Source organism: Muntiacus reevesi, chromosome X (assembly GCF_963930625.1).
Source record: "Muntiacus reevesi chromosome X, mMunRee1.1, whole genome shotgun sequence".
Classification (NCBI taxonomy): Eukaryota; Metazoa; Chordata; class Mammalia; order Artiodactyla; family Cervidae; genus Muntiacus; species Muntiacus reevesi.
Genome location: NC_089271.1, coordinates 131,550,385 through 131,838,742, shown reverse-complemented (window position 1 = coordinate 131,838,742; position 288,358 = coordinate 131,550,385). Strand labels below are relative to the sequence as shown.

Below are 288,358 nucleotides of genomic sequence, written 5' to 3'. Positions count from 1 at the left end.
TTTGAAAAGGTAGCATCAAGATGTATGTAAAGAAAAATTGAACAGTATTTTCTCCTAAAATGAACTGTATTAGAAACTCACTGTATTAAGTGGTGTGGTATTATTGGAAGGAGCACAGATTCTAGAATTAGATAAACTTAGATTTGGTTTCCTCTGTGAGCACCTTCCTTGGGCATGTTATTTTATATTAATTTCCATGTCCTTATCTGCAATATGAGAATATCTCACTGAAATCATAAGGATTTAGTGAAAATCATGTATATGTAAAACTTGGTACCTAGCTAGTACTCAATAGACATACATTTCTCACTGCATTTCCCGAATCCCTCAGTACACTTCTAGACCAAAAAAAAAGGGAGGGGAGGATGTGGAAGCACTTTTCAGATACTGATATTTCATGGATGAATATATATTTTTTTGATGAATAGTATTTTAAGGATTGACAATAGGGCACCAGCCCTTTTTTGTCAACTCAACACTTTAAAAAACTTCCACCATTTATTTGTTATTTAGTTGCTAAGTCATGTCTGACTTGTGACCCAATGGACTGTAACCTGCCAGGCTCCTCTGTCCATGAAATTTTCTAGGCAAGAATACTCAGTGGGTTGCCATTTCCTTCTCCAGTGGATCTTCCCTACCCAGAGATCAAACCTGCATCTCCTGCTTAGCAGGTGGATTCTTTACCACTGAGCCACCTGGGAAGCCACCATCATAAAAGAGAGAACATTTTAATACTAAAAAAAGTCAAGCACAATCTTATCTTAGGGCGACAGTCTATTAAAGTGAATAAACCTAGCTTTTGAAAAAAGTAACCATATTTTCTTATTTTCCCTTTCTCTGGTGAAAATTTCATCACCGAGTTAGTGTGGCTGCCTAAATAAGTTTAAAGCCACATTTCATTAAAAACTCTTTGAAGAGTCATAACAAGCCTTCCCTTGCCTTTATCTTGTTTACATTAATTAGAATTAAAATATGAATGACAACATAATTTAGCATGCTATTTTCTCTGGTCTTTCACATTAGACAGCTAAGCAGTTGCTTTTTATTCTTTGAAATACATGTATAACATTAATATATCCATTCCCCAAATTCCAATTTCAAATTTTGAGAGCCAGCTCTCCTTACTGATATGAAAAAATCAAATTTTCGAAATTTTTAAGTCTTTATTGTGGGATTCAGGATAAAAATATGTTTGGGATTTAATATTTCCCCGTAAGTTTTCAAAAGAAAATCATGCCCAGTTTCACTAGTTTCTAGTTTCCTGCCTTGCTTCTGCAATAGCATATGTTTATTGAACATCTCCTATGTACAGACCATTGCTGGGACTAGAGAAGAATAAGACAGCATCTCTGTGCCAGAAGAGCTCACAGTCTGATGGAGAAGGTGGCCACAGAAACAAGCAAGAGACTTGGAACTGTCTCGTGGCTGTAGCCCTAGGAATGCCCCTTCTCATCCTATTCCCAATTTCTGTTTTTTTTTTTTTTGCTTCCTAGTAACTCTTGACAGCCACTTAACTTTCAGGCCAGTCTGTTCATCTAATAGTACAAGTAGCAAAGATAACATGGGTAAAAGACCTTATGAGTAAGCCAGAGGTAAGGCAGAAAAAACGAAGTACCTAACAAAGGCAACATTTTCACTGGTCTCTGGCACGCCTCCTCCCAGCCTAAAATCATTGTCTATTTCCCCCAAAATCTTACCTGTCTTCTGTTTCAAACTAACTCCTGATTATCAGACTCCTCCCCACAACTGCTTTCCTGTTCCTTTCAGTTCTGAAGCTTGGTCCATTCTATTTTCTTTTGTTCATCTAGTCTTGGGGAGCCCAGGTTTCCCCCGTTAACCACAACCACATGACTGGTGTAGATCCATGCACATGAAATGCATTCAGGTTGATACAGCAGGGCCAGTGCGAAGGGTAGTATGGAAAACAGGGGAGAGATCCACTGCAGATTCCCCAACAAATCAAATGTCATCACAATGTAGATTACAGGTTATCTAGGCTGGCCCAAGCAGATCGAGTTAGCTTGTATGTCCAGCTACTCTGCACTACATTTTTAAAATTTTATTTTGGAATAACTAGATTTACAGAAAAGTTTCAAAGGAAATATGGCGTTCCCATGTACTTATTACCCAGTTTCCCTTAATGTTAGTATCTTACATTACCATGGTACATTCATCAAAACTAAAATCCACACTGCTGCAATACTATTAAGTAAACTCCCAACTTTATTCATATTGCACCAGTTTTTCACTAGTGTCCTTTTTCAGTTCCAAGATCCAGTCCAGAATACCTTTCATTTAGGCATATTGTGCTTCCTTAATTTAAATAAACTTTATTTTAGAATAGTTTTATATTTTTCAGAAAAGTTTGCATAGTTCACATAACCCCTGCACCAACTTCCCCTGTGGTTAGCATCTGACATTACAGTGGCACATTTTTCACATTAAGGAACCAACACTGGTACATTACTATTAATTCCATGCTTTATTTGGATTTCACTAGTTTTTACCTATGTCCTTTTTCTGTTCGGGAATCCCATCCAGGATGTGACATTATATGTGGTTGTCAGGTCTCCTTTGGCTCTTCTTAGCCATGATGTTCTCTCGTGCTGCCCATGCTTCTGATGACTTCCGCAGTTTTGAGGAGTACTGGTTAAGTATTTTGTTCAATGTCCCTCAGTTGGGTTTGTCTGGTATTTTTCTCATGATTTCAACAGGCTGTAGCCTCTAGGGAGGAAGCTCATGGAGGTGGATTGTTCCTTCATTACATCGCATCAAGCATATATAGTACCAGCATGACTTATCACTTGGCTGAGGAGTGTTTGTCAGGTTTCTCTACTACAAAATTACTTTTTTCTCACTTTCCATAAATATGTTCTTTGGAAGTGAATCACTAAGCACAGCCCAAACTCTTGGGGTGGGGAAGAGTAAAGGCCACCTCCTTGAGAAGCAAGTATCTGTATAACTTAATTTGGAACTGCTTAGTACAGGAGATAGGTCTCTTCTCCCTTATTTATTTATTCAACCATTTGTTTGTATCAGCTTGGACTTACAGGTAATTATTTTATACTTTGAGTTGTAGTCCAACACTGCTTTATTTTGTCTTTTAACTTGTTCTTTCAAGTTGGCTTCTATGTCCCTTTGACTTTTTTTTTTTTTGAGCACTTCCTTTCTTTATGTCACTCCTAACATGCTCCAGGTTCATTTCATATGTTTCCAGTTCTGTAATCAACCACTTATCCAGGTTCCTCTTATTAGAGACTGGTATTAAAAATGAAGATCTGGGTGATAGATGTGCTCATTGCTACTGGGGTGTTGTTTCTTTTAGGCCATCTCAGCTGACAGAGCAAAGAAATATATGCATGCATACAAATCTCTGTTGATATCCACATCTATAAAATTTTCTATGTATCTCAATATTAAATTGGATTTGAATCCTTGCTGATGTCTCTGAGTGATCCATTAGTGCATAGATTATTCTAGTTTCCTCTTCTTGCTTATGAATAACCTCTTTCTCCAAGAGTGAGCCACCTGGTTCCCACCATTCACTATCCATTTACTTATTTGTTCAATCACAACCTAACATGTTCAGCAGTTTCAGAATTGCTAACCCATATCCCCAGGAGAAACACATTTACCAACTAGACAGTTTTTACATAAAGTCCTTTCTCTTTTATGTCATAATATCTGGTCACAACACCATTTTCAGTTACTTAGGTCAGTGCCTTTTTTCTCTACTCAACATCACCTTTTAAAATTAGATTCATCTATATTATCTGTTCTCTATTAAGATTTGATCATATAGATAGCCATACTTATTTAGTAAATAAACAATGGCATTCTTTTGTAGACAACTTCCTGCCTTGCTTTCAGATGCTTACTGCTACTGCTAAGTCACTTCAGTCGTGTCCGACTCTGCAACCCCATCCCTGGGATTCTCCAGGCAAGAACACTGGAGTGGGTTGCCATTTCTTAGCATTATCCTAAAGCAATTTTACAGTCTGTCCTGTTGCTCCACTGGAGTTGCACTCATTCAGCAAACATCCAGTGCTTAATCTGTGTCAAGACCTTGAGGGAGTCAAATGTGCTTTGGATCTCAGAAATTCATGAAGGCGTTACAATTATGATTTCAATCATTTTATTGCATATTTTCTGAGTTCCTACTCTGAGGTACTGTAAAGAATAAAAGATAATAAGGTATGGCCTTTTCCTTCAAAGGTCACAATCAGAGCACTCGTCATTAATACGATAGAAACTTTTTTCCACTATTGGTGGTTTAGTCGCTAAGTTATGTCCAACTCTTTGTGACCCCATAGACTGTAGCTCACCAAGCTCCTCTGTCCATGGGATTTTCCAGGCAAGAATACTGGAGTGGGTTGTCATTTCCTTCTCCAGGAGATCTTCCACAGCCAGGGATTGAACCTGGGTCTCCTGCATTGTAGGCAGATTCTTTACCAACGGAGCCACCAGGGAAGCCCTTTGTTAATAAAGCCTCTTCAGATTAGCAGTAGAGCATAAATAATGGCAGATCCATTACACATTTTTCAATTTTGAATTTTGTGGGAAACCTAAATCTTAGGAGGATTTAACAAAAAGTTATAGAGAAACCATGACTTATGGATTATTTCCACATAAATTACTACCCTCAAAGAAGCATTTGTGAGGGCAGAGTTGGGTTATATATGTTGATTGCTGGCAGGGACTAGTAGCAAGGCTTAGGTAGAAGAAAGGCTTCAGTAGCTACATACCTTATCTACAAACTGACACAAATTCATAAGAAATCCTTTCTAATTTAAAATATTTATTTTACTTTAATACTTACACATTGTAGAAACTGTGACTTGTATCAAAAAGTTTAAGAAATAATCACCCATAATACTGTAAGTCAGAGATAACAAATATTAGTATTTTAGAATATTTAGCTTTATTTTTATGCATGTATATTTTTAAGAGCTTATATAATTATACAAGATAATTTGAATACTATTCATACTACACATCATGGACAGTTTCCATATTTTTTCATGGTGCATAAATGTTCTATCATACGGACACAATGTAAGCAATGTATGGATACTGAGGGTGTACCTGTCTGTATTTTATTACTATGAATAATAGTAAAGATATAGAGGCAAATATCTTTGTCAGAATTTCTAATTACTGACTTAAGATGATAAATCCTTAAAATGGAAGTATAAAGCTTGAACTTCTAAGGATAAGCAATATCATAGATTGTAAAAGTCTTCTGCAAAGTTATTGGGAGCCTGGGTTTGTAGCCTTGGTTCTGGTGGCCTTGTGACTTCAGGAAAGCTAAGGAATTAGGCTCTCTGAGAAATTAGGAAATTAGGAAAAGGCTCTCTGAGAGCCTAACAAAATAGGATATTTAGATTAAGATTCCTTCTAACTCTGGTGGTCCATGTGTCTGGTCAGCATTCCTTCAGAGGCAGTATAGCTAAGAATTCTTTCACTTTCTTGTTTCCTCAGCAGATAGCTAGATAACCTGTGATATGCAAGGCAATCACAGTTTATGTCACCTGCAAAGTCATAGCCATGTGAAGTCTGTTGAAGTCAATTCAGGGAGCTCATTTCTGGAGATGGAATTCCTGGTTATGGAATTGACTAGTAGGAGAAAGGAGGGTGGGTAACAGAGTTGGCTCACCTTGCCCTACCTGTCTACAAGGCCAGTCACCACATCCAGGTATATCAACTCCTCTGCCTTTAGTATACTTCCCTTAGTATAGCTTCATTTGTTTGGGTCTTGAAGGTTTTTTTCCCCTGGGAAGAAATAACTAGTTAAGGTGGTATCAGTTAATTTTCCTTATCACTTGGCATTAACTGATAGTTGAGAATAAAGAAAAACAGGGCTCTAGAAAATGTTGGAAGGTACCAGGAAGGAAGAAAGGGAAACATATGGGAGATAAGAAGACTCCGAAACAAACTCTATGGGCCTCACATTTTTGTCTAAGGTATTCCAAGCTTCGTCACCGTTAGAGGCCATACCAAGGTTACTTACTTCTGGAATATGGAATGTTGTGTTAAATCGGTTCAGTCATGTCCGACTCTTTGCAACCCTATGGACTGTAACCCACCAGGCTCCTCTGTCCATGGGATTTTCCAGGCAAGAAGACTGGACTGGATTGCCATGCCGTCCTCCAAGGGACCTTCCTGACCCAGAGATCAAAGCTGCGTCTCTTAGGTCTCCTGCATTGGCAGGTGGGTTCTTTACCATTAGTGCCATCTGAGAAGCCCCATATGGAATGTAGGACCATGTTTATGACAATAAATTGATGGCTCACAGCCCAATACCAACAATAACCAAAACTACCAGAAGGGGGCACTGGTGGTCCCAAGTCAGAGCATCCCTGAGAGCTTCACTGCAGTAAATTCAACTGCTCCAAGAGCTGGCTGCATTTTATGGCAACTAGGAACCTCGATAAAGCCAAGCCCATCACCTCTCTCACCCAACTGCCAGGACAGGTGTGGCTTTGTGTTGTTAATGTCTTTATGTTCATGCTGGCATTAGAACTTCTGAGCTGTGGCACCAGAATGGCACAGTCTGAGTTCTACACCTAGAATTTCTAATTACAACTGATCAGGCCCCATATCAGTGTATTTCCCTAATGTTTTTCCTCCAAATACATCCATCAGCTGAATCAGTAAATATTGTCTCCTCTAGCTGATACTCAACATTTAAAATACTGCAGTGCTGGGGCTTCCCTGGTGGTACAGTGGTTATGAATCTGCCTTGCAATGCAAGGGCACAGGTTCCATCCCTGGTTCGGGAAGATCCCACACACCACAGAGCAACTAAACCCGAGCACCACAACTACTGAGCTGACATGCTGCAACTATGGAAGCCCATGTGCCTAGAGCCTGTGCTCCACAACAAGAGAAGCTCCCACAATGAGAAACCCCTGCATTGCAATGAAGAGTAGCCCCTGTTCACTGCAACTAGAGAAAGCCTGCATGCAAAAACCCAAAAACCCACCGCAGCCAAAAAATTAGATAAATAAACTTTAAGAAATAAAATATTGCAGTACATATTATTCATTATCTGGATAAGAAGACCAAAAGCATAACAAAATTGCTAGGAGAACAAAAGGCCTTAGATTTTTCACTGTCCCTAGCTGGGAAGAGTGAGGAGGAATATTGGAGCAGATGGCAGTAATTTTCCTCTCCTGGGACCAGACCAAACAGGGAACCAAAAAACAAGAAGGAACCGTATCAATCTGCTGAACCCCCAAAGAAATTTCACGTGCATTTTAGTGAACTGCAAAACTAACTTAAGTTAGCTATAGAACAAAGTGTTTGCTAAAGCACAACAAACCAGAACTAACCTGCTTTCTAAAAACGCTGAATATTATAATAATGATCAAAGAGAACTTAAATCGAATCTTGCTTTTGGTAATTCACAATCCATAATCAGGAGTGTCTTCCAAAAGATGAGTTTGGGATGAGGTAAAAAACAAAGATCTTCATGAAGTTCTGTATGTGGCAAGAGCAAATCCCTAAGTATGAGGTGGTGGGAGTGCAGACAGACTGCAGAAGCACCAAAGGCTGGAACAGATCGGGATGGCAATGGGAGTGGAGTGTGGTAGAAAGCCTTAAAACTTCCAGGAACTAAGTTGAAACAGGTACACAAGAGAATGATTCCACTTCGTGGTTGATTATTATGAACTGACCCTTAGAATGTATATGAAAGTTGATCACAGGGCCTTACAAGTATGAGATGCTCAACAAATGTCCAACTTGAGTTGCCCGCTGTGGAAAAGGCTACAGTAATAGAAGAGAGATTGAAAATTATGTGTGACTTCACTGGCTCTATTTTTACCTTGATGTGGGCATTTGCTAAATCAAAGGAATAATCCATTAGAAACTGGATTTGGTCAGTCAAGCTTTTGTGTGTCTCCATTAGGGACAGGATTTATTTTCATCTTATAAATGTAAACAATTACATGAAAGCATTTCACTCTCAAGCATTAATGTCGAGAACAGAACATTTTGCTTCTCCTTTTTCAAGGCCTTCTCCCTTCGGTCTGGCAGGGCAACACTTAAATTGTGGGATGTCTGATTTGTCCACCTTCCTCAGAAGCACCTGGGAGCTTGTTAACCATGCACACTCCTGGGTCACACTGAACAATAACCTCTTGTAGGCGAGAGGCAGGAATCTTTTTTCACATCTTTCTAAGAGACTGCTTTGCACCCTCAACTTTAAAAGTCCCTGAGCTAGGAATAGATGTTCAAGCAGCTAACTCACTTGAGCAAGGTCAAGAGGCGGTCAAATGTGGCCATGAATTTTCCCAAGGCCAACAACCAGTGGTGGTGTGCTGGTAAATGTTTTAACAGTCAGCTCTCTAAAACAAAGCCTCCATTTGTAGCATTTGCCATTTCTGCCATGTCAATACTCTCACCATAGCCAATTTCAAGCTACCAGTGTTACATCACCTAGTGTGGACTTGAGAAGGGATACACAGCAGTGCATGTTTATATAGTAGTCCTACCATGCAGCTAATAGGTGTAAATAACCTTAAGATAAAAAATTATAGTAAAAGGGGGACTTCCCTGGTGGTCCGGCAATTAAGACTCTTCACTTTCACTGCAGGGGACACAGGTTCAATCCCTGGTCAGGGAACTAAGATCCTGCATGGCTCACGGCAACCAAAAAAAAAAAAAAAAAACATAGTAAAAGGTAGGAAAATAATTATGAAGTGATGAGTTTTTGAGTACTTATTTCCTTTGTCTTCGCTATAATTTATCTTGAAATTTAAATTTTAAGTATGACTGTCTAATACATCAGTTCAATTCAGTTCAGTCACTCAGTCGTGTCTGACTCTATGGGACCCTGTGGACTGCAGCACACCAGGCTTCCCTGTCCATCACCAACTCCCAGAGCTTGCTCAAACTCATGTCCATCAAGTCAGTGATGCCATCCAACCATGTCATCCTCTGTCGTCCCCTTCTCCTCCAGCCTTCAATCTTTCCCAGCATCAGGGTCTTTTAACAAGATTGGTCACATCAGGTGGCCAAAGTATTGGAGCTTCAGCTTCAGCATCAGTCCTTCCAATGAATATTCAGGACTGATTTCCTTTAGGATTGACTGGTTTGATCTCCTTGCTGGCCAAGGGACTCTCAAGAGTCTTCTCCAACACCACAATTCAAAAGCATCAATTCTTCGCACTCAGCTTTCTTTATGGTTCAACTCTCACATCCATATGTGACTACTGGAAAAACCATAGCTTTGACAATTCTGACCTTTGTCTAATACATGGCTTGCAAATTTAATGATCTCTCATAGGTATTATAAGCTGGCACCAGCACACCACTGCCTGCAACTATTCCTGAAAGATGCACCACCTTTCTTTTTCCTGTGGATTAATCATGGCACATGACCAATCTTAAGAAAATCTGCCATCTATCTGCCCAGTGAGGCAGGAGCAAGTAGGAGGTGGGGGGAACGGAGGGAGCAAGGCTGTATGGGGATTAATTTTGCCAGTAACCAACATCCATGAATTGCTATTGGTTTATTCACTCTTGTGGGTCCTGTGTGGCCAAACAGAACCCACGAGGCAGCTACTTTAGCTTCATTCAGAGGCTTGCCCTAGAGCCTGAGCTAAGAAAATGAGGGTATGTGTATATGCTACAGCCCATGGGCAAAAACTGTCCTCTGCACCTTATACTCTAACCCAATATTTCTTGAGTGTCAGGCACAGCCAACTTGCCTCAGATGAGGAGAGGGAAGGAGGTGTGCTTAGAATGCAGAGTCCAGGCCTCCCCAGGCTTTCTGAATCAGGATCAAAGGGAATCTGGCTCCAGAATGTGCATATTTACAAACTCACCATCAATTCTGATAAGCACTAACATTTTAGAACTCCTTGGTTGGAGCAGCTGTTAGAGATAAGTACACATACCCCTGAGGGTACATGAAGATTTTCCAAGGCATAAATAGTTTTGTAGGCAAAGGTAGTTTTGTAAGCATAGATAAGCAAATATAGTTTTGTAGGAATCAATTTCCAGAACCTCCATTTTCTTTTTTTTTAAATTTTTTATTTTTTATTTTTCAGTGGGTTTTGTCATACATTGATATGAATCAGCCATAGCAAACCCTCCATTTTCATATGTTTTCAGATTTCCTAAAATCCTTCTGCCTGAGAAAGAAGCAACCTGAAGAATCTCCTTTCCTGCCTCCCCCATTCATGATCACCTGTATCTCCCTTGGCAGAACAATAAAAAACCATGCTTCTCATCCATCTCAAAAGTTACTCTAAGGAATGGCCCCAGGGTGTAAAAACCTCCATAGAGACAAAGAGAGGGACAATTCAAAATGCTATTATTGGGGCTGAGGACACGAGTGACTACAACAATGGGGTAGTGTTGGTTTCCAACTCTTTGCTTCGAACAAAATTGTATGAATACCTAATTGTCAGCTAACCATTAAAAAATCACTTAGATAATAGATCAGTATTTTTTAATATACTTGAAAAGGGTTCAAAGAATTGAATGGCAATATTATAACAAAATTCTCATCTACTTAAATTTGTGAATAATCTTCCTCAATGCTTAGGTCTATAATTGGAATGGGAAATTGGAATAAAGTGAAGCTGAACCCTGTGTTGTTTTAGCGGTAAGAACTAGTCAGCCACAGAAATATGAACTAATCGAAAATTGCCTCATACACCTCATTTAGAGCTCTATTTCCAATCAAAATGTACTACTGCTGCTGCTGCTGCTGCTAAGTCACTTCAGTCGTGTCCGACTCTGTGCGACCCCATAGACAGAAGCCCACCAGGCTCCTCCGTCCCTGGGATTCTCCAGGCAAGAACACTGGAGTGGGTTGCCATTTCCTTCTCCAATGCATGAAAGTGAAAAGTGAAAGGGAAGTTGCTCAGTCGTGTCCGACTCTTAGCAACCCCATAGACTGCAGCCCACCAGGCTCCTTTGCCCATGGGATTTTCCAGGCAAGAGTACTGGAGTGGGGTGCCATTGCCTTCTCTGCCATCGAACCTTACAGCAATATAAATGTAAGGCTAACTCAATTAAGAAGAAAAGTGGTAGTATTTAGAGCATCTTGGTCACACGAAATGAAAAATATAAGTTTAACATATGTATCTGTATATTGCTGCAAAGAAGTATGGCAGGATGATCAATACAAACATTTCCAAGAATGAAAATATATTATATTAGGATACAAATCTGGGAGAAGAACAGAACTATATATTCAAGGAGAAAGGGGAATAATAAGTAATTTTCAACTGTGAAAGAAGAGCTTGTCTACATGTATCTGAAAGGAATGATGGTAGCTGTCAAGTAGTTATGGTATGAATCCTATGGTTTATAAAATATATCTTTTAAAAGCTATTATTTTTAAAAAGAAAAAAAAAAAAAAAAAGGAAAACTGAGAGACTTCCCTGGTGGTCCAGTGGTTGAGAATCCAGCTTGTAATGCAGGGGATGTAGGTTTGATCCCTGATCAGGGAACTAGATCCCACATATCACAACTAAGACCTGAGGCAGCCAAATAAATAAACTTTAAAAATAAAAACCAGGGGCTTCCCTAGCGGCTCAGTGGTAAAGAATCCTCCTGGCATTGCAGGAGACACGGGTTCGATCCCCGACCTGGGAAGATCCCACATGCTGCAGAGCAGCTAAGCCCTGTGCAACAACTCTTGAGTCTGTGCTTTAGAGCTCGGGAGCTGCAACTACTGAGCCCACACGCCCTAGAGGTGTGCTCACCAACAAGAGAAGCCACCACAAGGAGAAGCCCATGCACCACAACTAGAGAAAGTCCAAGCGTGGCAACGAAGAGACAGCGCAACCAAAACTAAAGATAAATAAATAAAAATTTAAAAAAATAAAATAAAATAAAAACCAGAAAATTGAGAATGGGTTGGGGTGTTTCATATAAAGGAATAACTACTGATTGCTCCCCTCTTGTTCTTAAAAATGAAGCTCTGGAAAATATATATTGGATGGCAAAGTATTACAAAATTTAAGTAAACTCTTCTACATCCAAATGGGCTGTTTGTAATAGGAAAGTTGTCAAGGACTTCTTTGAAATGATGGTGTGTTCCAGGATCAGCTTGTATTCTGACTGTTTCATTAGCTTTCTGACTTTGGACAAGTAGCTTCCCCCCTCCCTGGGCTTCATTATCCCTACCTGCAGAATAAGGGACTGAACACAAAGATACTTCAAGTCCTTCCTGCTCTAACTGGTGATCTCACCTATTTCTCTTGGTTTATACATCAGTGTATTTTCCCTTTAGCAATCTGGTTTTAGGCCATTGTGTAATTTCAGTTCATTTCCACTAGAGGGCAGCCAGAGAAAGGAGATGATGCTAAAAAAAAAAAAAAGTTGGCAGAAGGAACATGTTACATGGACAAAAATGAAACTGGAATTTCTGCTGGTTTCCTTTCTCTTAGCGATTGTGCTCCTATATTACACGAAGAAATTTTGAGAGAAGTAATTTACATAATTTTCTTTTTATTCAATATAAGGAAATCAAGTATACTTGATATACTTGAAGGAAATCAAGATATACTAACCTTGTTCATACTGTCTATCCCCAGCTAAGAAATTCAATCTTGGCTAAATCAGTCTTCAAGCTCACTCCTTCCCCATTCTTTTTACTGAGATTTCCAATCAAGAATTTTGATTAGAAGCCTTCACTGATTTCCATTTGCTTACCACAAAAAATTCTACACTCTGGACTACTTTGTTTCCCATAACTCCCCAGGAATTATCCTGTACCCCAGAGATGCGCCTTTCCATGCAAATCCCCCAAATGTAGCCATGGTCTTTGCAGGGCTGACCTAGCTGTGGTGTGACAGAAAGAGCCTCAAGCTATAATCAAAAGATCTTATTACATAGAACTCGGAGAGACGGTTGATTTCAGGGCTAGACAAGGTAGGCACAAGATGGTCCTGGAACATGCTGTTATTCCAGAAATTAAGGAAGTGCTCAAAATAAATGATGGGGGTATGTCACAAGAACAGGAACCAGCTTGAAAGGGCCATAGGTCAAATCTCTGACAAATTGAGAAGCAAAATAAGTATGGTAATGAAATATGAAACCCTGAAAAATAGAAAGCCATGAGTCCATACCAATAATAGATAGAAACACATACATATATATATAAATGGAGGACATGAAGGGATCTTGTTTAGAGTATGCAATGGTGAAGGCAAAAGGAGTACTTGAGTTGGAAAATCAACATCATGTTAAGTATTGGTCAGAGTCATCAATGACTTTGATTAGCGGTAGGATAGTTGCATGGTCTTAAAGTATTACCCCACAGATTGTTAATTGCATAGTAAAAAAAAAAAAAGCTATACAGTGAGGAAATTTAATAACATCTTGACCAAGTGATAAAATTAACATCACCAAGGTGTCTCCAGGTGTGACACCCTGAGAAGGACCCAGCATCACCTCTGTAGTATTTCAGTTGAGAATGCATCACCTGAATGTCAAACAAATCTCAAATAAGAAACATTCTATTGAAAAAATAAAGAGGAGAGTGAGGACTGTACTCCCTGAGAATATCAATATCGTAAAAGACAAAGTCTATGGAAATGTCTCCAGATTAAAGAGACATGACCATTAAATATATACATGATCTTAGACTGGACCCTGTATGGGAGGATCATGCTATAAAGGACATTATTGGTCAACTGACAAAATTGGAATAAGATGGTAGATCACATAAAATTGTAACAATATTAAATTTACTGAAGTTGATAACTATACTGTGGTCATATAAAAGAATATCCTTATTCTTATGAAATACATGCTGAAATATTTAGGGGTAATTAGTCATAAACTTTTCTGGTGGCTCAGAATGTAAATAATCTGCTTGCAATGCAGCAGACCTGGGTTCAGTCCCTGGGTCGGAAGATCTCCCAGGAGAAGGGAATGGCAGCCCACTCCAGTATTCTTGCCTGGAGAGTCCCATGGTCAGAGGAGCTTGATGGGCTACAATCCAGGGGGTAGCAAAGAGTTGGACATGACTGAGCAACTGACACTTTCAATCAGTCATAAATTATGTAATATTCTCAAATGGTTCAGAAAAAATAAATGCGTATACACAGAGAGAGCATGTGTTATAACAGTAATCAGAGGTATTCTCTGTACCATTCTTGTAACTTTTCTGTAATTTGGACATTATTTCTCAACTTACAAGCTTAAAAAATACGGTTGCAAATCCTGATCATGCCCTTCAGATCTCAGGCAACATACATGACTTCTCAATAGGGGCAGCTACCAGTCCTTGATGCTTACCATGGATCAAAGTGGGAAGCATTGTACCTGCGTGATCTCAGTCCCCAAAATGGTAGTCCAGGGGAAGTTTTACCCTGCCTGTATAGATGAGAAAACGAAGGCTCAGAGAAGTTAAGTAACTTGACCAAGATCACCTAGTTATTAAGTGGTAGAGCTGAGATTTGAACCCACGTCTGATACTAGTAACTCTTTCCCAAAGAAGATAATCGTACTTAGTCATATTTTTTTTTTACACAGTAATTATGATATCCTAGAATGGGAAAGACTAGAGATCTCTTCAAGAAAATTAGAGATACCAAGGGAACATTTCATGCAAAAATGGGCTCAATAAAAGAAATGGTAGGGACCTAACAGAAGCAGAAGATATTAAGAAGAGGTGGCAAGAGTACACAGAAGAACTGTACAAAAAAGATCTTCACGACCCAGATAATCACGATGGTGTGATCACTCACCTAGAGCCAGACATCCTGGAATATGAAGTCAAGTGGGCCTTAGGAAGCATCACTATGAACAAAGCTAATGGATGTGATGGAATTCCAGTTGAGCTATTTCAAATCCTGAAAGACGATGCTGTGAAAGTGCTGCACTCAATATGCCAGCAAATTTGGAGAACTCAGCAGTGGCCAAAGGACTGGGAAAGGTCAGTTTTTATCCCAATCCCAAAGAAAGGCAATGCCAAAGAATGCTCAAACTACTGCACAGTTGCACTCATCTCACATGCTAGTAAAGTAATCCTCAAAATGCTCCAAGCCAGGCTTCAACAATATGTGAACCATGAACTTCCAGATGTTTAAGCTGGTTTTTGAAAAGGCAGAGGAACCAGAGATCAAATTGCCAATATCCGCTGGATCATCGAAAAAGCAAGAGAGTTCCAGAAAAACATCTGTTTCTGCTTTATTGACTATGCCAAAGCCTTTGACTGTGTGGATCACAATAAACTGTAGAAAATTCTTAAAGAGATGGGACTATCAGACCACCTGACCGCCTCCTGAGAAATCTGTATGCAGATCAGGAAGCAACAGTTAGAACTGGACATGGAACAACAGACTGGTTCCAAATAGGAAAAGGAGTATGTCAAGGCTGTATATTGTCACCCTGCTTATTTAACTTATATGTAGAGTACATCATGAGAAATGCTGGGCTGGAAGAAGCACAAGCTGGAATCAAGATTGCTGGGAGAAATATCAATCACCTCAGATATGCAGATGACACCACCCTTATGGCAGAAAGTGAAGAACTAAAGAGCCTCTTGAAGAAAGTGAAAGAGGAGAGTGAAAAAGCTGGCTTAAAATTCAACATTCAAAAAACTAAAATCATGGCATCCAGTCCCATCACTTCATGGCAGATAGATGGGGAAACAGTGGAAACAGTGTCAGACTTTATTTTTCTGGGCTCCAAAATCACTGCAGATGGTGATTGCAGCCATGAAATTAAAAGACACTTACTCCTTGGAAGGAAAGTTATGACCAACCTAGACAGCATATTAAAAAGCAGTGACATTACTTTGCCAACAAAGGTCCGTCTAGTCAAGGGTATGGTTTTTCCAGTGGTCATGTATGGATGTGAGACTTGGACTATAAAGAAAGCTGAGCATTGAAAAATTGATGCTTTTGAACTATGGTGTTGGAGAAGACTCTTGAGAGTCCCTTGGACAGCAAAGAGATCCAACCAGTCCATCCTAAAAGAAATCAGTCTTGGGTGTTCATTGGAAGGACTGATGCTGAAGCTGAAACTCCAATACTTTGGCCACCTGATGCGAAGAGCTGACTCATTGGAAAAGACCCTGAAGCTGGGAAAGATTGAGGACAGGAGGAGAAGGGGATGACAGGGGATGAGATGGTTGGATGGCATCACCGACTCAATGGACATGGGTTTGGGTGGACTCTGGCAGTTGATGATGGACAGGGAGGCCTGGCGTGCTGTGGTTCATGGGGCCGCAAAGAGTCAGACACAACTGAGCGACTGAACTGAACTGAACTGAAGAATATTATTTAATTCATTTATTTAATATTGTAATAGTTTCTTTTCTGTCTTCCCTCATTGCCCCCGAAATCAGGGATTGTTATCTATTTTGTTTAATGGTATGCCCAGAAGGGTCTGGAATAATATCTGGCACATAGTAGGTGCTCAGTAATGCTTTCAGTGAAGACTTAAACCCTATGAGTGTTGGAAAGGTTAAATAGGATGATGTAAATAACACTTTGGGTATCCTTTGCTTGTGGGATCTTAGTTCCCCAACCAGGGGTCAAAGCTGAGCCCTCTGCAGTGGAAGCATGAAGTCCTAACTGCTGGACCACCATGGAATCCCCCCTTTGCTGGAAGTTTTTTTTTTTTTTTTCATTTTATTTATTTTTTTTGCTTTTTTTTTTTCCATTTATTTTTATTAGTTGGAGGCTAATTACTTTAGACAAGTGCTCGGACCTGGTGCTGGAAGTTTTAAATGAATTTGTCACTTTTTAGCATGGGCCCTATCATTTCTATCTAAGCTTTGTGACTGATGAATCTCTCCTCATAGAGCTAAGCTTAGGAGACCTCTACCTTGCATGCTTTTGGATAGAAAACAGCCAGATAAGGCATACTCTGCTTACATCTGAGAAACACCTTAAAGGCACTAAATTACTGGAAAGATTTCCATAACTTAAGACAGAATTTTATTTTATTTTTTTTAAAGACAGAATTCTAAAATAAGAGTAGTTTCCAATCTTTTCAATTCCCAGACACTGGAAAGGAAACCTTTTTTCCCCAAAGGGAGACAGATTTTCCATGTCATTGGAAATGAAAATGTGATGGTAATACCTCCATTCTAGGAGCCCAATTAAGTTGAGGGGTTAGTGGAAGGTAGAAACTCAAGACCAGATCAGTAATATTGGGGTTTCAGACATATTTTTAGCATATTTTACTGGCCCCAATTTAAAGAGAAAATAAAAAATAATGAGAAAAATATGACAGCCAAACAAAAGGGGTAATCTGTGATTTTCATGAGAAGAGTGGATTTGCTAACCTCTTAAACCCAACCCCTAGCCCAGAGCCTTGGATACAGTAGGTCCTCAAATAACTATCCATAACCTGATGACTGGTCAGGTTTTGCTATAATAACAACCCTTCAAATTCCAGATACAACAACAAATCTTTATCTCTTGTTCATGGTTCTGTAGGCTGGTTTTGTTCTATTGGGATTGACTAGCCTGGCCTCTGAGGTCTGCTTGTCCTTTCAGGATCCAAGCCAAAGAGGAGCAGCTACCTGTAGACAGTCATCTTTAAGTGGCTGGCAAGAGTACAAGACGGAAGCAAAAGTATTGGGTTGGCCAAAATGTTCATTCCAGAGATGGTAAAGTCTCTGCTCAGAACTGATACACTACCACTTTGGCTGGGCCAAATGGAACCCTTGATCAAAGTAGGTCGCATGCTCAAACCCAAAGTAGATAGAATGAAGAAATATACTCCATCTACTCTACTGGGTGGAATGCACTGCAAGTTGCATGGCAAAGGGTGTGGATGTATAATTCTTTAATAAGGAGGTGGGAAAGATGAGAATAATGAGCCAGTATTCTAGACATCCTTGTCCACACACCAGAGCAGAGTTGAGGTGGCTGAGAAGGCCTGTTTATTTATTCTTATCATAAATATCCATGTATTTGTGCTTATTTAACTCAGATCTCTCTCTTGCACTGGGTAAGATGGTGTCAAATTTGGCTCATCGTTGAAACTCCAGCATCTAGAACAGTGCCTAATACATAGTAGATGCTTAATAAATGTCATTGAAATAATAGATGAATAAATGGATCTCTGTGTGTTCCATTAGAGTTTTTACATGACCCATTTCTCTTTCTAGAATATCAGAGTATTTCACAATTCAGTCAGAAATGTCCTGTGATCACTTGAGAGAACAGAGATCTCTGTTAAGACTTGGAAGGAACTATTACAAAAGGACAATGGTTTGTTTAAGAGATTCTAAAAGAGGAACCTACAAGCTGGACTTCAGGGCTGACTCTGTAATCATGGAACATATCTGGAAGCTTTGATAAAGAACATCTCTCTGAGGACACTGGATTCAGATGAAGTTGAACAGAAATAACACGTTAGCCAGTTTTGTGCAAAAACTCCAGGACATAAACCAAGTAGGCAAAGGAGGAAAAACTTGCACAAGCTGTGAGGGGAAAAAAGAAATGCTTACCATGCATTTACTTAGTCACGTTGAATAAGTCTGGAGTTGTTAAATAAAATGGGCCTTATTCTCAGTTAAACCCAACCTGAGGGCTCTGTGCGCAGAGGTGTTCTGTGCAGGGGCATATAAATGCTGTGAGCATAAGATTTCACTGAAGTATTGGGTTTTACTTTAAAAATCCAGGCAATTTTTGCTTTTAGCTCCATAATATATTCAAGTTTGTTGTTATATAAAAATGCTATTTAAAATTACTCCTGAGCTAGCCAAATGGACCCTGGAGGAAGGCATGGCAACACACTCCAGTATTCTTGCCTGGGAAATCCCATGGACAGAGGAGCCTGGTGGGCTACAGTCCATGGGGTCGGGAAGAGTCAGACAGGACTGATTGACTAAACACAGCACAGCACACAGTCAAATGGATACTTGAGAAGATGCACTTTGTTGCTTTGCATAAGACCCCTTCTCCACCCTGCCCCCCTCTTTCCTAGGCTCACCTGTCTCTGTGTGAGAAACAGGCCTGTTCATCAAATTATAATCTCTAGATCTGCCTGGCTGGACTTTGCCACCTTATACAGGAGGCATTCCCCAAAAGGAATACCAGAAGCGAATCCCAAGCATGTAAAAACCCAACAATCATAATCAACAAGTGAGCTATTACTCCGAGGCACTTCGGATATTTTTCCAGGAATGGTATTGAGAGAAGCAGTGAGTGCTTTTGCATTTCTGCCCCCATGCCCTGCCTTGAGATGTCACTCTAAAATCCTATGCCTGCACAGTCCTTGCCCCAAAAGAAATCATCCAATGTGTTTGCACAATGGGCATGAGCCTGCCTGGTGGGGTATAGGTTGTTCAATAAGTTTAGAGAAAAGGCTTCTTTTTATGGTTACAAAAGCAATTCTTATTCATTGTGTAACAAATGGAAAAGTATTTTAAAAGTAGGGGGAAAAATAAGCTGATGACCCAGAGCAACCTCAGGTTGGCAAATTTTCTTTTTCTTTCTTTCTTTTTTGTTTTGAAGTAGAAAAGGATAGTTTTGTTGCTTTGCCAGGCAAAGGGGGCCACAGAGGGATAATGCCCTCAAAACTATGTGTCCAGACCTGGAGGGGGTAGAGGAGTCTTATGGTAACAATTCAAAGAGGGCGTGATCAGCTCAAGGACATTCTTCTAGTTGGTTGGTGGTGAGATAAGTGGGAGTCAGCATCATCAACTATCTGGTTCCAACTGGTTTGGGATCTAAGACTGTGTTTGTGGGAAGCACACAGTTACCTTCTCCCACCTGGTGGTGTTTTCAGTATCTGCAAAACAGCTCAAAGATATTGCTATGTATGTCCCTGGAGGGGGAACCAGAACCCTTCTCCAAGGCTGCATTTTTGTTCCATTTTGACTTGTTTTCTTCCAGCTATTTTTCCTCACTCTTTTTTTTTAAACACAATAGTTATCATACCACACATGTAAATTTTATCTTGATTTTTGTCACTTACTATGATAACATTTTCCCATGACCCTAAGTATTCCTTAAATGATTCTGTTTAACGACTGCAGAGTGTCCTGCTATCTAAATATGCCATCATTTACTCAATCATTCTCTTAATATTAGAGGTTTAGATTGATTCCAAAGTTTTAGTTTTCTTCAATAACACTTGGCTGAACACTTTTGTATACAAATTTTTTCCACAGTATAGACTGCACTTAAGTAAACATCTTAGAATAGGGACTCAAAGGACATGCACATTTTTTTCCCTGCAGGAATGGGAGTTTTCATATATTTTGTATATATTTAGATATATTAATAATATATTAGATATGTATTGTATATATTTATACTGGCTTAGGTTATTGTAGGGGTTTTCCTTATCAAGGTAAAGTATACATAACATAAAATACACCATTTTACCCATTTTTAAGCATCCAGTTCAGTGGAATTAAGTAATACACATTGTTGTGTAACCATCACCACCATACATCTTCAGGAATTTTTCATCTTCCCAAACTGAAACCTTGTCCCTATTAAACACTAACTCTCTACTCCCTGTTCTCTCCAGCCCCTGGCAAACACCCTACTTTTTCTACGAATATACTTCCTCTAAGAACCTATATAAATGGACTTAGATAGTACCTGACCTTTTGTGACTGGCTGATTTTACTCAGGGATATGCACATTTTTGAGGCTCTTGATACATATTGTCTCTCAGTCAGGTTTCTTAGTTGAAAGCAACAGAAGCTGACTCTGGAAGATTAAGCAGAAAATGAATTTATTAAAGGATATTGAGTCATTCACAGAATTGTTGGGAGGACTGAATAATCAAGGCTAAGTGGCCAGAAATGATGCTCCAAACCAGGTCACAGAACAAGTTTGATGAAAAATATATCATAATTTAAGTAAATAGCACATTTTAGAGTTGTAGGTATGTGGTGGCCTTGAACATCTATAAAAAAATCCCACTGCCCTGCACTGTCACCAGCCCCCCCCCCAAAAAAAAAAAAAAAACAACCAGAGCCCCACTTTTCATCACCAATGTCAGCAAGAATGAAAGCTCCATGCAGAGCTGGATTTAATTATCATCCTTACTGTAGAGTCTAAGTCTTCTGAAAGCAAAGCTGAGGTCATATGCTTGCAGGCTAACTGCAAAGGACACAGAGAATATGAGATGGGCCTTATAAACCTGGAATTCCCACAAGTATAGAACGTTGCCAGATAAAATACAAGATGGTTAAGTGTGAATTTCAGATAACCAAATATTTTTAAGAACCAGTATATCCCATAAATGTTTGGAATATACTTATATTAAAAATTATTTGTTGTTTATCTGAAATTTGAACTTAACCAGGCATCCTATATTTTTCTTTGCTAAATTTTGGCAACCCTAATAGAAATGGTGTTCAAAAGATGATGGGCAGCCATGAGTGCATATTTCTAACACCCACCACACTGTCACGTTGCTATAGCAAACTCAAGCACCAACAATGAACAGGAGTTTCTAACTTACCAATAGTCACACTTCAAGAAAAAGTTTGCTGATTTGATAGCCAATAAATGATATTTAACAATTGTTTTAATTTGCCTCTCTTTGATTTTTAGTGAGGCTGAACAGGCTTTCAATCCTTCATTATTTTTATCTCCCACTTTGTGAACAGATCAATCTTTCTGTGTTTCTTATCAAAGAGAGAATCGGTTCTTCATACAATAAATATATTATTTCTGTGCCTAGTTTATTCTTGATCTTGTAAGTCATGATCCCTTTATTTACAGAAGTTTTATATGATCTAGTCTCTTGCTTTCACCCTCATACATAGAATAATTTCCCTTATCTAGATAACCAATATTCATTTACCTTTTCTTCAAGTTTTTTACAGATTGATTTTTTGTTAATTTTTCAATGTGCATGGAGTGGGAGTGATTATAGACTTTTTTCTAAATAGTTAACCCATTTTCCTAGTAGGATTTGTTGAAAAATACCAGGAGTTCCTCTCTCAAAACAGTTTGTCAATATAGTCAGTTTCTCTCTTCCATTACCTGACAGCACTGAGCCCTTTCAATGCCTTCCTTTCAGCATATTCCTGTGACTAAAAACCAGTACCTACCAGTAATGGCAGGAATGTCATTTGGACTCTTCTCTTTGCCCATTATACACATTTGGATTCTTAAGACATTCAAAAGTTCTCTCTTGACTCCTAAGAATTACATGTAACATTCAGGTGACTCCAATGATGAGGGGCTTATGTCTTTGGGATCCAAATGGTCTGCCTCTATGTAGACATAGATAGCTGAGTCAGAGAATATGAATAATTTCTCTCGTAATTTTGATCTGCCTCTAAAATAAGCTCTCCATTACAATAAAATGTTGTTAATAATGATTTAATCGGTTTACAAAGAGGCAATACACTATTTAATCTCTGTTTAGAAAGAGGTGATACACAAAAATTTTAGTGAGCTTGGAATAGAAGCTGGTGGTGGTGGTTTAGTCACTAAGTTGTGTCCAACTCTTGCGACCCCATGGACTGTAGCCCCCCAGGCTCTCTGTCCATGAGATTCTCCAGGCAAGAATACTGGAGTGGGTTGCCATTTCCTTCTCCAGGGGATCTTCCCAACCCAGGGATTGAACCCTGGTCTCCTGTACTGCAGGTAGATTCTTTACCGACTGAGCTACCAGGGAATAGAAGGAAACATTCTTAAATTGATAAAGGGTATCTACCAAAAATCATTAATATCATCCTCCGTGTTCATAATACTTTTGAAGCATTCTTTTTTTCATTTATTTTTATTAGTTGGAGGCTAATTACTTTACAATATTATAGTGGTTTTCGCCATACATTGACATGAATCAGCCATGGATTTACATGTGTTCCCCATCCTGAACCCCCCTCCTACCCCCCTCCCCATCTCATCCCTCTGGGTCATCCCAGTGCACCAGCCCCGAGCACTTGTTTCATGCATCCAACCTGGACTGGCGATCTGTTTCACACTTGATAATATACATGCTTCGATGCTGTTCTCTCAGATCATCCCACCCTCACCTTCTCCCATAGAGTCAAAAAGTCTGTTCTATACATCTGTGTCTCTTTTTCTGTCTTGCATATAGGGTTATCGTTACCATCTTCTTATTGATGTAGAAATTGCACCTGCTATCCAGCATTATACTGAACAATCTAGTCAATTCAATAAGAAAGAAACAAAAGGAGCATAAGAATTGGAAAGGATGAGACAAAGCTATTCTTACTGGCAAATGATATGATTGCCCACTTATTGAAAGTCTAAGATAATCCACAAACTGTTCAATTTCATATAAGAATTCAGCAAGATTACTGGATAAAAGATCAATGTAAAAAGAAAAAAAAATCATACTCACAATAGGACAAGATGACATTACTAAAGAGAGAAGAAGTATATCAAGTTCAGTAATAGGAAGACTCAATATCATAAAGAGATCAATTTTCTCCAATTGATCTATAAGTTCAATACAATTCCAATAAAAATCCCCAGAAGTTTTTGTGTTTTGTGAAATTCGATAGGTTGATTCTCTAATTCATATGTAAAAGTGCCAATAACCAGCACATTTTGAAGAACAATATGAGAGTATTTCCCTTATGAGATTTGATGACATTATAAAGACATAACAATGAAGACATTGTGCTATTGGCAGAAGGATAGATAAGATGTTCAATGGATTGGAACAGAGAAACCAGAAAAGACTCATTCATATATGGAAAATTGGTAAATGACAGAAGTGAATTGAAATATAAGAACAGAGAGGATGGACTGTTTACTAAATGATACTAGAACAATTGACTGTCCAGACTGAAAGAGATTTACAATATCACTACCAAACACCATTCACAAAATTAAATCCCAGGCTAATGAAACCCTCAAATATGAAAACCAGGTGGCACTAAAGGTAAAGAATCAACTTGCCAATGCAGGATACACAAGAGACACAGGTTCGATCCCTGGGTGGGCAAGATCCCCTAAAGGAGGAAAGGGCAACCCACTCCAGTTTTCTTGCCTGGAAAATTCCATGGACAGAGGAGCCTGGTGGGCTATAGTTCATGGGGTTGTAAAGAGTCAGACATGACTCAGCGACTGAGCACAAGTATGAAAACAGAATGTTAATGCTTTTGGAAGAAAGTCTGAAATGAAGAGAGAGGGAAATTTTCATAAATAGCTTGTGCAATACTGTACCACTACTTGGAAGGACAATTTGCTAGTTTATGGGAAAGGTGAGGACAGTCTTGGCTATACAGACTCCAGAGAAACTTTACATAGGTACCCAAGGAAACGTGTATAAGAATGCTCATCCAGTATCATTCTTGATGCTGAAAAATTGGAAATAACCTACAAGTCAAAAGGAAAATGGGTAAATAAATTGTAGTATATTCATACACTGGAATAGGGTGTAGCAGTTCAAAGGAATGAACTAGGTATAAATGTATTAACATGGATAACACTCAAAATCATTATGTTGAATTACAAACCAAGTTGTATGTACAATACACTATATATGTAAAAATTTTAAAATACACAAAACAATGCCATATATTATTAATGGAAAAATGCATAGGGGTATGCTCAGTCACTCAGTCGTGTCCAACTCTTTGCAACCCCAATGCATATGTAGTAAAAGTATAAAGCCTTGAATGGGAAGTTATACCTGGAATTTACATAGTGGTTACCTGTTAAGGGAGTGAGGAATAGGATTGAAGAGAGAGGTGTAAAGTAGATCTGAAATATATTAATAACATTTTATTTCTTGAAAAACTCTGAAAAAGATTTGTAACTATATGAGTTACATTTGTAACTATATGAGATGATAACTTATTGTGGTAATTATTCCACAATATAAGTGCACCAAGTCATTATGCTGTACACATTAAACTTATACAGAGATATATGTCAATTATATCTCAATAAAACTAGAAAAAACTTTAAAAAGAAAACCTCTGAAGCCCATATGGAAAAATATTAATATATGTCATGGGCTCCAAAATCACTGCAGATGGTGACTGCAGCCATGAAATTAAAAGACGCTTACTCCTTGGAAGAAAAGTTATGACCAACCTAGACAACATATTAAAAAACAGAGACATTACTTTGCCAAAAAAGATCCATATAGTCAAAGCTATCGTTTTTCCAGTAGTCATGTATGGATGAGAGAGTTGAACTGTAAAGAAAGCTGAGCACCGAAGAATTGATGCTTTTGAACTGTGGTGTTGGAGAAGACTCTTGAGAGTCCCTTGGACAGCAAAGAGATCCAACCAGTCCATCCTAAAGGAAATCAGTCCTGGGGGTTCATTGGAAGGACTGATGCTGAAGCTGAAACTCCAATACTTTGGCCTCTTGATGCAAAGAGTTGACTCATTTGAAAAGACCCTGATGCTGGGAGGGATTGAAGGCGGGAGGAGAAGGGGACAACAGAGGATGAGATGGTTGGATGGCATCACCGACTCAATGGACATGAGTTTGGGTAAACTCTGGGAGTTGGTGATGGATAGGGAGGCCTGGCATACTACAGTCCATGGGGTCGTAAAGAGTCGGACACGACTGAGCGACTGAACTGAACTGAACTGAGCAGTGGTTAAATACGTGTTTATTCTATGCTTCATTCTATGTGTTTGAAAGATTTCATAACTTCAAATATTAAAAAAAAAGAATCAACAAGGCTGGGTGATTGACAGAGTGTGGGTGTGAAGTCAAGAAAGGAGTCAGAGATGACTCAGGTTTTATGTCTGGTGATGCTGCCATTGACAGAAAGAGAGAAGCTAGGGAAGCAGGCTGTGTGGAAGATAAGGAGTTATATATTTCAGACCTGTTCACCTTATGAAACAGCAGAACATCCAGCTAAAAATGCACTTAGGATTCGTGAAGCCAGAGATTGGGAAGAAAACTAGCCTGCAAATAGGAAGTTCCAAAGCAGGATATTTGCCCTGAGTTCCACCTTTTCATCATGTCACAGACTCCAGGCCGTCAGAGAAGAGATTTAAGAGGGAGGGGATGAGGAACACTGTGAAGTCAGGTAATCAAGACTGAGGAAAAGTTATTGAATATGGTGATTACTTTCAGATGAGAAGATTGTGTCATGCAGAGATGAGAGTCTAGGTGGCAAGTAGCTAAGAAACAAAGGAAGAAGTGGTGGAAGCTTATTTACTTTAGAAGATGGGCCATGAAAGAGGGGGAGATACTACATACTGTTTATGAATAAAATACATATATACAGCAAAAGTAGAAAAATATGCATGGGAAGTATATACACGAACTTTGTGTATATATATATATATATATATATACACACACATACATATTCACACATATACAAGGGTCTCCTGTGTCTCCTGCATGGAGGCAGATCCTTTAAACACTGAGCCATCAGGGAAGCCATGTGTATGTGTGTGTGTGTATGGAATATATTTTAATTATTCATGATACTAATTAACAGATTATTCAAAATTTGTTTTAGTGAACAAAAATATAAATTCATGCACAAATGTGATATATACATAATTATATGTATATATTATATTTGTTCAAATTTTTAGCTTTTGCAAAAAGGATATGAAGAAAGAATTTAACATTTAGGCTGACACCAGACCCAAAGTTTCAAATGGACTAATAGTCATAATTACAGAAAAAGAAAATCTTGAAAACTTTTCATGTGGGGAGAACAAGAAGTCCAACGTATATAGACCCTTTAGACATTTCCAGCTATTACATGAGAAATGTGAAACTGAAGTCAATAGCCATTAAGTCTTAGATACAAAAAAATAAATTTTCTAAGAGGGAAAAATTGCTCTCTAACTATTAATACTAGCAGAAAAGCAAATGCTACAGCAAGCACTTGACGAGAGATTCAGGCTGACTTGCAAAACAGAAGAACAAGAGACCATTGAAGTCACCCAGCTGGTAGCAGTCCAGAAAATCTGGTAAAGGACCAAGGAGATGGAGTAGTTTCACACAAGATAATAGACTAAGCAGCATTTCCCGAGTGTATTTGACCAAAATTAAAATTATCATGTGTGGTTGGAACTCCACCAAGAGCTCAAGATAATGCTCATTTGAATTAAAGTAGAAAATCAAACAACAAAAGCGTTTTACTGGGAGATTAATTGCCCTAAGAAATGATTACAATTTGATTCATAGGCTTTATACATTTTATAAGACACCAAAATACTTACGATAACACATTTAGAAGATTAAATTATTTTTATTTCATTAAGAACAAAATACAGGGACTTCCCTGATGGCCCACTGGTTAAAACTTTGCCTTCCAATGCAGGGGGGAGCACTTTTGATCTCTGGTTGGAGAGCTAAGATCCCACAGGCCTCAGAGCCAAAACACACAAAACATAAAACAGAAGCAAAATTGAAACAAATTCCACAAAGACTTTTAAAAATATATGTATAAAAGAACAAAATATATTAAGCTCAGATATCTTGTGTTTTCAAGTTTTATTATAAAATGTGGTATAAAAAGCAATACTTAGGGATGAGAACAATACTTTTGTGTCTTCTGATCACACACTTTCTTCATATTATAAACAATTGTGCTGAATAGGAGTTTGACATTATTCAGTCATTTGACAAATATTTATTGAGCACCTGCTATGTGCCAAGCACTGTTCTAGGTGCTATGAATATAAGCGATGAAAAAAAAAAAAAGGACGAAAATTCTTCTCACACAGAGCTGGGAAAAGATCAACACTAAAGAAAATATATAGGTAATAGGGTGCTTTGGGAAAAAATAAAACAGGGAAGAGAAAAAATAGGGAGTCTGAGGGCAGAGCTGGGTTGCAAGCTTAGATAGGTTGTTTAGGGAAGGTCTCACTGAGAAAGTGGCATTTGAGCAAAGGTTGAAAGTGGGCAGAGAGGGAGCCTCCAGGATGTCTGAGGTAACAGCCTTTCAGACAGAAGGGACAGCAAGGGCAAATGCCTGGAGGCTGGAGACTGCCTGGCTTGTTTAAGAAACAGCAGGAAAGCCAAACCGGAAGTTCCCACATGAGGATAGTGAGAAGTGCAGAATGGTCACTGGAGGGCATAAACCCCTGTCAGGACTTTGGCTTTCGCTGAGTGAAATGAGGGGTCAGAACCACATTGAGGTACCATCACACGCCAGTCAGGATGGCTGCTATCCAAAAGTCTACAAGCAATAAATGCTGGAGAGGGTGTGGAGAAAAGGGAACTCTCTTACACTGTTGGTGGGAATGCAAACTAGTACAGCCACTATGGAGAACAGTGTGGAGATTTCTTAAAAAACTGGAAATAGAACTGCCATATGACCCAGCAATACCACTTCTGGGCATACACACTGAGGAATCCAGATCTGAAAGAGACACGTGCACCCCCATGTTCATTGCAGCACTGTTTATAATAGCCAGGACATGGAAGCAGCCTAGATGCCCATCAGCAGATGAATGGAAAAGGAAGCTGTGGTACTATACACAATGGAATATTACTCAGCCATTAAAAAGAATACATTTGAATCAGTTCTAATGAGATGGATGAAACTGGAGCCCATTATACAGAGTGAAGTAAGCCAGAAAGAGAAATACCAATACAGTATACTAACGCATATATTTGGAATTTAGAAAGATGGTAACGATAACCCTATATGCAAGACAGAAAAAGAGACACAGATGTAGAGACAGACTTTTGGACTCTGTGGGAGAAGGCGAGGGTGGGATGATCTGAGAGAATAGCATTGAAACATGTATATTATCAAGTGTGAAACAGATCGCCAGTCCAGGTTGGATGCATGAGACAAGTGCTCGGGGCTGGTGCACTGGGAAGACCCAGAGGAATCGGATGGGGAGGGAGGTGGGAGGGGGGTTCAGGATGGGGAACACATGTAAATCCATGGCTGATTCATGTCAATGTATGGCAAAAACCACTACAATATTGTAAAGTAATTAGCCTCCAACTAATAAAAATAAATGGAAGAAAAAAAAAAAGAAATGAGGGGTCAGTGGAGTCTTGAGCAGACTGCTGTGGTCTGACTTTCCTGGCTCTCAAGCTGTGAACAAACTGAAGGAGTGGTACCTGCGCGCAAGAAGACCCAAGGAGCACCTAAGTAAGAGAGGATGGCCCTTTGGACCAGAGTATTGGCAGCGGAGATGGTGAGAAATGATCTTATACAGACAAGGTAGAGACAGCAGAATATGCTGATGGACTGGATGTAGGGTGTGAGACAAATGTAGCGTTGGCTCCAAGGTTTTGGGCCTGAACAACTGGAAACACGGAGTTGCCATTCACTGAGATGTGTAAGCCTCTGGAACAATTGTAGGGCAAGATGAGAAGGTTTATTTGGGGCAGATTAATTTTAACACACCTCTACTAAATTCAGGTAGGGTTGGTTGAGTAGGCACTTGGATGTATTATATAAGTCTGTGGATCAGGAGAGAGGTCCAACTTCTCTCAGGTAAGAGGTCTAACTTGCCCATAGCTTCACTGAGTTACACAAGCCCCTTCACTATGAGAAGGCAGTATTCATAGTCATGAACCTGGGCAAACTCCAGGAGATAGTGAGGGACAGGGAGGCCTGGTGTGCTGCAGTCCATGGGGTTGCAAAGAGTCGGACATGACTTAGTGACTGAACAACAACAATACATATATCTATTCTTTCTCAAATTATTTTCCCATTTAGGTTATTACAGAATATTGAGCAGAGTTCCCTGTGCTATATAGTAGGTCCTTGCTGGTTATTTATTTTAAATATATTCGTGTGTAGGGCTTACCTGGTGACTCAGTAGGTAAAGAATCCACCTGCAATGTGGGAGACCTAGGTTCAATCTCTGGGTTGGGAAGATCCCCTGGAGGAGTGCATGGCAACCCAGTCCTGTATTCTTGCCTGGAGAATCCCCATGGACAGAAGAGCCATGGGACTGCAAAGAGGTGTACATAACTGAGTGACTAAGTACACAGCGCAGTGTATACTTGTCAATCCCAAACTCCCAGTTTATCCCTCCCCTACACCTTTCCCCTTTGGTAACCATAGTTTGTTTTCTATGTCTGTGAATCTGTTTCTGTTTTGTAAGTAAGTTCATTTTATCATTCTTTAGATTCCACATATAAGTGATATACATTGTCTATCCCTTTCTGATATACTTCACTTAGTATGACAATGTCCAGGTCCATCCATGTCGCTGCAAATGGCATTATTTCATTCCTTTTTATGGCTGAGTTGTGTTCCATTGTACATATGTACCACATCTTCTTTATACATTCATCTATAAATGGACATTATTCACTTGTAATTAGAAATTTTAGCTTTGTTTTTGTTAGATTAAGACTCCATTTGAAAGAGTTCCCGTGTGGTCCAGTGGTTAAGGATGGCCTTCCAATGCAGGGGACGCAGGTTCAATCCCTGGTCCAGGAACTAAGATCCCACACCTTAACTGGTGAGACATCTGTGCGTAGCTATGAAGATTTGACACAGCCAAACTAGCTAATAGATAAAATATTTTTTAAAAACCACAAAGTAGCACTTATATGAATTAAAGAAGTATAACAGATTTTAAAAAAAGACTTCATTTGAGCACTCCAAGACTCTGGGTTTTGTTTATTTTGTTTATTTGTTTATAACTTTTTTCCCAACCAAAATATCCCTGGGGAGTGAGGAGAATGAGTTAATACAGCATCGGACCACTTGCATGGAACTGAACAAGTTGTCCATCCATGTCCCTAGGGGGTGCCACTCACATAGCCTAGGATGTGGTTGGAGTTCTCTAGAATTGTTCAGTATTTAGTATGGCAGCCCTGGCGGTACATTTGTTTAACACATAATTCTGAGTGTCACAGAAACTGTAGTCACGGATGAGGACAATACATTTTAGTAAGATGTTTAATTGATAAATGCTGCCTATGCATTAATTTTCGGACTGTCATGTTTTCATTCTCTTGGTGATCTTTTATAGACTTTTAGTAGCTGTTGGGCATAGCACGCCATTTTAAAAGGCAGATTATCACATAAGAACAATTATATGAGTGTGTTCCCTTAGGCATCAGCGTTCCCAACACTTTCTGTTTTTCTTGGCAGTCTATTTTTTTGCCACCTGATTCATGCCAAATCAGCAGACATAGGCAGTTTGTCAGGGCATGATTTACTCTAGACTTTTAGAGTAACTTTAGAGAAATTCCTGAAACCGGACAATATGTATTATATAGTTTTACAAGCACCATTTCTCTCTTGACTTTTCATTATGGAAAATTTTATATACAACATACACAAAAGAAGAGAGACCAGTATAATGAATCTTCAGATACCCTTAACCCACTTCAACAATTATCAGCTTTTTGCTAAACTAGTTTCATCTACCACCACGCCTCCATTTTTTTAAGGTTAAATTTGAATAACATACAGCTAACTAGCTTTTATTTAAAAATTATTTGTGATAAAACACATAATATTAAATTTACTCTTGGGCTTGTGGCTCAGTGAATAGGAACCTGCCTGCCAATGCAGGAGACACGGGTTAGATCCCTGATCCAGGAAGATCCGACATGCCTCAGAGCAGCTAAGCCCGTGTGCCACAAATATTAAGCCTGTGCTCTAGAGACCTGGAACTCCAAGTACTGAAGCCCGCACGCCCTAGAGCCCTTGCTCTGCAACAAGAGAAGCCACTGCAATGAGAAGCCTGCACACCACATCTAGAGGGTAGCCCCTGCTCTCTACAACTAAAGAAAAGCCTGTGCAGCAACAAAGACTCAGCACAGCCAAAAATAAATAAAATTATTTAAAAAATCTACTCTCTTCATCATTTTTAAGTGTATTTATCAGTAGTGTAAACTACAATCACAACGCTGTGTAACAGATTTCTAGAACTTTTTCTTCTACTAAAACTGAAACTGTATACCCATTGAACAACTCCCCATTTCCTCCTCTCCCCAGGCTCTGGCAACCACCATTCTATTTCTGTTCCTGTAATTTTGACCACTCTAGGTATCTTATGTAAGTGGAATCATACACTATTTGTCCTTTTGTGACTGGCTTATTTCACTTAGCATAATGTCCTCAAGGTTCAGCCATGTGGATTACATGACAGAATTTCCTTCTTTTTAAAACTGGAATAATATTCTATAGTTAATAATTTTAAAATGTACAATTCAGTGACATTTAGTGCAGTCAAAATGCTGTGCAACTACCATCTCTCTGTTAGTTTCAGAACTTATTCATCATCCTAGAAGAACACTCTATGTCCATTAAGCAATTACTCCCCATTTCCCCCTCCGCCAATCCTTGGCAACCATTAATTTGCTTTCTGTCTCTATGGATTTGCCTTTTCTGGGTATTTCATGTAAATAGAATCATATGATATGTGACTTTTTGTGTCTGGCTTCTTTCACTTAGCATAATGTTTTCAGGGTTCATCCAAATTATAACATTTATCAGTACTTCTTTTTATGGATGAAGATATTTCATTATATGCTAGACCAAAATTTCCTTACCCATTCATCTACTGATGAACATTTGGGCTGTTTCCACCTTTTGGCTATTATGAATAATGCTGCTATAAACATTCATGTAAAGTTTCTGTATGGACATATGCTTTCATTTCTCTTGGATATATATCAATACCTAGGAAATGAATTGCTTGATCATATGGTAATTCCATGTTTAACTTTCCAGAGAATAGCCAAAATGTTTTTCTATAGCAGCTGCACCATTTTATATTCCCACAAGCAATGTATGAGTATTCCAATTCCTGCATATCCTGGCCAATGTTTGCTATTTTCTTCTCCCCCTACCTCTTTCTCTCTCCCTTCCTTCTATTTATTTATGAGATTTACATATATGCACTACCATGTGTATAATAGATAGCTAGTGGGAATCTGCTATGTAGCACAGGGAACTCAGCTTGGTGATCTCTGATGACCTCAGTTCAGTTCAGTCATGCAGTCGTGTCCGACTCTTTGTGACCCCATGGACTGCAGCACGCCAGGCCTCCCTGTTCATCACCAACTCCCAGAGATTACTCAAACTCATGTCCATTGAGTCAGTGATGACATCCAACCATCTCATACTCTGTCATCCCCTTCTCCTCCTGCCCTCAATCTTTCCCAGCTTCAGGGTCTTTTCAAATGAGTCAGCTCTCCGCATCAGGTGGCCAAAGTATTGGAGTTTCAGCTTCAGCATCAGTCCTTCCAATGAATATTCAGGACTGATTCCCTTTAGGATGGACTGGTTGGATCTCCTTGCAGTCCAAGGGACTCTCAAGAGTCTTCTCCAACACCACAGTTCAAAAGCATCAATTTTTCAGCACTCAGCTTTCTTTATAATCAAACTCTCACATCAATACATGACCACTGGAAAAACCATACCTTTGAATAGACGGACCTTAGTTGGCAAAGTAATGTCTCTGCTTTTTAATATTCTGTCTAGGTTGGTCATAACTTTTCTTCCAGGGAGTAAGTACTTTTTTTTTTTTTTTTAGTAAGTATCTTTTAATTTCATGGCTGCAGTGATTTTGGAGCCTAAAAAAATAAAGTCTGTCTCTGTTTCCACTGTTTCCCCATCTATTTGCCATGAACTGATGGGACCAGATGCCATGATCTTAGTTTTCTGAATGTTGAGTTTTAAGCCAACTTTTTCACTCTCCTCTTTCACTTTCAACAAGAGGCTCTTTAGTTCTTCTTCACTTTTGCCATAAGGGTGGTGTCATTTGCATATCTGAGGTTACTGATATTTCTCCCAGCAATCTTGATTCCAGCTTGTGCTTCTTCCAGCCCAGCATTTCTCATGATGTACTCTGCATATAAGTTAAATAAGCAAGGTGAAAATACACAGGCTTGACGTACTCCTTTTCCTATTTGGAACCAGTCTGTTGTTCCATGTCCAGTTCTAACTGTTGCTTCCTGATCTGCATACAGTTTTCTCAGGTCAGTGGTCTGGTATTCCCATCTCTTGAAGAATTTTCTACAGTTTGTTGTGATCCACACAGTCAAAGGCTTTGGTATAGTCAATAAAGCAGAAATAGATGATTTTCTGGAACTCTCTTGCTTTTTTGATAATCTAACAGATGTTGGCAATTTGATCTCTGGTTCCTCTGCCTTTTCTAAAACCAGATTGAACATTTGGAAGTTCACAGTTCACATATTATTGAAGCCTGGCTTGGAGAATTTTGAGCATTACTTTACTAGCATGAGAGATGAGTGCAATTGTGCAGTAGTTTGAGCATTCTTTGGCATGGCCTTTCTTTGGGGTTGGAATGAAAACTGACCTTTTCCAGTCCTGTGGCCACTGCTGAGTTTTCCAAATTTGCTGGCATATTGAGTGAAGCACTTTCACAGCATCATCTTTTAGGATTTGAAATAACTCAACTGGAATTCCATCACCTCCACTAGCTTTGTTTGTAGTGATGCTTCCTAAGGCCCAATTGACTTCACATTCCAGGATGTCTGGTTCTAGGTGAGTGATCACACCATCGTGATTATCTGGGTCATGAAGGTCGTTTTTGTATAGTTCTTCTGTGTATTCTTGCCACCTCTTCTTAATATCTTCTGCTTCTGTTAGGTCCATACCATTTCTGTCCTTTATTGAGCCCATCTTTGCATGAAATGGTCCATTGGTATCTCTAATTTTCTTGAAGAGATCTCTAGTCTTTCCCATTCTTTCCCATTCTATTGTTTTCCTCTATTTCTTTGCACTGATCACTGAGGAATGCTTTCTTATCTCTGCTTGCTATTCTTTGGAACTCTGCATTCAAATGGGTATATCTCTCCTTTTCTCCTTTGCTTTTTTTTCTCTTCTTTTCACAGCTATTTGTAAGGCCTCCTCAGACAGCCATTTGCTTTTTTGTATTTCTTTTTCTTTGGAATTGTCTTGATCCCTGTCTCCTGTACAATGTCACGAACCTATGTCCATAGTTCAACAGGCACTCTGTCTATCAGATCTAATCCCTTGAATCCATTTCTCACTTCCACTGTATAATCATAAGGGATTTGATTTAGGTCATACCTGAATGGTCTAATGATTTTCCCTACTTTCTTCAATTTAAGTCTGAATTTGGCAATAAAGAGTTCATGATCTGAGCCACAGTCAGCTCCCGGTCTTGTTTTTGCTGACTGTAGAGAGCTTCTTCATTTTTGGCTGCCAAGAATATAATCAATCTGATTTCGGTGTTGACCATCTGGTGATGTCCATGTGTAGAGTCTTCTCTTGTGTTGTTGGAAGAGGGTGTTTGCTATGACCAGTGGGTTCTCTTGGCAGAACTCTACTAGCCTTTGCCCTGCTTCATTTCGTACTCCAAGGCCAAATTTGCGTGTTTACTCCAGGTGTTTCTTGACTTCCTATTTTTGCATTCCAGTCCCCTATAATGAAAAGGATATCTTTTTTAGGTATTCGATCTAGAAGGTCTTGTAGGTATTCATAGAACCATTCAACTTCAACTTCTTCAGCATTACTAGTTGGGGCATAGACTTGGATTACTGTGATATTCAATGGTTTGCCTTGGAAATGAAGAGAGATCATTCTGTCATTTCTGAGATTGCATCCAAGTACTAAAAAAGTTACTTAACCAATGAGAATACATACGGTCTTGAACAACCAGAAGTTCGAAGTGCAGGGCTAGTAGATTCAGCAGCTCAGTCTCTTTTTTATTATGATTATTTTTTCTTTATTATTATTATTTTCATTATAGTCATCCTAGTGGATGGGAAGTGGTATCTCATTGTGGTTTTAATTTGCATATCTTCAGTGACCAGTGATGTTGAGCATCCTTTCATGTGTTACTTGGCCATTTGTATGTCTTTGGAGGAATGTTTGTTCAAGTCTTTTGCCCATTTTTTGATTGAGTTTTGTCTCTTTCTTGTTGAGTTATAAGAATTCTTTATACTGGATACTAAACTTTTAAAAGACATATGATTTTTCAAATATTTTTCCCACTCTTTACCTTCTTGAAAATGTACTTTGATGCACAAACATTTTTAATTTTGATAAAGTCCAAGTTATCTATCTCCTTCTTCTGGTGCTTTTGGTTTTGGTGTCAAATCAAGAGTTCATCACCAAATTAAAGGTCATAAAGATATGCATCTGTTTTTTTTCTAATAGTTTTACAGATTTACTGCTTATAACTAGATTATTGATCTATTTTGAGTTAATTTTCATCTATGGAGTGAAAAAAGAATCCAAATTTATCCTTATGCGTGTGGAAATCTGATTGTCCCAGCACCATTTGCTTAAGAAACTACAATTTCCTCCATTGAATGATCTTGGCACTTTCAGAAGCATTTTTAAGTAAATCCCAGGTCATGTCATTTCATTTGTAAATATTTCAGTATGCATCTCAAATCTCTGAAGACTGTTTTTAACATAGTCATCATGCTATGGTCATATTTAACAAGATGAACAATTATTCCTTAATATCATTTAATACCCAGTCTAGATTCGAATATTTCCTATTGTCTCAAAATTCTTTTAAAGCTAGTTTGATTGAGAGAGGAGCCAAACAAGTTTCACACATTCAGACACAGTTCCTTTCATGCTGCTATATCACTTCTGCTCCTGTTACTGGCTGTTTTAATTCCTTGTTTTAATGATAGTGTTCCAGTTATCCATTGCTACATAACACATCACCCCAAAACTCAGTAACTTAGAAAAACAACACTTATTTTATTATTGTGCTTGGTTTTCGTGGGTCAGGAATTTCAGGAAGGGCTCAGCTGGACGGTTCTTGCTGAATTTCACATGTGATTGTGGTCCCCCATGGTGATTGAAGCTGGAATTGCAGAGGCACCATAGTAGAAGGAGATTGCCCAGGTATTCTTTTCCTTTCATGTAGCCTCGGGGTCTCTCCAGGTGACCTCTCCACAGGGGTCATTCTGGGCTTCCTCCATGCATGGTATCCTGAAGACAGATAGATTGCTTATAAAGGCAGCTCAGGGCTCCAAAAGGGTATCAACAAAGAACCAGATAGACAGTGTATCAGTTTTTATGATCTCTCCTCAGAAGTCACATTGTGTCATTCTGCCATGGTCACAAGCCCACTGGGATTCTGGGAGAGGCAACACAGACCTGTGGCCTCATGGGTGTGCTGCTCAGACAGTCTCACAGGGCCCCACCATCAGAAGGACACCATGCTTGGTGGTTTAATGTTCTCCTGCCATTGTAAGTGTAAAAGTAAAATTTTGAATACATTTCAAGTAAGGGGTCCTGCATTTGCAGTTCACACTGAACCCAGAATATTATGTAGCTGGTCTCACCTTGAGGCCAAAGCATCAAAGTCCTGTTGTAAAAAGAGCATGTTGGTGCTTCCCTGGTGGCTCAGTGGTAAAGCATCTGCCTGCCAATGCAGGGGACATGGGTTTGATCCCTGGTCCAGGAGGATCCCACATACCTTGAAGCAGCTAAGCCTGTGGGCCACAACTATTGAGCCTGTGCTCTAGAGCCCAGGAGCTGCAACTACTGAGCTCATGTCCCACAACTACTGAAGCCCTCACACCCTACAGCCAGCACTCCACAACAAGAGAAGCCACCGCAATGAAAAGCCCTCACACCACAACTAGAGAACACCCTGGGGCAACAATGAAGACCCACCACAGACAAAAATAAATAAATAAACAAGCTTTTATATATATATATATATATATATATATATATATATATATATAAAAGAGCACATGGGATGGGAGATCACGCTCTAGCATCTTTGGGAAACATAACCTCTGCCACAGACAACCAATGTTTATTTGATGGCTTACTGTGTGCCAGACACCTTCTTTCATTAAATTTCCATAAACATGAAAGTCAGATACTAATTGTTATTCTCATTTTTTCCAATGGGGGAAAGTGAGCTGCTTATGCTTACTTTGCTAGAGAGTAGAAAACCAGAAGTTGAACTAGTTCAATTAGACTCTTGTGCCCTACTGCATACCCACTATGCTATTCTGTTCATGTTGATTATAAACCCTCTCACTGGCCCTGACCATTTGGGTTGTTGTGTTCCTGTGAATTCTCCAGGGTGGTCAGATCACAGTGATCATGATGCCTGGAATATGGTAGGAGCTCAGTAAAAGTTCACTCCTCTCCTCTCCCCTTAGTGTGCCCTCCAGGCTTGGTTGCATTTAATACCATGAAGAGCCCTTTTTGGCATCAGCAGAAGTAAGGTTCTTTTTGTTCAGTAAACTTTTAAAAAATATATTTATTTATTTATTTGGCTGTGCTGGCTCTTAGTTTCAGCATGCAGGATCTAGTTCCCTGACAAGGGATCGAACCCAGCCCCCTGCATTAGGAGTACAGAGTCTTAGCCATTGGACCACCAGAAAAGTCTCTGTTCAATAAATGTTGATTGTACTCATACTAGGTGTCAAGCCAGGTGCTTTCTCTGACCTGTAACTGGCCCCTTCTCCTAAGTGGTTTCTTTTCCTGTGTCTGAATTTAACCCCGTCTTGCCTCCTATACAGAGAAGCAGTCTGAACTAGAATCTAGTCATTAGGTGATTTCTAAAATCTGCTCCAGTTCCAAGTGTCTGCCTTCCCTATGCTTGTCCCTGCTCTGATCCTAGTCCCTGCAGTTTTCTGATACAATCTATCTGCCCCTAAAGGCCTCTGAAAGTCGTCCTTTGCTCTTTTCAACTCTGCACCAGAGATGGTTTCCACTCATCTTGCCCAGCGTCAAACCCTCATCTTCCTGCCCTAGCCTGGACCATTCAGTCTCTCAAGAGTTTCCCATTCAGAAACATGCATTTACAGTACAAAGTAACACCTAGTACTTTCTACAACCTTTGAAATACTCAAGACCCCTACATTTGCATTTTCAGAGACATATCATTAGCATCCAGTAGGGGAAAAGGTTATCCTTAAATTCACAAACAATTTATGGGTAGAATATTTTTATTACACTCTTTGAAGGAGGTGGATTCAGAAAAAGTAACAAAGAGGGTGAGGTTTGTGGCTTTGACCGGGGAATAAGAAACCTCCTATTATTCCAAGTGGTGCAATAGGCTGTCAGTGTACACACAATAACGTTTATATAATTTAGAATGTCTCATACTTGTAATAGGGCTCTTAACATTTTCAGATACCCCTATATTGCATATATTATTGTATCCAATCACACACCATCACTACAAATTCATGGATGATGGATCCATAATGAGATGAAGTAAGATGGAGTTCCTCTCAAGGCCATTCTGGTTACCTGACACTATCTGGTGTACTGCAAAGAACTAGAAGACCTGGGTTCTCTTTCTTGCTCTGCCAAATAACATAGGACTTAGTTTTCTCAGTTTCTTCATCTGTAAAATGGGAAAAACAGTCTTGGCTCTATGTACCTCTCAAGACTGTGTTGAGGACTGCAAGAGCTAATGGATATAAATGTGCTTTGGAGTTTCTACAGCTCTCCACAATTACAGTGTGCTTGCTACAAATGCCTCAATACAAACAAGTGGGCATGGCATCATGATTGTTTTCATTTTGCTTTATTTGTCTCATCTAACTAACCATGAATATCTTCTCTTTGGAAAAGCCTCATACAATAAATTTGCATATTTTAATTAATTATTGAGTGACCCTGATGTACTGGGCACTGTTCTAAGCCAGTTTTGTCCAATGTAGTAGTCACTAGCCACACATGGAATGAAGCTTGTGCAAGTGAAGAACTGAATTTATAATTTTACTTAATGTATATTTAAATATAAAAACTAAATATATGATACAGTTACTAGAAAACTTTTAAACAATTTGGATGTGTGAATCTACTCTTTCAACTAGTATTATGAATCTAAATACAGATCATGGATTTCTGATGAAAATTTACTTTCTGAACAATGTAAGGTGAAGCCTAGATTTTGAAGACTTACTATAAAAAAAAGTAAAAACAAAAATCTCAGTAACAGTTTTTACAGGCATACCTTAGAAATATTGTGGGTTTGGTTCCAGACCACTGCAATAAAGCAAATATCACTTGAGTTTTCTGGTTTTCCAATGCATATACAAGTCAAGTTTAGGGACTTCCCTGGTGGTCCAGTGGTTAAGACTCCATGCTCCCAATGCAAAGGACATGGATGGGTTCGATCCCTAGCGGGAGAGCTAAGATCCCACATGTCACTTGGTGTTGGCAAAAATGTCATGTTTATACCATACTGCAGTTTATATATAGTGTGCAATAACATTATGTCTAAAACACAATGTACACACTTTAATTAAAAAGTAATTTATAGTCAAAAGATGCCAACCATCATCTGAGTCCAGAGCAGGTTGTAATCTTTTTGCAACAGTAACATCAAAGATACTGATTACAGATCATCATAACAAATAGAAAAGGTTTGAAATATTGTGAGAATTACCAAAGCGTGACACAGAGACATGAAGTGAACAAATGTTGGAAAAATAACAACAGCGGATTCCTTTAATGCAAACTGTCAATTGACTTAAAAATGCAGTATCTGCAAAGTGCAATAAAACGAGGTCTGCCTATATACTGATTTCATGTTGAAATGACAACATTTTGGATATATTGGGTCAAAGAAAATACACTCTGAAAATATATTTCACCACTTTCTTTTTACTGAATTTTAATGTGGCTACTAATAAATTTAAAATTACATATGTAATTGCATCTTATTTCTACTAGACAGCACAGCGCTAAGCATTGAAGACAGAATAGTGAACAAAGCAGACAAAATGTCCTGCCCTTACAGAACCTGGATCTTCCCAGGTGACTCAGTGGGTGAAGAATCTGCCTGCAATGCAGAAGTTGCAGGAGACGCGGATTACCTCTCCGGGCTGGAAAGATTCCCCTGGAGAAGGGCATGACAACCCTTCTATCCTGAATACAACCCTTCAGTATTCTTGCCTGCAGAATCCCATGGACAGAGGAGCCTGGCGGGCTATAGTCCATGGGGTCACAAAGGCTTGGACATGACTGAAGTGACAGCATGCATGCATGGAACTTAAATTTTAGTGTGAAAGACAGATGCTAAACAGAGTAACTACATAAATACACATACAGCACATAAAATAGTGATATGTCCTTTGGAGAAAAGTAAAGAAGGGTAATTTAGATATGAGGGAGGGTTACCATTTTAAACAGAGAGGTCAAGGAAGACCTAATAGAAGCTGACACTGGGCACGACCCAAAAGAGGTGAGGGAATAAAGCAATGAAGCTATGTGGTGATGAGCCTTCCAGGGAGAGGGAATAGCAAGTGCTCTGATGATGGGCAATGCCTGCCATTTCAAGAAACCATAAGGATGCCTGTGTGGCTCCAGCACAGAGTACAAGAGGGAGAGTCAATAGGAGATGAGATCAGAGAGTTACGGGAAAGGATATGTAGTACGACAGATGGTCTGGTCTGTGACAGGCAGCTTCTGACACGGTCCCTGATGGTCCCCACCTCCTGGTGCAAAAACCCTTTAGTAACCCTCCCCCTGGCTGGGGACTGGATCTAATGAATTCAGTTCAGTTCAGTTCAGTTCAGTCGCTCAGTCATGTCTGATGCATAGAATGCATAGAAGATGGCAAAACTGAAGGGGTGTCACTTCCAAGATTAGGTTCTTAAAGGCTGAAGCTTCCACTTTCTGGTAGTTTCTTGTTCTTTCAGTAGCTCACTTTGATGAAGCCAGGTGCCATATTCTAAATGCCCTACGAAGAAGCCCATGTGGACAACAGCTGAAGGTAGCCTATGGCCAACTGCCAGTGAGGAGCTGAGGCCTTCAGCCAAGCAACTTGTGAGGATCCAGATCCTGCCAACAGCCACTGAGCTACCTTAGCTGGAGATCTTAACCCACCAGTTGAACCTTGAGATAAGTGAGACCTCAACCAATGCCCTGATCATAGCCTAGTGAGAAATCCTCATCCAGGCGACCCAGCTGAGCCATGCTCAGATTTCTGATCCACAGAAACTGTGAGATTATAAATGTGTCTTCTTTTAAGCTGCTAAATTTGGAGGTAATTTGTTGCATGGCAAGAAAGTACTAATACATTGGATCTTGCAGGTCACTCAAACTACAAACTGGGTAGGGCATAAGGACTGATTAGAAAGATTGGCTGGTATTTTACAAATAGATTGTAGCCAGGCACAGCGGAAAGCGGGGGTGGGGGATGGGGTGTCAGTCGAGAGGCCTCTGAGATAATCTAGGCAAGAGATGCTGGTGGCTGAGACTAGGGTGTGGTATCGGTAGAGATGGTGAGAAGTGTTTGGATCTCGAAGGTATTTTTGTGTTTGTTTGTTCAGCCATACCACTTGGCATGCAGGATCTTAGTTTCCTGACCAGGGATCGAATCCATGCCCCCTGCAGTGGAAGTGCAGAGCCCTAACCATTGGACTGCCAGGGAAGTCCCTCTTGAATGTATTTTGAAGGCAGAGTCAACAGGACTCACTGTTAGATTAGATGAAGGCTGTGCAAGAAATAAGAGATGGATGACTCTAAGCAGCTAGAAAAGAACTGTCATATGCACTGAGATACAGGAAATTATAGAATAAGTAGATTTGTGGAGAAAGAATAGGAGTTAGGCTTTGGGCATGCTTAATTTGAGGTGTTTATTAGACATCCACATAGGGATGATGAATTGGACATACAAGTATGGTGGTTGAAGCTGAAAATATAAATTTGAGAATCTGCAACATTTAGGTGATAAAATGTTAAAGTCCTCTTGCTCTCCACTCCCAGGACCCCACCATGAGGCCCCCACTGTCTCATGTATAGGGGTAAAGAGATACATACACAAATATAATTTTTTTTCACAGTTAGAATTATCCTGCAACTTGCTTTTGAAGTTTTTCTATGTAAGTACATGCATATATGGGCTTCCAAGGTGGCACTGCTGGTAAAGAACCCACCTGCCAAAACACTCTCCGACATGAATCACAGCAGGATACTCTATGACCCACCTCCCAGAATATTGCAAAAATAAACAAATGGAACCTAATGAAACTTAAAAACTTTTGTACAACAAAGGAAACTATAAGTAAGGTGAAAAGACAGCCCTCAGATTGGAAGAAAATAATAGCAAATGAAGCAACAGACAAAGGATTAATCTCAAAAATATACAAGCAACTCCTGAAGCTCAATTCCAGAAAAATAAATGATCCAATCAAAAAATGGGCCAAAGAACTAAACAGACATTTCTCCAAAGAAGACATACAGATGGCTAACAAACACATGAAAAGATGCTCAACATCACTCATTACCAGAGAAATGCAAATCAAAACCACAATGAGGTACCATTACACGCCAGTCAGGATGGCTGCTATCCAAAAGTCTACAAGCAATAAATGCTGGAGAGGGTGTGGAGAAAAAGGGAACCCTCTTACACTGTTGGTGGGAATGCAAACTAGTACAACCACTATGGAGAACAGTGTGGAGATTTCTTAAAAAACTGGAAATAAAACTGCCATATGACCCAGCAATACCACTCCTGGGCTTACACACCGAGGAAATCAGATCTGAAAGAGACACGTGCACCCCAATGTTCATCGCAGCACTGTTTATAATAGCCAGGACATGGAAGCAACCTAGATGCCCATCAGCAGGCGAATGGATAAGAAAGCTGTGGTACATATACACCATGGAATACTACTCAGCCGTTAAAAAGAATTCATTTGAATCAGTTCTAATGAGATGGATGAAACTGGAGCCCATTATACAGAGTGAAGTAAGACAGAAAGATAAAGAACATTACAGCATACTAACACATATATATGGAATTTAGAAAGATGGTAATGATGGCCCTATATGCAAAACAGAAAAAGAGACACAGATGTACAGAACAGACTTTTGGACTCTGTGGGAGAAGGCGAGGGTGGGATGTTTAGAGAGAACAGCATGTGTATTATCTATGGTGAAACAGATCACCAGCCCAGGTGGGATGCATGAGACAAGTGCCCGGGCCTGGTGCACTGGGAGGACCCAGAGGAATCGGGTGGAGAGGGAGGTGGGAGGGGGGATCGGGATGGGGAATACGTGTAACTCCATGGCTGATTCATGTCAATGTATGACAAAACCCACTGCAATGTTGTGAAATGGTTGGCCTCCAACTAATAAAAATAAATAATAAAAAAAAAAAAAAAAAAAAAAAAGAACCCACCTGCCAATGCAAGGGACATAAGAGACCTGCGTTCAATCCCTGAGTTGGGAAGATTCCCCTGGAGGAGGGCATGGCAACCCACTCCAATATTCTTGCCTGGAGAATCCCATGGACAGAGGAGCCTGGTGGGCTCCTTAGGGTTGTAAAGAGTCGAGCACAACTGGAGCAACTTAGCACGCATGCTATATACATATACATATATATATGTGTGTGTATATATATACATATATACCTCATTTTAAAAAATAGCTGTAGAGAATTCCTTAGTATGAATAAATCATGTTATGTCCATGTATTCATTCATTCACTCAACAAATATTTTTTGAGCACCTAAGCACTGATCTGATGGCATCACCGACTCAATGGACATGAGTTTGAGCAAACTCCAGGAGTTGGTGATGGACAGGGAGGCCTGGCGTGCTGAGATTCACGGGGTTGCAAAGAGCCGGACACGACTGAGCGACTGAACTGAACTGAACTGAAGCACTGATCTAGGGATTGAGGATAAAGTAGTCCCTTATGGATGGATATTTAGATAGTTTCTAATACTTGGCTATAATTAACATTGATACAATGCATATGTTTACGCAGGTTTCTCAGTTCACATGAGAGAGATTTTATTTGGCATTGATTCATAGAAGTGGAACATCTAGGTCAAAAGGCTCAATGGCATTTCTAATACTTGAATCTCAAGTTCAATTAGGATAGGACTAACATTAAATTAAACATTAGGATAGGTAAATTTGTGATGAAATCAAAGATACTTAACAGTGTGGAAATCACCCAATAAAATGTTCTGCTGGAAGCTGTAGGATCGCCTCTACAATTTCCCTTTATTATGAGAGTGTGCGTGCATATGTGCTCAGTTGCTTGTCATGTCTGACTCTTTGCGACCCTATGGACTGCAGCCCACCAGGCTTCTCTGTTGGAGTGGGGTGCCATGCCCTCCTCCAGGGGATCTTCCCAACCCAGGGTTTCCAGACCCAATGCCAGACCCACATCTCCTGTTGTCTCCCTGCATTGCAGACAACTTCTTTTTACCACTGAACCACTGGGGAAGCCTATTATGTGAGTGTAGTATGGAATGAAGCAGGGCAAAGGCTAATAGAGTTCTGCCAAGAGAACGCACTGGTCATAGCAAACACCCTCTTTCAACAACACAAGAGAAGACTCTACACATAGACATCACCAGATGGTCAATACCGAAATCAGATTGATTATATTCTTTGCAGCCAAAAATGCAGAAGCTCTCTACAGTCAGCAAAAACAAGACCGGGAGCTGACTGTGGCTCAGATCATGAACTCCTTATTGCCAAATTCAGACTAAAACTGGAGAGAGTAGGGATAACCACTAGACCATTCAGGTATGACCTAAATCAAATCCCTTATGAATACACAGTGGGAGTGAGAAATAGATTTAAGGGACTAGATCTGATAGACAGAGAGCCTGATGAACTATGGACGGAGGTTCGTGACATTGTACAGGAGACAGGGATCAAGACCATCCCCGTGGAAAAGAAATGCAAAAAGGCAAAATGGTTGTCTGAGAAGGCCTTACAAATAGCTGTGAAACAAAGAGAAGCGAAAAGCAAAGGAGAAAAGGAAAGATATTTCCATTTGAATGCAGAGTTCCAAAGAATAGCCAGGAGAGACAAGAAAGCCATCCTCAGTGATCAATGCAAAGAAATAGAGGAAAACAACAGAATGGGAAAGACTAGAGATCTCTTCAAGAAAATTAGAGATACCAATGGAACATTTCATGCAAAGATGGGCTCAATAAAGGACAGAAATGGTATGGACCTAACAGAAGCAGAAGATATTAAGAAGAGGTGGCAAGAATACACAGAACTGTACAAAAAAGATCTTCATGATCCAGATAATCACAATGGTGTGATCACTCACCTAGAGCCAGACATCCTGGAATGTGAAGTCAATTGGGCCTTAGAAAGCATCACTACGAACAAAGCTAGTGGATGTGATGGAATTCCAGTTGAGCTATTTCAAATCCTGAAAGATGATGCTGTGAAAGTGCTGCACTCAATATACTAGCAAATTTGGAAGACTCAGCAATGGCCACAGGGCTGGAAAAGGTCAGTTTTTATCCCAATCCCAAAGAAAGGCAATGCCAAAGGATGCTCAAACTACTGCACAATTGCACTCATCTCTCACGCTAGTAAAGTAATCCTCAAAATTCTCCAAGCCAGGCTTCAGCAATGTGAACTGTGAACTTCCAGATGTTCAAGCTGGTTTTAGAAAAGGCAGAGGAACCAGAGATCAAATTGCCAATATTCGCTGGATCATCAAAAAAGCAAGAAAGTTCCAGAAAAACATCTGTTTCTGCTTTATTGACTATGCCAAAGCCTTCGACTGTGTGGCTCATCACAAACTGTGGAAAATTCTTCAAGAGATGGGAATACCAGACCACCTGACCTGCCTTCTGAGAAAACTGTATGCAGATCAGGAAGCAACAGTTAGAACTGGACATGGAACAACAGACTGGTTCCAAATAGGGAAAGAAGTACATCAAGGCTGTATATTGTCACCCTGCTTATTTTAACTTATATACAGAGTACATCATGAGAAATGCTGGGCTGGAAGAAGCACAAGCTGGAATCAAGATTGCTGGGAGAAATATCAATAACCTCAGATATGCAAATGACACCACCCTTATGACAGAAAGTGAAGAAGAACTAAAGAGCCTCTTGATGAAAGTGAAAGAGGAGAGTGAAAAAGTTGGCTTAAAGCTTAACATTCAGAAAACTAAGATCATGGCAACTGGTCCTATCACCTCATGGGAAATAGATGGGGAGACAGTGGAAACAGTATCAGATTTTATTTTTTTGGGCTCCAAAATCACTGCAAATGGTGACTGCAGCCATGAAATTAAAAGACACTTATTCCTTGGAAGGAAAGTTATGACCAACCTAGACAGCATACTAAAAAGCAGAGACATTACTTTGCCAACAAAGGTCCGTCTGGTCAAGGCTATGGTTTTTCCAGTGGTCATGTATGGATCGGAGAAGGCACTGGCACCCCACTCTAGTACTCTTGCCTGGAAAATCCCATGGACGGAGGAGCCTGGTAGGCTGCGGTCCATGGGGTCACTAAGAATTGGACACGACTGAGGGACTTCACTTTCACTTTTCACTTTCATGCATTGGAGAGGGAAATGGTAGCCCACCCCAGTGTTCTTGCCTAGAGAATCCCAGGGACGGGGAAGCCTGGTGGGCTGCCGTCTATGGGGTTGCACAGAGTCAGACACGACTGAAGTGACTTAGCAGCAGCATATATGGATGTGAGAGTTGGACTGTGAAGAAAGTTGAGCACCGAAAAATTGGTGCTTTTGAACTATGGTGTTGGAGAAGACTCTTGAGAGTCTCTTGGACTGCAAGGAGATCCAAGCAGTCCATCCTGAAGGAGATCAGTCCTGGGTGTTCATTGGAAGGACTGATGCTGAAGCTGAAACTCCAATACTTTGGCCACCTCATGCGAAGAGTTGACTCATTGGAAAAGACCCTGATGCTGGGAGGGATTGGGGGCAGGAGGAGAAGGGGACGACAGAGGATGAGATGGCTGGATGGCATCACCGACTCAATGGGCATGAGTTTGAGTAAACTCTGGGAGTTGGTGATGGACAGGGAGGCCTGGCGTGCTGCGCTTCATGGGGTCACAAAGAGTCGGACACGACTGAGTGACTGAACTGAACTGAACTGAGTCATGCCCAAATCCTATTCATCTTCAAGGTCTAACTCAAACACCCCCTTCTACAGAAAGCCTTCAATACTCCTAATCACATGTGATCTTGTGATCTTCCTTTTCACCTCGAGTATGGTCCTTATCACATACTTCCTTGTATCATAAATACATTCTCCAAAAGACATTTTTTTCCCCCTAAAGAGAATGGACAGTATATTTAATTCATCTGGCATCCTCTCTCAGTGCATAGTACAATGTTCAATGTTTGTGTAATTAAACAGAAGCCCTAAAGCAAGAGAGTGAAACCTACAGTCTCAAGAATAAGTGAGGATCCTACATAATGACCAGATGGTGTTTGCATACCATCCGTGTGACATATGCTTTCCATGGCTCACAAAGCTCTGTAGAAATTGCCTACTTCTCCGATTCCATCTCCTACCACTCCATTTCTTTCTATGCTTCAACCACGCTGGCCTTTTTTTGTCTTCTGGCTTTGAACACACTAAGTCTGCCCCCATCTCCATGCCTTTGTATCTGTCATTCCTTATACCCGGAGTACTCTACCTCTAGATCTCTACTGGCTGCTTCTTTTCCTTCAAGAATCTAACAATTTTTACCTCCTCCAAGAGGACTCCTTGACCATCTATTCTAAAGTAGGTTTTCACTTAGACAATGAACTTATGGTTGCTGGGGTGGGGGGTGGGGCGGGAAGGGACCGTTAGGGAGTTCAGGATGGACAGGTATTCACTGCTATATTTAAAATGGAGGGATTTTGGGATTGACAGATACACACTATTATATTTAAAATGGATAACCAACAAGGTCCTACTGTATAGCACAGGGAACTCTACTCAATGTTATGTGGCAGCCTGGATGGAAGGGGAGAATGGATATCTGTATATGTATGGCTGAGTCCCTTCGCTAGTCACCCAAAGCTATCACAACATTGTTTATGGCTATGTGAAAGTGTGTCTCTTAGTTGTGTCCAACTCTTTGTGACCCCACGGACTGTAGCCTGCCAGGCTCCTCTGACCACGAGATTCTCCAAACAAGAATACTGGAGTGGGTTGCTGTTTCCTTCTCCAGAGGATCCTCCCAACCCAGGGATCAAACAGGGGTCTCCGGCATTGCAGGCAGATTCTTTACTGTCTGAGCCACCGGGAAAGCCCTAATCAGCTATACCCCAAAACAAAATAAGAAGCTTAATAAACAAAATAAAGTAGGTCTTCAACTCTAGTTACTCCCTATTCTATCATCTTAACTTAATCCTCCACATAGTATTTTTCACTTTCTGAAATTAACATGGTCATCTGCTAGCACTAGCAGGTAAGCTACACCAGAAGAACCTTGCCTGTCTTGTTCAACCCTGTATACTTCTTTTTTTTTCCAATTATTTTCATTAGTTGGAGGCTAATTACTTTACAATATATACTTCTAATGGCTACAACAGAGTCTGTAGTAGTAACAATGCTTTTGGCTGAAAGAAACAGAATTTTCAACTAAAGGTTGCATAAACCATAAAGGTTTACTTTTCTCAGAGGTAGGCAGTACTAGGTAAGTTTGGTTCAACCGTTCAATGCTGTCTGGACTCTGGATCTGCTCCTCTTTGATGGTCTTGGACTTCCCTTGTGGTTGGAAAATGGCTGCCAAGAGCAGATGCATCGCCAAAAAAGATACCTCTCAGGGAGAAAGGGGGTATCTTCTCAGGGGAGAAAGGTGGGAGCTTTCCTCTCACACTTCTCTTTTATATTATATTGGCCCAAACTGAATGGGAGCTAAGACCATTACTCTAGTAAAGGATAAATATTCAACCTTGAATATTCTTTGGAAGGACTGAGGCTGAAGCTGAAGCTCCAATACTTTGGCCACCTGATGCAAAGAGCTGACTCATTAGAAAATACCCTGATACTGGGAAGGATTGAAGGCAGGAGAAGGGACCACAGAAGATGAGATGGTTGAATGGCATCAACTCAATGGACATGAGTGTGAGCAAACTCTGGGAGTTAGCAAAAGACAGAGGAGCCTGATGTGCTGGAGTCCATGGAGTGTCAAAGGGTGAGACACTACTTAGTGACTGAACAGTGACAACTGGTAAAGGAGAGTGAGGTTATCATGATTTTCTTTTTAACCAGTCATAATTCATCACCTGGAGCTGCCTTTCATCACCTGTCTGCATTTCTTAAGCTCCGTGGCTCTGCTGATACCAGAAATAAATCTGGGCTCCCTTAGCAAGGAAAAAGTGTTATGGCTGTTGAGGAGGTAACCAACAGTATGGAACACACAGGTACTCGTGGAACAGAGGCGTGAATTCAGGCTGATCTACCAACATTCAGTGATTAACAAATTTTGTACACACATGCACTATGCAAAGCCAAGATCAGTGATAAAAGGCTTTTACCTTTAAAGGACTTCCAGGTCCCAAAGTCTCTGGAACCTTTGTCTATGATTTATTGGGGCTAATGTGATGGCTGCTGAAATAGACATGCTGCTAAGAGATCTGGCCTTCCCTGGACTCACAGAAGCCATCAACCATGCATGCCCTATATGTAGGTGTGACTGCTTGGTCTTTGAAGATGGGAAAAGTGGGGAATGTGCCCTTATGGTGGTAGTAGAAGCCAGCGCTGCATGGCTCCACAGAAATGACTGGCCATTTTCAAACTCTCAACACATTAAGTAACCAGACAAAATTGCTGCAGTTAGCAGAACCTCACTTTGCACTTGAGGAGGCTTTACAGGGTCACAAGTACTTCAAGATTCACATCCTTATTTCTGTCTTGTTCAGTCGCTAAGTTGTGTCTGTCTCTTTGTGACCCCACGGACTGCAGCATGCCAGGCTCCTTCGTCCTTCACTATCTTCTGAAATTTGCTCAAATTCATGTCCATTGATTTGGTGATGCCATCTAACCATCTCATCCTCTGCCACCCCATATTCCCAGCATCAGGTGGCTCTTTGCAACGAGAAATGAGTTGACTCTTCGCATCAGGTGGCTGAAGTATTGGAAGTTCAGCTTCAGTCCTTCCAATGAATACTCAGGGTTGATTTCCTGGTTTAATCTCCTTGCTGTCCAAGGAACTCTGAAGAGTTTTCTCCAGCACCACAGTTGGAAACATCAATTCTTCAGTGCTCAGCCTTCTTTATGGTCCAACTCTCACATCTGTGACTACTGGGAAAACCATAGCTTTGACTATATCGACCTTTGTTGGCAAAGTGATATGATGTCTACTTTTGTCAAAGCTTTTTTCCCAAGGAGCAAGCATCTTTTAATTTCTTGACTTCAGTCACCATCCACAGTGATTTTGGAGCCCAAGAAATTAAAATCTGTCACTGCTTCTAGTTTTTTCATTTGCCACGAAGTGATGGAACCGGATGCCATGATCTTCATTTTTTGAATGCTGAGTTTTAAGCCACCTTTTCCACTCTCATCTTTCACCCCCATCAAGAGGCTCTTTAGTTCCTCTTCTCTTTCTGCCATCAGAGTGGCAGTGCAACTGCATCTGTGGTTGTTGGTATTTCTCCCTGCAATCTTGATTCCAGCTTGTGATTTATTTCTGTCTTAAGCATCTTTATTTTACATCTCGGTTCAAAATATGTTCTTTGATTCTTAGGAAACAATTTCTTGGAAGGTGAAGAGGATAAGGAAAGGAGTGGGAAATGGAGAGGTGATAGGAGGGTGTGTAAACGCTTCTAGATCAGTAAATCCTCTGGACTCCAGGTAATTGCCTTCCCAATACCACCCTCCTATCCGCCCCCCCACTTCCCCGCGCCCCGGCCCACAGCAGTCTCTGCTCAACTAGACAACCTGCCAGAGGTTCAGACCCCCACCACCCAGCTGTTCCCTGCCCTGGGGTGGGGGTGGGTGGGTTCGCTACAGCAACTTTCCTCTCCGAGGTTGCACCCCCCCTCTCCCGCTCAAACGTGAGGAGGACCGATTGGTAAGAAAACGGTGTAGGCAGGAGGTGACCCAGGCACAACGCTCCGGCCGGAAAACCATTCTCCCTCCTTCGACCTCTGACATCTGCGCGATCCCTCCCGGGCGAAGCACACAATAGGCGGCGGCTTCACGTCCTTCCCCAGCAGCTCCGGCGCCCCTGCCCTGGGGGCTTGAGGGGTGGGGGGCGGGGAGGGAAGAGTTCCCCAGCCCTCCTGCGGGCACTGCAGCCTAACGGGCGGGAAAGGCGCGCTGGAGTAGAGCGTGCTGCACACTTGGCGACTTTCCGTGTCCTCCCGCCCCCGCCACCCCCCACATACACATGAAAAATGAAGCAGCCAGATCTCCCCTCCCGGATGCGGCTGCACCAGCAACATCAGCTGCGGGCGGAGCCCGAGCGGTTGCCACTTCCCCCCTCTTCCCTCGTGACCCCGGGCCCCCCTCCCGCGCTTCCCCTCCTCCGCGCACCCTTCCCCGCCAGACACACCCTCCTCCTCCGGCGGCTCGCGCGCGGAGCTCGGGCTCTCTAGGGGAGGGAGCGGCCGCTGCCGCGGGGCAGGGCTGCGAGCGAGCGAGGGAGGGCGGGGCCGCGGGGGGCGGGGGGCGGAGCCGCGGGGGCCGCGCCACCGCCGAGCTGCGATGTGGCCGGCCAGCCGGCGTGTAAACACGGGGAGCAGCCGCGGCCGCCCCGGCCCGGGGCACTGAGCACGCCCGCCGAGACCTGCCCGCCGCTGCCATGGCCGAAGTGCGCAAATTCACCAAGCGGCTCAGCAAGCCTGGCACGGCGGCCGAGCTCCGGCAGAGCGTGTCGGAGGCCGTGCGGAGCTCCGTGGTGCTGGTGAGTGACCGAGGGGTCCCGGGGGACACGCTCCAGGCGAGGACGACCGGGCGGCTTCCCCCGCGCGCGCGGGGCCGGCACCGGGACGGCGCAGCCTGTGGCCGCCGGGTGCGCTCCGCGCTTCTTTCCCCGCTTCAGTAAGTTTTTGCCGCGGCCACCCCTCGCTGGGGGTCCGAGTCCCAGGCGCCCGCTGACAGCGCCGCGGTTGCCCGGCTGCCCCGCACGGCGGAGGAGGCGTGCGCCCGGCTGGACGCCGACGGGCCATCGGGGGCTCGGAACCGGGGCCCGGGAGGGGAGCGTGAGCTGGAGAGCGGACCCCGCTCCCCGACACCCGGCACAAAGAGCCTGCGACCCGGGCGCGGCGAGATCTCGATTCCCTCCTGGCCGCACCTGAGGCAGCCTAGGCGGAAGGATGCGATGAGCGTTTTGCACACACACACGCGCTCGCGCGCACACACTCACACTCACACACCGCGTACACACACAAAAAAGAACCCCACCCAAAAAGCCCCGGGCGCCCAAGCTCCGGCGGGCGGTTAGAACAGAGGAAGCGTAGCGACTTCCTCCTGCTCCTGGGGAGAGGGTGGTGATGGGTGTAGAAGGGGTGCTGCTGGCGCTGGCGCTGCCGCCCAGAAGGGAGCGGATTGGAGACAACGGGGTTCCGGGGCGAGTGGGCGCGGGCTCGGCAGCCGCAGGGCCAGGGTGTCCCCTGGGACCCGGAGCGCTCCAGAGGCGAGGAAATGGGCCCATGGGGTTTTAGGAGAAGATGGTGTGCGCTAGTGCGGGGATGGAGAACCTGGGCTCAGAGCTCCACCGCTCAGGGCTGGGGGATGGGGATTGGAAAGCACGCTGACCCCTTGGGAACCCTTCCGTTGCACCCTCGGGTTGTCAGACTCTGGAGCTCAGCGGACGGGTACTAACGGACCCCTTCTGTTTTCAAGACGCTTGTTTCCAATTTCCTGGACCAGCGACCAAAACCTAAATAAGCAATCAGACTGGTTAATTACTGTTTGTTTTGTTTCTTTGGCTGGTTGTTCGTTTTCATCTCTCTACAGTCCCTCTACCTTACAGCAAGTTATCTGCTGTGTTTTAATTTCACCATTTAAGAGTGAGCTCTTTTTGTTAAAACAACTTATCATCGGAAGGGAACTTCACAGTTTTTCCTTGTAATTTTTCTGTTGATCTTGTAGTATCTGTGATAAAACCAACATAAAAGGGAGGCCAAAAAAAAAAAAAGGAGGCCAGGGACCTGATCCCAACTGTGGAGAAAGTTGACATTAGTGGGAGTTCTGGAGGAGGATCAAAAGCAAAATATGTACCTTTGAGATAAAGATCTGATCCCTAATAGCTACAACTGTGCAAAGCCAAGTGACTTTAAAGAAATCTCTTTATCCTGGCTGGAACCTTGAAAGTTTAATCCTGCTGTTTAGCAGAGCTAAAAACCCAGACCTTTAATGTTGTTTTAATGGACTTGGCTTATTGTGTGTCTCACTGATTGTAGAATGAGGTCCTGTTGGGGTCAGATTGGAACCTCGATTGTCAGCACAGCCCGTTAAGATTGGAAGGCAAGCTGTGTGTAGGGAATTTGTACCAGGGCTCTTATCTCGGGTGATTGTTAACAAGTGATTCAATCTCCCTAGCACAGGAAACCCTTTTCTAAATTCAGGAAGAAAGAAAAATCTCACTTAAGCAGGATGGCTGGCCCTCTACCACACCCTGTGAAGCGGACAGATGGTCTCAAGAGAATAAATGGGCCTCAGCAAGCCTCCACTGGGATTTGACCAGCATTTGACCTGCCACCCTCAGCAGCATAAAGTTAACATTAGCATTCTTGCTCAGGTTTTCGGGTTTGAAAAAAGATTTGGGGTAACACAGGTACCTTCCTAACCACTGACTCTTTGGCAAAGCTCAAAAAGCTGTTAGTGGGAGGAGCCTCCAATGAGAGATGCTGCCAACCTAGCTTACTTGGGACCAAGGCCACAGACTTTAACAGGCAAGGCACAGAAATATTTATTTACTCCTTTGGTATGTAGTCCACACTGAAATTTTGGGAGGTGGGGAGAACTGATTCTAGGAATCTAAATCTATATCTGTTGAGTCCTTACTGTGTGCAAGACACAATTCTAGATGCCTTAAAATGATGAGTGAATGTGGATGACTTTATTTTCATTTGTTTCATTAGTTTCAGCCTAGATTGTGTGTACATATGTGTTTGTCAGGAGGATGCCCAGATTATATACATAAGTCAATTATAGATTATTCATAGCACATTAATGAATGCTGTTTTAAAGTGGTTCAGTCAATTAAGAAATGAGGAAACAATCGTAAAGGAGTATACTCTCCTAAATGGCTCTCTTTCTTGGCCCCTGCTTTCCTGACACCAAGAGCTCATTAAGCAAAGCCATGCGTGACTGGAGAGTGAGTAGACCATGCACATTGCAGTTGCCGACATAACGTCTGATTCTTTTCTGATTTAAGATCCAAAATGTTTATTTGTGACAACTGAGGTGGGATTTATACTTGCTGCTGTAAACCCATGACACTCAAGTTAGGGCTTCAACATGGAGTCACATTCATTAGATTCCAATATGGAGTCATTCCTGCAGCAGATTAAACTTTCTTGTGGTGTATCTTTTACTAGAAGTTGGAAAACTCACCAAGCTGAACAAATATACAGAATTTCCTGTTTAGGTGGTTTGTTAAAAAAAAAAAAAAAAAACAGTTATACCCTTTTTGGCATATTGCTAACATCATTCAGTTTTGTTCACTGTTTGAAAAATTCAGAAGGCCTGGGCTATATATAGCATGTAGTTGTGTATTCAGACCTTCATCCAGTTATCAGTACTTCCTCGAATCTATTAACTACGTAATGAAGCAGAGAAAGAAAGACCGTTTTGTGGCTGCATTTTCCTGTAAGTTCGGCATTTTTATGAAGGATACTTTTTTTTTTTTTTAATGAAGGATACTTTTAACCCAAGCAAAGGGATAATTACAGAATTAACCACTGGCAGAGATTTCTCAAGAGAGACTTGGGGAGGAATATTATAACCTGAGAGTGTATGTGATTAACTGAGAAGTGTTTACATGTATACACACATTTTAGAATGCAGAGTTTTAACGCTGTTTTTGTTAGAATTCAGGATGGAGCTGTTTGTGTATGGGAGAACAAAGCCATTTGATAAACCTTTTGTATTCTGGATGCCCTTGGGAGGAGTCCCTGTGTCAGCCTGGGAAAGTCACCTAGTAGGTGTTTCAAAACTCTTTGCTTGCTACTGCTGAATATACCCTCAATTCCTTGTGCGCCAAAGGATCAGGAAAGAGTTGCTAGATATTACGGGTTGTAGCCCCTTGAGGCAGGGCAGCGCATGCATGGTCCCCAGGCTGGCCCCATTGCACACAAGGCCAGTAGAGAAAAGCTCTCCACACACACACACACACACACACACACACACACACACACCCAGGAGTGTTCCTTAGGTTCGAATTTAGGGGAGGCCTGAAAATGAATCAACTCCCCTGCTCCCTCTTCCCAGGGGAATTTGTGGAATATACTTAAATGAGTGCAAAATAATAAAGCCATTGCAATGGGTTTTGACCGCCTGCAATGCAGGAGACCTGGGTTTGATCCCTGGGTCGGGAAGACCCCCTGGAGAAGGAGATGGCAGTTCACGGTAGTATTCTTACCTGGAAAATCTCATGGACAGAGAAGTCTGGCGGGCTACAGTCTATGGCGGGTCACAAAGAGTCAGACATGACTGAGTGACTAACACACACACACAGACACACACACACTCCAGTTCAAAGATTTAGCTGGGCTCTCAATCAAATAGTCTCGCTGCTCCTGTTGGCTTTTCCAGGTTTGGAAAAGGAAGGATCTGTCTGCAAGCCCAGTGCAGAGGTTACTTAGAAGCACCAAAGTACAATTTGTTTCTTAAACTGAACGTGTTAAACAAATTTATCATACAAACTTTTAAATAATTATTTCACTTATCCATATTTTAAGAACATTTCCTGACATCAGTAATATAAATCTACATAATCATGTGTAACGACTACCAAAAATTGCACCGTTGGTGGGTTGTAGGTAATCATCCTTTATTGTTTGATACCTTGAGAAGCTATAATTTTGTGGCATTCTGAACACAAGCTTTCCCGGACAGTAGCTACTGGCCATCTGTGGCTATTTACATTTGCCTTTGAATTAATTAAAAAATTAAAGTTAATTAAAAATCAGCCCCTAAACTGTACTTGCCACAGTTCAGGTGCTCAATAGCCACATGTGTCTAGTAGTTGGCAAGTAGGACAGCACAGAGAGCAAATTTCCATCACTGCAGAAAGTTCTTTCGGATAGTGCAGGTATAAACATGGATTTGGATGAACATCTTTGAGCAGGCACTTTCAAACTTGCTAGATTATTCCTCTAGGATAAATTTTTAGCATTGGAATTGCTTGCTCCAACATTAGATACGTATTTAGCATTAAAAGTTCCCCTTAAACCTGCTGTTAAATTGTGCTGCAGAATGTTATTACCGTTTACTGTTTCGTCACCGGAATGTGTGAGTGTTCCTCCCCCCACCCCACATACCAGCACTGGCAATTAATATTTTTTAACCTGTGCAATCTGATAGGCGATCAATGGCATATCACTCTTAATTTGCATTCCTTTCATTAGTCTTGAAGTGGAACAGGTTTGCATGTGTGATTAGCCATTTGTATTTCTTCTTTTGAGGATTCGAGTGAACCTTCTTACAGACTTATTTCCTGGTTTGTAATCCTTGCACTAACGGTCTCTAGCCCTAAGATTCTGTTTCGATAAGTCTGGGGTGGGGCCAGGCATCTGTATTTTTAAAAACAACCCAAGGTGATTTTGATGTGCACAGTGCACAGAAACACAGATCTAGGCCACTTGCCTACGCAAGGCAGGAATGTCCCCTGTACCACCCCTGACAAACAGTGACTAGCTTCTCCTTAGCTGCTCTCCACCTATGAGAGGCCTGGGTAAGACTGTTGCGATAAAATGTGTTCTCTATAAGTTCCACTGCTAGACTAGGCCCAGCTCTGCCATTTGGAGCCACACAGAATATGTTTGCTTCCTCTTTCACATGACAACCCTTCAAATATTTGGAGACTGCCACCATGGAATTTTAAAATTCTCTCTTCCCAAAGCCAAACAGCCTTCATTTTGTTCCTTCCTCACATGATTTGGTTTCAAGATGCTTTACCATCACATTTGTCTTGTTTGGGCTCCTTTCCAAGGTTTCAGTGTCCTCCTTAAAATATGGAAGGCAGAGCCCAGTTTCAAGAGTCAGACCTGGGCCTGAATCTGCCCTCTGTCACTAGCTTGCATTGTGAACTGAGGCAAGTAACCAGATCTTGTTGTCCTTATCTGTGAAATGGGGGTAGATAGTTGTCCCAAACTTGTGGCGTTCTCGTGGGGTCAAAGAAAGTAATATTTGGAAAGTGTCTGATGTATAAGTGATTCATAAAGGTTAAAGAGAAATCTAGTAACAAAAAACTGTATTCTGGAAGGGTCTACTACAGATTACAGTAAAGAAGGAAGCAGTATTTCATACCCATTTTGGATATGAGCCAAGAAGTCAGGGACTTGGTGGCAGATACACTGGAAATAATATGGAGGATGGTACCTGGTGCTGGGTGCCTGGAGGCCAGGTAACTAGTTAAAATGTAGCTTTATGGCTCTGAAGAGGGACAACAAAGGCATAACTGAGGCAGTGACAATGGAGATAAGACAGAAGAGGAGTGATAAAATCAACAGGATTTAGTGATGTCTTGAAGGGGGCGTTGGAGGGGGGAAAGGAAGAAGTGGGAGGAAGAGAAAGTGGGTGGGGAGGGGAGATGAGGTCGAGATGGCTGAGGTTTGTCCACCCGGGTGACCTGGAGGGTCAGCGTGTTCCATGAGAGGGGAAGGGAGAGAGTGTGCTTTGGCAAAGGACTGGGGTTGTTGAGGGCCCAGAAGAGTGTCCCAGATGGGATCAGGAAGGGGAGGAAGAGCCAGGGTTGAGCAGCTGGTGAGGTGAGATTGTAGGAGAGATTAGCTGATTGAAGAAGTTTGCACCTTTGGGGGTGATTAGGGAAATGGGAGACTGGGCAGCAAGTAGCGGCCTCTCCAGACTTCTTGGGAAGTTAGGTCACCCCCTGGGCAGCCTCCTGTCCAAGGGCTCAGCCTGACTAGCCTCCTTCCCCCAGAGGCTGGAGAGCATGTTTCCTGCCCTGGAGGGACTCTCAGGCCCGGAAGGGAGATGAGATGTATGCAAATAACTGAAATAGAGAAGATGGTGGTATGGCTTCTCTCTTCAGCTAGTTACATCATTTCTGCCCAGGGCCCTGTGACGATCTTTTTTTGTGATTCTTAAGGGTTTTTCAAGAGTTTGGTCTTTTCTGGGCTCAATAGTGTTAAATGAGCCTCTGCTAATTAAGTGTTCTTCTTGGCATTGCCCACATTTACTGAACTACAGAGGCCTTTTTTTTTTTTTTTTAAAAAAAAAATAAGAATAGAGAAAGTAAATGGCAGTTGTCTGACGCTGAGAAATCCGTATACAGTTTACTTGCGTCACACATCTTGCCATTCCTTGACTTGATCTCTTGTGAGCTGCCGAAGTCCTTGCTATCTTCCTAGATCCCCAGTGCTCCACCCTGGGAGCCCCCCTTGCTAGTTTGTTGGAATTCCATTCAGAGGTGTCTTCACCTCTCTGCTTTTGCTTTCTTCTGACACATAAAATCGTAAGTAAGTATGTTGAAAAGTTATTAGTTTTTTATTTTTTGTCATTTTCTTTTTTCTTTCTTTCTGAAACACAGAAGGGAAGGCCAGAAACCACAGGCGGGAGAAAGCGCGAGAGCGGTTTCCCCTTTTCTGTAAATCCTAACGGTCATTTGATGATACATCTCTGTTTGGGATTTAGATCTCTTGGTTTCCTTCGGCTTTTGTCAGACTGCAGCGGGGTTCATGGTAACGTTGGCCTGTCCTTATATCAGCTCAAAGCCAGATGCCTTTCCAGTTCTTGTAGGGCCGCACCCTGCAGCCTCCCAGAGCAGTAACTGGGCCAAAGGGACAGTTTCATTCAGCTCCGTTGCCTGTGACGTGTGTTTAGTAGGGCAGAGTAGGCTCTGAAAGCTCACGGCCCGGGTTCAAAGTCCAGCTCAGTGGCTTATTAGCTGGGTGACCTTGGACCAGTTTTTTAACCTTCTGGGCCTCGATAACCCTCTTGTAGGTTTGTTGAAAGGCTTCAGCGAGTTGCATGTGAGGCACTGGGGACCAGGGCTTGGCACATGGCAACATGAATGACTGTTGGCCTGCATTATTTTTCCTGGACTTGATGGTGCGCAGGATGTCTTTTGTGTATGTGTGACAAGTCAACAGACAACAGTAAATGGGTAGAAGGGAAGCAGGTACCCTTGCCTTTAAAAAAAATTATTTATTTATTCATTTGTTTTTGGCTCTGCTGAGTCTTCATTGCTTCGTGTGCTTTTCTCTAGTTGCAGCGAATGGGGGCTACTCTCTGGCTGTAGTTCTCGGGCTTCTCTGTGCGGTGGCTTCTCTTGTTATGGAGCATGAGCTCCAGACACAGGCTTAAGTAGTTGTGGGACTTGGGCTTAGTTGCTCCATGGCATGTGGGATCTTCCCAGACCAGGGATCAAACCCCCATTTCCTGCACTGGCAGGTGGATTCCGACTGAGCCACCAGGGAAGCCCTGTTGTTCAGTTGCTCAGTTGTATCTGACTCTTTGCAACCCCATGAACTGCAGTATACCACACTTCCCTGTCCATCACCAACTCCCAGAGCTTACTCAAACGCATGTCCATTGAGTCGGTGATGCCATCCAGCCATCTCATCCTCTGTTGCCCCCTTCTCCAGCCTTCACTCTTTCCCAGCATCAGGGTCTTTTCCATGAGTCTTTTTCCATCAGGGGCTTTTTCCATGAGTCATCAGGGTCTTTTTCCTTCACATTAGGTGGTCAAGTATTGGAACTTTAACTTCAACATCAGTCCTCCCAATGAATATTCAGGGTTGATTTCCTTTAGGATTGACTGGTTTGATCTCTTTGCAGTCCAAGGGACTCTCAAGAATCTTCTCTAGCACCACAGTTTGAAAGCATCAATTCTTTGATGCTCAGCCTTCTTTATCATCCAACTCTCACATCCATACATGACTACTGGAAAAACCATTGCTTTGACTATACAGACTTTTCTCAGCAAGGTGATGTCTCAACTTTTTAATATGTTGTCTAGGTTTGTCATAGCTTGAAGGTTAGGAATCCCTACTCTTGCTTTTTTATTTCCTTGCTCCAGATAATGCCCCAGAGGGTGAGCTACAATACATGACTGAGCCAAGAATCATTCCCTCTTGGCAGAATAAGCTGGCTGCCCATGAGGTCCTGGGGAACCGCCATTCTCAGGTGGACTGGGTCATATCAGAGAGCCCAGTGGATGTGAGGTAGGACTCTGGGTTTTTGGCAGTTCTTGCTTTCAGACTAACCAGATGAATGAGTAGGAAGGCTAGTTGTGTAGTGGGGAGGAACATCCCATCCCATGTCCGGGGAAGGTTCTCTGGTCTGGGGAACTTATGACTGGCTCTTTACCATGGTTCCTGCAAAAGCATGGCTAGAAGACCATTGGGCTCTGTATGGAAGACTAGAACTTCAACACCCCTTCCTTTCCCTCTCAAAAATTTATTAACCTTCATTTCATGCATTCATCCTTACTTCAAAAATAATCAAATGAATATTGACATTCAAATGCCTTTTTAAAGATGTATTGTGGAAACATGTAATTTTAGTGGGCACGTTTCAAGCTTAAAGGTCTCCTAAGAAATTAATGTCCTTTTCTACCCAGTTATCTTGGTTTTGCAGTAGCAGGGTAAGTTCTTTTAGGAATGGTGTGGACAGGTTTCCAGTGTGGTCGATATGGTAGAAAATACGCCAATTGTTCCAGGGACATGAGGTTTATCTATTGTCTCTGCAGAGCCTCACACAATCATGCCAAAATTTGCTATTAATGATTTCCTGCCATTCTTTGCCACCTTATTTTTATTGCCCATTGAGTTTATTGTTGACAGGAAGTTATATTTTGGCCTTTCTCAACAGCTTATGTCAGGTTGTGTTACGTTTCAAGCTGCAGAGAAATGTTTGAAGGTATTCTGATTGCTTTCCCTAGTGACTGAAAGATCGGACTGGGTGAGGTTTAACTAAGAAGTCAAGTGTTCTTCTAAGCCTCCGAGACAGAGCATCTTTATTTGAAGTGCTTCGGTGAAGTGTGTCAGGAGGCTGGGGAATGCCTTTGTATGAAATGATGGTTGGACAACGAAAAGACCTTGTATTTTTATAGCCCTGATGTTAGGAAGAATTAAAAAAAAAACTGCAGCTATGTCTCTGACCTCCCTCGCATGTTCTTCCAGGTCACTATGAAATGCATACTGCATTGTCGTCACCTCTCTCCCATCAGAAGGGAACAGAGGCATGGTTTCAAGTGAGGCAGGCTGTAGGCCACCCATGTTTGCTAAATGACAGAACAGGTAATGAACTCCAGGTGTCTCAATTTCTTTGGCATAAGCAGGTAAAGAAGCACTGGCTCCCGGGCCAGATTCCACAATAGACTGGGTGGAGGAATCTCGTTTAGTGTGGTTTGGGTGATGATCTCCTCCTATTGGGAAACAGTGTTTATTTCTGAACAAGCTTAGGTCTCTTTAATGGGAAAGTAGAAGGTGAGGACAGAAGGAAAAAAAGAGGGGTGTTGTTGTTATTGAGCAATGTAGGCAAGATCAGTATAGATTTTTCCTTGCCAAAGTTAGCCAAAGGATTTTGAGAACTGTTTGCCATTGGCCGTTCTTCCTTTCTTTGCTATTTGAATAATGATATGGGGGAAGAAATATCTCCAGGACACTGGTTCAGCCGAGGTACATGGGATCATTTTCAGGGAATTGTTTTTTATGGTTTTTTTTAGTGCTGTCCAAAAATAACATATATATTTCTCTCCATGCCTTTTATATGAGCAGTTTAGTTTTCCCACTTGTCAAACTGCCAGCTTTATGCCTTACAGGACCTGCTGTCAGTGTTCATAGCGTGAGTAGAAGAATGTTGTTTGCAAAACCAGTTTATTTTCATAGGTTAACAAGTTCTGAAGGCTTCGGTCCGTTAAGTGATTTCCTAGAGACCTGAAGGAGGGAATACCACCTTCTAAGTTGCCTAACTTCCCACCCAGAAAGAACTGAAATCCAGGAGGGCTCTCCATCAACTGTTGCAAACACTGAAGCAAATAGTTGTTGGAAAGCTCATAGGAGCTACAGCTCTCTTCTGCCAGCAGTGTTTAGCTCATGCTCTAGTGCTTGTGCCACAAAGAAGGTACTCGTTGCTAACCTGACCCTGGGGGAGAATCACTCCCCCACTGCGGGTGATCCACGTGACTGCTTGCAGAGGCGCTCTGCCTCTTATCTTCCCCTTTCAAACAAAATGAAACGGTCTGGCTGAATTCTCACTGGGGAAGTCAGAGGAGAATTCTGCAGGGCTTTCTCACTTCAGTTCTGTGATTGATGCCCAGCTCCCTTGCCCAGCTGCCTCTGTGTGGAGTGGGATCTCCTTGGATGTCCACTGCCAACCTGGCATCACCCTAGGTGCAGAGCCCTAAGCAGGGGACATTGGAAAACTCGTATTCAAAGCTTGGGGGTTGGGCCTTAAGTCGTCTAGGCTGTTGGTTCTGCCCTGTCAAATCCACTGCTGGTTCCTGGGTTTGATTTTCTTTCTTGTCCCCAGGGGTTGCTGTCCCTGTGTCCTGGGCTTGACCCCATATCTGACCCTCTGTCTTGGTTTGCCAGTCAAGTGCCCAGTTCCTCTAGGAGGGTTCTCATCTTGTTGCTGATCCAGGGAAGGACTGCCCTACCCTCACCGTGACTGCACAATAGCTTGAGCTTAGCAGGGGGTCTGCTTAGAGAACTCAGAAGAGGCAGAGTACTTCCAGGAGGAGTTCTAGCGGTGGCCCTGCTGAGATACTCATCAGACGCATGGTCTGTTAAGTTTCCTCTGGCCACTAGAACACATCGCCACAAACTTAGTGTCTAAAGCAGCACGGGTTTATTAAACTCACAGTTCTGGAGGTTGGAAGTCTGAAACGGGTTTCACTGGGCTAACGCCAAGGTATCTGTAAGTCCTCACTCCCTCCCAGAGGCTCTAGGGGAAAGCTCTTATGGTGCCTTTTCCAGTTTCTGGGGGCTGCCTGCATTCCTTGGCTCATGGCCCCTTCCTCTGTCTTCATGCCAGCAGTGTCTGGTCAGGTCTTTCTCACATCGTGTCATACTGACACTGCTTCTGTCATCACGTCCCCTTCACTGATTCTCACTCTCCTGCCTTCCTCCCTCCCTCGCTTAGAAAGACTCATGATTACATTGGTCCCACCAGGATAACTAGTGAGGGTAATCTCCCCATCTCAGAATCCTTAATTTAATCACATCTGCAGAATCTCTTTACCATGTAATATAACATAGTCACAAGTTCCAGTAAATAAGAAGGGGGCATCTGCCTAGTGCTCAGGCATTGCTGGAAGTTGAGGAATGGTGATCTTACGGTGGACGAGGTGACGAGGAACACCATAGGGTCTAGAGGAGGGTCTGATAGACTGGCACACAGTGAACCAGGTGCAGAAATCTTCAGAGTTAGAATGAGAAAGCACAATCCCTTTTGAGAATTTTGGCCGGAAGAAAGCAATATAGGTTTGCAGTCTGCAATTTCAGTTTGGATGTTTTCTTAAATTCTTCATAATTAAAAAAAAATTTTCCCACACAAAAGTCTCTCAGTCTGGAGTTCTTGTAAGTGGGCACTGCTTTCAGACTTGAGGTGTTTCAAGATACAAGCTGGCCAGACACTTAGCAGGCACTTGGCCAGTTCAGGCCTATGGAATTTTCCACCCTCAGCTAAGGAGTAAAGAGGTAAGGGTTGTGTGTGTGTGTGTGTGTGTGTGTGTGTGTGTGTTTAAAAGAGAAAAGGATGGTTTCACATCACAGAGAATAACTGTTTCACTGACAAGCCCAAGGCACCTGTCATTTGTCCTTTGGAGAGGCACTTCACCCATCCTGATGGTCAAGTTAGACTGGCCATGGCCCTCCTGCATATTCAAGGTAATTGATGGACTCTTTCCCAGAAATGGGTTTCTAAAACACATGATTAGAGAAGCAGAGAGAAGGACTGGAAAATCTCTCTGATTCCTTCTGGCTTCATGATGGTTTCAGTTGAGAGAGAAATTGAAACTTCCTCTCTCATTCACCAAGTCCAGTTACTGCCATCTTAGACACACCACAAAAGCCTCCTGGCTGATCGCATTTTCACCAGCCCTCCGAACACTGGCTATGATAATATCCATGATGAGCTGATGGCAGAGAGCCCGACTGCCCTGAAGAAGCACTCTATCATCGATGTGGATTGCATTTTCTATTTTTACATCAGTTCTAATTGGTCATGGCTATATTTCTCTGAGAGCTGGCCTATCTTTTTCCAGGCCCTTGAATAACTGGTTGAAATGTACTAAAAAAACATTATGTAAATCTGGGGGTTGGGAAGCCCCCAGATTTTGATTAAAAATCTTTTAGACAAAATATATGTTAACCATCTTCCCTTTTCCTTGTTCCATTTTTCCTTTCCTTTCTGCTTAATAGGAAAACTTCCAATTCTCCTTATAAGCCATCTCCATAAAAAAATTCAGATGTTTTCAGTGGAATTATCATAAAAATTTTTTCCTAATGTATTTATATACTGCTTATCTCTAGAATGTGAAAGGGTATTAACTGTAATCCTATTTAAATCTTCTTTAGAAATGGATGTTCATTTTCATGTTACAGGCTCTTGCCCTTCAACCTGGCTTATTTTATTGCAGTTAATTTCACATTATTTTACTGACTCCTTTCTAATTTGGGGTTTTCTTTCTTTTTTACTGGCCCTCATCTGAATTTCATGGCTTATGGGCAGTTAGGCATTAGATCAATGAGCTTCATGACAGAGTTGATGCCTCAGGACTCTGGAACATCTGGGAGTGTGGTATATACCAGAAGCAACTATAGAGCAAATGTGTTGTTTGTGAGTGAGTGAAAGAAGAGAGAGAGAAAGAGAGAGAGGCAAGCTGAGCTGTGAGAGATAGCAAGCTGCCTGAGCTGAAGGAAAAGATAGATACTTTGCTTCGGGTCATGGTAAAATCCCAAGGGAAATGCTTCTAGAACTGTTGCTTGAATTGAAGAGAAGCAGAGAATCTATTTCCACTGATTTCTTTTTAATGGATTAAATCTACTTAGAGCAAAGTTGGGGGTGGGGTGGGGGAAGGGAGACAAAGACTTAATCTGAAGAAACTAAAGGATAAAAATAAGAAGGAAGGAAGGGATTTTTTCCCCCTTATTATAGTAGACCAGGAGTCCAGAGATTAAAATATTAACTATTTAATGAGAGTAGCCAGAATATCTTTAGATTCGGACAGGAAGAAATCCACCCCTGTAGAAACTGTACTAGGCAAATGGGACAGTTGTGGGTGGGACCAGAGCGGAGGTGAGTAGACATTCAGGAGACGATAGCAGTGCACCCTGTCAACTCGCATAATTCAAGACCCCAAAATTAATAAGTGAAGGAGTGTGCAGGACACTTCTGTGCAGCTCTCTGCTGTATATGATCGTTGGGACCCAGTTAACTCGAGGGTTCAAGACTTGAAACCTGCGAAGGCCAAATTTCTTTTGGGAGGCAAGGGTTGGCTGGCTCTCACTTCCTCCATTTTCCTGTAGAAGAAGGGCCACAGTTCACACTAATCCAGACCCATATTTCTCAAGGCAGCAGACTCTGCTAGACAGGAATATCATTGAGGCTGCTACTGAGAATTGCTCTGAGCTCAGCGCCCACTGGAGCTGGATTCCTTTGGCCGACTTCATGCTCTCCCTATCAGATTTCCTTTCTTTCTCTTTCTACCTTCAACTGTCCCCTGACTGTTCCCCCCTCATTCTGATTTTCCTTAGTTGATGCTCCCAGCGGTGCTCACTTCTCTGTACTGCGACCTTCCAGAAAAAGCTTCTGTAGATCTGGCTCTCTGGCTCCAGTTGCACCTCAACTTTCCCATCTCCAGCCCCGTGCTCTGGAAACTTCCTTCCACTGTGGGCACTTTCTTACTCGCCCCCTTTCATCTTTTTCTCACCTCTTCCTTCCCTCTCCTCCATGTTTGGCCATAAAGTGTTCTCCATGGGACAAGGCCATCGCTGTGTTTATTTTTTTTAACCTTTTCTTTGGCCAAGGATGGAAAATTCCAAAGGCCTGAGCTAGTGATGGCTGGGTTTCTTTTCTGGAAATTCAATGGCCTGGATGCTAAGGGAATGTCGTGTAGCTACACATCTGGCAAGGTTGTCCCCTAAAGTGTCCTGGCTTTGGATTTAGTTCCAACTAAAAGAAGCAGAGGTTCTGTCTGTGGAATTATGGAATAAGAATGAAGAGTTTAAGAAATGATATAATTACAAGTCCAGAGCCTAGTTTACGTCACTTTGTGTTTTTTTGAGTTTTTTTTTTCTTTTTTTGCTGCGTTTCATTGGGAAAGAGTGGCCTTTGGCTTAGTAGACATTTCAAAAGTGAAACCTTCCACATGAGACACAAATGAAGTTCCTGCAGTTCAGTTTAATGGAGGATTTTGCTTTCTTGGGGTGATGAGTTGGCAGAGGCCATACACATTTCCTAGCAACAGGGGTTATTGCAGAGTGTCTCCTGGGGGGCACCAGAGTCCTCCCAGTTGACACCAGGTGGAATGGAGCAGGGCTGCCCCACTGTCACGGTTCTTGTCCCTCCCCTGGAGAAATCCCTTGGGCAGGATCCTGTCTCCATGTCCCTAGGAGTATAACATACCAGAGTGGATCATCTTGGCAACAAGCAAGATGTCTTGAAATAGCTAGAAACTGAGCTCCCATTCTGCTACCTCTTAGGAAAGATGAGGGAAAAGGACAAAATCCCCAAACTCAATTCTACCTGCATTGGCTCCACATTACTGGAAATGAGCACCCAGATTTCTTAGCAGGCTTTCCTGTTCCTTCCTGTTCACCAGGAAGGCCCATCCCACTTTTGGATTCTCTTCTCCCATCACATCCCTTCCTGTTGCCTGTACTCCAGCTGCACCGGACCATTAGTGGTCCAGTAACTACTGCTCCCCCAAAACACTAAACCTTCTCATCTCCATGCTTTTGCACATGCTGATTCCTCTTCCTAGAAGGCCCTTGTGGTTCCTTCTCTGCTAAAGGGAATCTTATCTGTCTTGCAGGGTTTAGGTCAAATGACCATCCTTCACTGCCTGCCCCCCCGCCCAACTGTACACATTTGGAACAAGTTGCCCGTAGCCTCTTGCTTCTTGTATTGGTTTCCTGAGACTTCCATAAAAAATCACCACCAACTCGGTGGCTTAAGAACAATGAATTAATTCTCTTATAGTTCTGGAGGCCAGAGTCCAAAATCAGTAACACTGGGCCACACTTCCTTTGGAGAATTCAGAGCTGCTTCCATTCCTTGTCTATCCCAGCTCTGGTAGCTGCCAGCATTCCCTGTCTTGTGGCTGCATCACTCTAGTCTCTGCCTCTGTGGGTCATGTTGCCTGCTCTTTGGTAGTGGCAAATCTCCCTCTGCCTGTTTCTTTTTTCTTTTTAACTTTTTATTTTATATTGGAGTAGAGCTGATTTACAGTGTTGTGATAGTTTCAGGTGAACTGTGAAGGGACTCAGCCATACATATACATGTATCATTCTCCCCCAAACTCCCCTCCCGTCCAAGCTGCCACATTAATACTGAGCAGAGTTCCCTGTCTTATACTGTAGGACCTTTTTGGTTATATTTTAAATATAGCAGTGTGTACATACCCATCCCAAACTAACTAACTATCCCTTCCCTCCACCCTTCCCCCTGGCAACCATAAATTCATTCTCTAAGTCTGTGAGTCTGTATCTCTTCTGTAAAAAAGTTCATTTGTATCATTTCTTTTTAGATTCTGTATATAAGGGATGTTATACCATATTTCTTCTTCTCTGACTTACTTCACTCAGTATGATAATCTCTACGTCCATCCTTGAGGCTGCAAATGGCATTATTTCATTCTTTCTCATTCCCTCTGCCTTTTCCTTATAAGGATGTTTGTGATGGCATTTAGGGCCCACCTTGATAATCCAGAGTGATCTTGATTTCTTTATCTTGAGACCCTTATGAACTCAAACACATGTTAGAGACCCTTTTGCCATAAGGTATCATTTGGGAGTTCCAGGGATTGTGATGGGAACATATCTGGGTGGGGGAATAATTTTTCAGCCTACCACTCCAGTTCTCCAGTTTTAGAGAGGATTGATTTCATTCAGCCTCATAACTCTCTATGGTTGACAACTTCTCTTGTCCATTAACATGTAAATGCTTAAGGAGCAGGGAGGAGAGTAGAAGGAGCTAATGGATAGTTGTCTGAGCGCCAGAAAGACCCAGTGATTCCTCTGACCCTCTGTGTTATCTTGGAAAGGCTATTAAACTGTGTGGAAATACCTTATGCTCATTTGTAAAGTGGAAATAGTATCAAACTCAGGGTGCCTTGCAGAGTTGTTTACAGTAGCAAAACAACAAAAAACAACCAAAAACAACACCCCTTACCCAAGCTTCAACAGCCTGAATGTTCAAAAGTAAGGGATTGGCAAAATGTATATCCACACGCCAGAAAACCATGCAGTCAATAAAATGACATCTCTGTTTATTATGGACATGGGAACAAGTTTAGAGTATGAAACAGCATGCAAAGTATGATTGTATTTTTTTAAAAATAACGCATGTGTGATAATATATGGTTTTAGTTGCTTAACCACTCTGTACCTCAGTTTTCTCATCTGTAAAATGGAGACGATGGTAGATAGTTCTGACTTCACAGGGTTGTTGTAAGGATTGAGTAAAAGAATACAACAGAACAAATAATGCCTGGAACATAGGAAGCACTGAATAAATATTTGCTGTTAGTATTATTGTTATATTCAAAAAAACATTCTCAAAGGGAATGCCTGTGTTTATAATACATGTAGGTATATAGAATATTAACAGTATGTGTCTGAGTGCTGAGATTATGAGTAAATTTTTTTCTTATTTTACATTTTCTGTTCTTAAAATGTATTATTTCTGTAATTGGAAAAAATATTGATAGAATTCAAGAAAAGCTCCATACTTACTTTTCAGGCTTGCTATAGTTCGGTGACACATATAAATGCGTATGTGTATGATAGTATCTATATAGTAATTAGCATGGTGCTGTTATTATTAAAATAGTTTTTCCTCTAATCTTACAGCTGCTTGTTCATTGCTTTCCACGTTTCACATTCTCTTATTTGAATCAATAAAATTAGGATGGTCTAGAAATTGAGACTTCAATTCCCATTTGCTTTTCATTTCAATCTGCTTAAGTATTCTAATTGTGATCATAATGGGTTCTCTATAAAGTGAAGTTTCAAAGGGTTTATGTATACATATTCACACATATATGCCTGTAGATCTGTATATATCTATTTAATGTTTCATATTATCCTCACAGTTTTAGAGAGGCAGAAATGCCTACCCTGAGTTTTCTGAGATGTGAATTAAAATTGCTCTCACCTTTCTTGCCTGTGACCTGTGTCTTAGGTTTGTCGATACTGTAGTCATCCTTTGCTGCCATTAATATAATCAATCACTAGAGAGGCTAACATTTCAAATAAAACTATTAACGGGTGATATGCATTGATACTGCAAGGATTTATGGTTGCCATTTTCCTGATTTTGAACAGGATTACAGATTACAATAGTATGTATCTTTGTTCTGTTATTTAAAAACAATCTTAGATTTCTTGAGGATTTAAAACAAATGGATGGCAGAATTGGGGATGAATTAGGAGCTTGGAAATGGAAGGTCTTGCCTCTGACATTTCAGATAATTAGATGATGCTGCAGCTCTTGGTAGGCAGGATCTCTTTTTCCCTCTGTCCTGTGTGCTCCCCCATTTTTTCTATCAGTATGCACATGCTTGAATTCATTTTTTTTGGGTTGCTTTTGTCCTCTGTCTTTTCCCCACCACATTTTATGCTCCATTTTATTTCTAGCACCCATTCTGATCATAATATAAAAGTGGTTTATAAAAATTGATTTGTTGTATTTAAACTGAGCTTTGAATATATTCATAACTTAAAAGTAGCAGAGAGGGAGGCCTGAATTGGGTGAGCGCAGAGGAATTTTAAAGCAGTGAAACGATTCTGTATGATACTCTAGTGGGAGAGACATGTTGCTATGTATTTGTCCAAACCTGTAGAAGGTACACCACCAAGAGTGAACCTTAGTGTAAGCTATAGGCTGCAGGTGATTAACATGCATCAGTGATGGTTCATGGATTGTAACGGAAGTACCGCTCTGGTGGGGGATGTTGACGATGGGAGAGGTTGTGCTGTATGTGTGGGCAGGGGATACATGGGAACTGAACTCTGTACTTTCAGTTTTGCCGTGAACCTAAAATTGCTTGAAAAACTAGTCTATTAAAAAAACACCACACATGAAATATTTTATTTTTAGAAAAATAAACGTAATTCTTTTGTGCTTGTGTGGATTTTTAATTTTTTTTTCTTTTTTTCCTTTGCCTGTTAATGGTCCTAATTCCCCGCGGGCCCCCCCCCGCCCCCCGCGCCATCCCTGGTAGCTTGGAAGGTTGCATTCCTAACCTCTCTTGCCAACTTGTCTGGTAAAATTGTGAAGACTAACAAATGTGGATTGAATACTTTGAAGGCTTTTGATGAAAAGTGCTAGGTAAAAAACAAAGCAATTTTATTGTTAGAATAGGGGAATAATGAGTCAGAAATTGTAAGGTCAACTCCTCACTGTACGACCTTGGAGGCAATGAAATGGGTATTGAAGAACCACGTGAAGACGTACCTGTAATTAAATTCAAGCTTTGGTACAGCTGTGTTTGCTCAATGACCCCCCACGTGCAAATCATATCATTTAGCATATACATTAGGGGAATCTGATTTTTGAATACATTTGATTGGAATTCTTTGGCAAAGCAAACAAAACCCTTTTGTAATGCAAATTACCACCCGAAAATTTTTATCTTTTGTAAGGTAGGATTTAATGCTTTAAAGTTGAGACAGTTGTTTTGCAATTTACAATCAGATTGTTTTGGTGCCTAGGAGTGAAGAATCGCTCTGGGAAGTTGCATTAACTCCTTCAGGCCTGAGGAGGCCATTTAGTCAATTATTGTTTCTGGGAACTAAATAATACCCTTGTCACCTGAAAGATTTAAAATAGCCTTTGTAAGTGGCTCCTTAGTCTCTGAAAGAACATGACTCATTCTTTCATTGTAATCTGAAAGAAATCCAAGTGTCAGAAGACTCTGGGAAATGGACTTAAGTTATACTTCTAAACATCGATACTAGAGCTTTTAAATATTAGGAAACCAATTATGATATGGGTGAAAAGTTGATGTTGGAGCCACTGTATTAGGATGTGGATGAACGGGCAAGGGGTGGATTGGCAGTCCTTTCTAGAATATTCCTTGGGAAATTCTTGTTGGTGGCATTAAGAGTCTTGTGCTCCACTTGACTTCTGTATACCGTGGATTGTTTTATTCTTTTGCCCACCCTGACCCCTGCATTTCTCATTGCCTCATGGTTACACATGACCTGATAGCATTTCTTCTGCCAGCTTTACCGAGTGTTGCTTCCCCCATAGCAGTCTTTGGATCCATCTTCTGCAGTGAAAGGAAACTAAGGGTATTAGAACAAGTCTTGCGTTAGTGCTGGGAGATAGATTGCATTCCTATACCTCTTAAAACCGATGTTCTTGACAATATAAAATGGGGCTGTGGAGGGTGAGGTTGTCCAAGTCTGGGTCAGCCATTGCCTTTCATTGACCTTGGTGGATGCCACTTAATGGAAAAATATGATCAGGGTTCACCCTATGGAATCATTGCTTAATAGCGTAGATGACTCATTGGAACTAGTGTGTTAGAAAATCACTTCCAGATGTGTCACAGAAACTTTTCCAAAAGGGAGAAATAAACTCTGGAAAACTGAGTTTGTTTTCCTTTTGATTTTTATGATCTTAGCGCCAGAATCAAATCTTCTTGTATACAGTTAGTCAACATAGAGTACGATTCTGTTCACTTACTGTGAGACTGGAATGCACGTAAGTGAGGGGCTGCCTTCAGCCCGCCTCCTTCTCCTGTATTAACTTTAGTCCTCTGGTCTCCCATCTTCTCCCAGTGATGAAGGGTCTGGAAACCTTGCCTAGTCCCTCCGGCATAAGCCTCATTCATTATCATTATTAGCAAATATCTATGTGACGGCTCATTGCTAGGTTCTGTAAAGGGTGGAAAAAATATGTAGTTGGTGAGAAGAAGTACCGGTGATACAGCAAAGTGACTGAGAGTGTGAGCTGTGGTATCAGCATCTGAGTTGAAATGCCACTCTCTGGTTGGAGAATGTTGGGAAAGTTACTTCACTTTCTAAAGAAGTCTCAGTTTCTTGGTCTGTAAAATGGGACAGACAGTGATAATAATATCTACTTTGTGAGGTAAGTGTGAGACCTCAATGACATAATTCATGGTAAATGCTTGGCCTCCGCTACATAAGCATTAACTATTATTATTCATCTACTTTGCCCCCATGTGTAGTTTGGGTGTGTTCGTGAGTGAAAGATCATGAAACATGAGCTGTTGACTGATGCCCTCCAAGAAGCAACTCCAGTGTACAATTCTGTGAGTTGCTCTTTAAGCTGATCTCACTCCAGCAGAGAATTCGCTGGCCGGTCCTATTCAGTGAATTTTGAGTTGGGCTGTCTGAGAAGGGATAATGGGTTGTCATCTCCTCAGAGGCACACAATGACAGATCTTGTAGATCATGCAATAGTCAGAAGGAAAGTATTCCTAAGTAGCCCAGCCTGGAGCCCTTGCAAAAACCAAGCCCGCTTCAACAAGGTGCCATTGGTAAATAAAATCTTAGGATTTCCAGCCTACTTATTTTTTCACAACTTTACCTGTCATCATACTGCATTCGAGCAGTTTTTTATTGAATATGTATTCTTCCCCCAGATCTTAAGCCAATATGTGTTTCTGTACTAGAATACAATCAAAACATAAATGTTTTTATTCTATTTATTTGTCTGCTCTGGGTCTTAGTCACAGCTTGCAAACCCTCAGTTACAGTAGGTGGAATCTAGCTCCCCTACCAGGGATCAACCCCACCCCCGCCTCTACCCCACATTGGGAACACAGAGTCTCAGCCACTGGACCAGCAGGGAAGTCCCCAAAACATTTTTAAAACTTGAAAACTGCATCAGAAGAGGAAAAGATCATACCCATGACTGTTTGGTAGAAATGGATGTCTTGGGAACTTCCCTGGAGATCCAGTGGTTGAGAATCCAAGCTTCCACTGCAGGAGACATGGGTTTGATCCCTGGTTGGGGAACTAAGATCCCATATGTGGAGTGATGCTGCCAAAAAATGTTGAAAAAATTGATGTCTCTACTTTTTCTGAAGAATTAAAAATGGTTAAGAATTTTTGAAGCTGCCACTGAAACTACTTGTAGTGGTTAAGAGTGTTCATGCCAGAAAACGTCCTGGCTTTGATTTGTGAATGAATGAGTTTTCTGTTGCTGCATAGCAAATGACCACAAACTCAGCAGCTTAAAATAACACACACTTCTTATTTCAGTTTCTCTGGGTCAGAAGTATGGGCAGGTCACAGCTAGAGTCTACTCAGGGTTTCACACATGTTGGCAGGACTGTGTTCCTGTCTGGAAGCTTAGGGACCTTTTCCAAGCTTCTTCAAGTTGGCACAGTTCAGTTCCTTGTGGTTGTAGGACTGACTGGACCCATTTTCTTGCTGGCTGACAGCTGGGGGTGGCTGTCAATTCCTAGAGAAGAGCCTCAAGTCTAGCACTGTGGACGCTCATAATATTTCTGTCTGAAAAAAAAAATATTTGTCTGTTTCTTTAAGGCCAGTGGGTGAATCTCCCTCTCCAAGAAGGGCCTGGTTCCTCTCCTATGGTTCATCTGATTAGGCCAGGCCCACCCAAAATAATCTCCCTTTTGGTGACCTCAGAGTCAATTTATTAGTCACCTAATCAGGGGAATGATAGCTCATAATATTCACAGGTCTGGCTTACAGTCAAGGGGAGGAAATTATATAGGGTGAGTAGGCTGGGGCCAAACATCTTAGGGGGCATCATAGAATTCTGCCTACCATTCCTGTCCCACCTCCCTTAGCTTCAGTTTTTCCCATTGATAAAATGTGAGTCTTGATAGTATTTTCTACCCCACAGGATTATTATGAGAATAAAATGAGATAATACATGTAATGCATTTAGCATAGTACCTGGTACTTGGCTAGCTTTCAATAAATGTTAGAATTGTGGTAGAGATGAGCTATTTTTCTTCCTCCTCTCTTATGTTTTCTTTACCCCCACCCATAATGTGATGACTTTGAAAGTAGAGCATGTGAGCACAGGCTAAAGGAATTAAGGTTTTTTTTTTCCCCCTAATGATTTAATTACCAAAAAAAAAAAAGGAATCTCCTAAGAAAGATGAAATTTCTAAGCCAGTTATTTTGGAATGTGTAGGTAGAAGGAGGCTTTCTACAGATATCTTTTCACTTTGGTTCTTTGCTAAGTGAATGAGTGTACAGTACTTGATTCATGCCCTGGGGTATGAGGTATGTTTCCGTGTTAGGGGGAAAGTTTCAGATATTTGTATCCTTATGAAAGAATGGTTGGTGATCAGTGATTTATAATTGAGAATATCTTTGATAACAAATGCTTACTTTGTAGAGCAGGAAATAATTGATTTACTGGATCTGCAGTGGGTTAACCTTTAGTCTTAGATATTCAACAATTTAGCCTCACAATTGTCCTGAAATTTAGACTTCATGTATTCACATTCCAGGGGATTTGAGTGTTTCCAGGATCCAGAAGAAAATGAATATGTGGTGCTTCTTCTGATTGATTGCCTGTAGAAACTCATTAAACTTCAAAAATGCTTGGAAAATAAATTCTCACATGACAAAGAGTTGTTTAGAAGCTCCATTTTGCTGACAGGAGTAGGGAGGTGGGGAGGGAGGAGGAGGGAGAAAAGAAATGAAGGGCAGAGATACACAAAAGGCAAAATGCCTGCAATTTACAGAGGATGTCACTTGAAGAGTTTGGTTCTTCAAGAAGGAACTGAGCTTGGGTGTCACTTTTCACAATAAGGAGTTAAACAGTCCATTCCATTCAGTAGTAACAAATCTGTTTGTTTATCTTCCATGTGAGAAGTTTGAGTGTATATAGTCATGAACCAGCCTGAGAAAGGGTAGCATGAAATGTCTGCCTGGTGGAACTGGCGGACCTTAAAAGTCTTACAGGATCCCATGTCCTCACCACCCTGCGCATCCCCACTGGGCTCACCTACCACCCCCAGCATGAGTTCCCTTTCTGGGACTCTCACTAGCACACCAGTGTCCTATAGCACTGGCTGCCTAGGGAGAAGCCAAGCTGGGGGAGGAGATGTGAGTTGTTACCTCAGAGAGATGAAACAGTTCTTGTTTCTTTTCCCGTAAAAAGGAAGTCTAAAAAGAAGCATGAGGATTCCCATCTCCGTCTATACTTTACACTGTCTATCCTCTAAAAATTTTACCTGTGCTTTCTTCAAAAAATAAAGTTGATGAAGAACCTTTGTGTATCAGAGGACACTATCAGGAGAAAAAAAAAAAGCAACCCACAGAAATACCTGAAGGATTAATATGTAGACTATATGAAGAACTCCTACAACTCAACAACAAAAAAACAAACAACTTGATTTAATAAAAAATGGGCCAGGAACGTTAGTAGACATTTCTCCAAAGAAAATATACAAATGGCCAATAAGTACATGTAAATCAAAACCACAGTGAGATACGTCTTCACACCTATTAGGGTGGTTGTTGTCAAAGAAATGGAAAATAACAGATGTTGTAGAAGATGAGGAGAAATTGGAACCCTTGTGCAATGCTGGTGGGACTGTAAAATGGTGCAGCCACTGTGGAAAATGGCTCGGCAGTTCCTCAGAAAGTTCAATATAGAATCACCATGTTAAAAAAAAAAATCACCGTGTTGCAGGAAGGGAGACCCCTTCCAGGGCCCGAAACTGGGCTCTTGTCTAACACTTGGAAATGAATTGTCTGAGGAGACACATGTGCTGACAAAGCAAGAGATTTTATTGGGAAAGGGCACCCGGGTGGAGAGCAGGAGGGTAAGGGAAGCGAGGAGAACTGCCCTGCCACATGGCGCACAGTCTCGGGTTTTATAGTGATGGGGTTAGTTTCTGGGTCATCTTTAGCCGTTCATTTTGACTCAGAGGCCTTCCTTGTGGACTCCAAGTCTATGCCTTGTTCAGCCAAGATGGATGCCAGTGAGAAGGATTCTGGGAGGTGGTTGGACATGTGGTATTTCCTTTTGACCTTTCCTGAACTCTTCTGGTTGGTGTTGGCTTATTAGTTCTGTGTTCCTTACCAGGACCTCCTGTCATAAAACAACTCATGTCAGTTGTTACTGTGGTGCCTGGCCAGGGTGGGTGGTTTCAGTCAATGTGCTTCCCCTAACAACTCCCCCCTGAGAGACTTCATACTCAAGATACTTCTTGGGAATTGGGGCGGAGGTTTCTTTCTTCTGTAACTTCTTCCTTCTGTGCATGGGCGTAGGCCTGCCTAGCAGGGCAGAAATCTCTCTCTACCTGATCTAAGTCGAGGTATTCTTTGCCTGAAACCAGCATTCACCCTTGTAATAACAGCAATTTAGCTTGAAACTGTTGGCTTCTCTCAGAGATGAAATAGACAGAGGCCAAACAGGAGACCTAACAGGATGATCATCACTGGTCCTGAGAAACAGAAGGCAACATTTGGGGTGAGAGCTGCAGGGTGTGTGACTTTTTTCTGATTGGCTGGTGGTGAGGCAACAAAACGGTGCTCCAGGAATCTTGTGTTCAGCCTGAAGTTACCATCCTCCACCTGGGTGGGGGCCCCAGTTCTGTAGAAGAACTCAAAGACATTGTTATGTATATTTTTTGAGTAGGAACCAGGACCCTGTCTCAAGGCTGTACCACCCTTTGATTGTTCCTCCTCTGTTTCTATATCCCCTACCTTCCCTGATTAGCAACTGTTTGAATCTACCCCTTGGAACTCAGGGAGGGTCAAAGAGTCTGAAAGAAGCCTATATCCTACAGACAAGAAATGGAGAACATAGAACAGATCTGTACTCCAGAGCCCCACAGAGTCCTGCTCAGTTTTAATTCAGGGAACTGGGCAACTTTGACTGTGAGAACTTCCTGTCAAAATGGGGCATAGGAGTGTCTCAGCTTGGAGAATAGACACTGATTTGGAAGTATTCCTGAGTTCCAAGTCCTAGATTTGAGTCTTGTATGATTAAAATCTCAATCCCTTGGTCTGCCATTTTGGTGTAACAGACCCAATTAGAAGTAGTTGGAGGAGTGATAATTAGAATTTTAATAGACAAAATAAATCTCATTTTTTTGGGAAGAATAGGTCTGAAACCCTGTCTGGACCTGGCACTTCAGGGAGGCTTATAGCCAGGTAGCCAGTTGCCTAGTTTTATAAAAGGTATGGTTGCAGTTACTGGCTGCCAGCAGACATTGTTTTGAGAATGGTGGCATCCCAGTCTGACATGACTCAGAAAACTCAAGTGTTTAGCAATACAAGGTCTAGTCTGAAATTACACCTGTAGAATCACCTAGTTATTTTCTTGGATGTCTGAACCATAGCTATTCTATTTTGACTTTTAATTGTAAAATTCTCCTTAATAGCCAAAGCAGACATCACCATTAACAATGTCAGTGTTTCTCTAGGTATGAGAAGATGTAAGAATTGGGACTCATAAAATCTTCTCCTGAAAAGATCTAACTACCTGAAGGCCTGTTCTGCTAGTTTTTTTCCAGAGCACAAAGTGTCTCATTCCCGATTTCCACCCTGAACTCCTTTCAGGGGTGTTGAAGATCAGCAGCTGTAGTGGCCATGATTTAATCTTTGTAGAGGTAGTTGGCAAGTGTCAGTTTTTTAGTTGGCAGAGCCCCTTCTTGATCATAAACTTGACCATGATTTTGAGGAGGGTATTTCATGACCATTTTATTCCATGGTGCTGAGAATGTCCATTCTCCAGTTTGGCAAAGATTTTGTTGACAGGCAGTGTGCTGGTACTGGGCTAGGCCGTAAAATAGTATCCAAAATTCTCTGGACCATCTGTCTTATTAGTCCTTTGGTCCAGGAAAACATTCCCTCTTGTTGCTTCTTCCCATATCTAGAATTACACTGTTACCATCATCGATCTCATATGGAACTATATATTATTTTATCAGAGGCCTCAGTCACACATTTGGCAGTATAAGAAACAGCCAATTTTGTAAAACAGGCGAAATACAAATAACATAGCCAGCAGTATTAGTAAAGTCATAAGTAGGACTTAAGCTAAGAGCTTCCATTAGATGTAGCCCAGTATATTCCAGGTCATCTGACTTAGTCTACTCTGTATGAATCTTTATCTTTCAGGCAAATTATATATTGGCAGTGTCTATAAGGCACATAGCCTAGTTTTATAGTGTTACTCGACTGATTTTCCTTAGTATGATTTAACTGTTTTCAACATAGAGGAGACTTTAAATCTAAATTACCATAGCCTGGTATTATCTATATAAATCTGTCCCATAATTGTGGGAGATTTTTTTTCCTTTGCTGAAACTTTGTTGTTCTGATTGAGCTTGAGTAATAGAAGAAAACTCAAATTTATGGTCAGAGTCAGAGCAGGCATTGTTAATTGGCTAGGTGAGGGGATCCCATGTAGTAATATCAATAGTAACCTGAATATGACTATAAATTTTTTTAAGTAAATTTTCTCAGGGCCAACTAGTTAGAGCCTTGAAGTAGAGAAATTTACCAAGGTGACCCAGAACTAGACACAGATAATTGGCCCCAAACCCAACAATTGGATTGATTTTTAAAACTAGCACAGGATCAGGCCTATGATAGAAAAGCATTTGATTTATATGTAAAGGTCTAAGAAGTCAAGGAAACATTATAAATGATCATGCGATCAGGTCAGGCATCTTGGGCAAACTGTCTATCTCTGATGTCATTGTCTTCTCATCCTAGTGTAGTATAGTTTTTCCTCTAAGTATCATTTTAAGGTGAGATCAGGTCAGCTGTCCTCTGTTTAGACCAGTCCAGCGTAGGGACCTTTGGAAGTGGGAATTAATCTAAGAATCAATTTCCGGAACTTCAATTTCACTGTGCATTAGCCAGTTAGGAGTACCTGTTAAAAAGGTCCTTTCGTCCAGTTTGGAGACAGTCCTTTAAATTATGTCTTTTTCCAGTCCTGGTTGCAGCTCATGAGGCATCTGATCTTCATCCAAAGATAGATTACTGAGATAAGCTTCAGAAGTAAACTTAGGGTGTTCTTTAAGAATTCAGCTAAATTTTACGTTAATATCACATAACAGCAAAGAACTATCCAGGAAATGAGTCTTATTAGATGCAGACCTCCATTAACAAACTGGGATTTAACATTTATTGAAACATCTTTTTCTCCCTAAAATTACCCTCATTTTTATCAAATATAACCAAATTAAGCTTAGTTTTTTTTTAAACAACTTTATTGAGATGTAATTCACATAGCATAAAATCCTCTCATTTAAAGTAATCACATCAATTTTTTATTCTTTAGTGTATTCACAGAGTTTTGCAATCCTCACTTTCTAAAAAGGATTTTAGAAATTTATTTATTTGTGTCTGTGCTGGGTTTTTGTTGCTGCTTGAAGGCTTTTTCTAGTTGTGGCAGGTGGGGGCTACTCATTAGTTGTGGTGCACAGTCTTCTTTTTTTAAAATTTTAATTGGAGGCTAATTACTTTACAGTATTGTGGTGGTTTTTGCTGTACATTCACATGATTCAGCATGGGTGTACATGTGTTCCCAATCCTGACCCTCCCTCCCACATCCCTCCCCATCCCATCTCTCAGGGTCATCCCCGTGTACCAGCCCTGAGTACCCTGTCTCATGCATCAAACCTGGACTGGCGATCTATTTCACATATGATAATATAGATGTTTCAATGCTATTCTCTCAAATCATCCCACCCTCACCTTCTCCCACAGAATCCAACAGTCCGTTCTTTACATCTGTGTCTCTTTTGCTGTCTCACATATAGGGTCATCATTACCATCTTTCTAAATTCCATATATATGCGTTAATATACTGTATTGGTGTTTTTCTTTCTGACTTACTTCACTCTGTATGATGGGCTCCAGTTTCATCCATCTCATTAGAACTGATTCAAATGCATTCTTTTTAATGGCTGAGTAATATTCCATGGTGTATATGTACCACAGCTTCCTTATCCATTCGTCTGCTGATGGGCATCTAGGCTGCTTCCATGTCCTGGCTATTATAAACAGTGCTGCGATGAACATGGGGGTGCACATGTCTCTTTCAGATCTGGTTTCCTCGGTGTGTATGCCCAGCAGTGGGATTGCTGGGTCGTATGGCAGTTCTATTTCCAGTTTTTTAAGAAATCTCCACACTGTTCTCCATAGTAAGCCTAGTTTGTTTGTAAAATAGGTCTGCTGTCAGTAATTCTGGCCTGATGATTTATATAACCGTAATTGATCACAGACTTTTTGTTTTGTTGAAATATTTATAGAGTCTCAGACTGAACTTTTAAAATAAAACAGGGTTGGGAAACTCACACCAAAAGCTTATCACATAACAAATCTAGGTGAATTCTTCCCTTTTTAAGGTCTCAAAAATTGCTTGAGATTTTTGTACCTGTTAGTGAGATAACCTTCCTAACTCATCTGGTAAAGTTACTGGAAACATTAGAGTTTCCAATCTCTGGAGGAGTCAGATAGAGAGAAAATATAATTGTCTTGTTTATAATGTATACTTTTACTAAATTGCTGTTATAATTAGTTTGAGAGGACAGTTTTCCCTACTCCTGGAAAACACAAGATTCAAGCCTATAATTTTTCAGATAGAAGCCATAAAAGTTATAAGCATATTTGTTGGTTCATTCAGTCCTTTGTTAACTTTTGTGAAGTCATTAGGTTTTCCATTAGAATACCAGGACATATTGGAATGTTAAGAACTCCATATAATTTCTAGGATACCTATATTAGTAATATTTACCATATATTACAACATGAGAGGATTTATTACTCATTTGATAATATTTTTGTGTAATTTAACCAACCAAATAAACACAATTAGTTTAATATCTTTCTTTGGGATGTTTCAGGGGCCCTCTGAAGCACCCCAAAGTTAGCTAGAGGTCAAAGGAACTTTAACAGAATTCAATTTAGGAAGTTTTATCAAAAAATCAGTTAAAAGGGTTTAGAACATTTGGTCAGATTTAGTCAGTGCTGATGGGTATATTATTTAGCTTGATTTGTCACAATGGTCATATATACTGAGGCTCAAGGTCTTGTGAAAGTTAACTCTGCCATCTTGGACCTAGTTGGCTCTAACTAGTTTTCCTATGGCTGTGTCATTCCTAACAGAATCCATTTATCTAACTAATTGTAATCCAATTTTAGAAAATACTGATCATGCATAAATCTTTTCAGTATTTTTTTATAATACCTTTTTTTTTTTTTTACTGAAAACACACTTCTTACTTTCCTTTAGCAACCAAGAATTAACTTTTATATTAGCATTTTATAGATTCCTGAGCATAAATACTAGTGATAATTTCTTTTTTTTTTTTTTTTTTTTTGATAGTGGAGTGCAGTTTATTACACTGGCGGGCCCAAGGCAGAGTCTCCTCTTAACCAAGGACCTAGTGATAATTTCCAAAACCTTTGCTTTCTTAGAAAATTTTAGGATGGCACCAAACATTTTTCATTTATAGTCCTAAATCTCTTTAGTTTCTCTGTAAAAGGAAATTAGTGTTTAGTAGTAAATGTTTCAAAATCTTATTTTATTTGGAAGTGACCTATCTATTGAATAGACTTTCAACAGTTTAGCACAACCCTTAGAAATTTAAGTTACCTCAATCTGGAGAGATTATTTTAGACAGATATTCCTCTAAAGCATAATTATTCTTAATAGAGTTTATCTAAAAGCTCATACCTCATTTACATTTTTTTAGAAGTTTCTTCACTCGAGGTAATTTCCTTGTTGACAAACTTGTAACAGATATGATAATATTTAACATATTAAACCTAGGTACAATGAAAATTTTCTACTTAATGTTAATTACTCTAAGACATGTCTGTATTAGATAGATCAACAAACATTAATATCAGATATTTAATACTGAATATTTCCCAGTTCACATGAACTTGGAATTTGTTAATTTAGAATTATTTGATTTGTAAATACTTACTTTTCTTTAAGCCAATTAAATAGAGCTCATTTACAAATTAATCTCAAAAATATTGTCCAGAGACAAAGACATACCGAAACATATTCAGACAGACACAACACAAGATCTAGCTTCATTTTCTAAGCTTAGTCATGAATTAGATATTACAATATAAAATTTACTAGTTTATAAGTTTTAAAGGCTTTTTCCCATTTTTCCTCAGTCTCAGGAGTTAGAGATTGTCTAGATAAGTGTTCCTGAGAGCCCTGGTCTCAAGGCACAGCGAAAGAAAATCAAGTTCTAACAAAATGGTGGCAGGTCTAATGGTGGCCAGACAAAGCAGAATGGCCATCACAAATCATAACACAGAACACAGAGTATAAAATAGACACACAGACATGGCAGTGCTCATCAGACACTCCCTTAAATACAAGATTACAGTCTCTCAGAAAACCTCCTATAGAGACATAGAACTCCAGATCCAAGTACTAACAGAGTAAATGAAAATATCTCAGGTCTTCAAAGATTTCAAAGGGAGGAAAGGAAGCCAGGTTGAAAGAAGAAGGGGGAGTAGGTGGGAGGAGGGCAAAAGGGGTGGCCTTACAGATGTCTCCTGCCACCTGCAGACATCCAGGCGTTACGGGACTTTACCCTGGGCCTCCAGAGAAAGGAGGACTGGAACTCAGCCCTACCAGAAACCAGACCAGAACAGAACCAGAATTCAAGGTCTCTGCCAAGAGGAGGTGATCGGTCTCCGATCCCCAGCTCAGGCTGAGGCCCTTTGACCAATTCCTGCATCCAGGACTGGGGGACAAGAAAAAAGGGGTAGAATAGGAAGGGTTAAGGAGAGGAAAGAGAGTGGGAAGGGGAGAGAGGTCAATAAAGTCTCTTGTTCCTTACTGGGTCAGGGCACTCTGGCCAGTTGTCCTAGTCAGGAGGAGACCAGGGACAAAAGGGTCCCAGTTGTGGCTGGTGGGTCTGGTCCATTGGTGGGCAAGCTGGTCTATGAGTACCCTGAGTAGTCAGGATGTCAGTTGCAATGAAGAAGAGTCCTGCCAGAGTCACCATGTGTTGCAGGAAGGGGGACCCCTTCCAGGGCCCGAAACTGGGCTCTTGTCTAACACTTGGAAATGAATTGTCTGAGGAGACACATGTGCTGACAAAGCAAGAGATTTTATTGGGAAAGGGCACCCAGGTGGAGAGCAGGAGAGTAAGGGAAGCGAGGAGAACGGCCCTGCCACATGGCTCACAGTCTCGGGTTTTATAGTGATGGGATTAGTTTCTGGGTCATCTTTAGCCGTTCATTTTGACTCAGAGGCCTTCCTTGTGGACTCCAAGTCCATGCCTTGTTCAGCCAAGATGGATGCCAGTGAGAAGGATTCTGGGAGGTGGTTGGACATGTGGTGTTCCCTTTTGACCTTTCCTGAACTCTTCTGGTTGGTGGTGGCTTATTAGTTCTGTGTTCCTTACCAGGACCTCCTGTCATAAAAAAACTCATGTAAATGGTTACTATGGTGCCTGGCCAGGGTGGGGGGTTTCAGTCAGTGTGCTTCTCCTAACAACTGTATTGTCCAGCAATCCCACTTCTAAGTTGTGAACCCCAAAGAAAAAGCAGAGGTTCATATAGATACTCGTACACCAGTGTTCCTATCAACACATCCTATTACTGTTTGTATCCTGTTATTCATAGTAGGCAAAAGGTGGAAACAACCCAAATGTCCATCATAAGCAAAGCATTGTACATAAGTACAATGAAATCATATTCAGCCTTTAAAAGGAATGAAATTCTGACACATGCTGTAATATGGATGAAGCTTGAAAATATAATATCATGCTAAGTGAAATCAGCCAGACACAAAAGGTCAATTATTATATGATTCTACTTATATGATGTACCTCAAATAAGCAAATTCATAGAGGCAAAAAGTAGATCAGAGATTCCCAGTGGTTGGGTTGAAGGGGGAGTTAGGGTTTAATGACTACAGAGTCTCTGTTTCGGATGATGAAAAAAATTGGACATGGATAATGGTGGTGGTTGCAGAACAATGTAAATGTACTTAATGCCAGTGAAGTGTGCTCTTAATATTGTCAAAATGGTACATTTTATGTATATTTTACCGTAATAAAAAGCTAATAAAATTGATTTTATGTTTTTGGATTATAATAGCAATACATGTTTGTGCTAGAAAAATTGGGGGAAAAGCAGAAAAAAGAAGAGAAAATCATCTATAATCTTGTCATTCAGAATATAGAAATCTTTAATGTTTTCATTTGACCATATATTTACTTTTTTAAAATGTGTTTTTTTTTCAGCTGTGCTGGGTCTCTGTTGCTGTGAGGGGGCTTTCTCTAGTTGTAGTGAGCAGGGGCTATTCTTTAGCTGCGATGCATGGGCTTCTCATTGTGGTGGCTTCTCTTGTTGTGGAGCATGGGCTTCAGTAGTTGTGGCATACGGGCTTAGTTGCTCTGAGGCATTGGGATCTTCAAGGACCAGGGATCAAACCAGTGTCCCCTGCATTGGCAGGTGGATTCTTAACCACTGGACCACCAGGGAAGTCTGACCATATTTACTTTTAACTATTCTCTTATCAGTAAAATGACCGTCACTTTCTACCACTTCTGGTATAGGTAGTACCTAGCACCTACTTATTCCCCCATGAAATTTCAGCACCTTAGACAACCCTCAAACAGAAAAGAAACAGTAGGTGTCGAGTTGCAAAGCTGTTGAGCACACCTTGGGGACTTAATGGGTCAGCAGGTCTGACTTTCCAGCTACAGTTCTGAGAAGTGTATAAAAGGGCTTTAAAGTCTTTGGTCTTTCTCTGCAACACACTGAGCCCTGGTGAATGGACTCAAGTCCCCCTTATGTTGCTTGTGGCATTCTAAGAGAATCTGAGGGCTCTTTTTTTTTTTTATCGTTTTAAGGTGAGATTTTATTAATAGGAAATATTAATTATGGCAATTTGAAATATAGATAGAATAAATTCTTTGTAAAGTTTTTATTGAAAATTTTTTTTATCATTTTAAGGTGATATTTTATTTATAGGAAATACTAAATTATAGCAATTTGAAATAGAATAAATTCTTTGCAAAGTTTTTATTGAAAAAGCCTTCTGAAAAGTTTTTCTTGTCTACAGAAGGATGCCTGCTTATAGTCCATAGAATATTACAACAGGAAATGTCTTCAGATCATTTCTGGTTTCATGTACTTGACTCAGTCAGCTTATAACAGATACTTATCGAGTGCCCCCGTACTGTGCAAAGCACTAGGAACATGAAAGTGAAGAAGAGTGAGAATCTGCCCACAGTGAGCTCCCAGTGCCGCAAGGCTGAGTAGATAAGGTTCATGTCTTGTACATGTAGAGGAGAATTTTTTAGCAATTTTCTTTTATTTATTTTTTGGTTGTGCTGGGTCTTCGTTGATGCATGCAGACTTTTCTCTAGTTGCTGTGAGCGAGTTCTACTCTCTAGTTGCCGTGAGAGGACTTCTCATTGCAGTGGCTTCTCTTATTGTTGGAGCACAAGCTCTAGGGCACACAGGCTTCAGTAGTTGTGGTGCATGGGCTTAGTTGCTCCAAGCATGTGGGCTCTTCCTGGACCAGGGATCGGACCCATACCCCCTGCATTGGCAGGTGGATTCTTAACCACTGGACCACCAGGAAAGTCCAAGTGTTTGTAAATTATTGATTTGTATTCGAGTATAGTTGCTTTACAATGTTGTGTTAGTTTCTACTGTTTGGCAGAGTGAATCAGCTGTATGTATACATATATTGCCTCTTTTTTTGGATTTCCTTTTACTCAGTGCTTTAGCTAGCTAGCTGAACTGAATTGATACAATCCATGGGGTTGCAAAGAGTAGGACACAATTGAGCGACTTTTACTAGCTAGCTAGCTAAGTTGCTTCAGTCGTGTCCGACTCTTTATGACCCTGTGACCTGTAGCCCACCAGGCTCCTCTGTCCATGGGATTCTCCAGGCAAGAATACTGGAGTGGGTTGCTATGCCCTCTTCCAGGGGATCTTCCTGACTGAGGGATCGAACCTGCGTCTCTTATGTCTCTTGCATTGGCAGTTGGGTTCTTTATCACTGCTCAGTAATCTGTGGTGACCTAAAAGGGCTCTTAACTCTTGCATCCGCTCTCAACCATCCTGTCCACTGGCTGCCCCAGGGTCTTCTGAAAGGGGCTGTGGCCCTAAGGAAGAAAAAGATGCTGAGGCATTGCAGTGGGGCTGCCTCTGTCTGCTTGCCGCATGACTACCTCACTTAGAGCCTGCAAGAAGCTGCGGTCACGTTGTGGTGTTGACAAGAAGGCAAGGCTGAGCCTTTGACCTGACCAGAGGCTGTGCCTTCTCCAGTCAATTCCAGTATGTTCTGGCAAACTCTGACGGGGTCAGGCCTGGATCACTCCCTCAGAGAGACTTCCAATGGTCAGAGGAATGAGGAAAAGGCTCAATGGTTTAGCATGGGATGGGGTGACAGAGAGAAAGCTCTAGAGCATTTCACTGGGTTCAGCCTTGAATTGTACAAAGAGACTTAACTTGCTTTCCTGCTCAAAAATGGAATAATACTTAAATGAGGGTTCAAAATTGTATTGGAGGGAGTGGACTTGAGATAAGAAATCTTTCAGTTGGCTTGTCCTCTGCCTATATATATTTAAAGCAAAGAAGTAATAATCCTGTTTTTCCAGAATGATCTTGATTGTGAAATATGTAAGCAGTGTCAGTGAAGTAATTACACTGATGATCCTCTTTAAACACAGCAGAATTCCACAAGCACACAAGTGCTGTCCTTTGAACAGTCACCATAGGAAGTCACACAATTATTTCCTGATGTCATTGCTCAAAACAGGGAATTTTCCTCAGAATGAGTTTGTGAGTCATGTGAGATGACCTGGGCCTTTACACTATAGTCCCATCTCATGTGTTTTTCTTAATCACCTTTGTTTTTTTATCATTAGGTGATAAAATTGTTTTGGTAGTAAAGGAAAACCATTTTTTAAAAAACCTGACTTCTAATGGTTTTAACTGCATTCTTCCAAGTCCATAATTAAGTCCTTCTTGCCACCTGTCTCCCCTTTTTTCTGGTTGACATAGATCCAGTCATTTTAAACTAAAATGTTCTTTTTCTTAGGCTAGAGCTTTACACAGACTGTTGAAATCCCTAGAATTTTTAAACACCTTGTGTGAAAACTTGGATAAGGCTTTATTTACCTCTTGACTTTGGGAGTGATATGTCATACACATAGCGCTGCTCAAGAAATTTTGTTGGTGAATGCACTTGGAAATCAAAGGAATTTTTGAACACTAGTCCCAAATTCCTTGTACTCTGAAGTTTTTCATGTTATTTGGAACACTGTAACTATCAGAAATCAATAGTATGAATCCAGTTTAAAAGGAGAAAAATAGAAAAGAGATGGAGGAACATCAAAATGATCACTCATAGTGGTCCTCTTTGAATGATGGAATTCTAAGTAACTTTTCTTCTTTACATTTTTAGATTAAAGATCCTTCAATGAATATATATTGCTTTAATTAAAATTAAAAAAATTTTAATTAGTATTTATTTTTGGCTGTGCTGGTTCTTCATTGCTGCATGCCCTTTCCTCTAGTCACAGAAGAGTAGGGGCTACTCTCTAGTTGCAGTGTGCGGGCTTCTAATTGTGTTGGTTTCTCATTGTGGAACATGGGCTCTAGGGTGTGTGGGCTTCAGTAGTTGCAGCTTGTGGGCTCTAGAGCTCAGGCTCAGTAGTTGTGGTACATGGGCTTAGTTGCCCCGTGGTATGTGGAATCTTCTCCCACCAGGGATTAAACTTGTGTTCCCTACATTGGCAGGTGTGTTTTTCACCACTGACCACTAGGGAAGTCCCATGTATTGCTTTATAATTACACAAAGTCAATAAATCTTACGTAAAAAAAAATGCGACCCGTTTATATGAAGTTGGTAAGGCAGTAGATGTTAGCCTTTCTTGGATCACACACTCCTTAGAGGTACGGAAAGCTCTGGGTCCTTTTCCTATAAAGATGTTCATACATTTTTCATATAATTTCAAACTTTTGCAAATCCCATGTAGCCCATCCAGGGATCATTTAGAGACTCCAGATTAGGAACCAAATTAGGAGTAGAGAAAGTGGCACCTGGAAAGGAGTTGACTGCTAAATCAATATGGAAGGATACAGGGTTATATGAATTTTGTCAGTGCCAGTGGGCACCGCAGATTCAGTAGACCAGTCCTTGGATCAAGCTATGCAAATCAAGCAGGATGCTATTGTAAGAGAGAGGGGATTTTCCATTCGTGGAACCTCAAGTATCCTGTTCTTTAGGTCGAAGGAAGCTGACAAGCAGTAAGTAAAATCCTTGAGGAGACTGAGAGCCCAGCTGAGCCAAGGATTTGTTATCCCCAGAAATGAAGGCCCTGAGCACCCAGTTAGGATTTTCTCCTATGGCAGGAAAGACAAGCAAGGAGGGGTTTGATGTAGTGCTGGGGAGTGACCATGGACATGGTTCCATGAGGGGGCTATTGGCCAGGGGGTCCAGGTTGAAATGAAAATGAAACCAGGACAGGAACGTGATGTCATATGGAGAGACTGGGCAAGGGGGATGTTAGCCTAATTGGAAATGGTCCTGGGGACAACATGGGGAGATTCTTTTCTAGGAAAGAGGGTTCGATCATTATGACAGTGGTCCAGCCACATGTTATAGGTAGAGGCTTGTAGAGGGAGGGTTGTGCTGAGTCTGGAGTCTCACAATTTCATTGCATCAGATGAGCATCGCAAAATGGGGGTTCTTGGATAAGGGCTTTGGGAGTGCTTCTTGCTAGTGCTTCTTTGCATGTGTGATGAATTGCACTTTGGGTTACTTTTAGGGAAGGAAGCCAGAAAATGTACCTGTAGGCACCTTCACATCGAGAAAATGTGAGCTGAAGGGAGGGGGGAGGGATGGGGAGAGAGAGAGGTTGCTCAGGAGGAAGTTTGGCAATGGGACAACTGTTACCAGCACAAAAAGAGTTTTGCTGGAGTCATCAACTTTCTCTCAAGTCTAATTCACATGCCCAAGCAACACGATTTTCTACCCTCTGACACTTTACATTTCTTCATGCAGGTGTGCCTGTTTCTATGAAAACTTCATATATGATGTTGTGACTTTGTCAAAAAAGAATGAGTGGTGATTCATATTATTAAAGTGTTCGAAAAAATGAAATAAAATAAAGTGTTCGGTAGTGTGGCTGCTTTGGATGGCTACTCAAATGTGTGTATTTCAGTGAGCATTTTGTAGATTTTGATCCTCTTCAAAGATTGGAAGAGGCAGAAAATCTTTTTATTTTCTTTTCGATTGTACTGGGTCTTTGTTGCTGCGTGTGGACTTTCCCTAGTTGTGGCGCACAGGCTCCTCATTGTGCTGGCTTCTCTTGCGGTGGAGCACCTGGGCTTAGTTGTTGTGGCACGCACGGGCTTAGTTGCCCCACATGTGGAATCTACCTGGGTCAGGGATCAAACCCATGTTCCCTGCATTAGCAGGTGGACTCTTATCCTATGGACCACCAGGGAAGTCCAGAAAATCTTAATGTTGAGATTAGAAAGGTAATCACAGTGGTTTCATACTTTGTTCGTTCAGTCATTTAAAATAGTAATTTGAGGGTGATGAGGATAGAGCCAAGAATAAGACAAAGACCCTCGGATCACAGAGCTTTCATTCTAGTGAGGGGAGAGGCGGAAAAGGAAATGGGCACCATAGCACTTCATCATGGGACTAAGATGAGGAAGGAGGTACAGGTACTATCTCTGGGTTTGAGGAGGTGGGTAGCACTGTGTAGGAGGGAGTGGCCATTTGTACCTAGAGAGATGGGCAGCTTCATGAAGTCTTGTGGTGGGGTTGTGGGGAGAACTGGAAAAGGAGCAGAACTGGTAGAGGAGCAGCAAAGGTGGATAACACAGCCCTTAGGAGCTCTGCCCACGGGTTGGGGGGGGGTGTGGATTAGAGGGCAGGGTCAGAGGCTGGGAGTGGAGGCCAGATCTTACAAGCCTTACTAACCAGAGCAAGCCTTTTTCTGTAGGCTATGGTTTTGTTTTTTAATTAAGAAAACTTATTGCTAATTATATTAATATATTCTGTATTTCTCAAGGAAAACGTAGGACATTTTTATTCAGTCCTTCCCATTGTTTACCCCAACATTTTTCTCTGCTTTGCAAATCACCAACTCTGCAGGCTGTGTTGACCCCTTAAAGGGGTTTAAAAAAAGAAATACTATGATCCACCTTACGTTTTGCTGAAAATTTAACCATTTAGAATCAAATTAGCCATTGAAAAGGTGTGGGAAACACATGAAGTGCAAATTGGCAGTTGATATTTTCAAAATAAAATGTTCCGGCAAATTAATCTCTGCCACACAAGGAAGATGTAAGCAAGCACTTCTTTCTCTGTGAAAGAAAAGCTCCTCACAGAAACAGAACCCTCACTTTATATTCCTCAGTAGTTTTGTATGCAACTCTAATGAGTAGTTTTCCATAATTCTGTGTATTGCTCCTGGAAAATGTAGACAATGGGGCAAATTTTCAGCCTATGCTGTCATTTTATGGATTAATTTCCATTAGCGCTGACCTCCTGGCTTTCCATGCATAAATACGAGTAAAACATCTGTTCATGTCATTCCCCTGCTTAGAAACCTCTGCTGGCTCCCCATTGCCTATACTAGGAAGCAGTCCAATCTCATGGCCTTGGCATCTGTGGTCCTCTGTAATCATGCCTTTCCAGCTCATCTCGACCATTTCTCCTTATTCTGTTGTCCCTAGGCCCTTTGAACACATGAGTTCTCATCCTTTTCTATTACTTCTGCTCTCGTGTTGGTCTGCCATGGGCAGTTTTATTCAGTCCTTCAAGGCTCAGCACACATGTGACCTCCTCTGAGCCTCCTTCACCCATAGAGTTAATCTGCATTCCCACAGCATTCTCTGTATCCCCTTATCCCGTCATATTTTAACTCTCTATTGAGAAGGTCTGTCTTCTCTCTCAAGCTTATGAGTTCCTGAAGGGCAGCACCCACATCTTGCCCATCTTTGTTTCCTCAGCTCTGTAGCCCACTGCCTGACACAGGGTGGATGCTCAGTGACTGTCAGAACTAAGCTGTATGTTTTGTGTTTCTGTAAGAGCTCCAGAAGGGCCCTCAGGGAGTGACAGGGCAGCAAGCCTCACTTTTGTACCAGGCCAGTTGTGGACTCTGGCTGAAACCTGGGCTCCTCACACACTGACACCTAACTATTCTAGTGAGGGGCACCATGGTTCTCTACTGGGAACGCCTCTTCCTAAATAGTGGAGGGTTTTTTTCAAGTATAAGGAAGTGAAACTGGTTAGGAGGGAAGAAAGAAACAAAGATTACAGATAGGCATTTTTTTGTTTGTTTAGAGGAAGATGTGTAAAAGCGCTGAGTAGCCAAGGGGTGGTTACCTGAAGGATGCCGGTCTGATTTAACAGCCTTTCCTAAGGGTTGACAGTTGCCAAGTTCCCAGGAGCTGCGCCCCAGTGAGACCCCATGAAGCTGGAAAATGCGGACAGGAAAGTGAGAGATGAATTTCTGAACGGATAAGCACTGGAGAGGTCATTGAAACTTATTAACCTGAGAGTAGGCTCTGAACTTGATTAGGCTCTGCTCAAGCAGCATGGGAGTGACTGTAGACTGAATACTGTGAACAGTCCACCCAGGATGTAGGAAGGACAGTAAGATATGGGGCATGATAAGCAGCATGATGTATAGACTCCTGCCTCACATCACCAAAAGGCAGAACCCACTGAAAGAAGATCTGTCTCTTTAATCACAAATGGGTAGATAGGATAAACATGGCTCAGGTCACCGTATACTGAAATAATTATATATACCAAGAAGTAGGGCACCTCCTGATTTTTTAAAGAAGTAAACTTAAGAAAAATCAAAGGAGCTCTCAATTTATTTCACATAGCTTTAGAATGTATTATGAAGTGATATAAATAAAAATATTCAAAAAAGGCAGAAAGTGTGGGAATAAAAGTGTGAAAGTGTTAGTCACTCAATCATGCCGACTCTTTGTGACCCATGGACTGTAGCCCCCCAGACTCCTCTCTTCTCCAGGCAAGAATGTTGGAGTGGGTTGCCATTTCCTTCTCCATGGAATCTTCCCAACCCAGGGACTAAACCCAAGTCTCCTGCATTGCAGGTAGATTCTTTACTGTCTAAGCCACCAGCGAAGTCCACTCCCCAATTTTCCCTCCCCACAAAAAGAGAAAAATAAGGCAGAGAGAATTTCAATTAATGGACAGATCCAATATGGCTGATTATGGAAAAGGAAAATATTTGTAGAAAGGTGTGTCTTCAAAATGGGGCCCATCAGTTTTCTTTACTTCATTGTCAGAAGCAGATTAATGGAATGGGTAGACCTGTGGTTGGATCCAGGGTGGAAAATGATGAGTGGCTGATTTATAGATTACAGAGCTTTTTAAATGAAATAGACTTGTCCTGTTGTGTTCAAATGACACAAACAGGACCTTTGGGTTTTTCTGTTTTCATGGAATGTAAGTAATCTAGCAATCTAGCTGGCTCAATCCGTATACCTGTTGAACATCAGTGCATTTTACATTTTGTTCTGCTTAAGAATGCAAGGTATCTTATAGTTCTGTTTGTCAAATTCAGGAAAAAGTCAACAAGATTTCTCCTATGTCATTACTGGAGTGGGAACCAAGATCTGAGGTGGGTTTTAAATTATTTGATGGGCACATAGTCTAATTTCTTCTTGCATGAATGAAATTTTTTTATCAAGAATTATTACTTTATTTGCATGAATGAATTATCTGCAATAATTTTGTATGTCTATGTGAACTTGTTAAATTCTTTGGTTAGTTAGAAAGAAAGCCGAAAGAAAGCCATTACATGTGTAACCAGGTTGCATTTTTCTTTTTGTCAACAATGGTTTGCTAAATAATACCACCTGACCTGCCTCTTGAGAAACCTGTATGCAGGTCAGGAAGCAAGAGTTAGAACTGGACATGGAACAACAGACTGGTTCCAAATAAGAAAAAGAGTACGTCAAGGCTGTATATTGTCACCCTGCTTATTTAACTTATATGCAGAGTACATCATGAGAAACGCTGGGCTGGATGAAGCACAAGCTGGAATCAAAATTGCCGGGAGAAATATCATGCAGATGACACCACCCTTATGGCAGAAAGTGAAGAGGAACTAAAAAGCCTCTTGATGAAAGTGAAAGAGGAGAGTGAAAAAGTTGGCTTAAAGCTTAACATTCAGAAAACTAAGATCATGGCATCTGGTCCCATCACCTCATGGGCAATAGATGGGGAGACAGTGGAAACAGTGTCAGACTTTATATTTTTGGGCTCCAAAATCACTGCAGGTGGTGACTGCAGCCATGAAATTAAAAGACACTTACTCCTTGGAAGGAAAGTTATGACCAACCTAGACAGCATATTAAAAAGCAGAAACATTACTTTGCCAACGAAGGTCCGTCTGGTCAAGGCTATGGTTTTTCCAGTGGTCATGTGTGGATGTGCGAGTTGAACTGTGAAGAAAACTGAGTGCCGAAGAATTGATGCTTTTGAACTGTGGTGTTGGAGAAGACTCTTGAGAGTCCCTTGGACTGCAAGGAGATCCAACCAGTCCATCCTAAAGGAGATAAGTCCTGGGTATTCATTGGAAGGACTGATGCTGAAGCTGAAACTCCAGTACTTTGGCCACCTCATGTGAAAAGTTGACTCACTGGAAAAAACCCTGATGCTGGGAGGGATTGGGGGCAGGAGGAGAAGGGGATGACAGAGGATGAGATGGCTGGATGGCATCACTGACTCGATGGGCATGGGTTTGGGTAAACTCCAGGAGCTGGTGATGGACAGGGAGGCCTGGCGTGTTGCGATTCATGGGGTCGCCAAGAGTTGGACACGACTGAGCGACTGAACTGAACTGAACTGAAATAATACAAAGTGTTCTTCTAGTTTTAAAGAGCTACTTCACTATTCTCTCAATTTATTCAAGCCTTTCTTTTTATTTTTACCTCTTTTTGTCCTATCTTTGAGTCATTTAAATACTAATTAGCACAAAGTGAACACAAAAAGTAAGGGAGTGACTGGATTCAAATCAGCTTTCCTACCTGTCAGCCAGCATATTGAGTAAACTTATAATTATTGGTTAAAATCAAGTTTTGGGGTATAGAGTTCATCAAAAATTTATTGTTTCATCTGTAGGTAATCTATATTGCTTTAATAATATTTGAGTTGGCTGTAATGAAAACACTTGTTAACCGAGTTTGAATTAATCATAGAGGATATATCAAGACTTGTCTATTTTGTGATTTAAAAAAATAATATAAATTCTTTGTAGGTTTTAAAAAATAGTTCTTGAGTTTGTATAAATAGCCAAATAGACTTAGAAAAGTAATTTGGCATCTAAAAAGAATTCCTCCCTAGGCGAAAACTCTAAAGAGGAAAAAAAATGAGTTTTCTTTTCCCTCAGATTTAAATGCCTTTAGAACTTCATTTTGCTGATTTCTCAGAATCAAAAATCAAATTATAACTGAGATCTGAAAATGAATTCTGAAAGCTTTAGCGATCAATGAGCTGTCCCTGTCTCCTTGTGTGCTGCCATTTGGGCTGGGAAAGCATACGTGTAAGGTCAGTCTCTTTGTTTTATTGTCTGGCTTTGTGGTTCTCACGACTCTCTTCTAGGTTCTGTGGAGGATACCGAGGTGAATTAGACACGGTCCCTTGACAACATCTTACTGTTGTTTTTTTGTAATCTGATTCCGAACCATTTGAAGTTGAATCTGCCAACTCCTGCCCCAAAGTAAAAGACCTAAGGTGCTAATCCCTACTCATTGATGGCAAATGCTAAATTGGAAGCAACAACTAAGAAACGTAAAACTTCTTATCCAATTACAAGCTCCGTAAGCCAGTTGTGCTCAGCATCATCAGGTCGATGAGAAGGCAAGATTTGGTAAAAAAAAAAAAAAAAGTGTAGTTTGAGTCAGTGCCAGCAAACCCTAAATTGCCAAGTCTGTCCAAGGGAATTAAACCGTGGTAGGATCAAGGATGGAGAAATGTTTTATATTTGTTTGTGTGTATTATGGTTAGGAGTACTGGTTCTGGAGTCCATGATAGATATAGATTTGAATCCCAGCTCTGCTAATATGTGGCATTGGACCTGCCTGAGCCTCAGTTTCCTCATCTGTAAAATTGTCATAACAAAAGAACCTCCTGTGCAGAGATTTTGCAGGAATTAAGTGAGATAATAGATATAAAATACTTAGTGTATATTAATGCTTAGTGTAAGGGATAGCTAATACACGAGACATTGTTTTCTCCTCTAGGTGCTTATGATCTCGCTAAGGAGACTAGTATTCAAAGTAGCCACAGTGCGATTACAGCTCTATGTGAGCAAATGCCACAATAGTTGGGAAAGACGTTAAGGGCTGTGGATGAGAGAGGTTGGAGGTTGGACTGTCACAGGAAGAATGTGAGAGCCAAGGTGGAAATTAGGAATGAGCATGACCCATGGTCTCATGAAAAGTATGATTTTCCCTTTAGCTGTTTGTTAGCTGTAAGAAAGGTCAGTGTCTTGAATGAGATTTATAATTGGGTGTTTGTGCCAAGATCTGTCCTGAAAAATAATCTTTATTAAAATATGTTCATGTCTATTTTGCCAAGTCGGTTGTACTAACTGAGAAGATGGCTTTCCTTCCACTAGCATCATCATCCAGTTTATATTAATTCAAAGCTTCTTTGGTACTTGAGTTCCTATTTGGAAAAAGGGAAAGAAATGAGCTGGTGAAATGTAATCATATGACTGACAAAAGACAAGGGCATAATAAAGCCAGATACTCTTGACATGAACCTTATGAAAAATTCCTCACAGTCATGGTTCCTTTGTTGCCATGCTGTGTAGAGTCCCCCTCTAGAAATCTCTAGTCTATAGTGGTGACGTTTTTCATTTCTGCTAGTTGCAGCTCAAATTTTGCTGCTCCTTACCATCCCACCACTCTTGACAGATACCTAATCTCCAACCTTACAGAATTTATCAACAAAAGTAGAAGATGAAATGATCCGAGACCATGTATAGCCATATAGGAGAATTCTTTTGATTGCTATACATGTGAATAGATGGGCTCACACATGTTAATGTGCAAGAACACTTGTGTAGTCGTTTTGTTGGAAGAAAATGTGATATCAAAGGGTCTGACACATGTGTGGAAGCCAAATGGGGCTTCAAGTTGTAACAGTTTCTATGATCAAGTTAACTGTCTTGGCTCTATCAGCCTCCCTCTCTAGACCAGGAGCTCCTCAAAGTGAGTTGAAAATGAAAGCTGCTCAGTTGTGTCTGACTCTTTGCAACCCCACAGACTGTACAGCCCATGGAATTCTCCAGGCCAGAATACTGGAGAGGGTAGTTTTTCCCTTCTCCAGGGTATCTTCCCAACCCAGGGATCGAACCCAAGTCCTCCTGCACTGCAGGCAGATTCTTTACCAGTTGAGCCACTCAGGGCTAGCACAAATCCTGGAGCTTAGCAGGGACTTGATAAGAGTGCTCTGTCCCCCAACCCACCCACTTTCTTTTCTGCATTGCTGGAAGCAGCATTTCCCCAGTGGGCCATTTTGAGCGTAAAGTGTTATTTTGAGATCTCTGTGGAGAAAGCCCTCCAAACCCTGCTCCAAATGTCTGAAACAAAAGGGGAGCTAAATCCCTTAGGGGGTCTCTGGAGTCATTCCCAAGGGAGGGAAGTGGGCAACGGGTGGGAAGGAAAGATGCATGGAATAACCCCTCTGTTTGAGTCTTCCTTCTTTTCTAAGATGGTTGTTATTTTCAATATGATTCTGTTCAGATGCCATTGAAACCATAGTCTGATCACAATACTGAGAAAATCAGCTTCTAACTTGTGCTCTCCATCATTCTTCTTAAACCAGTTGTTGCCGCTCTCCTTCTGGCACCAAAACTTAATGTGGAGAAGGAGGTGGCAGGGGGAGATTTTGAATTGGCTCCATGCCCCACTGCTAAGCCTTCTGCCTGCTCTGCTCTCTCTCCCAGTGTGATACAGAAGGGATTCTGTCAAGCAGTGTTCACTGCAGACTTGCAGAAGAGACATTCTTAGCATTCTTAAGGAGAACTAGTTTCTCAAGTCAAAAATTTACCAGCGAACGAATGACCTTTGGTGTAACATCTAAACAGAAGTAACCCAGGCTGATTTTGCACTGTTGACAGAGAAATATTACATGATTATGATTACTTTTTAAAAATTAAATTAAAATGATACAGTTTCCAATGATATAGCATAAACCAGCTTGCTAGTAATGTGCACTTTTAATTTTACTTACTTATTATTTATTTGGCTACTCCAGGTCTTAGTTGTGGCATGTGGGATCCAGTTCTCTGACCAGGGATGCAACCCGGGCCCCCTGCATTGGGAGTGTGGTGTCTTAGCCACTGGACACCAGGGAAGTCCCTGTGCCCTTTTAAATGCATGAGTGGTTGGAGGGTTGAATATATGCTTGCATATACATATTTACATATTATTTTAGGATTGCAAACTTGGTTTTACATTGATACATACATAAGTTAAGATGATGAATGATCAGTCACACTGTACAGTAGATATACAGGGACCACCACTAAAGCATGAAGTCTTCAGTGTTTGATGCTGGTGGTGATTCCCAATGAGGATACGTCTTTGTACCTTCCTCTCTTTGTACCAAGAAGCAGATTGTATCTGAATCTGTACTGATGAGTTCCCTTTTTCAATCTCTGTCATTTCAATCTATGTTAGAAATCAGAAAGTTATCTTAATTTGTGGAATTGTGCATTTCTTCACAGTTTGAGGGTTTATACATGGACGTCTATTTAGATTTGGTCCTAGTGTCCTAAGTCTGGAAGAGTGTACTGTGTCCTAAACCATGGTACAGAGATTGACGTTTAAAATTTTATTTTACTAGGGATTAGGAAAATATTGACTTAGTTTCCTCTGGGGGACTGATACGAAGTTTACTGTTTCAGTAAATCCATTTCAATGGAAAAGAGATTTGAAGACAAATATGAAGTATATAATAGCACAGAAGTCGTGGCAAAAATCTTTGAAGACTTTTTACATGAGTAAGTCGAGTTGGGAGACACTGCTAAGAACAGAGGGGCTTCCCAGGTGGCTCAGTGGGTAAAGAATCCGTCTTCAATGCAGGAAATCTGGGTTTGATCCCTGGATCGGGAAGATCCCCTTGAGAAGCACGTGGCAACCCACTCTAGTTTTCTTACCTGGAGAATCCCAGGGACAGAGGAGCCTGGCTGGCTACAGTCCATGGGGTTGCAAAGAGTCGGACACAACTGCAGCGACTGAGCACGGACGCACACTAAAAACAGAAAAAGGCTCAGTAGTTGGAAGACCTGGTTTTGAATCCTGATTCTACCGTTGGATATAGACAGCTGATCTTAAGCCTCTGAGCCAGTTTCTTCATGTGTAACTTTGAAACAATAGTATTTTCCTTGTCTATTTCATGGGTTTGGGTTAAGAAACAGGTATAGTACATATTGAAAGTGTTTTCTTAAAACTTTAAAGTCATTTTGGAGTGAAGCAACACCCAAACCCCTAATAATATAACCAACAAGTTACTTCAGGCGCCCTCAGGAATCAGTGACTATGAACTTTCAAAGGCAAACCTTTTTTTTTCTCCTACATGGTGAAAACTGAGTAGGTTCCAAATTTAGGCTGACGGTTTTCCTGTCACTACTTAGGAAGAGAAGACTGAAACATATGCTTGCTTCTCTCCAGATTATATAAGTGCTTTTGCCTTTTACTTAATGCTGCTGCAGAATTTAGAGAAGTACACAGTGGGAGCTTGCTATGATTTGGATGTTTATAAAGTACCGTTTATTATAACACAGTGTTCTTGCATTATGAGAAAGCACCTTTTCAGGCCAGTCAGTGCACGAACTGGCAGGAAGGCAGTGCCCAAACCTGAAAGGAAGACCCTTTTTGTGTATGATAGAAGCTTTATTTAGGGTAACCTTGTAAGTCTGATCATCAAATGATAAAGCCAAATAGGAAAGTTAGATAAGCGTTTTATGTTCTAGACTACCAGGCAAGGGGATATATTGCATACACATGGCTGATTCACTTTGCTGTACAGTAGAAATGAGCACAGCATTTTAAAGCAACTCTACTCCAATGCAAATTAATTTTAAAAAAGTATACATAGACCGCCAGGCAGAGCTGCTATTAAATCATGATAATTCTAAAAGTCAAAGGTTTTCATTGTCTCTGATGCCAACAGAATTACACCGAATCCTACTGGAAGGGAAATGTAGGGTGCGGTTCTTTGGGGCTGACTCCTACTGTAGCCTTTCTCTTCCACTGACAGTTTGGGCTTTTAATGCCTGGGAGAGGGCTGGAGAAAAAAATTCAGATCAGAGGCAGCTGGCTGATGGGAGGGAGCCCTTAGTCCTTCTCTTTTTCCTCTTAAAAAGATGAAGCTTGATTCACAGGCCTAGATCTTCTTTCAGGGGAAGATCTGTGGGACTCAGAATAGCTACTCTACCTTTTTCTGCATTCGAGCTACCACTGATAAAGAAATAGGACCAAAGACCCAGAATGCTTAGTTGAATCAGTTTTCTATGAAAAGTGAAACCTTGTTTTCTGTAACATGAATATGTGGCCTTTAAAACACACAGAGAACTGCAAGTTTCATTTTTAGAGTGCATATACTGCACATGTAAATAAGTGGTTCATTTTGCCGTATCCTTTAGCATATTAATTTGACAACTACGTTAGAAAGCTGAAGGAGGATTTTTTCTTTTTCAAAGTTACTTTGAGTAGGTACTTCTGAAATTACTATGCAGAGAGATTAATAGATGCTAATCCAACAGGTTAAACATTGAAATTTGAGGACTGTTTTTGTAATCTGTATGGGAAGATAGTTGGCACCAAAGGCAAGACTTTGAAATTTTTTTCACTAAGTCTCGCCTTCTTTGATGGGGCTTTATTCACTTTATTCTCATTTTTCTCTGAGAAATGGGTCACACACTGATTGTTAGGGCTGGAAGCTGCATTCACAGTGTTCTTTCATTGGGTCCATGAAACATGGTAGATGTGGGACAAGGGGGTCAAAAAATTTTCCTATCAGAAAAATCTCTGCGTTCACAAACTAAGAGTTTTTTTCTTTTGTTTCAACTCATTTTGCATGCATATCTATAGACATGATAGGGATAATCTGCTTGATTTAATCCTATGGGTTGATAATTCCAAATTTGACTTGAAATAAAGTATATCTTTGTTCAGATCTTTTTTTCCAGCAGACTTATTGGGATATAATTGAAAAATAAAAGTATATATTTAAAAGCTTCAATGTGATGATTTAATATATATGTATCATTGGGAAGTGATTACCACAATCAAGTTAATTAATACATCTATCACCTCACATGCTTACCTTTTTTTCGTATGTGAGAATGTCTTAAGATCTACTGTCAGCAAATTTCAAGTATACAATACAGTATAGTCACCATGCTGTACATTAGATCCTCAGAACTTAACTTATAACTGAAAGTTTGTACCCTTTGACTAACTTCTCCCCCATTTTCCCTCATCCCCCTGCCCTTGGCAACCACCATTCTACTTTTTTTTAGATTCTACCATATAAATGATACCGTATAATACTGACTTATTTCACTTAGCATAATGCCTTCAAGATTTATTCAAGCAGCAGAATTCCTTCTTTTCTGTGACTGGACAACCTTTCTTTCTGTCTATCTTTCTACCTACCTATCTATCTATATACGTTATATTGTTAAAAAATTCATTCCTCTCTTGATGGAAACCTAGGTTGTTTCCGTGTTTTGGTTATTGTGAATAATGCTGCAGTGAACTTGGGAGTGCAGCTATCTCTTTGAGATAATGATTTCTTTTCCTTCAGATATATATCCAGAAGTGGGATTGCTGGATCATATGGTAGTTCTATTATTAATTTCTTGAGACACCTCTATACTGTTTTTGTTAGCATCTTTTAGATTTGTTGAAGGTAGGAGATGGGATCCTATTCCAAGTTCAGTACCTTGCTCTTTAGTATCTTTCTGTATTTCTCAGGCAAGGGAAGGCTGCATGAAGTAGAAAGAACAGAGCTTTGGAGTCAGATGCAGGTCTAATTCCAGGTGGGCAAGTTACTTAACCTGATTTGAGTCCATGATTTCCTCATCTGTAAAATGGGGACAAAGATTCAACCTGTTTCATAGGGTTATTATGAGTCTTAGATGAAAAAGTGTAGAGAAAGCACTTGGCATGGTGCCTGGCATCTAGAAAGGGCTTAGTAAATGCTGTTATCACTCTTATTAAATGAATAACATCCTGGATTTCTCAGAGTCACTAACCCTCCTCCTGGTAACCTTAGCCTCGGGCTGGACTCTACTGTCAATGGCTGTGTCACCTGCAAGTCCCACAGGGACCCCTGACTTTGCTACCTGGAACCTCATCATTTCATGCCCTGTCCACTGAATCAAGCATCTCCAGGACCCATACCTGCCCCAGCTATGGCAGAACTTAAGGCATTCTTTGGACAGCATGCCTGGTACCGAATGGGCACAGGGATGTTGGTACTCTCTCCCTTTCAGTTACCCAGTGAATAGTGCATACTCATTATCAACTCACAGGCTTCTAAATAGGCCACTTTTTGTTTTGCCTTAAATTCAATAAATTGTTGGGAAGTATACGGACAAGCAGAGTACAGGGCTGTCTCTCCTGAACTCTTGCCTTTGGCAGAGAGATGTGTGTGTGTGTGTGTGTGTGTGTGTGTGTGTGTGTGTTTGGTGTGTGTGTCTAATTATAGAGATGGTTTCTCTCATAAAAGTGTCTCCCTTAAGTGCTGATTATCAGTAATCCCTTTGGTGAAATAATGTATCTTGGACATATGACAAGGAACTTTCAGTGTGTTTGACAGTATTACTTTCTTTTTGTCTCTTATAAAGGAAAAGACCAAAGTTGTTGAGCCCTTGGACTATGAGAATGTTATCGCCCAAAGAAAAACTCAGATTTACAGTGACCCGCTCCGAGACCTGCTTATGTTTCCAATGGAAGATATATCTGTGAGTCCGCTAGTACTTCTTCAAAATTGCATTTTTCAGGCTGGTTCGTATAGCAAGAATATTCTATGTCTTCTAGATCTCTGTGATCTGTCGTCAACGCCGAACAGTCCAGTCCACTGTACCAGAAGATGGTGAGAAGAGGGCCCAGAGCTTGTTTGTCAAAGAGGTAAGAGGCTCAGAGGCCACAGAAGAAAAGTCATTATTCATTCATTTAATAAATACTATATTTAAAATACTCTTAGTGTAAATGGAAAACAAAATTACTAGAACTTAACTGACCTACATAACAAGTCTATTTGATGTGACATAGAGGATACAGCTTAAATACTTTCACAAGTAGCTTGTATTCTTAGTCTTTTTTTTTTTTTTTTAATAAACTTGAATACTCTTTGGACTTGAAGCCAGAGAGTCCAAGAGAACATGTGAATTGGGATTTATTACCACCAACTGGTTTAGGAAGACACAGTTGATCCCCAAAGGAAGATCTCAGTACCAGCATTCCCCAGATGATTTTTAAAAGTCTGTCAGCTTATTGCTGCTGCTGCTGCTTCGTCACTTCAGTCATGTCCGATTCTTTGTGACCCCATGGACTGTAGCCCACCAGGTTCCTCTGTCCGTGGAATTCTCCAGGAAAGAATACTGAAGTGGGTTGCCATGCCCTCCTCCAGGGGATCTTCCCGACCCAGGGATTGAACCCCGGTTTCCTGCATTGCAGGCAGATTCTTTTCCCCTGAACCACCAGAGAAGCCCCGTCAGCTTATTACCAGACATAAAAACAGTGTGCATGTACCCTTCCTACATTTCAAATTAAAGATTCCTATTTTCTTTCAGTGTATTAAAACTTACAGCACAGATTGGCACGTGGTGAACTACAAGTATGAAGACTTCTCTGGAGACTTTCGAATGCTGCCATGGTAAGTTTGGAATTTAAGAGAAACTTTCAAGAGGCAAGTTATTAAACATTTTACATTTTTTCAAACTACTTGTGAAGCTTCTCAGTTATAACAGATAATAAAGCAAAACTCAAACAACCAGCATGTTTGGTAAGTGTGTTTTGGGTAATTGGATATTTTTGCTTATTGAAATTTTTTCCGAAATGGACGTGTTCACTTCTTGGCTTTGGTGCATGTATATTGACCATAAAATCATCCTTCTTTGATTCTGGATAATGTTGTGAGCATTTTCTAGTGCTGTCAGTGAAAAATCTAGAAGACATTTGATTCAGTTTGATGGCCCCAGACATCTCTTGACAAAAGTACATCTCTTGGAACTTTCCAGGTGATCCAGTGGCTAAGAATCTGCCTTGCAATACAGGGGACATGGGTTAGATTCCTGGTTGGGGAACTTTGACCCCACATGCTGTGAGGCAACTAAGCTCGTGTGCCACAACTAAGACCTGATGCAGCCCAATAAATAAGTAGATAATTTTTTTTAAAGTGCATCTCTTTCATTTGAGTTGAAAGGCTGCTGTGAGCACTCTGGCCCAACAGCTAGACTGTCAGGGTTCAAATCTTATTTCTACCACTTCCTAGCTGGGTGACCTTGGGCTAGTCACTCAGGCACTTGAACACTCTTTCCTCCCCTTTTCATTCGTAAGATTATTAACCTCACAGAATATCACATGGGAGATGTTTTGGAGGAATAAGACTTGGTGTAGCCTTTGGTAGCTTTCAAGGCACTTTCCCAGAGAAGAAAACTGAGTCTTAAAAATGTCCTTTAAAGCTGAGTCCTAAGATGGTCATTCCAGGATCAAATAGCAAACAGATGGAAGAGCCAGAATGACATGGGGTTGCTTTTTGGCCTGGGAAAGATAAGGTCCCACCACCACTGACAGCTCTGGCGTGCATTCCTTGCAATTTGGGCTTAGTTACGTCTTTGCTGTTGGCTGCACATGTGGGAGTCCTTTTACAGAAGGTAATGCCAGAGGGGAGAATCTGAGTTTGAAAGGGAGAAAAGAATTCCACCTTCTTATGTCTTGGCATTTTCTTGGTTGTGAAAGAAAGAAGTCTACTCATCTTGATTTGGTTTCTTTTTTTCTATTTTGCTCAGTGTCTAAGACAACTCTTTTGTATTTTCAGCAAGTCTCTGCGACCAGAAAAGATTCCCAATCATGTATTTGAGATTGATGAGGACTGTGAGAAGGATGAGGTAAAGATGGGGGCAATTGCACTGGTTTCTTCAAGGTCCCTTATGTTGAGAGAGATTTCTCTGAGAAAAGATGAGGGAAAGAATTGTTTATGAATGATCTGGGGCAAACTTTCAAGCTAATGGGTGTTTTTTTTTTTTTTCAATTTAACATTGTTGTATTTCCAAATGGAGTTTAGGAAAAATAAAGTGAAATGGGCAGTGATGTGTGTATAAACCCATTTTCCCACCTGTGGGACACACTTGTGGAGTTGCTTTTCCCACACTGGACATGTGGTGTGGTGATTCATCTGGACTTTCCTGCCTAATAGATCCCTTTTGGGACAGAGGACCCAGATGTCTATGACATTTTGAGGTGAAGTGTGACCATTTACATAATGCAGAAGACTTTCCCACAAGACAGCCCATATGATCCAGTAAATATTGAGTGTCTATTGTGTGCATGGCACTGTGGACTTAAAAAATATCCACAACCTAAAAGTTGAGAGTTACGTTTTTATTCAGTCGACATTTTAAAGACTTCAGGCCCTGGAGACAGCATCTCAAGTAACCCTGAAAGAACTGCGCAGTGGAGGCAAAGAGGAGGAACCAGGTTATTTAGAAGTTTTGTGATGAAGGGCAGGAATTCTGAACATCAAAAGATGATTGTTAATTAAAGAAAACCAAGTTAAGGAATTTAGCGCTCTTCTTTGTATGGAAAGATGCAAGAGTTGGGACTCATTGACATCATTCCTTTGATAAACACCTCTGCTATCTGGAGCCGGGATCCTGAGTTTCCTCAGGGCTCCCTGCAGGGAGTGGCTGCTCCCTGATGGCTGCTAGATGGCAGGTATTCTTTCCTTCCTGGGTTCTCTCAGGGCTCACCAGCTCACCATCCTTGGTGGCTGCAATTGCTGTTGACTTTGACATTCTTTGTCTACTGATATGGCAGGCAATATTCCATTTCTCAGCACAGAGCCTTTCATCCTGTTGTTAACAATTTCAGGTTTAATCAGGCATCTTCAAGGGGGAGTGGGGAGGTGCAGGGAGAGGGAGCTTTATGCTTTGCAAAATGGGGCAGGGCCTAGTTCGTGCTCCCCAATTGTTTGATTAGATAATGGGCCAGCTGCTGTTTCACTGATGGTTTTCCCTCTGTTTCAGGATTCATCATCTTTATGCTCTCAGAAGGGTGGTGTGATCAAACAAGGCTGGTTGCATAAAGCCAATGTAAATAGCACCATCACAGTTACCATGAAGGTAGGAAGTAGTTATTATTATTATTTCATCATTTTAAGGATAGTGCCATGACTAGCCTCTCTGGAAACAATATTTCTTTTTAAAATTTTTTTAGCAAGGAGCCCCAGCAAAAAAAAATTCTTTAGTGAGAGAATTCTCACAGAAGTATGGAATTGAAGAACTCTGAAACCTTAGGTAAATTTAGAAGCGTACCTTTTTAAAGAAATGTAATTATTATCTTCTGAATCAGGGTGTTTGAAAAGGAGGCTGTCAGTTGAATGAAGAAAATAGCTTTGAAACAAAAAAGGCATCAAAGGTTCCTGTGTGGAAATGAATGTAAATTGAGTAGAAGAATAGGGTACTCTCTTTCTTTAACAAATTTAATTAGTTGCTCATTCTATGTTGATCACTATGGGGAAAATGTATGGATATCTAAGATGGTATTTTTGACCTCCAGAAACCTCCAAACGAGATTTTAAAAAACATACCAAATTAGCTACTATACCAAGGCATACCTTAGTCCTGTCAGAACTAGAGTTTTGTAGTTTGGCCAGAATAGCAACTTTATGCATGGGGTTTGTGCAAGATGAAGTTAGAAACATTGAGAGGGATCAAATTGTGCCATGAATGCCTCAGACATGAAGTTGGCTTTTGTTCAGGAGGCGGTGGAGAGCCATTAAAATCCAAAGGTAAAACTAACAAGCTACTTGAAGATTCTGAGCAGAAAACCAAATTATTCTCTGATACCAAATATAACTGTTCTTTCGGATATTCAATATCACATCATGTGGTTTGCCGAGGGTGATTCACACTTCCATTAAGTATAAAAGGTCATTCTATCTTCCACATAGCCTGCAAGCAGAAACCATGGGTGTCTACCAAGGGAAGACTCAAGTTCTATCTTAATTTAATATTTTGCCTGCTGCTTTCCATTTAGTGGTTATGTCCTGTTCTCACTTTCATTTTCAAGTGCTAAAAATAATGAATCTAAGTTGCAGAATACTTCCTATATGTCTCTCGCACCTAAACCTGTGCTTTGGCACGTGGTGAGGATAAGAAAATCCATTTATGGATGACTTGATCTGTGCCAGGCTCCATATTGAATGCTTCATATTCTGTATCTCTTTTAATCCTCATGGCAGTCCTAAGATACAGGTAGAATTATTATTCTTGGTTGACATGTGTGGAAAGTGAGGCACAAAGAAATTCAGTGATTAACCCAAGGTCATATAGCTTTGATTTTTCAGAGGTAGGATCAGAACCTACGTAGGCAGATGCCTGAGCCTATGATCTTAACCAGCATGTTGTTGGTGCTCCCTAGCTGAGTGAGTGAGATTCAAGTCTTTATTATATTTCCTATCAGAATTATCAGGTTCAGAAATGTCCATGTGAAGGTGATAATTCTGGGCAGTTTCTTAGAAAATGGTTCTATGGTTTTTGATTCAACTCTCTTCCCCTAACTTCCCAAAATATTAAAATGCTTTACCCATACTTAAACTTTAGTCCAACATTAAGTAAATGTATGAAAATCTGGATTCCTAAAAGGAGACAAAAGGGAGTTAATATCTTTACAAAACTATTCACCACAGGATTCGTTTCAATAGTGAGTTAGTCTAATGACTTTGGGACTTCCCTGGTGGCTCAGATGGTAGAGAATCTGCCTACAATGCAGGAGACCCGGGTTCCATCCCTGGGTTGGGAAGATCCCCTGGAGAAGGAAATGGCTACCCACTCCAATATTCTTGCCTGGAGAATTCCATGGAAAGAGGAGCCTGATGGGCTACAGTCCATACAGTCCATGGGGTCACAAAGAGTCAGACATGATTGAGCGACTAACACTTGCACTTTTAATGACTTTAAATTATAATTTGTTTTACATATAACTTTTTTTAAAAAAAGAAATTCTTCTTTGGTTTTTTTCTATTTTGGTTCTGCTGGGTTTTCACTGCAGCATGCAGGCTCTTCATTGTGGCACACACGCTTCTCTAGTTACAGTGTGGACTCAGTTATGGTATGTACGCTCTCTAGTTCTGGCATGTGGGTTAGTTGCTCTGCAGCATGTTGGATCTTAGTTCCCCGACCAGGGATAGAATTTGCATCCCATGCATTGGAAGGTGAAGTCTTAACCACTAGACCACTAGGGAAGTCCCAATATTGCTTTTTAAGGAGCTTATATATTATAAAATCCAAATGCAGTTGTTTGTAAAAGGTGTATGCTTTCAAATTTTCTATCATATAATTCATGAACTACAGATTGATTGTGGTAGGCAGAATAAAGCCCCCCCCGCCCAAGACATCCATTCCCAATCCCTGGAATCTATAAATGTTCCCATACATGGCAAAGGGGAGTTTGAAAAATCACTAATCAGCTAGTAGGGAGATTAGCATGGATTATCCAATGTAATCATAAGGGTCCTTTTAACTGGAAGACGGGAAGCAAAAGAGGAGAGTTAGGGAGAGATGTAAGGGTAGAAGCAGGGTCAGAGAGAGATGCTATGTTGCTGGCTTTGAAGATGGAGGAAGGGCAGAGAAATGTGTGCAGCCTCAGGAAGCTGGGAAAGGCAAGGAAGTGGATTGTCCCCTAGAGCCTTCAGAAAGGAGCAGAACTCTGCTCTCACCTTAATTTTAGCCTGGTGAGAGCCATGTCAGATGTCGAACCTTCAGAATTGTGAGATAGTACATTTATGTTGTTTTTAGCCACTAAATTTATCGTAACTTGTTATAATGGAAATAGAAAAGCAATTCACTCAGTTAGTCAAAGATTGATTGTTCAGCTTTTGTATCATCTCCCCCTGAGGTTTAAAACTCCACTACTTACAAAGGCCAAGCAGGAACCATAAATTCATGAAGTGGGTGGTGGGTCTGAGGTGACCTGGTGACCACGTGGCCTGGCTGAAGGGGACAGCTGCTCCTTGTTTCCGGCTAACCGTTTGTATGCTGCTGCTGAGCTTCCCCCCTCCTTTTTTTTATCCCCAGCTGTTCATATTTTCGCCACTTCTTTCTTCTTCTTTTTGAAAAAGTGAGATGTAATTCACATAGCATAAAAACACCTATTCTTTCCAAAACCTTTACCAAACAGTAGGCAGAGAAAGGAAAAGAAGAGAGTAAATCAATTTGGTCATATGTGCTACACAGTTCTTTTTTTAAAAATGAGTGGGGGATAATTTGAAATATAAAGGCCATCATGGGCTTTGGGAATTGTCTCTGTTGATAGATTTTATTTATCCCTGCTTTTCTTTATTATGGATTCTTAGTTTCCATTTTGGATTTCTGGGTGCTGAATATACAACCTATGTTCTTCTGGTTTTTACTTCCTAAAACCATAGCAAGAAGTAGTGGATTTCCAGATTTTCTCACGGCTAGACTGGGCATGAGAGGAAGGTCCAGCCAGATTCAGTTAAAGGTATCTGAAGGATTTCACCAAGATATTTTTTTCCCTATGAAAATTGTGCTTTAACTCTTATTTAGTTTAGCATCATTGAAATTAGTGGAAACTTGTAGTGTTTACTGTGCTCTTTCTCTCTACATAAACAGAGGGCGTGTGAGTATATGGAACAGGCAAGGGGAAGATGGGGCGTGGGTAGCAGTTTTATAGTCCTCAGGCTAAAGTTGGAGTGAGGGCCAAAGAAAGAAGTACAGGCCAATAAACCGAGATGCACTGGAGGCCTCAGGCTCGTATCCCTAGGTGCCCTGTACGGGGTGGGAGATCATACACATTAGGCCTGGATTGGCTCAGGCAGGGGACAGAAGAACCGAGGCAGAGGGCTAGAGTTTATGAGACACTCTGAAAGGGAAAATTCTATATATTTCCTTCTACTGTGCCAATCTTTGATGTGAAGAATATTAATTCCTCTCCTGAGTGAATGGAAAGATGATTCAGGTATGCTGTTGGTTGAACCATTTTCCGGATCCTGGTGGTAGTTTGACTTTTGGTACATGCAGAGTCCCCTGCTTGTTAGGAACTCCAGCCCATGCTGGTGACAGGCTTTGGTGGCTTCAATAGTGAGCTCACCACAGGGCTAGCGTTCGCAGAGTTGAGAGCAAAGAACCTTTTCTATCAGAAAATTTGCGTGTTGACAGCCCCTGCAAACTCACAGCAGGCTAACCAGGAAGCTACAGCAGAAGGCTCTGGATATTAATCATGACTCATTGGCAAATAACAGCCTACAGGAGCCATGCGTCTGCCCTCCTATTTTATCTGCATGTCTTTGATGCGCTGTGTCTTGACACTGGCCGGCCGAGCCTTCTGGGGATGACAGGGATTAAAGCAGGGCAGCTGGGTATCTTTTAGAGGGAGGTGAAGTTTACAGACCTTTATTCACTTAAAAATTTCTGGATTTTAAAAGCTATGCAAAATCAGTCCTTTGGATTGTTTGAAATTATGCACAACCACTTTAAAACTATTTTTATCAACAAGTCTGAGTCTTTTTCTTGGCCATGTTGCCTCTCAGAAATAAGGCCATCTAATAGCCAGGAAGGAAGAAATAGAATCACGTGAGAAGGTAGAAAGAAAAAAAAAAAAGAAGGAAAGAGGGTTAGAAAAGACTCCACAAAGTCCAGTAGATAAAAGAGAATCAGAAGACTCCTACTTTATAAGGGCTTTTGAGAAAGCAAGCACATGACCTCTAATGCAATATGAATAATGTAGCCCAAGTAATTTGTACATGGGCTGCTTTAGAAAGTTCAGCCTCCCTAGCTAGCTGCCAGACAGTTTTGCAAGAACATTGAGGGCAATGGATGGGCTCTAGGGAAAAAAGGCTGGTGAAAACTGAGCTGAGCTCTTCCTATTGAAAGATTGGAAGACCCCATATTTAGGGAATAAACCTTTGTATTTTCCCCAGTATCCACCTTTCTGCCAGTGAGGTCAGATGGGATATAGTCTGCACCATTTTCTACAATTGTCATTTTCCCAGAAGTGCTTGCTGAGCTTCCCTGTTATTGGCTGAGAACTAGCCCCAAGGAACCCAGGCTACAGGAGAGCTGCTAATGACATGTGTCCCTCCCCAAGTCACAGTTCTCTGGTGCCTGAGCGTGTCCTTTCACGGAGGCAGATGCTGGCAGCTTGTAGCTCTCCCAGAAGCTCTGTTGGTTGTCTGGGCACAGTGACCACTTCACTCAGCTCATAATTGCTTTTTTCTCAGTGTTCATGTTAAAACAAGACAAGCCCTGTTATAGGTGGTTAATTTCCTCAATTTGTACCTTCTAGATCATGAGAACACACCCCACTGCTACTCTTCAGTTCCTGGGAAAGTTCTGGAGAGCAGTTTAAAGATAGCATAGACAATAAATGATCCCTTGGGCAGAAACTCCAGTCATCACGGAAACGTCCGTGCTCTCTTTCCCAAGTAGCTAGCTGCTAGGGACATCTGCTTTTTTCAGCGTCTCTCCATATCAGTGAAGGAATTTAGTGTGGACTAGATAGCTCTGATATTGGACTTGACCTTCCTGTGGTATTTAGAACTGTTTTTCCTGAGGGATATAATGATATATGGAATAAGGAAGAATCTGATCTTGACTGTGGTTTTTCACTAAAAATAAAAAATCTGTTGCAGATTCTTGGCCAACCCTTTGGGACACCCACCTTTAGGCATCTTCTTGGCTCAATTTGGTCACATTCCTCAAGTTCCCTCCTCTCCGTTCTTAGCAATTAAACATCGAAGTGTCTGGGTATGTTATCGGGGTTGCAAGTTCAGTTGCTTGATGTATGACTCAGTTCTAGTGCCCTTTCTTTCTTTTTGCACAAAGCAGAACCATTTGTTATATATCCAAGAGTCTAAGAGTTCTCACTCTTTCACTGTTACGGGAGGGTTTTTTGCCTTCTGCACTGGGAGAACAACAAATCAAAAGAGGCTTTTACCTAAAAAGGCACATATGAAATTAAAATAATTGCTGGGAGGCCAAGGTCACTGTGTTTATTGGAACAGGGGTAGAGGGAAGCTTTTATTTTTGATACACTAATACCTTGTATGCTCAAGTCTCCCAGTTCCTCTCTCACAGCTGACAAACAGATTATACTTATTTTAATGGGTAAGGGATTTCTCACTAATTAGTTTTTTTTTTAAATATTTCCTTTGCTCTCATTCATTGGTGAATGTTTAAAGCCATTTATTAGGGGCTTCTTTTTTATTTTTTAAATAATTATTTGACTGCACTGGGTCTTAGTTGTGGCATGCGGGATCTTCAATCTTTGTTGTGACATGCAGGATGTTTGGTTGTGGCACGCGAACTCTTAGGTGTGCCATGTGGGATCTAGTTCTCTGACCAGGGGTCAAACCCAGGCCCCCTGCATTGGGAGCTCAGAGTCTCAGCCACTGGACCACCAGGGAAGTCCTTATTAGGGACTTCTTATGTGCCAGACACTATTAGGAATCAATGAATTCATCATCACCAAATGTATATGGAATACCTTATTGGAATAAGGTGTTGGCACTGTGGAGGGTAGAAAGAAAGAGAGGTGTATCATGTAGAGTTTGAAACCTGTTTGGGGAGATGAGACACACAATAATGATATATTGTTTAAAGGTGGTACAGAGATCCAGTGCTTTATGAGTCCAAATCACTGTGAACTGGTGTGAGAGAAGGCTTCTTTTATATATAAAAGATGTATGTATATAAAAAGATATATATTTATATAAAAGTATATATACACACACACATATATATAATACACACATATATGTGTATATTTATTCATTTGACTGCACCAGATCTTAGTTGCAGCACACAGGATCGTCTGTCTTCATTGTGGCATACAGGATCTTTAGTTGTAGCAAGAGAATTCTTAGGTGTGGCATGTGGGATCTAGTTCTCTGATTGGATCGAACCCAGGCCCCCTGCATTGGGAGCCTGGAGTTGTAGCCACTGAACCACCAGGTAAGTCCCAGAGAAGGCTTCTTGAAGGAGGTGGGGACGTCAAGGAAGGGAATCAGAAAGGAGGTGAGCATGGCAGGTAGTGTGTACAGGGCAAGTATATTAGGTGAAGTTGGGTAGTCATGGGAAATAGAGTTGATTTGGTCCTTTGCTCTCTCCTTGGGCCTCAGTTTCTCTGCTGCAATATGGAGATGATAATAGTAATTACCACACAAGGTCATTATGAGGATTTCACTGATATGAGAGAAGCACTTAGTCAGAACTGTAATGTAGTAGGCACTCCACAGATGTCACAGATCGGTATTATTTTATATTATTAATAGGGCTGTGGGAGTGCCTTGAATGTCAGATCAGGCATGGGAGCCTTACCACATATGCGGGTAACTGAGGGTGATTGGAAATTTGAGCAGGGCCATCACATGCCCCAAGAAAGACAATAAATTAATTTGTCTCTAATGAGAAGGATGTATTGTAGACCCCTCTTTTTAGACTTTGCTCCAAACTAAATAGTTAAAAATTTTTCCAGGGCCCAGATATGATAGAATTATGTAAGTAAAGCTATTTGGTTTTTAACCAGTTGTCCAGAGGGTAGACCTATGTAGTATATTAAAACCTGGTAGGACTATAAAAGGATATGGTAGAGAGTCATAAGTGATATATTAGGTTGTCAACCTATGGGTAGGGGTGCTTTAGCAGGATGACGTTCCCAACATTCTGGTGTAATTAACGGCAACTCAATTTTCTGATAAGTTATGTATGGGATTTTCTTCCCTATTATTTCTTTCATCTTTGCTTTGAACAGTTCTCAGACCCAGTGTGTCTCCTATTCTCCTGCTTTCTTCTTTTCCTCACTGCCTCTTCTTTCCTATTTTGAGACATGAGTCAGGTAAATTTCCCCCTCCCGATTTCTACATTGCTCCTGGCCCACCTAACTTTAACAAAGCCTTCAGACCATCCTTTCTCAGGGCTCCTGGTTCATTGAATTTAGCAGTACATAATTACCCTCTAGGGAACACACATAGGTTAAACACCCTTGAGATTTGTTACATAAAATGATAAAAGGCTCTCCTAATTTGAGAATACTAGGTGCTTAAACCTTCCTGCCTTCCATTATTGAATCAACCCGAGTGATAGAAGCCCTTTATTCCTGCTCCAGAAAGGGTTGTGTGGGGTAAATGTTCAAAAGGTTGTTCTCGAGCTCAGGGCCTTCAAGCTACTTGGCAGAACCTGATGCCAGAGAATAATCTCCTTTGGCTAACTCTGTTTTGTTCTTCTGGGTGGTCTGGGTAGGCCACTGGTCAGGATTCATGCTTCTCACTGAGTAAAGTGGGGCATTTTTCAGCTGTGTTCACCATCTAGGAAACAATAAAATGGGGGAAGAGGAAGAAGAATATGGGCATTGCAGAGAAACGCCCTTCTATTGGATGAAACCACTGGAGAATCTGCACTGGCGAATGAATTATTCATTCATTCCTCATTCATTTTGCAAAATTTTATTGCATTCCAGGCACTGTCACAGGTACTAGGGCTATAGCAGTGGATGAGATGTGGACCTTAACCGTTTTAAAAGAGACAGCAAATAGATACATAGATGAATAAGATATATTTGAATAGTGATGATTCTATGAAAAAAGGTAAAATAAGATGCTGCCACAAGGGCAGGTAGTCACAAAAAGCCTTTCAGAGGAGGTAAGAGTCAAGCAAAGACCTGAAAGAAGCTGTGGATATGTGGGGGAAGAGACTTCCAGGCCAAGGGGACATAAAGCGTAAAGGTCCAAAGGAGGCTTTTTTGTTTGAGGAACAGCAGGTAAGCCAGTGTAGCTGCATAATTAGAAATAAAGTCCATGAGGTAACCCAAGGCTAGAGCATGCACGTCATCCCAGGCTATGGGGAGGATTTCAGGTCTTAGTCTGATCTCAATGGGAAGCCATTGGAACGTTTGGGCAGGATTCTCTGTCATTGTCCTATGATTTTGATTCTAGTTCTGCTATTGCCTTGCCCATGTGAACTTGAGTGAGCTCCTAGTCTCTTAGTTTGCTGTTAGGTAACATGTGGATAAAGATGCTAATCCCCAAGTGACATTAAAAAAATTAGCTCTTGATTACAAAGAACTTGAGGCCATCAGATGAAAGGTATGATATAGAGTAATTACTACGATATAATAAATATGATATGATAAATAAATATGATATAGAGTAATATAGTCATTTTAACAGCTGTCTTCTTTTCAAAATGGAAAAAAATAACAAGGTAGACCTGTGCCCTAAATAGCAACATTAAAAAATGTCATGTTTCTGGGACTTCCCTGTTGATCCAGTGACTAAGACTCTGCTTTCCCAATGCAGGGGATCTGGGTTCAGTCCCTGGTCAGGGAACTAGATCTCACATGCTGCACCTAAGAGTTCATATGCCAATAACTAAAGATCCTGCATGCTGCAACTAAGACCTGGCACAGTCAAATAAATAAGTATACTTTGTGCTCAGATGCTCAGTTATGTCCAACTCTTTGCAACCCAGTGGACTATAGAGCCTGCCAGGCTCCTCTGTCCATGGGATTCTCCCAGCACGAATACTGGAGTGGTTTTCCATTACCTCCTCCAGGGGATCTTCCCGACCGAGAGATTGAACTGAGTCTTTTATGTCTCCTGCATTGGCAGGTGGATTCTTTACCACTAGCACCACCTGGGGAACCCCACATTTATATTAATTTATAAAGTCATGTTTCTGATTTCTGTTTTGATTCCATATGAGAGATTTAACTTATTTGCATAGTACATCATGTGAAATGCCGGGCTGGATGAAGCACAAGCTGGGATCAAGATTGATGGGAGAAATATCAATAACCTCAGATATGCAGATGATACCACCCTTATGGCAGAAAGCAAAGAGGAACTGAAAAGCCTCTTGATGAAAATGAAAGAGGAGAGTGAAAAAGATGGCTTAAAACTCAACATTCAGAAAATGAAGATTGTGTCATCTGGTCCCATCACTTCATGGCAAATAGATGGGGAAACAATGGAAACAGTGACAGACTTTATTTTCTTGGGCTCCAAAATCACTGCAGATGATGACTGCAGTCATGAAATTAAAAGACGCTTGCTCCTTGGAAGAAAAGCTATGACAGACCTAGACAGCACGTTAAAAAGCAGAGTCATTACTTTGCTGACAAAGGTCTGTCTAGTCAAAGATATGCTTTTTCCAGTAGTCATGTATGGATTTGAGAGCTGGATCATAAAGAAAGCTGAGCGCTGAAGAATTGATGCTTTTGAACTGTAGTGTTGGAGAAGACTCTTGAGAGTCCCTTGAACTGCAAGAGATCAAACCAGTCAATCCTAAAGGAAATCAGTCCTGAATATTCATTGGAAGGGCTGATGCTGAAGCTAAAGCTCCAATACTTTGGCCACCTGATGCGGAGAACTGACTCATTGGTAAAGACCCTGATGCTGGGAAAGATTGAAGGCTGGAGAAGGGGATGACAGAGGATGAGATGGTTGGATGGTATCACCGAATCGAAGGATATGAGTTTGAGCAAGCTCCGGGAGTTGGTGATGGACAGGGAAGCCTGGCGTGCTGCAGTTCATGGGGTCGCAGAGTCGAACATGACTGTGTGACTGAACTGAACCGAGAGATTTAAGATATTCCTTTCTTCTTTGAAAAGTATCTTAAAAGCTTCCCAGAAGTTGAAACCCAACATATATCATAAAATATTTGAATGAGAAGAAATCTTAGAGATCTTATGGATCTGTTGTGGGGACAGTCTGATGTCTATAGAAATGACTTTTTAAGAAACTTCCTTACTGTGCAGACTGTATGCTTTAAGCCTGTGTAGGAAATCACTTGGGGATTGTGGCCCCCAGCTGGGAAGGCGGGTGTGTTATTTGTTCATTTCCAATAAAGTTATATGTAGATAATGAAAAACAAAAGGAGGTTACAGATCGTGTAGTCTGATCCCATCACTTTACAACTGAGGAAATGGAGAGAAGGCAAGTCGTGAGACAGTTGCACTGCTGGGGAGCAGGAGTGCTGGGTGAGACTCAAGATCTGTGATTCCAGGCATCATCTCTCTTCCCAGATCTGCAAGCTACATTCCTACCTCAGTGTCACATTTAGACATAATTGCAGTGTTACAGGAAGTGATTGACTGTAATTTCAGATCCCTTTCCATCTCTATTGTAATGATCGTGCCTTGCTAATATTGGAAGTGCCGGCTGCCACAAAGCATCTTTGCTTGGTGAGGCAGCTGTACATGAAACAAATTTTGCAGGCTATAATTTGACTCTGTGCCACAACTGATTTGCTCTGTATCTTTCCTTCCTCTGGTGCTGGCTAAGGACTCTGCCAATGGATTCTATAGACTGTACCACTGAGTCTATGAACCTTGAGTTTTAGAGTTGATCATGGTTCAGATTCTAATCTGGTTGTAATTTTTTATGTTAAGATTTACCTGGAAAATTTATTTTTATCGTACATAGTTTTTGTGATAACTTTTAAGAAGTGGTATTCTGTTCATTTGAAATGAGCTCATTGTGTCATTTTAGGTCTTCTGGTTCCATCAGTTTAATAACAGATATGAACCATTGTCATAAAAATAAGCAATATATACACACACACATATAATGACCATTATGATTAACTTTTCCTTGTATATGAATCTAGATTTCTTCAGTTACAGTTGCAGTAAACTTAAATGTGGGTAAAATGAGATCACACAGACACACACACACACACTTTCTGTACCTTTGTAATACAGTAATATTAACTTGATTGGTATTGAAAACCAAACTGGTATTTTTCTGCTTGAACTTCTTTCTACTGATTCCATATAGCCCACACAGTCCCTCCCTGAAATATATGCTATAAGCATTCACCAGTCTAACCTGTTAGGGTGTTCCTCATACTGGTATATTTTGTCATTCATTCTAAAATCAATGGTATTTGAACAAGTCAAAAATAACTACAAGTGTATGATTTCTTTTTTACTGATTTTCCTTAAAGGAAATGCCCTTTAACGTATTTTTATATTTTGCCTACTCATGCCATAGAGAAATAAATTGTTGATATTTTGGATACTTTGCCAGAAGTTAAGTAGTTTTCAAGAATAATCTTGCCAGATACTACTCTTTCCTTAATTAAAGTTCTTAAAATAGTCAGAGATCATACTGGATAGTCATATGGGTTATTGAAAACAGCAAGCTTAAATCTGAAAACTGACTTCTGTAAGACAAGATGCATAGGAATGCATTTCTTCAAAATGATCATCAAGAGACTATTTCCTATTCTGTCTCCCCATTCCCATCCTGAAATCATTTTAGATCTCTTGTCCTGGGGAATTTTACTATAACAAATGCTGGATATATCTTGCAGTCTGTGGCTTCTTTCAGCTCTGAATCCCTCTTTCCCACCTCCTTCAGCAGGTCCAAGACTCTTTAAGGGAGAATAGAGGGGCAGTGTCTGAGTCTTTGTGACCCCATGGACTGTAGCCCACCAGGCTCCTCTGTCCATGGGGATTCTCCAGGCAAGAACATTGGAGTGGATTGCCACGCCCTCTGCTAGGGAATCCTCCCAACCCAGGGATTGAACCCAGTTCCCCAGCATTCCAGGCAGATGTTTACCAACTGAGCCACCAGGAAGCCCAAGAAGACTGGAGTGGGTCTTCCCGACCCAGTAATCAAACTGGAGTCCCTTGCATTGCAGGTAGATTCTTAGCCAGCTGAGCTACCAAGGAAGCCCAGAGGAGCTTCCCAGGTGGTGCTAGTGGTAAAGAACCTGCCTGCCAGTGCAGCAGATGTAAGAGATGTGGGTTTGATCCCTGGGTCGGGAAGATCCCCTGGAGGAAGCACAGCAATCCACTCCAGTATTCTTGCCTGGAGAAATCCCATGGACAGAGGAGCCCAGGGAGCTACAGTCCAGAAGGTCACAAAGAGTTGGACACAACTGAAGCGACTGAGCTTGTACACATGCAGAGGGATAGAATAAATGCATCAGGCTGTCTTCCAGCTCTTCTCCAATTCCTGTGGATTTCACCGTGAGTTGCAGCAAGGGTACTCCTTAACTGTTAATCCCTAATTTCAAATGGATGGCCTGATCCCATTGGGCCTTTTAACGTAGATCTCAGCCTACAGGGCTTTCAGCAGCAACTTGTAGCAAGTGATGGTGCTCAGTGTTTCCCTCTGAGTACTTTCTAAGCTGGACTCTCAGGAATAGGGACCCTGGAGCAGCATAAGTGAGTGCAGTAAGGTCTGCAGGTGAGCTATAAATACATGATACAGGGTGTGTGTGTGTGTGTATTGCATATATATATGTATATATATATATATATAATGTATATATAAAGCAATGAATTGCATATATATATAATGTATATGTATATATATATAATGTATATGTAAGTGTGTCTGTGTATATATATATACACACATACAACTTGGATTTGTAGTGATGTGAATGAAATAATAAGAGTCCAGTTATGGTTTGCAATTAAACAGAAAAAGGATGCTGTAGTGAAATGGATAGTGATTGATATGCATAAATGCTTTATAAACTTTAAAGAGTTAAAATTTCTCCAGGTATTTGGCTGAGAGTTAAACCACTTGACTTCAAGCTCTCCATCTTAAGAAAGTGAAGATCTCCAAGTTGTCTGCAAATTATCCAGATATAATGTCTGTGGCAAACCCATCAAGGTGTTTTGTTCAGATGCCGTGTATATGTAACAAATGTGTCATTGTTGGTTTTTTCCCCATAGGTGTTCAAGAGACGGTATTTTTACTTAACTCAGCTTCCTGATGGTTCATATATTCTCAATTCCTATAAAGATGAGAAAAATTCAAAAGAATCTAAAGGTTGCATCTACTTGGATGCTTGCATCGATGTTGTTCAGGTAGGGCTTATGGAGGTAATATTTCTTTCTCTCTGGAAGAGGGTTGTTGATCTGTTAAGAACTTCAGTATTTTTCTGCCTTGATGAATTGCCTCTCCACCCACCAAAACGTGCATACTAAACACTCAGAATCCTCTTCAGAATCCCACTCTCCCTCTGTGCTGCCATTCAAGTGCTTTCCCAGTTCTCTGGAGTCTGCTCCAAAGTGCCTCTTGAATCCCTCACCTTCTTTCCATTCTCACTGTCTTCCTCGTGTTCTCTCTTATCCTCTCTTGCCTAGAGTCTTGTCTTCTGCCTTCTGATGCGTTGTTGTGCTCCACTCCATCTTCCTGAGATATAGATGGGGTCCTTCACTTGTCTGTTCAAAACCTTTTGGCTCTTGATTTATTGTCTTGCATAGTGAGCTCTAAAGATCCTACCAGGGCATTGCAGGCCCACAGTGATTTGACTTTTCCTACTAGCCCGCCACCCCCACCCCTGGCATCCCCTTCATACATTCTGTGCTCGCATCACTCCAGGCTAAGCACTCCACAGAGTGTCACACACATGTGCCTTTCTTATATTTGTTCCTCTGCCCAGCACATACTTCCTGTTTGAACCTTATCTTTTAAGACTTGGCTCAAATGGGCCTTGTACCATGGAATATTTTTTGTTTTCTTCCTCACACTCACTCCCACTAAGTATAACTATGCTCCAGTTCCCCTGTGCTACCTCTGTGCTGAGTTCTTCCCATTCCTTTTTCCATTATAGAGACCATGTCATATTCATGTCTGAGCCCCTTATAATAATTAGGAAAGTTGTATATACAGTAGGGGCTTAATACATGTTTGCTGATTTGAGTCACTGAGGGGGGCATGGATGTTAGGGTTAGTATAGACAGGGTGGGGAGTAGAGGACAGAGAGATGATTAAGTAGGAAGTTGATTGACCAAGCAATAGGAGCCAAGACTACAGAGCCAGCCCGGCCTGGTCGACTAGAAGGGGCACTGCGTTGATGGGGGAGGCAGGAGATGTCAGTTCAACACCCCCAACCTACCTGAATCTTAGTTTACAGAAGTGTAAAGTGGGATTAATAATATCTCCTCACTTTATTAAGTGAGATTGTCATGAGAAGCAAATGAAAAAACACTTTAAAATACCAAATATACAATCATCTATGTGAATAGAAGGTACCTTCTTTCATATATTGAATTAGCAAAAAGTTCATTTTTTTCTGTAACATTACAGAAAACAGAACGAACTTTTTGGCCAACCCAATATATGTGTGTGGCACCTTTCTTATCTTACTGGAAAGAAGGCAGCACATACAATTCCCAGATTTTCTCAATTAGCTCTAGTGCAGTTTGACCTTCCTTTACTGGGGCTCCCAGGCTCTGATTTCCCCTCTATTTATGATTCCCTCCTCCCAAATATTTTCAAATATATAAATCTTTAGGACTTGCTACAGCAGTTTAATTTCATTCTTTACTTTGAAGATGAGAAGGAGGAACTTTCTTGGATCCTTCTTGAATAATGACCATGCGGTGGAAAATTATTGATTCATGAGCCTTCCTTGAAATTAATGCTGAGGTTTGGGAGCGGGGGACAGTGTGTCATTTCTTTTGTCATGACAGAGAAAGCAGAAATATAAAAGAAGGTGTCATCATGTTTGATGAAAGGAAGAGGCTTTTCTTTTCTTGTGTGCTAGGATTCAGCCTAGGCCATTTCCATCATTTTTATTGAGAACCACATTTTAATATGAACCAACTACAGTCTTCTTTTATGCTTCTTTCATACTGTGATGAAAATGAATTGGATAGTGATATTGTATTTTATGGTGTGATATAAAGCAACTCCCAGATTTATTTCAGGTCACATTTGAGCTTGTTTTTAAGGGCTGCTTTTGAAAATCTATAAATATGCCAGGAAAACTTCCAGCAGGGTGGAAATAGTAAAACATTGGCTTATTTTTGTCGAGTTAGTTTGATTATTTAAATGTGAAGGATGTCAGAAGGCCTTAAATGATAATACCCACTCAACATGTAGTATTTTATGTCAACTTGGTGCTTATATTTCTGTGTTCAATACTGGTGGTGGTTTGGTCGCTAAGTCGTGTCCGACTCTCGTGACCCCATCAACTGCAGCCCACCAGGCTCCTCTGTCCATGGGATTCTCCAGGTAAGAATACTGGAGTGGGTTGCCATTTCCTTCTCCAGTACTCAATACTAAGGGGGATAAAAAAGATGTTTGACATGGTCTTTACATCATCTTGGAATTTCTATTGCTTGTTGAAAGAAGCAATTTTTTCTTGAAAGTATTGACATACATATGTGCTGAGCTGAGGTAAAAATAAACTAATGAAATCTAATATTAAAAGGGTGACTAAACTAACTGAGCACATGCCTTTTCTTTCTTCCCTATAGTGCCCCAAAATGCGCCGTCATGCTTTTGAACTCAAGATGTTAGATAAGTATAGCCATTATCTGGCTGCTGAAACTGAGCAGGAAATGGAGGAATGGTTGATAACTTTGAAAAAGATTATTCAGATCAATACCGACAGTTTAGTGCAAGAGAAAAAGGAGACGGTGGAAATAGCACAAGGTCAGAATTTTTTAATGGTTCATTATTGAGGTAAAGCCCTTGTGTTTAATCCATGGGAACGTCCTTTGTGTAGGGTGAATACAGAACTCTTAATCGTGAGGGTTGACCTACTTCTTCATTAAAAGTGACTGTGGAGGTTGATAGGTTTTTCTTTTCTTTTTTTTTTTTTTTAAAGAGTTGATGCTCCATTGGCTCTGACATATGAAATATAACCAGACTGAAAACAGATAGGGGATTCATGGCAGATTTTCAAAAGTCCATTAAAGTTTTCCCAGTGCTTTCATAATCAAAATTCTTTGTAATAAATCTAGTAGGAGAGGTTGGGGTGGGAGAGAGAGATAGTTAGGATATTCCTCTTAGGTGATTGTTAATGGTCTGCATGGTTTAGAACATCTGCTTTTAATGAATTTTCAGATGATGAAACTAGCAGCCAAGGAAAAGCCGAGAACATCATGGCCAGTTTGGAAAGGAGCATGCATCCGGAACTGATGAAGGTACACCTTTGTTATGGCAACTTGCCTTCAATCGAGACAATGCTAATCCTGCATATTAAGGCTGTAATGCTGGATTCCATTTGGCAATGTCATTTCTAAGTTAAAAATCACAACAAATTAGTGAAACAGGTAGAGACTGCAAAAGAAAAGTACACTGCTCAAGTTGGACCTGTTCAGTACCAACTAACAGTTTGGAAAGTGTTATTTTTTTCCCTAGGTTCCAAGAAATGCTACTAGATTCTTATGAATATTAATATTATCTGCTATTTCTTATTCAGTGTATTGTTCTTACTGTTTAGTCGCTGAGTCAAGTCTGACTCTTTTAGGACCCCATGGACCGTAGCTCACCAGCCTCCTACTGTCCATGGGATTTCCCAGGGAAGAATACTGGAGTGGGTTGCTATTTCCTTCTCCACATTCAGTTTAATTACTTTGTCATTCATAAGCTAAATATTATTCATTCAAGGTGCTATTGATGTAGATTGAACATGATATTCTGTCTAATTGTTTATGTTAATTTCATATGAAAATCAGAGTCTGTATGTGAATGCCTATCTATATGTATATGAATAATTTTATCAGATAAGGATTTTGGTTAACAGACATCATTTGTGTTGATTACTCTGTTCTTTGGTGTTTGAAATTAGCCAGCTTTGAAAGTGTAGATGTGATTATCATGTCTATGTTACTAGGTTACATATTTTACTCTATGGACTCTATACTAGATTAGGAGGTTATACCCTATTTATCTCCATTTAAATCCTTGCCAAATCTATTTATATTTTTACTTTATTCCTCCTCCTGAGCTATTAACTTATACAGCTTTAGATGTTACTTTTTTCTGTTTTAAATTTACCATTCTTTTAAGTTTCAATGTTAATATATTTTAAAAAATTTTGAAACACACTCATGATCCCCTGTAGATTTTAATGTGTTCCCTTTGAGTCTGTCATTTCAGACCATAGAGCCCATTATGTTTTTTCCTAAAGTGATAGAATCAGAATTACATATAATATACATTATATATATAACATATATACTCATGGATATATATATATATATTATATATGTATCATGGATGAGTAGCACCATGGATTAGTTCTCTTGTAATTCTCTTTTACATCACAAGTCTCTTGTATTTCTTTTTTGTACTATGAGTTGAATAATATTGTTGGTCTTAAAAAAAGTGTATAGAAAGTATAAATACTTGATTAATAGCACAGGTCATGATGACTGTAACTCTTGCCCAGCAAGCATTCTTTATCCACCTTAAGTACTTGGAAGTGGAGAAGAGAGTATATTTGAAGCTGTGTCAAGTTGCTAAGTTCTCATAAACTAGATCATTAAATAGCATTTAATACTGTTTTGAAGGAAGTGAAGTCATGATCAATACGTGTGTATATATGTGTGTGTGTGTGTATGTGTGTATATATGTATATATATATATTTGTCTGTTTCAATTTTAGTATGGAAGAGAAACTGAACAACTAAACAAGCTCAGTAGAGGAGATGGAAGACAGAATCTATTTTCTTTTGATTCAGAAGTTCAGGTATTAATGATATATTGCTTTAAATAATTGTTGCTTATTCAGATAGACAGTGTATGAAATGTTGAAATCACTGATTTTTGAACTACTGGGCATATATTTATTGCTTTATATTTTTTTGTCTTGGTTGCTTTGAATAGGTAGCTTAATAACTAATTTCACTAGGAGGGCTGAAAATATACAAATAGTTTGAAACTGTATATATGTATATATATATATTCCTCTCAATTCTTTATATTGTTTTCACTTCATCTTGCTCTTCAAAATCAATAAATTAAAGAATCTTTAACAATGGTTTCAGTGCCTTTAACACATTAAATACAATTGTAATCCAGTATCAGTGAAAATGTATAGTATAAGGAACACCAAGTCATATGAGACATGTTTATTTTCCACTTTTGATGTAGGCCTGTAGAACTGGGATAATTTTCATGTCTAGTTTAATCTCACTTCAGAGGGAAAGCGGTCCAGGAAAGTACAAATTTATGTGCACATGTGTATTTCACGAGAGTGAGGCACTTTTATTACTAAGATACTACTAAATATGTAGTTAATATTTAGTTCCATGATTCTTTTTAATTTTTATTTTTTAATTTATATTTTATATTTGTGTATAGTTGATTAACAATGTTGTGTTAGTTTCAAGTGTACAGCAGAGTGATTCAGTTACACATATATATGTATCTATTCTTTTTCAGATTTTCTTCTGATTTAGGTAATTCCATGACATTTTCCAATTAAATTACCAATTTTTAAAAATGGAAAACTTCTACAGTGTCTAAATGTTACAAATATTTTTCTTAATGGAAAATACTTCACAAGTAAATAAATTACTTGAGGGAAGATGAATCTTTTCGTTTTCTTTTCGGTTTTTCTATGTATTGTTGTTCAGTTGCTAAGTACTATCTGACTGTTTGCAACCCCATGGACTGCAGCAAGCCAGGCTCTTCTGTCCTCCACTGTCTCCCAGAGTTTGTGCAAATTAGTGTCCATTCAGTCAGTGATGCTATCTAGCCATCCCATCCTCTGCCACCCCCTTCTCCTTTTGCCTTCAATCTTTCCCAGCATCAGGGTTTTTTCCCAGTGAGTTGGCTCTTTGCATCAGGTGGCCAAAGTATTGGAGCTTCAGCTGCAACATCAGTCCTTCCAGTGAATATTCTGGGTTGATTTCCCTTAGGATTGACTGGTTTGATTTCCTTGCTGTCCACGGTACTCTCAAGAGTCTTCTCCAGCACCACAATTCAAAAGCATCAATTTTTCTACACTTAGCTTTCTTTATGGTCCAGCTCTTACATCCGTACACAACTACTGGAAAAACCATAGCTTTGACTATACAGACCTTTGTCAGTAAAGTAATGTCTCAGCATTCTTTTGTTAACTATGAGGGTTACTCCATTTCTTCTAAAGGATTCTTGCCCACAGTAGTAGATATAATGGCCACCTGAGTTAAATTGCCCATTCCTGTCCATTTTAGTTCATTGATTCCTAAAATGTCGATGTTCACTCTTGCCATCCTCTTTCTGCTTGACCACCTCCAATTTGCCTTGATTCATGGACCTAACATTCCAGGTTCCTATGCAATATTGTTCTTTATAGCATTGAACTTTACTTTCACCACCAGATATATCCACAGCTGAGTATTGTTTCCATTTTGGCCCAGCTTCTTCATTCTTTCTGGAGCTATTAGTAATTGCCCTCTGCTCTTCCCCAGTAGCATATTGGACAGCTTCTGATCTGGGGGGCTCATCTTCCCGTTTCATATGTTTTTGCCTTTTACTACCATTCATGGAGTTCTTGTGGCAGGAATACTGGAGTGGGTTGCCATTCCTCCTCCAGTGGACCACGGTTTGTCAGAACTCTTCACCCTGTCCTGCTGGTCTTGGTTGGTCCTACGTGGCATGGCTCATAGATTCACAGAGTTATGCAAGCCCCTTTGCCATGACAAGGCTGTGATCCATGAACGGGTTTTCTACATGAGATTTCTAATTAAAATCGATGGAATTTTTTAAATAGTATGCATTATATAAGCATTACAGTTTTTTTCTCAGTGAAAATGTAGCAATAAAATATAAAATAGTTTTGGGAAGATAGATTGTGTTTCTTTTTGCTTCAAACGTTTTTCTAACAAAAATTCTTTTAGTCTGAAATGGAAAAAGTATGTAGTCTATAAATAATGTAGAAGTTTTTCCTTAATAAAAATACCACATGAAAAAATAAAATTATCTGGGGAAAATTTATTTTAAATGTTTCCTCTTTTTTTTTTCCCCATAGCACTATTATATTATCTGTGTAAGTTCTATAATTTTTTTCCAGAAAGTGTATAGCAGGCCTTGGGAATGTTAGTTCTAAGATATTCATTCAGAAATTTACTCATTTGAATCATGTCTGAGCCTTTGATTCCCTTGTCGTCCTGTGTTCCCCCCTCCCCCGCCATCTTGATTGCATTCTAATTGGACATGTCAGACTCTTTGATTGTATACAAAGAAGCCAATTGACTGTGGTTGAAACTCCATCCAGTGTCTTTAAAAAATTTGTGGTGTAGTGTTTTTGTGGTCATGGAACAGAACTGATTTTATGTTTGTTTATCAGTGAGCTACAGTGAGAGAAAAATTTACAGTTGGGATGAAAGTTTGACCAGAAATTGAATTCAGTGTTAATTATGGAAGACCAGTTTTACCACAGAGAAATCCAGGTTGTGTGTACATTTCTAGGTAGGCAGTGCCATCCTATAATATCAGCCTTCCCTTCTGGCCAGAGTTCAGTGTCCAGAGACGAGTTTTCTACCACTGACTGTAGACAATAAAGAAACACTGACTGAAGGAGATGGTTCTGACTTTGAACTCCTAGGGAAGGCCGTATGTCCCCACATTTGTCCTCACAGGCCTCAGAAGGGAAAGGAATTGGGGGCTAGAGTGGTTTAGTCCAGTTTTCCTTCACATTCCACTGTCTGAGTAAGCTAGAAAGGAGAGCAGATAAATGGGCGGAAATTAGAATTGATCTCCATGGCAATGACTTGCCTCTGCTGGCTCCACAGATAGATAAGTGTTCAAGAGGGAGCTGTCTAGTCCCACACATTTGCAGATAAATAGACTCTGGGGGAAAAATTATGCTTTCAGGTACGAATATTATACTTTAGGCCCTTTTAAGGAGAGTTTTGTCAGTGACGCAGGCAAGGTCAGAACAGCTATAATTATCTAAGACTCTTCAGGCACAATACCTGTTTTGGCTTGAATTACTCAGGCAATTGAGAAAAATTCTTGTGTTTCTTGGCTTGACTTTTCCATACTGGCAATATATTCTGCTCAGATTCATCCAGTCAGTTCTCATCTACCCTCTCTCTGGTTTTATTGAAAGTATAGTAAGTTGTGCCACAGTCTATACTTTACATTTGTGAACAGAATGTGAGTCTGTTCAGACAATTGGAATGAGCAGATGAACTCAGATTGCCTGAGCTGGGTGAGCTGAGGGGGATTCAGTGAGTTTCTTTGAGGTGGGGGACGGATTCCTCCCCTGCTGGGAGGAATTTCTTGACTCCCAGTATCTTTTTTTAAGCTTTATTTTGAAGTACCAATAATTTAAAAAATATATCTCAGTGGCAGCCAGGATTCATCCACCAGCTCTGTTAGAAGCTGAGCTCAGTGGTTCTCAGTTTCCTATGCACACGCCTCACCCTCTGTCCATCATTTCAATGTAGGTGGTCCCCAGGGTTCCAGCCTCATCCTCCTCACCCTAGTTGGCACTGATTCTGAAATCCAGATCTCCAACTCACACCTTTCCTATTTTCCAACCACTTACTTGTATCCTTTCAAACTCAGCATATGCTAAACTGAAGTCATTGTCTCTACTCGCCCTCCCCCTATATCTGCTATTCATTTTTATTTCACAACTAAGTTTATAACATCACAATCTACTGAATTTCTACTGAATCTTCCAAGTTAGAGGCCATGGTGTTATTCTTGCCTCCCATGTTCATTCATGTCAAATTTGTTTCATGCACAGCTCAGAAAAGAAACAAAATTCCTACCATCCTGGAACACAGTATTTTGTGGGGAGGACAAACAATAAATAATGAAGTAAATGTTAAAAATAATGTTAGAAAACTAATTAAGGAAAGGGAGTATAGGCTGTCAGAGAGTATATAATTCTATATAGGGAGTTAAGGAAGGTCTCTCTTTGGGACCGCCAATTGATTAGAGACTTGAATGAAATGAGGGAGTAAACCATGCATCTATCTTGGGAGAAGAGAGTTCCTGACAGAACAGAAAGTTCAAAGGTCCTGAGGTGGGAGTGTACTTACTTGGTGTGCTGGAAAAATAACCAGAGACTGGTGGAGCTGAAACAGAGGGAGGGGGGAGGCTTGAGTGGTAAGAGTTGAAATCAGAGGAGCAGGGTCAGGAGTGAGGCAGGGATTTATATCAGTGTTAGAACCTTAGTGTAAGAATGCTACAAAGGCTCATTGAATGAAAAAATTAAAAGAGTTCAACTGAAGAATGGACGGAGATCTGTTAGATTTTGCAATTTTTACTTAGAGATCTATGTTCATGTAAATTCTATTTTGGGAGAGAAATGATTCATATTATCTGTTTTTTAGAGGTTGGACTTTTCAGGAATTGAACCTGATATAAAGCCATTTGAGGAAAAGTGCAATAAACGTTTCTTGGTAAATTGCCATGATTTAATGTTCAATATCTTGGGTCATGTTGGAGACAATGCAAAAGGACCACCCACAAACGTATGTATGACTTTTTCTTCTACCTCCCTTAAACCAGTACATTAAAGAAACTAGGTTTTTTTTTTTTTTTTTTTTTTTGCTGAGAACTAATTTACTGGGTGAAAATTCCATTGCTACATGTTACAATAAATTTGACATGGAAGAATTTTATTTGTCTTTCTTTTGCCAGAATAGGAATATGTTTTCATCTTGAGGGGATTCATGAAAGTCTTACCTATTCAAAATAGCAGACAGAGTAGGTAGACTCTTGACCTTCAGAAGGGACATATCTCCAGAACCTGGAAAATCCTCAAATTTGTAAATTTTACTAGAGAATATGACTTCTGTGAAATAGCCATGAATAAGGAATACCAAAGCCATGGAGGAGCACAGAGGCTGTGCAGTCAGCTTGTCTCACTCACTATTCTCACAGAGTGAATTCATTGTGTTCTGCACAGAAAATTCTAATTATTAGCTGTCACGGATCATTTGAGCTGCTTAGGAATACTTGAAACTATGAATGTAAAATCGCCAAAGAGACTGCATTTTCTCTTCACCTTTTTTTGTTTTTTTTGGGGGGGAGAGGGAGTTCTAGTTTATGTTTGAAAAGTATCCAGTGATGATTTATTCTCTTATGAAGTAGCTGAGATGCACTAGCAGACTCTTGGTGTGTAAAGGGTTAATCTTTATGCCATCTGGCATGAAATTTCTCTTTGTGACCAGCTTTCAAATGCCATCTGTAGAGAGGAATCATGTCTTCCAAAACTGCTGATGGGGCAAAGCTTTTGTCAAGTAATTTGATTTTGACTGATATTAGCTCTTATTAAATGCATAATCCAGTAAGCTGTAATATAGAAAAAGGGAAGATTTATTTCTACTGTGTAATACTGGCATTATTTTTAGGTAATTTCAATAAGCCTATGGAGAATTAAAGTTTATTCATAGAATAATTGATGTTCTTTAAGTGTGGCTTCTGATTTCCACTCATCATTTAAAAAAAATTTATAACATAAAATTGCACTGGACAAAAGTTAGAATTTGAGAGTCTGTTATTTAGAAAGCTCTTTTTCATATGCAAATGAGCCATAATACAATTTAGCTGAATGTTGAATTCAGAAAGGAACTGTAATCACAGAAACTTGAAGAATAAAAAAAATTTTGTGTAATTTGTATCCCTCCCCCATCCCACCTAAAATAAAAGTCATTGTTTAAAAATGTAATGTTTTTCATTCCTAGGTTGAACCCTTTTTTATTAATCTTGCCTTGTTTGATGTGAAGAACAACTGTAAGATTTCAGCTGACTTCCACGTAGACTTGAATCCCCCATCTGTCCGTGAAATGTTATGGGGCCCTTCAAACCAACCAGCTACTGATGGTACCCCAAGAGGCTCTTCACCTGAATCTTTCATTCACGGAATTGCTGAATCTCAGTTACGCTACATAAAGCAGGTAAGGAATCTTTTAGCCTTGGTAGCATGTTCCGAATAAGAAACAGAAAGACCCTTGGGTTCTTTCATAGTTTCAGGCCAATGTTTCAATGTTTTCATGGGCATTCCGTCTTTTGTAGGGTCTGTGTATAGCTGTTTTTCTGGTGACTGAAGTCGGAGGGGATAAAAGGGAAAACGGCAGATATGCTAATAATACCCTAGTGAAGTGGGACGTGATGGGAATCTCAAAGGAAGTATTTTGCGAGATGGAATGCAGATGACACAGACACACCCCTGGACTCATGCACATAATTTTGAACAAGGCAATAAGTACCTGAAAGGCTGTTTTCTTTGAAGAAAAAGTTGACCCTAGAATAACCTTCCCTCTCCCATTCCCTTTTCGAGTAGGTAGCTTTAATGGAGCATAAACACTCCTTACACAAGGAGTTCTTATGTTGCAGCCGTCCTGCCTGTTACAAAGAATCCCCTTTAGAAGGAGCCGAACAGTTCCCTTGCATTTTGACCTCTGATCAGACCAGCGGCCTTAAGAGGTTAGGCAGAGCAGAACTGACAGTTTGCTTTCTAGACTTTTGCAACTGAAAGGAAATTAGTGTTGCAGAGAACTAAAGCAGGAAGAAGCAGAACAAAGTAGCTCACATTGTAAGATTAATTTTACCCCCAATAAAAATGCTATTCCTTTCATGTCTTGGCTATTGTAAATAGTGCTGCAGTGAACATTGGGTGCATGTGTCTTTTGAAAAGAAAGTGAGAGTCGCTCAGTGGTGTCCAACTCATTATGACTCTATGGAATTCTCCATTCCTGGAATCCATTCATGGAATTCTCCAGGCCAGAATACTGGAGTGGGTAGCCTTTCCCTTCTCTAGGGGATCTTCGCAACCCAGGGATCGAACCCAGGTCTCCCACATTACAGGCGGATTCTTTTTTTTTTTTTTTTTTTTTTTTGCGCAGGTGGATTCTTTACCAGCTGAGCCACCAGGGAAGGATGTGTCTTTTAGAATTGTGGTTTTCTCAGGATACATACCCTATTAGTGGGATTGCTGGGTCATATCGTAGTTGTATCCCTAGTTTTTAAAGGAATGTCCATATTGTTCTCTATAGTGGCTGTACCAATTTACATTCCCATCAACCATGTATATAATGCACTATTACTCAGCCATAAAAAGGAACGAATTTGAGTCAGTTGTAGTGAGGTGGGTGAACCTATAGAATGAAGTAAGTCAGAAAGAGAAAAACAAATATCATATATTAATTTATATATATACAGGGAAGAGACGTAGAGAATTGACTTGTGGACACAGCAGGGGCAGGAGAGGTGGGACGAATTGAGAAAGTGGCACTGACATATATACACTCTCATGTGTAAGATAGCCAGCTAGTGGGAAGCTGCTGTGTAATACAGGGAGCCCAGCCTGGTGCTCTGTGATGACCTAGAGGAGTGGCGTGAGAGGGGGGAGGGAGGCTCTAGAGGAAGGGGACATATGTATAATTACGGTTGATTCGAACTGTATAGCACAAACTAAGACAACATCATAAAGCAGTTATTCCCCGATTTAAAAAAAGTTACTTTTTTTTCCTGATTATAAAGATGAACACATTATTATGTAGAAAATTCAAAGAATACAAAAAGTACTAAAGAAGAAAATAAAAAATCACCTCCCATAAATGATAACTATTAACATTTTGGCCAACAGTTTTCTAAGTATCTCTGTTGTGTATATGTGAACACATACATTATGTGTACTCTTACACTCTGTATTATACTCCTGCTGTTTTATACCTACTGTATTCATTCAACATCATGTTTATCATCCTATATCACTCTCTGGATCAGTTACATTCTTATTAAAGAATAATATGGTGATTTAGCTTATTAAGATATTTCTAATTTTGGCATATCATAAATAATGCTGCATTATTGCATCCTTGTAGCTCATTTGTATTATCTCCTTAGAATAAAGTTTAAGCAGTGGGCATTTTGGTGTCAAAGATTATGCTCATTGATACAGATTGCCCAATAGTAGGGGACCTGACATGTGTTGTCACTCCCCTCTATGGGCTGTGGATCTGTGGTCATTTTTCCCCATGTTACCCCTCATTCCCTTGGTTTGTTACTCGACTGTGGTTGTCACATATATGAACATTTCACTCTGACGGCCTGTGCTTCTAAAAGAAAAATTGAACAAAACTGTATTATAAGAATTGGAGAACCTGCTATTGAATTATATGTTGAAAATTTTCCACACAATGCCAAATAAGTCTTTGTAAGCCAATGATGTATTTGCTGCCTTATTTCAATGTGTTCAGCTGTTTGTTCAATGCAAGAAGTTTGACTTGTAGTTTCAGATGTCATGCCATTTATAACCCAGGTTGGAAGAAAATCAACATTTTTTTTTAATGTTTCTTGTGTGCCAGAATCTTCCACTGATGTCTCATGTAAACATGATTGTCTTATAAAATAAAATTATGACTGTTTTGCAGATCAGGGAGGCTAAGTAAGCTGCCTACCATGGCAAAGCCAGTAGTGGTGAAGGAAGGATTTGAACCTCGGTCTGTTTGAAAAACCTGAGGCAACAAAATTAGGCAGAATGTTATTAAATGCTGATATGTATAACACATTGATCACTGAGGACAGCTTTCTTATCTCTCCTTGCTGTTCTTTGGAAATCTGCATTCAAATGGGTATATCTTTCCTTTTCTCCTTTGCTTTTCACTTCTCCTCTTTTCACAGTTATTTGTAAGGCCTCCTCAGACAACCATTTTGCCTTTTTGCATTTCTTTTTCATAGCGATGATCTTGATCACTGCCTCCTGTACAATGTCAGGAATCTCTGTCCATAGTTTTTCAGGCACCATCTATCAGATCTAATCCCTTGAATCTATTTGTCACTTCCACTGTGTAATCTTAAGGGATTTGATTTAGGTCATACCTGAATGGTCAAGTGGTTTTCCCTACTTTCTTCAATTTAAGTCTGAATTTGGCAATAAGGAGTTCATGATCTGAGCCAGTCAGTTCCTGGTCTTGTTTCTGCTGACTGTATAGAGCTTCTTCATCTTTGGCTGCAAAGAATATAATCAATCTGATTTCGGTATTGACCATCTGGTGATGTCCATGTGTAGAGTCTTCTCTTGTGTTGTTGGGAGGTGGTGTTTGCTATGACCAATGCGTTTTATTGGCAGAACTCTATCAGCCTTTGCCCTGCTTCATTCTGCACTCCTAGGCCAAATTTGCCTGTTACTCCAGGTATTTCCTGACTTCCTATTTTTGCATTCCAGTCCCCTATAATGAAAAGGACATCATTTTTGGGTGTTAGTTCTAGAAGGTCTTATAGGTCTTCATAGAACCGTTCAGCTTCAACTTCTTCAGCATTACTGGTCGGGGCATAGACTTGGATTACTGTGATATTGAATGGTTTGCCTTGAAAATGAAGAGAGATCATTCTGTCATTTTTGAGATTGCATCCAAGTACTGCATTTCAGACTCTTTTGTTGACTATGATGGCTACTCCATTTCTTTTTAGGGATTCTTCCCCACAGTAGTAGATATAATGGTCATCTGAGTTAAATTCAGTCATTCCAGTCCATTTTAGTTTGCTGATTCCTAAAATGTCAACTTCACTCTTGCCATCTCCTGTTTGACCACTTCCAATTTGCCTTGATTCATGGACCTTACAGTCCAGGTTCCTATTCAGTATTGCTCTTTATAGCATCGGAGTTTACTTCCATCACTAGTCATATCCACAACTGTGTGCTGCGTTTGCTTTGGCTCCGTCTCTTCATTCTCTCTGGAGTTATTTCTCCAGTGATCTCCAGTAGCATATTGGGTACCTACTGACCTGGGGAGTTCATTTTTCAGTGTCCTATCTTTTTGCCTTTTAATACTGTTCTTGGGGTTCTCAAGGCAAGAATAACTGAGGTGGTTTGCCATTCCTTTCTCCAGTGGACCACTTTTTGTTAGAACTCTCCACCATGACCCGTCCATCTTGGGTGACCCTACACTGCATGGCTCATAGTTTTACTGAGTTAGACAGACTGTGGTCCATGTGATCAGATTGGTTAGTTTCCTGAGATTGTGGTTTTCAGTCTGTCTGCCCTCTGATGGAGAAGGATAAGAGGCTCATGGAAGCTTCCTGATGGAAGAGACTGACTGAGGGGGAAATTGGGTCTTGTTCTGATGGGCAGGGCGTCCTCAGTAAATCTTTAATCCAATTTTCTGTTCATTGGTGGGGCTATGTTCCCTCCCTGTTATTTACCTAGGGCCAAACTATGGTGGAGGTAATGAAGATAATGGTGACCTCCTTCAAAAGGTCCAATGCATGCACTGCTACACTCAGTACCTCCAACCCTGCAGCGGTCCATCACTGACCCACACCTCTGCCAGAGTCTCCTGGACTCTCAGGGCAAGTCTGGATCAGATAAATAAAGGACAGAAATGGTATAAACCTAACAGAAGCAGAAGATACTAAGAAGTGGTGGCAAGAATACACAGAATAACTATACAAAAACGATTTTCAGGACCCAGATAATCATGCTGGTGTGATCACTCACCTAGAGCCAGACATCCTGGAATGTGAGGTCAAGTGGGCCTTAGGAAGCATCACTAAGAACAAAGCTAGTGGATGTGATGGAATTCCAGTTGAGCTAATTCAAATCCTAAAAGATGATGCTGTGAAAGTGCTTCACTCAATATGCCAGCAAATTTGGAAGACTCAGCAGTGGCCACAGGACTGGAAAAGGTCAGTTTTCATTCCAGCCCCAAAGAAAGGCAATGCAAAGAATGCTCAAACTACTGCACAATTGCACTCATCTCACATGCTAGTAAAGTAATCCTCAAAATTCTCCAAGCCAGGCTTCAACAGTACATGAACCGTGAACTTCCAGATGTTCAAGCTGGATTTAGAAAAAGCAGAGGAACCAGAAATCAAATTGCCAACATCCACTGGATCATCAAAAAAGCAAGAGAATTCCAGAAAAACATCTATTTCTTCTTTATTGACTATGCCAAAGCATTTGACTGTGTGGACTTTGGAAAATTCTGAAAGAGATGGAAATACCAGACCATCTGACCTGCCTCCTGAGAAACCTGTATGCGGGTCAGGAAGCAACAGTTAGAATTGGACATGGAACAACAGACTGGTTCCAAATAGGGAAAGGAGTATGTCAAGCCTGTATATTGTCACCCTGCTTATTTAACTTATATGCAGAGTATATCATGAGAAATGCTGGACTGGATGAAGCACAAGCTGGAATCAAGATTTTCGGGAGAAATATCAATAACCTCAGATATGCAGATGACACCACCCTTATGGAAAAAAGCGAAGAAGAACTAAAGGGTCTCTTGATGAAAGTGAAAGAGGAGAGTTGAAAAAGTTGTCTTAAAACTCAGCATTCAGAAAACTAAGATCATGGCATTTGGTCTCGTCAACTCATGGAAAATAGATGGGGAAACATTGAAAACAGTGACAGACTTTATTTTTCTGGGCTCCCAAATCACTGCAGATGGTGATTGCAGCCATATAATTAAAAGACGCTTGCTCCTTAGAAGAAAAGTTATGACCTACCTAGACAGCATATTGAAAAGCAGAGATATAACTTGCCAACAAAGATCTGTCTAGTGAAGGTTATGGTTTTTCCAGTAGTCATGTATGGATGTGAGAATTGGACTGTAAGAAAAACCGAGGGCCGAAGAATCGATGCTTTTGAACTGTGGTGTTGGAGAAGACACTTGAGAGTCCCTTGGACTTCAAGGAGATCCAACCAGTCCATCTTAAAGGAAATCAGTCCTGAGTATTCATTGGAAGTACTGATGTTGAAACTGAAACTCCAATACTTTGGCCACCTGATGTGAAGAACTGACTCATTTGAAAAGAGCCTGATGCTGGGAAAGATTGAGGGCAGGAGGAGAAGGGAATGACAGAGGATGAGGTGGTTGGATGGCAACACTGACTCAATGGACATAAATTTGAGTAAACTTCGAGAGTTGGTGATGGACAGGGAGGCCAGCGTGCTGCAGTCCTTGAGGTTGCAGAGGGCTAGACATGACTGAGCGACTGAACTGAACTGAACTGATGTATATAACACAATGGGTGTGGAGGGGTTTGGAATGTGAGGAGGCTTCAGGGGTTGAAAGTTGGCTTAGAAGATGGCACAGAAGTTGTGGGACCTGAGGGAGGCTTCAAAGGAGTAGATGAGATGTGTAGAGGTAAGAACGAATGGAAGTGGCCTCACATGGCTTGATCATTTTGCACTCTTTTCCTAGATCCAGTAAAGATATCAGGAAGTGGTCATTTACTTCAAATAGTTGAACATTTCCTTTTGAAGAAGTCTTTTTCTTCAACTTCTTCCGTTTGGGACTAGAATGCAGTACTGTTTAGGGAGAGACAGTATTAGCAGATCTGAACAGTAATCTGAGCTCAGTGATAGTTTTTTTTTCCAGCAATATTTTTTTTCAGTGTTCCTCTAGGTATTTTATCCATATGAAGTCATTTATTTTCTCTTAATATTTATTTATTTAGCTGTGCCAGGTCTTAGCATGTGGGATGTGGGATCTTTAGTTGTGGCAGTTGAACCCGGGCTCCCTGCATTGGGAGTGTGGGGTCTTAGCCACTGGACCACCAGGGAAGTCCTTGTATGAAGTAATTTAATTCTTACCACACCCTAGTAAAGTAGATAGGTGCTATTCCTATCCCTGTTTTACAGATGAGGAAACTGAGGCACAGAGCAACCAGGTGACTCATTCAAAGTCCCAGAGCTACTGTCATGAGGAACAGGACCTGAATCTAGCTCTAGCAGGCCCCAGAGTGCAGCTTCCCGCCCCCCCCCACCCCCCCGCTGTTCTGCTTCCCTGTCACCCTAGAGAGGGACTTGGCACTTCCCTGGCACTCGTGGGAAGTGTGAAGACCCCATCCCCTGCAACAAGGCTGTTCAAGCGGCAGCAGGATCTATAGGAAGAGGCCACCCACTCCCAGGGCTTGGTGGATGGTGGCGCTTGGGGGCTCTTCTAGGCTCTCCCCATCTGCTCCTTGGAGAGTCTTTCTCTGTAGTGGCTTTCTGAGGAGCAACAGGTAACCACAGGAAAAGGAAGAAGCTGAGTCCATTGAGTAGTTTTGCCTTCCTGACACCAACCAGCTACTGTGACCAGTCACTTCACTCTCAGCTGCCTGACAGTTCCTTCCCAAGTGCCTGGACAGAGCTCGGTGCCCCGGGTCCCTCAAGATGACCTAGGGTGGGGTTGTGGGCGAGGTGCTAACTCTTAGGAGTCTGTTTGTGTGCTCCCCACTGGGGGGCAGCAGGTGTGGAGCTAGGGAAAAAGGGCACTGCTACCACATGGCCTGCCATGTCCTGGGGGGCTAAGCACTGGGAACTGGAGTGGGGACACCCGGCCCATTCCTTAGAGGGAGGGATCAGTGATGTGGGTGACAGTCACTCTGAAGAGAGGCAGACAGAGCCATGCCCCCGTGGTGGGAAAGGAGGGCCTTGTCCTGAAGATCCAGACTCCCAGCCCACCTGGGATTCCAGGGTGTCCTCTAGCTACCCACCCAGCTGCATCTCATACCACGCCCCTGTGTTCTGGGGCGTGGGGAAGAGCTGGAAGCTAAGGGGCAAAAGGCAGAGCTGCCTCAGAGAGTGTCCCCCTACCTCGGAATCCTGGTTAGTTGAACAATGAGCATCGCTATTCTTTAGCATTCTCATGCGTGTAAGGTGCCCCATCCCAGAAAGCACTCGGCCCTGTGCCAACCTGCTGAATTTGCTCAGTACAGTGGGGCTGCTAGTGAGAGCAGTAGTCAACGGGGCTCACACAGTCAAAGCAGCTTCCTCTGATCAAATTGTCAAATCCTTTGACACAATCATGTTCATTTCTGGCATCAGTGTAGGGAAGTGGCTGGAGTAGTGGGCACGGAGGGTGCTCAGTGAATGAATGTTAGTTGTGGCAGTCAGCAGCGTTGCTCTTATCCAGCTTTATCAGGTGAGACAATGGGAGCCTGTGTTGATAGGCTGAGTGGCTCTGTAGCCTGGGCTGTGTTGTCTGAAAGCCCTGACTGCAATCGTCACCCACTTACTCACTGCACGAACCTCCCTAAGCCTCAGTTTCTTAATCTGTAAGAAGTGTGTATCGTAGTACCTGTGTTTGAGGGTTTTTATGAAGACAAGAAAAAAAGTGAAAAATGTTAGTGGCTCAATTATGTCAAATTCTTTGTGACCCCATGGACTGTAGCTTGCCAGGCTCCTCTGTCCATGGAATTTCCCCAGGCAAGAATACTGGAGTGACTTGCCATTCCCTTCTCCAGGGGATCTTCCCAAAGACTAAGGGAGAGGACCTGAATCTAGCAGTGCACAAAAGCTATCTAGCACAGTTATGTGACCATCGAAAGCCTGAGATCGTGCTCAAGGTGCACTGTTCAGCATACTTTCTGTGGGTTGCTCCAGCACTCTGCCAGCTGCATCTCATACCCGGGCAGCATGCTGCTGGCAGAACCAAAAATCTGGTTCTGTGACCTTGAGATGTTGGTTACTCTGGTAACCACTTACCTAATGTGCATTACTTCACTGAATCCACTCAAGAAGATTACAAAATAGCTATTCCTCTTGTCATAGCCCATTTCATAGATGGGAAATCTGAGCTATAAAGAGGATGTGACTTTATCTAAACCCATAAATAGTGGGGCCAGAATTTGAACCCAGGAAATTTGACTCCTCGAACAGCTTTTAACCACTTTCTTCCATCCTTGCTGCTTGGGAATCTGGAGGTGAATCAGACAAAATCCAGGACCCTTAAACGTCATTTGGATTTGGGGGGATTACTTAGTGTCCTCCACTGAGTTTTCTCTTCTTTCCTGTCTACCTCAGAGAGTTCTATCTGCAACAGATGACCTCATGGGTCTGAAATGCTTTGAAAACTGGAACACACTATCTTAACACAGTTGGTAATATACTAAGCAGACAAAATAAAACTTGGTAGAGTTCCAATGATGGGTTTTTCCATTCGAATTCACTTGTGTGATGCTCCTTTAAGCAATAGACATCACCACCTAACAGACTATTTGGAATATATTATATTTGGAAAGAGCTGAGCTGGACACAAGATGGTATAGTTGTTCCACATGGAACTTGGTAGCATCTACATTAGTCCCTGAAACAAAGTGTTTTGGAACAAAAGTAGTTTTTGGATTGTTTGTCCTCTACCTTTACATTGAGAGCACCAGAACTCTTCCCCTGCAGCAAAGGAGTGTTTTCTATAGGATGATTTAGTTTTTATTCTATGTAGAACAGTAAAGTATTTTCATCCTTCTTAGCTACCTTTAGTAGTAGTTAAGGGTGAGTGAATTGCCCTGGAGTTACTGGCAGCTACCTTTAAAAATGCATGTCCTGTCCCACTTCAGAAATGCATGCTATTTTAGCCTGTGCTACTTTAAGCCAAACAATACACATTGTATTGATTAGGCGTAAGGATGCAACTTGCATACACCGCCAAACACAAGAGGCTAAGCAGTCAGGGTGACACCTACACTTTGGGGACTAATAGATGTGAGACTGGTGACAAGATTGAAAATCTATATTAAAAGGAACATCAATCAGGACCTTTGAAAACTGTATGAATGGAAACGCTATCTCTTACCAGGGCCCTGGACATGATCCTATGTTGAATATCAATATTCTGTGCTAAACACACTGCTAGGAATCACTAACCAAGCAACTGTATGCATGAAAGTACATTAAGGAAAAATCTAACAGAAGGAATTTTTTTCCAGGGAATTTTCTCAGTGACAAATCCACATCCTGAAATTTTCCTGGTTGCGAGAATTGAAAAGGTTCTCCAAGGAAACATCACACACTGCGCGGAACCCTACATCAAAAATTCCGACCCGGCAAAGGTATTTATAAAGATCATTTGTGAGGATTTCAGCCAAATGCAAAATTTGCTTTTTATTGATACTTTAAATGATACTGTCAATGATGCCTCTAAAAAGAAAGACAATAACAACAACAAAAAACCCAACATTCTTTCAGCATGCAATATATTCTGAAAATATTGTGTGCTCTGTGAGAATGCATGTTTAAGCTTGAAAATGACTTTTTCCCCCTTTTCACATGGCAATCTGATTTTTGCTTGTTTATTAAAATCAGAGCTAAAGGCTTTTAGGCAATATCTATTCATTGACACTGTATCCTTGGAAATAGCTACTCTTTCTTTATTCCCAGCCCTGCATATAGCCAAAGATGTCAGAGCTACGAGGGTAAAAATGACTCAAGTCCTGCAGTTTCCAAATGCCAGACTGTACTCAAATTTACTCCTGTCTCTGATGAAATGAGAAAAGAAAGACAAGATAGTGAGCCATTCATGAAGCTTCAGGGTATTCAATTTGAAGGAGTTTATTCTGAGATTTTTGCCCTTCCTACTTTTTAAACATCACACCTGTCTGTCTTTCCTATAATGTTGGTGTGTGAAGTGACAGGGATTGTGGGAAGATTGCCTAGAGGAGGACATGGCAACCCACTCCAGTATTCTTGCCTGGAGAATCCCTATGGACAGAGGAGCCTGGTGGGCTACAGTCCACAGGGTCACAAAGAGTCAGACACGACTGAGTGAGTAAGCACAGCACACATCTTTAAATGGCAACCTTAAAAGTCGGCGACCCAGATAATTCTCTAAATTTCTGGATCATGAATTCTGAACTTTGGGAAATTATTGATCTAATCCTCTCTCATTTTATAAATGAGGAAAAGTCAGGCCCAAAGACGGAAAGCATTCATGGCATAGTTCATTAGCGGCAATCCAGCTTCTGAGTATTTATGAGTCAGTCTGTTGTATGTAGCCTTTAGTTGTGGATCCAAATAGTGTTTATTAAGTAGGAGATGCTGAGGAGACATATGACTTATTTGTGGGGGGAAAAGTCTCAACAATATAGATAAAAGCCTTCAGCATTCTGTATTCCTAGGGATAGCATAGAGGCAGCATTTCATAGCCTGTTTAGACTCTATAGGCAGTTTATCTCCTTTGTCATCTCCCAGTATCTGTGCAAACAGCAGCTCCTGCCCACGCTAAACTAATTGCATTGATTCTTGGTCATTTGGCTTTTATCTTGGGAGTAACAAGTTCAGCAGTACCCAGAACCAACTTCACCCAAGAATGATAAGTATATGCCTGCTCATGTGTGAAAGAAAATAGACATTAAAACGGCTTAATTTTTTCCCAGTAACAGTCTTCAGTACAAACCATGCCCTATATCTATTTTGTTTGTCTTCTGATATCTTGATGAGGGCTCTGTTGATGAGAAAATCTATAACCTTAGGAAATACTTTTATCTTGAAAAGTGGGTGGCTGATGTGTGTTGTGTTTCATTTATAACTATTTCTGTATCTTGTTTTCCTAGTTTTTGATGTTTTATATCAGTAAGTTGGGGAAATTATTTTTTCTGGGTGAGTCTCTGATAGTTTGGACAAATCTGAGCCTATCTTTTTATTTCTAACCTTAGACTGCCCAGAAGGTACACAGGACAGCTAAGCAAGTGTGTAGCCGCCTTGGACAATACAGAATGCCCTTTGCTTGGGCTGCCAGGTTTGTACAAATATATTTCTGATCCATCTATTCATGCTCCCGTGTGAAGTTGAGGGCTATTGTCCTTGCCAGCAGCATTCAGAAGTCTGTTTCTGACAAACCAGTTATATATTGGGACACTTGGGATGTGTCTCAGTCCATTCAGGCTGCCATAACAGGTTAGACTGCGTGGCTTAAACAACAGACGTTCATTTCTGACCATTTCTGAGGTTAGAAACTTGAGATCAGAGTGCATGGTTGGGTTCTGGTGAGAACTCTTTTCCAGGTGTTAGACAACCAGTTTCTCCTTGTAGTCTCACATAGTGAAATGAGGGCAGGCTATCTCTCTGGCCTCTTATAAGGACACTAACCCTATTCATAAGGGCTACATCCTCATGACTGAATCATCTCTCAAAGGCCATACAAATACCATCACCTTGGGGATTAGATCTCAACATATGAATTTGGGGGTGTAGGGGCAGCGGAGTGACACAAACATTCAGTCTATAGCAGGATGTAAAAATTCTTGCTTTTAGAATTTGCTGTGCCTCAAAGACCCTTTCATTTTTTCAAATGTCTTGCTTCAGGGAAATTTTCTTTGGCTTGGGTTACTGATCTGACTGACACCACTTAATTTTATTGCCTTTTAAAGCAGAGCTTATTTGCTAAAGTGATGGAATTTTTTTTCCAGAAAACCAGAAATTGCAGTGAATTGTGTACAATGTGCCCACTATTTTAGAGTTGGCTGGGTTTATGCTTTGAAAAGCCATCACAGAGTAATTCTGAAAAGCAAACTAAAAACTAGAAGGCAAAAAATGTAGTTGCTCAGTGCAAGTGTGTAATTACTTAGTAATTACTTAGTAGATTTTCTTGCTTTCTGATGACAAATTTGGCAACTTCTTCAGGGGTAGTATATTGGGAAGTGTGTTAATTGTACCACATATCTGATGGTGGTTTACATGATTTTTGTCTGAATCTTGCCAGTCTACCTACAGTGATGACTGAAACTGTATTCCTCGCTTATATGCCCTTTGAAGTACAAGTTCACTGACTTGTTTATGGTACAGCCTGTACAGCTCACTGGAACTTCTGGGGAAAGGGCACTATGTTCTGAATAATTCAATGAGTTTTGTTCAGTGGGTGTTGGGGAGTACCATAAGGGTAGGAGATTTAAGTTCAGTAACTGTTCTATCACTATAATCATTTCATTTTGGGAGAGCGTCTCAAAATGTGTTATATGTTGGTAGATGAAAGGGCACCTTGTCCTTATTTTGCCAACTAGTAAGAAATGCTAGCCAAGGATAGGTCAAGGGCAAAGAGTAGTGGAAGGTGTACCTTAGCTGTTCCAGAAGGTGAAACATACTTAGTGATGCTCCAGTGGCTACTGCTGTTACTACTGGTCAGAAAGTTCGTTCAGGTTTTAAAAACCAGAACGAACGTTTTGGCCAGTCCAATATTTATGGTAATTAAGTGCTAACTGTACAAGGTGGGCTTCCCAGGTGGCGCTAGTGGTAAAGAACCTACGTGCCAATGCAGGAGTCATAAGAGACACAGGTTCAATCCCCGGGTTGGGAAGATCCCCTGGAGGAGGAAATGGCAACCCATTCCAATTTTCTTGCTTGGAGAATCTCATGGACAGAAGAGCCTGGTGGGCTGCGGTCCATAGGGTCTCAAAGAGTCAGACATGACTGAAGCGACTTAACACACATGCACGTACAAGGCAGAGGTCTATGTACTTAATGTATATTTCTTTTAGAGGTAGGTACTATTCTCCCCCATCTTGGAGATGAGGAATTTGAGTCACAGAAATGAAAAAAAAAAAAAATCCTTGCCTAAGTTCGCATGGCATGTGTGTAAGTAGGTCTCAGAACTAACAGCACCTGAATTCAGAGCCCACAATAGACAGCCATGGCACATGCTCTCCACCCCTTTTTAGGCCACATCAGTAACTGCTTGATGCTAATGTGCTTGTAGAAAAATAAATTGTAAAACCTTCAAAGTTAGAAGCTTTAATCCCCAGTCTGGTGTGGAATTATGCTGTTTTTTTTTTCTTCTTAAATTATTTTGGTTGTTAGCAGCAACAGGAACTGACTCTAAAGGCTTGGCTGGGATATTTAAAAGCTGTGTGATAAACCCCTGTTTACTGAAAATAAAAGGAGGTATGCTTAGAAGTAGGAATGATAGTTAGTGCCTTTAACCACATTTTTCAGAGGCTTTGCCAGGGGAGATTGTGCTTTTGGCCATAGTTGCTTCCGGTGTGTTGGGTGCTTGTATATTACTTCCTGTTCTGGCAGTAAAACAGCTACTCGGAAAATGAAAGAAGAGAAGGAGGAGGGAATAATTCCAATTCATATTAGAAATTTTATAGATATATTATAAACTCTATGTAAGTTGATCTTAAAGATCTAATTCAATTTTTATCAACTTCACTGAGATATAATTTATCTTTGATTAAAATGCACATTTATATGTCCAGGTTGATAAATTTTCACAGATGTATATAGTCATATAACTACCACCCCAACCAAGATCTAGAACATTTCTATCACTCCAGAGAGTTCCTCACATCCCTGTCCAATCAGCCATCCACTCCCACCCAGGCAACCACCGACCTTAGATGACTTTTACCTATTCTGAACTTAACATCAGTGGAATCATGCAGTATGTAACCTTGTCTGTGGTTTCTTGTTCTCAGTCTGTTTTTGTATTTTATCCATAATGTTGTATCAGTTGTTCATTGAGTTGTTCATGAGTTGTTCATCAGTTCTTACATTCCATTGTAAGAATATACCACGATTTGTTTATCCATTCATTTGTTGATGAATATCTGGGTGGTTGCCAGTTTGGGGTTATAACAAATAAATCTGCTGTGAACATTCAAGTATCATGTGGAAATATGCCTAGGAGTTGAATCGCAGGATCAGAGGGTAGGTGTATGCTTAACTTCATGAGAAACTGCCAAATTACTTTCCAAAAGAGTTTCACTATTTTATGTTCCCATCACCACTATTTGATCTTAATTTAGCCATACTTTTGAGTTAAAAAAACCCCTCTGTTGCTCTTTTAGGCCCATTTTCAAAGATATTCAAGGCTCTCTGGACCTGGATGGGAGATTTTCTCCTTTGTATAAACAAGATAGTAGCAAGCTTTCCAATGAAGACATTCTCAAGTTGCTCTCAGAATACAAGAAGTAAGTGTTTTAGTTACTGCAGTAAATCAATGGCATAGATGAATTATAATTTCTTTGAATGATGAATGTGAGTCATATGTGGGAAAAATCAAATGTTGGAGCATTTGGATTTGGAAGCATTTGGAAGTTTGAATAGATGGTAACCAGTACACTTAGTAATCGTATTTTTTGAATATAAAATATTCTTATTTTACATCTAGGCCAGAGAAGACCAAATTGCAGATTATTCCTGGGCAACTAAACATCACAGTAGAATGTGTTCCTGTGGATTTTTCAAGTAAGAACTTACATGTTGCAAATAAACCTAAAAGGCTATGTTTGAATCTCAGGGTTTTTATTTTTTTAATGTTTATTTATTTCACTGTGCCAGGTCTTAGTTGCAGCACGTGACCTCTTAGTTGTGGCATGTGGGATCTAGTTCCCTGACTGGTGATCAAACCTGGGCCCCCTGCGTTGAAAGCACTGAACTACCACTAGGGAGGTCCCTGAAGCTCAGGTGTTTTATCTTCCTAACATTTTTCTTGAGATTTACATGGTGTATTTGTTTCCTAGGACTGCTGTAAGAAAGTATTACAAACTGGGTGGCTTAAAACAACAAATTTACTCTCTTGTGGTTCTAGAGGCTGGAAGTCAAAATCAAGGTGTCAGCATGGCCACGCTCCCTCACAGGGCTCTGAGAAGAATCTCTTCTTCCTAGCTTCTAGTGGCTGTTGGCTAGCCTGGGCATCCTTCGGCTTTTAGGTGTATCATTCTGGTCTCTGCCTCTGTCCTCATATGGTCTTCTACAAAGAGCGCCAGTCATTGGATTTAAGGCCCACCTTAATCCATTATGATCTCATCTTAACTAATTACATCTGCCAAGGCCCTATTTCCAAATAAGGTCACATTCTGAGTTTCCAGTGGACATGAATTTTGGTGGGACACTATTCAAGCCAGGACACATGGTGAATAGTTAGAGATTAGGAAGTAAATTAAGTTGATTTTTATCAGATGCTGTTTCATGTATAATATATGATGTGAGTGTGTTCCAGTCAGTTTCTGCTCCTTTTGCCTTGGCTGAATTTCATCAGTGAAGGGATCCAAAAGGAGAATTTCTTTTGTCTAAAGACAAGAATCTATGATCCTAGGAGAAAAATGGACAGAAGACAGAAAAGACAATTTGCAGGAAATAAAATGACTGGTAAATAATTGGAAAACATCCAGTCTCGGTAATTATGCCAGTAACACAAATGTAAATATTTCAGCATTGTGGTGTTTTTGTTCATCTATCAAATTTGCAAAAAATGAACTGTAACTGTCTAATGCCGGCTTAGTTTTGGCCAGGCACCATCACCTATCTCAAGTAGGAGTACAGTTTGGCAAGAGACATCCATGAATGTCTGTAACTAAGGCATTCTAATTCTGACATTCTATCTATCCATTTACTCATCAAATAAGCATTTAGTGAGTAAACTATGGAATACTTACTAGGTGCTTTGAAAGTATGGAGATTATAGTCTAGAAGGAGTGACAGACATTTAAACAAGAAAGCAAATGAATAATTTCTGTCTCTGATTGGGTGGGCTACTTTCAAAAAGGGTGGCTAAGGAAGGCTCACCATGTGGCCCAGCCAGCATGAGATGGTTGGGACTGTACATTCTACTCTGAGGTTGTCACATGTGAAGATCTTGACGTGCAGCTAGCTTGGTTTGTATGGACGCAAAGGGAACCAATGAGGCTCTAGTCTAGTGTGTGATGCGAACACGGGAGATAGGAAATAAAGTAGGAGAAGTAGGAAGAATCACATCATGCAGAGCAGTGTGAAAACCATGGTAACTCCTTAAAAAACTGAATTTCATCCCAAGTACAATGAGAAGTCACGAAAGGATTTTAAGTAGGAGAGTGGCAATTGACATGTTAAAACATCTAACAGTTCAATGGATTACTTTTTCCTAAAGAAATAACTTGAAGTGTAGACAGGAGTTTATGCATAAAGATATTTTTTGCAGTGTTGTCTGTATTACAGAGGGGATTGAAAGCAACCAAAGAGTACGACACTGTCAGTGTGGTTCAGTCATGGTTTAGTTCATGTGTGGTTCAGTTCAGTTATGGGATCCTGATACCATGAAATTTTTATGCAGCTCTGCAAAATGAAGTTTACAAAGAGTTCATGAAATAAGATATCAGATAAAATACCAACAACTAGGATAAAGTTCTCTATACAGTGAGATTTTTGTGTTTGTTAGATGAGACATGTCTAGGAAGAAGACTGCAAGAAAATATGCCAAAATATTAGCAGTAGTTAACTCTGGGTAGTGAAATGATCACTTATCTGTGGACCTTTACTCTGTTCCTACAGATATTCTATTGTAAGTATCACTATCATAGAAAACCAAACCCAGTGAAAAATATTATGTCCTCAGAGCTGACTCTCCTGCATATTTCTTCTCCATCAGTATCACTCTTCAGCAAGGACCAACAGTCTTAGAGCCCCTTTAAGTGTATGAATAACCTTTATTGCAAGTGGCTACCTCAGTAACATGTGCTGCTATACTCTAAGGCTTTGTGTTTTCCACATTCGGGAGGATTGAATTTATTATTGGTAACACATCATAAGATCTGTAGTTTCAGAAGGCTGCCTTTATTCCTTAAGTGAAAATTTGCACCTGTACCAAGTTAACTTTTTAAGAGGGACTAGCCATGAGCTAATTGGCATAAATTTACTGTTACTTCCCTGATACCAATAAAAAATTGCAGTGAAAAGCTAAATTGCAGTCGCAGGAGAAAAAAATGTAATGGATTTCTTTGCAGAGTTTAAATTTGTCAAAATTATGATGTGTTACATTTGGAAAATCACTGTACGTTGAGAATGAAATAGCAATCTGCATCTGGTTTGAAGGGTTTCACTAAAATCAGCATCAGGCTACTTACTCCTACTTGTTCTTCTGGGTTCTTGAAGTGGCTGTATGCGTTTTTGTCAATCACTAAGAATTCTGTTTGTTAAACCACTCTTAGAGAACACAATCCAGGTATATTTTTTTTTATAAATGCAGGAATGTGTTAACAATTGTTGCATCTTTGCCTGTTTTTTTTTCTGCTATAGATTGTATTACTTCTTCATATGTGCCTCTGAAGCCCTTTGAAAAGAATTGTCAAAATATTACTGTGGAAGTTGAAGAGTTTGTTCCAGAAATGACAAAATATTGTTACCCATTTACCATTTACAAAAACCATCTATATGTATATCCCTTGCAATTAAAATACGATAGCCAGAAAACATTTGCCAAGGTAAACAGGACAAACTGTACATTTTGGGGTGTTACACTTGTTTATAATCTTCTCGTTTTGTGACTCATTTTGAATGATGAATCGTTTTTAGGCAAGGAACATTGCGGTCTGTGTGGAATTCCGGGATTCGGATGAAAGTGATGCTAGCGCCCTAAAGGTTTGTTTGTGATATTGATAAGCATGCATTTTTCATAGAGACAGACATTTTGGTACTAGGTAGTTTCATATGCTAAGTTTCATGTGCTTAAATGTCAAAGAAAATGTAGTAAAGTGACAAATGTAATATTGCCTTTTCTACTCTTAAACATTACCGGTAAGATTGAGTTAAATATTAAGAAATAACACAATGTGTTGGGAGCGTATATATAGCTTTAAAAAAAGGTAAGCTGCATATGCCAGAATTTTTGCCTTTGCTCCTCTTGGATTTTGCCTTGCTTCATTGCCCAATCACAAGGTCATTTTCTCCTGACAGCTTATAGTGGTACCATCAGGGGAGTTTAAACTCCTTTCTCCTTGAAACCTGAACGGGCTTCAAGCTGACAGTAGCACAGCATGACTGCTTTGATCTGAGATATGACTTCGAGTCTGTGGCTGGCCAAATGGTGCCTCCAAACTTGAATGAGTGATCTAGGAAAAGCATCTCAGTATCTGATATTGCGATCCTTAAAATACCTGTCACGGTACCCTTACAGTTTCACTCTTTATAGCCACCTTTTACTTTTGGCTCTTTAGCCCAGGAATCAGAGATCTGAGAGAGAAGTCCGAACATCTAGCCATCACAAAGTGTTTATCTGACTCCCCGCGTCTCTAGCTTGAGCCTAAATCAGACAGATGGATGGCAAGTCTTCCTCTTAAACCACCTAGGAAAAGAGGCTGGAATGTCCCCGATTAAGTCATTGAATGTTTAATAGCTCTTTGAGATTTTTTTTCACAGAGAAACCTAAGTCAAATTAAGGATTAGCTGGCTCAAATGAGGTGTAGGTTCTCCGATTCTTCCTTCAGTGGAGCTAAGAATAGTTTTTTCTTCATTCCCGTGCACTATCCTTTTGTATACTCAAAGACTCTTAGGTTACCTCTCTGCAGTTCCTGCAAATTGCCTTCATAACCATATTTCAGGAGAGCAGGCGAGTGTCAGTTTCATTTCTTAGCTGGCCTGGAGGCTGGCTCTGAAGTACCTGAGTGAGTCCATTAGGAGCCTGGCTCGTCGACTCCATATTCATCCTTGAACGTATTAAGCCTATGGAAGTGAAAAACTCACACTAGAAATGAAATCGGATCTTTCCACAGAACCCTAGAAAGCCTTCCATTCATTTTATTGGTGTAGCAGCAAGCTGGTGACTCTGAAAGTGTGGCTCATAAAGTGTAAGCCCGTCTGTGGCCTAATGGCCATTCATTTTCCAATTCCTCGAGGCTAGGAATGGATCTGCTGTTGGTTCTGTTAAAACTCCTTACCTGGCCCATGCACAATGAGCATTCAGCACATGTTGCTGACCGACCGAGGAGGAGCTTCTCATATTAAGAAGTGCAAATAGCATGAGAGAAGCAAGCTTGCCAGGCCTGGCTGGAGAGTGTTTCCCTTCCAAATGATTAGAAGTGTTCAGCCACTTCCTGTCAGCTAAGTTGAAATTATATTTCTTTGGTGGCAGGAAATTCAGCAGCATCCATGGAGCCAAGTTAGGCGATGTCTGGGGGTGTCTGAAGTGACTGGAAATGATTTGGAATTTACAGGCTCATGGTGAGAGCCGGGTGGGCTTGGCCATGACCCTGTGCTCACAGATGCCTGTAACTGTATGTGGTTCCCTAGCATCCTGGTTAAAGAGCGGCATGGAGAGCGGTGACTCTGTTTCCTTCTTTTGCAGTGTATCTATGGAAAACCTGCAGGGTCTGTCTTTACCACAAACGCTTATGCTGTTGTCTCGCATCACAACCAAAATCCAGAGTTCTATGATGAGGTAAAATACATTATTTTCTCATTGAGAAAACACTGCGGTGGTTGTTTCTTTTCTGTTTGAATTATTTCCAGTCTTGCATCTGCACCTTCAATCCCTGAATGGTTAGTCCCATGAAAATAGAAAATGTCACATCAGAAAGAAGGGCCACTGCCTGCCTGGTGCCCTTTGGTGACAGTGGAGGCTGGGCCTGCGAATGGAAGGGGCTCTGATGTGAGATAACGAAGGAAACAGACACCAGACTGGAACGGGACTTCTAGCCCACACTTGGACATCAGCTGGCTCTGTGACCTTGAGCAAGTCACTTCCCCTCCCTGAGTCTCCAATTTCCAGAGTTTAAAATAAGACATTTGGAAGGGGTTTTTCTGAAGGCCTTCCTAGCTCTTACCTCCTGTGGTTCTGCATGGGAGGGTGCAGCCTGTCTGTAAGTGAAATGCTCTGAGAGACACAGTGGTGTGTCTGGGTCCCCAGAATCCCATCGGCTGTACCGAATGCCTCAGTGCAGTGCAGACAGAGGCCATCTTCCCCGGCCTCTGAGTGCCTGTCCTCAGTCAGGTTGCCTGATTCTGTCCCTGGCTCTCTTTCTTCCCACTTCTCTGTCTCTGCATGTCTGTGTCCTTCCCAGTGTCTCTCTGAGTGTCTCTGTCAAAACCTGTGCATAGCCAGCTTATCCAAATCTGCAGGCTGCCTTTGATAGCCGCATGTCTCCATGGAACCTGGGTGTGCATCCCAGGCCAGGAGCTCTGCTGTTTCTGCTTCTCAGGCTCCACGTGTCCATCCCTGGCTTGGTCAGAAACCATCCCCCCACCCTGCTGTCCCCGGTTCCCCAGGTCCAGCTGCTGTAGTATGGAGGCCTGAAACCCCAGCCTGGGACTCGCTCATTCCTGCTTAGTCCAGTACCCCAACCTTTGCAGGGAATGTGTTTTTGCCACCCAGGGAGTGAGTGTGTCCATATTTATGTGCAGCAGAGCATTAGATACCCAGATGGTCTGGATGCTGTGAATAGGCATATTCTGTGGTGAAATATACCTACAACAGAAATTAGTTATCACACCAAAGCCATGTCTTGTGTGAATGATAATTAGGCCAGATGTCCCATCACCAAGCTGTTTAATATATTCCTCTCTATAACCAGTGCCAGTCACTAGAGAAAGCTTGTTCATGTAGTAAGTAATCCATGTTAGGAAGCCAGAAACTGACTTTTCAAACATTCTTTATGTATTAACCAGGAAAGTGAGTGTGAGCGTGTATGTTTGCATGGGTTCCTGGGCAGGTCCACGCATGTGTGTTAAATCAATTAAATCTGTGATTTGTCTCCCACATCCTTCCCAGGAGACATTACAAGCATTCTCTTGGGTTCTGATTGGCAAATTACTTGAGGTGCTTGTTTTAAAGTATTAATTTTTTGCATGAAATTCAGGTGTCATGATGATGCTTTTTATTTATTCAAGAGTAAAGCTATGTTTTTCCTCTAAAGAAATTTATACAACTGTGATTTGTGGATTCCATAATATCTCAGTGACTTTTTGCTCATTTATTCGTAAAGGCTTAAATTTTTTTTTTTCACGCAGAGGAGGGCAATGATTTTGAAAAAAAAAAAAAGGCAGGTTTTCAAATTCAGTGCACATTGTAGATGGATTGGAGTCACTGACTCAGATTGAATTACATAGTATCTCTGGGCTTTAAGGATGTGGTTTTGATCCAGTGTTTCAGAAAATCCTGCTGCAAAGTTGAATCCAGGAGAATCCACTGGACTCTCCAGGAAGAGTAATAAATCAGCCCTCACAACCCTAGAGAATATTATTGTCAAACTGAAATTGACCAGAAAGGCATTTGGAATATATTTAAATGATATCTATTATTTGACCCCTTGACCTGTGATTTAGAAAATTATGTCATTGGAAAAGTATGATGAAACAGAGCTAAAGGTCTGACAGTCCCACTTGACGATGAAAACAAAATGCTCTGTATAATTTTGCTTTCATTTCAGATAAAAATTGAGCTTCCCATTCACCTGCATCAAAAACATCATTTACTTTTCACTTTTTATCACGTAAGTTGCGAAATCAACACAAAGGGAACAACCAAAAAGCAGGACACAGTTGAAACTCCAGGTACGAGTGTTCTTTATTGGAAAATAGTTGATTTACAATGTTGTGTTTGAGGTGTACAGCAACTTGATTCACTTGTACATGTATATGCATCTATTCTTTTTTGGATTTTTTTCCCATATGACTTAAGACAGAGTGTTGAATAGAATTGCCTGTGCTGTCCAGAAGTCCTTGTTTATAATCCTTTATATCTATCTACGTATCTATCTATACTTATATCTATGTCTATCTAATCTGTCTATCTATAAGTGTGTATCTTTTAAAATTAAAAAAAATTTTAGAGTATAATTGCTTTACAATGTTGTGTCAATTTCTGCTGTACAACAATGTAAATCAGCTATAGGTATACATATATCCATGCATTCTTTAAATCTCTCTCTCTAGAGCTATTTGAAATGGAGTTGTCTTAGGATGTAACCTCTTTCATCAAGCTACAGACCACTTCCCCTTACCAAAAAGTGTATTTCTGAGTTAAAATTTCCTTGCTAAAATACGAACTACATGTTCATTTTATCATCATTTCTACTCAACGTCATGTCCAAATGCTTGCCAGTGTGCTTAGATTACTGTAGGCAACATAAAGTAATATTGCTCTTCTCAGAAAGAAACCCATATTGTGATGCTATATTTTTGTTATTTCTTTTGTGTGGAATGGCCCAACAAGCAGAATCTTCCAGCTCTACTCATTGAGAAGAGGGAAGTGAGCCCAGAGCCATGGGCATTTTTGAACCCATGGGAGATTGGAATTCTAGTGAGAAGAGGATAGGTTTAACAAACTTGAATAAGCATTGATAGTGAAGCCCCAGTTGTGGTCTCATTCCTCAAGGCTTTAGATAGAGCAGTGGGAAGCATCCTTGGGAGGATATCACAGGTCCTATGGACATGGCCCATGCCACATCCACTATGTCAGTGTAAACATGCTTTGGGATTCAAATCCAAGTTAGCCTGTGCCAATCTTTTCCTTTCTTTCTTTTTTAAACATTTTTAGTGGAGTTTAGTTGCTTTACAATGTTAAACTAGTTTCTATTGTACAGCAAGGTGAATCAGCTATATGTATACATATATCCCCTCTTTGTCATCACAGAGCATTGAATAGAGATTCCTGTGCTATATAGTCTATTTTCATTAGTTAATCCATTTTATATAAGGTAGTATATATATGTCAATCCCAATCTTCCAATTCTTCCCACCACCCCCTCCCACCCTTGGTGTCCATTTGTTTGTTCTGTACATCTGTGTTTCTATTTCTGCTTTGCAAATAGATTCCGCTATACCATTTTTCTAGATTCCACATGTATGCATTAATATGTGATATTTGTTTTTCTCTTTTTGACTTAGCTCACTCTGTATGACAGCCTCTAAGTCTGTCCATGTCTCTGCAAATGGCACAACTTCATTCCCTTTGATGGCTGAGTAATATTTCATCGTATATATGTGCTACATCGTCTTTATCCATTCCTCTGTTGATGGGCATTCAGGCTGCTTCCGTGTCAGTAGCCTGGACCCATCTTAAATTTGTTCATTCACTCGGCAAATATGTCTGCATATCTATTATATACTAGATACTGTAGTAGGTAATAAGGAGAAAACAGTGGAGCATCGAACATAGATCTCATCTTCAGTGAGCACATGGTCCAGTGGGGGAAACAAGATCTATGTAGACATTTATAACACAAGATAGAAAGTAGTAGTTACCAATAAAATGGTGCTATGTGATCTCAGAGAAGAGTGAGTTATTCTCTGACATCACATAAAATTGTTCAGTTCAACTGGTGGAAGGACAAGTGGCTGGGGAGTCAGGGAAGGCTTCCAGGAGGAGATGGTGTTTGGGTGAGGCCTTGAAGGGTGGGCTAGAGTTTGATAATGCAGTCATGACAGGAAGGGAGAGGATTCCAGGATGAAGGAATAGCTGGTACACAGGCAGAGTATTGAGGGGTCTGGACAGGGAACCCCAAATAGTTCCATAGCACTGGAGCACAGGGAACTGGGGAGGGAAGCATAGGAGGCCAGATTGAAAAGGAAGAGTCAGATGGTGGAAGGCCCTGAATACCAGGTTGTGGGTTTGATTTTGTTCTGTTACCAATAGGAAATACTGGAGGGTTATAAACACCAGTAGGAGATGTTTTGCAGGAAATCCAATCAGGCAGCAATGTGAGGTGAGGTGGAGCAGGAAGAAGGAAGGAAGGAAGAAACACCAGTTAGGGGGCTATTTCAGGAGTTCAGGAGAGGAAGGGGACCACAGTGGGGCTGTAAATGGCAGGTGGGTGGGGGGCAGGCGGTGAGGGTGGGGGAAAAGACAATTGCAGAGTAATATACTGGGCCTGGCAAGTGAATGACCTCTAGAGAGATGATTCAAAGTTAGCATTGAAGTTTCAAAACTGGAAAGAAGGTATTGCCGAGTAGCAGAGTTGTGCCTAGGCATAGTGGGTTTTGACTGATGTTGAGTTTGCAGTGTTAGTGACACATCTGAGTGATGCCCAGCAGGCAGAAGTACTGAATATTAGGAGAGTCCCTTTGTGGATAGTGTGATCATGTTTTAGATCCCCATAGAAATTGCAGTTCATTTAGGGTAGTGACCTTGCAGGTTGAGCAGAAATCTAGCAGAATAATGAGAACCTATGACAGTGTACCTCCTGAGGAAACAAACAATGGTTGCCTTATCCAGATCCTAGACAGAAGTGGGCAAGATGCTCAGTAGAGCATGAGGTGATTATTCTCTTGCTACTCATCAGTTTTTAAAATATATATATTGAAGTTATTTTTGAAGTATTACTGATTTATAATGTTTCAGGTGTACAGCAAAGTGACTCAGTTATACATACATATATATATACACACACATATTCGTTCTTTTTCAGATTCTTTTCCATTATAGGTTATTACAGGGTATTGGACATAGTTCCCTGTGCTGTATACAGCAGGTGCTAGTTTTTAAAATCTATTTTATATAGAGTAGTGTATATCTGTTAATCCCAAACTCCTCCCCAGCACTCATCACTTCCAACTGTCCATCCTTTAAGTGGCTTCACATCTTTGAGGCAGATGGTGTGTGCTTGACATTGTACCTTATATAGCTTCCAAGCATTCTAGATGAGTTTTGACTGAGAGACACACTTGGCCATGCTCTGATTGATTTGCAGTGCAAAAATGTTGCCCAAGCAATTCCATAGAGACAGAAAGTAGATCAGTGGCTGTCCGGGACTTGAAGAAGGGGAAATAGAATGTGACTTCTGAGGGGTATGGAGTTCCTTTTGGGGGTGATGAAAAAGTTCTGGAATTAGGTAGTGGCAATAGATATAGAGCTTTGTGAATATACTAAGAACCATTGAATTGTATACTTTAAATAGATTAATTGTAAGGCATCTGAATTATATGTCAATAAAACTTTATGTAAGGAAAAAATATTGCTGAAAAATAAGAAATATCTTTTCCTTTTCCTGATTTCTGGACTGGAAACCTTTTGTCATTTGTCTAATTTTCAGTTTAACTACTTTGACAGAGTCCTTTTGAATGGTTCTTCTGCTCATGTTACATTCCTCTGCTTTTTCTAAAAGAAAAGTCCTGTGTAAAGCATTTCTGAAGCTGTACTAGTGAAGATGCCCTGCAGGCGTGTTTTGGCGTCTGAGAAAGCCATTCAGTCTACTTGGAGAATGCAGTGTATCAGTCTCTTTAAGAATTAAAGCTTTGCCAAATTAAACACGTGAATGAAAACATTCTAACCAGATTTGTGTTGACTTCTGTGTTCACACTGTAAACACAAGCACACGTGCGTGTGCGCACACACACACCCACACACTCACACAAAGAATTTTAAAGTATCAGAAAGCAGTGGCTTTCAAAAGTACTCTGGAGCCAACACCCTCCCTCATATGCCAGAACTCAGTTCAGAGCAAGCCTTCTTACAGCTAAGTTATAAACACTTGAAGTCCAGAGTAATCTCTATAATGGAAATACTGACACCGCTTGACTTGAGCAACACAGAAAAAAAAAAGCTCTGGCTTTTTTAGCGTAGAACATGATGAGTTTTCTAATAAGAAGCCAAGAGGCTCTTTGGGGTAGAACTGTTAAGAAATGTAGAGACTGGAGAGGAAAATCTCTCAGTGATTCCAGTTGTAAGTACTGTGCTGTGGCTGTATTCTCTTGCTACCTCTCTTCCTTCTGTAATCAGGAAAACTGCCCAACCAAATACTGCTGTGTATAAATATAGAACATAACCCTGACTTGTGACCTTCATTTTCCATAGTCCTTTACTTACCCTAGGGTTGCTGGAAGAAATTTTGCAGCATGGTGATTGCTGTCTGATTATAGTCTCAGATATGAGACTGTAAGGGTGGACAAGAGACATCTGAATCTTTTAAAAAATAAGTCTACCAAAATGCTCCCCTAGTATGTCAAAATAATGAAATGGATGCACTTTAAAAGCTTTCAAGTATTTTGGTATATCAGCTCACTTTGGTCTTTAAATCACTCTGTTCTATAGAAGAGCTGGATGTTATTGTTCCCATTGTTATGGTCAAGGAGGTAGCGTGAATAACCTGTTAGTGGCCAGGCTAGGATTAGGAAGCCATCCAAACTCATTTTTTCCCCCAATACTTGGATGCCCAACACCTGGACTCTCACACACAAACCCCTGGCAGCATCACCAGCCCTACCCTGCTCCCCAGTGACCAGACATTTGTGTAGCTAATTGCATCTGCGATTTCATTTCTCATGGTTGATTATTGTCTTGGCAGTTGGCTTTGCCTGGGTACCTTTACTGAAGGATGGTAGAATCATCACTTTGGAGCAGCAGCTGCCAGTTTCTGCCAATCTTCCCCCAGGCTACTTGAATCTGAATGACGCAGAATCCAGAAGGGTAGGAAAATATCTGTATTTGTTGAAGAAATCATGATGAAATGTTATTTTTCCCTTCTTTTAAAAAATGTTATTGAAGTATAGTTGATTTGGTGTCATGTTAATTTCTGCTGTACAGCAAAATGATTCAGTTTTATGTATATGATGAAATGTTTAAACAATAGAATACTGTTGGCATATTGAATGGTTTGGTGTGATTGGTGGCTACTCAGAGTGTGGTTTGAGGGCTGATACTGGTCCACAACAAAGATAAATATGGAAAATGAGTGTTGGGAAGTTTCTATCATAGTTTGACAAAGTAACCTCATGTCAGTTGATTCCAGTAACTTAAAATGGGACTCTTGGGCACAAAATGATTTTGTGTGCATGATAAAAAAATTCCTTTATATAGTCATTTTTATTGTCATTAGGAAAAGTATCTGCCTGCAAAGGATGGGAACTTCAAAATGATTTAGGATACATTTATTCTAAAGGCAGGTTATTTTCTCCAATAATACCCTATGTCTGAAGCTAGCACATTTGTTTCTGAGAAAGATGTTGAAATGCATATATTGCTCATCTGTCTCTTGCTATGGTACAAAAACTCACATGTATGTTTTCTTTTCCCAGCAATCGAATGTGGATATTAAGTGGGTAGATGGTGCAAAGCCTTTGTTGAAGATCAAAAGCCACTTAGAGTCTACCATTTACACTCAAGTAAGTTGCATCCCATGAATTTGTCAAACAAATTTTTTTGCCACAACATGTGGCATGTGGGACCTTAGTTCCCCAGCCAGGGATCAAACCCATGCCTCCTACTTTGGAAGTGAGGAGTCTTAACCACTGGACCATGAGGGAAGCCCCCGAACTTCGTCAATTTTAATACTTGAGTTTTTTCTTGATTAAAATAGATTATATTCATTTCTACAGTCTTAGAGAAGTTGTGGCCTAAAACACTTTCTCATTAGTAATAACACCATTCTTAATAATAGCTCAAATTTTTAAATTCTTCTCAAATGACCAAATCCCTTCATTCCCATTGACTGATTCGAGTCTTCCAAAACTCTGAAAAAAATATGGAGGCTATTATCACCATTTTTAAATCATATATATATATATTTTTTGAGCTCTTTTAGATTTACAGAAAAATTATGAGGATAGTGCAGCCACCTCCCATATGCCCTATACCAAGTTTCCTCTACTGTTAACATTTAACATGAGTGTGACACCCTTGTTACAACTCTAGAAGCAGTATTGAGGCATAATCATTAGCTGAAGTCTGGCCTTTATTCAGATTTTCTTAGTTTTTACCTATTAGTACCCCTTTTCAGTTTCAGGATTCTATCCAGGATGGCATGTTACTTTTAGTTGTCACATTCCCTTAGGCTCTTGGCTGTGACAAGTTCTGAGTGTTTTGTTGTTTTGGGTGATCTTGTCAGTTTTCAGGACTACTGGTACTTTGCGGATGCCCCTCTGTTGGAATTAGTCTGATGTTTTTCTTATGGTTAGACTGGAGCTGAACACAGAAGTTGGCAGTCAGTAGATCAGGGTTAGCTACTACAGTTTGCTCTTAGACTCAGCATCCTTGAAATTAGAATCAAGTATCTGTGAGACACCTCAAGCACCGTTTGAAAAATCATGGATGGAGAAGGTGAAGTCCACGCTCCTTGGTACAGCCCTCTCAGGTTTCCTTGGACATTCCATCCTTTTATAGGAAAAGAAACAGGGGCTCAGTCAGGTTAAAAGATTTACCCAATGTCCCACAAATAATAATTAGAGGAAGCAGGTCAAAATCTGACTTCCATTTTTTTCTCTTTAATCCGTTTTGTTAAAATTGGAGGATAATTTCTTTACATTGTTGTGATAGTTTCTGCTGTACCACAACATGAATCAGCTATGCATGCATTCTCAGTTGCTTCAGTTGTGTCTGACTCTTTGCGACTCTATGGGCTGTAGCCCACCAGGCTCCTCTGTCCATGGGATTCTCCAGGCAAGAATACTGGAATGGGTTACCATCCCCTCCTCCAGGGGATCTTCCCAACCCAGGGATTGAACCCAGGTCTCTCACATCTTCTGCATTGTAGGTGGATTATTTAGCAGTGGCGCCACTTGGGAAGCCTGGATCAGCTATATGTATACACATATCCCCTCCCTCTTGGACCTCCCTCCGTGCCTTCCCCCCCCACCCCAACTCTCATCCCTCTAGGTCATCACAGAGCACAGAGCTGAGCTCCCTGTGCTATACGGCAGCTTCCCACTAGCTATCTGTTTTACACATGATTGTGTATATATGTCAATTCTTCTTTCTCAATTCATCCAGAATTTCTTGATTCTGGTTCCTGAGACAGTCTGTGCTATCCAAATATTCAGTGTCTATAGATTTCACACAGGACATTGGGTGCTGGCCACCACAGGGTCAGGTGACTCCCTTTTCTTCACCTGTCAGTTCAGACCTCTCTTCCTGCTTGTTCCATTAAAATATAGAAGCAACCCAACTTCAGAGATGACACTACTGAAAAAAGGAAACAAATGTTGGACTAGTTGGGCATAAATGGTGGCCTACCCGGTGCACTGAGATGCATGCTGAATGGGCCTGGTTTGCTGTTTTACGTGTGGGTTGAGAGGCCTCTGGGACTCAAGGAGGAACATGTGTGTTGGTAGCTGTAGATGCTGAGTCGGGTCATTAGAAGACCCAGGGAAACAGGCTTGCAAGATTCTGGGTGGGAGGACGGGTGGTAGAGGTGGAGAGCCTGTGTTTTGTGGGTAATGAATCAAATTTCATATGGCTGTGTCCATCTGGTTTTCAGGATCTGCATGTGCACAAATTCTTCCAGCATTGCCAGCTGATTCAGTCAGGCTCGAAAGAAGTTCCCGGGGAGCTCATTAAATATTTAAAGGTAAATGAACAGCAGCTTTCTGTGAAAGGGTTGTTTTTCTTGTCTTTTGGTTGCCATAATTTTGATGTGGGGGGGCCAAAAAAATGAATTCTTGAAAATACTTTTGGCTGCAAATCCTCAAGAGAGCACATTCTACTGTCCTTTTCCATCAAGTGGCTGTTTAGAAGCACACAACAGAAGCGCGGCATTAGGAAGAAAATGTTTTAGCCAGAATTCAACAGCATACTTAAAAAAAAATCTCATGAAAATGTTTGTTTCGGGTCCATAGATTGATTTTTCAAGGTCTTTTCTCATCTTGCTGACAGCCCAGTAAAGGTAGAGAATGCTGTGGAGAAAAAGGAATCACTTTTACTTGGAATAAAACATGAAATGGTTCCTGTGTCCGTAGGTGAAAGAGTATCAAAAGGGTCAGCTGATAAGAGAGAACCTAGTTGCTCCATGGTGCATAGGAGTCATAAGAAATGCCATATTTTATCAAAAGTATTGAGAATCCAAGACTCCATTGATGCCCTAACATGGTAGGACAAAGCATATGTCATAAGACCCAGCTGACAGTAGCTTTTCTCTTGGCTGCTCCTTCAGTAGATCAGCCATGGCCAGTCTGAGGAGTTTTTATTTTAAATGAAGTCCTCTACAGGATTTCCCTTTCGACATATGTTAATAAAGAATGATATGAAATGAACAAAAATACTCATTTCTTTCAGAGAGGCAGTGTGAATGAGGTAACACATGTATGGGTTCTGGAATCACAAACTGAGCTTGTACCCCAGCTGTCACTTGTTAGTTCTGTGATTGACCTTGACCAAGTTACTTAACTTCTCCAAGCCTTTGTTTCTTCTTCTGTCTCATAAAGATAACAGTAATACCCACTTGTATGGTGATTGTGAGGCCTCAGTGAGATAGGGCATCTGCTGTGTAGTATTCATTCCACACTTTTTTCTTGAGTACCCCCTGTGGGCCAGGCTTCATTCTAAACATGGGGAGGGTAAGTGAAGAAAACAGACAATATCCCTATTTTCAAGGAGCTCACTTTATTGTGGAGACAGATGGACACTAAACAAATAAATGATGAATAAATATTTACATCTGCAGTCATGGTTCCAGGACCCTCCCTAGATACCAGAGATGCTCAAATCCCTTGCAGTCAGCTCTCCATATCTGCAGATGTGAAATATGTGGAGATGGAGGGTCAACTGTGCATCTTATGTCAGTTGGTAATAAGTACTATAAAGAAAACCAAAATAATAGGGAAGGGGAATAAGAAGTGATAAGGATCTCTTTTTTAGATTGTCAATGAGGAGCTCTCCAGTAAAGAGACCTGAAGGAAAGGAGGGTGCCAGCCATGTGGAATTCTGGGCAAGGGTTGGGAACAGCAAGTGCAGAGGCCCCAAGGAGCTTGCTTGGTGTGTTCCAGAAACAGGAGGAGTTCCAGTGTGGCTGGCACATGCAAGGATAGGCCGCCCCATTGGAAAAGATAGCTGGATTATTGGTCCGGTAGGGCTTCATAAGCTGAGATGAGATGGGAAACTGTGAACAAAGGAGTGTGATGTAATGTCACTTTGGCTTTTAAAGAATCATCCTGCTTACCATACAGAAAATAGATTGTTGCAAAGGTAGAATCAGGCAGGTAGCCGATAAATGGTGGCTTTTATCCTTAATTAGCATTAAGAAGTACAGTAAGTCATCTAATTTCAAGTCCTTATCTTGGGTAATGTCTAGAATCCCTCTATATGCGAATGCGTTGTCTGCTCAGATCCATGGCTTTATTCTTCCACTGGGGAAGCTTTGTAAAAGTTTTAACAAAATTAAATTTCCTGTATTGATATTCTTAGAATGGAGGGGGAAGAAAGGTATTCATATTTGTGTTTTTAAGGGTGTGGAATTTCTGATATTTCTGTGACCTATGCTCACCCTCTAGTGGCAATGAATGAAATGCCATGTGATTATAGAAAGCGCCAAACTCCTATATGGAATGTCAGTGCTAAAAGGGATCTTTAGGGATTTTTTTTTTTTTTTACAGATGAGGACACTGAGGCCTGAGGACAGTGATTTACCAGTGGTTATTCAGCTGGTTAGTAGGAGATCAGAGCCAAGCATGTCTTTTGATGGGTCTTTTGACTCCTAGCCCCGTGTACTTTTTATCAAACCTTGCAGTCTCTTGTCCTTGTAAATGACATTGTTTAATCACTTCATCTAACCATCCACATGCTGAGCTTATTAAGTGTTCAGTGTTTTCCTAGATGCTGTGTGGCTTGCAAAGAAGAATAACTTAGGCTATTTTCCGTAGGGATCTTATGACCAGTCGAGGGTGGCTCACTTAAGTCAGATGACAATATAAGTCAGTAGTACAAATGATCGTCCAAAGCAATATGGAATTAAATGTCAAATGCATGATACAGGATATAAATGCTCAGAGTTCACAAAACTGTGGAACCACTGAGACTAGAGGGTTCCCATCTTTATCCCTTTGATTCCTTCATTTATTCATTTATTCAGTCATCTCCCAAATAATTATTGAGTACCTACTCTGGGGCCAGATATTGTACTGGATGCTGAGAATATAATTGGGATAATTCAGACAGCTTATCTACTCCAGTTGGGGTAGAGAGATTATAAAGAAGTTCCATTAGATAGGGATGAGTACTGTGAAGAAAATAGAACAGGTTAAAGCTCAACATTCAGAAAACTAAGATCATGTCATCCAGTCCCATCACTTCATGGCAAATAGATGGGGAAACAGTGGCTGACTTTATTTTTCTGGGCTCCAAAATCACTGCAGATGGTGATTGCAGCCATGAAATTAAAAGACGCTTACTCCTTGGAAGGAAAGTTATGACCAACCTAGACAGCTTATTAAAAAGTAGAGACATTAGTTTGTCAGCAAAGGTTCATCTAGTCAAGGCTATGGTTTTTCCAGTGGTCATGTATGGATGTGAGAGTTGGACTATAAAGAAAGCTGAGCGCTGAAGAATTGATGCTTTTGAACTGTGGTGTTGCAGAAGACTCTTCAGAGTCCCTTGGACTGCAAGGAGATCCAATCAGTCCATCCTAAAGGAAATCAGTCCTGAGTGTTCATTGGAAGGACTGATGTTGAAGCTGAAACTCCACTGTTGTGGCCACCTGATGTGAAGAGCTGACTCATTTGAAAAGACCCTGATGTTGCGAAAGATTGAAGGCAGGAGGAGAAGGGGATGACAGAGGATGAGATGGTTAGATGGCATCACCGACTTAATGGACATGAGTTTGGGTAAACTCTGGGAGTTGGTGACGGACAGGGAGGCCTGGCATGCTGCGGTTCATGGGGTCGCAAAGAGTCGGACGTGACTGAGTGACTGAACTGAACTGAATGGGCTCTAATGTGACCAGGAGTGCAGTCAAGATGGAGTTGTCAGGGAAGACTTGTCTGAGGAGTTGAAGACATTTCAAACTGAAAAGAACTGATGAGGGGAAGACAGCCATAGATGATAAAACTGTGTAAAAGGATGACAGACTATTGCAGCAGGTGTAAACACCTTGCAATGAGATGTGTGAAAGATAGGAAAAATAGCAAAGACAGCATAGCTGGAGCACACTGAGCAGCGAGGAGCAGGGGATGGCCCCAGACGAGTGGAGGATGGCGAACCCTTCGTAGCTTTTTGTTCTTGGCAGTTGGTTTTGTTTGTAATAGAGGGAAATGGCATTGTTGAACTTGCCTTTCAAAAAGAGCCCTCTGGCTGCTGGGTAGAGAATAAATTCTGTGTAGAGAAACAGTACTGGTACAGGGAGACCACTTCTACAAGGAATGCCCATCTCTCTTTTTTCTACCTGATGTGATCCTACTTAACCTTGAACCTTAGAACCTCTGTCCTCTGAAGTGTGTGACATTCCCTCCTCACTTGCAGACACAGTTGCTTCTTCTTCTGTGTGTTTACTGTTTGTGTCACAGTGATTCGGTTCCATGTGTTTTCCTTCCATCGTCTGTGAACTGCTTGATGATAGGAACCACGTCCATTTGATGTGCTTGGCAATCGGAAGTTCATTCATGTCCAACTCTTTGCAACTCCGTGGACTGTATAGTCCATGGAATTCTCCAGACCAGAATACTGGAGTGGGTAGCAGTTTCCTTCTCCAGTGGAATCGTCCCAACCCAGGTCTCCTGCATTGCAGGCAGATTCTTTACCCGCTGAGCCGCAAGGGAAGCCCACTTGGTATACCTTTATTCAGTAATACCTTTATTGAATGAGTGCATGAATGGCTTCACCGAAGTTGGGGGTGAACTTGACTGGGAAGGGTGGTTAGGACTTTGCTAAAAAAATATGAACAAAGGCACAAAGGTAGGCATGCATTTGACAATTTCAAGGAGCAGAGCAGTCAAGACACCAGTTTGGCCTCATGAAGAATGGTGAATGTTAAGGCTAAAAATGTAAGTTGGGTTTTAAGTAACTTAGACTTAATAACCTGGGTCAGGTTTTCTTCAACTTGGCACTATTGGCATTTGAGGCAGGATGGGTCTTTGTGGTAAAGGACTGTCCTATGCTTTGGAGGTTGCTTAGAAGCACTTCTGGCCTATCCACTAGATATCGGTAGCACCTCCTCAGTCGTGACAACTGAAAATGTCTCTGGACATTGCTAGATGGCCTGGAGGGATGGGGTAGTAAAGGGGTCTCTGATTGAGAACCACTGCCCTAGCTAATGGAGAGGAATCAAAAATTTTTTTGATGGTGGCAGAAAGTGGCCTGATGTAACCACTACTTGAGGAGGATTGAGTTTTGGAAATGAGAGTTAAATATACTGAGGTTGAGGAGAAACTGTACATAGCCCTACTATTAATGGAAAATTACTGGACTATTTTGGTTATAAGTTATAGCCCTGAAAAAAGGGCTATAAGGGTAGAAGAGAGGGCAAAACATTTGGAAAAACCTGAAGGAAAGACTAGAGGTTCCCTAAGCTCAGTTTCTTGCATTAGTCATCTGATTGAAGAGAAGTTGCCTGGAAATCTAAGAGGTCACTGTTGAGATGAGAGAGGCCTGGAAAGGGAGGGTGAGCATAAGGATGGAAACATGGGGCACTCTGAAAGATGAATATTGTGTTCCTTAGGATACAGACTTGTCTGACCATCTCTGTCTTTCCCAGGGCACTAAATATTGAACTGGTGTAGAAGGTGCTCAGTGAGGTGGTTTTTGGTTGGCCAGTTGACTGAATGAGTGAATGAATGGGTGAATGAAGGAAGGAGGGAAGGAAGAAGAAAGACATTTTACTTATTGGGTTGGCCAAGAGATCGTTCGGGTTCCTCCATAAGCTGTATAGAAAAACCCAAACGAGCTCTTTGGCCGACCCAATATTTTGCTGCTTGTATTATTTCTCTGTATACACGAGTATATTTCTTCTTTCTGATGTTAATGTGCCAATCAGTAGAGGTAGAGTGTTAGTTGCCACTTTGAAGAAATGTATTGTGAGGATGTTAGAATGTAGAACTGCCTCAGTTTGTGGATGGAACCAGTGTAAAGCCATCCATACGTAGAAACGGGACTTTATTGAGTCCCGTTCTCACTGCACAGTGATGGCCCACTTCCCCTTGTAAAACATACGAATGCTGGGGCCTGGTAGGCCAGTCTCCAGTACCTCCAAACATGCCTGCTCCCCAGCCCAGTTGTTGATTTATCAAGAGTCAGTCACCTTTTTTCTAAAACCTGTTGATCCCAGTTATACTTGTTATCTTCAATAGAGTATTTAATATTAAAGGAACTAACAAAATCTGAGTGCCAAAATAGAGATGTGTATAAAGTAATTGACAAAGTCCCCTATCCTTGGAAGCATGTGTTTAAAGTGAATTTATATTCTAGTGAATGTATTTATCATTACTTAATTTTTGGTTGTTTCACCTTTGCAAGTTTTATCATACTTTGATTTTCATAACTAATAATGACTTATTTTAGTGTTTGCATGCCATGGAGATCCAAGTCATGATACAGTTTCTACCTGTAATTCTTATGCAACTCTTCCAAGTTCTCACAAACATGACCCATGAAGATGACGTTCCTTTCAACTGCACCATGTGAGTTTCGGTGTTACAATGTGAAGAATCAACTTTTGTTTCCTTTTGCAAATTTCTTCATTTGTCTTCCAAATGAGAACCCCAAAGGCAGAAACCTAATATAACTTACCTCTAGTTTCTTCTTGGACTGAGGGACTTGCATCCCTAGGAATAGATGGTACCAGAAACCACAGGATAAGTTTACTGTGTTTTCCTCAACCAGAGGCTCTAAAACTGCTGCATGTTAGAGCAACCTGGGAAGCTTTCTAAAATATCTGTTCCAAGACCATACATTATACCAGTTAAACCTGAATCTCTGAGGGTGGAACTCAGCATTGGTTTTTTTTTTTTTAAGTTTCCACAGTGATGCCCTAATGCAATGGAATTTGAGAATCACGCCCTTGACCAGTATTGTCTGATAGAACTTTCTTCAGTCATGGAAATGTTCTATACCTGTACTGCCCAATATAGTAGCCATTAGTCACATTTAGTTGTTGAACTCTTGAAATGTGGCTGGTGTAACTGAGGATCGGAATTTTTCATAGTAGTTAATTTTAATTTGCTTACATCACGACTTGTGACTAGCAGCTCTCACATTGGGCAGAGTGGCCCTAGGCCATTAGTTTTTACTCGAAAGAATAAGAGTGTTCTTTTTATAGGAAAACAAACAAGGATATATTGTAGAGTAGGATGCAAAATGCACTTAATTTTTGAAAATAAAACAGGGGTTTTAAAAAAATTATAAGCCCACTGCTGGGTGTTTCTGGCTTTGCTGCTTCTGCTGTTGCCACAGTGTCTCTGGAGCCTCAGGGTTCAGGCTCCACACACCCGCATACTGTTTGCTCTTCTCTGCTATTGGGGATAGTCTGGTTGCTAATTTAAGAAGCATTATTGTAGTCCAGTGGTTCTCAAAAAATGTGATTCCCAGACCAGCAGCATCAATACACTTGGAAGCTTATTAAAAATGCTAATCATGGAACTTCACCCCAGACCTAAAAAATCAGAAACTCTAGGAGAGGGGTGAGCACTCTGCCCTCCAGGTGTTTCTGATGCATGCTAAACTTGCAGAACCACTGCTGGCTTCATAACTTTAAAATTTTCTATGAAACTTAGATTTGCTTCCCATTTTAGTTCATCTCATTATACGTGCTCTGTCTCTCCCTTCCCTTCCCCCCATCTGTTGACATGCTTTCCTATTCTTTTCCTTTGATTTTTACTAGAGGGGATTTCAATATTTACCTTACTGAAGGCTTTTTACTATATGGTAGCTATGAACATACTTCAAATGTGATTTAGAAAGGAGATGAAAAGAAATATCTTGGTTGCCAAAATAAAACAGCCTTCTTTGGAACCAAGAAATGTATTTTACAAAGCCCTGAACATGTTACATGCTGAAATCTTTGTTGGATCCAAACTAAGATGCCATTTTACACTTTCATTATTTAGACAGTATTAGGTATTTTTAAGGGTTAGATATGATGGTTTTATCTAACAATCAAACTATAGTGTTTCATTGTGGTCTGACGTGCTGACTTTTGTGAATGTTGTTTCAGGGTTCTCTTACATATCGTATCAAAGTGCCATGAAGAAGGCTTGGATAATTATTTAAGATCCTTCATTAAGGTTTGTGGAGTAAGCTTTCTTTCTGAGCATATTGTCTTATGAGAGAATTTGGTCTTATGGTTCATTCTCTTTGATTGTAGTATAGCTTCCGACCTGAAAAACCCAGTGCTCCTCAGGCCCAGCTGATACATGAAACTCTTGCGACTACAATGATAGCGATATTGAAACAGTCTGCAGACTTTTTAGCAATAAACAAATTGCTAAAGGTAAGGACACAGAGACATGCTTGCTTGATACTCTCCCATTCCAGGTCTAGTCTGTCATCATTTTCTCAAGTGACTCCCTCTTCGACCAGCACTTTGCCTATGCATCCTTTCCCCCCAAGTTTTCCACAGAAATCCTTCATTCCCTTCACCTTCCCCACCTACCCCTTGCTCTCAGTCAAATGCATACTAGAATTTTGGAGGGTATAGATCTGGGTGAGAATGCTGTATTCATCAGTTAGCAGTTCTGAGCATCCACTTCCTCTTTTCTGAAATACAGGTAAAACATCTCACATGTTGTTTCTGGCACATAGTAGGCACTCACTCAAATGGTGGTTCTTATTGTCATAATTTTTACTATTCCTATTAGTAATGGTGTTAGTCACTCAGTCGTGTCCAACTCTCTGCAACCCCATGGACTGTAGCCCTCCAGGCTGCTCTGTCCATGGGATTCTCCAGACCAGAATACTGCAGTGGGTTGCGATTTCCTTCCCCAGGGGATCTTCCCAACCCAGGGATCAAACCTGAGTCTCCTGCATTGCAGGCAGATTCTTTACCATTTGAACCACTAGGTATCTGCTTGAGACTTCCCTGTACCCTTCAAATTCTCCTTACACAAACACCTCTGCTACTTGGGCTGGCCCCAGTGTTGTACGAAGGGCAGGGTTGGGTCCCTCACTGGGTGCAGGCTCTAATATGATTCATTGTCCATAGAAAATTTAAAAACAGCAATAAAGTAAACTAAAAGTTGGTTTGTTCTTATCACACATGTAGGCAAATCAAAGTAGTGTCAGTGATAAAATACCCCTTTCCACCAAATATCCTTTGTACATCACCAGCTGGCTCTGAGGCATACTATTATCTTTTTGCCAACACAATTTGAAGATATTCTAGGGACTTGGATAGTCCGTAGCGATCACTTTAAAATGTTATTAAAGTTCAGAGACAAAATCCATAGTGATTTGTCAGCCTTTTATAAGCTTCAGGAATTTGGGTAACAATTAAAGATTGATTTGTATTTATTTGTTTATTTTAGTACTCATGGTTTTTCTTTGAAATTATTGCAAAGTCTATGGCCACATACTTGCTGGAAGAGAATAAAATTAAGGTAAGTAGGCTCAAGAATAATATTTAACATAGACAAAGAAGGCTAATCTTATTCATGGGTAGCCATGACGTGCAAATCCTCTTTTATATTTTAAGGACTCTCAGTCTGTAGCTTTTTTCAGTTTTTCTTTTAAAAAAAAAAAAACAAAGGTGTTCATATGTTTTCAAAGTCTCAACTTCAGAGGCTCACCACATAGATTCTTCCCTGTGAGGTATTTGCCATATTAAGTACATTATCTTTGAAACTTTCCCTTTGTCTTGTGGTTTTAAAATGTCAATGTCAAAAATATTCATTAGGAAGGAGAACACGTACCAAATCAGAAAGAACTATTCTTTTAGAAAGATTGAAGGCATGTACAAAGTTAAAAATATGTTATGTAAAAAAAGACAAAAGCCAAAATCTCTTTATGTAATGCGTGTGTTCCTGGAATATGCTGTATATATACCTATAGTTGTATTTTCAAACTCCTTCAGAAGTACAAAGAAATTTTAGCTATAGGCATTGAAAGCTAAGACCTTGTGAAGTAAAAAATAATCACTTCATATTTACATTTTTATCAATATTTCCACAGAACAGGTTTACTGAAATTAAAATACATGGATACATGTATACTTTGTGTGTCAGGAAAAAGATGGAATGAAAAACGATGTGTCTATCTCAGGAGCACAAATCCAAAATTGGGTCAGAATGACCGACTCTTGTTCATGATTTCAGTCAGTTATAATATTACAGGTCTAGATAGGTGCTATAATGATCTAAAGTATATATTTAACTAGCCATGTCTTTTTTAATTTGGGAGAAAAAGTATACTCCAGTTAAAAACACATTTACATACAGTATGTGTCTGAAAATAAAACACTGATTTAGACCTTTCACAACTCTTTTTTTTTTTTCTATGCCAATTTAATTGAAGCTTCCAAGAGGCCAGAGGTTTTCTGAGGCATATCATCATGTCTTACATTCACTGCTTCTTGCAATAATTCCCCACGTGACTATTCGCTATGCAGAGATTCCAGATGAGTCCAGAAATGTCAATTATAGTTTGGCTAGCTTCTTGAAGGTGAGTTAAAGGCATCCAGATCATGGTAAGGAATTATTCTTCACCAGTATGGTCTTTAAAGCCAAAGGAAAAAAATTACCCACTTTCTAGAGCCTTGGCTGGGCTGCTGGAGGAACTATTGATTGAATTAATCCATCAGTTTAGTTAAATAGCCATGTTTGATTCCCCACCTCCAATGGCTAATTAATTAAATCAGAGGTCCCACACAGGAGGCTTAGCCAGAAGGAACATCTTGCTGCTTTTGCATGCTGTTTTTCAAATATATTCATTTGAATGCCTTTAGGTGGGGCATTTACCTTCTAGGTTGCCATGGTCTGCACCACTCCTTAATAGAACCCCTGACACTCTATACATTTAAAATCATTTCTCTGACCCTGATGGCCTTTGAGTTTGTAACTCTTGAACTAAAAGCAAATTCTACACGTTGCTAATATAATCACCATCTACTTGTTGCTAATACATGTAAATGAAAATTGTTAATTTAGGCCAGTAAGATTATTTTGAGACATACCAGAAGCTGTTACACTTACGTATGATAGTACATTCTCACTGTGCTGTTTTGTCATTCTCAGTATGTAAGGGGCAATGCTGGAATGCAATGGTTCTAGAAAGTGGGTAATAGCGATGTTTGATTTATTGCAGGGAAGGGGCCTAGATTTGTAATGCACTTAGTTCTTACTTCTTTCTACTCCCCATCTTCTCAGAGCCTTTCATCTTGTCTCAACCTTATTTTAAGAACCTCGCAGTCAATAATCTAGCCAAGCGATTTTAATATCTAACATACCCTTGTTTTTTATTAAAAATGCACACTAGGTTTCAGATCTCCAGAGTGTGATTTTCTGATGTAATACCTCTCTTTGCCAGAACTAAAATAAAGTTTTACTACTATTACATGAGCCCTTTTGTGTATTAAAAATCAACCACATATCTTTTTAAAATAAAGGTGAGACTATCTGAAATATAAGATCTGTTTCTTTCATGGAGTTAAAACTTGAAATTTGCTATGTTAGGGAGTAGAACATAGTTGATTTAATAGCAGTATTGACTTCATTATAAGTCAACAAGCATTTGTCTGTCTTCTATGTGAGGGTCCAGAGATGAGAGAGGCTGTCTCTGTAATTATATTCCAATACATATACATGATAAATTGTGATGACTATTATACTGAAAATACAAACAACAAAATACAATAGGAAAACAAGAAAGGGGGGATTATGACCAGGTAGTATGAACAGAGACTAGAAGAACAGTTCCCCAAGACAGGGATGAGAGTGTTGTAGGTAGAGGATTCATGAGCAGAGATGAGATATGTGTGTTCAATAATTGTTTTGGGATGAGCAAGAAAGTCATTGTGCAGAATTTAGGTTGTCTGGAGGCAGAGGTGGAAAGGCCATCTGATGCCAAATGATGAAAGGCCATGAATGTCAGGCTGAGGAATCTAGATTTTGAGCTGAATACCATGGAGCTATCTACCAAAGCCTTTGAAAGAAGTGAGGAAAAAGCCAGAGTCAAGGCAACCAGTTTGAAGACTAGTCCATCCCCCTTGTCTGCCTGGCAGAGTCCATTCATCTTTTAGGCTCAGCTCTTCCCTAACCTTCCCGCATAGGGCTGATCACCTCTGCTGTTGTTTACCCGTCCTGTCTGTAAGGTACAGTTCTGGCGAGGCAGAAAAGGAAAGACGACCTCAACAGAAGTAGGTTACCTTTATTCAGGCAAGGAGGGGCGACAGTCAGCCTAACGACCAGCCTGAGCGCCGAAAGGGATCAGGGAGGCTTCATACTTATAGGGAGGTTTATGGAAGCGATAAGGGAAACGTCAATCAAGTGGGATATTTTGAGTATTCTTTTGTTGAGATGACACTTGTAGTTGGGCAGGGGGTGATAAGTCTTCTGGGCGGGTGTAGGGGGTGGAAGGTTTCCGGACAGGGGGTGATAAGTCCCAGATAGATGCAACTGGCCTGGAGCATCAGGATGGAACTAAAGTTATGCTTTGTTTTCTCCAAAGTTAGATGATTCAGCAAGGGGCCTTTGAGACTGTAGTTCTCTTTTCTAGGCCCAAAAGACTCCTTCACTGTACACACTTCTGGAACTTTTTATTGTGCTGTATTTTCATTATTTATTTGTCTTTACCATTGGACAAGACTAAAGACCATGGGTTATTTATTTGCCTTTGTATTTCTCTAGAATGTAAATATATTGTCTCAAACCCAGTAGATCGTCAAAATGATCTTGAATGAGTGGTAAATAGAAGCCTATCTCATTAATCCAGGTGAGAGATGATGAGGCAGGGAAAGTTGAAAGGAGAGGTGACAAGATGCAAACAGCTGGTTAATCAAATATTGAGTTCCTTCTATTTCCCAGGAGTGTTCTGGGTACCATGGGGAACGTAAACAATGTATTATCCTTTTTAGGTGAGAACAGCAAAATAATAAGTAAAATATAAGCTACTATAAAGTGTTTCAAGGGCCCTGTAGATTAATGAAGATGGGCTTCATTGAAGATGGGCTTCATCGAAGATGGGCTTCATCACTGAAGAATGGGCAGGATTCTGTAGAAGTAGTGATAGAATTGCTAGCTAGACCTGGTATGAGCAGTAACTCAGAAATGGGAATGCACAGTGCATCTTGAGGGGATAATAAATAGATAAAATGGGAAAAAGAAGGTTGGGAAGACTGTGGTTTCCCTGAATGCCAAGCTGAGGAGTTTGAAATTATGTTAGAGCCAACAGGGAACTATTGAAAACTTTTGGGAAGAAAGGTGACATGATTAGGGCTAAGACTTACAGATTAATCTGGAAGCAGTTGGATGGAAAGATTAGTGGCAGGAAGACAAGTTAGGAGGATAACTGCAGTTCTGCAGTTGCAAGGTAATGAAAGCCTTAACTCGGAGAGTGATGGCAGGAAAATATGAATAACTAGTATGGCTATCACACAAGAAGAATGTTTTGTAAGCCAAGACTTCACAGAACCTAAAGAAAAACTTCCCTTTTGGCCTGAAATGTTCACATAGGCAAGCCCCCTTTTCAATAGCTGACTGACCACCCTATAGTTCACTTTGAGCTTTGAGAATGAACCAAAATGAGGCAGTATAGCTAAATGGAGTACATATATATATATATATATGCATGTATGTATTTGAATATGTATATATGTGTATATGTATATATATTTAAAATATTTATCATATATATAAGAAAATATATATCTTATTTTCAAAATAAGATGTTATATATATACATCTTATTTTGAAAATAACACAGTTGAGTCCCTATTCCAATGATAAGTCATTTTCTCTTTATCTCTTTAAGATCATGTAAATCTGATCTTTCTGTTTTCTGTTTCTGTAAAAGTGGGAATGTCATCCCCTTAATGTGAAAAAAATTTTAAATGTGTTGAATTTTGAAAACTTGACAGACTTAGAATTAGGTAACTAACTGTTCATTTTGATTTGGTTCCTATAGCGCTGTCTGACCCTAATGGATAGAGGATTTGTTTTCAATTTGATAAATGACTATATATCTGGATTCAGCCCCAAAGATCCTAAGGTAAGTTACAAGGTCATAACTATAGTGGGTGTCAAACATTAGAGTGTGAGACCAAGGGTCACATGTATTCTCCTCTGGAGGATTTGGAGCTGCTGTTTTCTTATAGGTACTTTGAGTGTAGTTGAACCTCAAAGCAGAGAAATGGATAGGGTTTTGAGGGTCCCACATAGTCATAGTCATGGCTAAGATTCATTACAGTGACACAGTAAGGATGCTCAGCTGGATCAATAGGGGGAAAGACATTAAGTGGAGTCCTTGGCAATCTCTGTGCAGGCTTCCTGAGCACCCTCCCTCCTGTTAAGGGGCATACAGAGCACATCCTCTCTCCAGCAGTGAAAATTGAGCCACATTGTGTGCAATATTTCTCTTTAGGGAAGCTTGTTTGAGACTCAGAACTTAGGATTTTTGTTGGAATTTTGTTATGTATTGGAGGCTGGTCATAATTCTAGAGTCTTGGAAAGGAAAGACAGGGAAGCAGATGTTCACCATAAATCACATTGTTTGTTGGGTGCTGAACAGGCTGGCACAGAAGGTACAACCTTACCTTGTAGGGAATGTTTGTATCAAGATAAAATTTCCCACACCACAAAAAAGAAAATCATATGCCAATATCCTTAATGAACATGGAAAAATCCTCAACAAAATATTAGCAAATTGAATGCAATAATACATTAAAAGTATGACATAACACGGTGAAGTTGGATTTATTTCAGGGGTATAATGATGGTTCATCATCCACAAATCAACCTGATTCATCACATTAATAAAATGAAGGGTGAAAATAATACGATCATCTTAATAGATGTAATGTGTGTGTTCCTGGAATATGCTATATATATACCTTTAGTTGTATTTTCAAACTCCTTCAGAAGTACAAAGAAATGTAGATGCTTAAAACACTTTTGACAAAATTTGACATCCATTTATGATAAGAAACTCTCTCAACAATGGGTCTAGAGGGAACATATCTCAACGTAATAAAGTCCATATATGATAAACCCACAGCTAGCATCATATTCAACAGTGAAAAACAGCTTTTTTCCTCTAAGATCAGGAGTAAGACAAGCATGCCCACTCTCACCACTTTTATTCAACACAGTATTGGAAGTGCTAGCCACTGAAATTAGTCAAGAAAAAGAATGAGAGGGCATTCAAATTGGAAAGGAGGAAGTAAAACTGTCACTAGTTGCAGATGACATGATAAAATATATATTGAAAACCCTAAAGATTACACCAAAACTCTGTTCAAACTAATAAATGATTCAGTAATGTTGTATGATACAAAATCAGCATACAGAAATCTGTGATGTTTCTATATACTAATAACAAACTACCAACAAAATTAAGAAAACAATTCCATTTACAATTGTATCCAAAACAGTAAAATACCTGGGAATAAAGTTAACCAAGGAGGTGAAAGACCTGTACACTGAAACTACAAGACATTTATGAAAGAAACTGAAGAAGTCACAAATAAATGGAAATATTCCGTATTCTTGGATTGGATGAATTAATATTGTTAAAATGCTCGTACTGCCCAAAGAGGTTTACAGATTCAGTGTATTCCCTATCAAAATTCTAGTAGCATATTTCACAGAACTATTAATAGAACAAATAATTCTAAAATTGGTATGAAACCACAAAAGATGCTGAATGGCCAAAAATAGGAAGAACAAAACTAGAGGTTTCATGCTCACTGATTTCAAGCTATACTAAAGATATATTAATCAAGACAGCATGGTATTGGCATAAAAACGGATATACAGATCAACAGAACAAAACTGAGAACCCAGAGATAGACCTACACATATGCATGTGCTAAGTCGCTCACTCTTGTCTAACTCTTTGCAACCCCATGGATTGCAGCCCCCCAGGCTCCTCTGTCCATGGGCATTCCCCAGGCAAGGATACTAGAGTGGGTTGCCATGCCCTTCTCCAGAGGATCTTTCCAACCCCAGGGATTGAACCCAGGTCTCCTGCATTGCAGGCAGATTTTTTACCATCTGAGCCACCAGGAAAGCCATACCCACACATATACAACAAAGGAGCAAAGAACATACAATGGAGGAAAAATCTCTTCAATAAATGACGTTGGAAAAACTGGACAGCCACATGCAAAAGAATGAAACTACACCATTATATTACATCATAAAGAAAAATTAACTCAAAATGCAGGAAAGACTTGAATGTAAGACCTGAAATCATAAAATCTCTACAAGAAAATGTAGGTAATAGCCTCACTGACATCCATCTTAGAGGTGCTTTTGTGGATCTGACTCCAAAGGCAAGGGAAATAAAAGCAAAAATAAGCAAATGGGACTACATCAAACCAAAAAACTTCCACACAGTGATGGAAATCATCAAAAGGAAAGGGCAACCTACTGAATAGGAGAAGATATTTGCAAATCATATATCCATCATGGAGTAATACAACTCAACAACAAAAATCACCTGATTTAAAAATGGGAAGAAGATCTGAATAGACATTTTTCTAAAGAAGACATAAAGATGGCCAACAGCACTTGGAAAGATGTTCAACATCACTGATCATTAGGGAAATGCAAATCAAAATGCTATCTCACAATGAGATAGCACCTCACAAACTGTTAGAATAGCTATTATTGAAAAGAAGAAAGAAATGTTGGAGAGGATGTGGAAAAATTGGAACCCTTGTACACTGTGCGACTGTTAATTGGCGCAGCCACAATGGAAAACAGTATGGAGATTCCTGAAAAATTAAGAATAGAACTACCGTATGACCCAACTTTCCCACTTCTGGGTATCTATTCAAAGAACATGAAAACACTAATTCAAAATTATATGCACCCCTATGTTTATTTTACTGTAGCATTATTTATAGTAGCCAAAATATGGAAGTAGCCTAAATGTCCATCAGTGGATATATGTATAACAGAATACTACTCAGATGTAAAAAGAATGGAATCCTGCCATTTTACAATGTGGACAGACCTTAAAGGTATTATGCTAAGTGAAATAACTCAGACAAATACCATATGATTTCACTCATATGTGGAGTCTAAAAAAAGAAGTGAATGAAAAAATAAAAAACAAACTCATAGATACCGAGAACAGATTAGTGGTTACTAGAAGGGAAGAGTTTGGGGGGGGGGGTGGGCACAATGGTGAAGGAGGTGTGAACTATTCGGTGATAATGGATAGTGACTAGGCTTGTGGTGGTGACCACGTTGTACTGTATACAGATGTCAAATTATGATGTTGTGTATCTGAAACTTATATGATTTAAAAAAAATCCAATTTCCCAACTGCCTGCCAATGACCAACCTTACAAGCAGGCCTTTTTAAGGAGAGCAGTGCAATGAGCCTGCAATGTTGACTCTCTACTGCACAGGTCACATTTCAAGGTATACCTAAAATACTAAACACTTCTGTTTTGAAAATTAATTCTCTGTATTTAATTATTTTAGAATGTGTGTGCTCAGTTGCTCAGTCATGTCCATCTCTTTGCCATCCTATGAACTATAGCCCACCAGGCTCCTCTGTCCATGGGATTCTCCAGACAAGAATACTGGAGTGGGTTACCATTTCCTCCTCCAGGGGATCTTCCCAATCCAGGGATCGAACCCGTGTCTCTTGTGTCTCCTGCATTGGCAGGCAGGTTCTTTACCACTAGTGCCACCTGGGAAGCCCATTAAAATTTAATATTTTAAATTATTGAAAGAGTAAATGCCTACTATATAGGAGTTTATGTATAATTTCTTTGTGCTTAGGTTCTGGCTGAATACAAGTTTGAATTTCTGCAAACAATTTGCAATCATGAACATTACATTCCTCTGAATTTGCCAATGGCTTTTGCCAAACCTAAACTTCAGCGAGTTCAAGGTATGTATTTGTGTTTTCCATCTTTTGGAATTGTGTTTTCATTTTTTTTTTGCTAGTGCTAGTATAGTATAATATTTTCTAGTTAAACCAGTGATTCTGGAGGTAATTTCAGAATTGTTGCTATCTGAAGAACATTAACAGTTCGTTAATGGTACTCTGCATTTCCTTCATAGTGTCAGTGGTTGTATTCATAGAGTGAAGAGATTCGGTGTGTTACATAGTTTGCTGCTTAAACACAGACATCAGATACTAATAAAATTGCTCTCTGTAGTACTGTTTGCATCCTTAGATGAGACTGAATTTTGAAAAAGACATATAAATGCATTTCTACTGAATGGAACCTCAAAAGAGAATTATAAAAGCAGAATAAAATAGTTATATGTATGTATTAAATTTATGAAATGCCTTCAATTATCTCCATTGCTAGTTTTATTGAATGCTTTGTTGTGTAGCACTATTCTTATGTTACTATGTTTTTTATTTGTCCCTTTTCTTTTCATATATTAATTAGATTTTTTTTCATTTGCGGTGGACCGTTTGACTTCAGTAGGTAGGTTTAACTCGGTTCACTCTAAAGTAGTTTGCTGTTTTTAAAAACAATTGATTTCATGAATGGCTAAGATGGATGGGGGCCTTGTTTGCTTTTCAAATCCTCCCTAGCCAAGATGAGGCTTTGTTTAATGCATCCAGAAAACCTAGGAGGCAGTGTATTTGATAACTCTGAAAACCAGCTTGAGTAATATTCCAGTGTATACATGCACACTATTGATACTATGTATAAAATAGATAACTAATGAGAACCTACTACATAGCTCAGGGAACACTGCTCAGTGCTCTGTGGCAACCTAAATGGGAAGGAAATACAAAACAGGGGCTCTATGTATACCTATAGCTGATTCACTTTGGTGTACAGCAGAAACTAACACAATGTTGTAAAGCCACCTATGCTCCAATAAAATTATTTTTTTGAAAAAAGGAAAAAAAATAAGCTTCAATACTGATTGCTAGAAGCATCAACTTTAAAACACCATCCTCAGAAAACATGTTTTGGCCCACACCAGCTTGGGGACTGATGGGTATCTTTTTTTTTAAGTGTATGTCATCTCTCCCAAGCTCACCTCCCTTCTCTCTGACCCTGTTTAATGACTTCTTGGCCACAGTTTTTAAGGTGTGGATGAAACTACCTTATTGGTTTTATTCAAATCCCTCAAGTGAAAAAAACCTTACTGCCATTGTACAGTCGACCCAGATAAGACAACCTGAGTTAGTCTGTACTGACCCTTGTGCATAGAAAGTGATTGTGATTCACAAAAGACTATGACCAGTGGCCGAAAGAACATCAGCTGTCTTGGTCTTTTGGGGAGTAGAGGCCACTGCTGAGCAGTGGTTTTAGTGATTGAATGGCTGCCAGTGAAAATGGAGGAAAATAGTTAAAAACCCGACCACTCCTATTCAACCATTCCCTTATTATAATAGAGTCTGAGCATGTATAGCTCAGATACTTCCCCCATCATTTATTGATAGCTTGAGGAATTCAGGGAAAGGAAGGGGTGAGGATTTAGGATTAAATCTGATTTAGCATTTATTAAATCCTAGTTGAATATATAGCATCCTATGAAGTTTTAAAGAGACAGAAAACATATCCTTCAACTTTGTGGCCTCACTAAAATTAAAGGGCAGGGGAAAGGAAATAAAGATAGCAGACGTTTCCTGTAGAAATGATTGTACTTGGTCACAATTCCTTCTGAGTAGTTATAAGGCAAGTCCCAACCAGGATATTAGCAGCTGGGATTTAAAGTGGATGGAGGATCTAACAGGAAGTGAAGAAAATAGCTGGAAATGGTAATTTTATGAAATAAAAGATTTGTGTTTGTATAATGAATTTGAGTGAGATGAGGATGTTTTTCTTACCATTCTTGTACCCCATTGTATTGGGGCCAATATGTAACATTTAGTAAAACATTTGATAGTTTATACTGTTAAAACGATGCAATTGTCTAGTTTCTCTTTCCGCTTCACAAATATAAACAGATGAGTGAATCAAGTGTTGTTTAGAATTACTCCATTTTTTAGGTGTAACTAAATCTCTTCAGATACGAAGAAACGTGTTAAAACATTGCCAAATCTAGTATTCTTTCATTCTAGGTTTTATCCTAAGATTTGAAAAGCATCTAGGAAAAAAAAAGAATTCTAGGAACTACTTTACCAACTGAAATTGTCATTAAGGCTATCATCTGGCCCCAATGATGAGTGCTTGTATCTTGTAAAATTTTGCATGCTTATTCTATATGATAAAAGAATTGTTCATATTTGTTTATAATAAAAATATAGCTCTTGCTAGCATGATCACATATTACTAAGTAATATAATGCTTTTAATGTTAAAGTGATTTTTGAATATTTTTATAAATGAGTTTTAAATTTCATTGTACTGCAGATTCAAATCTTGAATACAGTTTATCAGATGAGTATTGCAAGCATCACTTCTTGGTTGGTCTGCTTCTGAGGGAAACCTCCATTGCTCTTCAAGACAATTATGAGATCAGATATACAGCTATCTCTGTCATAAAGAATCTTTTGATAAAACATGCATTTGACACTAGATACCAGCACAAGGTAAGGATGTTTGTATCATCACCAGTATCACATTAGCTAGTTTCTATAAGATTTTACATTGAAAATGAAGTTTTCTGGAAGAAACATAACATGAGCATTGAGTAATTTATTTTTTACAAATAATGTATTGTTTCTGTTTCAAATGATTATTGTTGTTTAGTCACTAAGTTGCCAGGCTCCTGTCTGTGGGATCTCCCAGGCAAAAATACTGGAGTGAGTTGCCATTTCCTTCTCCAGGGGATCTTCCCCACCCAGAGATTGAACCCACGTCTTCTGCATTGGCAGGCAGATTCTTTACTGCAGAACCATCAGGAAAGCCCTTAGGTTTTAAAAATACTGTTGAGTCAACTATTGAAGAAAAACATTGGATTTTCAAATCATGTCTAAAGAACGACATAACTCCTTCATGATTTGTAACATGAACTGATTAGAATTTAAAAAAAACATGTTTATAACCCTGTGCATACTTTTAAATACCCATATATCCTTAAATATATCTCCCTAAATTTGTTATCATTGATTAATAATAAGACATATTAAATATGTCAAATATAAAATACATAATATGAAGTTTATCTTCTTACTGAAAAAATATGCATGACTATAAATCTTATATATACTACACAGTGTCTACATGTAAAGCCACAGCTAGAGCCACTATTTGCTACACCTTTAACATATATGAGGATATAGGGTATATTCAAGTCTTATTAAACCCTATGGGTTACAAAAATAGATGGCAAATTGTATTGAATTTAGAATAACCTAACTTACTTACAAAGGCAAAATGGTTGTCTAAGGAGGCCTTACAAATAGCTATGAAAAGAAAAGAAGTAAAAGGCAAAGGAGAACAGGAAAGATATACCCATTTGAATGCAGAGTTCCAAAGAATAGCAAGGAGAGATGAGAAAGCCTTCCTCAGCAATCAGTGCAAAGAAATGGAGGAAAACAATAGAGTGGAAAGACTAGAGATCTCTTCAAGAAAATTAGAGATACCAAGGGAACATTTCATGTAAAGATGGGCTGAATAAAGGACAGAAATGGTATGGACCTAACAGAAGCAGAAGATATTAAGAAGAGGTGGCAAGAATACACAGAAGAACTGTACAAAAAGAGATCTTCATGACCCAGATAATCACAATGGTGTGATCACTCACCTAGAACCAGACATCCTGGAATGAGAAGTCAAGTGGGCCTTAGGAAGCATCACTAAGAACGAAGCTAGTGGAGGTGATGGAATTCCAGTTGAGCTATTTCAAATCCTGAAAGGTGATGCTGTGAAAGTGCTTCACTCAATATGCCAGCAAACTTGGAAAACTCGGCAGTGTCCACAGGACTGGAAAAGGTCAGTTTTCATTCCAACCCTAAAGAAAGGCAATGCCAAAGAATGCTCAAATGACCGCACTGTTGCACTCATCTCACATGCTAGCAAAGTAATGCTCAAAATTCTCCAAGCCAGGCTTCAATAGTACATGAACCGTGAACTTCCAGATGTTTAAGCTGGATTTAGAAAAAGCAGAGGAATCAGAGATCAAATTGCAAACATCCCTTGGATCATCAAAAAAGCAAGAGAGTTCCATAAAAACATCTATTTCTTCTTTATTGACTATGCCAAAGCCTTTGACTGTGTGGATCACAATAAACTGGAAAATTCTTAAAGAGATGGGAATACCAGACCACCTGACCTGCCTCCTGAGAAATCTGTATGCAGGTCAGGAAGCAACAGTTAGAACTGGACATGGAACAACAGACCAGTTCCAAATAGGAAAAGGAGTACATCAAGGCTGTATATTGCTACCCTGCTTATTTAACTTACATGCCGAGTCCAACAGAGAAATGCTGGACTGGATGAAGCACAAGCTGGAAGCAAGATTGCCAGGAGAAATATCAATAACCTCAGATATACAGATGACACCACAGTTACGGCAGAAAATGAAGAAGAACTAAAGAGTCTTGATGAAAGTGAAAGAGGAGAGTGATAAAGTTGACTTAAAACTCAACATTCAGAAAACTAAGATTGTGGCATCTGGTCCCATCACTTCATGGCAAATAGATGGGGAAACAGTGGAAACAGTGGCTGACTTTAGGTTTTGGGGCTCCAAAATCACTGCAGATGATGACTGCAGCCATGAAATTATTAGACGCTTGCTCCTTGGAAGGAAAGTTATGAGCAACTTAGACAGCTTATTATAAAGCAGAGACATTACTTTGCCAACAAAGGTCCGTCTGGTCAAGGCTATGGTTTTTCCAGTAGTCATGTATGGATGTGAGAGTTGGATTATAAAGAAAATTAAGTGCCGAAGAATAGATGCTTTTGAACTGTGGTGTTGGAGAAGACTCTTGAGAGTCCCTTGGACTGCAAGGAGTTCCAACCAGTCCATCCTAAAGGAAATCAGTCCTGAGTGTTCATTGGAAGGATTGATGCTGAAGCTGAAATTCCAATACTTTGGCCACCTGATGCCAAGAACTGACTCATTTGTGAAGACCCTGATGCTGGGAAAGATTGAAGGTGGGAGGAGAAGAGGACGACAGAGGATGAGATGGTTGGATGGCATCACCGACTCGATGGACATGAGTTTGAGTAAACTCTGTGAGTTGGTGATGGACAAGGAGGCCTGCCGTGCTGCAGTTCATGGGGTTACAAAGAGTCAGACGCGACTGAGTGACTAAACTGACTGACTGAAGTTACTTACTTGGTACTAGATGGCTCAACGTAATATCATATTGTTTCATAATAATTTGTTCCTTTGTTTTTACATTCAAATTGAAATAAAGTCATCATGTGATTTATTTTGTGATTACTTTGGAAAGCTGACTTGGAGATGGATTTTATTCTTTTCTTATAGTATTCCCATTTGTCCTTAAAAAAAAAAAGGAATAAGCCTACCAGCTATATCCAATTGTATTTTTTTAATTACAAAGATTTGTTTTACTTGCAAATTTTGCCAGTTTTTTTCATGTAATTCTCGCCTAAAGTAGATTTAAATGCCTTAGCTTTAGGATGTTGTTATGTGCTGTGGTTTGCATTGTTTTTGCACATTATGATAACATACTCATATTTAGTGTGGTCTGCTCTATTATGTATCACTTTGTTTTTTGTGAATGTTGGTATTGACTTAACATAAATTAACCAGTATAATGTATCAAATGAAAGGATATCTTAAAGTCTTCCATTCCAACCGAGTTTTGTCAAATCTTTAAAAGTGCCAGTTACCACTGGAGTCTGTTTCTGCCTACTAGTAGTGGGGAAAAGGGTCTTATGCAATGTGAAGGAAAATGTCTTTAGCTGTGATTTCAAAAAATTTGTGGGTAAAGTACAAAATGAACTTCCTGTTCTTGAAGCAGGAAGTTGTCTTTTTTCCCCTTGTGTCTTCAGAGGAAAGTGAAAGAAAATAGGATTTCACTAGTGTCTTACCTAGAGGTAGAACTTTAAATATTTTATGTCACATATTTGCACATTATTAACTTTTTAAAATTCTGAGAACAGTATATGTACACACATGTACACACATACCACCATTGTTATCTGTAAATAACACTGCCTGTTTGAGTATTTGATGTTTTATAGTTTCTAGCCTTACATTTCGGTCTTTAATCCATTTTGAGTTTAGTTTTGTATCTGGTGTTAGGAAGTGTTCTAATTTCATTCTTTTGCATGTAGCTGTCCAGTTTTTCCCAGCACTACTTATTGAATAGGCTGTCTTTTCTCCATTGTATATTCTTGCCTCCTTTGTCAAAGATAAGGTGCCCACAGATGCATGGGTTTTCTTTGAGGTTTTAGACTATGGGAAACATTGAAATACCCACCACATTACCCTTTCAGGGATTTCTAAAGCCCCTTCTTTGTTCAAAATCTTCTGACAGGTTTTAATTGAGTATAGGATTCTCCCCAATAAAACTTTGTTTTATGGGCCTGCTCAACCAGAGCTTCAATTCCTTTCTCTGTTCAATCCAAAGAGCTCACAGGTGGCCTGAGTAAGAAGAAGTCATTTGTCAAATACATTCACTTAAAACATGTTCACCATTAAGAATGATGCCAAGGTGAGGGCAGAGAGGGGAGCTTTATACCCCCATAATTTCCATCTGACTTCCCAAATAAAAATATAGTCAAGAAAAAATGCTTCCTGTGGAAAGGCTGCTTTGAGACTACTTGTCCTAGTATCCCACCCAGGCCTGCATTCCAACCATGTTGCCACTCCTCAGCCTTTCTTCTAATGACATTATGGAGATGTCACTGGTCCCTGTTACATGCTACTCTTAAACTGCTTTGAGAGCTCTCCTTATTTGCTACACATAGCATGAGATATCTTTCCTGCTCAGAACCAGAATGTTCAAAATCTAACATTTATTCTGGGGCCTATATCAGTTCCTGTACTCACTGCAAATGGTACTGACAGCTGAAGAATTGCAATTTCTACTTGGACTGTTGGCATTCTTTTCCCTTTTTTAAAATAATAATCTACATACATGGTAAAAAAAAAAATCAAAATGCCTCTCTCTCATTCCTTACCTCCATGTCTCAATTCTTCTCTCTAGAAGCAACTACTGTTTCTCAGTTTCTTATATAAATTTCTATTTTATTCATGCACAAGCCTATATATATATATACACACACACACACATATAAAATATAAACCACTATGTGTTTTTATTTTTTCACTTAACAAAATATTCTGAAGATTTTTAAAAAATCTGCATAGTATGCTATTATATGAATCCATCTTATTTTGTTTATCTAACCTGTCTTCTGTTAATAGATTCTTAGATGGTTTTCTGTCTTTTGTGCAGACAAAACTTTTGATGTGTTTGCCCTGACTGCATGTGTTTTACTTGTGTTCCTATTCACCTAAGAAGAGTGTAGTATCTCCTTCCCTAGTAATCACTCACTATCTGACCTGAAATGAAATCCCATCTAGAAGCTATAATATTAATAATCATAGCTAAAATTTATTGAGGACTCAGTATATGCCAGACACTATATTAAATATTAGCTCATATGAATTTATATTACTGTTACTATCCTCATTTTAGTAAAGAGAAAGCTATGGTTAAGTGATTTGACCACAATCAAGCCACTAGTAACAGGAGGGCTGGAATTCATGTGTATCTAAAATTCAAAATCTGTGCTCCTAGACTATACTGCCTCTCAAATATTAAGTCAGTTCAGTTCAGTTCAGTTGTTCAGTCATGTCTGACTCTTTGCGACACCATGAACTGCAGCATGCCAGGCCTCCCTGTCCATTGCCAACTCCTGGAGTTTACTCAAACTCATGTCCATTGAGTCAGTGATTCCATCTAACCATGTCATCCTCTGTCGTCCCCTTCTCCTTCTACCTTCAATCTTTCCCAGCATCAGGGTCTTCACAAATGAGTCAGTTCTTGGCATCCGGTGGCCAAAGTATTGAACTTTCAGCTTCAGCATCAGTCCTTCCAATGAACACTCAGGACTGATTTCCTTTAGGATGGACTGGTTGGATCTCCTTGCAGTCCAAGGGACTCTGAAGAGTCTTCTCCAACACCACAGTTCAAAAACATCAGTTCTTTGGCACTCAGCTTTCTTTATAGTCCAACTCTCACATCCATACATGACTATTGGAAAAACCATAGTAGGACACTGGAAAATTAGAGAACTGCCAAAAAATGGTGATGATGATGGTAGAATCTCTTGAAACCAAAGTCATAAGAAAAATAAAATAATAACAGCTATTTAGCTTTGTGAAGAGTGAATTAAGACAATTCGTGATGTGTCCCAGATATTTAAAGGGTTGCTGTATAAAGTAGAAGTGGAGTTACTCTTTGTAGATGCAAAGGGCCGAACTATATCTAGCAGGTAGAACAGCTTAAGGACTTTTCTAACAGAACCTTTGAACGTACTGAAGTGTTTAAGAAGTTTAAAAACTAATCATCTGTCAAAGATGCAGGTGCAGGTTGCTCTTGTCTTGAGCAGGACGTTGAACTAGATCAGTGGTTCTCAAACCTCTGTGCACAACCATCTAGGGAAAATTCCTGGGACCCAGCTCAGACCTACTGAATCAGAATCTCTTAGTCATATAGACATTCTTGATTAGGGTTATATGTTAGAACATATATGTTATATATTAAGAATTCCTGAAATTCACAAGAGAAGTACAAATGGCCGATTAACATATGAAAAATTGTTCATTTTCAAGAATAAATGCAAATTAAAGTAACTAAGCGATACTTTAGGTCTGAATTCTGTTGGTTAACCGTTGTACCCTAGATGCCTTATGTAAGTCTCCCAAAGTGCTGACATATGGAGGGCAGCTCATGTGCCATCACCACTGTTTTTGCTGATATGAATGATTATAAACATCTGACAAGGACTGTCTATAGCTGAGAAAAGCAGTACATAAATTAGTATACGAGGTACCACATTAATTAAGACTACCAGTGTCCAGGTTTACTTGGATATTTACAAAGATATTGATCTCCCATGTTGTATAATTGATTTAGAGGGCCAAGATCACATTATTTTAATTGCAGCTTGACTCAAGGCAAAACTTATTTCTGGAAGGAATTTTTTTTAACTTCTCCCATCTATTCATTCATTCAGTTAATGTGTAGTGACCATATCCTATGTGCCTAGGCACAGAAGATGAAGCAGTGAACAAGACAGACGTGATTCCAGCTTTTATCATACTCAGTTCTCACTGGAGTTAAAGGAGAGGACTAATATGATCTGCTTTATAAGTCAACTGCTATTTAAAAAAAGAAACTTTTGTCTTTTATGTAGTGATGTTTGAGGGATGTGATTTGACTATATTGTATATAAATCCAAATACCAACAAAGTTCTCTGGTAATTAGTTTTGAGACTATGAGTATAAATAGACTTGTGCTTCATTGATCGTTATGGATATTAGCTCACTTTTAGTCTTTAAACAGATAGATGGAGCCAAGTTTATTAGTGATATATACATATTAAATATCTATTAAACTTTTTTTTTTTTTTTTTTTTTTTTTTTTTTTTAACTGCCGCATAGTATTTTATTACATATACATCATCTGTTGATGACAGACAAATGCATAATCTGAAAGTTCAGTTGTTTTTGGTGGTCTTATTGAGGGCTGGGCTTTCCCAGTGGCTCAGTGGTAAAGAATCAGCCTGCAATGCAGGAGACACAGGAGAAACAGGTTTGGTCTCTGGGTCTGGGAGATTCCCTGGAGGAGGACATGGCAACCTGCTCCAGGATTCTTGCCTGGAGAATCTCATGGACAGAGGAGGCTGGCAGACTATAGTCCATAGGGCCGCAAAGAATCATACACGACTGAAGTGGCAGAGCACAAATGCCCTGAGGACTAGACCAAGACAAAATTTCTCAGGTAGCTCTGAGGAGCTGTCCCAAAGAGTTAAGGGAGAAGCTAGGGGATTTTGCTGAAAATCACACAGACCAACATGCAGCAGAACATCAAAAGATGACTGCTAATGACACACCTGAATTAATGGGTTAATGCTTCTCCATTAATGGGAAGATGCAAGAGTCTGGGCTCATTGAAATCATGACTTTATATAGACCTTAACTCTCTAGGGCTGCTGCTGTTAAGTCGCTTCAGTCGTGTCTGACTCTGCGACCCCATAGACGGCAGCCCACCAGGTTCCTCTGTCCCTGGGATTCCCCAGGCGAAAACACTGGAGTGGGTTGCCATTTCCTTCTCCAATGAGTGAAAGTGAAAAGTGAAAGTGAAGTCGCTCAGTCATGCCCAACTCTTAGCGACCCCATGGACTGCAGCCTACCAGACTCCTCCGTCCATGGGGTTTTCCAGGCAAGAGTACTGGAGTGGGATGCCATTGCCTTCTCCAGGGCTAGCATCCTGCTTTTCTCCACTGTGAGTCCTGTCGGCATCTATTAAACTTTTGATAATTATTTTGCAGAACCAACAAGCCAAAATAGCACAGTTGTACCTCCCATTTGTTGGACTGCTTTTGGAAAATATACAGCGATTAGCAGGTCGAGATACATTGTATTCTTGTGCTGCCATGCCTAATTCTGTAAGTAGTCATGTGTTTCTGTTGGCATTTTATCCTGTTTTATTGACTGCATTTGGAATTAGAGTCATATGCTGTATGGTCTCAATAGTTCACCTTTTACAACATTTTAAATGTATACTTTGTCCTGTAGCAGTACTTCTCAAATCTTAATGTGCATATAGATCATCTGGGGAATTAAGACAAATTCTAATGTAGTAGCCCTGGGGTGGGATTTGAGATTATATGTTTCAAACAAACTTTTGGCTCTTTCTGGTCTAAGGACCACACTTTGAGTAATGAGGTCCAAAGGAACACCAAGAATCCCTTGTGCTCAGTGTGTTGTTTTTAAGATTTGCTGCTGTTATATGCCTTCATCTATTTATTCGACTGCAAAATTGAACAAAACATTCACTTTCCAAAATGTTAGGCTCCAGGGATTAAACTATATTCCTTCACTTCTCCCTCCCTTTGACAGCCTTGTTTCAGCACTTCTGGTGAGCGGCTTTTAACCCATCATGTTTGGTCTGTGTTTTCTTTCTCCCCTTAGAATCTTAGAGTTGCAAGGAACATTGGAGATGATTAGTCTCCCACTTGGCAAAAACAACCTTTTGCCATAGTTGTATTTAAAACTTTCCTTCTTGCATTTGATCTACACGATTTTCTATCCACTTGTCCTGGTTTTGCCTTCTAGAGGTACACAGAGCACATCCACTTCTACCTCCACACAATACCCCTTCATACATGTCCCTTCTAAATTTTTCTTCAAACCAGCTAGCTCCACTTCATCACTTGTCGTTTCAAACCCTTTACATTCTCGATTACAACCTTCCAGACATGCTCCATTTGACCAGTCACCATTTTAAAATGTGGTGTATACTTTATAGAGTTTGCCCAGTAGGGTGAATAACTCCTGCCCTACCCCCAGTCCATGCTTTGTATGGCCAGAGATCCCCATCACATGTTCAGTAGCTGAGTGGGTGGCAGGTAAAACTGTTCCTCACAGCTTCCTTTGGAAATTCCCCATAATAAATGTCTCCAGATTTGTCAAGCCTGCCCTGGGTTCCTGAGAAAGCTGCTTTTAAGCCCCACTGAGGGCTTGATTGCCTATAGCTTCCAATTATGTAAATCAGCTAAATGCAGATGTTGCATCACCTACCTGGTGTCAAGCGAGTGTCAAGCGAGTGTCAAGCGAGCCTTTCTTCACAGTCACTCATGCTTATGCTCACTCCACAACATTCGACCGTGATATGTGGAAATATTTTACTTACCTGTTCTTTCTTTTGCAGCTCAAGTTCATGTAGGGCCCCTGGTCACACCTCTCCTTCTAGTACTGCCTTTGGTTCAAGGAGGAGAATGGAACCATGTTCAGACCACACGAATTGCAGCTTTTACCAACCACCTAGAGTTGTATCACTTTGCCAGAGGTCATAGTTATAACAGTATACTCGGATCCATTTTTAAAAGAGAAGTCACCTAAATACCAGTACTGATACCTGATTTAGACTTTCACAGTGAGCTTTGTTTAAAATTGGGGTACCCTTTCATTCTGCTATTTCCGATTTCTTATCCTAGTGTACAAATTTGTTTAAGTGACAGAGATATCACATTGTGTTACAGGCATCCAGGGATGAGTTTGCATGTGGCTTCACTTCACCTACAAATAGAGGGAGTCTGAGCACTGACAAAGACACTGGTAATTAAGTCCTTCCTTTAAAGATTATACATGGTATGGCTGTCTAGAAATGTACCCTATACTTCTCTATATTTTTTGAAATATTTCGTGATAAAAGCTATATCTAGCATGATCTCTACTAAAGTTTAATTAAAATCTGACTCACACTTGGTAGCCATGTTTCTTTGCTTAGGTTTCCATGTCTCAGCTTGTATAAAAAAGTAGCTTAGTATACTAAGAAAATGGAGGCTAATGAGAAAAACACTAGTTTCCAATCCTCTTATCTGTCTCCAGTCTTGGACAAGACACTTCCCTTTTCTGGGCCAAAGTTTCCTTATCTATATAATTATCTCTCATTGTTTGCCTTTATTTTATGACCTCCAAGGAATTTCTTGTAGTTTCATCATGTTAAAAGTGTTTTAAGGTGGAAAAAAATCGCTTACACTTTATTTGGCTTCCTATGGTGTTTTAATATAGTATATAAAATTCACATTTTAGATGACCAAGATCTGTTTCTTAAAATATGACTTTACCAAAATTAACCTGGTGCTGAGCCACTTCAGTCATGTCCAATTATCTGTGACCCTATGGACTGTAGCCTGCCAGGCTCCTCTGTCCTTCTCTCTCCAGTCAAGAATACCGGAGTGGGCTGCCATGCCCTGTTCCTGGAGATATTCCCAGGGATCCAACTTGCATCTCTTATGCCTCCTGCATTGGCAGGCAGGTTTTTAACACTAGCACCACCTGGGAAGCCCAATTAACCCAAACTATGTTTATGATAACCCAACTTATTTTTCAAACTATTTTTGACAGTTCCTCCTGTTGCTAACAAGGACTTGGCTTTTTCCAGCTTATGGGTCTTTTCAAAATGGACATGGAATTAAGAGGGAAGATTCAAGAGGTTCACTCATCCCAGAAGGAGCAACTGGATTTCCAGATCAGGGGAGCACTGGTGAAAATGTAAGACCCTAAAATATATAGGTTAACCCTGGTGATGTTTTAACTATGACAGTCTTTCCTTTTATGTAAAGAAGGAGCTCTCTATTCTCCTGTAGTCTATACTATATCTATAAAAAATATCCCATAATGTAGCAGTTCCTTCCTATCCTGGCAGCTGGTACTTGGATATCTCAAAAGCTATTTATAGAGGATAAGGTATTCATCTTTCTGAGTTCGAACTTTGAATCTGTAAAACTGTTCTAGAGAGGGAAGGTTCAAGTTTAAAACGCCTAAGGGAACCCTCTTATACTGTTGGTGGGAATGCAAACTAGTACAGCCACTATGGAGAACGGTGTGGAGATTCCTTAAAAAACTGTAAATAGAACTGCCATATGACCCAGCAATCCCACTCCTGGGCATACACACCGAGGAAACCAGAACTGAAAGAGACACGTGCACCCCAATGTTCATCGCAGCACTGTTTATAATAGCCAGGACGTGGAAGCAACCTAGATGCCCATCAGCAGACGAGTGGATAAGAAAGTTGTGGTACATATATGCAATGGAATATTACTCAGCCATTAAAAAGAATGCATTTGAATCAGTTCTAATGAGGTGGATGAAACTGGTGCCCATTTTATAGAATGAAATAAGCCAGAAAGAAAAACACCAATACAGTATACTAATGCATATATATGGAATTTAGAAAGATGATAATGATAACCCTATATGAAAGACAGGAAAAGAGACACAGATGTATAGAACAGACTTTTGGACTCTGTGGGAGAAGGTGAGGGTGGGATGATCTGAGAGAATAGCATTGAACCATGTATATTATCAATTGTGAAACAGATCACCAGCCCAGGTTGGATGCATGAGACAAGTGCTCAGGGCTGGTGCACTGGGATGACCCAGAGGGATGGGATGGGGAGGGAGGTGGGAGGGGGGTTCAGGATGAGGAACACATGTAAATCCATGACTAATTCATGTCAATGTATGGCAAAAACCACTACAATATTGTAAAGTAATTAGCCTCCAACTAATATAAATAAATGAAAAAAAATATTTTAAAAAAGCCTAACATACCCTTATCACTTAAATTACTCCCTGGCAGGATTAATTCAGCTTTTTATTCTTTTCTAAGAGTAATGACCTTAACTTGGGATGAAAAAACATTAGATCCCCAAATTGATGATCTCAACATCCCAGAATCACTTAATCAGAATATATTCTCTAACTTTTCCATGAGATTGTTTCAAGCCTAACATTAAAGTTTGGGATAGGTCAGCCTTGAGACAGAGAAACTTCATTTTAGACCGGTAAAGCCTTGTCATGCTCTACATGAAATCATAGAACCATGTAAAATTAGTTAGAAGGGTCCATAAAAATAATAAATTCCAATTCTCAATTTACAAATGAAAACTGGGATTGTGACTTAGGGCAGCCACATAACTATGGCAGGGTCAGACCTAAACCCAAGTTTTCTAATTTCAGCACTTCTTCTAGATCATGGTGTTCTGTGTATCAGAATCATCTGGGGGACTTTATAAAAATAGATAGCTGAGCTTCATCCTGTTTCTGTCAGTCTGGGGGCCTGCTCATTTGTATTTCTTAGTTCCCAGGTGATGCTGATGCTGCTGGTTGGGAACCACCCCCTTAAGAACCACTCTATATATACTCCCTTGAGTCTTTGCCTATTGTTGTTCAGTCACTAAGTCATATCCAACGCTTTATGACCCCATGGACTTTGTTTAATCATAAAGTTCTTATTTCACACCACTTAGAAATAAGACAACAGATACTGTCATAGGTAAGGCATACAAAGGGCAAAGAGGTTAATGACTTGCCAGTAGTCACACAGCTAGCAAGCATTCAGAACCTAGATGTTTTGCTCCAAGTAAAAGTTCTTAGTAAATCCTACATTAGTAAGTGTATAGCCTCTGCCCAGGTTAGCTCAGCTGAAAGCACTGGTTTCTAACAAGGGTAAATTCTTTAGGAGATTGTTATTACGGTATTCATATAAATCCCCAAATAAGTCAGATCTTGTCATGCTTAACTGATATTTAAACAAAAGTTACTAAATAATAGGAACATCACTACTTTGTAGAGGCGCCAATTTTGAAGTATTACTGGGTCCTTCTTAGTAAAACTGTCTTGTAATATCATTAAGCTTCTTTTTAAGATAGATTCTCTGAACTATTATTTAGAAGTTCTCTGAACTATTATTTAGAAGTTGAATTTTAATAAACTCTTAATGGGAGATTCAAGTTAAAAAGTTTAAAATGTAAGTTTCTCCTCGACATAAAAGCTATTTTTCCTAGAATACCCACATATGATTTAAAACGTTACCTTACTAAAACACAGGACTTAGGGAATGAAACATACACAGTATATTCATGGCCATATCTTGATGAAGACTGCAAGATAATATCCAGTGATATTACCAGGTGCAGTAGCAACAAAGATTTAACCCATTTACCTTCCAAATGTGGTATCTGTGACATGCTTAGAAGTTTCCCAAACAGGACTAATTAAAATAGTTATTGAGTTAAAGGCTGTGGGAAGCTAAAATACCAGCATTGTTTCATAAAAACCCTATCTTTGTATTACAGACTCGGCAGAGTTCTACAAGGAGTAGTGTATCCCAGTATAACCGATTGGATCAATATGAAATCAGAAGCCTCTTGATGTGCTATTTGTATATAGTAAAAATGATTTCTGAAGGTGAGTTACCAGCATATTAATCATAGACTGTACTCTACCCTCACAGGCTCACAAGTTCATGTAACAAATATTTGACCATCATCTGCATGTAGGATATAGGCACATTACAAACAGAACTTTGAAGACTTTGACCTTACAATGTTCCTATATTTTAACTTAGAATAGATTCATTTCCATCATACAGGTTTGATTCTTTGAAATAATTTTTTTTCTTTAAAATTAGTTTCTAAAGCTTCCCTTGTGGCTCAGTCGATAAAGAATCTGCCTGCAGTGCAGGAGACCCAGGTTCAATCCCTGGGTTGGGAATATCCCCTGGAGAAGGAAATGGCAACCCACTCCAGTGTCCTTGCCTGGAAAATCTCATGGACAGAGGAGCCTGGTGGGCTTTAGTTCATGGGGTCGCAAAGAATCGGGCACAACTGAGCGACTAACACTTACTTACTTGCTAAAGAGAGGCAATAGTTTTAGAAGTGCTAGAGTATTTTTTTCATGCAGAGCATAGAATGCATTAAATGACCAATGTAAACAGAAGAAAATAACAATAACCAAAAGTCATATTTAACACTGTAGTGTTTATTTAACCCAGGATTTACAAAATCAAACTCAAACAAAAAGACAGGAAAGGTTCTTTGAGGGTAAGGAATGCTGTCGTTATCTTCACAGGACCATTATACAGATTTGTATGGTGTCAGGTTCTTTTCCAGGCTGTTCTTTTTACCTTGATGTATAATTTTATTATTTATAATTTATCATTTCCTCTTTACCATATATAATAGAATATAAGCAAAGGATTTTAATAAACTGCATGTCCTTTGGAAGTAAAATCAGAAGGTTCTATCTCATTCCAAGTACCACCTTTGTTTATACAATTCCCTCCTCTTTATTCCTTTTCTACTTTTGCTCAAAAAGAAAAAATAACAATCATAAAACCACCCGAAAGACCCCCCAAAACAAAACAAACAAAAACCTAGGGATTTCCCTGTAGCTAAGATGCTGCACTGCCAATGCAGGGGTCCTGGATTCAATTTCTGGACAGGGAAATAGATCCCACATACTGCACCTAAGACCCTGTGCAGCCAAATAAATATTCTTAAAAAAAAAAAAAAGCAGAAATGAAGAACATAAAAGCACCCAGGTTTTGACCATCGTAATACAGTAGTTAAATTTTAACTTATTTTCTATTTAGTTTTTAGTAAATATTAGACATTTTTTGTAATAATGCAGAACATAAAAACATAAGTTGATAGTTAACTTGCCAGAGAGATTGAAACACATCAAAAGTTAGATATGAATAGTTAATTCTAAAGTACATTAATAAAAGAGCTTTAAGTAGAATCTTCAAGTACTTAGAATGTATGATTTACAGTAAAAGTCAAATCACAGTACAGTAGATTTTACTTATTTTCTATTTTGTTTTTAGTAAATATTATTTTAAACATTTTTGTAATAATACAGGATATATCAATGTATGACAAAACCCGCTGAAAAATAAAAAATTAAAAAAAAAACAAAATGAGTTGATAGTTAACTTGCCAGAGAGACTGAAACACATCAAAAGCTAAATATGAAGTTAATTCTAAAATACATTTAACAAAATAGCTTTAAGTAAGTAGAATCTTCAAGTACTAACAATGTATGATATAGGATAAAAGTCAAATCATAATACAGTAAATTTTACTTATTTTCTATTTTGTTTTTAGTAAATATTATTTTAAACATTTTTGTAATAATACAGGATATAAAAACATAAAATGACTTGATAGTTAATTTGCCAGAGAGATTGAAACACATCAAAAGCTAGATATCACTAGTTAATTCTAAAACACATTAACAAAAGTTTTAAATAAGTAGAATCTTCAAGCACTAACAATGTGTGATTTAGAATAAAAGTCAAATCATAATACAGTAAATTTTACTTATTTTCTGTATTTTGTTCTTAATAAATATTATTTTAAACATTTTTGTAATAATGCAGGATATAAAAACATGAAATAAGTTGATAGTTAACTTGCCAGAGATTGAAAAACATCAAAAGCTAGATATGAATAGTTAATTCTAAAGTACATTAATAAAACAGTTTTAAAAAACTAGAATCTTCAACTACTTAGAATGTATGATTTAGAGTAAAAGTCAAAGATTATTGAGACTATGTTATAAGCTTCCATGTTTTGGGAAAGAAATATGTAAAGGGCGATAATATTCAACCCTGGTGGTATTTCATTCCAAGAAATCATGAATCAAATTAACAACCATAGCCACAGCTTACTGTTTTTGTCTCCCCACAAGCTAAAAAGTGGGGGAATGTAGAAAGTGACTGCTATTATGTATGGGCTTTTTTAAGGGTGATGAAAATATTCTAAAACTGTGGTGATGGTTTTACAAATTTTTAAATATACCATAAACTACTGTATTGTACTCTATTTAAAAGGGTGAGTCTAATGGCACATGAATTCACTCAATAACTTTATGTTTTCAAAAGGCTCAAGGATACAAGGGGGAACAAAAACTGTAAGGAAAAAAGGAGCTGAATACCGCCACAGCCAGGGAAAATGAGGGTGGTAGGGGGAGGAGAGAAGAAAGGGAGGAGGAGAGAGACATGCATGGCTGAGTAGTTCTCCCCTCCTCCACTCCATTACGCATGTGCACACTTGCATATGTATGCAAGTGCATGCGCATGTGCACACACACACACACTGATAACCAGTGACAAGCCACCATAAAGACTGGCTGCTTTATGTTATGGGTAAAACCATAACTGCTTTGTTTCTTGAAAAGGTCTCCTCTTGTAAATGTTGTCCTTGCTTGCTCAATACTTGGTCTTTGTTAATGAGGTTTGTCCCTCTTCTGTTCTTGGTTTTTGATTTTTAAAAGCAAATTTTAATAACTAGTATACAGTCTGTGTCACATCTTCTCTTTTGTAATTTAAGTCATGCTGTATGGTATCTGTAAAGTCATACTCATTTTATTCTGAAAACTATCTGCTTCTGAATCTTTCTCAGTGTCCGTATTGTAGTTACCTTGTCAAGTCCAGTAAGTATTTCACTTTATATGTATTTCACGGTTGAACTCTTACAGTCCAGCCTTTTAGGTGTTCTCTTGGCTTTCTTTTTTTTAAGCCTTCTTATTGACTCATAAGGGCTTCCCAGGTGGCACTAGTAATAAAGAACTCGCCTGCCAATGCAGGAGTCTAAGAGACTCCATGGATGGGAAGATCCCCAGGAGGAGGGCATGACAACCCACTCTAGTATTCTTCTAGAGAATTCCACAGACAGAGGAGCCTGGCAGGCTACAGTCCATAGTGTTCCAAAAAGTAGGACACAGCTAAACCAATTTAGCATGGCACACACTGACTCATAGACACTAGCAGCTTAATTTCAACAAAAAGATGGTAGACCTCTTATACAGAAGTAGAGGGATTCTGAAAAGTAAGTTTCTTTATTTGTAGCTGAATTTTATTAACTGTCAATAAGTCACTGTTTCAAAGTCTTAGTCATTTGCCCAACTTTTTATTGCCTGTATATTATATTCTGGGAAGTAGAATCATAGTCAGTAATTTTCAGTTATATAGTCTGAATACAAATGTAAATAGTCTGAATTGATAGGAAGAGTGTCCTCTTGGAAAAGAAAAGCAGTCTCCTTAAGAGAGAGATGGAGAGAAAGCTACTTCCCCCCTTTTTCTAGCCGTATCTTGACTTTTCTCTTTCTTGAAGACCCCGAAGTGCAAGCCTAAGTTTCACCTTGTGGCTTATCAGCATCATGGGCTGCACCTGTAGCTCCATTAGTATTCTTCCTTGCTGTGGACTGTTCACTGCAAGGTGTCTCGCTACTGCTCTCTCTCATTAAAACCTGAAAAACACCAAATGATGGTCTTGTCACTTCAGATCTTGAAGCATAGTCTACAGGAAATAGATGTAAAGTGGTGGTGTTTTCGCCTCTCCGTGTAAAAGGAGCAAAAATGCTTTTGCTATAATCAATCACACTTTCCTCTGATGTTTCAGATAATATTTCAGTAGGTAGGTCTTCTCCTGGAGAAATACTGGAAAGGCTCTGAGGGAAATCAGTCTCAGGTTCACGCTTTGGTGTGGAGATCCTCTGTGAGGAGGTCCTCTGTGTGAAAATTGATTTGCTTTGTGGATGGCCAAGTGTGGCATCAGGAAGGCTGGAGTCATCTGGAAATCCATACACTGTTTGAGGGCTGACTGTAGATGCTGAAGCAACAGTGCTAGTTGACTTCTGACTGTCACTCCTTATTGCCATAGGATTACTTCTGTTAGAGGAAATCTTCTCCTGAGGGCTCTCTGGCACCTCAAAGACGTCCTGACTGTAAAATGGAACCTGAAACTTGGAACTGTGTGGCTGTTTCTTTTTCCCGCTAGATTTCATCTGTTTGGTATTCCTTTGCGTTATCAATTTGACAGCCACATAACTCTCAAGTCCGGGTGGAGGGTCCCTGATCGAAATAACTGACTCGCTCGTTTGAGACCCAGGGACGAAGTCATCACCACTATCTGGAAATCCATACACTGTTTGAGGGCTGACTGTAGATGCTGAAGCAACAGTGCTAGTTGACTTCTGACTGCCACTCCTTATTGCCATAGGATTACTTCTGTTAGAGGAAATCTTCTCCTGAGGGCTCTCTGGCACCTCAAAGACATCCTGACTGTAAAATGGAACCTGAAACTTGGAACTGTGTGGCTGTTTCTTTTTCCCGCTAGATTTCATCTGTTTGGTATTCCTTTGCGTTATCAATTTGACAGCCACATAACTCTCAGGTCCGGGCGGAGGGTCCCTGATCGAAATAACTGACTCGCTCGTTTGAGACCCAGGGACGAAGTCGTCACCACTATCTGGAAATCCATACACTGTTTGAGGGCTGACTGTAGATGCTGAAGCAACAGTGCTAGTTGACTTCTGACTGCCACTCCTTATCGCCATAGGATTACTTCTGTTAGAGGAAATCTTCTCCTGAGGGCTCTCTGGCACCTCAAAGACATCCTGACTGTAAAATGGAACCTGAAACTTGGAACTGTGTGGCTGTTTCTTTTTCCCGCTAGATTTCATCTGTTTGGTATTCCTTTGCGTTATCAATTTGACAGCCACATAACTCTCAGGTCCGGGCGGAGGGTCCCTGATCGAAATAACTGACTCGCTCGTTTGAGACCCAGGGACGAAGTCATCACCACTATCTGGAAATCCATACACTGTTTGAGGGCTGACTGTAGATGCTGAAGCAACAGTGCTAGTTGACTTCTGTCTGCCACTCCTTATTGCCATAGGATTACTTCTGTTAGAGGAAATCTTCTCCTGAGGGCTCTCTGGCACCTCAAAGACATCCTGACTGTAAAATGGAACCTGAAACTTGGAACTGTGTGGCTGTTTCTTTTTCCCGCTAGATTTCATCTGTTTGGTATTCCTTTGCGTTATCAGTTTGACAGCCACGTGACTCTCAACTCCGGGCGGAGGGTCCCTGATCGAAATAACTGACTCGCTCGTTTGAGACCCAGGGACGAAGTCGTCACCACTATCTGGAAATCCATACACTGTTTGAGGGCTGACTGTAGATGCTGAAGCAACAGTGCTAGTTGACTTCTGTCTGCCACTCCTTATTGCCATAGGATTACTTTTGTTAGAGGAAATCTTCTCCTGAGGGCTCTCTGGCACCTCAAAGACATCCTGACTGTAAAATGGAACCTGAAACTTGGAACTGTGTGGCTGTTTCTTTTTCCCGCTAGATTTCGTCTGTTTGGTATTCGTTTGCGTTATCAGTTTGACAGCCACGTAACTCTCAGGTCCGGGCGGAGGGTCCCTGATCGAAATAACTGACTCGCTCGTTTGAGACCCAGGGACGAAGTCGTCACCACTATCAGAAAAAGAACAGTGAAACTCTCGCTGTTTCATCTTGAGCTTAGCCAAAAGCTGCTTGTTTTCTTCTCTTAATTTATTCCTTTCTGCTGTGAGCTCACCAATAAACTTAAGATTTTGTTGTTGGATATCATAAAATTCTTGCTGTAGCGTATTCCTGTACGTTTCATTTACTGTACAGCGATCACATACTTTGGTGTTTAACTGACCTCGCAGGTCATGGATAGTGTCCTTCAGGGCTCTCTGTTGCTCTGTCAACTCTTTAATTCTGCATATGGATCCTGTCTGCCTCCCGTCTGACAATCGCTCTTTCCTCAAACTGGTTATTTTCCCCTGAAGTCGGCGTAGCTCTATGTCATGGAGCTCTTTTAGTGTTAGCCAGGTGTTTTTAAACTCCTCAGAAGAGACATCACAGAGGCTAACCTGCATTTTATCTCCTTCGGAAGAGCTCTGCCCACTTTCCCTGTCTTCTTCACCCACGTCCCCCGCCTTCATCTTAATTCTCTGACTGGGATTGGGAAGGATTGGAGACAGGCACCACCAAAAAATGGCGGAAGGGCCGTCAACTAGAACTGGGCCGCGAACCGAACGAGAGTTTCACCCCTTCTACAGACCTGTGAAGTGGTCTCAGTTCACCAGGCGGGTGAGAGGATGGATCAAAGATGGCTCAGGGGTGGACAGCAGGACGCAGGTAGGGGGCTGGAAGGAGACACCAACCTCCTTTTGCCGAGAGGAGCCAAGGCAAAAGGGAGGGAAGATGGCACCTTCAGGCCACCTTGTGCCCGACCGAGGACTAGGGAGACCGGAAACGCAGTGACTTCTGGGAAAGCCCCCTGAGCTGAAGAGCGTACCAAGAGGGGGGAGTGACTTGGAACTTACCCCTTGATTTATTTTTGAAACAAATTAATTTGACCCTATTTTAGCATCTTTATTCCTGACAGTCAGTATTTTATAATCATTGAAAGCCACAAATACCCATGGTCATTAGTAAGTTGGACATAAAGTCAAAAGTCATGCACTCTTTCCTCCCTATCACCCCTCCGTTTGGGCAACATTGCCTAGTCGTCCATTCCTAGATTTAGAGGCTCTCTGGAGACTGGCAATTCTGTAACTGACTACTGTTGTGATCCATGCTAGATCTTTCCTCGTGGCTCAGTCGGTAAAGAGTCTGCCCACAATGCAGGAGAGTCAGGTTCAATCTCTGGATCGGGAAGATCCCCTGGAGAAGGAAATGGCAACCCACTCCAGTATTCCTGCCTTGAGAGTTCCGTGGACAGAAGAGCCCAGTGAGGCTACTGTCCCTGTGGTCACAAAGAGTCGGACACAACTGAGTAACACTTTCACTAGGTTTTTAAAATTTAGAAGTGAAACTGCTGACACCATTAGCTATGTCTTATTAGGTTAAAAATGGAATGGAAGGTTAAGTGGGGGTAATATTTTTCTTTTAAAAAAGTTTCAGTGAGTGTGTTGGAAGTTAAAAAAAAAGAACAGCTAAAAAGAGAAGTATATGTGATAGGTTTAGGGGCTTTTATATCTAAAATAGTTCTTCCATGAATCTGTGTGGTATGTATGTGTAGTGCTGGGACTTCAGGGTTAATAGTCCAAAGAGAAAGAGGGAAATAAATTATCACTTTTCCTCTCAAGTTCTCAAACTTTTTGGTTCGCCAAGCCCTTTGAGTAGCAGGCAAAGGTGCTTGACCCTACCTTCTGAACAATGCACATAAATGCACCATTTTGCATAAAGTTTTATGGAAAACCCTAGGTCTATTTCGCTTCCTGTCTTTAGGGATGATAAGCCATCAAAAAGAACATTTATAAAGTAAGTAATAATACTTGTTAAAGTTGAAAATAATTACAGATTAAGCAGTATATGTGGAATTAATTCAACAGAGTGTAGTGTGGGTTTTGGGTAGTGAGATGAGATAGGAGGGCAGGATTCAGATGAGACAGAACTGGTTATGAGTTGATGGTTGTTGAAACTGAAGTTACTGGTACTTTGGAATTCACTGTTTTATTAATATTTGCTGTTATGGTCTCTGTTATTTCAAGCTATAACACTTTATTCCATTTTCAGATACACTCTTAACTTACTGGAACAAAGTATCTCCCCAGGAGCTCATAAACATTCTCATACTTCTAGAGTAAGTTGTCTTATTTTCATAAAATTTCCTCTTATTTTTGGGAGCTTAGTGTTTATAGTTAATGAAATATTACTCCTTTTTTGTTTTCATCAGCATATTTTTACATAATGTAGGGAATGTTAAACTATTTTCATAGTTTATAGGTTGACATATAGCTTCTTCACACATAGAAGAAAAACATGTAAGCAAAATACTTGTGATATTATAGAAAACTCTAGCTAATAATAGCCCATCTTTGCAGACCATCAGGAATCTTTGTGTGATCTGGAAAACTGCAAGTGGCACCAGCTGTCCTAATCATTCATTTAGAGCAGATGCTGGCTTAATGGAGCCCCTTAAATGTTGGAGTTTAGCATGTGTACCCTTAGATAGAGCTGAGTAATTCTACCCACTTCAGAAAAGTGTGTTTGTGTGTATATGTATATATATTCCAAGATACTTGAGGAAAAAAAGCTAGCGTTTTTTCCTAAGTAGAGGGGGAAGTTGTCCTATATTGTTTGCTGAGCTATTTTATTGAAAGGTAAAAGAAAAATTAGAGTGATGTGTAATTTTTAAATACATTTTAAAATAAATAGTACACATATATGATATTGTATGTGCATGTCCAGCAAAACATTTGTAGAAAATATTTGCAAACAAAGAAGGATTAAAAAAAAACTACTCTAATTATATTGAAATATTCACTGATGAAAATAGATGATGTTGTTGGGGATTTACTTTAAAAACATGGAGGAGGTAGTAAGTGTAGAGGGAGAGGAAAGGACCTGTTTGGGGTAGAAGTTTAAACAGGAGTGACCATGAATTGATAATTGTTGAAACTGGTGGGTGCTGGGTATATGAGGTTTAGTTTGCTGTCCTCTCTACTTTTGTATGTTTGGGATTTTCTATACCAGAAAGTGGCTTAATGCCATTATAAAAAATGTAGCAATTGCCACAATTTTTAGGGCTTAAGAACCTTTTTAGGTGTTTATGACTATATTAGAGACCTTTGCTGTGACACACACTATAAAGCTCAAAGGATGATTTTCATTGATATGTTTTTTAAAAATATGTCATTAGAATTGTATATGAAGACCTGAGACTTTTTGGTGCTGAAGTAATTGTAGCAAATAAATGTAGAGTGATATAATATGGTTGGTGGTTGTATATTTATTTGTGTATACCAAAACATATTATTATAATATGATTTTAAATAGGCCATTCTTTGTAACACATGAATTTTCAAATATTATTTGTTATGCAAAGTATGGTGATATAGTACTAACATGCTACTGTTTTTCTTTCTAGAGTATGTTTGTTTCACTTTAGATACATGGGGAAAAGAAACATAGCAAGGTAATTCCCATAGCACTGCAATTTCCTCTTTTTTTTCTTCTCTTCCAACAGAGGGCAGTCTTAATCATTCCATGTAAAACCTATGTGCTTCAGTTTGAGTTAGCCTTAAGATACTCATGATTTATTTAATGCTTCTCAACTCAAAGTTGAAATTAACCTGATGGGAAGTGATGCATTTAAAAAAGTTTTCCAAAGGGTAATGGTCAGACTGATGTGCGTAGTTTCCGGTCTAATCCTAGAACAGATGCTTGTCTCTTCTGAAGGATGTGAGAAAAGGATAGATCCAGGGTATGGCAGGAAATTGTCAAGTGAGAACAACTGTCAGCTGTGTACTTTTGTGTCCAACCTATCAGTATTCACCTCAGTTAGTAATGTAAACCAAAATCCCCAACAGTAATTACAACATGCATTATATATTATTTCTTTCTTCTTTTTGCTGTGTCTTAGTGAAATAAATACTTAAGAAAACGTTTGTGGGATCCTAAAGAAAAGATTACTTGCTTATTTTGATAAGATATATTTCAGAGGTAGAGGTAGTCATTAAAGGAACTTAAATAGAATTATTTTCTTTATTAAAGTAAATTTCATGGCACTTCCAAAAACTAAAGAGGCAGTTTGAAAGAACGTGAAAGTCTATCAGTCATATCTGACTCTTTGCGGTGCCATTGACTATACAGTCCATGGAATTCTCTAGGCCAGAATACTGGAATGGATAACCTATCCCTTCTCCAGGGTATCTTCCCACCCAGGAATCAAACTGGGATCTCCTGCATTGCAGGTGTATTCTTTACCAACTGAGCTATGAGGGAAGCCCAAAGAGGTGGTTTGGATTAGGTTTATTGCTGAAACTCTGGGACATCCTAATAATTCAGGTGACGATTTCTCTTGTCTTCCCAGTACTGGGAGTTGGTTGGGAACTGGTATGGTAACTACCACCATGAACCTTAACCTCTAAGATTCTGGTGACCTGCCCTCTGTACTTACTAGGGGATGGACAAACTCTTCTTTCTCAGTCCCTGCATTATCTAGTTGTTAATTTTTTTTAATGAAACCCTAAAAATTAAAGGAAAACAAAATAAAAATGTGCAAATAGACATCTTTGTAGAATAAAAAATTCTGATCCGAGTTTAACTCCGGTCCAGAAACAGATTAGATAGTGCTCATTCTTAAATATCTGACTCCAGGAAACCACCCCCTGCCATGTCAACTCTTGAGTGTCCCTCTCATTGTTTTCTTTGACTCTTGCCTTTCCTTATCTCCTGAGATAAAGATGGAATCTTATTGGAGTATTGTCCACTCTGATATATTGTGCACTGTCTGATATTTTTGGGAAGAGGATGGAAAGTAAGAAACTCTCTCTAAATTCCTCACTTGTATTCTTGTAGTATAAGGTATTTTAAGTATACAGTAAGCATCACAATACCCAGTGATGTCTCATTTAAGCCAAATAATAATTGGTAGAATATTGAGCATAGCACAGTGTTTATGTGGAAACCTAGTCATTTATTAGTTTAAAAAAATGTAACATTGAGATACAGTATTAGAGTAATCCATTTCCTAACTTTAACATTTATTTTAGGGTGCATGATGCCTGGCTGTCGAAACACTTTGGAGTAGACCGAAAATCACAAACCATGCCAGCTCTTCGAAACAGATCAGGAATAATGCAGGCTCGACTTCAGCATCTTAGTAGCCTGGAAAGTTCATTTACACTTAATCACAGTAAGTGCATAATGTGGGTAGGGTACCCGTTTGAAACAGATGTTAATACTATTTAACCTAAATCATCATACAGCTGGAGATCATTTCACATCTCTGTTTCTGTACAATCATTTCATCATATATGAATGTAATATCAAATATGCATGGATTGTTTTTAGCAATTTTAGTTAATAGTGAGTTCTTAGTTTAATATGAAGGAAATTAATTTTCTCATTGAATTATTATTCTTATTTTACATTCAATATCTTTTATCCATACTTTAATGCAAATAATGGCATTTGAATATAATAGTATATATATTTGTTTATAGAGTGACTATTTTTCATTCAGTGGTTTTTAAGGGATCACCCATGCTGAGCTGTCTGTAGAGATCAGAGCACTGTAAATATTATTTTGACTAAGATGTATTTCACACAGGTTGAAATATTGACAAGTTCAATAGGACAAGGAGGAAGCTAGAGGGTTATATAAATGAAAGCTATCCTCTAAAAAGCAAATCTTAATAAAAAGTCAAAGAGTGAGAAAACGTTCATTTCCATACAGTCCTTTAGAGGTTGCTTAAGAGGAAGTCAGCAGAACTGACTTTGCCATAAGGACTAATAATAAACACAAATGTCTTGATCAGATGGATGCTGAGCTACTAGACTCAATATCTTTCAAAAAAAAATGCAAGTGGTACAACCTTCAGCTTTGTTCTTTGTCACTTGTAACAATGTAAAGAACCTATGTCTTTCAGTTGACCCAAATGCTTTGTTTTCCTTCTGATTTAGAAACAAGTCTCATACCACTGGCATTATTGAAAACATCAGGCCATAGGGAACCACTGTACATAACATAGCTGCATTTCTATGAGTTTCTCATTTTTGCACATATAATTAGCAGCACAGTCTAAAATACCTCCCATGTTATTTCTTAGTGACATACCTAGTTCATCACTCACATCTTGTCTACAAAGAAGTTGGCACCTATTTATTTGTTGCAGAGCTGTTGATACAGAGCTGAAGTAAAAAAAAAATAGCAGAATTGATTAACCCAGATCGTATTTTATTAAGGAGTAAATACAGCGAAACTCATTAAGTCTGCAGGTATTGAGAGCTTGGTGTCTTTTTGCTTGTCTCTCTCTCTCTGAGTCTTTGGGAAAGAAAATCATTCAAAACTGTTATGTGAATCCTTGTGTCATACAGTTTTGATTTCCTTTTTTTAAAAATTTTAGGTTCTTCAACAACTGAAGCAGACATTTTCCACCAGGCCCTTCTTGAAGGAAATACTGCTACTGAAGTTTCCCTAACAGTGCTAGATACCATATCATTTTTCACTCAGTGTTTCAAGGTAAAAATGAAAAGTTAAGATTCAGTTGGTATCACTGCAAAGAAAATATGCAAAAATTAACTAGGCAGATGAAGCTTAGTACAGTATAAAAGTTCCCAGTGAGCAGTCAGAAAACTTGGGTGGCAGATCTAATGTGACCTCAAGAAATAACTGAGACTCATCCTTAAAATGAGAGTTGGACTATTAATAATTTGTTCTTTATTTTCCTTCTCTGTTATTTTTGTGGTTAAAAACAGGCTTTTTCATACTTTTATGAAAATATCCAGTTAGTTTTAGCCTAAATTATGATTGAATCAGCCGGTCCAAGTACCTGTTGAGATGAGGTGTCTTGTCAAGCCAGATGATGTCCAGGCAGACTGGCTGGCTGGCTGGCATCCCTTGTCAGGGGTTTATTGGTTTTACTCAGATGCTTGCCTCTCACTACAAATCATCATTGCTAGAATTAAAAAATATAAAAAGAACAAATTGAAAGCAGTTATCTTGCAGGGTTGTTGAAGGTGTAAAATGAGATAATGGATGGTAGAGAGCTTTGAATAAACACTATATATCTATGTGCTTTGCTTAGTCGCTCAGTTGTTTCTGACTCTGCGACCCCATGGACTGTAACCTGCTAGGCTCCTCTGTCCCTGGGATTCTCCAGGCAAGAAAACTGGAGTGGGTTGCCATTCCTCTTCCAGGGGATCTTCCCAACTGAGAGACTGAACCCAGGTTTCCCGCATTGCAGGCGGATTCTTTACCAGCTTAGCTACCAGGGGAGCCCATATAACCATAATGTGAGGTAACAGTAGTGGGAGAAGTCAAAAGTGAAAACTCTTGCTGGCTCTTCATCTGAGTTACACAGATTTTTTTTCTTTTCTTTCCCCTTCTTAAAGTAATTCAGTTAATTGCTTCAGGCCTCCAGATTTACTATGGAAACCAGGCCTGTGCTTCTCAAAGAGTCTTATAAGGGAAAACTGAATTAGATAGTAAAGAGAAATAGACTGCAGAATTTCTGTATGAAGTATTGAGTTTGTTCTGATTAAAATTCAACCCAAATTCATTTTTTATTATGCCAGTAAATAAGACATTTGGTCTCAAGGTTTGCATTGTTATTTCTTCCTCCTAGTCAGACATTTCTTATTTATGTAACATACATCTCTTGTTAGTTGACATCTCTGTTAGATGACAGACACTGTCCTAAGTGCTTTAGAAATATTAACTCACTTTTTTATTGTGGGACTGGAGGTAGAAAAGAGGACTGCAGGTGGGCACCAAGGATCTTTTTGAGATGATGGGAATGAATGGATTGCAATGACTGCACAACTCTGTAAATTTATTAAAAATAATTGAATCATAAATTTAAAATAGGTAAATTTTGTTGCATGTAAATTAAACCTCAATCAACTTAAAAGGACAAATATTAACTCACCTTTAATCCTTACACTAGCTTTGTTATGTAGATATTATTATTTTTCCCATTTTAAAGTGAGAAAAGTGAAGCTCACAGGGAACTTAATGTCACATAGCTAGTCAGTAGCAGGTCAGGGTTTTAATCTTGGGCAGTTATCACAAGAGTCCTTGCTTCTAACCACTACCCTATGCTTTTAGTAGACTAAGGGAGGAACCAGAAAGATGGAGCACCACTCTGGGATTCTGGGTATCAGTGTTACCATTAAATCTGTTACAAATATGCATATGGTTTTGGTTTTTTGTTGTTGCTTATGGCCAAGTTGTAACCTGCTAATTTAAGGGATAGGAGAGCAGGGCTGAAGACATCAATGCATTCTTTTTTAAACAGAAAGTGTCACAAACCAATAGATACTGTCCACAATTTCTAGTGTCTTTTATATCTCTAGTAAGTTTACAGAGCTGTGCAGTCATTACAATCCAGTCATTCCCATTATCTCAAAAAGATCCTTGGTGCCCATATGCAGTCCCCCTTTCCACCTCCAGTCTCAAAATAAAAAAGTGAGTTAATATTTCTAAAGCACTTAAGATAGTGCCTGTCATCTACCAAGATACGTATGTTAAATAAATTAAGAAATATCTGAATTTGAAGGAAGGAATAAGAGCGCAAATTTTGCTAGACAGGCGCGTTAACAAATCAAATGTCTTATTTACTGGCACAATAAAAAATGAATTTGAGTTGCACATTAGTCAGAACAAATTTAATACTTCATAAAGAGATTCTGCAGCCTATTCCTGATCAGTATCTAAGGGACCTTTAAACAGTCTGTGTAGTCTTTCAATTGTGATACCTGTTATTATCTCTCCTTATAGAGGGTTTAACTGTCACCAGTGGCTAGATATACACTAAACATACATTTAAAAATGAATTGGATAAAGAATTTTAAAATAGAATTGGTGTTTTCCTTAATTCTTACATTACTTTATTTCCATCAGAGAAATACAAAGGCTAGTTATCATGTATCCGTTTTTAATTTACTGATTTCTTAATTAAGAAGCAATTTGATTAGGTTAGTAGAAAATACAGTTCCCATAATAGCTCTATTTGCTGTGGTATACTGGAAAAATATTTTTTTTCATCTATTTAAAAGTAAGCTATTAAGTATGGATTTAGTTTTTATAGTATTTTGAGATTTCCAAATTGAAAGATGGCAGAAATGTTTTTAGATTAATGTTAAGCTTCTTATTGTTATTTTTCAAGCAGTGGTTTGATGAACAGGTATTGGTAAAGCCTGTTCTCTCATTTTAGGGGGAGCAGCATAAACTATTTGTAAAAAAAAGCTTTTTTATGTTTTCTAGAGTCAACTTTTAAATAATGATGGCCACAACCCATTAATGAAAAAAGTATTTGATATTCATCTTGCTTTTCTTAAAAATGGGCAGTCTGAAGTGTCGCTGAAACATGTCTTTGCCTCACTGCGAGCGTTCATTAGTAAGGTAAGGAACAAATCTTTGTGGCTGCGAGTAGCCTTGCTTCTTGGTAAGAAAGATCAGGGGAACAGAATCTCCAAATCTCAGATAATGAAGGCATTAAATCCTGCCTTCATAACATTAATACAGAACAGCAAAATACAGAAAGAGGGCCTGACCATGAATTCCCTAAAATCACCACGTGCTTTTAATTTCATCTTGTTATTCCCTTTTTTTTTTTCAGTAGGTTCCTTTGAGGAGTGTCATGGTAAAGTTATCAACTGCCAATATTTCTTCTCTTTGGTTTCTTTTTAAACTATTATCATGATGAAGATATATAAACTGAGTGAGCTCATGTAAAATCACTTTGAAAGCAGAAACAAGTTACAAAACCCCAAGGCCTTGTGTGATATCTTGCAAGTGGTAGGCACTTAATACATGTTCAGATGAATGAATCCTTCCTTTCAGTGCTAATTGTATCTGTGAGCTCCAGATTTTCAGGCCATTTATGTCATGTAAATTAAAACTTCAGACTAGGTTTTTAGGAACAAATATGACTCAGCAAAAATTGATTTCTGGTCTGTTAAGTATCAGAAACCTAGATGGAGTTAAAATTATGGAAAGGCATAGTCTAGGCCTCCACCCTGGTATATATAACTCCAACAAGACAAATTCAGTTAACTTATTTGTGGAATAGGCTAGCTGAGCAACTTTTTTTTGTCATTATTTGTATAGCAACTTACTGTCCCAAATTGATAGAAAAGTAGATGATTTTGAAGGTTTATTTTTAAATTGCCACTCTTTAATGCAATTTTGTGAATAAAGAAATAAATGAAAAACTGAGTTCAGTGGAAGCATATGACAAGAAACTAAGGGAAAGAGATTCAGAAATAATTCATTTAATGAACAGTGACTGGATGGGTAATTAATTATTGGTGTCAGACTTTGTGTCAAGGATACAGTGTGAAGACTTATTGTCCAGTAGAGGAAAGCACACATTGATGCACATCTACAAACACCATTAGGATAAAGGAAGCCTACAGAGAACTGAGGGTAAATGGAAGGACAGGAAACACTAATTGAGCAACATTTTTCTGCAGTACTCAAGTTAGGATTTAGTTTGGACTCAGCAATTGAGATGAGACTGAAGAGGTCAATGGGGACCAGATGGTTGTGTCCTCATGTTTTTCATGAGTTAGATTTTCATGAGTTAGGTTTCATCTTTTAGGTGTCAGGGAGCAGGAAAGCAACATAATTAGATTTGTATTAAGAAAATTGTTGCAGGTATGGGAAAATCTCTTTGAATATAGTGCAGAAGCATAATCTCTGCTCTCATGAAGCTTTCAGTGGGTGGAAGGGAGAGAGAAAATAAATAAGTAAGTAAAATAGTAATTGAAACAAGTTCTTGGAAGGAACCAAGGTGGTGAAATAGAGGATAATGCTTTGTGGGGGTTACTTTTGATGGGTTTGTCACTTATTTTTATATTTTAACTTTTTAAATTAAGACTTTATGTTTTGAAACCAGTTTTAAATTCACAGAAAAATCCAATGGGAAATACAGAAATTTCCTATATATCCCCACCTCCACATAGATACATGCAATCTCCCCTATTATCAACATCTGCCACCAGAGTGCTGCATTCATTACAACTGATGAACTTACATTGACACATAATCTTGCACGTGGGCTTCCCTGGTGGCTCAGTGGTAAAAAGAACTCACCTGCCAATGCAGGAGATGCAGGTTCGATCCCTGGGCTTAGAAGATCCCCTGGAGAAGGAAATGGCTACCTATTCCAGTATTCTTGCCTGGGAAATCCCATGGACAAGGGAGCCTGGCAGGCTAAAGCCCATGTGATTGCAAAAAGAGTCAGACACGACTTAGCAACTAAACAACAAGGTGCACAGTGTACATTAAGTTTCATTCTTGGTGCATATCCCATAGGTTTGGACAAATGGCATGTACCCATCTTAGTATCAAACAAAGTATTTTAACTGCCCTAAAAATCTCCATCAATTCACCACTCCCCTCCCCACCACCCCCTGGTAATCAACAGTCTTTTTACTGTCTCCCCAGTCTTGCCTTTTCCAGAATGTCATATAGTTGGAATCTGGGTTTGTCACTTCTAAAATGAGACCTGAAACATGAAAAGGGGCCAGCCATTTGAAAAGCTCAAGGAAAAACACTCTAGGGAAAAGGATAGAGCTTGAAATTCTTGGAACTGAAAGGTCAGTTTAGCTGGAACGGAGTGAATTAGCGAGGTCATCAGCATACCCGTGGCAGTTGAAGCCATGGGAGTGGTTTAAGTTTCCCTGGAGAGTCTGTACAGGAAGAGCAAGAACAACAACAAAAAGTTAAGAGCAGTATATTGGAGAAAAGCAACATAGAAGGGGTTGGAAGAGGAGTCTATGGAGGAGATGAAAGGGAGCAGTCACAGAAATAGCAAGAAAGGCAAGAAAGAAGCCAAAGTAGAGAGTATCAATATTATGCAATACAGAGTGGTCTAATAAGATAAGATGGAAAGGAAGTCCATTGGAATTGGCAATTATAAGGTCATTGAATATTTTGGTCATTGCCCACTCAAGAGAAGTGATAGATAGAAGACTTCTATAGCAGATTACTCTACCACTGTGCTTCCTTTCCTGTATTTTCATACAGGTGTATCTTGCCCAACAAGATTCATTTAATCTGGTGAAACCATTGATGAGATTTTTTCAATGCCAGCTAGAAAATATTTATTAAATGTTCATTAATAAATGAAGAAGCATTAACAGTAAGAAGCATTGTACTTAGTGTTAAGGTGATAAAAAGAAGATAGATTCCTATAATATAGGCTTAAATTCAATATTTCTGAGAAATAATTTTGAAATAAGGCCCTAGCCTTACATTGATTCCTATAATATGTGTTTTAATCCAAGATTCCTGAGAATGATTTTGAAAGAATCTAGCTTCACTCTCCCTGAAAAAATCCATTGTGTACCCTGGAGCAGCTTACTACTCACTTGCCTAGACATGTGAGCATGGAAGTTTGCAATAAGCCTATGTTCTATGTATAGCTCATTTTCTACAAAGCAGACTGAATACTTTCCAAAAGTAGCAGTCACTTGCCTGTTTTGAGGATTAGATAGTCACTTTTGTACTTTTTCTATGCCAAACTATATTTTATTCAACACTTTATGAGTAGAGGATGCACATGTTTATGTGTTTACACTTCATCTATACTCCATTTTGTTAAAAGATCAACTTTATTTACTGAATAGATTCTTGATATAATTTTCCCAGCATTTGGAAGTTTATAATATAAGGAGCTGTTTAAATATAAAGCAAAAGAGTAAGTAATGCAGATTGGCCTTCCCATTTTTATGGCCCAAATTGAGACCGTAATCATGAAATGAGTCATCATTTCAGTCATTCATGAATACATGCTGGTCTTTATGTTTTTATCTAGCTTGGGGTCTCCAGAGTGGTGCCCTAATCTTATGTTGATCATGTATCCTCAAAGCACCCAGCTTAGTTTTAGGGAGAATACTGTAGGCACTTGATAGTTGATTGATTTCTGTTTTATGATTTTTCAGATACTTATTTATGTTTTTCCTATTATTTAGTTTCCCTCGGCCTTTTTCAAAGGAAGGGTAAACATGTGTGCTGCATTTTGCTATGAGGTTTTAAAGTGCTGCACGTCAAAGATTAGCTCAACCAGGAATGAAGCCTCTGCACTTTTGTATCTTCTGATGAGAAACAACTTTGAGTACACCAAAAGGAAAACCTTTTTAAGGACACATCTGCAGGTCAGTGAAAATCGAAGCTTCTCTTTCTTCTGTTCAATCTTTAGCCTCTCTACATTAAGATTTAGAGCTCCCCAGTCTAATACAAAGCTATTAGCCACAGGTGGTCATCTAGCACTTGAAATGTGGCTAATCTCAATTCAGGACAAATTGACTTTTGAAGACTAAGTACAAAGAAGTAAAATATTTCAGTTGTTTTATATTGACTATATGTCAAAATGATATTTTGGATATATTGGTTTAAGTAATATAAATCAAAATTCACTTGTGTCTTTTTACTTTTTAATGTGGCTGCTAGACAATTTAATATTACACATATGACTCATATCCTGTTTCTACTGGACAACACTGCTTGAGAACAGAGATATTAAGAGCATAGATTTCAGATTCCATGAATATCACATACTTTGTGACCTTAGCAAGGACTTCTTTAGTCTCTCAGTACCTCAGATGCTTCATAAGTAAAACACTGGTAAATATCCATACGTACCTTATATGGTTATGGTGAGTATTAAAGAGATGATTAAGTAACAAACGAAGTACTTGTGTTTTGTCATGCTCCAGCATGTGCAGTTAGTTAAAAAGTGAGTGAAGTCTCAAAGTTTAATGGAAAACATGGACTTTGGAAACATACCTGATGGTGCTGCTGCTAAGTTGCTTCAGTCGTGTTCAACTCTGTGTGACTCCATAGACAGAAGCCCACCAGGCTCCTCTGTCCCTGGGATTCTCCAGGCAAGAACACTGGAGTGGGTTCCCATTTTCTTCTCCAATGCACTAAAGTGAAGTGAAAGGGAAGTCGCTCAGTCATGTCCGACTCTTAGCGACCCCATGGACTGCAGCCTACCAGGCTCCTCCATCCATGGGATTTTCCAGGCAAGAGGACTGGAGTGGGGTGCCACTGCCTTCTCTGGAAACATACCTACCTGGACTTAAATGATAGCTTAGCTACTTACTTAATATGTGACTCTAGGGAAGTTACTCAGTTCGTCTTAACTATTTGCCTCATCTGTAAAATGAGGCCAAGTATGTTTAAGCTTGTGGGGTTTATAATGAAGGTTAAAAATAAAGTGTGTGTATGCCTAGCTCATAATAGACACTTAGTATGTGGCAGTTGTTATTCAACATCTCCATAATTTTTTGCTTATGTGATGAAACAGGTGTGAACTGAAATACAGTTGGGAGTTCTTGGCTCAGTTGCCCTCTTTGTAATATGGGAAATGCTTGGTCATATTTCTGTCTTTAGTGCCATGGTCTGTCTCATTGCCATTGTTTGTTGGAGACTGGGTTATAAATAAGGAAATGGCCATAAGTAGCTTTTTAGAAACGTCATCAGAGATATAAAACTCTGATAGAAGTATGTGCTTTCTGTAAAATGTTGTATCTAGTTATTTTTGGATACTTGGTCTAGCATTATATGTTAGGGTGTCTAATATTTGCTTTCATAGAGATGTCACTTGAATACCACCTTCCTCCAAAGCATTTCTGCAATTAGTGTGCTGATGTTTTTGAATTTCCCTGTTAGGGTCCATTCTTCTGTGTTAAAACATCAATTTGTCTCAAGTCCTATATTCAAATAGAAATGAATTAATAAATTGCAGATTCTGGTTCTAAGTGCTAAATAAACTGATTAAGTTGTAATATTATGATTATGATCTTTTAAATCCTCATAACAGCTCTATAATGTAGGTATTGTTATTATCCCTATATTGCCTTTAAGGAAAGTGAGGCACAGGGGAGTTAATTCACTTTCTCAATGCCATTTAGTGCGTAATTGATAAAGTTTGAATCTAGGTCAGTTGGACTCAAGAGCCTGCACCCAACTCCTACAGTATCTTGCTTCTCAGGACAAGGGGTAAAGCTTTTAGCCACTAACACCTTAGCCTGAATCATATAAGCATTCATTAAAAGGAGCCTGAGAGATTTAAAAGCACCATGCATGCATGCTCAGTTGCTTCAGTCGTGTCTGACTCTTTGCGACCCTGTGAACTGTAGATCACCAGGCTCCTCTCTTAATGGAATTCTCCAGCCAAAAATACTGGAGTGGGTTGCCATGCCTTCTTCCAGGGTATCTTCCCGACCCTGGGATCAAACCCACATGTCCTGCATCTCCTGCACTGCAGGCAGATTCTTTACTGCTGAGCCATCAGTGAGGCCTAAGAGCACCATTACATGGCATTTTACCATTAATCATTATGTAATATATAGGCTATAACATGTACTGCTGTCTAAACTATTTAGATAGGCCCTAGTCAGAAACAAAAGAAGAGAGCTGAGGCACTGGAGTTGGAAGTCTAGCACACTGAGATAGACTAGTGAAAAGAAATAAGAAACCATCAAAGAAATGTCATTTATTCCCAACTTTGCCAAAACTACTAACTAGCAAGCATATTGAAGGTAGATACCTGTATCTACCATTGTATCAGTTCATTAATTATGAAAACGGTTTCAGGTCTAGCTATGCTATGAGTTTGGAAGATTTTTCACATCAAACCAAGAGAAATCGCAATTAAATTTGAAACTAGGAACCTCCATTGATCTATAATTCTGGTTTTGTGACAATACCATAGTGTCTTGATTACTGTAGCTTTGTAGTATAGTCTGATGTCAGCAAGGTTGATTCTCCTAGCTCCATTTTTCTTTCTCAAGATTGCTTTGGTTATTTGGGGTCTTTTGTGTTTCTATACATATTGTAAAATTTTTTGTTCTAGTTCTGCGAAAAATGCCATTGGTAATTTGATAGGGATTGCATTGAATCTGTAGATTGCTTTGGTTGTATGGGTATGGTCATTTTCACAATATTGATTTTTCCAATCCACGAACATGGTGTATCTCTCCATCTATTTGTGTTGTGTTTGATTTCTTTCATCAGTGTCTTATAGTTTTCTGCATTTGAGTCTTTTGTCTCTTTAGGTAGGTTTATTTCTAGGTTTTTATTCTTGTTGTTGAAGTAGTGAAGGAGTTGTTCCTTAATTTCTCTCTGATTTTTCATTGTTAGTGTATAGGAATGCAAGGGATTTCTCTGTATTAATTTTGTTTGTATCTTGCAGCTTTACTGAAGTTGATATTTTTTTTATGATATGATTTTGTCTTTAGCTTAAAATTTTTTTTGTTTATTTTTACCTGTGCTGGATTCTTCATTGCTGTGTAGCCTTTTCTCTATTTGCAATGAGTAAGGGCTGCTCTTCATTGCTGTGTTCCACCTTCTCATTGAAGTGGCTTCTCGTGTTGCAGAGCATGGGCTCTAGGACACGCAGGCTTCGGTGGCCATGGCATGTGGGCTCAGTAGTTACAGTTCACAGGCTCTAGAGTGCAGATGCACCAGTTGTGGCGCAGTGCTCTGTGTCATGTGGGATCTTCCCAAACCAGAAATCGAACCCATGTCTCCAGCATTGGCAGGCAGATTCTTTACCACTGAGCCCCCAGGGAAGCCCCTACCATTGCTGTTTCAATAGAAGAATTTAAACCCCTCATGTAAGAAGAAAATAGATTTTGTTGGCACTCTAATATCTTTAAAAGATGCATTTCGTATGAGTGCCTATGGGTTTGTACATTGATGAAAACAAGCAGCATGTGTTCAAAAGACATTTGAAAGATGGTGTTTTCTTCTTTCCACAGATAATAATTGCTGTAAGCCAGCTGATAGCAGATGTAGCACTAAGTGGAGGATCGAGATTTCAGGAGTCTTTATTCATTATCAATAACTTTGCAAACAGTGACAGACCTATGAAGGTATGTTCTCACTTTAAGTGAAAAATTAGAACCATGTTCACTGTCAGGGGAGTTTCACTTCTCAAGGTAAACTCTGCACTGGGTTCACAACTTTTATATAGTATCAAGTGTATAGACTGTGAGCTTCACGAGTCAAGGCTTTGTCTAGTACATCCCTGTACTTCTAGCACCTAGAACACTGCCAGGTACACAGTAAATATTTAGTATTAGTTGAATGGGTGGATGAATGACTATACTGTGTATACTTAATTATGATAGGATTTGAATTTTTTCTGGGGTTGAGTTTTAAACTTACTCAGCAAAGATATGGGTTTTTTCTCAACTGTTGTTACCATTTGTAAGATTGGTTAATTAAACATTGTTGGAAATTTCACAAATCATCGCTTTCTAGAGTTGCTAATAGCTGCTGGATCCTTTGTCAGCAGATGAGAAATGGCACAGAAGGGATTCATTACTACATGATATTCCAAGTTGAAAGAATCATCTGTTAACTGGGGCTTGCCAGAGATACTCATTGGCAAACCCATGTCCAAGGCTATTGTTCTTAGGTAACTGTTGGCTGAGGTCAAACCCACAGCCCTGACCACCACTCCTCAGACCTACCTATATACTTCAAATCTAAAACGTTGTAAAAGTTTATTTGTTGTTTTGTTGCATGGAGAGTAGTTTCTGTTCTTCAGTGATGTACATGTAGAAGGGAAGAAGACTCCTTTGCTAATAGAGAATGTTTCCTCCCAGAGGAATCATCCCCATTCTTGGGAAAGGTCATCTTCCAGCATAATTTGACAATTTGTGTAAAATCTGGAAAAAAAGTTTGCAGTCGTAGCATACTTGATGTTTGGGACATGTTGAATCTTTGTACCAAAACATATTCCCATAGGAATGTTGCTTAGACTGAAAAAACAAAAAACACTGAATAGTGCCAGCCATTCTCAGGCTGGGAAAGTAGAACTTTTCAGGCAGTTTTACTGGTTCCTTATGAAATCAGTATATGCTCCAACTAATCCCATGAGCACAGAAATAGCTTATATCCTTTAGCATCTTTTACTCATATCCTAAGAGTATTTTCCATTTTTTACCATCCTTAAATCCATGTTATATAAAAGTTAGACTGCCAACATTTTCGAAGTAAATGGGGTCTGTTTTAGTCCTGCTTGATAGGAAATCGTTTTCATGACTGATTTGTGAAATGACAGCTTTATGCTGGTAGGGCAATCATTACCAATAAACTCTTACAACAAAGGTATAGATTTCTCCCAGTAAATGAAATTTCTATTAATGTATATGAAGAGACTTTATATATACATATATACACACACACACACACATCAATAATAATTTTTAAAAGTCATCTTTAAAGAAGACTCTTTTGAAAATCATTTTCTCTACCTTTGGTGATACTCACATTGAAAAGCTCCCTAAGGCCTGTACCTGTCCCTACTCCTCTTCTCAGAACCCTACATATAGTTGTGATTACTCCAGTGGGGTGAATAGGAAACTCTTAACTTCCTATTTTTGAAGACTAAGGCAACCCTTTAATAGAAAGTAATGATGTATTTAAGCTCTTCATAGTGTTCTGTGATTCATAAACTCTTATTTCCATAATTGGAAATTGGTTTTCAGGTTAATGCATATGGTAGTGGGTCGATGGAAGAATGACTAAGGTCATGAGCTCTGTAGCCCAACTGCCTGGATGTCAGTCCTGTCTTTACCACCTAACAACTTCACGACTTTGGCCAAACTACTTAACTGCTGTGTATCTTGGCTTTCCCATTGGTAAAATGAATTATAATAGTCTTAATTCACAATGTTGTTATAAAGTTGAAAACATGTAAAGTGCCCAGGCCACTGCTTGGTACATAGTAAGATATCAGTTTTTAGTTACCATTAACTAAAATTACACAGTAAAGGTGAATATGGATTACCTTTATTGCCGTTGAATTGACAGCAGAGGAGGTGGGGTCTGAAACCAGGTAGTCTGGCTCCAGAGTCTGTGCTTCTATGTGTTAAGAATATACTGCCATCAAACTCAGTGCTTTTGAAGCCTGAGATAGTAGAATATTGTTTAAAGAATTAATTTAAAACTCTTTAGGCATGGCCACATGCCAAGAACCAAGAACCTAATATCAAAATTTCTGACAAGGGGTAAAAGTTCTATGTTATTCCCAGGATGGGCTGCTTAGGGCTAGAGCACACCGATAACATTGAAAAACATGTCTTTTTTGTTTGTTTTGATATTAGGCAACTGCTTTTCCCTCAGAAGTCAAAGACTTGACCAAGAGAATCCGAACTGTTCTTATGGCCACAGCTCAAATGAAGGAGCATGAGAAGGACCCCGAAATGCTAATTGATCTCCAGTATAGCTTAGCCAAGTCCTACGCAAGTACCCCAGAGCTCAGGAAAACCTGGCTTGATAGCATGGCCAAGATTCATATAAAAAATGGAGACTTTTCAGAGGTGACTACTTATGACTTTATTCTAAACAAAAGCCCTCACAACCCCCCTGGAGCCCAATCTCACGGTTCCTTCTTTGTCATCCTTTTTCAGGCAGCAATGTGTTATGTCCACGTAGCGGCTTTGGTTGCAGAGTTTCTTCATCGAAAAAGTAAGATATTTCTGTTCTTCAAGTTAGGGAGAACTTCAGCTAGCCCAAGGAGTTTTATCTTTGTAGCTTGCAGCTATGAATGGCATATGATTGAGCTCTGAAAATATGCTCACCTTTCATCTCACTCTCTGTTTTTTTTTTCCACTCACTGTTAAACAGAAGTTGTTCTAAAAGAAAACTGGATTGTTCATTTGCCTTCTGCTTTCATTAAGAGTACAAGAATAAGTTAAACAGTACAGAGCCAGCCCTGGTGCTCAATGTTTATTTTCCAAGACTGTCTCCCTGGAAGACTGCCACAGATTAAATTCTTCTCAGGGCTTATGGGAAGCTCTGGATAACATACATCACTTATTTTCCCCTGTCTGCCCCAACTTTACCAACAACTGTCCATGAATTATATCTCTACAGCCATTTTAGTATACAGTATCTTGGTATTAAAAGGCAGTTGCAAGGACTTCCCTGCACTCCCAGTGCAGGGCTTATGTTCTATCCCTGGTCAGGGAATCAGATCCTGCATGCCACAACTAAAGGTCTCACCTGCTACAACTAAGACCCAGTGCAGGCAAATAAAGAAAGAAATATATTTTTAAAAATGCTAAAAAGACAAAAAAAGGAGTTCACACATCAGCTAGATGGCCCTATAAGATGTCATTTGTTTATATCCCCATCTCAGGAACAATTCGGCATCCATACATGGATGAAGTGCTTTGTGAGAGTTGTGGGATCCAGCCCCACATATCAAGGGACCTGGGAGGAATGTTACCCACCCATGTATCAGGTAACGGGCAGACAGACCTGTGTCCTGTCCGTGGACCTTGCAGTGGCCTATGAGCTGGCTCCAGCCCCACTCAGCTGCAGTCTAGGATCTCCTGGAGGACACTTGTTTTAGATAATCACTCACAGACAAGAAAGCCTTGGGGGAAGTCCAGAAGTCCCGTGCAGAAGTTCCAGCATGCTATTGGAGCAGAAATTATACAAGTTTGAATGCATTGAAGAGGGTGAGAGGAATAGTTTGATGTATTCATGTCACCTCTTCCACAAGGTGGCACAGCTCAGTGCCAAGAGAGACTTTCTCACCCTTGATTCCTAATGCAGGGAAAAGTGAGAGCATATGAAGGGGTACTGTGTTTCCCAGTAGCACAGGATGCTCCCAAAGAGGCCCATTTCTCTCTTGCTCCATCCAGAGTACTGAGTTGTGAGCTGAATGACGGAGGCAGGAAGAGGCTGAGAGAGCAGCAGATAGGATTCTTAGAGGGCATTAATGCAAACAGACCCTACTAACCACATCATAGACTCAATGAAAAAGGCTGCCAACAAATCCCTAGAGATATTTAGCCTGTGGATCCCCCACTGGCCCACAGGCACCCCTGGTGCTCCATGTGCCTCAGCCACACTCTCCACCATCCTGTAGCTGGATCTCTGTGCTTGCTGCTGAGGGCAGTGAGAGCCAGCTCTGGCAGATGGATACTGAGCATGTGCAGAAAGCCAGCCTGAGTTTGTGGGCCAGGGAGAGACCTCAAGTAGCATCACCCTGGGGAAATCAAATGGGAGGCTGTTAACACCTGGCCTAGTGTGTTACATGATGGAGAAAAGACATATGTGCTTATGAATTCTGTCATATTTGGGAGCCAGAATTGCAGAGCAGGTGTATCCATAGAAGGTCTGTGAAAGTCTCAGAATCCCTAGCAGGAAAGATGGAAAGTATTTCTCACCCAAAATCAGTCAGTAAAATTGGTTGAAGGTGGCTGCCATTTAAAATGTGAAGATAGTAATGCAAAATTTCAAGGAACATGAAAAATGAAGGAAATATGACACCCCCAAAGGATCACAATAATCTTGTAGTAAGGAAGACATGGACATCTGCAATTTATCTAATAAAGAATTCAAAATAGCTTTTCTAAGGAAGCACAATGAGCTGCAATAAAACAGAAAATTCAATAAGATCAGGAAAATAATACACAGACAAAATGAGGAGTTAAACAGAGTTGGATGTCTCATAAAAAGAACCAAGCATTTTATGGCACTTATGAATATAATGAATGAAGTTAAAACTGAAATAGAGGGTATTAAAAACAGAATGGATCAAGTAGAAGAAATAATCTGCATTAAAATACTAGACCTTTGAAATTGTCGAATCAGAGGAGAAGAAGAAGGATGAAGAGTAAAGAAAGCCTATATGATCTATGGGATACTATCAGCAGAAACCTTACAGACTAGGAGAGGGTAGAATGATATTTTTCAAGTTCTGAAAGAAAAAAATAACTGCCAACCAAGAATACTCCATCCAGCAAATTTGTCCTTCAGAAATGGACAGATGAGTACTTTTCCAGGAAAACAAAAGCTAAGGGAGGCTATCACAACTAGACCTGTCTTCCAAGAAATGCTGAGCAAAGTTATTCCTGTTGAAGTGAAAGGATGCTAATTAGTATGATGGAAACATGAAATGGATCCATATGAATGGATGAAGAAGACATGGCACATGTAGTTAATGGAAAGAAGGAAATCCTACCATTTTGACAACACAGATGGATTTGAGGGTATCATGCTAAGTGAAATACATCTGAGAAAGAGAAAGACAAATACTGTACAATCTTACTTATATGTGGAATCTTAAGCCAAACTTGTAGCCACAGAAAGTAGAATGTAGAAAGTAGCCAGAGGGGTGCCAAAAATAGGGTGATTTTGGTCAAAGGGTACAAATTTCCACTTAAAGATGAATATGTTCTGGATATCTAATGTATGTAGTGATTATAGTGAAGAAGATTTTGTTATATACTTGAATGTTGCTAAGAAAGTAGATCGTAAATGTTTTCACTCTATCCAAAATGGTAATTATGTGTGGTGATGAACTCTAATGTGGTAGTCATTTCACAGTATATACATGTGTCAAATCAACACATACACCTTAAATATACACAGTGTTCAATATCAATTATGTCTCAATAGAGCTGGGGCTGGTTGTAGGGCTGGCGGGGCGGGGGGGGCATCCACAAAAGGAATCATGATCTTAAAGGGTTCAGGATTCAACAAGTCTAATTCAGGAATCTGCCTGAAAGCTTCTCTTTCCAAAATTAGTATTGTTGACTACTGTAACAACTACTTAAATAGTAAAACAGTTGAGTTAGGAGAATAGATACACATATATCTATGGCTGAGCCCTTTGCTGTCCACCTGAAACTGTCACAGGATTGTTATTGGCTCTACTCCAGTATAAAATAAAAAGTTTAAAAAAATTGATTGACATTGGGCACTGCAAAGAAATCTCCCACTGTCGATCATAATTGCCAACCTATTAGGTTAGCCAAAAACTTCATTTGGGTTTCTTGTAACATCAGACGGAAAACACTGAAAGAACTTTTTGGCCAGCTCAGTATTTCCTTGAAGGCAGTCAAATGAGTAATATTACTGCAAAATAAAACCATCTTGTGGGAGTCACATCAGTCTGGTTTTGGCTATGAGAACACAACCATGTTTTAGTTTTTAATTCCAGAATTTCTATAGTTAACCAGGTATTTTTCTTCCCAAACAAAATGGCATAACTAAAATGATTCATTTTACTTGCATATTAAATTAACCACCTTCTGTTTGGTTCTGAATTTCTTTTCAACAATCATATGTTTGAAATTGATATTCTCTAGTTTTTTCTTTTTTGTACATATGTGGTTTTAAAGTGAAGAACAAGATTAAGTATCAAAAGAAGGCCTTGTTTGAGGCTTCTTTTCCCTACATCACTGGTGTGCCTGTGAAATTGCCATAAAGCAAATACTGAAATTGCACACCTTCAGTTAGAAATAAACTAACAAATATGAGAACCCTAAACACAACTAAATAAGGTTTTAGGTGTGTCTTTCAGATATATCAGGTTAATATTATCTCATCTTTTCAATTAGTAGAAATTTGAAATAAGAATTTTATGTCTACTAAGTATAAACCTACACACATTAAAGTTAACTATATTAAAGTATTTCTTTAGAATTTTTTCAGAGGGACAAAGACCTTAAAACTAAGCAAAAATCAGGAATTATTTCTCTCCATTATCAGTTCTTAAGCTATAGAAGGATAACTAAAGGATTGGAGAAAATAGGAACTAAAATATATAAATTTGCTGTGAATTTTTTTGGCAGTAGCTTGAGGCAGCCAGCCTGAACAGCAAACAGTGTGACATGTTTCAAGAAGTGGAAACAGTTCTTTTAACCAATCATTTAAATAGTTATTTCACAAAACCTACAAGGGTTGTTTTTTGGTTTGTTTCAGAATTTATCCTTTGTAGAAATCAAAGAACCCTTCTCTGAGTAAGAAAAAACAATGTTTTGCATTTTAACAAAAGTAATGTTAAATTTAGGAGAAGTTTACATATTTATTTATAGGTACCACCTATTTTTAAGCCTGGAAAATTCTACTCACTTAAACTAGCAAATCTTATTCTGAAATTGTGGCAGTAGTAAAATCCTTAGGGTTTCCCTCCCTTAGCTTCTTTCATTCCAATGATCTGAAACACTTGATTTTGTTAATTTTGTGATTAAAGTATGATAGTTATGCCATGGTAAACCACTGGTGTTAAAGCACAAGTTAAACTCTTAATCTGTTATGCTGTCTTGCAGTCTGAGAAATCCATAACCTAGGTAAGACCTGGATATTCAGAGTAAATAAACGTACATTTGAGTGCAGGACTGAAAGAAAATTTTCCATTTATACTTAAGACAAACTTATGTATCAAAAACAATATAGCAGTTGTAGAACCCTTTGCTTTCTATCAAATATCCTTTTATGATTAAGACAAAATCTCTGACATATCAATTGCCAAAATTTTTCAGTTTTCTCAAAGTTCTATGCCATTTCTCTTGAAGTCATCATAGACCTTTCTTTTTCATCAAGATGGAATGAAATGCTACAGCTGACACATTGGAGATAGATGTTCTCCTGTTTAGAGTTTTTAAGAAAAAAAATAGTTTGTCCCATTGAGTGGTTTCTTGAGTGAGCAAAGACTTGGTCCCCGGGCATCCTGAAGTCACCACAGAACACCAGAGAGGGGCCATTTCTAGATCCTGTTTGTCATGCTTCAGGCCCTGAACTGAAAGGGAAAGTGGAGAGAGAGGTACAGTGCTCCCTGCCTCACCCCCACCCTCATACTTCTTTCAGCCAGAGCTCTTGCTCTTTGTACCAGAGATCTTAAGGATCTCAGTTTCTGTCCTTTTTCTAGGTTACTTCTAAGCGGTGATATGAGGTGTTAGTTACTCCCACTCCCAAAAATACATAATGAAAAAACAGATCTAAATGTCCTTACTTCTACTTTTTCTGCAAACCTCAACATGTTCTAGGTGTCACTCTCCGGAGACTAGACTCATGTACCTCTTCCCCTTGTCTTCCTGAGACAGTGCACAGCTGTTTGCCCCCAGGGTAGACAAGAATCAAGTGTGCATTCTTCCACCACCACAGAGCATCCGAGTTTCAGCAAAGCTTCAGGCCTGCAGAGCTCCTGCATCACGCCAGGAAAAGGAATTTCCTTTCCCATAGAGTCTGTTCTTTTCATGCCTTATAGGGTAATGTTGGTCCCTTTCCCAAGTCTTTATACCCGGGATCTGACAGCTTCAGTTCTGTGTAGCTTTTCCTTTCCTCAGTTCCTTCCCAGTTACAGCCTTTTCCCTTTCTGCCCTCCACTTGAGGCTCTTATCTCCTAATCCTCTTCTAACTAGCAGTCTTATTTTAGCAAGGGTAGCTTTCCCACCCTCCAGACTGCTCCACTTTGTTCACGGGACCATTCGTGCTCAAGGTAGTGGTCTACTTGGACAGTTTGCATCTTGCTTGCCCTAGGATAGCATCAGGAAAACAGAAGCCACAGCTCTGAAGGGCAGAATCAGGAATCCAGGTCACATACCAGAAAGATTTAAAGCAGACCCTTTAAGACCAGGTGATATAAAGCTACACAGGGCTACAGAAGAGCCCTCAAACACATATACACTGGCCTAGATTTAGTAACTTGTTTCATCTGAAACAAGACTCAATGAAACAAGACTAAAGGGAATCAAAGTTTTCCCCAGGCATTTTGAAGACCCACAAAGAAGAGTCCTATTATCATTGGATAGTTTGGTGGGTGTTGATAACTTAAACAAACAAGAATATATATATATATATATATATATATATATATATATATGGATATGTGTGTTTATGTGTATATATATGTGCTTCTCTAATTAGAGATGCATCATTAGGCATAGGAATCAAGATAATGCACTTAGCAAGAAGAGTGGACTCTGAAACTAAAAAAATCCTTAAGAGTAGTCGTTACACCAGATGATGTAGACCACAGAGTCCAAAAGTAGCTCTTAACCTGTTTGTTTCTGAGAGGAACCATAATTTACCCTCCCTCTACTTGAGATACACAACAAAAGACCCTTTCCTGAGATGCTTTGGCCCCTTTTTATCCTCTCCTGAATCCCGGCCCTCTCTAGAAACCCTGGATGTGGGAATCTTTTAGAATAAACTATCCTCAGAGTAGACAGAATTTTTCCCCCAGTCATGGATGTAGCTGCCTAAGACCCTCAGGAGGTTGACTCTTTTCTTTGTTAAGGACTATATTCTTTACCTGTTCTCAAGTTTTGGGGTCCTCTTCCTTGACTGCCTAACTAACCCTTCACTTTATGAATCAAGTGGGATGTTTTCTCCTAAATTTCCAAAAGCTCTCACAACGTACTAATACGTAATGAGTGTCCCATAGACCAAGCCATGATACGTGACCCTTTTTCCATCAGAATGCTGAGAAATCTCAGTATGAAGTTTGGCTTTCTTAAACCTTCCTTCTTCCTTCCCCAGCCTCTAACACCAGGAAGCTTACCAAATACTTAATTGTGAGAACATCATCATTTCTAAGCATCACTATTAGACTGTAGAACAGTAGATAGCAAAAACTGTTTGTCCCCTTTGCGACCAGTGATTTTCTGCTGACTAGCAGATTCTGTTATGAGAAGACTGAATTTCCCTCTAAAGTGACAACCCACTTATATAGGGGTAAATGCAACCACAGCAAGAGTGTCTGGATGTGTTTCTAAGTGCAAAATCTGTAGAACAACCATGTGGGCTTCTATCCCCAGACTCGTGTTTGATGGTAGCAGTCTGGTCCACAATCCTACAGCAGTAGTTTTCAGCTTGGGCTCACTTCTTACCTCCCAACAGTCCAACTGCAGTCACTTACTATACCAACTGCTAGCAATTATTTAATTTTATCCTCAGAAACCTAGTTTACTTATTGGTAGCTTTGGTAAAACAAATTTATTAAACACTTGTTATATGTTAGGTACTGCTCTAAACACTTTACATTTCATTGAATTCTTATAAGTCATTGTCATCTGTTTTACAGATACAGTCCTAGAGAGATAAACATGTCTAAAATCGCCCAGTTAATGATAAAACTGGGTCTGTCTAACTCCAAAAGCTCTGGTTCTTCCAGTGCCCCATCCTATTTCTCTAAGGGTGCCTCCTCCCTGGCATCTATTTTATTTCCTACCTCTCTTTACAAGTCCTAGGCCTCTTTTCCAATTCTCCAGTAAAACAAGGAACTAGAGATGATTACAAAAGCTCATTCAATGTTTACCTAAGTACATGCCCTCTTTGTTGAGGTGACAGACGATAAACATACACAGGATCAAAGTGTTAATAAGTTAGATCATATTCAGTTCATTTCAGTTCAGTTCAGTCACTCAGTTGTGTATGACTGTTTACAACCCCATGAACCACAGCACGCCAGGTCTCCCTGTCCATCACCAATTCCCAGAGTTTACCCAAATTCATGTCCATTGAGTCAGTGATGCCATCTTACCATCTCATCCTCTGTTCCCTTCTCGTGTCTTCAATCTTTCGCTACATCAGGGTCTTTTCAAATGAGTCAGCTCTTCCCATCAGGTGGTCAAAGAATTGGAGTTTCAGCTTCAACATCAGTCCTTCCAATGAACACCCAGGACTGATCTCCTTTAGGATGGACTGGTTGGACATCCTTGCAGAGTCCTTGCAGTTGGACTCTCAAGAGTCTTCTCCAACACCACAGGTCAAAAGCATCAATTCTGCGCTCAGCTTTCTTTACAGTCCAACTCTCACATCCATACATGACTACTGGAAAAAGCATGGCCTTGACTAAATGGACCTTTGTTGACAAAGTAATGTCTCTGCTTTTTAATATGCTATCTAGGTTGGTCATAACTTTCCTTCCAAGGAGCAAGCGTCTTTTAATTTCACGGCTGCAATCACCCATCTGCAGTGATTTTGGAGCCCAGAAAAATAAAGTCAGCCACTGTTTCCCCATGTATTTGCCATAAAGTGATGGGACCAGATGCCATGATCTTAGTTTTCTGAATGTTGAGCTCTAAGCCAACTTTTTCACTCTCCTCTTTCACTTTCTTCAAGAGGCTCTTTAGTTCTTCTTCACTTTCTCCCATAAGGGTAGTGTCATTTGCATATCTGAAGTTATTGATATTTCTCCCAGCAGTCTTGCTTCCAGCTTGTGCTTCATCCAGCCCAGCGTTTCTCATGATGTACTCTGCATATAAGTTAAATAAGCAGGGTGACAATATACAGCCTTGACGTACTCCTTTTCCTATTTGGAATCAGTCTGTTGTTCCATGTCCGGTTCTAACTGTTGCTTCCTGACCTGCATACAGGTTTCTCTAGAGGCAGGTCAGGTGGTCTGGTATTCCCATCTCTTTCAGAATTTTCCACAGTTTATTGTGATGCACACAGTCAAAGGCTTTGGCTTAGTCAATAAATAGATCATATTAGGAAACTTTTACTATACTAGGCATTGCAGATGAGGGATAGTCAATGAAACTTATTTGTAAGTACCTTGAGCTCATCATTTGGGGAAAAGACTGGTAGGATATATAGTAGGTAGATAGATAGAATTGGTAAAAAAAAGTTTTTGTTTTTTTTTGTAACAGAAAATTGAACTTTGTTCCTTACCAAAAGTATGTGTTTATTTTTAAGGATAGGTAATCCATGTAAGTCTGTCTTTCATTTACAAAACACTTTTAAAAAGTAAATTTACTTCACTGCTTTTTATTTATACAGAATTATTCCCTAATGGATGTTCAGCTTTCAAGAAAATTACTCCCAACATAGATGAAGAAGGAGCAATGAAGGAGGATGCTGGAATGATGGATGTCCATTATAGTGAAGTAAGATTCCAGGGCCTACATTGTCAGATAAATTTAACTTCTTTAAATATATTTACTTTAAGAAATTATTACAGCTAACTTAATTTGAAAGGTAACTAAGGGTTGATGAACTGTAAGGATTATAACTACCCTGGGATCAGATGTCCCTTTTTGGAATGTGGAGCCCTATCTCTGCAACAGTTTTTACTGTCTGGTTTTAGAAAGGTACCATGTATCGTCATCCTTTCCAGTAACCAGATCACAGGTACCATAGTTTGAAGACCTCTCCATAAAAAATAGAGTTAACAGTATAGCAGCTAAGGAGAGGAGGCTTCCAGGTGTTTCTTTTTTTTTTTTCCATTTATTTTTATTAGTTGGAGGCTAATTACTTTACAATATGTAGTGGTTTTTGTCATACATTGACATGAATCAGCCATGGATTTACATGTATTCCCCATCCCGATCCCCCCTCCCACCTCCCTCTCTACCCGATCCCTCTGGGTCTTCCCAGTGCACCAGGCCCGAGCACTTGTCTCATGCATCCCACCTGGGCTGGTGATCTGTTTCACCATAGATAATATACATGCTGTTCTTTCGAAACATCCCACCCTCACCTTCTCCCACAGAGTTCAAAAGTCTGTTCTGTACTTCTGTGTCTCTTTTTCTGTTTTGCATATAGGGCCATCATTACCATCTTTCTAAATTCCATATATATGTGTTAGTATGCTGTCATGTTCTTTATCTTTCTGGCTTACTTCACTCTGTATAATGGGTTCCAGTTTCATCCATCTCATTAGAACTGATTCAAATGAATTCTTTTTAATGGCTGAGTAATATTCCATGGTGTATATGTACCACAGTTTCCTTATCCATTCGTCTCCTGATGGGCATCTAGGTTGCTTCCCTGTCCTGACTATTATAAACAGTGCTGCGATGAACATTGGGGTACACGTGTCTCTTTCAGATCTGGTTTCCTTGGTGTGTATGCCCAGGAGTGGTATTGCTGGGTCATATGGCAGTTCTATTTCCAGTTTTTTAAGAAATCTCCACACTGTTCTCCATAGTGGCTGTACTAGTTTGCATTCCCAGCAACAGTGTAAGAGGGTTCCCTTTTCTCCACACCCTCTCCAGCATTTATTGCTTGTAGACTTCTGGATAGCAGCCATTCTGACTGGTGTGTAATGGTACCTCATTGTGGTTTTGATTTGCATTTCTCTGATAATGAGTGGTGTTGAGAATCTTTTCATGTGTTTATTAGCCATCTGTATGTCTTCTTTGGAGAAATGTCTGTTTAGATCTTTGGCCCATTTTTTGATTGGGTCATTTATTTTTCTGGAATTGAGGTGCAGGGATTGCTTGTATATTTTTGAGATTAATCCTTTGTCTGTTTCTTCATTTGCTATTATTTTCACCCATTCTAAAAATATGGAACACTTTACGAATTTGTGTGTCATCTTTGCTCAGGGGCCATGCTAATCTTCTCTGTATTGTTCCAATTGTTGTATATGTGCTGCCGAAGCGAGCATGAACTGTATTTTTAAAATATAAGCAATTTCAAGCTAGCTCTGGTTCATTTAGGTAAACTGATCTATGCCTAGAAGCTTTACCTCCTACCTCTTTTTTGTTTTGCCTACTACTTCTCTATGAGTCTCTCTCCTCATCAGTATAACTAGAGGCACAGATGTAAAGAGCGAACTTGTCGACACAGTGGGGGTAAGGAGAGGGTGGGATGAATTGAGAGAGTAGCATTAAAACATATATATGACCATATGTAAAACAGATTGCTAGTGGGAAGTTGGTGTATAACACATGGAGCTCAACCTGTTGCTTTGTGATGCCCTAGAGGGCTAGGATCTAGGGGTGGGAGGGAGGCTCAAGAGAGAGGGTACACACACACACACTTAATGACTGACTCATGTTGTGTGGCAGAAATGAACACAACCTTGTAAAGCAATTATCCTCCAGTTAAAAAGAAAAAAAGATTAATAACAGTAGGAGCCCGTCTAGGATCAAAAATGCTGGAGTGGGTTGCCATTTCCTTCTCCAGGGCCTCTTCCTGACCCAGGGATCAAACCTCGGTGTCCTGCATTGCAGGCAGATTCTTCAGCGTCTGCACCACCAGGGAAGCCCAAAATGATTAGCACATAGTATGAAATCAATAAATATTTCTTAAGTGAAAAATAATAAAATAAAGACAATAATACTATTCTGGTCACTTTACAATAAACATGAAGGTTCTTTATAAGTCATTAGGTGCGACATAAATGTCAGGCTTTATCACTGACCAACTGGATAGTAAACTTTGCTTTTACTCCCAGAACTTAGAAGAGTTGATGTTTAAAACGTGTTTGCTGGATTAATTAATCATAACAGATAATCAGATACTTGAATTTTAATCCCAGTTCATTGCTTGACTGTGAATCCTGGGGTAAATTAATTCATTTTTTGGGTTTTAGTTAAACTTAGATGATTTTCATGTAAGATCTCCAGTTTGTGTGGGCTCACAGCAGAAAGATTCCAGGGAGTTCATGGGAGATAAGTGGATTAGCACAACTGCAGTTACGTCCTTTTTTCCAAACAGCAGCTTCAGCTTAGTCATAGAAGTGGCCTTAAGCCTGACCCTTTTTTGTACTCCAAAGGAAAGTAGTAATATTTCTTATTAGTCAAGAACTATAATCAGTTTCCTATGTAAACACATTTGTTGGAACTCTTTTGTGTTCTACAGTAATAATTTATGTGTGCTTTTCATTTGAGGTATACAGATAGAATCATATTCTCCATAGTGCCATTTTATGTTTCAGTTTATATAATAGGGCTTCTTCCTTGTGCCCTAGACAATGGAAAATAACTGCCACTGATTTACAAGTTTTATTGAAATGAAAGATACAAACTGTTGTTCATTTAGTGACTTCTTTAAGTAGGTGAATTAACCCATTAATAATTTAATTTGTTTTTAAGACTGCATTTCTGACTTTTGATTTAAAATAGTTTTAAAGATAAATTAACATACAATAAAATGCACACATATTAGGTGGACAACTTGATGAATTTTGACAGTTGTCTACACCCATATAACACCATGGTAACACATTACCACGAGGAACAAAAAAGTAGAACATGTGCATTACCCCGGAAAGTTCCATTGTGCCCATTTCCAGTCAGTCTGCCTAGCCCCAATATCTGATGTAGATTAGTTTTAACAGTATTTGGTGTCATAAAAATGGAGTCATTCAGTATCTACCTTTTGTATCTGCCTCGTTTGGTTGGCAGAAAATTTTTGAGATACATCCATGTTGTGGAGTAAATCATAAGTTCTTTTACATGACTAAATATTCTATTCTTTCGATGTAACATTTTAAAACCCATTCTCCTGCGGATGGATTTTGGATTGCTTCCAGTTTGGGACTGTTATGAATAAGGCTGCTTTAAACATTCTTATCTGTGACCTTTTATGGACATATGCTTTAGTTTTTTTTGAGTAAATACCCTGCTGGTTCCTCAGGATGTTTTATATGTAACTTTGTATGAAATTGTCAGAGTTTTTAAAAGTGGTTGGACCATTTTATATCCCTCCAACATTGGATGAGAGTTCCAGCTGCTTCACTTCCTCACCAACATTAGCTGTTGCTAATCTTTTCATATTTTTGTCATCCTATTAGACATGAAGTAGTATTTCACTGTGTTTTTCATTTGTATTTCTCTAATAACTAATGGTGTTGAGCATTTTTCATGTGGTTCTTTGTCTTTCATTTATCTTTCGTGGAATGTTTGTTCAATTCTTTTGCTCATTTTAGAAATTGCATCATTCTTTTTGTTGTTGATTTATGGGAGTTATTTCCATATTCTGGATATAAGTCCATTGTCAGATAGATGTGCTGCAGATTATTTACCAGTGTTTGATTCATTTATTTATTTTCTTCACTAAGTCTTTATTGAGCAGAAAGTTTTGCTTTTGATAAAGTTCAATTTACTCTTTTTTAATGGTTTGTGTGTGTGTGTGTATTTGGTCTGAGAAATCCTTCTTTACCTCAAGACTGTGAAAATATTGCCTGATATGTTCTGTTATGAACTTTGTTCTCGAGTTTTATGTTTGGGTCTATAATCTCTTTAGAATTCATTTTTGAGCATATAATGAGATAGAAGTCAAGATTCATTTTTTGTAGACAGGTATTTTACATGGTGCACACTATTTGGGGAGAAATAAAACTTCTTTCACCCCTGCTGAATTGCTTTGGCACCTTAGTTAAATTTCAGTTCTTTATATGTTTGTGATCTATTTCTAGACTCTGTTTTGTGCCACTGACCTATTTGGCTGTGTTGATGCCAATATCACACTGTCTTCATTGCTGCAAGTTTGTAAGCTATGGAATAATATAGTGTTAGTCCTTCAACTTTGTTCTTTTTCAAAGTCACTTTGGCTATTCTGTATCCTTTGATTTCCATGTAGAATTTCAGATCATCTTTTCTCTTTCCTCAAAATATCCTGCTTTGTGGAAATTGTGTTACATTTATATATCACTACATGGAGAATGGATAGCTTTAACAATACTGAGTCTTTCAATCAAGTCTTGTTTAGGTTTTTAATTTCACCTAGCAATGTTTTGTGCTTTTTCAGAGTTGAAGTCCTTTCCTGGATATTTTGTTAGATAATGGATGTTCAGATGCTACTGGGAATAGTATTGTTTGGTTTTTTAATCTTATTTTTCAATTTGTTGTTGCTAGTATACATAAATACAGTGATTCTATATGTTGATCTTATGATCTGCAACCTTGCTAAATCCTCATATTTGTTTTAGTAGTTTGTATATTCCTTAGGATTTTCTACATACACCATCTTGTCATCTGCACAGAAAGACAAGTTTCACATTTCCTGATCTCTTTCCTTCTTCTCTTTCTTTCTCTCTTGCCTTATTACACTGGCTAGCACCTTCAGCATAATGTTGAATAGAAATGATAAGAGCAGACAGTTTGACTTGTTCCCAAATTTAGGAGAAGAGTGTTCAGCCTGCAGGTTTTTAATAAATGCTCTTTATCATATTGAGAACAATCTCTTTGATTCCCTGTTCTGGGTGGATTATTTTTTAATGTTGCAAAGGGATATTGAATTTTTTCAAATTCTTTTTCTGCAACTATTGCTAGACATCACATTTTTTCTCTTTTATTCTGTTTACATGACTCTTTCTGTTTATATTGGATTTTTTCCTAATTGTAAACCAACTTTACATTCCTGGGACAAACATTACTAGTTTTTGATAGATTTTTTTTTATTTCCCCAAAGTTCCTCCTTTCTACTGTTGATAAAAAATTTAACTATTAAATATTAATATATAGATTATTTAAGTAGTAACATTTAATGAACATCTGTTTACTAACACCCTGCTAGTGACTGAAAAAAACAATATAATATATTGTCCCTACACTTAAAGAGTCACAGCCTATTTGTAAAGGCAGATACATATGTAATGGGCAGATATAGTGATAAATATCCACCCAATGTAGTGTCATAGTAGGAAGAATAGGTCTCTTGTGTCACTACTCTGTTAATTAGGAGAAGGATCCTGGAAGAAGTGAAATCTAACTTTTCTTACAGGGTTAACTAAGTGAAAGGGGTTAAAGGACACGAGGGTACAGAATGAACAAAGGCACAAAGTTAAGACAACACCACGGTGCTTCAGAGAAACTAATAGTAGTTCATCACTGTTGGAGGAGCGTAAAGTAGAAGGCTGAGCTTGATGAATGATGATTTTATAAAATATCAGCCAGATCACTGCAAACCTTGTGTGCCAAATGAAGGAATTTGTCCTTAATTCTGCAAATGATGGGGAGCCATCATGAGATTCTAAGGGAAGAGAGATGTAGTCTGGTTTGTATTTTAATCAAAACCCACTGGCAGATTTGCAGAAGATAGATTTGAAGGTGCCAAGGCTGGAGGCAAGAAGATCTGTTAGAAAACAATAATGACGCCCTGAATCTTAGCAATGAGAATAGAAATGGAGAGGAAGAGTCAGATTTGAGAAATATTTAGGAAGTAAAAGTGGCAGAGCTTGGCGATGAACTGATTAGAAGATGAGTCAAGATTGAGAGTGTATTAGTTTCCTAGAGTTGCCATAACAACGTACACAAGCTGAGTGGTTTAAAATAATAGTACTTTATTGTCTCACAGTTCTAGAGTCGAGAGGTTAGAAATCAAGGTGTCACCAGGGCCCTGTTCCCTCTGGGACTCTGGGTAGCAGCCTTCCTTGCCTCCTCCTCGCTCTGATGGTAGCTATTGGTCTTGGATTTCCTTGGCTTGTAGCTATATTACTCCAGTCACTACCTCTGTAGTCACGTGGTGTTCTCCCTGTTTGTCTCTGTCTTTTTGGAGTAAGGCTCACCCAGTAAATCACTCCTGTAAGTAAGTCACTCCAGTGTGTTGTCACCTTCACTCATTATCTCCAGTGACCCTATTTCCAAATAAGGTTACATTCTGAGGCACTGGGAGTTAGGGCTTCAGCTTATCTTTGTGAGGGACACAGTTCAACCTATAACAAAGAGTAAAGTCAAAATTGCTTTTAATTTTCTAGCTCAGAGTCTATAGGATATGACCCACTGGCTAGGTGTGAAACAAAAGGAAAAGAGCTTGTTTAGAAAGAAGATGAATTCAGAATTGACTAGAGGAGACACATTAAGAGCCATTGTAGCAGTCAGTTTTATAGGACTGAAATTCATCTCTTTAAGATAGAAACAAACTGTTAAGACTTATGGATAGCATGAATAATTGGCATCATCTGTTCATTGTTGAGAACATGAGATGATGGTTGTTTAATAGTAGCTGTGATTATGGCAAAGTCAGAGATCTCTATCTTGAGGTATTATACTATCATTCTCACTGGTTTTAGAACCAACAGTTAGGAAGGAAGCATTATTGACCAAAATCACCTCATTTTAATAAACCCTGATGTAACTGATGCAGCAGCTTGAAAATTGTGAAATTACCTTAAGACTCTATTAACTGTGTGTAAATATAATTTTAGTAGAAAGCAAAAATCATGGACATTTATAGGCTTAGTGGAATTTACCGTGTTAGACATTTAAATATCCTCAGTTTGGAAAAACATATCCCCTTTTAAAAGTACTTCTCAACATGTTAACCATTTGTAAGTTTGGTTAACATCTTTATTACGTGCTAAACAAAGTAAATAGTAGTTTTCTATTGTCAATATTAATTTCATACTTTTAAGAATGTGGTTTCAATTTCAAGTGTTTCAAGCATGTCATTTAGAATATATCATTACACAACTGTACTCCTGTGCATTTCCTTAAATTTAGTACATTCTGTTTTTTATTCATTTGAAATAGTTCAAACTATATTTGTGCAGAGCTCAAGTATCTCTAATTCTTGATTGCATTTTTTCTCAATGCAGGAAGTTTTGCTGGAATTGCTAGAACAATGTGTGGATGGATTATGGAAAGCAGAGCGTTATGAAGTAATTTCTGAAATTTCCAAGTTGATCATTCCAATTTATGAGAAACGTCGCGAGTTCGAGGTAAGTAACTGAAACATTTGCATCATTCACCTATATATTTTATTTTGGTCTTAAATTACTACCTTAAAAAATTCTGAAAAGTCCTAAAATTCCAGTCCTACCTTATATTCATTTAAATTTTCCAAATGAAATTAAGGATGCAATGTTTAAAATATAAATTAAAATTAACATTATGCCAGATTTTCTCACTGCAGTTTTATCTAGCAATCTTCCCTTCTCCACTCATGACAAAGAACAATCCATGTTGTCCTCACAGATACAAAAAAAACTTACTGGATTTCCATGTGGTTAGGGAAGAGATATAGGTGTGAATCACTTCTGTTCAATTTGATGGTGAGGCTAAAGTTGCTAACAGATGATAGTAGGGGGATAATAAGTTACTTGGAATTACCTTTTTATGAGGAGCTTTTCCAGTTTTGTCTGCCACATAAATCTTTGATCAAGGGGAATTACTAAAAAATAGTAGTATAGCTGTTGCCACCAGCACTCAACAGGACTTTTTATATTCAAGACTCTGAGTTCATATCATAATTTTCTATCCCTGCTATGCTGGAAAGGGGTGATTTAGGACTCAAGCCATTGTTAAAAGCAAAGCAGTCTATCCTTAAATATATATAAGTAGCCTTTCATTGTTGAAGTGTCCCAGAGTGAAAACATACATTTAGTGTCATATGTGTAGTGTTCTAATCTCTTCTCCAAATTGGCTCTTATCAAACTCACTTTTTCTTCCTGGGTTCTGGGTCTTTCTACTCTTTGCCCTGCTTTTGGTGTATATGGGGACATGCCTGAAAAATCATAGTGCAGCTCAAGTGATTATATTAAAAAGTGAGAGTTAAGTAAGTAAATCTATGTCATACAGATGACAAAAAATAACTTATGAGACAAGACAAGAAGTGGCATTGCTCTCTCTGTCAAAGCATTGCATCCCAAGAACCTTTGTAAAAGTTCCAAAGTACCTACCCTCTTACTCTTAAGTTGAAGACCAGGTTATTGGAAACCCAAAGAACATTTTGCTACTCAATTGACTAATAGGGAAAAAAGAAAAATATATCTTCCCTACACATTAAAGGAAACAATAGGTTCTATTGGGGAACTACTCCTATTTCCTTGTAGAGAGGCAAGGGTCTGTATAGATTCTGAAGCATCCTGCATGAGATGAAGTAATTTTTCAGTGTTCTTTATGGGATGGGCTGAAAAGTGTCAGCCACAGTAGCCATAAAGGAAGGAAAACGTCCCTCAAATTGACTTCAACTGCAGAAAATAGTATGGAAAGAAAGTATTGAAAGAAAGAACATCTGCTTCCGTGCTCCCCTTTTAGTATTGAAATGAAAGTCACCAGCATACAATGAACCGTTTTCTAGTTTGCAGTTTAGTGGCATTTAGCACATTCTTAATATTATGCTCCCCCCACCTCTCTCTAGTCTCAAAACATTTTTATCATCCCAGGAAAAACTCCATCTCCTTCAAGGAATCACTCTTCACCCCCTCCCTCACCCCACTGGTGACCACTAATCTGCTTTTCGTCTATGGATTTGCCTATTCTGGGTGTGTCATAAAAAAGATGAATACAAGATGTGACCTTTTGTGTCTGGCTTCTTTTGCTTAGCATAATATTTACAGGTTCATTCAAGTTGTAACCTATATCAGAATTCCATTCCTTTTTCATGGCTGAGTGATACTCCATGCTATAGCTATGCCAAAATCTGTTTGTATGTTTGGGTTGTTTCCACATTTTGGCTATTATAAATAGTGCTGTTGTAAACAGTTATGAGTAAGTTTCTGTATGGGCATGTTTTTGTTTATCTTGGATAGATACCTAAGAGGGGAATTGCTGGGTCACATAGTAATTCTATTTATAGCTTTTGAGAAACCACCAAATTGTTGTCCCTTTTACCTTCCCACCAGCACATCTGATTGGCACTTGTGTTTTGGGGTTCTTATGAGAACCTAGTGAATGTGCCATCCTAGTGAATGTGAAATGGTGTCACATTGCGGTTTTGATTTCCATTTCCTTAATGACTAATGATTTTGAACAACTTTTCGTGTCTTTGTTGGCCATTTTTATATATTCTCTGGAGAGATGTCTATTCAAGTCCTTTGCTCACTTTTAAATTGGGTTATCATTTTGTTGTTGAACTATGAGACTTCCTTATATTTTTTGGATATGAAAACATCAAATATGTGATTTGCAAACATTTTCACCTGTTCTGTATGTTGTCTTTTCATATTCTAGATAATGTTCTTTGCATAGTGTGTTCCCTTTTTCTGAGTGTGTAGAAGAATATATTCTTTGGAAGTATCTGTGAACTTGTTATAAAAGCATTCCTCACTCAGGCTTTTACTGTTATTTTTGTGTCTGAATTTTACTTTCCTCTCCTAAAGTGTTTGCATGATCATTTATTCCCATCTCTCTACATTAGGGATCTAGCAAAGCATTTTGCTTCTCTTTCAGTTACAATAATTCAGACATAAGGAAAAAAGTAGTCAATAACACAGTAATTTTAGTGTATATACTATCATTGAGATATGAATGACATGAACGTGATATTTAGTATTACAGTGTTATTTGACCATTTTAAGCTCTACCCTCTCACCTAAAGTTGTTAAGGCGTTTTTTCTAACTGTGACCATGGGAGAAGGGAGTGCGAATGACCCCACCAAAACCATTTTGGAAAGGAAATGGTGTTGCTTTTTTCCCCTTATGCATTTATCTTAGACATTTCATCATAACTAACCAAAAGATAAAGCTAATTTGTTTATTCTCATATTTTCAGAAACTTACTCAAGTTTATAGAACTCTTCATGGAGCTTACACAAAAATTTTGGAGGTTATGCACACAAAGAAAAGACTTTTAGGCACTTTCTTCAGAGTTGCCTTTTATGGCCAAGTAAGTATACTTTAGTTCAAGTTGTTTTCCTTTTTAAACATTCACCTTTGAATTATTAGATTACCATAGCAGCAGTTACTGGTTCTAGGATTATGTCTAGATAAAGCACCTGTCACAACAGCAGGTGTGACACTTTTCTCAGTGTAACATTCACTTTGGTTTCCGTATGTAAATCCACTAGGTCAGAGGACAGCATATAAAATTTGAATGTTTCCTTCAGTTTCATTTTCAGTCAAGCTTATTAAATGTTTATTTAATACCCAGTACTGAAAGTTTTCAAATAAAAATCAGGTAAGTATGCAAATGATGAAAAATCGAGTGTTGAAAACCTTCAGGCCAATGATATGCTCATGTGACTGTGAGTTTGAAAGTTCTCATTTATTTTAGCTACAATATCTGTATGTGGCTTTTAGTACTATTATTTAAAATCTATTTCAAATACATTATTGTTGATTACTTAGTGGATGTTCTGTAAATGCTGTATTTGCTCATAATACTTATAAATTATTTTATGTTTAACTTTATAATAGTCTTTTTTTGAAGAAGAGGATGGAAAGGAGTACATCTATAAAGAGCCGAAGCTCACCGGCCTCTCAGAGATTTCCCTGAGACTTGTTAAACTTTATGGTGAAAAATTTGGTACAGAGAATGTCAAAATAATTCAGGATTCAGACAAGGTAACATGCCCTGCATTTCAAAATCATTATTTATTAGTTCCAAATGTGACACATTGCTTCTGACTTTTTCCTTTTTTAGCTGGTGGAGGAGAGGCATGGGAAATAGAGTCTTTCCAGATCCTGAAAGAAAGGACAGGGGCTTTGGAATCGGAAAGAAGGATTCAAATCTCCATTCTCTGCCACTTACTAGCTGTGTGACCATGGCGAATTTACTTAACCTCTCTGTGTCTCATTGTTCTCGTTAGTAAAATAAACTTACTAATAGTGCCTTCCTCATAGAGGTGTTGTTGGGATTAAATTAGTTAATGTGTGGAAAGTGATTAGAGTTCTTGATACACAAAAAAGCCTTCAATAACAACAGAGAAGCTAGCATTTTCTATAAATGTTAGCCATTATTGTTACCGCTGTTGTGCCTCATGATTGTTAATTTCATACTGTATGATTAAAATCATCTTAGCTGGGACATCCCTAGTGGTCCAGTGGGTAAAAGCCTGCCTGCCAATGCAGGAGACAGGTTCGATCCCTGGTCCAGGAGGATTCCACATGCTGTGGGGAAACTAAACCTGTGTACCACAGCTACTGCACTGGTTCTCTAAATCCCACACACCACAACTAGAGAGTACTCACTGCTCATTGCAACTAGAGAAAGTCCACAAGCCACAGCAAAGAAGATCAAGTGCAGCCAAAATTAAAAACAAATAGATAAGTGAGATTTTTTTAAATCATCTTATGACACACATTTCACTCTTAAGATAGCCTTAGTTCAGTAGTTATATTTGTAGTGATGTAGGTTTAGGAGAGATGCCTTGATGTAAAGATGATCCATCCCACTAGACCCTGCCAAGGCAAGGATGAGAAAGGATCCAGCAAGAGAGGCTGTTTCTTAGAAACACATAGTTCCTTATAGACAGAATTGCGGAAGAGCCCAATGGGAATGGAATTCCTGATTCTCCTTAGTCACCATGGGCATGTTCAGGATGAGAGCTGAATTTTAAGGTAGGAAAGACCTTTAACACAGTGCAAGATCTGCAGGCCCCAGAAATACGGACCGAGTGACTGTGATGTGCATGATGCTCTGCAAAATACTTAATAGCCAACAGGCAGTATTGCCAGAGTGAAAAGCCCTTGGCGATGGTAAAGACACTTTATTTTCTACGATGAAAATGATCTCTTCACTTTGTAAATTTACCTATATCTTATGGAGATGATTTTATCTTGAACATATGCCTTAAACATTTAAAAATAAGTATGCTGGCAGGTCCAGAATTCATTAATATTTGGCAAAACCTCTCTGCTTCTTATCAGTTTCCGTCTTCTGTGTTGTATTATTGAATTAAGACCACAGAAAATTTTCTCTTTTGTAGCCAGCAAGTTTTAGGCTTCTTGCCACACTACTGATACTATAAATGGAAAGTTATTAGAAAGCCAGACTTGCAGAAAAACATGTAGTTTTCTACTTTATTCTGCCTCTGAAAACCTGGCCAACAGGCACAAACCACCATCAGGCAGCTGGACCGCTGACCCTCTTTGTAAACACAATATTTTAGTCACTCTTCATAGGCAACAGATAAAAGAAGCAGTTGCTACTTTTAAAATCCTTCTTCTTTCTTAATGTGTGGAGTTTAAAATTTTAAACACGCTTTTACTTGCCAAAGAACAAAATTTGTTTAAGGGCACAGTTTAAAGAAAAATGGGCAATATTTTCTAGTATTTTAAATGTACGTTTCCTGGACCCAATAATTTCACATTTAAGATTTTATCCTGTAGATGTACACACATAAAGATGTATGTTTAAGATGTTTACTGCTCTTAAGTTTATACAGCAAAACTTCGAAACAATCTAATGTCTCTATGGTTAAGGACATGGTACTGCCTTCATAAAGGATATATCTAAACTACTTAAAATATTTATAAGTTTGGATGTAAACCAATCAAAATATATTCTTTTTTATGTAAATTTATTTATTTTAATTGGAGGCTAATTACAATATTGTAGTGGTTTTGCCATACATTGATATGAATATATTCTTGACAAAATATATTCTTGAGAGAAAAAGGTGAGGTACAGACATTATGGGCAGGATGATTACATTTGTGAAAACTGATATTTACATACACTCATGTATGCTTAGGAAACTTCTGGAATTATACAAAGTTGCTTTTTAAAATTTATTTATTTTAATTGAAGGATAATTACTTTACAATATTCTGATGGTTTTTGCCATACATCAATATGAGTCGGCCATAGATGGAATGATACAAAAGTGTTAAACCGTGTTATCTCAAAGGAGAGAGTCTAGAGTCTTATGGAGAAAAAAACCATTTTTTTCTTTTCAAGTGTACTTTTTGAATGTTTTACCATATACTTAGTTCATTTTTATAAATTAAAACCAGTCTTGACCTCTTTTTTATTTCTCTTCTATGTTTTGTCTTATTTAGATAATTAGCTTCAACTATTTCCTGAGGTTTCTCTGGAGAAATCTAGATATTTAATGGGAAAGAAAATAAAGAATTTTTGAATATAGGCTTTTTGAAAAAGTTTTAAAAGCTACTAAGAAAGTTTCTATCCCTTGTCACAGTATTGGATACGGTGTTTGCTGTGGGTTTTTCACAGTGGCCCTTGATAGGATTGTAGTCATTTCTTTCTATTCCTAATTTGTTGAGTGTTTTCATTATGAAAAGATGTTGAATTTTGTCAGAGCGTTTTCTGCATTGATTGAGATGATCATGTGTGTGTTTTTTTCTTCCTTCATTCTGTTAATGCAGTGTATTTTCCCCTGCACTGGATGAAGGATTTTTAATCACTGGACCACCAGGAAAGTCCCCTATACTAATAATTTTTTAACGTGTTAATCTCTTACATCATGTAGAAATAAAAAAGAATTGTGTTACTATTGTTCTGTTAATACTAGATTTTATAATTACCCATGTATTTATCTTTATTGAGACCTTCATACAGCTTTGAATTACTGGGTGATGTTCTTTCATTGTGAACAGCAAGATTCCCTGTGGCATTTCATATGGGGCAGGTCTAGTGGTGACAAACTCCTTCAGCTTTTCTTTATCTGGGAATGTCTTAATTTTTCCCTCACTTTTAAGGACAGTTTTGCCAGGTATCAGTTCAGTTCAGTCGTTCAGTCGTGTCCGATTCTTTGGGACCCTATGAACTGCAGCACGCCAGGCCTCCCTGTCCATCACCAACTCCTGGAGTCCACCCAAACCCATGTCCAAGGAGTCAGTGATGCCATCCAACCATCTCATCCTCTGTCATCCCCTTCTCCTCCTGCTCTCAATCTTTCCCAGCATCAGGGTCTTTTCCAGGGAGTCAACTCTTCCCATCAGGTGGCCAAAGTATTGGAGTTTCAGCTTCAACATCAGTCCTTCCAATGAACACCCAGGGCTAATCTCCTTTAGGATGGACTGTCTAAATCTCCTTGCAGTCCAGGGGAAACTCAAGAGTCTTCTACAACAACACAGTTCAAAAGCATCAATTCTTCAATGCTCAGCTTTCTTTATAATCCAACTCTCACATCCATACATGACCACTGGAAAAACCATAGCTTTGACTGGACAGAGCTTTGTTGACAAAGTAATGTCTCTGCTTTTTAATATGCTGTCTAGGTTGGTCATAACTTTCCTTCCAAGGAGTAAGCATCTTTTAATTTCATGGCTGCAATCACCATCTGCAGTGGTTTTGGAGCCCAGAAGAATAAAGTTAGCCACTGTTTCCACTGTTTCGCCATCTATTTGCCATGAAGTGATGGGACCAGATGCCATGATCTTAGTTTTCTAAATGTTGAGCTTTAAGCCAACTTTTTCACTCTCCTCTTTCACTTTCATCAAGAAGCCCTTTAGTTCTTCTTCACTTTATGCCATAAGGGTGGTGTCATCTGCATATCTGAGGTTATTGATATTTCTCCCGGCAATCTTGACTCCTGCTTGTGCTTCATCCAGCCCAGTGTTTCTCATGATGTACTCTGCATATAAGTTAAATAAGTAGGGTGACAATATACAGCCTTGATGCACTCCTTTTCCTATTTGGAACCAGTCTGTTGTTCCATGTCCGGTTCTAACTGTTGCTTCCTGACCTGCATACAGGTTTCTCAGGAGGCAGGTCAGATGGTCTGGTATTCCCATCTCTTTCAGAATTTTCCACAGTTTATTGTGATGCACACAGTCAAAGGCTTTGGCATAGTCAATAAAGCAGAAATAGATGTTTTTCTGGAACTCTGTTGCTTTTTTGATGATCCAGTGGATGTTGGTAACTTGATCTCTGGTTCCTCTGCTTTTTCTAAAGCTTGAATATCTGGAAGTTCACGGTTCATGTATTGCTGAAGCCTGGCTTGGAGAATTTTGAGCATTACTTTACTAGCGTGTGAGATGGGTGCAATTGTGTGGTAGTTTGAGCATTCTTTGGCATTGCCTTTCTTAGGGATTGGAATGAAAACGAACCTTTTCCAGTCCTGTGGCCACGGCTGAATTTTCCAAATTTGCTGGCATATTGAGTGCAGCACTTTCACAGCATCATCTTTCAGGATTTGAAATAGCTCAACTGGAATTCCATCACCTCAACTAGCTTTGTCAGATATAGGATTTTTGATTCATAGATTTTTTTTTAGCACTTTGAATATAGCAGCCCACTGCCTTCTGGCCTCCAAAGTTTCTGATGGAAATCTAACCATCTTATTCAGGATCCCTTGTATGTGACAAGTCTTGATTTTTTTCAAAATTCTCTCTCTGGCCTTGGCTTTTGACATTCGATTTTAATGTGTCTCACCGTGCGTCTCTTAGAGTTACCCTGCTTGGAGTTTGTTGAGCTTTGTGTCTTTCATCAGATTTGAGTGTTCACTCATTATTTCTTCAGATATTCTCCCTGCCCCTTTCTCTCACTTTTCTCCTTCAAGGACTCCCATAGTGTGTATGTTCACCTGCTGGATAATGTTCCGCAGGTTCCATAGCCTCTGTCCCTCTTCAGTTTTTTTCCTTTGTGTTCCTCTCATCAATCATTGATCTTATCTTATCTGCAAGTTGGCTGACTGTTACTTACACCTGCTGCAATTTACCTTTGAGTCTCTCTGGTGACTTTTCATTTCAGTTATTGTATTTTTCAGCTGTAAAAAAAAAAGTTTTTGGTTTCCTTTTAGATTTTCTAGCTATTTATTGATATTGACATTTTGTTGATACATAGTTTTCTTGACTTTTTCCACAAGTTCCTTTAGTTCTTTGATCATGAATACTGTTGTTTTAATGACTTTTTCTAGGAGATCTGCTATCACTTTTTTTCAATGATAATTTCTATTGGTTTATTTTTCTTTATTGAATGGGCCCATACATTCCTATTTCTTTGTATGCCTTACAAAAAACTGGACATTTGAATTTAGTATTGTGATATCTCTAGAAATCAGATTCTCTCCCTGTCCCAGAGTTTCCTGGGTTTTGTTTTTGTTTTTAATTGTTGTAAGCTGTGTCTGTCCCAATAATCAGGCTGAGGTGTAAATCTTCTCAAGTCTTTTCTGAGCCCGTGCCTTCTCCTGAGCATGTGCAGTGACTTTCTAGTCACCCTCATTTACACAATTACCTTTGAACGGCCTAGTATTGGAAATCCAGCTCCTAAGAGGGGATAGAGAGGAAAATGAAGAGGAGAGGAAAGGTGCTGGTCTGTTAAATCCCCTGAAAGTCTGTTGGGCAGAGGGGGAGGGCATTGCAACAAAGGGAAGAAGTGGTATAAAAATGGCCACAGCCTCTTTGACTGTCCCCCTCTGATCGGAAGCAGCAATTAGCAGTCATAGCACAAATTCACAGTATTTGGAAGACAGGGTCTTTGTTCATCCTGGCTCCCACAAGTGTTCTAGGAATATGCACACAACTGTCTGCTGTAGTACTTGAGGGATGAGGTATGGGTTGCTGCCATTGTGCCCAGAGTTAAAATTGAACAAAATCAAAATTAAGGCAATTTTCTGTCCAAGTCTTCCCCTGGAAGTTGCAAGTCTTCAATAGCCTCCAGAGTTCCAAAATTGTTCCATCAGATAGGTAATGATGGTGTAACTGTTGTCTCTAGAAGAAGATAGAGGTCTGGTGCTCTGCCATCTTCTGAGAATCCTCTTTGTAATAGGTATGTTTTGAGGTGGAATTCAAATGTGCAGTTAGCCATTTTAACATATGGGGAACACATGTACAACCATGGCAGATTCAAGTCAAAGTATGGCAAAACCAGTACAATATTGTAAAGTAATTAGCCTCCAATTAAAATAAATAAATTTATAATAAAAAATAAAATAAATGAAAATAAAAAAAGAAATTTAATATAACATAAAAGGAAATAAAAGTAAATAAAAATAAAACAAATGATAAAGCAATGCTCAACATGATCTCTGGTTTGTAAATAACTATATATGCATAGGAAAAAAGATTACAAGGAAATACATGAGAAGATAAATGATGATCATTGCTGAGTGGTAGCATTGCAGTTTTTTCTGTCTACATTTCTATAATCTCCAAATAGGCTTATGTAACTTCTTAATAATCAGAAGGAAACAATCCTTGAAGAAAGAGCAAAGACCTCTGCCAAGTGTGTGTTCATCTCACAGTGTATTCAATGACACTGTTCCTCAGTTGATCTCAGAGGTGTTAGTAGCTTACCTGTACCCCATTTTCCCTTTTGTTGAATAAAACACAAAACTTTCTTACTTTCCAGGTAAATGTCAAAGAGCTTGATCCCAAGTATGCTCATATCCAAGTCACTTATGTGAAGCCCTACTTTGATGATAAAGAACTCACAGAAAGAAAAACTGAGTTTGAAAGAAACCATAATATCAACAGATTTGTTTTTGAGGCTCCTTATACATTGTCAGGCAAAAAGCAAGGTTGTATAGAAGAACAGTGCAAACGCCGTACAATCTTGACTAGTAAGTAGGACTTGGCATAACTTCTTTGTTTGACATGATCTTTTTTGATACATACAAGCAGCAGCTAGTCAGCAGGAAAATGTAACTAAAATTTTAACCATTTATTGTTCTGCTGTTCAGTCACTCATTTACACAAACATTCCTATGTTGTAAACCATTCCTTTCCCATATGTAATTATATAATTCATGATTAGTCTGAATCATCTCACAGAGAATTTTTCCTTCAGTCCTGAAATAATAAGGCACCTATTTGGTCTCTAAGGGATTTTTCCAGAGAAAATAAGGGGAGAATTAAGCAGAATACTTTTTTTTTTAATTTGGCTATTTGATTTGCTATCTTAAAAACTCATTTGTCAATCTTAATCTTTAACAGCTTCAAACTCATTTCCATATGTGAAAAAGAGGATCCCTATAAACTATGAACAGCAGATTCATTTAAAGCCAATTGATGTTGCCACTGATGAAATAAAAGATAAAACTGCAGAGCTGCAAAAGCTTTGCTCTTCTGCTGACGTGGACATGATTCAACTCCAACTTAAATTGCAGGGCTGTGTTTCAGTGCAGGTATGTTGGCTGCTAATCATGTATTAAATGTTTCTTGTTGTTCCTCTTGCTTTCATAAGGGCACAGAACAAGCACTAATTGTAATTGTCTTATACTCTGACTGGGTGCAAAAACCTCTACATTTTTTATTAATTTAATAAAAACATTATGTTCAGTTTCTGTAAATTTTTTGTTATATCAGAGAGCTTTAACATAAATCCCTCTGACTATAGCCAATCCCTATATTTCAATAGGAGAAATTGTTAAGTAACTTGTTAGAGTATAATTTGGCAGATGATTTGCTTTAGGTTAATCTTTTTCAAATAAATTTATAGTAAGAATAGTAAATATATTTCTCAAGTATGGATTTTTAACATAGTATTCTTTTTAAAAATAGAAATGAAAAAATTACTTTTTGATTACATCCTAACAACTCTCATTTTTCTCCTTTTGTAATTTAGGTAAATGCAGGTCCGTTAGCATACGCAAGGGCTTTCTTAAATGACAGTCAAGCTAGCAAGTATCCACCCAAAAAAGTAAATGAGTTGAAAGACATGTTTAGGTAAGTGCTTTGTAGTTTTCAGATTAGACCTCTAGTTTTTTTTTTTTTTTTACTCCATTGTCTTCTTAAGTGAAATCAAAATATTCACCAAATAATGTCCTTCTAAAAAAATTATCTGTTCCCTTTTATAACGTTTAAGTTACCTTCTAATGGTATTTTAGGTAGTGAAGAAATGTGTGATCTCTTTCTTGCTGCAGAACTATAACAATGTCCTAGTGATCCAAGGTATTAAATATGACAACTACTTCATTGCTGTGGATATTGTGACACAAACACAAGCCTTCATTTGTTATGTGATTTCCTCCTTTGCCTGATTGACCTCATGTCACAGCTTTTCCAGACCATTTAGGCTAGGAAGGGTTGGATAGGTTTGCTTCTAGCCTGTATCCTCAGTTCCATTTGGATTCTGCTATTCTAGGGCATACAATAATCTTCTCTGGACTGAGCATCCCTCTAAGCCAAGGCATGTCTGAATGGTTGCACAGTAGAAAAAACCTGTTTCTTATATAAAAGAACTTACATTCAGAATAAGAGAGACAGATGATTTAAACAGACTGAGTAGAAAAGATAATTTCCACTCATTTGCTCCTGACTTATTTCATTTACTTTTCCTATCTCTGTATTATCAGCTGTTTCAGGTTACAGAGTAACCAGTACTCATTCCCTTGTAGCTCAGTTGGTAAAGAATCTGCCTGCAGTGCAGGAGACCCGGGTTCAATCCCTGGCTTGGGAAGATCCCCTGGAGAAGGAAATTGCAACCCACTCCAGTATCCTTGCCTGCAAAATCTTATGGACAGAGGAACCTGTAGTCCACAAAGTCGCAAAGAGTCAGGCATGACTGAGCAACTAACACTTACTTACTTAGTACTCATTCATTCAATGTTTATTAATGCCTGGTGTGTACAAAAAGATTCTACTCTTTGCTATGGCAGGGATACAGCCTGAATGGTCAGTGAGGTACTTTGTTCCCTAAGATTTGCATCCTAATTATGGACATGAAACATAAAGACATGAAATAATGATAAAAAAGTTTTTATGATAAGGCATAACCTCTCTGTCCCCAGTCTTACCAGCCCAGGGCGGATACTTCATGCCTATAAGCACCCAGCACTGTACTGGGTCCATAGCCCAAAATAAATTATTTTTCAATAACTGACATTATCTACAGATGTTAATTAATGTACGTGCAAGCATAGCTGATATCATATCAAGTGACTGAGCAGGCAGGCTTCCCAGAGGGTATATATTTTGAGCCAGGTTTTGAAGGAGATAAGAAACCAGAAGACAAAGAAAAGGAAAGATATTTCAGATTTAGGAGATGGCATTAGCAAAAACACAGTGAGAAAATATGGGATTCTAATCTTCCTTCTAGGCAAGCTGTGGTTAAAGTAAATATTAAATTGTCAGTGAGACTTTTGAGTAATAAGTAACAAAAACTTTATCTTTGATCTTCATCTATAGGAAGTTCATCCAAGCATGCAGCATTGCACTGGAACTAAATGAGCGGTTAATTAAAGAGGATCAGATTGAATACCATGAAGGGCTCAAGTCAAATTTCAGAGACATGGTGAAAGAATTGTCTGACATTATTCATGAACAGGCAAGTATTAGGGTGATTGAAAATGAAAACATGATCTGGGGTCCCTAAAGTATTACTTAGCATACCTATTAGTTAGAAATAGTATTACCTTGAAATTACTTAGTTTGTTATTTTAAAATTTGTTCTTACCCATATAAATGATACAGTGCAAATCAGACTTGAAGCAATCACTGACAATTGCTTTAGCAGTTGTTTCAGATGTTAAATTATTTTGTTCTTTGTGCCACAGTGCCATTAGAAGTGAATAGTTGTGTAAGTCTGAATTAATCTACTGTGAGCATGGCTAAGGTGTCTCAAGAAGGATCCTAGAGAAGTGCAGTGATTGGCTTAGTAACCAGATCCCTAAATGAATATCCCTGTCTTAGATGTAGGAAACTGCATACAGTTGGCCTTCCATATTCGCAGCTTCCACATCCTTGGATTCAACCAATTGCAGATCAAAAATATTTAAAGAATACATTTGAATCAGTTCTAATGAGATGGATGAAACTGGAGCCCATTATACAGAGTGAAGTAAGCCAGAAAGATAAACACCAATACAGTATACTAACGCATATGTATGGAATTTAGAAAGATGATAACGATAACCCTATATGCAAGACAGAAAAAGAGACACAGATGTATAGAACAGACTTTTGGACTCTATGGGAGAAGACGAGGGTGGGATGATCTAAGAGAACAGCATCGAAACATGTATATTATCAAGTGTGAAACAGATCGCCTGTCCAGGTTGGATGCATGAGACAAGTGCTCAGGGCTGGTGCACTGGCAAGACCCAGAGGGATGGGATGGGGAGGGAGGTGGGAGGGGGGATCGGGATGGGGAACACATGTAAATCCATGGCTGATTCATGTCAATGTATGGCAAAATCCACTACAATATTGTAAAGTAATTAGCCTCCAACTAATAAAAATAAATGGAAAAAAACAAACAAAAAAATTTGAAGAAAAATTACCAAAAAGTTCCAAAAAAAACCCCTTGAATTTCCTGTACATAGGCAGCTATTTACATAGCATTTACATTGTATTAACTATTATAAAAAAATCTAGAGATGATTTTAAAGTACAGAGGAGAATATGCATGAGTTATATGCAAATACTGTATGATTTTATATAAGGGACTTGAGCATCCTCAGTTTAATAACCATGGGAGAAGGGGGACAGTGATCCTGGAACTAATCCTCTGAGGATACCAAGGGACAACTGTACTATCATTTAGGTGAGATCCTGAGTGAGTTCTAAAATTCAGGAATTGTCTTAATACCCATGTAACCTGCAAAACTCTCTTTTTATAGTAACTAGCATTTTAACATTTGACTGACTGTTAATGACAATTATAGCTAACTTAGTAAAACACAATCTGAAGCAAAGGTCTGCTGACCACTGACAGCCAAATTATGTCATAATTAAGTAGTTAAGACTCTTATATATCTACTTACCTTAAAACCAGAGTACTCCTGAATTATCCTGGTAAATGTCATTCCTATATTAGGCTCCTGAAATCTGTGTTTACAACCACTCTATACATGGATTGTCACTCAACTATTTTAACATCTTCACCACAGATGTAAAAGTCATGGCCTGATGGTCTGATCCCTCAGTGCCTGAGCCCTATTGAGCTTACGTAATGTCTGTTTGCTTTCCTTAAGAAGGAAAACAGCCAATAAGATAAATATTTGCTTCAGATACTCTTCAGACTCTCAATTTTTTATGACATTAAGACCCCTTAAAAGAAACAAGGATAACTACAGCCCTTTGGAGAACACATTCTTATTGCTGGTTCCAGAAAGGAGAACCTCCTATGTCCTGGTGTGAACATTTCACTGCTTGCCTGAAGACACTCCCCTGGGTGAGACCGTCACATGGAGGGTGTACTTACAAATGGACTGACCATGGTTAGTGCCAAAGGACTGCAGTGTAGTGGCGGGGAGGGGGGGAAGAGAGATTTCAAGGGAAACAGGAGCTAGTTGACTCTCTCTGCTATAGGAGCTAGTTGACTATCTCTCCTCTAGCTAGAGGAGCTAACTATCTCTCTTATGGTATCTTGTATGCTTTCTCTTAGAAAGGGCTATGGGAAATTTATTGCAGTTAGTCTAAAGTTGCACTGCGTGACCAGGAGTCCAATTTTCTAACCATGGTCATCTTCTCAGTATGGAGAAGCCAGGCAGCTAGACTGTCATCATCCCATCTTTTAATGAGATGAGTCATCCCAGTCTCCTACTCTCCCATTCTTATGACTGGGAATCTTGCCGGCCTGAGGAGTCTGGAAATCAGTGATCTGTTTCCTCTTTTTGTCATCTTTACTTCTGTTAGCCCACTTAGGAGTGAGTGTAAAGCATCCCAAGGCATACCTTTGCTGCTTCGTTTTCCGAGGTCCTTTTTTGTCTTCTTCCCAAAGCAGTCAGGTGATCCGGACTAGGCAGGCAGGGAATCATTCCACTTCCTTTACTGTCTGTATCTCAGGTTCAGCCCCTGAGTACAGTGGGGATATGCCTCTCTTCACCATCACTGTTCTGGGGTATGTTGAAGTGTTAATCACTCAGTCATGTCCGACTCTTTGCGACCCCATGGACTGTAGCTTGCCAGGCTCTTTTGTCTGTGGAATTCTCCAGGCGAGAATACTGGAGTGGGTTGCCATTTCCTTCTCCAGGGGATCTTCTGAACCCAGGGATCAAACTCAGGTCTCCTGCATTGTAGGTGAATTCTTTACCATCTGAGCCATCTGAGGAATACTTTAATCAAATAGATTACATAATTTGTCCCTAGAAACTGTTCAGTTTATGGGGTTCTGTTCTCCATTGTCCATAGGAAAAAACAGCAAAACTCCTCCTTTAGAAAAATATAAAACAATTATAGCATTTTAACCCAATATATATTATTATAGTTATATTATAGTTGTTATTATTATTATTATAGTTATAGGGGCTTCCCTGGTGGCTCACATGGTAAAGCATCTGTCTGCAATGTGGGAGACCTGGGTTCGATCCCAGTGTCAGGAAGATCCCCTGGAGAAGAAAATGATAATCCACTCCAGTACTCTTGCCTGGAAAATTTCATGGATGGAGGAGCCTGGTAGGCTACAGTCCCTGGGATTGCAAAGAGTTGGACATGACTGAGCAGCTTCACTGGTATATTACAGTTATAGAATTTGCATGCAACTGTATGACCTAGCCTTGAATTCTAAATTATTCAAATTGAAAGCAAATTATTCAATTTACTGCTATTATGATGATCAAGATAATTTAGAGCAGTCATTCTATACAGTTCTTTTTTGCTTGCTAAAAAACAAAATTGAACTGATGTTCTTCAGTTACTCAGTTATGTCTGACTCTTTGCAATCCCGTGGACTGCAACACACCAGGCTTCCCTGTCCTTCAACACCTCCCGGAGTTTGCTCAAACTGATGTCCATTGATTTGGTGATTACATCCAACCATCTCATCCTCTGTTGTCCCTTTCTCCTCCTGCCTTCAATCTTTCCCAGCATCAGTCTTTCCAGTTAGTCAGCTCTTCACATCAAGTGGCCAAAGTACTGGAGCTTCAGCTTCAGAATCAGTCTTTCTAATGAATATTCAGGGGTGATTTCCTTTGTGGTTAACTGGTTTGATCTGCTTGCAGTCCAAGGGACTCTCAAGAGTCTTCTCCAACACCATAGTTTGAAAGAAACCATTCTTCGGCATTCAGCCTTCTTTATGGTCCAGCTCTCACATCTGTACATGACTACTGGCAAAAACCATAGCTTTGACTAGATGGACCTTTGTCAGCAAAGCAATGTCTCTGCTTTTTAATCAGAGTCAGCTGAGTCAGTTTTAAGGATTTTGGCTTTATTCAGTGATTCATGAGTCTGGCAGCATCCCATCTGGCAGATAGAAAGGAGCTCTGAAGAGCCGTAGAAAATGGAAGCCTTTTACAGGTAGAAGGAGTTAGGTCAAGGAAGTTATTCTAAAAGAGACAGGATTGTTTCAGGCAAGGTCACCTTCCTCTGGGACACAGCAAGGGTCTGTCCAGTAAATTACCTCATTAGTGCTGACCAGGAAATTTCAAACTTGGAAGTAGTACATGTGCTTTTTTGAATAGTTAAGATTACCTGCCTGGAAAAGACTGAAACTGCAGTTAGGTTGATATTAATTCTCAGGTGATGTGGGTTTAGCACAAGTGACTCCATTTTGGACCTCTTGTCTCTGTCTCTCTCTCTCTTTTTAAATTTATTTGGCTGCACCATGTCTTAGCTGGGGCATGTGGGATCCAGCTCCCCGAGCAGAGACTGAACCCAGGCCCCCTGCACTGGGAGCGTGGAGTTCCATCTTCTGGACCACCAGGGAAGTCCCTTGTCTTTTTTTAACACCCTGAAATTTGGGTTTTATGAATCTGCTGTTATATTTCCCACCTGTCTTTCTCATTTAATTTCTATAAACCATGGTTATTATATTTAGTTCTAGAGACCAAATTTTAGACCCTTGATATTATATATTCTCCTATATTTTAAATTCTTCTATATTATATATTGATAGGTAACCAAGAAAAGTATTACTTTCTGTTGGTTTATATTTATGAAATCTGTATTGTCATGATGTATCCTATTTAGATGTACCTTGGTTTGGGCAAATGTTGACTTTTTAGTGAATTTTTGTAAATCAGTATTTCAATATTTCCACATAAAGGAGAGCTTTTTTTTTTTTTTAGTCAGACACTTCGAGATATATTATTTCCCAAAGAAAAATATAATACAAAATAAGATAAAATATAGCTGTTTACTGAAATGTGAGTTATCTGTTTGGCTCCATAAATGATGACTTGACCAAAAGATATGGCCTGGATATTCCTTGGCCCTTTTGAGTGTTATCTGTTACACTATACCAAAATATGAAGTTCTTTCTCTTATAAGAGGAAATGTTTCTATTACGGATTTTATAGACATGATTTGCAGCAGCATAAATGATATGACCCATTTCTGCCACCAGAAGCCAATTTGCAGGCTTAATACTGAAGTTTCAGAGCTAACTTGTGAACCTACTATTGAAAGCTTGAAACCTAAGTTGGGAGTGTACAGTAAAGAGGTTGGATGTGATGTGTATGCTATTCTTCCATCTGATCCGTGCATGAGATATCAGTTGATTTTGATCACACAAAATAGATAATTTTTAAAATGTCTATACTAATATGATTATATGTATATATTTATGAAGTTCTTCATTTCCAAGAAAAATCTTTTGCATCAATTAGTTTATATAATTATGGTGTACATTTGAAATTTGAATTATTTTCTCTTCACTTAAAATTATTTACCAAGTCTCCAGGGAAAGGGCATGGGTATCAGGATATTTGAAAAGCCCCCCAGTGAACTTGAGAACCACTCTTAGAAGATATCTATAAACTTATATCAAAAAGTTTATTGTTTGGGCTCTTGTTATGACCATCTGTTAAAAAAATTTTTTTAAGACTGTGTTACCTCTCACTTTCTGTTGAATTTTGCATTTTACAACCTTTCATTTTTCTTAATGAGTAACCAGATCTTTTTTGCTTTTTTGATATGCTGCCTTTGTAATACAGCTTTGAAGATTTGAGTCGGTAATGTTTTTCTTTGCTCATTCTGCTTTATATCGTTTTAAATATCTAAGTGTCAGTGATAAATTGGAATATGCCTGTGATTTCGTATACACATGCTGTTTTTGGCTGTGGCTATTTTGCTTGTGATAAACATGCCATTTCTTTCGTTTTAGATAATACAAGAAGACCCAATGCATTCTCCCTGGATGAGCAACACATTACATGTATTTTGTGCAATTAGTGGTACATCGAGTGACCGAAGTTATGGTTCCCCAAGATACACTGCTGAAATATGAGGACATGCAGATGTCAAGTAACAACAAGACTGAACTTTCTCAGGAATATTTGGAGCTGTGCAAATGTTAAAAATTTAAAGATTTGTTATACACAGAGTGTTTCTTCCTGACACCAAAATTTTCATGCTTTCATACAGGGTGCTTACATATTTGTAAATATTTAAGCAACTTGAAAGTGCCTGGAAAATTGCACCACTGTGCTTAGTTTGTACTTTTTTAGGTAAATCTATATACTGAGAAGTAGAGCTCAAAAACTTTAATTCGATTTGCTTAATTGTTGCTTAAAATATTAATGGTACTGTGTAAAATTGTATAATGGAACACAATAAAAGGTAAAACTTCTTTGTAATTAGAAGTGAAGGAAATAATACTTTGAACTTAGCGTTTTTCTTGACAGGAAGCTAAATTCATTATGATACTAATCCTTGGAGAAAAAAATGATAAAATTTTCACAAAACATGGATACTTCCAACTGAGGAGATAATTTGAAACCTTGCCTTCCAGTGGTCTAGACTGGGCTAAAGGAAGCAAAAGCATTATGTGAAAAGGAAAATTTCACAAAGAAAAGATATATATCGAAATACCAGGCTTACCAGTCCTTCAAATTTTGATCCAATGATGCTAGGTATTCCAGTCAGTGGTCTCTAACATACAAGACAAGGGATTCCTTTGTGGCTTAGGTTTGCCTAGCAAGCAGCCTTTGTTGCCTAAGCTTCCTCAGCTGAGGCTATCCATAAAGTTAAACAAAACATCTCTGAGATTTGCAGTTACTTCAAAGTTTTAGCAGCAGAATCTGAGGGTAGGGATTTTGTAATGATGATTGTCTTCAGTTTACAAGGTTAATAAGGATTTTGATAGAACTTGATGATCACAGCATTTCTTGGGTCAGTATACATAACCACCACTTAGCAGCTGCTGGCTAAGGATTACATCTCTAACTATGAAGAAACCTCAGATTAACTAAATAATTCAGGAGAAGCCAAGATGTGAAGAATAGTTTTACCTTGAACTATCCATATAATTTTGGCTACCTTTCATGTAAACTTTAGTCCTAGATTTATTTTTCTTATGTAGTTTAGCCTATCTTATAGACATTAAAAAAAAATAAAACAGAAAACAGACACTGAAATATAAGTGGATTGTGTGAAGCTTTGGCTTTTTAAATACTCTGTGATCAATATTCCGTGATAATAATCTTAGAGATTATTATGCACCTGGCTTGGGCATATTTCTTTAAATGTCATTTTTAAGCTTTCAGGGGAGCATGAAATTACTTATAAAAGATTAATTTTATAATTTAATAAGGGATTCAGAAATTTCAGAGGCAGTCGGTAATTCCTTAATATCTCGGAGTCACATGAAGAGTTAGTTTCACCTTTAAAACTATTACATGTGGCACATATATGTAAAAAAACTGTCACCCAGAGAGAGTGCTGCCTTCTGAGAATGAGGCATCTTGGGGAAACTTGAGTATTTTTTTGTCAATGACCAGTCCCTATCCTATCCCCCAGTATATACTGTACCCTGTGGGTCATTTTATTTTTTTTTGGTTTAAAAATATTTTATTTCCTATTATAAAATATGATAAGAATAAACAAAAAACCAAACAACATCTCATTCAAGGAATTCTATTTAGTTATAGTTAAGCTTGAAGAGCAAACTCACTAAGTTTAGAATTTGACTGGAAGAATGAAATTTCACAAAGTAAGATCCTTAGATCAAATGACTCCTGCCCTCAAGGAAGTTTCAGTCTAGTTGAGGAGGCAAGATAGATACGAAGTTAAATAATACAAGAATTAACAATATAAGACAAGATAAGTTGTCTCTGAGGACTGCCAAATGAATGACACTGTTCATAACTCAGATCATAGTCAAGGGATGAGAAACTGCTGTGAGTTTTAATGTTCAGGGATAACTTCATGAAGAAAAGTAAGCCTTGAACAGGCTTTCAAAAATGAGAAGCTATTCTAGGCAGGAGGACCATCACACAGAAAGGTGTAGAAACATTTTGTAAAAGTTCAGGGTAATGGTGAAAGAACCAGTTTTGTTAAAGGGAGTAGTGGATGCTAAATCTAGAAAGAAAATTCAGACCTAGATATTGGAAGGCCTTGAATACCAGGATAATAGCATTTTGACTTTACTCAATGAACAGGAGGAAACCAGTCAAGGTTTTTGAATGGAGAGATTACTTGACTTAATATTATTTTTATAAATGTGATCCTTTATATTGCTGCCAGATGCCTTTGAGTCCAAGAGAGATGGACATATGGAACCAGTTAGATAGTTATTGCAGTAATCTAATTATGAGTCCATAAGCCCATAGATGTGAACAAGAATGGAGAAGAAAGGATAAGTGCAAGAGATACTATGTAGAAAGATTGGACATGACTTATTGTTGGCTAAGGAGAAAAAAAGAAAAGGTAAAGATAATTTTGTGTCCTATGGCCAATGAGTTCTCCAGGTCACGGCAAAATTTTACTGGATTTTTTTCACCAGCTTCCAAACTGAGAGTAGAAACATATATAGAGAGAACACGGTGGGTTAGACTAGAGAAAGCCAACTAAGTATGCCTTGAAACACTGCATATGTTAGGTATTACTGTTTATATAGTTTAATGATTTCATGAAGTGATTTGGCGTCTACTGATGAATTCACATCAAAGAATACATTTCTGCTATACTGATTATTTTTGCAATGAAGCTTGACTCCATGTTCCCTGGAAACTACTGTTTTGAGTCTGAACAGCTTATAAAATGTGAATAAAGTCACCATTAGTAGTGCTAGCTTATCACAAAAATGATAACCCATAGAGAAAGTAAGCAATTCCATGTAGATTTTCTGAGTAACCAGTGCACCAATGACATCATGTCCATAGATAGTATTGTTAATGTTACCATATTTATATGAATTGACTGCCTGTATAAATACTGTAAACATCTTTTTAAAAATGAAACAGCAGCAGTGGTAGCAACAGCCTTGGAACCGTGACCAACATATTGTGGAACTAGAGATGACTCACTGGTTAATTAACAAACTAAATAGGTCAGCATAATAAAAACCCAAGCCTTTGATTATAAATACTAGTTTATCTGTAATGCAGAACCTGATCAATGTATTGAAATCTTAGGAATTTCCTAACTCTTGAAAATATTAATACTGAGATATTTCAGGCTTCTCATACACAAAATGGTGGGCTACCTTCAGTCTTACACTAACAGTACGCTACTTCAGCTATCAAAACACAGGGAGAGGAGTAGAGTAAAAGATGACCAGGGGTGGGGAATGGGTTTGTATCACAGGACTGTTCCCCTGTCCTGGGAGTTGACCAGTAAGAGTGCTTTGTTCATCTTGTTCCAGTGACAATGCTTTCTTTCTAGTCCCTACCCACATAAGAAAAGTGTATATGTATGTTTATCCAACTCTGGATTGACGTTGTGACTAAATTGTTCAAAGACTGTGCCTTTATGTATGGCATCTTAAGACTTTTCCAACATACTTTCTTACCTTCTGTTTTCTTCTTTATTAAGCTGTAATTTGTACACCATACAATTCACCTGTTTAAAACGCAAATTCAGTAGTTTTTAGTATGTTCACAGTTGTGTGACCATCACCACAATTAATTTTAGAATATTTTCATCACTTCCAAAGGAAACCCTATACTCATTATCAGTCACACCCATTGCCCACCAACCAGTCCCCAGCCCCTGACAATCAGGAATCAACTTTTCTGTATCTATAGATTAGTATCTATCCTGGACATTTCTTACAAATGGAATCACATACTGTGTGGCCTTCTGTGACTAGCTTCTTTTATTTAGCATGATGTTTTCAAGGTCCATCCATGTTGTAACTTGTATCAGAACTTCACTCCTTTTTATGGCTGGATAATAACTCCTTTTGTATGAGTATGTCCTATTTTGTTTATCACTTAATGAACATTTGGTTTATTTTTGCTTTTCGGCTATTGTTGATAATGTTGCTATGAACATTTGCCTACAAGCTTTTCTATGGATATGTTTTCATTTGTCTTGGGCATATACCTAGGAGTTGAATTACTGGGTCATATGGTAACTATGTTTAAACTTTTGAAGAACTGCCAGACTGTTTTCTATAGTAGTTGCACCATTTTACAGTCCCAGCAGCACTAAATAAGGATTTCAATTTCTCCATATTCTCAACACTTGTTATTATCTGCCTCTTTGATGATACCTTCCTAGTAGGTGTGAAGTGGTATCTCATTGGGATTTTTGGTTACATTTCCCTAATGGTTAATGAAGTTGAGCATTGTTTCATGTGTTTGTTGACCATTATTATATCTTCTTTGGAAATATGTCTATTCAGATTCTTTACCCATTTTTAAACACTGGTTTGTCTTTTGATCGTTGAGTTGTAAAATTTCTTTATATGTTCTAGATGCAAGTTTCTTATCAGCTATATGATTTCCATATATTTCTGTGGGTTAACTTTTCACTTTTGTAATGGTGTTGTTGAGACAAAAGTTTTTAATTTTGATGAAGTCCAATTTCTCTCTGTTTTCTTGTCATTTGTGCTTTGATGTTGTATCTAAGAAGGCATTGCCTAATCCAAGGTCATGGAGATTTATGCCTACATTTTCTTCAGATTTTATAGTTTTTGTTTTCTTTTCTTTTCTTTCTTTTTTTTTTTTTACAACTTACCCATACTTTATTTACTTGATTACAAGTCTTCTTATGGTACATAAAATGTTTTCTGTAGTTCATCTCAGCTTTGTTCACACTGAAGTGAGTTGTTTTCTATGCTCAATTGCTGCTGCTGCTGCCATTGATTTGTTTTCTTTCAGGATCATGATGGGCACTTTCATATAAAATCTTGTTTTTAATTCCTTCTCTGGCAAGTCTTTCCTGGATTCTTAGCTTTGCATAATTATACCTACAATGGAACCAGCATCCTAAAGTCACCAATATAAATCCTCCTTCTCCAATGTCACATAATCTTCTAAATCTACCTTCCCCTTCCCAGGATCCCTGGGCTCTGGTGCAGCTGGCATGGGGACTATCAACACCTCCGAGTTTTATAGTTTTAACTCTTACTTTTAGGTCTTTGATTCATTTCAAGCTGGATTTTGTTTATGGTTTGAGATAAGGGTTCAAATTCATTGTTTTGCATGTGGATATATCTCCTGTTATCTTTGTTTTATTTGTTGAAAAGATTTATTTTCCCCCATTGAATGGTCTTAGCACTCTTCAAAAATCAGTTGACCGTAAATGTACGGTTTTATTCTGGGCTCTCAGTTCTATTCCATTGATCTATATGTCTGTCCTTATGCCAGTACTACATTGTCTTGATTACTGTACCTCTATATTAAGTTTTAAAATTGGGAAGTGCAAGTCCTCCAGCTATGTTCTTTTTTAAGACTGTTTTGGATATTCTGGTCCCTTGCATTTCCATATAATTTTTAGACTCAGATTGTCAGTTTTTGCAAAATATGTAGCTGGGATTTTGGTAGGATTTGCTATGAATCCATAATTTAATTTGGCGAGTATTGCTACCTTAACAATATTAAGTTTCAATTCAAGAACATAAGATGTTTTTCTGTTTACTTTGGTTTTCTTTACTTTCTTTCAGCAGTATTTTGTGGTTTTCAGTGTAGAAGTCTTACACTTCTTTTTTTTTAAAAATTTATTCCTTGGTATTTTATTCTTTTAAATTCTATTATAAATGGAGTTTATTTCAAATTGTTTTTCATTTCATTATTTTTCCAATTCTTTGCTAGTTTATAGAAATGCAACTGGCTTTTTCATCTTGACCTGTATCCTGAAACCTTGCTCAATGCATTTATTAGCTTTAATAATTTTTTTATTGATTCTTCAGTGTTTTCTATATATGATTGTGTCATCTGAAAATACAGGGAGTTTTATATTTTCCTTTCCAATCTTGATTCTTTTTGTTTCATGTTCTCACTTGGCACTTGCCTCAGACTTCCAGTAGAGTGTTAAATAGCAGTGGTAAAAGCAAGACATTCTTGCCTTATTACTCATCTTTTGAAGAAAGCTTTCAATCTCTCACCTTTTGGTATGGTTTTAGCTATGGGTTTTTCATAGATGCTTTTTATCAGGTTGAGGAAGTTCCATGCGACATGATTTGCATCTGTTTTCCAATTCAATCAATTCACCTAATAATCGTATGATCCCTGTATGACATATAGGGAAATAGATGACAAATGTATTCTACTAATAAAGAGTACATTCCTTAACATGACATGTACTCTATGACATATAAGGAAATGGATGACAAATGATTAAGAAATGTACTCAAGATACACATCAAATTAGAGATGGAACCAAAACATCTTAATTCAGAGTCCACAGTGTTTTCAGCTATTATATACTATTTCCTACAGTCTCCTGCTGCAGCTTTGTACAGAGACCCAAAAAGTTTCCTCTCTTCCACTTTTTTACTAAGAAGGTAAGCCATATAAGGGCAAAATTATCAGTCACATAGTCGGGTCTGACTCTTTGTAACCTCGTGGACTGTAGCCCACCAGGCTCCTGTGTCCGTGGAATTCTCTAGGCAAGAATACTGGAGTGAGTTGCCATTTCCTTGTACAGCGGATCTTCCCAACCCAGGGGTTGAACCTGGGTCTCCTATAATTGCAGGCGGATTCTTTACTGCCTGAGCCACCAGGGAATCTTCCGATTTCTCATCTCTGTTTCCTTGAAACCTAAAAGCACCTGCCAAAGAATAAGTACTTGAGCAGTTTCAAGGAAAGAAAGCCAGTTTAGATAAGCAGATGCTTCTAGAGTTTTTAGTTTGGGCAAGGCAGTGTGGACAATATCCCAGCCCTCAAAGAGATTATGGTTGAGGTAGATAAGACAGTCACAAAAGGAGATATGACAAGGTCTGATAATAGCAAATCACTGGTCATGACAAGTGCTTGAACAGGCAGAGCTTTTGTAGATGTAGAACAAAATGCTTCATGAAGGAGGACAGCCTTAAAGGATGGGTAGGAACGAGCATGTGTGTGTTAAGGAAGGACTTTAGACAGGGTTTTTAACAGGAAGTTAAAAACTTCATTTTAACTATTATATGAATGCTGACCATTAGAACCAATCACTATAATAAGAGCTATGCAAAGGAAAAATAATAATAGAGTGCATATAAAAGCAGGTGACATCTTGTTCTTCTGACCCCCTTATCTTTTGCCTTAGACTCAAACTCAGTAAAGCAGGTTTTTATTTTTTTGTCAGAACATTTGCACTCTAATTGCTTTGTCCTCATGTTAGAAAAAATTTGAAGCCAACCTCAGTCAAATTCTGACCAAGAAGTCTTATTCTTTGCATATTGCAGCATTTTGTAATAATCACTGATTCTGTAGATCTCCTAAGGCTGAAAGTCTTACAGGTTCTGGACTCCTCACCCGGCATGATGAGTGTGTGCCTCTGATAGGAAATGAAGGGAAGGTATCAAACTGTTGAGGGCTACAATCTGGGAATTGTTGACTATCTGTCACAATTTTTTGATTTACCATTGTAAGCCAGCTATATGGACGATCAAGGCTGTATTCAGTGGGTAGATATACAGGTGTGTGCTAACTCATTTCAGTTCAGTTCAGTCGGTCAGCTGTCATGTTGGGCGTTTCCAACTCTTTGCAACCCCATGAACTGCAGTACAGCAGGCCTCCCTGTCTATCACCAACTCCTGGAGATTAACCAAACTCATATCCATTGAGTTGGTGATGCCTACCAACTATCTCATCCTCTGTTGCCCCCTTCTTTTCCTGCCCTCAATCTTTCCCAGCATCAGGTCTTTTCAAATGAATCAGTTCTTCACGTCAGGTGGCCAAAGTATTGGAGTTTCAGCTTGAACATCAGTCCTTCCAATGAACACCCAGGCCTGATATCCTTTAGCGTGGACTGGTTGGATCTCCATGCAATCCAAGGGACTCCTAAGAGTCTTCTGCAACACCACAGTTCAAAGGCATCAATTCTTCGGCACTTGGTTTTCTTTCTTTCTTTCTTTCTTTTTTTTTTCCGGCTTTCTTTATAGTCCAACACTCACATCTATACATGACTACTGGAAAAACCATAGCCTTGACCAGACGGACCTTTGCTTACAAAGTAATGTCTCTGTTTTTAATATGGTGTATAGGTTGGTCATAACTTTTCTTCCAAGGAGCAAGTGTCTTTATTTCATGGCTGCAATCACCATCTGCAGTGATTTTGGAGCCCCCCAAAAATAATGTCAGTCACTGTTTCCACTGTTTCCCCATTTATTTGCCATGAAGTGATGGGACTGGATGCCATGATCTTAGTTTTCTAAATGTTGAGTTGTAAGCCAACTTTTTCACTCTCCTCTTTCACTTTCATCAAGAGGCTCTTTAGTTTTTCTTCACTTTTTGCCATAAGGGTGGTGTCATCTGCATATCTGAGGTTGTTGATATTTCTCCCGGCAAACTTGACTCCAGCTCATGCTTCCTCCAGTGCAGCATTTCTCATGATGTATTCTGCATATAAGTTAAATAAGCAGGGTGACAATATACAACCTTGAAGTACTCCTTTTCCTATTTGGAATCAGTCTGTTGTTCCATGTCCAGTTCTCACTTGATTCCTGACCTGCATACAGGTTTCTCAAGGGGCAGGTCAGGTGGTCTGGTATTCCCATCTCTTTCAGAATTTGCCATAGTTTATTGTGATCCACACAGTCAAAGGCTTTGGCATAGTCAATAAATCAGAAATAGATGACTTTCTGGAACTCTCTTGCTTCTTTGATGATCCAGTGGATGTTGGCAACTTGAACTCTGGTTCCTCTGCCTTTTCTAAAACCAGCTTGAACATCTGGAAGTTAATGGTTCACATACTGTAGAAGCCTGGCTTGGAGAATTTTGAGCATTACTTTACTAGCATATGAGATGAGTGCAACTGTGTGGTAGTTTGAGCATTCTTTGGCATTGCCTTTCTTTGGAATTGGAATGGAAACTGACCTTTTCCAGTCCTGTGGCCACTGTTGAGTTTTCCAAATTTGCTGGCATATTGAGTGCTTTCACAGCATCGTCTTTCAGGATTTGAAATAGCTCAACTGGAATTCCATCACATCCACTAGCTTTGTTCGTAGTGGTGCTTCCTAAGGCCCACTTGACTTCACATTCCAGGATGTCTGGCTCTAGGTGAGTGATCACACCATGGTGATTATCTGGGTCGTGACGATCTTTTTTGTACAGTTCTGTGTATTCTTGCCACCTCTTCTTAATATCTTCTGCTTCTGTAAGGTCCATACCATTTCTGTCCTTTATTGAGCCCATCTTTGCATGAAATATTCCCTTGGTATCTCTAATTTTCTTGAAGAGATCTCTAGTCTTTCCCATTCTATTGTTTTCCTCTATTTCTTTGCACTGATCGGTGAGGAAGGCTTTCTTATCTCTCCTTGCTATTCTTTGGAACTCTGCATTCAAATGGTTATATCTTTCTTTTCTCCTTTGCCTTTTGTTTCTCTTCTTTTCACAGTTATTTGTAAGGCCTCCTCAGTCAGCCATTTTGCTTTTTTGCATTTCTTTTTCTTGGGAATGGTCTTGTTCCCTGTCTCCTGTACAATGTCATGAACCTCCTTCCATAGTTCATCAGACACTCTGTCTATCAGATCTAATCCCTTAAATCTATTTCTCACTTCCACTGTATAATCATAAGGGATTTGATTTAGTTCATCCATGAATGGTCTAGTGGTTTTCCCCACTTTCTTCAATTTAAGTCTGAATTTGGCAATAAGGAGTTCATGATCTGAGCCACAGTTAGCTCCCGGTCTTGTTTTTGCTGACTATATAGAGCTTTTCCGTCTTTGACTGCAAAGAATAAAATCAATCTGATTTCAGTGTTGGCCATCTGGTGATGTCCATGTGTAGAGTCTTCTTTTGTGTTGTTTGAAGAGGGTGTTTGCTATGACCAGTGCGTTCTCTTGGCAGAACTCTATTAGCCTTTGTTCTGCTTCATTCTGTACTCCAAGGCCAAATTTGCCTGTTACTCCTAGTGTTTCTTGAGATCCTACTTTTGCATTCCAGTCCCCTATAATGAAAAGGACATCTTTTTTGGGTGTTAGTTCTAAAAGGTCTTGTAGGTCTTCAAAGAACCGTTCAACTTCAGCTTCTTCAGTGTTACTGGTCGGGGCATAGACTTGGATTACCATGATATTGAATAGTTTGTCTTGGAAATGAACAGACATCCTTATGTCATTTTTGAGATTGCTTCCAAGTACTGCATTTCAGACTCTTGTTGACTATGATGGCTACTCCATTTCTTCTAAGGGATTCCTGCCCACAGTAGTAGATATAATGGTCATCTGAATTAAATTCACCTGTTCCAGTCCACTTTAGTTCACTGATTCCTAGAATGTCGACGTTCACTCTTGCCATCTCCTGTTTGACCACTTCCAATTTGCCTTGATTCATGGACCTAACATTCCAGGTTCCTATGCAATATTGCTTTTTACAGCATTGGACCTTGCTTCTATCACCAGTCACATCCACAACTGGGTGGTTTTTTTTTTTTTTTTTTTTGCTTTGGCTCCATCCCTTCATTCTTTCTGGAATTATTTCTCCGCTGATCTCCAGTAGCATATTGGGCACCTACCGACCTGGGGAGTTCATCTTTCAGTGTCCTACCTTTTTTGCCTTTTCATACTGTTCATGGGGTTCTCAAGGTAAGAATACTGAAGTGGTTTGCCATTCCCTTCTCCAGGGGGCCACATTCTGTCACACCTCTCCACCATGACCCATCCATTGTGGGTGGCCCCACATAGCGTGGCTTAGTTTCATTGAGTTAGACAAGGTTGTGGTCCATGTGATCAGATTGGCTAGTTTTCTGTGATTGTGATTTCAGTCTGTCTGCCCCCTGATGCCCTCTCTCAGTGTCTTACTTGGGTTTCTCTTACTTTAGACATGGGGTATCTCTTCACAGCTGCTCCAGCAAAGTGCAACCACTGCACCTTACCTTGGACGTGGGGTAACTCCTCTCGGCCACCACTCCTGACCTTGGACATAGGGTATCTCCACTCGGCCACTCCGGCGGTGTGCATTTGCTGCTCACTGAAGTCATTTCAGTGGTGTCCAACTCTGTGACCACATGAACTGTAGCTTGCTAGGCTCCTGTGTCCTTGGGATTCTCCAGGCAAGAATGCTGGAGTGGAATGCCATCCCTTCCTCCAGGGGATCTTCCCAACCCAGGGATCCAACCCAAGTGTCTTGCGTCTCCTGCATTGCAGGCAGGTTCTTTACCTACTGAGCCACGTGGGATATACAGGTAATAGATTATAATTATAATCTAGTAGTTATTCCAAGGGTGGCCTTTTTCTGTCATTAACTGAACTGGGTCTTCTGGATTCTGTATCTGTTTGAGAAATGTAAGTAATAGTGCCTAGCACTGTTATATTTGGATGTTTGATAGTGAGAAGCAAACAGAGAGCTAATATAGACATGGAGTTCTGTTCAGTGCAAAGCTGACCAGGTCCTATAGTGCTCATGCACTGAATATTTCATAATTCTTCCTTGCCATAGTCAAGATTGAAGATGCTTCCAGAAGACTGGAGTGGGTTGCCATGCCCTCCTCCAGGGGACATTCCCTACCCAGGGATCGAACTGGGCTCTCCTGCATTGCAGGCAGACTCTTTACCTATCTGAGCCACCACGGAAGCCCACTGACAAAACATACAAAGATGCTGGCTGATAGCAATCAACACTGCCATACTGGCACAGGCTGACTGCATATGAACCCTGCCCTGTGTCTGTCTTCCTGAACAGTAGCCAGTTATTGATCATTGTAGCTTCCACACACATCTGAGCATCGACCATCTGTCCTTTATGCCCCCAAACTCTCGGGCCTCTCTGCTTACCTCCTCTGGCTTCCTTCCACTATCAGAATGACACAGAGGTGGTTTTCGGTTTGCGATTGAGCTGATATGAGTTACTCCCTCAGTATTTCCTCTCTAGAGAGTCTCTTAAGCCATAGCCTCCTTCTGTTGAATTTAATGTGTTTCTCATTTGGATTTCTCTTGTCAACGTTCACAGATAACCGGCTCTCTTAAAAAAGATGAAAAAGTATTCAGTTTCCCTCCTCCATTTCCTACCCATTTCTCTGCAACTATAGAAGTCCTTTAGGGGAAAATTCGCCCAACCAATCTTGTTTAAAGACATTTCATCCTCACTTCGGGTGATAGGACCTGGAGTGGAGGTCTACGGTCTCTGTGTCTAGCAGTCAAGTGCTGGTCCCTCCCTCCCAATGCCTTCTAGATCCTGTCCTCCTCTGCTCAGTCTCTTCTTCTCTCCAAGACCTCCCCACCCCTCTGTGCTGTGTGCTCTCGTCACACTAGCTGCTCAGTGCTCGCTGTCTGGATGAATCAACTCCCACAACCGTGACCCATAACTCCAGCTCATCTCACTGAAGGGCATTTCAGCAAGTTTCTGCAGCCACTGCAACTTGGGGGAAACTGACATTTAGTTAGTCAGGATCTGACAAGCCTGGACTAGGGAAATGTCTTGAGATAGAACTGGCTATAGTTTCCCTCTCCTCACCCCAAATCTGAAATTTATCTCGCAGATGGATACCTCTCTACCCTCAGGCTCCCTCCCTGCCAGGTATTCTGCAGCATGGATTTCTTCCTTTGGGTGGCTCTCAGCAAATCAGTCCCTGGCCCTGCTCTGCTTCCTCCTCCTGATCCAATGTTGGGACATCCCTAGGAAGTCAGCTACCTCATCATCCCACCCCCTCTTCCAGGAGGTAGCAGTGTAGGGTGGGTATCTTATGCTTCCTCTTTCCAGGAGGCCAATAGGCCAAGACTGCATTGCCTAGACCCTGACCTTCCCCACCATCACCCTGCTGGCCAACTTCACACATGCTCACTTCTTTGGTTATTCCTTTGCTCCCTGGTCCCTTAGATCTTAGAACAGTGGTTCTTAATTGGAATTGGTCCTCCCTGCCCACCTCTCCAGGAAAACATTTGGCAATGACTAGAGACATTTTGGGAAGTGGGATAGAGACTGGAGATGCTGCTATACACCCTACTGTGCACAGGCAGCCCCCCACAACAAAAATCAGGTACCTGACCTCTAAGGTCAGGAGTGAGGAAGTTGCACTACTGCCTGCCTCACTGGACTCCTTGAAGGCTGCTCCATCAGCTGGTTCATCCTCAAGGACCCTTTTGCTGGTCATCCCATCAGTAAGTCCACTGGGAAATCTCTTTCCTACTAGGGGCTTTTTTTTTTTTACCTCAACTGCAACTGTTTACCCACTTATGTTCCTGCATACTGTGCTTCCCAGGTCACGCTAGTGGTAAAGAACTCATCCGCCAATGCAGGATACATAAGAGACATGGGTTTCATCCCTGGGTCGTGAAGATCCCCTGAAGGAGGGTATGGCAACCCACTCCAGTATTCTTGCCTGGAGAATCCCATGGATAGAGGAGCCTGGCAGGATACAGTCTATAGGGTCCCAAAGTGTCAGACATGACTGAAGCAACTTAGCACTCATGCATATGTACCTGCATACTACAAGCAGGAGTGGGCTGCCTGACCCTCATTTCCAACCTGGCATTTGGTCTACAGGTGGACTATACTTAGGAATCTGAAGATGCTCAAGGTCTGCCTCATCATCCTTGTGGCTGTCCCTTCTACCTCCTGTTGAAGTCTTTCTTACTATTAGTGACCCTCCAACTTGTTAACTTGGCCAAACATTTCAAGTTGTATTACTGCTGTCACCTATAAAGCAGTTTAATTCCTCAAAAAAAACCCCAGATATCTAAGATATTAGCCCTGAAGGAAAAAAGCATTAGGTGGGGAAGACTATCTACTGAAATATATAAAAATAAAGTCCTGAATCAGTGGAGGTGCATGTGTGTAACTTGTCACAATTACAAAGATGTGGCTTCTCTCCTAAATTCTCTCCTAAATATCTAAATTCAATGTCACCCCAATCCAAATCCCAAAAGGATTTTTTTAACTTGAAAAAAAATGATTCTAAAATTTATTAGAGTGAATGCATTGTGCTTAGTCGCTCGGTCATGTCCGACTCTTTGCGACCCCGTGCACTGTAGCACGCCAGGCTCCTCTGTGCATGGGGTTCTCCAGGCAAGAATACTGGAGTGGGTTACCATTTCCTTTTCCAGGGGAATTTCCCAACCAAGGGGTCAAACCCAGGTCTCCCACATTGCAGGTGGGAGATTCTTTACTGTCTGAGTCACCAGGGAAGCCCATCAGAGAGAATAAATATGTAAAAATAGCTAAGCGGATACCTGGGAAAAAATAAGAAACAGAGGCTTGACCTAGCAGACATTAGAAAGAATAATATACCTAATTAAGACTGGGCATTTACAGAAAAATAGAGTTGGAGGGCTAATTACCTGATTTGCAGATTTACTATGAAGCTGCAATAATCAAGACTGTGGCATTAATGAAAGAATAGAAAAAGGGAATCAATGGGACAGAATAGAGACCCCGGAAATAGATCCACATAAATATAGTTAGTTGATCTTTGACAAAGGAGCAAACTCAATGGAGTAAATATAGTCTTTTTGCCACATGCTACTGGAACAACTGCTTCCCTTATAGCTCAGATGGTAAAGCATCTGCCTACAATGCGGGAGATCTGGGTTTGATCCCTGGGTCGGGAAGATCCTCTGGAGAAGGAAATGGCAACCCACTCCAGTTCTCTTGCCTGGAAAATGCACTGGAACAACTGGACATGCACAGGGAAAAAATACAAATCTAGACACAGACCTTGTGTGTGCATGCTCAGTTGCTTCAGTCGTGTCTGACTCTTTGCGACTCTACGGACTGTATCCCTCCAGGCTCCTCCATTCATGGGATTCTTCAAGCAAGAATACTGGAATGGGTTGCCAGCCCCTCTTCCAAGGAATCTTCCCAACTAGGGGATTGAACTTATATCTACTAGGAAAATGGGTAAAGAACACAAATAGGCAATTTGCAGAAGGGAAAATGCAAATGGTTGATAAACATATGAACAAATGTTCAACTTTCTTATGAAAGAAACATAAATTAAAACAATGACAATCAAAGAGGAGGGGATATCTTTATTAAACTCTGAGAAGGAGCAAAAAGAAACTACACATCTGAGACATCTAGCTTTAAAAAAGACTGGCACAACTTCAGGGACACCTTAACCTGCGTTCCTAGCTTTTTCTGCCTGCTTCTCACCACCCACAACCTACTTCTCACCCCAGGAGGTCCCTCCTAGCCACTGTGACATCTTCTTGGTGAAGATGAAAAGTCAGCGTCCCAATAGATATGCCAGTGAAGGTTCTCCAGCCCAGTTCAAGTTGGTTGTTTCTTTTTCGTTTGAGAGACTGGCTTCTTACCAAGGTGACTGACACCTGAAACTGACTTACTCAGGTGAGGACTCTTCTCTGTGAGTTTCCACATCAAAGAAAAACACAACTGCCACACTCTTGAAGGAAAACCCCTGCCTAGGCAGTAATCCAAGTGGGAGGATTGCAGGAGAGTAAATATTGAGGAAAGGACAAAAAAGCATGTGGAAAGGAATGATGGCCTTAATAATAATTCAAACAGTACTTAAATGTGTGCCTGGCACTGTTACAAGTGCTTTGCATACACGAGCTGATTTCATGCTCACTACAACTTTGTGAGGCAATTACTAATATCACCCACCATCTTATGACTGGGGAAGCTGAGGCACAGTGAAGCTAGTTGTTTGAGATCACACAATCAATAAGTGGTGAGCTGGAATCTGAACCCACAGAATCTGGTGTAAAAATTCACACTCTGAGCCACCACATGGAGATGAATCAAGAAAAAAAAAGAGAGAGATGCAGGAGAATAAAATGATGAGGAAGGAAGGAGGAGGAAAGCTTCAGTTCCCTGACATTGGAAGGCAGTTGCTAGATGGTACCCAGCCTCCTTCTCCAGGCCCTTGCAAAACCCACTTCTGTCCCTGTTACCAAGCTGCCTATGTTCATCTGACTTAGACAAGAGTTCAAACCAAAGAAATAAATGGTGCCCAGGGTAATCAATTATTTTTTTCATTAAATTTTTTTATTGGAGTACAGTTGATTTACAATGTTGTGTTAGTTTCAGGTGTACATCAATGTGAAGCAGTTATACATATACATATATACACTCTTTTTAGAATTCTTTTCCCATATAGGTCATTACAGAGTATTGAGTAGATTTCACTGTGCTATACAGTAGGTTCTTATTAGTTATTACTTATCTATTATAGTAGTGTGTCTACATCAATCCCAGTCTCCCAATTTGTCCCTCCTCCAACCCTGGTTCCCCCCCAAGTAACCATAAGTTTGTTTTCTACATCCGTGACTCTATTTTGTAAATAAATTCATTTACACCATTTTTTTTTTAGATTCCACATATGAGAAGTATCATCTGATATTTGTCTTTGTCTGACTCACTTCACTCAATATGACAATCTCTAGGTCCATTCATGTTGCTGCAAATGGCATTATTTTCTTCTTTTTCATGGCTGAGTAATATTCTAATGTTATTTTTCTATTGTAAAAAAAAGCAATTGTTTTCAGAAGGAATCCATGTGAATTCAGGAATACAAAAATTCCACCTTTTGGTTTTGTTTTCCTCCTCTCTGCCAAAGCACAACTCAGACCAACAAAATCCAAAGATCCACTTATGCCCTCCTCACTATATAGCTGTAATTTCAACAAGAAAAAGCCTTACATCCTAGGAAGACTGGAGACTAAACTGAAGATTATTCCAATTCTCAGATGAATTCTTAGAAGCCCTCTAGTCTTCACCCACATCATGCCACATCTTTAGGGTTCTAAAAGAAATGACAGCTTTATGGCTAAAGTAAACACTGGCCCTGAGAACAAACCTGGAACTCTCAGTTCCTTACCCAAAGAGTGGGATGAAGGCTATGGGGTTTGGTGCAAATACTTCAGTATGTAGAATGGGAAGGCTGTCAATATTCCCAGGCTTGGTGTCCAGCCCTGGCCTCTCTCCTAAGTTCTAGAGCCTATACCCAGCTGCTTGCTGGGCTTCTCCCCTTGGGGACCCATGGGCACCTCAGAATCACCATGCCCCCACCTGACCTCCTGCTCTTCCCTGGACACCTGATCCTCTTCTTGTGTTCCCCATCTCAGTGATGACAATATCTCCCATCCAGTTACCCAGACCAGGAACCCACGAGTAACCTAGGTCAGCGTACATTTTCCATAAAAAGCCAAATAGGAAATATTTGAGGCTTGGCCAGCCATACAGTCTCTGTTGCAACTAGTCAGCCCTGCCATTGCAGAATGAAAGCAGTCATTAGACAGCATGTAGCAAGTGGGTGGGACTGTGTTCCAAACAATCTTCAGTTAGGTGCACTAAAATGTTTTCACATAATTTTCATAGGTTCCAAAATGATACATTCCTTTTGATTTTTCCCCAGCTATTTTAAAATGTAAAATCCATTCTTAGGTCGTGGGTCATACAGAAATAAACGGGCTGGATTTGGTCGGTCTAGAATCCTCATGCTCCTTCCTCCCCACGTCTAATTGGGCAAGTCCTACAAAACTCACTTCCTGAACACGTCTCGGATCTGTCCCACTTCTTCATCCATACGTACACCATGTGAGATCTTTGTCCATATCTACACCTCTTGCCCAGAGAAGGCAATGGCAACCCACTCCAGTATTCTTGCCTGGGAAATCCCATGGACGGAGGAGCCTGGTAGGCTACAGTCCGTGGGGTCGCTAAGAGTCGGACATGACTGAGCGACTTCACTTGCACTTTTCACTTTCATGCACTCGAGAAGAAAATGGCAACCCACTCCAGTGTTCTTGCCTGGAGAATCCCAGGGACGGGAACCTGGTGGGCTGGCGTCTATGGGGTCACACAGTGTTGGACACGACTGACGTGACTTAGCAGCAGCAGCAGCACACCACTTGTCCACATGGCTTCCTGATATGGACAGTTAAACAAAATTGAAGACTGCAAAGAAAGATCCTTTATGACTATGGAAAGCAGAAGTACATGTCCCTTCCAGGTTAAGTTCCTCATAGTGTGAAAGATAAGCTAAAGAAGAGTTTGTCTCTTCCTACAGCTGGTACTGTAGAAAAAAAAATCTGTTAATGTCTGCCAGTGTTTCATGAGGTGGCCTGGGAGGAGTGGGGAAATGATGCTCTGTAATCTAGTCCATGTGGAAGGGACTATGATGCAGAGAATGGGAGAGAGCTCTTGAGTACATGATGGCTTTGTCTAACCTCAAGGGCCACCTGGCCAATGTCGGCCCCTTATCTCCACTGGTCTCCATACTGGGACACTTAGACGTGCTTTGATTTCAGGCCATTACCATCTTTAGGTGGCTAGGACTCAACTAATCTGAGGCACTGCTCCTCAGTTTCTAGTCCTTTTTCCTGTCTATGCTTTCAGTGCAGCACTGGAGAACAGCAGTGTTCTTCCTGGAAAGGAGACCAGTGGCCAGACATCCCTGGAGTTCACCCTGTCTGTAGGATGATAGTCAACAAGTCCTGGTGGGAGCAATAGACTTTAGGCAATCACTCTTTGATGTCACGCCTCCCATGTAAAGAAAGGGGAAAACCAATTCCGTTTCAATTTTATTCATTTCCTGGAATTTAAGAAGCATTTTAGATTTTTAAAAAATTTATTTATTTTAATTGGAGGCTAATTACTTTACAATATTATGGTGGTTTTGGCCATGCATCGGCATGTATCAGCCACGGGTGTATATGTGTCCCAACATCCTGAAACCCCTCCCACCTCCCTCCCGACCCTATCCCTCTGGGTTGTGTCAGAGCACTGGCTTTGAGTACCCTCCTTCATGCATCGAACTTGAACTTGTCATCTATTTTGCATATGGTAATATTCATGTTTCAATGCTATTTTCTCATATCGTCCCAACCTCGCTTTCTCCCAACATAATCCAAAAGTCTGTTCTTTACCTCTGTGTATCTTTTGCTGTCTCGCATATAGGGTCATTGTTACCATCTTTCTAAATTCCACATGTATGTATTAATATACTATATTGGTGTTTCTCTTTCTGGATTACTTCACTCTGTATAATAGGCTCCAGTTTTATCCACCTCATTAGAAGTGACTCAAACGTGTTCTTTTTTATAGCTGAGTAATATTCCACTGTGTATATGTACCACAACTTCCTTATCCACTCATTGGCCAATGGACATCTAGGTTGCTTCCATATCCTAGCTATTGTAAACTGTGCTGCAATGACCATTGGGGTACATATGTCTCTTTCAATTCTGGTTTCCTCAGTGTGTATGCCCAGCAGTGGGATTGCTGGGTCATATGACAGTTCTATTTCCAGTTTTTTAAGGAATCTCCACACTGTTCTCTATAGTGGCTTTATTAGTTTTCATTCCCACCAACAGTGTAAGAGGGTTCCCTTTTCTCCACACCCTCTCCAGCATTTATTGTTTGTAGACTTTTTGATGGCAGCCCTTCTGACCTGCATAAGATGGTATCTCATTGTGGTTTTGACATGCATTTTCTCTGATAATGAGTAATGTTGTGCATCTTTTCATGTGTTTGTTAGCCATCTGTATGTCTTCTTTGGAGAAATGTCTATTTAGTTCGTTGACCCATTTTTTGATTGGGTCCTTTATTTTTTGGTATTGAGCTGCATGAGCTGCTTGTATATTTTTGAGATTAATAATTTGTCAGTTGCTTCGTTTGCTATTATTTTCTCCCATTCTGAAGGCTGTCTTTTCACTTTGCTTATAGTTTCCTTCGTTGTGCAAAAGTTTTTAAGTTTAGTTAGGTTCCATTTGTTTATTTTTGTTTTTATTTCCATTACTCTCAGCAGTGGGTCATAGAGGATCTTACTGTGATTTATGTCAGAGAGTATTCTGCCTATGTTTTCCTCTAAGAATTTTATAGTTTCTGGTCTTACATTTAGATCTTTAATCCATTTTGAGCATTTTTGTGTATGGTGTTAGAAAGTGTTCTAGTTTCATTTTTTTACAGGTGGTTGCCTGGTTTTCCCAGCACCACTTGTTAAAGAGATTGTCTTTTCTCCATTGTATATTTTTGCCTCCTTTGTCAAAGATAAGGTGTCCATAGGTATATGAATTTATCTCTGGCTTTCTATTTTTTTCTATCGATCTATATTTCTGTCTTTGTGCCAGTATCATACTGTCTTGATGGCTGTCACTTTGTAGTATAGTCTGAAGTCAGGCAGATTGCAGATTGATTCCTCCAGTTCTATTCTTCTTTCTCAAGATTGCATTGGCTATTTGAAGTTTTTTAGTGTTTCCATACAAATTCTGAAGTTATTTGTTCTAGTTCTGTGAAAAATACCGTTGGTGGCTTGATGGGGATTGAATTGAATTTATAGATTGCTTTGGGTAGTATACTCATTTTCAATATATTGATTCTTCCAATCCACGAACAGGGTGTATTTCTCCGTCTATTTGTGTCATCTTTGATTTCTTTCATCAATGTTTTATAGTTTTCTATATATAGGTATTTTGTTTCTTTAGGTAAATTTATTCCTAAGTATTTTATTCTTTTCATTGCAATGGTGAATGGGATTGTTTCCTTAACTTCTCTTTCTGTTTTCTCATTGTTAGTATATACGAATGCAAGGGATTTCTGTGTGTTAATTTTATATCCTGCAACTTTATTATATTCATTGATTAACTCTAGTAATTTTCTGGTGGTATCTTTGGGGTTTTCTATGTAGAGGATCATGTCATCTGCAAACAGTGAGAGTTTTACTCCTTTTTCAATCTGGATTACTTTTATTTCTTTTTTGTCTCTGATTGCTGTATTTAGGACTTCCAAAATTATGTTGAATAGTAGTGGTGAGAGTGGGCACCCTTGTCTGCTTCCTGATTTTAGAGGAAATTTTTTCAATTTTTCACCATTGAGTATAATGTTTGCTGTGGGTTTCTCATATATAGCTTTTATTATGTTGAGTTATGTTCCTTCTATTCTTGCTTTCTGGAGAGATTTTATCATAAATGGGTATTGAATTTTGTCAAAGGCTTTCTCTGCATCTATTGAGATAATCATATGGTTTTATCTTTCAACTTGTTAATATGGTGTATCACATTGATTGATTTGCAAATATTGAAGAATTTTTGCATCCCTGGGATAAAACCCACTTGGTCAAGATGTATGATGTTTTTAATATATTGTTGGATTCTGTTTGCTAGAATTTTGTTGAGGATTTTTTCATCTATGTTCTTCATCAGTGATATTGGCCTGTAGTTTTATTTTTTGTGGCATCTTTGTCTGGTTTTGGTATTAGGTTGATGGTGGCCTCATCAAATGAGTTTGGGAGTTTACCTTCCTCTACAATTTTCTGGAAGAGGTTGAGTAGGGTAGGTGTTGAAGTTAAGTAAAATGAAGTCTCTCAGTTGTGTCCGACTCTTTATGACTGGGATTTTCCAGGGAAAGATACTGGAGTGGATTGCCATTTCCTTCTTCAGGGGATCTTCCCAACCCAGGGATTGAAACTGGGTCTCCCATACTACCAGCAGACTCTACTGTCTGAGCCACCAGGGAAGCCCTGGTGGATAGGTGCTAGCTTTTCTCTAAATTTCTGGTAGAATTCACCTCTGAGGCCATCTTCCTGGGCTTTTGTTTGTTGGAAGATTTTTTACTGCAGCTTTGATTTCCATGCTTGTGATGGGTCTGTTAAGACTTTCTATTTCTTCCTGGTTCAGTTTTGGAAGGTTTTACTTTTTTAAGAATTTGTCCATTTCTTCCAAATTGTCCATTTTATTGGCATATACTTACTCAGAGTAGTCTCTTATGATCTTTTGTATTTCTGTGTTGTCTGTTGTGATTTCTCCATTTTCATTTCTAATTTTATTGATTTGATTTTTCTTTTTTTTTTTTCCTTGATGAGTCTGGCTAATGGTTTGTTTATTTTATTTATCTTCTCAAAGGACCAGCTTTTAGTTTTCTTGATTTTTGCTACAGTCTCCTTTGTTTGGTTTTTTTTTTTTTTCCATTTATTTCTGCTCTGATTTTTATGATTTCTTTCCTTCTACTAACTTTGGGGTTCTTCTTTTTCTAGTTACTTTAGATATAAAGTTAGCTTGTTTATTTGATGTTTCTCTTGTTTCTTGAGGTCCGCTTGTAATGCTATGAATCTCCCTCTTAACACTGCTTTTACTGAATCCCGTAGGTTTTGGGTTGTTGTGTTTTCATTTTCACTTGTTTCTATGCATATTTTTATTTCTTTTTTGATTTCTCCAATGATCTGTTGGTTATTCAGAAGTGTGTTGTTTAGCCTCCATATTTTTGTATTTTTAATAGTTTTTTCCCCCTGTAGTTGACATCTAATCTTCCTGCATTGTGATCGGAAAAGATGCTTGAAATGGTCTCAACTTTTTTGAATTTACCAAGGCTAGATTTATGGCTCAGAATATGATCTACCTTGGAGAATATTCCGTGTGCACTTGAAAAAAGAGGTGAATGCCATTGTTTTTGGGTGAAATGCCCTATACGTATCAATTAGGTCTAACTGGTCCATTGTATCATTTAGAACTTGTGTTTCCTTACTAATTTTCTGTTTGGTTGATCTAGCCATTGGTATGTGTGGGATATTAAAGTCCCCCAGTATCATAGTGTTACTGTTAATTTCACCTTTCATACTTGTTAGCATTTGCCTTATGTATTGGGGTACTCCTATGTTGAGTGCATAAATATTTATAATTGTTATATCTTCTTCTTGCATTGATCCTTTGACCATTATGTAGTGTCCTTCTTTGTCTCTTATCACGGTCTTTATTTCAAAGTCTATTTTATCTGATATGAGTATTGCTACTCCTGCTTTCTTTTGGTCCCCATTTGCATCTAATATATTTTTCTAGCCCTTCACTTTAAGTGTGTATGTGTCCCTAGGTTTGAGGTGGGTCTCTTGTAGACAGTATATATAAAGGTCTTGTTTTTGCATCCATTTGGCCAGTCTTTGTCTTTTGGTTGGAGCATTTAACCCATTTACATTTAAGGTAATTATTGATAAGTATGATCCCATTACCATTTACTTTGTTGTTTTTGGTTTGTTTTTATAAACTGTTACTGTGTTTCCTGTCTAGAGAAGATCCTTTAGCATTTGTTAAAGAGCTGGTTTGGTGGTGCTGAATTCTCTCAGCTTTTGCTTGTGTAAAGCTTTTGATTTCTCCTTCATATCTGAATGAGATCCTTGCTTGGTAGAGTAATCTTGGTTGTAGGTTTTTCTCTTTCATCACTTTAAGTATGTCCTGCCATTCCATTCTTGCCTGAAGATTTTCTATTGAAAGATCAGCTGTTGTCCTTGTGGGGATCCCCTTGTGTGCTATTTGTTTCTTTTCCCTAGCTGCTTTTAATATTTGTTCTTTGTGTTTGATCTTTGTTAGTTTGATTAATATGTGTCTTGGGGTGTTTTGCTTTGGGTTTTTCCTGTTTGGGACCCTCTCAGTTTCTTGGACTTGGGTGGCTATTTCTTTCCCCATATTAGGGAAGTTTTCGACTATTATCTCCTCAAGTATTTGTTCATGCCCTTTATTTTTGTCTTCTTCTGGGACACCTATGATTCAAATGTTGAGGCATTTAACATTGTCCCAGAGGTCTCTAAGGTTGTTCTCATTTCTTCTAATTCTTTTTTCTCTTTTCCTCTCTGCTTCATTTATTTCCACCATTCTATTTTCCACCTCACTTATCCTCTCTTCTGCTTCAGTTATTCTACTGTTGGTTCCCTCCAGAGGGTTTTGATCTCAGTTATTGCATTATTCATGATTGATTGATTCTTCATTATTTCTTCTAGGTCCTTGTTAAACATTTCTTGCATCTTCTCAGTCCTGTCTCGAGTCTATTTGTCTGTAACTCCATATTGTTTTCAAGATTTTTTGGATCATCTTACTATCATTATTCTGAATTCTTTTTCAGGTTGACTCCCTATCTCCTCTTCTTTTGTTTGGTGTGGTGGGTTTTTATCATGTTCCTTCACCAGCTGAATATTTATCTGCCTTTTAATTTTGTTTAAATTGCTGTGTTTGTGATGCCCTTTCTGCAGACTGGAAGTTCATGGTTCCTCTTAATTGTGGAGTCTGCTCCCTGTGGGTGGGGTTGGACTAATGGCTTGTCAAGGTTTCCTGGTTGGGGGAGCTTATGTCTGTGTTCTGGTGAGTAGAACTGGATCTCTTCTCTCTGGAGTGCAATAAAGTGTCCAGTAGTGAGTCTTGGTGTGTCTATGGGTTTAGCATGGTTTTGGGCAACCCACCTTTTAATGTTCAGGGTTGTGTTCCTGTTTTGCTGGAGAATTAGCGTGGTGTATCTTGTGTTGGAACTTGTTGGCTCTTGAGTGAAGCTTGGTTTTGGTTGATTTTATCCATTTGCTGGAATTTAAGAAGCATTTTAGACCTTAAAATTTTTTATTTAAGTGTGATTGATTCCAATGTTGTGTTAATTTCTGCTGTATAGGAAAGCGATTCAGTTATACACACACACATATATATTTTTTCATATTCTTTTCCACACAGTTTATCATGGGATACTGAAAATAGTTTTGTGCTATGCAGTAGGAATTTGTTGTGTATCTGTCCTATATATAATAGCTTGCCTCTGCTAATCCCTAATTCCCAAACTTCCCTCCCCCAGCCCACTCCCTCTTGGCAACTGAAAGTCTGTAAGAAACATTTTCAATTTCTGATTGTTTCTTTTTTCTATGTTGCCAGGGATATATAGGATGATTAGAATGTCTTTTAAGATGTCCACATGTCTTTTTAAATGACCTTTTCCTCTCTTTATAAAAGTGAACTATGATAGCAAACTGCTCCTTGGATAACACAAAACTCCCTCCCACAAGAAGCACCTAGAAATGTTGTATAAAACACATCACACATAGATATTTCACACTGGGAAGATCCCCTGGAGAAGGTAATAACTACCCACTCCAGTACACTGGCCTGGAGAATTCTATGGACAGACAAGCCTGGCAGCCTATAGTCCACAGGCGCACAGAATCAGACACGACCGAGTGACTTTCACTTTCACTTTCCCCTCTCCTCAAACCTCGTTTCTCCTCTACCACTGTCAGCAAATGATCTTTCTCCTGATTTCACTGGAAAAATACGAATCAGAAGATGATGTCCCCATATTCCCTACTACCAACTCTCCCAAATTCCATGATGCCTTTCCTCCTGATCTCCTCCCATCTCATGGCCATGTATCTGCTGATGACTCCCACGGGCGTATCTCCAACCCAGATATCTCTAAACTTGCAAATCCTGTGGTCAACTCTATCATGATGTCTCCCCTTGTGTATCTCAAATTTAACCAGATCTCTTGATTTTCATCCCCAAAACCTGTTTGTTTCCCAGAATTCCTCTTCGGTGTAAATGATATCACCACTCAGTGTTTGCTCAGGCCAGAAACCTAAGACTTGGTTCTACCACCTCTCTCTGTCTCACACACACCTTGTCTTGATACTTCAGCAAATACTTTTGGCTGAACCTTCACAATATACCTATAATTTTACACTTTCCTGTCTCCTCCATTGTGCTGTGCTGTGCTGTACTCAGTCACTTCAGTCGTGTCCAACTCTCTGCAACCCAATAGACTGTAGCCCGCCAGGATTCTCTGTCCATGGGATTCTCTGAGCAAGAATACTGGAGTGAGTTGCCATGGCCTCTGCCAGAGCATCTTCCCAACCCACTGATTGAGCCCAGGTCTCCTGTCTCCTTCATTGCAGGCAGATTATTTACCACTGAGCCACCAGGGATGCCACCTCATTACTACCATCCTAATCTGAGTGACTTTCATCTCCTGCCTGACCAACCATAGTAGTCTTCTCACTTATCTCCCCTCATCCACCGTTTACTACCTTAGAGTCTACTCTCAACTCTACAGCTGAAGTGGTCTTCATAAAACTTAAGGCAAGGTCTTCCCTGGTGGTCCAGTGGTTAAGACTCCACTTTTCCATTGCAGGGGGTGCAGGTTCAATCCCTGGCTAGGAAACTAAGATCCCACATGAGGCATGGTGAGGCCAAAATAAATAAATAAAACGCCAGTCAGATTGTGGCATTCCCCTCTGTTTAAACACTCCAGTGATCTCTCTTCTCAATCCAATAAAAGCAGAAGCCTACTATTCTCTGACTGATCTGGTGCTTTGGCATCTTTGGTGTACCGCTGATCTCTCTCTCTCTCTCTACTTTCATACCATGCTCTAGCCACACACGTCCTCTTGCTGTTCCTTGAACATGCAGCGTCCACTTACACCTCAGAGCACGTGGTCTTACCTCTGCCTGAAATGCTCTCACCCAAAATAACACCATAGCTTTCTTCCTCATTTCATTAAGGTTTCTACTCAAATGTCAGCTTTCCCTGAAATAATAGCTGCTCATTCCATTCCCAGCAGTCCTCATCCCCTTAGTAAACATTCTTTACTTTTCTCCATCCCAATTCATACCCTCTGACATTACAGTATTTCATTTTCTGGTTTGCTTGTGGTCTGCCCCCCTCAATTAGAATGTAAGCTTCATGCAGGCAGGGCTTTTGTCTTCTTCACTGGTGTAAGTCCTGCTCTGAAAACAGTTTCTGGCTTCATAGTAGATACTCAATAAATAATTACTGAATGACTGTCTGAAAGGCACAGTTGAGAGTACAAGAAAATAAGGTACCAGAAAGGATGAGAGAACTAAAAACTAGAGTGGTATATGGGCAACTTGTCATCTAATGGCTTGAGATTTGATCTCTGTGGCCAAGACTTAGGTCCCCAATATCCATTCTTCTCTATATAAATCTGAACTCCTTACTTTTTAGTTGGACACAGTCACCCAGAATAAAGACTACCATGACCAATGGGATATGAAAAAAAGTGTCATTTGGAAGCTACTGAGAATCTTCCTTAAAAGATAGCTGCCATGTCCCTTTTTCTTGACCTCTTGCTCTTTTTTGCTGGCTGGAATGTAAAAGTGAAAGCTAGGGCCTTCTTGGACTATGAAGTGACCTGAGATACAGAGGCCACATAGACTAGAACAACAAGAGAGAAAGAGTTAGGGTCCCTGAAGACATGGTGAAGATAAACACTCTATGCCAGCATGGACTGCCTTTCTCTGGACTGGTATATGAGACAATTTTCCTCTTATTAATGTCTTTATTATTTTGGAGTATCAGGTTCAGCTCACCTGAACCTAATACTAACCAGTTCAATGTACATACAGAGAGAGGAGCCAAGGCTTTGGGACCAAGACCCTCATATTAAACATGGACCATTAATTAGTTATTCCCTCAGTTAAATGGAAAATTAGGGAAAAACATGAGTCCACTGGCAGAGGAGATTAAATGAAAGATTGCCTACCTAGGCCTGTGTTCTGTCCAGAAAAATAGAGTTCCCTTGGGAATTCATAATCACTAATAGGAAAAAATACTGGAGTGAATTGCAATTTCCTTCTCCAGGGGATCTTCCCAACCCAGGGATCAAACCCTTTTCTCTTGCATCTCCCACAGGGGCACATGGATTCTTTACCATTATTGCCACCTGGTAGGCCCCACTAATAGGGAAGGATTTTTTAAAATAGCATATAAAAAGCACAACCCAAAGGGAGAAATGATAAATCTGAGTATATTAAATTACAAAACATAATTCTGAATGACTAAAAACACCATAAATGAAGTTAAAGACATGCCATAGACTACATAAGCAACAAATGATTAGTGCAAGAAAATATCAGTTCAGTTCACTCAGTCGTGTCCGACTCTTTGCAACCCCATGAATCACAACACGCCAGGCCTCCCTGTCGGTCACCAACTCCCAGAGTTTACTCAAACTCATGCCCATCGAGTCAATGATGCCATCCAGCCATCTCATTCTCTGTCATCCCCTTCTCCTCCTGCCCCCAATCCCTCCCAGCATCAGGGTCTTTTCCAATGAGTCAACTCTTCGCATGAGGTGGCCAAAGTAACTGGAGTTTCAACTTCAGCATTCGTCCTTCCAATGAACACCCAGGATTCATCTCCTTTAGGATGGACTGGTTGGATTCCTTGCAGTCCAAGGGACTCTCAAGAGTCTTCTCCAACACCACAGTTCAAAAGCATCAATTCTTCAATGCTCAGCTTTCTTCACAGTCCAACTCTCACATCCATACATGACCATTGGGAAAACCATAGCCTCGACTAGATGGACCTTTGTTGGCAAAGAAATGTCTCTGCTTTTTAATATGCTATCAAGGTTGGTCATACCTTCCCTCCAAGGAGTAAGCGTCTTTTAATTTCATGGCTGCAATCACCATCTGCAGTGATTTTGGAGCCCCAAATTAAAGTCTGACACTGTTTCCACTGTTTCCCCATCTATTTCCCATGAAGTGACAGGAGCAGATACCATGATCTTAGTTTTCTGAATGTTGAACTTTAAGCCAGCTTTTTCCCTCTCCTCTTTCATTTTCATCCAGAGGCTCTTTACGTCTTCGCTTTCTCAGTAAGGGTGGTGTCATCTGCCTGTCTGAGGTTATTGATATTTTTCCCGGCAATCTTGATTCCAGCTTGTGCTTCATCCAGCCCAGCATTTCTCATGATGTACACTGCATATAAGTTAAATAAGCAGGGTGACAATATACAACCTTGAAGTACTCCTTTTTCTATTTGGAACCAGTCTGTTGTTCCGTGTCCAGTTCTAACTACTGCTTCCTGACCTGCATATAGACTTCTCAAGAGGCAGGTCAGGTGGTCTGGTATTCCCATCTCTTTCAGAATTTGCCATAGTTTATTGTGATCCACACAGTCGAAGACTTTGGCATAGTTAATAAAGCAGAAATAGATGTTTTTCTGGAACTCTCTTGCTTTTTCAATGATCCAGCGGATGTTGGCAATTTGATCTCTGGTTCCTCTGCCTTTTCTAAACCAGCTTGAACTTCTGGTTCATGGTTCACGTATTGCTTAAGCCTGGCTTAGAGAATTTTGAACATTACTTTACTAGAGTGTGAAATGAGTGCAATTGTGTAGTAGTTTGAGCATTCTTTGGGATTGGAATGAAAACGGACCTTTTCCAGTCCTGTGGCCACTGCTGAGTCTTCCAAATTTGCTGGCCTATCGAGTGCAGCACTTTCACAGCATCATCTTTTAGGATCTGAAATAGCTCAACTGGAATTCCATCACCTCCACTACCTTTGTTCATAGTGATGCCTTCTAAGGCCCACTTGACTTCATATTCCAGGATGTCTGGCTCTAGGTGAGTGATCACAGCATTGTGATTATCTGGGTCATGAAGATCTTTTTTGTACATTTCCTGTGTGTATTCTTGCCACCTCTTCTTAATATCTTCTGCTTCTGTTAGGTCCATACCATTTCTGTCCTTTATCAAGCCCATCTTTGCATGAAATGTTCCCTTGGTATCTCTAATTTTCTCGAAGAGATCTCTAGTCTTTCCCATTTTGTTGTTTTCCTCTATTTCTTTACATTTACCACTGAGGAAGGCTTTCTTATCTCTCCTTATTATCCTTTGGAACTCTGCATTCAAATGGGAATATCTTTCCTTTTCGCTTCTCTTCTTTTCACAGCTATTTGTAAGGCCTCCTCAGACAGCCATTTTGCTTTTTTGCATTTCTTTTCCAATGGGATGGTCTTGATCCTTGTCTCCTGTACAAACAGAATGTGGTCCACTGGAGAAGGGAATGGCAAACCACTTCAGTATTCTTGCCTTGAGAGCCCCATGAACAGTATGAAAAGGCAAGAAAATATAAAGAATCCTATAAATCAATAAGAAAAAGGCAATCTAGTAGAACAATGGGAAAAAGACATGAAGACGTACATTACAGAAAGCTTTTAATGACCAACAAACAAATGAAAAGGTGCCCAACCCATATTGATTATCATACTGATTATGGATATGGTCGTTAAAATATTAACTCACCCTTACTCAGACCCTGCTATGTGCCAGGCAACATTCTAAGTGCTTTCCATAAGATATCATTTCACATCCATCAAACTGGCAAAACTTTTAAAAGCACAACACATATCAAGTTTTGGTAAAGATTGAAGCAATGGAAATTTCCATGCATTGCTGGTGAGAATAGAAGCATTTTACAGAGCAATATCTGGTCAAGTTGAAGATGCAGATATCTCTTCTAGATGGACATTTAGAGAAATCTATACAGATGCCCAATAATTTTCAGAGCAACCCCATTTGGAATAGGGAAAAAATGTAAAGGATATAAATGTCCTTCATCAAGAGAATGGATAAATAATCATACACACTCTGGAATTCTCTACAGCAAGAAAAATGTGTCAACATGACACATGTATCAACATGAAGGAGTCTCAGAAAGTGCTGAATGAAAAACATGTTTCAGAATGATACATGTACAGATTACCATTTGTATATAGTTTTTTCTTTTTTGTATTGAGCAATGGTCAGTTAACAACATTGTGATAGTTTCAGGTGAACAGCAAAGGGACTCAGCCATATGTACACACGTATTCAAACTCCACTTCACCCCCCCCCATCTAAGCTGCCACATAAATCTGAGCAGTGTTCCATGTATACAGTAGGTCCTTGTTGGTTACTCATTTTAAATATAGCAGTATGTCCATACCAATCCCAAACTCCCTAACTATCCCTTCCAAGCATAAGTTCACTCTCTGTGTATATAGTTTAAAATTTGCAAAAAACCGTATATTATTTATGAATACCCTCACTGTAGTAGTAATATAAAAGTGTTCAAGATAACGACACTTCTGGGAAGAGATGGTGTCTGAGAGACTGGGAAATGTGCATACAGCGTGTCATCTCTGTAACATTTTAATTCTTAAGAAAGGAAACTCAGGTAAACAAGGCACAGGGTTACAGTTTATTTTTATTTATTTATTTAAAGTGACCTTTTATTTATTAGTTGCTTTTATTTAAAAACTCCAGCCATACATTTTATTGTATTTGAAAAAAGTTTTGGCTGAGCCTGGTCTTCATTGCAGCAGAAGGGATCTTTTCCTTTCTTTCTTTTAAGTTGTGCAATGCAGGGTCCTCAGGTGCAGCATGTGTGGTTTTTTAGTTGTGGCATTTGAACTTTTAGTTTTGGTATGTGGAATCTAATTCCCCAACCAGGGATTGAGCCCTGGTTCCCTGCATTGGGAGCACAGAGTCCTAGCCACTGAAACACCAGGGAAGTTCCTAGGGTTACAGTTTAACAAAGCTAAGTAATGGTTTTATGTGCACTCACCATGTTCATCTCTATATATTTCCATAGACTTGAAATATTAACAAAAAAGTGTATAAACAAATAAAGGTTTTGGGTGATACAGCCTGTGGCATAAGCCCTCTTGGAGGAGATCGCCATTAACCCCACCATAGAGCCACCAAGCAGATGACCCACAAACTGCACAACATATACCAAAGAAATTCTCACACTGTTAAGAAAATCCTAGGACCCACTACAGATTTCCCAACCTGGGGATCTGGCAAAGCAACTGAGGCCCCCCCAGAGAATTTGACTTTGGAGGAATTTGACTACAGAACTTACACAGGACTGGGGAAGCAGACTCTTGGAGGTCACAAAGAAAACCTTATGTGCACCAAGACCCAGGAGAAAGGAGTAATGGCCCTACAAGAGATTGACCCAGACATGCCTATGAGGGTCCAGGAGTCTCTGGCAGAGGTGTGGGTCGGCGGTGGTCTGCTGCAGGGTCAGGGGCACTGAGGGGGCAGTGTGTGCATGGGTCATTTTGAAGGAGATCGCAATTATCTTCATTACCTCCACCACAGTTTGGTCTCAGGTCAAACAACAGGGAGGGAACACAGCCCCGCCCATCAACAGAAAATTGGATTAAAGATTTACTGAGCTGGGTCCTCCTCATCAGAACAAGACCCAGTTGGCCCCACAGTCAGTCTCTCCCATCAGGAAGCTTCCATAAGCCTCTTACCCTTATCCCACAGAGGGAAGACAGAATGAAAACCACAATCACAGAAAACTAATCAAACTGATCATGGACCACAGCCTTGTCTAACTCAGTGAAACTATGAGCCATGCTGTGTAGGGCCGCCCAAGATGGACAGATCATGGTGGAGATTCTGACCAAATGTTGTCCACTGAAGAAGGGAATGGCAAGCCACATCAGTATTCTTGGCTTGAGAACCCCATGAACAGTACAAAAAGGCAAAAAGATAGGACACTGAAAGATGAACTCCCCAGGTCAGTAGGTGCCCAATATGCTACTGGAGAAGAATGGAGAAATAACACCAGAAAGAAAGAAGAGGACAGAGCCAAAGTGAAAACAACGCCCAATTGTGGATGTGACTGGTGATGGAAGTAAAGTCTAACTCTGTAAAGAGCAATATTGCATAGGAACCTGAAATGTTAAGTCCGTGAATCAAGGTAAATTAGAAGTGGTCAAATAGGAGATGGCAAGAGTGAACACTGACATTTTAGGAGTGAACTAAAATGGACTGGAATGGGCAAATTTAATTCAGATGACCATTATATCTACTATTGTGGGCAAGAATCCCTTAGAAGAAATGGAGTAGCCCTCATAGTCAACAAAAGATTCTGAAATGCAGTACTTGGCTGCAATCTCAAAAATGACAGAATGATCTCTGTTAATTTCCAAGGCAGATCATTCAATATCATAATAATCCAAGTCTATGCCCTGACCAGTAATGCTGAAGAAGCTGAAGTTGAATGGTTCTATGGAGACCTACAAGACTTTCTAGAACCAACACCCCAAAAACATGTCCTTTTCATTATAGAGGACTGGAATGCAAAAGTAAGAAGTCAAGAGATACCTGGAGTAAAAGGCTAATTTGACCATGGAGTACAAAACAAAGCAGGGCAAACAGTAACAGAGTTTTGTCAAGAGAACCCACTGGTCATAGAAAACATCTTCTTCCAACAACATAAGTGAAGACTCTACACATGGACATCACCAGATGGTCAATACTGAAATCAAATTGATTATAATCTTTGAAACCAAAGATGGAGAAGATCTATATAGTCAGTAAAAGCAAGACCGGGAGCTGTCACTCAGATCATGAACTCCTTATTGCCAAATTCAGACTCAAATTGAAGAAAGTAGGGAAAACCATTAAACCATTCAGGTATGATATAAATAAAATCCTTGACAGTGGAAGTGACAGATAGATTCAAGGGGTTAGATTTGAAAGACTGTGTGCCTGAAGAACCATGGATGCAGGTTTGTGACGTTGTACAGGAGGCAGTGATCAAGACCATCCCCATGAAAAATAAATGCAAAAAGGCAAAATGGTTGTCTCAGGATGCCTTACAAATAGCTATGGAAAGAAGAGAAGTGAAAGGCAAAGGAGGAAAGGAAAGATATACCCATGTGTATGCAGAGTTCCAAAGAATAGCAAGGAGAGATAGGAAAGACTTCCTCGGTGATCAATGCAAAGCAATAGAGGAAAACAATAGAATGGGAAAGACAAGAGATCTTTTCAAGAAAACTAGTGATACCAAGGGAACATTTTATGCAAAGATGGGCACAAGAAAGGACAGAAATTGTATGAACCTAACAGAAGCAGAAGATATGAAGAAGAGGTAG

The 288,358-nt window shown here is 39.7% G+C and overlaps 1 protein-coding gene and 1 non-coding gene across 4 annotated transcripts; one reads left to right on the top strand and one right to left on the bottom strand.

Moving 5' to 3' along the window:
- The first annotated feature begins 52,216 nt into the window (after positions 1 to 52,216).
- DOCK11 (dedicator of cytokinesis 11) lies at positions 52,217 to 255,933 on the top strand. Of its 3 annotated transcripts, XM_065915009.1 has the most exons (54): positions 52,217 to 52,402; positions 102,722 to 102,838; positions 102,915 to 103,004; positions 103,670 to 103,752; positions 104,917 to 104,986; positions 106,124 to 106,219; positions 119,811 to 119,945; positions 122,346 to 122,523; positions 122,938 to 123,017; positions 124,484 to 124,567; positions 129,156 to 129,296; positions 130,512 to 130,724; positions 140,470 to 140,592; positions 142,195 to 142,277; positions 145,324 to 145,446; positions 145,647 to 145,723; positions 148,529 to 148,713; positions 148,805 to 148,870; positions 150,573 to 150,665; positions 152,653 to 152,776; positions 157,507 to 157,628; positions 158,237 to 158,323; positions 160,414 to 160,503; positions 166,419 to 166,537; positions 168,070 to 168,139; positions 168,220 to 168,345; positions 169,379 to 169,450; positions 170,364 to 170,510; positions 173,970 to 174,053; positions 177,803 to 177,914; positions 178,426 to 178,464; positions 180,351 to 180,529; positions 188,422 to 188,538; positions 190,135 to 190,210; positions 191,040 to 191,149; positions 193,741 to 193,852; positions 201,789 to 201,855; positions 203,143 to 203,190; positions 204,770 to 204,912; positions 206,126 to 206,241; positions 208,987 to 209,124; positions 212,703 to 212,885; positions 216,498 to 216,611; positions 218,853 to 219,068; positions 219,159 to 219,216; positions 228,274 to 228,380; positions 235,763 to 235,885; positions 238,660 to 238,773; positions 239,304 to 239,450; positions 246,145 to 246,355; positions 246,729 to 246,919; positions 247,360 to 247,460; positions 248,922 to 249,060; positions 254,779 to 255,933. In XM_065915009.1, exons 1-54 carry the CDS (start codon positions 52,301 to 52,303, stop codon positions 254,899 to 254,901), a joined length of 6,264 nt encoding a protein of 2,087 aa, XP_065771081.1. In that variant the 5' UTR covers positions 52,217 to 52,300; the 3' UTR covers positions 254,902 to 255,933. The 3 variants fall into 3 exon arrangements, with proteins under 3 accessions (XP_065771081.1, XP_065771083.1, XP_065771084.1); XM_065915011.1 differs by lacking the exon at positions 178,426 to 178,464; XM_065915012.1 differs by lacking the exons at positions 52,217 to 52,402; positions 102,722 to 102,838; positions 104,917 to 104,986; positions 106,124 to 106,219 and having other exon boundaries at positions 102,977 to 103,004; positions 254,779 to 255,932.
- LOC136154878 (U6 spliceosomal RNA) lies at positions 229,779 to 229,885 on the bottom strand. Its single transcript, XR_010660584.1, has one exon. It is a non-coding gene; the product is annotated as a U6 spliceosomal RNA (small nuclear RNA).
- Positions 255,934 to 288,358: the final 32,425 nt, after the last annotated feature.

Bases quoted from the DNA above. Each gene is read 5' to 3' on its own strand.
- DOCK11 (XM_065915009.1), top strand. From the start codon at position 52,301: ATGGCCGAAGTGCGCAAATTCACCAAGCGGCTCAGCAAGCCTGGCACG. The intron at 106,220-119,810 runs GTAGGAAGTAGT...TTTTCCCCATAG, and splicing joins CCATCACAGTTACCATGAAG to GTGTTCAAGAGACGGTATTT. The intron at 160,504-166,418 runs GTAAATGAACAG...GACTTATTTTAG, and splicing joins AGCTCATTAAATATTTAAAG to TGTTTGCATGCCATGGAGAT.